The sequence below is a fragment of the Pelophylax lessonae genome (assembly GCF_965119305.1).
Source record: "Pelophylax lessonae genome assembly, chromosome: 6".
Lineage (NCBI taxonomy): Eukaryota > Metazoa > Chordata > Amphibia > Anura > Ranidae > Pelophylax > Pelophylax lessonae.
The window spans coordinates 189,014,108-189,302,465 of NC_138773.1; the positions used below are offsets into that span (position 1 = coordinate 189,014,108).

At 43.1% G+C, this 288,358-nt stretch overlaps 2 protein-coding genes across 3 annotated transcripts; one reads left to right on the forward strand and one right to left on the reverse strand.

Moving 5' to 3' along the window:
* Positions 1–23,132: 23,132 nt before the first annotated feature.
* Positions 23,133–199,192, reverse strand: HYCC2 (hyccin PI4KA lipid kinase complex subunit 2). Of its 2 annotated transcripts, XM_082262153.1 has the most exons (13): positions 198,955–199,192; positions 105,661–105,760; positions 80,314–80,391; positions 75,577–75,678; positions 63,529–63,708; positions 59,033–59,113; positions 46,401–46,516; positions 45,942–46,037; positions 43,397–43,513; positions 40,968–41,055; positions 40,615–40,774; positions 37,035–37,169; positions 23,133–25,723 (listed from the first exon to the last, which is right to left on the reverse strand). In XM_082262153.1, the coding sequence occupies exons 3-13, from the start codon at positions 80,362–80,364 to the stop codon at positions 25,128–25,130; spliced, it is 1,722 nt and encodes a 573-aa protein (XP_082118279.1). In that variant the 5' UTR covers positions 80,365–80,391; positions 105,661–105,760; positions 198,955–199,192; the 3' UTR covers positions 23,133–25,127. The 2 variants fall into 2 exon arrangements, with proteins under 2 accessions (XP_082118279.1, XP_082118280.1); XM_082262154.1 differs by lacking the exon at positions 37,035–37,169.
* A 114-nt stretch (positions 199,193–199,306) lies between these two features.
* On the forward strand, positions 199,307–215,194 carry NDUFB3 (NADH:ubiquinone oxidoreductase subunit B3). Its single transcript, XM_082262156.1, has 3 exons — positions 199,307–199,412; positions 210,786–210,924; positions 215,027–215,194. Exons 2-3 carry the CDS (start codon positions 210,788–210,790, stop codon positions 215,181–215,183), a joined length of 294 nt encoding a protein of 97 aa, XP_082118282.1. The 5' UTR covers positions 199,307–199,412; positions 210,786–210,787; the 3' UTR covers positions 215,184–215,194.
* The last annotated feature ends 73,164 nt before the right edge of the window (positions 215,195–288,358 follow it).

Below are 288,358 nucleotides of genomic sequence, written 5' to 3' on the forward strand. Positions count from 1 at the left end.
ATATGTCATATTCTGTTCTATATAGAAATTTTGAGCAGTGGCATCCATTTTCGTTAAAGGTTATTGAAAGGTCAAACCTCCTTTTAGGCAAAAGTGTGTATTCAAGAGATTTCTAAAAGGTTTCCCCAAACATGCTGTGTTGACCTAAGGTAATAAATAAATAGTCTGTTTACTTTCTTTAGATAAAGTCTAGCTGACGCTATACCAAGATAATCTTGTCTGTGTGGTGACCATAAACACTAGTCAAGTATTCTGTGTTTAAACCCATTTAAAAATAAGATTTACAGATACATTATAATCCTATGTAAAAGAATATTAACAATGAAGTATATATATGAACATACATAAATTTGTAGGAAAAAACTTTCTATATGATATTTTGTTTCATATTCTTGCTTAATTCTAGTTTTACTGATATTGATCACTTCATGTTTAGTTAGGCTTCAGTAAACCTTTGTAAATTGTAGAAGTTGCCATTAAACTTTTCTGACCTTGCCAGAAGTCTAGTCTAGAAGGTCTGGGATTATAAACTCTTTGTCACTATAATGTTCAAAGTTTATTTGTTATATTGCTATATACTGAATCTAAGAGTAATACAATACTGCCATCTTTGGTGACTGCTACTAAGTGAAGTCTTTGGTTTAGACCAGGGATCCTCAAACTACGGCCCTCCAGCTGTTGCGGAACTACACATCCCATGAGGCATTGTAAAACTCTGACATTCACAGACATGGCTAGGCATGATGGGAATTGTAGTTCCTGAACAACTGGAGGGCCATAGTTTGAAGACCCCTGGTTTAGACAGTCATTTTCAATTTATATATATTTATATATTTTTTTTTTTTATATTAATAATATATCCTTAATTAGACATGGTGTTACCAGGTTCAATCCTTACCTAGATAAATGATGGAGATATTAGATGGACATGTATATTAGATGAGAGTATGGATAGATTATTATGTTGTTTTTATGATTATTCTTAAATAAAGAAATCATCATATAGTTTTAATATCCAATATACTGGACGACCACTAGAGATGTTGCCCAATAACCTCACCAGTTAATGGATAAGTTATCCCAACCAATGGGGATAAAGTTCCTCCTTCTGGGTTCAGCTTATGGTAATTTTACTGTCCTTTTGTTCAATACAGTATAAAAATGGAACCCCAGATGTGAGAGAGACACACATTACGACAACACTCATTACACTTACAACACACACACACTACTCACATCCATACATATACTCATCTATGCATACTCCATTTTGCTCCATCATTTATCTGAAACTTTGAAGGACGCCAAACAAAACTCCTCCCTAACCAGCCACCATTTTGGGAAGGCAGCCATCTTAAGGACTCTGGTAACGACCATTTTAAGCTAGCAGCCATTTTAATTATGGTAAATATACCTTGCTGTTTATTTGATTATTATTTAATATCATTTATTTCCTTCCTTATGTTTTACATTTCATATTTAAGGGTAATGAGATTACAGTCCCAGCCGTATGAACCATAGTAGATTTTTCTCTAAAAGCTGTTTTTTGTTTTTATACGTTTTTATTAATATCAGATTTAGTGCAATATTAGCGTATTAGTTTCCCGTTTTGCATAGCCTATCCTCACTTCAACTGCAGCGAAGTGACTGTTGGCTGCGCAATTCACAGACAATTTTGGTCTGATTATATAGAACATTTATCTATGGTTTATACTATACCTGGGGAAAACCAGGTAATCTTGCTTTATTTTTACTTTCATCATTGAGCTACAAATCACATCGCATTTATCGTTTTAGGTTTGTATTTTATGTAAAGTTATCTTTTTGTGTCATCTCAAGTCTAATCATTTATTGTGAATACATGTCTTGTGAATAAATATTCTTATATATTCCCTACTGTAGACTGTTTTCACTAAGATTGGTATATGCTTTTAAAAAGAAATTAAACAATTAAAAAGAACTTGTTACATATTGATTTGTGGAAATAAGTTGAGATTCTCCTACCTTACAGATCTTTGCTTATTTACATAAATGGAGACACTGTTCTATTCAGAGCAGTATAAATATTCTGACAACCTACCTGCCGAGTTCCTTCAAAAGCAGCGTGCAAGTGTACCTAGAAAAATTCAAGAATTGATGCGGTTTTGAAATCAAAAGGTGGTCTCACAAAAAAAAAAAATTAGTTTTCTCTTCTGTTCATTTACTTTCAGTTTTGGTAATTGAGAACAATAAACTATTAACACTTCTATTTTCAACAGCAATCTTAGTTTACAGAATTTTTTTTCTATCCGGGGATAGACGCACATTGGAGGGAAAGAACTGCTCCGGAGAGCAGGAATGAAACTATCTTGTATTCGGAAAGGATCACTTCGTGGACCCATTTGTCAGTTATTAAAGGAGGTCCATGGACCCGGAAACCAGCGAAGACGTCCCCTTACCCAAGTCATGGGTGGGAGCAAACCTTCATGCTGAGGAGGGCTTGTCTGCGGGTCTGGAGAAACCTGCTCCAAGTTTCTCAGATCAGGGTCTCTTTGAGCCTCCTGGAGAGGGCTTGAAGGATTTTTTACTCTTGTCTGCTGCCCCAGGGAAACGAAAAACTTTTTATGGATAGAGAAAGAAGGACTGCGTCTACGATGAGGATCCTTCCCCTTCCTAGACTGTGGCAGGAATGTACTCTTTCCCCCTGTGAGACTCCTAATGATGTCATCCAGGGTAGCCCTAAACAGACAGTCGCCTTGGAAAGGCAAATCAGTCAGAGCCTTTTTGGAAGTTTGGTCCTTAGACAAACACTTAAGCCACAAAACACGCCGAAGCACCACCACCGAAACGGAGAGCTTGGAAAGCAAAGAAGCTGTGTCCTGCATCACACACAGAATTTCAGCCCCTGGACCAACTGGTCCGCCAGCTCAATGTAAGCTGGGGGAACCTACTCATTACCCATACCATGGTGCAAAAGCTTAGCCCATTATGTCAGTGTTTGTGACACCAGAGCGGGGGGCCAGGACCTGGTAGAATGCCGAAGCGGCAATAGTAAACATATTGCGGGACACAGACTCCCCCTTTTCGGTCAGCCAGGTCTTTAAAAGAAAGGGATTCCTCCACCAGGATCATGGTTGCCTTATTCAACCTGGACACAGGAGGGACCACCTCGTCAAAAGTGATTCCTCAAAGAGATAAAGCACCACAAAGTGCTTTGGGACCACAAAAGGAGGTTTTGGACGCACCCAAATTTAGACAAATTTGTCAAAGTAGGTAGGATAAGGAAACACCTTTGCCGTACGGGGGCAGCTTGTGTGTACCAAAAGGGACTGCCACTTCTGCAGCTGCCTCAGCTGCATCCTCCACCTTTAATGTCTCACGCACTGAAGTAATAAGTGGGTCGACCAGCGCCTTCTCATGCACTGCTTCAGCCATGGAGGAGTCATCCTCACTATCAAATGGATCAGGGAGCATGGCATCTAGTCCTACTGGACAGGCCACGTCCGTGGCAGCAGAGCCAGATTCAGGATCCGACGAGCCCGAAAAAGCAGGAGAGGGCAGGGGACACGTCCGGCTACCCTTTTGCTGCGTTAACGAGGAGCTGGGACCCCAAGGGACCTGCCACCTCCAGGAGTGGGTCAGATGAGGAGATGTGTTCCTGAGACTTCATCGGAAAAAAGGAGGTAACCCACAGCAAAAAGCTTTGGCACCTCCAGGGGGACCCACCTACACACAGCCTGTACACCCCCGCACTGCAGCAGAGAGAGGGACCCCCAACCAGGACTCATCACCACCACCACGGAAGGAGCGCCAGTCGCAGGCACCAAAAGAGCCAGAATGCCCACATGCAAAATGTCCAGAGAAAACAGGAAGCCCGGGAATCCACAGAGGGGGAGGGGCCAGGTCACAACATCCACTGCGTAGCTCCAAAAGAATGGCCACCGCATCCCTGTCTGCTAAAGCATACCAGTGGCATGGTCAGGCCAACGAAAAGTGGCCCCCTGACCACAAGAAAATGGCCACCCGGAGGACAGCGATAGGCCCCACAAACATGGCCGCTGTACCCGTAGACCAAGCCACAACAAAATGGTCGCCAAGCAACGCATAAAGAGGCTCCCAGAGAAGATGGACACCAATCACTGTGGGAGAAAGAGCCCACTATGCCAGAGCAGGGAGGACAAAAAAACAAAACAAACCGGTATGCAGCTCACACGGGCAGCACCCCCCCTGCACAGGCAAACACTGCAGCAGGGCCATCTAATACAGCGCCCCTGTTAGGAACCTGTCAGGAAGGCTCTGGCAGTGGATGAGTTAAGACTCACAGGCTATTCCGGCTCCACCCCTCTCATCTAGAAAGAGCTCTATTTAAGCTGGATCAGCACACAGGTTCAGTGCTGTCTTGTCTTCAGCTCCTGCCATTGTTCCTGAACCTGTGACCTGTTTGCTGCTGATTTCCTGTTGACCTTTTGGCTTGTTCCTGACTCCGCTCGTCTGCTGCCCGTCCTGACCCCGGCTTGTTTGACCATTCTCTCGGATCTCCCTTGTCTGTTTACCCACCTTCGGACCTTGATCGGTTCACCCCTGGTGGGGCGACCCTGAGGACCGCGACCTGGTATCCACACGCAGCGAACTCCATCCTCACCACTAGAGGCTCTGGTGAAAACCGGTGGATACTTAGACTCCGCACCTCAGGCTAGCCTGTGTCACTTACCTTGGGGGTTCCGTCCAAGCTCCGCCCTCTAGCGGACATCGGGGCCTATCTCTGTCGCCAGGTTACCACCAGCACCCTAACAGTACAAGACAGCCATGTCGGAACCTGCAAGAGAGGCTTCACCGTTAGAGGAGATCTGCCAACACCTAGCAGCCCTGTCTCAAGCCGTGAGGACGCTTCAGGATGGCTATACACAGTTAGAGGGACGATTACGCTCTGTAACCCTCACGGCAGATTCCACTGCGCCATCTGCTCCCTCCTCCGCTGCCGCAGCCGCAACCGCAGCACCGGCCTCCAGCCCCACAGTAGTGATGCTGCCACCGGAACCTCGGGTCCCTACCCCTGAAAAATATTCCGGAGATCGGAGTAAATTCCGAGCGTTTCGAAATGCCTGCCAGCTCTACTTCTCCTTGCAACCCCGGACCTTCTTCCTGGAGGCCACCAAGGTGGGGTTTGTTATTTCATTGCTACTATGCGGACCCCAGTCCTGGGCCCATCGGCTCCTTGAAGAGGGTAGCCCCCATTTGAACTCTCTACTGTCATTTTTTGAGGCTATGGCCCAACTCTATGACGATCCACAGCGATCTTCCACCGCAGAAGCTGCGCTACATGTTCTCCAGCAGGGACGCAGACCCGTAGAAGACTATGTCACGGACTTCCGTCGCCTGAGTTCCGACACTTCCTGGAACGAGGCTGCACTCCGGTACCAGTTCCGTCTAGGCTTGTTCAAAGCACTGAAGGACGAATTGGCCCGGTTGGGCATCCCCGACGCACTAGAGGATTTGATCTCACAGGCCATTCAAATCGACCGTCGGCTGCGAGAACGCCGGGCGGAACGATCAACGCAGCAGTTTCGGCCAGCCTGGATGTTGCCACGAGTAGCACCTCCTGTACACTTCCCTTCCGCTGGGGCAGTCTCTCCCAGCCCTGCTCCCGCCGGAGCCATGCCTGATGCTCCTGAACCCACGCAACTTGGGGTCATGCGGCCTGTCTTGTCTCCGGAGAAGAGACGTCGCCGCCAGCTGGGTAATCTTTGCCTGTATTGCGGAGAAGCTGGCCATTATGTGCGCTCTTGCGCAGCGAAACACCATAAGTCTTTGCCAGTCTCGCCCTCCAGTTGTGTGGCATCAGTTACCTCCACCTCCCACTTAGCCTTTCCTGTGTCTTTGCAACTCCCAGAAGGACCCGTCCAGGTTACAGCAATCATTGACTCGGGAGCCTGCAGTTGTTTCATTGACCATTCCTTTGTGGGGCAGCAAGGCATACCTCTCCAGACCAAGACCCAGGACCTCACTATCTTCCTGGCCGATGGCTCCCACATCAAGTCTTGACCCGTGACCCAAGAAACCCTTCCTCTTCCAATGGTCTCTCCATCTGGCCATAAGGAATTGATACGTTTGGATGTCATCACATCTCCCTTATTTCCCATTATCCTGGGATTGCCATGGTTGCAGGCACACAACCCGCAAATCAACTGGATCACAGGAGCCGTCCAGTTCCCGTCTCCTTACTGCAGGAACTCCTGTCTACCCGCTCCATCCAAGTCCCCCCAAACTCTGTTCTGTCTCGAATCTGAGCCTGATTTATGTTCTGTTGTACCCAAGGCATATCACGACTTCCTGGATGTTTTCAGTAAGCGGGGAGCTGAGACCTTACCTCCTCACCGTTCATATGATTGCCCCATCGACTTGCTCCCGGGAGCCGAGATCCCATTTGGCCGAATTTACCCATTATCTGAACGTGAGCTGGACATTTTAAAGGACTATGTGGACGAAAGTCTGAAGAAGGGGTTTATCCGTCCTTCCACCTCTCCGGCAGGGGCAGGTATCTTTTTTGTAGAAAAGAAGGATCACTCCCTTCGACCTTGTATCGATTACAGAGACTTGAATAAAGTTACCATTAAGAACCGCTACCCTCTCCCTCTGGTTCCCGAGCTCTTTCAGCGGCTCAGATCTGCTGTCCTGTTCACTAAGTTGGATCTCCGCGGGGCCTACAACTTAGTCCGTATTAGAGAAGGCGATGAGTGGAAGACAGCTTTTCGTACCAGGTTCGGGCATTTCGAATATCTTGTGATGCCTTTTGGCCTCTGCAACGCCCCAGCTACGTTCCAACACTTTGTGAACGATATTTTCCGGGATTGGCTGCATATCTTTGTCATAGTTTACCTAGATGACATCCTAATCTTCTCTACATCCCTGGAGCAACATCGCGAGCATGTTCGAAATGTCCTCGGCCGCCTCCGTCAGCATGGTCTCTATGTTAAGGCCGAGAAGTGTGAATTCGAGCGGAGCAGCATCCCGTTTCTGGGGTTAATAATTTCTACAGAGGGTATAGAGATGGATCCCCAGAAAGTCTCTGCCATCCTGGATTGGCCACCTCCATCTGACAAAAAGGGAGTGCAGCGATTCGTTGGCTTCGCCAACTTCTATAGAATGTTCATTAAGGGTTTCTCTCATATCACTCCCATTACTCAGCTCACCAAGAAGAGTGTTCGCTTTCAATGGACCCCCGAAGCCCAGTCCGCCTTCTTGGTCTTTAAGAAGCTCTTCACGTCAGCCCCTGTGTTGAGTCACCCGGATCCCACCTTACCCTACCTCCTCGAGGTTGACGCTTCTGAAGTTGCTGTCGGGGCAGTCCTCTCCCAAAGACAGGGAACCAAGGACTTGATACAGCCGATAGCCTTCTTTTCCCGGAAACTCTCCTCTGCAGAGAGGAATTATGATGTTGGGGACCGGGAACTTCTGGCGATCAAAGCCGCACTTGAAGAGTGGCGGTATTTGCTTGAGGGGGCTGTACACCCTATTCTTATTTTTACGGATCACAAAAACCTTGAGTATCTGAGATCTGCAAAACGTTTGAGACCCTGTCAGGCACGGTGGGCACTTTTTTTTTCAAGGTTTTCATTTCATATCACCTATCGGCCTGGGTCTAAAAATGTTAAACCGGATGCCCTGTCCCGGATGTTTGATAGCCCGAAGGAAACTTCAGTACCTGACACCATCCTATCCGAAAAGAACTTCCTACTTTTATTCGAAATCTGAAGGCCCGTCTTGAGCAAGCCTCTGCCCACATTCCTGGTCCACCCGGAATACCCCTGGTGCACAAAAATGGCTTGTTATGGGTTAAAGACAAGATCTTCGTCCCGGAAGAGGTCAGAACAGCAATTCTGGCGGCCTGTCATGATCACCCTCTGGCCGGTCATTTTGGCGTCCATAGAACCCTTGACCTCCTGCAGCGTTCTTTTTGGTGGCCTGATATGGAAGAGAGCTGCAGGAGTTATGTACTCTCCTGTACCACCTGTTCCCGGTGTAAAACCGCCAGAAGTAAGGCATGGGGCTTTCTCAGACCTCTTCCCATCCCTGATCGGCCCTGGCAAACAATTGCCATGGATTTTATCGTGGAACTTCCACCTTCTGCAGGGTGCTCTGCCATTTTTGTGGTGGTAGATCGACTCTCTATGGGATGGGATTCTCCATGGGATTCCCAGGAACATCATCTCTGACAGAGGGGTACAATTTACGTCCCGCTTCTGGAAGGCTTTATGTAAACTGTTAAAGATCGAGCTGTCTATGTCCTCAGCCTACCACCCACAGACCAACGGACAAACTGAGAGGACAAACCAAACCCTGGAGCAGTACCTGCGGTGCTTTACCACCTTTGTCCAGGACGACTGGGTAGCCCTGTTACCACTTGCAGAATTCTCCTACAACAATTCCAAGCACTCTGTTACTGGCCAATCTCCCTTCTTCGCTAATTACGAATTTCATCCCTCCTTCTTACCAGATATTCCACGTGAATCCGGAGTTCCTGCAGTCCAAGACACTGTCAACTTCTTTTCCCGGAATAATAACCTTCTGCGGGAGACCTTAGCCAAGGCCCAAACTGCGTCCAAAAGGATCTTTGACAAGAGAAAGAAGGGAGAGTTGATTCTTCAACCTGACGATCGGGTCTGGCTTTCCACGGCTAATCTCCGCCTAGCCTGTCCGTCCAAGAAACTGGCTCCCAGATTTATTGGTCCATTTCCAGTTAAAAGGAAACTCAATGATGTGTCCTATGAACTATCCCTACCCGATACCCTTCGGATCCATCCCATATTTCATGTTTCCTTACTGAAGCCCGTGATCCCCGATAACTTCCCTGGTAGAAGTTCAGGTACCCCAGAACCTGTGTTCGTGGATGGAGATGTGGAGTATGAGGTTGAGGCTGTGGTGGACTGTCGAAAGAGATGCAACCAGCTACAGTTTCTCATCAAATGGAAGGGTTATGGTCCGGAAGAGAACTCCTGGGAGCCTGAACGGAACGTCCATGCTGCGGACCTAATCCAAGCATTTTTTCGTGCTCATCCACAAAAAAGGAGCTTGTTGGGCACCCGGAGGTTGCCCTTAAGGGGGGGGCAATGTTAGGAACCTGTCAGGAAGGCTCTGGCAGTGGATGAGTTAAGACTCACAGGCTATTCCGGCTCCACCCCTCTCATCTAGAAAGAGCTCTATTTAAGCTGGATCAGCACACAGGTTCAGTGCTGTCTTGTCTTCAGCTCCTGCCATTGTTCCTGAACCTGTGACCTGTTTGCTGCTGATTTCCTGTTGACCTTTTGGCTTGTTCCTGACTCCGCTCGTGTGCTGCCCGTCCTGACCCCGGCTTGTTTGACCATTCTCTCGGATCTCCCTTGTCTGTTTACCCGCCTTCAGACCTTGATCGGTTCACCCCTGGTGGGGCGACCCTGAGGACCGCTACCTGGTATCCACACGCAGCGAACTCCATCCTCACCACTAGAGGCTCTGGCGAAAACCGGTGGATACTTAGACTCCGCACCTCAGGCTAGCCTGTGTCACTTACCTTGGGGGTTCCATCCAAGCTCCGCCCTCTAGCGGACATCGGGGCCTATCTCTGTCGCCAGGTTACCACCAGCACCCTAACAGCCCCTTCACCCAGCACTGCAAAACCCCCCAGGTCCATCAGACTACCCACAGAGGGGAAGGGGGGGCAGGGGAAGAGATGTCACAAGGACACCCGGCAGCACACTCAGGGGGCCTACGTGGGAGGAGGGGAACCCACAGGTCCGACCATCCTGGGAGGGGGCCTGTGACCACTCCAGACAGAACTTGTCATTGAAGTAGGGGGGCTGTCGGCCAGGGGAACACTGCGACTCGGGCCCAGAGCCTGGTCGTATGCGACCTCATGAGGACATCTCACTGGTCAGCCCCTGTCCTGGTGGGGCCATGTCACCACTGCATAGCTACGGTCGGCAAGCGTTAGATTAGCTGGACTGGAGGGACCACTGAATCTAAATTTCCAGCCTGTCGCCCAGCCCAGCAATTGAATGTAGATCTCCACAGGAAAAAAACAAGGAGTAAAACAAAAAAGATGTAAAAAGAAAAAAAATTGCTAGAACCAAAGATCCCAGTAGGCAGCTAGATCCTTACTCCTGAGACTAGGCAGAAAAAAACTGGATGCAAATAGCAGATAGGGGGGATTTATATACCAGCTAGGACTGCCCACAGACGTAGCCAAGTTTATTTTTCTGCTTAGTGTCCTACTCCTGTAGGGGCCAATATAACCGCATGGTTCTGAATATGCAGTGTCCGTTAATAAACAAAAGAGAAAAGGACATTCTGCAAGAAAAGGACACATAATTGGTGTGTGTAAACCTCTTCTGAAATAAAAAAAAGTTTAGTATTACTTTGTCATCACAAATACATATGTATAGCTTACATAGAATTCCTCAAATGCCCCTGACCACGCCACGTAGACACAAAGGGAAGTCCCCCTCCCTAGTTCCAATGTTTAGTAGATTTACAGAACAGTTCCAATGTTTAGTACAGTTACAGAACCTTGGAGGAAAAGGACTAAAGTTTCCCTGCAGGTGAAATCAGTAACAGCAATTCCAGGCCTTGGTAAAGCCAGCCCTTGAGTGAAGTGTAAGTTCCTTGCCCTTTAATTTGCAGGGATTTCCTTACGTTTCTTGTTTTAGCTAAGGGACAGGAAATAAAGTGAAATCTCCCCAATGGCAAAAACACATTGACAGGGATTATAACCTTCTCTTACTCTATTACAAAATAAAAAATAAAAAACTTTGTCTATAGTTTTACATCAACTGTATGCTTTGCCCTCAATTGAGGATGCTATTGTAACTTGAATGTTATTTCCCCTAGTGTAGCCCATGTTTTGGGTAAAATAATCACATACTCTGCTCAATAAAAAAAAAAAAAAAAAAAAAAGAAGAAGACTTGTGAAGCAAGAAACATTACAATATTTATTTAACATAGTATAGATATTCTGATTGGTTCAGAAATTTGTACATCTCTATTTACAATGAATTAAAATATTTCTTTTATTCTCTGGTAGATATTTACATTTGTTAACAACAACTAAGTTTCACATTTCAACAACAGTGAACAGCATTTACCAGCTTCCAGTAAGACAGCTATAAATATTGTCTAACATGCACCGATAATATGATCTTCAATAGGTTTTATTCCTTCTGCACTTTACAGAAATAACAAAAGTACACTGGTCCCAAGAGGCAGGAGTAAACTGCTAAATCCCAGACGATGTGGAAAGACACAGCTTACTTGTCACCATAGAGATCAGTGAGCCTGCAAAAGTGTGCAAACCCAGAAAGCAGCTGTGCTCCTCTTAGCACAAACTAAACTTTGTTTTACACTAGCATACCACTGAATGCCTTCGTGCAGGCAAAGGGGCATCAGTGAGCTCACCAGCTTCAAGTGATAGCAAATCAACAGATATAAAAAGAAAGCTTATAATAAAAGACAGTAATGGAAACTACATAAATAGATTGCTGCAGATGCTCTTCGATGGTAGTACTCTGCTTCTCCAAATTGTTTGTCAGGCTGATCAATTATTTGGCAAGCTTTAAAGGAGAAAGGTGGAGTCGATGAAATGAGTTAAATATAGTATCCTGGCTCCAAAAGCACAATTCACATATTTGAATGGCCACAGCAAAAGACTTTCACTGTCCTTTTCAAACCGGTTGAAATGCGCCAACAGAGTAACACATGCCTACAACCAACCCCTTTTCCCCAATTCACTAGGGGTGGACTTCTCCTTTAAGAATAGAAATGTATCTGCCCTTTGAAATGTAAAAGCTCTCAGAATTACCTCACTACAGTTTCAGTAACTGCTGTATAGATCAACAGTAAGTGAATAAAATATTGTAAAATTTGAAGTGCCCAGACTATGCACACGTATTTACATATTCTGAACAAGCAGTAAAAGCTCTTTTTTCACCTCTCTAGCCTTTGGCATCACAGAGAAATTTATCTTCAAATTTCAGAACAAAGGCAGATTAATCTGATTATTTTTCCCATTATTTTCTATTGCGCCAGAATCTTGCCTGACTGCCAGGCCTCTAACACAACGGGTGTTTCCAAGCTGTTCGAAAATTGACCGAAACCCAATTTTAGACTCTTTGTTGTGATTTTTGAGAATTAATTAGGGCCCTATTGTAGTACTTCTGCTGAGGGCACTATGAACCCAAAGGACTAATGCACAAAATGCAAGAATCCCACATGGGAACCTAGTGCATAGAGCACCTTCCCCCCCCACTGCTGTACAGCCACACTGCTAGCAAGGAGACACATTATTTGGGGAGATAGACATCACAGAGAGGGGGCAGTGACATCATACACTGAGCTGAGGAGGGTATATAACAGTGCACACAGGGCAGAAGGGCATACATCTGCAGCTATATGCCTCCTCTCCTCTGCCTCGTAACTGAGAAATACTACAAAGCTCAGACCTGCCCACTTGCTACTGCAATTACAGCAATTAACAGTAGTATTAGATGCCGACTTGTGTTTGAATGGCAGTTGCTGCAGACGAGCGTGGTCATTCAAAAAATCACAAGCCAAGCTGCCAGCTGGTACTCTAGTCCCTGTCCATGCAATAGCAGATTGGCAGATTTGGGATTATTTACCAGAGAGTCAAAGCTGCCAGTTTGGGTTGTGGCTTGTGTTTTTGTAAATGGCCATGCTGGTCTACAGCCACCGTCATTCTCTCTCTTGCTATTCCCTTCAGCCCAATGTTCCAATGTGTGACGATAGAGGAATCTTGCTGCAGGGGACGACAAAGAAGAGCACGCTTCTCCCAAAAAGTGTTTCAGGATGACATTCATATTAATTATACAGAAGAATGAAGAGGGTGTGAGGGTTAATGCTGGCTGTAACTCTTCCATGGAAACACCTAAAACTTGGGCTTCAGCCTGGGGTGGAGCTACAGGCAGCATAAACCGAAAAGAATATGTGTTTTTACAGTACAGTGAGGCCATGAATTTGAATGGGAACAAGTGCTTCTTGCACTTGGTCACCTGAGAGATACAACAAGAATTTATAAACATTGGTGATCATTATTCCTTAAAGAGCTTTTATTGTTTCTTAAAAATATTTAAACTTTAATGTCACTAGTCTGGGCACAGGTGAACTTTAAAAGAATTCACTTAAAATGAAATGCCAGTGAAAAACAACTAACTTTTTTTATAGCCCACAAAAGATTGCTAAATAAGAGTTGTTTCTTTTGATGGCTACTGAATCGATGTAGCTAACTGTTCGATTAGGATGCAGCTTGAATCCTTATCACATAAACCTAATGGACATATTTGGGCCATGTACAGTTAGCTTTAACAGCAAGCTACGAAAGGGAAGCCATTGGTAGCACTGGTATGTAATTGGCTAATGGAAATGACTCCAAGCATTTCACTATGTAGAACCCTAAAGGCAGTAAGCAGGCAATCCTTTGGTGTGGTGGTGAAATTACCCAACATTTTTTTTTATCAGTGTATTTTTATGTGGAGTAGATCTGTATTCTACATGTAAAGCCTTGACCTACTACGGTCCAGTAACCACCTCTACATACAGCAGCACAAGCTTCTTGTATTTCTCAAATTGTTAGGTTAGTAACTTTAGACACTTATGCATTTCACTGCATAATTAAAATATCAGATTTGGGGCTTATTTTCTAAAATGCGAAAACATAAAAGTTTATTTTGCTGCGTGAAACCATCTCTAGTGAGATTACAAAAGGTCCAACCCTGAGTTATAGCATAGAATAAAAAAAAATAAAAAAAGAAGACAATACCGGTGTTGAAATAATAATTAAAAAAAAAAAAAAAAACCTTAAGACATTACAACATAGTTCACAAATCTGCTCATAAACCTTGTAAAATTACCAAAATGGTGGAGTAATATTGGAGTAACGGGTTTTTTTTTACCAAACCCTTTAGGATATTGTCTTGCCACTATAAAAACAAAACTAGGCAATGCAGCCTAGATGAATTTGTGTTTTTTTAGTAAGTTTGTTAAAACAGCAAGATTGTCATCAATCAAATATTAATTTAAATGCCCATGGGCTACCAACTGAATTGCTATACATAAAAGGACAGTAATGAGCTTTGCACATTATTTTTTTTATTACAAAGATTTTCTTAAAGTAACTCTGTCACTTAAATAAATGATTAAAAAAAGTGACCCTTGCCAAGAAGACATTGAAAACTCAGTTTACCTGCTGTCAATCTCTAAAATAATGAAAGAAACACTGGTGAAAGACCCTGTAGAAAATAAATCTTATTTGATTTGCTTGGCATCACTCTGCTTTGCCACTGCACAGACTGGCAGTGTGAGCATCAGGATAGGTATTTCATGTCTTCTTTGTAGGGGCGACAGTATATTGAACCTTTATTTTAGTGATCTAGTTACTTTAATAAATAAAAAGTGTGTTTCCGTTTTAATAAAATTACGTTATTTATAATTACCTCTGTAGATATCCACATATTTTTGGCTAACCGTTATAGGAAACAAAGTATTCATTATTGTCGACAGAGTTCCTTTTTTTTTTTTGATAGTTCTAAATAGAATGGATTAGAAATGGAAAGAAGCTCTAAGAGAAAATAGGGTGAAACAGCTTTTAGTATATAAAATTACTATTAAAATTACTTTTCCTATTTGTAGACACCGTTAGACAACTTTCCATGATATGCAAAACTCACTCCAAGTTGTATATTGCAGCACTGTATATAAATAAGTAAGACATTTATTGGCATGTGGATGCAAACATTGACAAAACTACTGTAAAGAAAGTTGCATAACTGGCAACATTCAAAGGTCCCAAAATACCAAGTCCTACATTTCACGAAAACAGTCACATAAAGGGAGCCAAAGAGGGAACCCCCCCTAAAATCTAGTATATGGAAAAATACATAATGAATAGAATGGAAGCCCAGTTAACAGGTCAGAATACATCAATGGTGTTCTACCCCACCTTCCAATATGCTTTTGTTTTGGGACCAACAAAATAACTATTTTATAACATATATCAAAATCAGGGATTATAGGACTTGAAATACACCACAGTACCCAGGCTTTACATCTCTGCCCTAGATTATTACATTTCAAAAATGTCATGCCATGTAAAAGAAGTACTTGAATAGTACAAGATTAAAGTCTTGCCAACACTTCTAAAAAAAAAAAAAAAAAAAAAAAACTCAAAATCTTAAAAAAAAAAAAGAAATTATATATATAATATATATATATTTTTTTTTTAAACAGAACTACAACACGCATACATACAGCATAACAATGCCTGAACACAAAGTATTCTATGCTTTGATTTACAAACCAAATGATTGTCAACAAAAATCCTAAAAGAAATTAGAAAGCAATATCCTTGAAAAACAAAATAAAGAGAACTGTAGGCTGGAATCTTTTGTAATGAAAGAAATTTAGATATCCTGAGAATATTGGACCAATACTACCAAAGGGTAACTAAAGTTCTGCTGTTATTCACTGCAAGCAGGCAGGCTTTTTATTGCAGAAGAAACATGCAATGTCTCTTCTGCAATAAGATGCACCCACCTTTCCCAACATGTAAACTGAGCTGCGCATGTGCAGCTCAGCTTATAGCACTGGCTTGATCCCTGTGCACATGGAGGAGTGACATCATCCCTCATTGGCCAATGAAGGTGGGCAAAAACCGACACACAGAAGAAGATGCCAACAAGGGACTGGGTCCTAGAAGGAAAGGTTGAGAATAGCTACCTTTAGTTCCGCTACTGTGCAAATTTTGGACAGAGCTAACAAATATTGCAGCACATTTTCTATCGTCACATTCTGCTGCTTAGTCCTATCAACAATTTTCCTTACATACGAATAATTTTATTCATGCGGAGGGCAAATATCTGTGACAAAATCCTATTGACTAACTCTGGCCATCACATTGTTAGGAAACGGTTCTATCATTTCCCATGATCCCTTTCTGCCCCATACCCAAACTAACATAAAAAACAGGAGTTTTTTTTTTTTTTTTTTTGACTGTTCAAGTAGGTTTGTTTAAACTCAGAAACAGGCATTTTTACAAGACTAATATTTAGTACCAGCAGTATGCGAAGGAGGACACAAAACAGAACCTGAAACTACACTTAAAAGCTTTCTGTGGGGCTGTTGCGAAATGTTATGTGGCAAATATCTCTTGGAAATACTGTGCTTGTTTAACAATATTTCTATAGATCATTCTTAAAGGACACATTTCAAAATGTATACTAAAAATATAAACATTTTCCATCTTCAATGATATAAAAAATACCCCAATCTGCACCATATTTTCTCAATACCAATATCAACAGATACACAGTCTGCTCAAAGGACAAAGTCCATGCATGACAATATCCTGGTATTTTCTTCACTAGGATGATAATAAATTAGAACTACAAAATCCAGCTAATTTATTAAGAGATATAGGACCTCTCTACAACTACATTGTTCTAAAAAAAAAAAAAAAAAAAAAAAAAAAAAAAAAAAATGTAACACTGCAGAAAAAAACATGTCACATATTTATAATGTATACCCTTATAGAAATATAGCTTCTATCCAATGACAAATGCTCAAATTCTACTTGTTCTTTTAAGGTACTATAGACACAACTGTCTACAGAAAGCTCTCAGAGTTGCAGCTTGGATGCTGCAGAAACATATAACATAGGGTAACAATGTGATTCATATTATGATTTTTAACAGATTGATTTTTCCCTTCCTTACAGTATTACATTTGCCAGAACATGAAGTTGTGCTTTAAGTCGATAATTAAAGCTGAAATTCAGACACAAGTTCAGCTCAGACTACAGCTCCTGCTATTTTGGTGGCCCGCTCGGATGTAAGCGCCATATGTCTCAGACTCCAGAGCTATGGCCAAATCTCCACCTTCCTTCTCCTGGCCACTGACAGAACACACAGCCCCAGGCTTCATATTTTTTACTTCCCCCCCACATGTAAAGAAGATTTGCTTAATTTAGAAGTTGGTATGGGGAGGAGTGATTTTTGAGTTGGTTTTTTTGTGGCTGTGATTGGGCTTTAAGCCCTGGTTCACACTGATGCAATGTGGGAAAAGCAGCGAATCCTCTACGTTTTCTGCTCCGTATTGCAATCGCACTGTGTTCATGCAATCTGCTGCGAGTGTCAAAAGTTAACGATACCCCAAAAGAAAGCCGCAAAATGAAGTGCGTTTGCCTGAACTGGATCGCATGGGTGTTCACATCCGGTTACAGTTAATATTACAAAAAAAAAAAAAAAAAACCATGTCCGCACCTTTTCCATGCGAACGCGGTGCCCTTTGAGCCATTCAAATGACTGGGCTCAAACCACACCACACAGAATCTCATGTGATTTGCGCATAAATGCAGTGCCATCCCTGTGTGAATCACATGCGGTGTGTGACAGTGTGAACTGGGGCTTAAGCCACCCTACATCAGCTACTAGCTCATATTATTTCACTGAGTGAGCTATAGGAAGTGTGTAGGCCTCAAACAGAGAGGTGTTGTTTAATCTAAACCTCTTAATACTGGTGTGAGAGTGACATTTAAAAAACAATTCCAAAGTGTTTAATAAGTGTTTAGGAGACCGTCTGAAGCCTTTTAAGTACAACTGCACTTTCATTAAAAATGATGCATTTGTCCCAGCAGCTTCAAAAAAAAAAAAAAAAAAAGCCGTGCTGCCATCTCCAACCAACATTTTTTTAATAGGGTAGGAAAGGACCAAAACTTCTGTCGGGTTAGTGATGAAGTCTATGTTTCTCCTGATAAGAATTTCCTTCACTTCTTGCCCTGACCAGAGTAGGCTGGTACAGGGGCAGAAAAAAAAAATGCAGGTTAAACTTGCTGCTCTTTGAATACAGTGGCTATAAAAAGTCTACACACCCCTCTTATAACTGGGGATGTAGCGGTGTTCAGAATTAAGCAATCACATTCAAACTCATGTTAACCACTTGCTGACCAGCCACCATACTTATACTGCAGCAGGTCGGCTCTGTCCCATGAAACGTCGTACCTGTACGCTGTTTTGTGGGACAGCTAGTGGGGGGCGTGCACTCTATTTGTGACATCAATTTTATTTGGATACAGCGTTGCATGGCCACGCAATTATCAGTTAAAGTAATGAGGTGTCAGATCGCAAAAAAATGCCCTGGTCATTAAGGAGGGTAGAACCTTCCAGTCTAGAAGTGGTTAAACAGGAGTCATTACACACCTGCCATCATTTAAAGGGCCTCTGATTAACCCCAAATAAAAGTTCAGCTGTTCTAGTAGGTTTTTCCTGACATTTTCTCAGTCGCATCCTACAGAAAAAGCCATGGTCCGCAGAGAGCTTCCAAAGCATCAGAGGGATCTCATTTTTCAAAGGTATCAGTCAGGAGAAGGGTAAAAAAGAATTTCAAAAGGCATTATATATACCATGGAACAATGTGAAGACAGTCATCAAGTAGAGAAAATATGGCACAACTGTGACATTCCAAAAAACTGGATTCCAACATTGATGAAATGACGAGAAGAAACCTGGTCAGGGAGGCTGCCAAGAGGCATACAGCAACATTAAATGAGCTGCAGGAATATCTGGCAAGTACTGGCTGTGTGGTACATGTAAAACAATCTCCTGTATTCTTCAGATGTCTGGGCCATGGGGAACAGTGGCAAGACGGAAGCCTTTTCTTACGAAGAAAAACATCCAAGCCTGGCTACATTTTGGAAAAACATATCGGAAGTCTCCTAAAAGCATGTGAAAAAATGTGTTATGGTCTGTTGAAACCACGGTTGAACTTTTTAGCCATAATTCCAAAAGATATGTTTGGCGCAAAAACAACACTGCACATCACCAAAAGAACACCATACCCGCAGTGAAGCATGGTGGCGGCAGCATCATGCTTTGGGGCGGTTTTTCTTCAGATGGAACAGGGGCCTTAGTCAAAGTAGGGGGAATCATAAAGAGTTCCAAATACCAGTCAATATTGGCACAAAACCTTTAGGCTTCTGCTAGAAAGCTGAACATGAAGAGGAACTTAATCTTTCAGCATGACAACGACCCAAAGCATACATCCAAATCAACAAAGCAATGGCTTCACCAGAAGAAGCTCAAGGTTTTGGAATGGCTCAGCCAGAGCCCAGACTTGAATCCAATTGAAAATCTGTGGGGTGATCTGAAGAGGGCTGTGCACAGGAGACAGATTTGGAGTGTTTTTGCAAGGAAGAGTGGACAAATATTGCCAAGTCAAGATGTGCCATGCTGATCGACTCATATCCAAAAAGACTGAGTGCTCTAATAAAATCAAAAGGTGCTTCAAAAAAATATTAGTTTAAGCGTGTGCACATTTAAGCAACCAAATTATTTTAGTTTTTTATTTCCCTTCACCTAAAAGATTTCAGTTTGTTTTTCAATTGAGTTGTACAGTTTTTAGGTCACCTTAAAAGGTGGAAAAAGTTCTTAAATTATTTATCTTTTTCTCATTTTGTTTACATCACAGAAACCTGACACGTTAACAGGGGTGTGTAGACTTTGTATATCCACTGTAAGTTTTACAAGCTAAGTAAGACAATGTCCCCAAGTATGATGGTTTAAAGTGGAAATGTAAAAAGATCAGGTTTGTGTATTATTTAAAGCAAAGAGGACATTACTTACACCCGCCGCTGGAGCCTTGATTCACAAATCTGCTGCTTTAAACAGCAAGTCTTTAGTTACCAGCCATGGTATTTTACCCTGATCTTCCAGAGTCTCTGGATTTCCTCACAGCCTTGTATAGGCCATGGATATTGTATGAGAAAACAGAAATGGAGGCAGCAATCAGAGTCACTCTGAAGCCAGCACTTTGGAGTTACAGGTTGGAGGACACGACTAACAGAAGTGGGCAGAATTAACATCCTACACCCACCTTAACCCAGTTCACTGACCAGGACATTAAGGAACACTGCCCTAAAGTTAACTTGTCACAAAGCTTGGAAATTCAGAGTATATCATGAAAAAAAAAATCAGAGGTTACCTTCATTAAAAATTTAAGGTACATCCCATTAAAGTTAAGGTCTGCCCCCTCATGTTTAGAGGTTTCTCATTGGTCAGTTATCACTCCTTATCACTTTAACAAATCAATTGTGAGGTTCCTGGGGAGAGAGAGAAAGATAGTTGCCAAGCTTGGCATTTGTATGAAAAAATGAGATTTGCATATGCATATGTCTGCAGTTTTCACTGAAGTTATCCTCTGCTTAGGTAATTTTTGATCATATGACTAGTTTGAATTGCCCAGCTTTGTAACACATTTAAATATAATTATTTTGATATATACATTTTAATGTACAGGAAGTAATGTATTTAGTTATGGATTTGATAGCTGTAAACTCACTTAGAAAAATATATGCTTGCCTATTTTACATCAACATACATTAACAACTGCTATTCATCAATCTTAAAAGGAACTGATTGTAAAGGGTAACTATAGCAAAATTATTTACTGCTGTTAAATAGATTTATTTAAACATGACTTTAATAACATTAATGAATATTGTGCATAAGTTTCTGGAGGTTATCAAAGATAAAATATTTTAAGCCACCATGCCAAAGCAGAGAGTGCAATGCCATTCCTTGCATTAGGGTAATAAAGTATTAGGCATAGGTTTTGGCCCCTCCCCCCCTTTTACTTACCTGAGCCCTGCATTCGATCCAGTGCTGTGCACGTCTGCAGCTCTTCTCACTTCTGTGACCCACTGGATTTGCAGGGACACCAGGAGCCATTGGCTCTCAGTACTGTCAATTAAAGCTAGCGATGAGGGAGGAGGGGGCAGGGCAGAGTCCTGCTGTCTGTGTCAATAGACTCGGGAGTGAGCATCCATGAGTGCCCCCATGGGAAGCGGCTTATTGTGGGGGTACTAGAACGAGAGGAGGAGCCAGTAGCGCCGGCGGGGGGACCAGAGAAGAGGAGGTTAGGGGCTGCTCTGTGCAATTCCATACTCCAATCTTTTCAGTGTGCAATGTGGGAGGTCAGGTGGTTGAACAGCAACTGTCCCCAACACTCTAATTTAGAGCTACACTATCCTTTAGATCTACCAACATCTATGTAGTTCAAGGGCTGCCTTTCTGGGTACAAAGCAGTTGAATATTTTGGATTCTCATATTTAGGAGACACAGCGGTTGTATAAATCAGATTGTAACTTGTGCACTGCATTACCTTACAGCTTTGTGTGTGTTAGTGCATTGTGGTGCTATTTATTTTGAAAGGCACCCCAATCTAATGAAGCAACACATACAGCACACAACAATGCACAGTAACACACTACGTGTTCTAGTGCATGTTGTCTGAAAAAAGCTGCGTGTCTGTATTTCGGTCCTTTCCTGTGCACTGGCAGCCAATTCAAAATGAATAGCTGCCCTAATGCAATGTACGTGTGACATAACACAAGTTAACGCAACACAACACAGGAATGCGGAAATGTGAATGCAGCCTTAAACTGTTAAAGGTCCTGCCTAACATGCATACATTCTAAGATGCGGCTATTACCTTTAGAAGACAGGAACTCAATTCTTGTGTCCCTCTCCATATATATTTCCCTTTCTTACTGGGTTCTAATTTATTAGCTAAATTTCACTCTTCTTTGAAACTGCCTCAGTGGCCAGCAAGGGCATCATTGGTTAGAGTAATGCAAGTTGCCAAATCTTAGCAATGAACTCAGGAAAAGTAAAGCGCCAGTTAAAGTAAGGGGGAGGGTGCTCAACATTTTAAGCAGATCCAGACATATTAGCCTACACATTCACTTTAAGCTACGCATATTATAATCTGATTGTATAATCTTCTATAGATGTACCAAAAATTTGGTAGCTCAAGGGCCTGCTTGGATACAAATTTAAATGATAATTTTGGCAGTACCTCACACTACACCGTTTTAGTAGCTCTAAATGAGTCTGTGCAAAGTTTATACTGTCAGATTGTAACATGTGGGGTAAAGCGGTGTAAGCCGATTTTGCCCGTTTATACCCACCTACCTCCAATTCAATTCAGTCTGCTAAAAACAAATAGAAGGGGATCCGATCTCCTTCATATAGGTGTATTGGAGGGTAGTCAGGTGTAGACGGACAACAGAGTCTGTTTACACCTAGCTGCCCACAGGGCTGCCGCTCTGCTCTGACCAGCAGGGGATAAGCGGACAGATCCCCTGCTGAAAAAAATGCGAGGTGCCCGTGTGAAAGGGGCCTAAAATAAACCTTCACTCACAAGATGCACTTCGGCATCACTGCTCTGCTGTCCCCCTTTCCCAATCTAAAATGGCAATTACTTTTTCTTTTTGTGTGCCGGGTCTCCCAAACTATATTCTTGCACAGATGGGAATGACGTCTCCAGTGCTCTAAAGCCTCCTGGGATATGCATGTCTCATACCCCAGAATGCTCCAAGTTGCATTCATGTGGCTGGAAGTGGGTGGGCCCGGCAGTGCATCATCAGGGGTCTGAGCTACCTAAACAAGGAAAAGGCAGCCGATAACCGATGACTTCAGCAATAAGAATGGCAGTGCAAGACCTAGCTTGTGACAGCAGCTCAAAGCATAAAAGTAAAACAACACTGGGCTCACTGGCTGAGTATGTGAATTGTGCAGTGGCAAAAAGTTAAAAGGGTGGGAGGGGGGAGTGAAGTTCCTCTTTAGGAGAGTGGTGCAGTAGAAGCTTTTCTGGTAGGGTGCACGCAGTAAGCACCTTGTGATGTTTGCTCTTAGGAAAGTCTTTTAGTTGTAAATATTCAATAATCATATCTTGTAAGCTGCATAGTGAACTAGATAAGCTACTAAATAGCACAAATGGACGAATCTCCCACTGTGGCTATTGAATGCAGACTTCGAGAATAACTAAATAGCGCCTGCATCTGACTAGATGCAGGCGCTAGTTGGTTGACAGCTTTCTGTCTGGCGCCTTTAGTTTTTCATTTGAAGGATGTTGGGTGGACTGGGGCCAATAAGGCAACCCCACTGATCAAATTTCAGCCAGTAGGAAAAGGTCAAAATTCATTCAGTGTATGGCCAGTTTTATTTAAAGCAACTATTTTGATTTTAATTTACTGTAATAAGATAAGTAAAATATGAATTCTGAAGGTTTTCTATGGGATTATACACTCAACACATTGTGAAATTACTGGTTAAATAAGCCTGATCAAATGCGGCTTAGGAAACCTTAATAAGACTCTCACTGCATGTATAACACTAACTCTGCCCCATTCTAGAAAATGTCAGAACAGATTTTACAATAGAAGGAAAGTAACATATGGAAGCTACTGCTTCATCAGCTCAGCCGAATCAACACTGACCTTGACGATGAGCCAAACATTCCATCAGCTGTCTTCAGCTAAAGAAATAGGTCTGCATATACACCATGTATTTGTTTATATTATTGCCACTTCCATAGCAGCAGCCCAGTAGACAGGACTTACAGCCAGCATTACATCCACTTGTTAATACAGTTTACTGGTCCCTTCTGAACTTCTTTTAGGGGTGCCAGTTAGCAGCTACTTTTTCCAAGCTTCATTTGATTGAGAGCTGCAAGTTAGGCTGTTGCTATTCTGAGTTATCCAGCATGAAGAAGACAGACATTAGAATCTCTCTTAGCATATGTCAAAACATAAAAGTATGTCACTTTACAGCAATCACACAGCATGACACAGCACACCTGTGCGCACCAGTAACCAGCTATTATTTTTATAGGGCAAGAAGACAGGCCTTGTCAGACTGAATAGCTAGTACGCAACACAACGTCAAGTCTTGGTTGTTAGCATCTGCAGCTAACAATAACTTAGTTGCCCAAAACAAATGACAGAAGGTTGTAATTTGCCCTCTAGACAGTAACAGTGTAAACATCTAAAAGCCAAGGGACACTAGCAGGCTAGTACTGCTCAAATAAACGAGCTACTGGACAGGAAAATAACATCTTCAACCACACAGTACTCTTATGGATAATGTAACTAGTTTCCAAATGCGGCCATTGAACAACCCAATACATTTACAGCTAGATTAGCAGAAGGAAAGCTAAAACATATAATCTTGCTTTAGGGGGTTGTTGGTGATTGTGGGAGTCACACAGCACTAATCAGCACACCCACTATCCCCACCCTTCCAGAATCATGTAAGTCTAGGGATGTTATCACAACTTACAAAACAAATGGTCAATACCAATGGCAGTGTGGTCAAGAGGCTTACCAAAAGAACATAACACAATATCATTTTGTACAACGGCAATTCCAGCAGGCTGTATGACACTCCCTGATGTGTTCTCATAACCGGCCTGGCTGGATTAGAACAAACATCGTGAGTGGGTTTGATATTTAAATAGATACTGGGAAAAGGGGATTTAGGGGAGCAGCTGAGAGGGCTCTTCGGCTGATTGCAAATGAAAAGACAGCCTATAGAGTCCCTCCTTTTACCCGACACTGAACTTGACATCCAACTGCAAGCATTAGCCAGTAGGTAAAGTGAACATCCTAAAAAGACAATCTGGTTTTCATTTAGGTTTTTTTTTGTCCAAGTTTAAATCCTTAGGTCAGACAAACCCCACATAGGGAGGGAAGACGCGTATTTTGGGAAATGAAAAATAAAGCAAAACTAAAATCAAAATGCTGTCAACAGATGATAAATGTCATCTATTGAAGTACATGTTTGTTGAAGATTACCAGAAATAAGCAGTAAATGGGATTGTCCAAAGTCACAGTAAACAGGCAGATGCAACCTCAGATATTGAAACTTGTTTCACAAACTCAAAGATCCAATGACATTTAAAGTAGGTAACATGGAAATGTGGTAGATGAAGACATTGTGTAACTTGAGTGCAAGCTATAAGCACATTCTCAAAACTTCCTTGAAGTTGACCATATGTCTGGCGAAAATCCATTGCAGACTCACAGTGATGAAATGGGATTTTTTCTAAATTGCACTTCACCCAGAAAAGGGAAGAAAATGGTGGGAGTTTTGGACAAGAAAAAACTGCATGTATGTAGAATAGGGATCAGGAATTTGGGGACAGTAATTTGTATTGCTCTAGCTTTGCATGAACACAATTATATGAGGGAAATCAATAGGATTTATAACTCAATAACAGAACTTTCTCTTCCTATGCAAAGTTGCACAGTTTCTAAAAGACAGCAGGGGAATCTACACTTGGGAAATTAACTGCATATTGAAACTTGGGGATCGAGACTGTTTGGTCAAGGGGGCACCAGCAGATAATAGGTCTTTGCCCTCTCCTGCTTGGCCTAATCGGTCCTCTTGTAAGCTTATTGTTGAAAAGCGGTTGGTGTTGCAAGTGGAAAGGTTTGTCACTCCATCTATCCCACCACTTCCACCAGCCTGACTGCCATTAACATAGTCAAAAGATTTACTGGATGAAGTGCTGGAGGTTCGGATCAGGCTAAGACTATTTGCTTTTGGCACCACGTGGCCTGCTGGAAGGCTCAGGTGCTTTTTCATAGGTGATAGCTCAATCGCTTCAAGTGAAGTATCTGCAGCTGTGGGAACAGGCTGTTTTCTAGGTGTGCTCTCCCGACTTTCATTAGGCTTTGATGGACTAGGTTGTTCTCTCTCTTTGACTGATCGCACGCTGCCACCCTTTCTTGAACCACTTCTTTGAGATGAAGATGAAGTTGGTTTGGCTCCAACGGGCTGGCTACTAACGGAGGCCCCTGATGAAAAACCTTCATCTGCATCATTAAGATTAATAGAGTCCTCTCCAGTAAAGGTGCCTTCAGGTCCTAAAATATAAAAACAATGCAAGTTATCTCATTGTAGCACACAAGGTTTCATTCATGTTAAAGTGAACCTCTTCATTCTCCAAAGTATAAAAAATATAGTGGTACATTCATAATCTACTTCATAAACCGTTTCAAGTGCACTAATTACTCAAAATGTTCAACCTAAAGAAAGGTAGGCAGCACTGTCTATATACAGTATACAGTAAACCCCCCTCCATTGCGGGGGTTACGTTCCGGACCCAGCCGCGAAAAGTGAAAATCCGCAAAATAGAAAAACCCTATTAAAATGCATTGTAGGCATGTTTTTTTTACTGTCACTGTACGTGTAAAAGCATTTTAAGGTCTTTAAGCACACTTTTAAAACAATAGAAACTAATTTAAACACATAAAAGATACTGAGAGACATAGCAAGAGCTATGGAAAACACAAAAATATTAAATTTTTAATGATTTGTATAGTAAAATAACATTACAAAAAAAAACGCTATATACCGGGACCGCAAAAACTGAACTGCGATGGAGCAGGGGGTTTACTGTATATGCAAATTTAGACATTTTGTCAAACGTCAACAACTAAGCTCTCATCTCCATCTCTAACATCTTCCCCTGGAAGTATGCCGGGACACTCAGGGCTTCATCTTCTCTATGCTGTAAAAGATGGCATCTCCTGACAGGGAATAGTCCCTGGAAAAAATTGAAAAAAAATTGAGTTTGCATTCATTGATCATACACCAGTGAATTTTTAAAAGCTGAATATTTGGCAGCAGTTTCTGTAAACTGCAAAGGAAGAGGTCTCATCAATCTTTTCTATTCATTTGTATATTTGAATATGTATTTTCGGAATTGGTCTTATAAATACAAACAAGGGAATCCTTTTTAATTTAAGACACTTCAAGGCATAAAGGTTTGTCTACTCTGCTTCTTTTCTTCATAACACAGTAAGCTGTCCTTTGACACAGGTGTAAAATGTCCCAGCTGCTTTCATGGTACATTTGACAATAATCCTCTCCTTGTTGCTCTGTCTCAGCTGCAATCATTGTGCAGGAAAAAAACAAATTGTAAACAGGGTTAAAAAGGGTCAGTATATTCTAATATATTCTGATGCTGTTAATGTGGATCCCACAGAAGGCAAAAATCCTAATGCACTAAAAAGTATCCTCACACTGAAGGAAAAAAATACTTTATTAACTAGTAATGGCAATGATTGTTTCTAACTACAGCTGGAGATGCAAAATGTTTTTAACCCTAATAGGAAAAAAAAAAAAAGAAGGGAACCTGTTCCTTTAAAGCAATGTTATACAGTACAGTGCTTGAAATATCTGGCTGATCCTGCCTGGTTCTTCCCTCCCCCCTGTAAACTGACCAAGGTTTATCATGGCTGCTGAGCCCTGACACCGTGGTCAGTTTAGTACTAAAGTAAATCTTAAATGTCACTGCCAGTCCCTCTTTTATGCAGCAGTAACAACACACAGTGTACACATTTGTAGAAAATGAAGCCTCTAAATACTGGTTTTTACAGATCTTCGGGCTGGACATATGACTCCTGGTGCTCTCCTCCCTCTACAGCAGGAGGGGAAGAGTGGCCAACACAGCGGTCATGTGACCTCCCGGCTGACAGAGGGAGATCTCGGCCCCTCCCGCTGTTTTTCCCACATCTGAGTTGGAGAGCAGCTGGGAGTCACGTGACCGGCCTGAAGATCTCTAAAAAAAGAACTGTATTTACAGGCTTAGTTTCCCACAAATATGTACACTGTGTTAATGTTGCATAAAAGGGGGGCTGACAGTGAGCCTTTTTTTTTTTTAGAAGGTTACAAACACTTTCATAAAAAAAAAAAAAATGCATAAAATACCTAACTGAAGCAACTCTGATTCTTACCTAACAAAATCAAACTAAAAATAGCCTGCAGAACAAGAGGAGCAATATTCACCTGACAGGTGGTATGTTAAATCTTTGCTGTCTTGCAGAACCTCGAGCACAACTGCTATTTGACAATTCTGGGTGTGTCTGTGTGTCCATCAATGGTCCCCTAAGGTTCCTCCTCCTACTGACCTCTATGTCACTATTGTATCCTATAAACATGTACGGGGTTGGCAGGAGGTACCACAGCAACCAGTGAGGGACAAGTTATCTGGCACACCTGGAAGATTAAACATTCCACTTCTAAGAAATATTCCTCCTCTTCTCTTACAGAGGACTTTCTATTTGAATTAGTCAGATAGGTGACTTGTACTGTTGGCCGTCATCCTTTGACAGAGACTTTTAAGATAAGCTTAAGGTAAGGTAAGATCTGGGCAATTCAAACATCAAAAATTGAATGCAACATCAAAATGTTCAGAATACCCAGCACACACTGATACTAATACAGCAAATAAAAGAATAGACTCCTTGTATATCACATCAAACAAAACCTTTACTCTTCTTAGTCCAAGAAAAATACACATTTTCTTTAGGTACCATGTTTACCTACCTTTCCTCCAGTCTAAGAAATGCTTACATGCTAGCCAAGCCCTTATATCCTAATAGCATTCCCATAGCATTATGCAAGAAAGAGCATTCCTACTGTATTACGGAAGCAAAGACTAGCCACAATGGTCCAAAACCAAACAGGTGCCTTGTAGACTTCAAGTGCAGCGTATGTTAAAAACACTGCATTATAAAGAAAATGTGAGATGATAAAGAGCAGGACAATTAAAATGAGCATGTTCAAAAATTGGAATGAATAAAATGAAGTATTCAGCTGAGCATAAACATTTTTGTTGGTGCAGATAGCACAAACAATTATTTCCCTGCGTTATAAACCTCCACCCCAAACTATTTAATTTTTGGTGTAAAAAAGCTAGAGTTCAAAATTTTATTTACCCAATGTTTAACTTTGCGTTCAGTGAAGTTTGTCTGGTGATCTATTGTACTCACTGCCCCTGCTGCCTCATTGTTGTTGAAGGACTCCATATTGAAGACAAAAACCTCTGACAAGGAGGCAGCAGCATGTTCAATGAGTAGAGGAGAGCACTGGATTGCCACATCACAGACTGCCATAGTACCCTCTACCAGACGCAAAATTAAACATTTTCCAGACAGGCCTTAAAGTAAAACTAAAATGTTAGTTGTAACAAATACAATCAGATCAAATATAGCACATTCTGTTTATATTAAATCAATGCATCAAAAGGCTGGAAGCCTCACCTACCTGTTTAAGTCCTGCAATGGCCATCAGTTCCCTAGGAGATAGCTCCTCTGATGGAAGTGCAGGCATAAGGATTTAGTGCAAGCACATATACACACACAGAGCTTTAAATGTGTTAGCAATGATCCCATGCAGACCCATGCAAGCCAGTAACTAATCAAACATGCAGCAGGCTTTTTAAAACTAAGGGAAATCTATCCAATACAACATAATTGAACCACGGAAAAAGATCAGTATGTAACCTTTAAGGAACTGATCCCTATACCACTGATTAGCCATATTTTTATGACCACTGACAGTTAAAGTGAATAACATGAATATCTTTTTACAATGGCATCTGAAATGTGGTGGGATTTAGCAGGCAGCAAATAAACAGGTTTCCCTGAAGCTGATGTGTTAAAAGCACATAAAAAAAAAAAAAAAATGGGTATCGCAGTTTGTTGTGTATGGTGCTGCATAGCCACAGACTGAAAAGGGTGCCCATTCTAACCCATGTACACAGCCAAAAGCACTTACAATTACCATGTGAGCATCAGACATGGGCCACTGAGCAATAGAAGGTGATCTGGTCTAATGAATCACATTTTCTTTTACATCACGACTCCATGGCGCACTATGGGAAGAAGGCAAGCCCGCAGAGGCAGTGTGATGTGTTGATCAATGTTCTGCTGGGAAACCTTGAGTCCTGCCATTCATGTGGATGTTACCTGACATGTACCACCTACCTAAAAGATTGTTGCTGACCAAGTACACCCCTTCACAGAAACAGATGGCAGTGGCTAATTTCAGTAGGACAATGCGCACTGCCAAAGTCAATGCAAAAATCATTTAGGAATGGTCTGAGGAACACGAGTTTGAGGTATTGACTTGGCTTCCAAATTCTCCAGATCTCAATCCAATCAATCATCTGTTAGATGTGCTGCAAAAACAAGACCGATCCATGGAGGCCCCACCTCTCAACTAACATGACCTAAAGCATCTGATATGGACAGCTTGGTGCCAGATACCACAGCATACCTTCAGAGGCCTAGTGGCGTGCGTACCTCAACAGGTCAGGGCTGTTTTGGTTGCAAAAAGGGGATCTACTCAATATTAGGTGGTTGGTCATAACATTATGGCTTATGTGTGTATACAGTATATGTGAAAGCTCTGCTAGGCTAAGCTATGTGTAGAATTGGCAAGCACTCAAACAACCCTAGGTATAAGGCACACAGTGCAGAAGTTTGAAAACCTTGTAATAGATCATTCATTTCCAATCAGCATGAAACATTTATGGATGAGAAAGTAGGCACTGCGAGATGAAGAAGTATTATTAACTGAGGCAGAAATCACTTTCTTTGTCTCTGTATCCATTCAGAACCAATCCTTCTACCATCAATAATATATAGCAAAAAAGGCAACAGATGAAACTCTCAGCTATAGCTCTCTGCTTCAAGCACTCATACAGTAATGTGAGTACATTATCCTCGTCCATGACTGCCAATAGCTTCTACCTTTAAAGAGCAATAAGGTATAAGCAATAGGTAATAGCATAAGTTAAACATCTATGTGTGGTCTATATATGTGCCCCACTCTCACATGTTGCCATATTAAGAGGGAGGAATGTCTCTTCTGAATGGCTAGATTCATACAAGAGCTGAGAACTGCGCCCAAGGATTCCAGTAACTGCTATTTGACCTCCTGAGCCATTAGCATAATGGTATTTGGCATTTTTGAAGCCCCAGTTGGGCTTCAAGTGTTGGTGTACCATGCTTAATACCTAGTTGTTTAAAATTATTGTTGGACCTTGAAAACATACAGTTCTTAATAGAACAATCCGAATGAAAGTCATTGCTGACAATATTATTAGGTCACAGATTGGAAAACCCTTGACTAAAGACATACAGTGCTGTGAAAAAGTATTTACCCCCTTCCTTATTTTTTTGCATATTTGTCACACTTAAATGATTCAAATCATCAAACAGATTTTAACCACTTTACCGCTTCTCACTGAGCTGCTACTGCGCAAAGTGGCTCGATAACGTCTGACGACGTAGACCTACGTCGCCAGACATTCCCCTCTCTCGGAGGCTCGCTCCCGCTGCATTCAGTCACAGCGGGAGTCCCTAAACAAAGCGGGCGGATCTCCTAAGTGACAGACAGGGTCAGATTGCAGGGTTCAGCATAGCTGAACCTGCGATCTGTCCCTGTGTCACTCAGTCACCTCCCCCCACACACGTTAGTAAGCACCAGGCATACATTAACCCCTCCCTCTCCAATAAAATTAACCCCTTCCCTGCCAGTGTCATTTTTACAGTAACAGTGCATATGTATAGCACTGATTACTGTAGTAATGTCACTGGTACCCCCAAAAGTGTCAAAAATGTCAGTCAAGGGTCCGATCGGTCGCCGCAATGTCGCAGTCCCGCAAAAAAAAATTGCAGATCGCCGCCATTACTCGTAAAAAAAAACCACCAAAAATGACAGAAATCTTTCCCTTAGTTAGTAAACGCAATAACTTTTGCGCAAACCAATCAAAATACGCTTATTGTGATTTTTTTTACCAAACATAGGTAGCAGAAAACAAATTGGCCAAAAATTTAAAAAAATTTTGATTTTTACATTTTTTTGGGGGGAATTTCATATACAAAAATTTGAAAAATATTGTTATTTTTTCAAAATTTACGTTTTTTTTTGTTTATAGCGCAAAAAGTAAAAATCGCACAGGTGATCAAATACCACCAAAAGAAAGCTCTATTTGTGAGAAAAAATGGGCGTAAATTTCGTTTGGGTATGGTGTCGCACGACCGGGCAATTGTCAGTTAATGTTGCACAGTGCCGAATCGCAAAAAGTGGCCTGGACGTAAGACAGCAAAATCCTCCGGTGGTAAAGTGGTTAATATTACACAAAGACAATTAACTGCATCATGCCGAGAATAAACCTTAAACTAGGAACGTAAATGTAACATTTGATGACAAAGACAAAAAGGTTAATAATTACAGATCTTCATGACAGCGAAAAGCAGCACTTTTACTATCCCTGTATTAACGAACTATAAAAAAAGACTACTGGGTGATGACTTCTGGGTTAAAGAGAGAGCTCCCACATTGTGTATACTGATTTCCAGGTCATGATCCTCTTTGCCAGACAGCATACTATGAAAGAAGCCCCTCTGGTAAACAACATACAGCATTCATATCACCAATGACAGATAGAAAAGGGATCTACTCTTCGTAGTTACAATGACACCAAATCTAATGCAGCAGTGCCTACCAACTTGGATGATTTCATATTTAATTTGTATATGGGGAAAGCATCAAATTGTACATGGGGTACAAAATATAGTTATTTTTTAAAAGAGATTTTGAAGGCACTGGAAGATCTCTATGACTAATAAGAACTACTTCTCTATCACACATTTAATGTCCCCTATGCTAAACTCTGTCACATATAGTGCATTTTATATACACTTGTATTACCTATACCTTGCATATACTCCCATGTACCACATACACTCACCATAATATAGCTTGACATCTAATATTTTGAATTTTGTAGTCACACCTTTGTTTTAATGAAGGTGATCTGAGTGGAGTACAGGTGAGGTCATCAACAAAGCTGCAAAGCTGGTTTAGTTTGGTGCGTGGTCTCAAAAACACGTATCTGCAGAGTTGGGTCGTTTGGTATAGGGGAGTGCACAGTTGTAGTGTCAAAAGGTAGGCGACTGAACATAAATATAGAGTAACTAGAAGTCAGAAACCCCATTTATGTTAAGCCTCTGCATGTATGTTACATCTGCACTGTGCTTGTGTACACCGAGCTCAGCTTTAAAGCAAAAAAAAAACACATATGTTCTTTAAATATAACTTTTGTCAGGTGTCATAATAGGCAGAAATAGAACTAAATAAGAGTATCGATGAAGGTTCCTTATTGTTAGATGAAGTGTAAAGAATGTTGTACTGGCAAACCACTCCATGAAAAAATTAAGGATATTAAGAATTAGAAACAGAGGTAAACCAGGAAATAGCTTCAAAAAGAATCTGCTCAAAAGCTGGGGAGACGCAAATGTCAGGACGCCAAGTACCTTATCTCTTTTGACCTCTTCAGAATCATGCACATGCAGCCAAATAAATTCCGTGCTACCATTCTATAATGATTGATAGGATTAGGAACTTGAAGTCTCATTTCAAATGTGTTTTGGGCTATAATATTTTGCAAACATTTGCAGGCATTACCACTCACCAATAAGGTTATGCTCCCTGTCAGTATAAAAAAGGGGTGTTGATTTAATAAAGTTTTTTTTTCACATCATTTTTTAAATCTGTGTTTATTTAAAACATCCAGTCGTGCTGGGAATGTGCTTTTTTTTTTTGGTTTGTTTTTTAAATTCCAATGCAAGTGATTGAATGTTTGAAAATTAAATTGTTCAAATAAAACATTCTACACTGCTCAGCAACTGAATTTATAAGGATCTAATGTACTCTTCACAAATGTGGGATCTGACTGGATGTAAAAGGTTACTGCACTTACCACTTCGGAATAAGAATTCTTTATAAAAAATGTCTAAGATCACCTTAAACTAGAATTTGTTTTACTTGACAATTATTAAACGCTGCGTAAACTGTCGGCGCTATATAAATACTATATAATAATAATAATAAATGATATCTGAACTTGTGTCAAAGAATACCAGACTTGTGCCATAAAGTAAATCAGAGCTATGTCTAAAGACTATACATTGATGGCAGTTAACATTAAAGGGCTACAGGTTTGCTGTACAGTTAGATTAATGGAAAAATAAATAGACTGGGCTTGCATGTCAATGGGAGGCTCATCCGTCTATAGAAGATATTTTCCCCAGGATGACGACCTCATTAATTCTGGATTTTTGCTGCAAGCAAAGTCATTACATAACTGGAACAAATAATCTGTTACAGCCTGCTGCTCTCCAAACAGCAAGTGAGGAAAATAAAAAATTTACAACGGTATAGTCTTGCAAACTGTCAGTTTCTTAAAATTGATTTTAATATGGGCCAGCAAGGTTTTCTGTATTTTAATCATATTCAATTTTGCACAAAAGGTGTATATTGGAGATATAAGACATGATGGAAGATATTTATGACGTTACCCTTACTCTAAGGGAAGGGTTAATGTAGACCCATCACATGGAATTTCAAGTGTAGTTAAGTTCTGCGTTTCCAGGGCACAAAAAAAAAAAAAAAATTTTTAAAATGGAGCAATTATCCCTAAAAAACAATCACAATTCTTGCTTCTGAAAGTTGCTACTCAGTTTTTGCTCTAGCTTTTATAAATCAGCCATCAGGGGTCATGTCACATGACCCTTGATGATGTCAGACACTCCTGACGAAACGCGTTGGGTTACGGGTTAACGTGATACGTCATTTCCGCCGTTTTAATAAAGACGATATTATGCTATGGTAGCCTCTCTTCTATCTTCCCTGGATATTTATTTTTATGTATATATTGTATTATTCAAATATCATGGTTTGCTAAATTATCAAATTCACTTTAGATGTACACTATTTTTATGAATTTTTCACGAGCCTATCTATTTATTTATTTCAATTATTTGTATTTGTTGCCACTTATTCACTTTAAATTATAGCGCGGTTTGCCAAGGGAGCGATTGGACCATTTGGCAATGGTTCTTTGGAATTGTATATAATCTAGGACTTTGTCTTCATAACCTGCAGCTGTACCTATAGCATAGAGCACAGTACGATTCATCCAATTTGCGCAGGTAGTGGTTGTCTATTTCACTTCTATTTCCTAAAGAAAAATTAAATAACACAAATATTAGACAGTGATGGGAAGCAAAAAAATATCAAAGTTGCCAATTTGATATCAATGTTTTGAATGACTGAATCTGACTACAGAATCTGCCTTCTTGCCTCATTGCTCCATCATCCTTGCACAAAAGGAATCAGTAGTCTGTGTCTTACACTGATCAGAGTCAATATTGTTCTCCCTGTGCCTGAGTGGGTTTCCTCTGGGTACTCCGGTTTCCTCCTACACTCCAAAGACATGCTGGTAGGGTAATTGGATCCTGTCTAAATTGGCCCTACTATGTGTATGAATGAATGTGAGTTAGGGAACTTAGATTGTAATCTCCTTGAGGGCAGGGACTGATGTGAATGTACAATGTATATGTAAAGCACTGCGTAAATCGACAGCGCTATACAAGTACCTGAAATAAATAAAAATAAATATACTTGACACAGCTGTTTGCAATATACGTGACTGTTTTGGTGTTATGAATAATGGGTGTGAACGCTTAAGATAGCCACAGAAAATAGAAAGTCTGAATGTCACCATTTGCATTTTATTAAGTGAAGAATAAACCTTTGTATGTTTGCATTAACAAACCCTACAGTGAAAAATAGGTATCTCATTTTGGGTTTGTGATGAACTGGAAATATGAATGCCTGGTCTAAAAAGCAGACTAATATACCGGTACTTTATGTCGGCGCAAAGGGGTATTTTCTTTTGATGGGGGCGTAAAGTACTACCATACTAAATTAAATTGTGTTAAAGCAGACATATCCTTGTACATGGGAGTGACAAGTGCAGCGCGCAGTCGCCAATACTAGTGAATAGCTGTATGTGGCTGTGCTCAGGAAAATGGCTTCTGCATCAGTGTTTATCCTGGCATGAGTACAGCCATTCACTTGTATTGGTGTGGCACATGTGGTTTCCAGGGGTGGCAGAAAGCATTGGGGATTTTACTCCTCAGCACGCAGAAGCTGATAAATGTTAGAGCGGATAAGGCCTATGGTAAAACTCTTTATGGAACAGATATATGGAGTGTAATCGAAGTACTAAAATAATATCTTTCCTGGAGAAGTTGCTGCTCCAGGTTCTCTTTAGTCCTTGCAAAAAGTTTAAAATGCTAGACATTTGGTTATGTGATCTCTGTTGTCTCTCCCCTCCAGCTGATCAGCCATACTTGGGATCCAGTTGTCTTTATCTGGTGCTCTCCGGGGGCCATCCACTACATACCATAACAATCCCTCTCTGATACAACATATAATTGAGAGGCACTGCCACTCTAATTACATCTTTGATACAGCCAATGTTTGTATTCAGCGGAGCATGCAGACCACTTGATTTTAACATTATGTGCGCAAGTATATAGTGCTCTTCATCACTGCATAGAATGTAAGTTATAACGCTGTTTTGTCTTTTTGAATCTGTTGTTCAGATTGATATGATGTAAAAATGATTGTGACATGCTGTTTATTGACTGATCTATTTTTGATCAATTATCTACAGACCACCACACAGGGTCTCCTCTCTCCCCCTGAAGAAGGAGTATCTGTTGTAAACTCCGAAACTAGTCGGGATTTGAGTCTTCACCCTGAACTGGTGTGGTCATTCTTTATTGCACATGTGATGTATTCTATTCTACTTGCCTTTTATATTTTGTAACAATTTTCTTCAATAAAATTACAAATTTTTACAATTTTTGTGTATACGTGAGTGCCCAAAAAGTCCCACCAATAGGGGAATTTCCTTCGTTAGATTCTGTTGTCGGAGGGGATCATGATTTAGATCAGGCAGCACTGGAGGCAGCACAGTTAAACATTTTCTCTGAAAAAATTAAGCCCTGCCTTTACCCCAACTTACCTATCGCTGGAAGATTGTTAACACAGTTTAAAGTTATCATCTGAGTATCTAAATTTAATCTCTTTAATTGCAGTAAAGGGATTAGGAAAAACACACCCAGTTTAATATTTTCTGATTAGTAAATACGTTCCAAATGATGTAAGAAACTTCAAGGCAGTTTAAAACCCTGCAAGAGAAGCTAAAACTGTATTATTCCAGAACAAACGCACTAAGAAATGAGAGTTCACTTTGGTAGCCAGCATGCTTCTTGAGCCTTCCTGCGTGCATATATATTTGCTAGCCATGCTAAGCTGCTCGCGCCTAGGGGATGCTGCAATCATAGGTTTGGCAGGGAATAATGAACAGAATTAATACCTGATAATGAGCTTGAACCAGAGGCATGGAGAATCTAGCACGCTCAAGAAAGTTATTAAATGCTCTGTAGAGAAGCAGCCTATGCAAATGTAGAGAGCAATAGTTATCCTCTCTCTCTAAATCCTGCTTGAAGACATCTGGCCTACCCTCAGTAGTAGCATCTGGAGATGTGTCGGGTGTCAGGTACACAAGAACATCCCCCTCACGAGTGTCCCCTAGGCGTGGAGTGATGTGCAAGATCGGGGAGCCCGGATTCGAGTCGCTTGTGAGGTCAAAACCATCTGGGATGCAACACAGGAACAATTTAGAGTTTTATACAAAGTGTCTGTTCCCTTTTATTTGCTGTGGCTTGTCCAAACAAAATTGGGATAAAGAAAAAGCTTATACCGGGGACAGATAAGTAAGTTTGCAAGCTAAATCCAATCAAATGACCATGAAAATGTAAGAAATGATAAAAAAAATAAATGTAGAAATCATAATAAGGCCACTAGAGTCTTGAAAGATCATCTTTTATGGGTTTGAAAAGTAAAGTTACATTTAAAGCCAAAAAATCATTACCAAGCCAATGTTTACTTTACAAAAAATAAATAACTAAATCAAAAGAAAAGAAACCAGACTATGACAAAAGAAACCATAGTTTAAAAAAATCACAAATGTATAGGAGAGGTGATGTAAAAAACAGAGTTAAAGAACCAGATACATTTCAAATGGTCTACATAAGGTCTTAAAGTCATTCGTATAAAATAACTGCAAGGTTGGAAGGTCTGCTACAGTTGGAAAAACAAACTGAAAACTTTTACCCTTCAAAATTAAAATCACAGCAGCCAGATTATGCAAAACAGAAGATAAAGACATACATGACAGAACATAGTCATGAAACAGTAAACTGATGTGTTTTAATGGTCCATTAGTGTTTGCACAAATGTAAGCATAACAAACTGAAGAGCCGATAGGTGAAAAGACTTTCACACAGATGTGGCTAGTGTATTGCTACAGTAAAGGACAACACATTGCATTTATTATATTGACCAGAGACAGCTGCCAGTAGAATTGAAAGAAGCTGTGACAAATGCTACTTTACACTTTATTACTTATACAACAGTAATTCTAATAAAGGGTTTTCCGCCTCTGAAAACCTTGTTTATGAGGTCTGTCCCCAAAGTGTGGTCATCTGACAGTAATTGTAAGACTGGACCAACTTTGTAACAAGGAAAAGATCAGCTTTATTATCGGCTTTATTAATACAGTAACTATACAATACAGTAACTGACAGGGACTTTTTTTAAAGATGAAAAATAGATTAATTTGGACTTGCCTGTAAACTTCATATCTTGGAGTACTATACAGGACACAAGCATAATACTCATATGCCATTCATTATTGGCGTGTACCTTGAGCTCATTGGACGCTGGAAAAGCTTTAGAGGACACGTGCCTTGCGTGCTTTCCCCATAACCTCACCCCACTCCATGAGCCCGTAGTTTTGCAGCAAGCAATAGAGAATAAACTAAGGAATGGAAGGGAGGGTGGCCTGTGTCCTGTACTGTATTCCAAGACCAGGATTTAAAAAAAAGTAAAGAATTCTCTTATCCTAATTGTACACTACGGGAAACAGACAGAATATTCATACACAATGGGACATCCTCAAGCAATGAATAGGAAGGGTGGGCAACAAGGAGGCAAATAGAACTGTGCCAATATACCCAACAACAACACAGGTCTAAAGACCCAACTTCAGAGAACCAGTGTATGAACCTTGCGTGCAAAAAGATTGGATGTCCATCTGCTAAAGCTTTGAAAAAGTATGAACATAAGACAATGAGATGGTCTTACACAACTGGATTACAGAGGCTTGGTGCTGAAATACCCATAAAACACCCACCAATCTGGTGGAATGGGTGCATAAAAGCGCAGGAGGAGATTTCTCTTTAAGAATGTAAGCTCTTACAATCAGTTTTCCTGTTCAAGATGCAATGGTGGATTTTGAAGCAGGATGTCTCTAGTAAGGTCCAGAGAACAAGACAAAGAGGAAATCCATCTGTCTGAATAGAGAAGTAGCCTTGAGGTATACTCTAATGGCTCTGACTACATCTAGGCAATCTAGAGAAATTTCCTTTGGATGCTTAGGAGCAGGGCAGAAGGATGGGAAGACAATGTCCTCATTGAGGTGGAAAGCCTATACCATTTTTAGAAGAAATGATGGCATTGAGCATAAGACAATCTTGTCATTGCGAAGAATGAAAAAAAGGCACTTTACAAGAAAGAACCACTAGTTCAGCAACCTGTCTGACAGATATGATAGCGACCGAAAATGCTACTTTGCAAGATACAGTAGATCCTCTAGATTTAAAGGGCAGAGAAAACCAAGTAATTGAGATCCCAAGTAAGCACAAGGTACAGCAAGGGGGGGGGGAAGGGGTGGTGTCAATACGAGGTACACTTTGAAGAAATTATTTTACAAAAGAGAGCGAAGCCAGAGGCATTCGAAAAAAAAATGCATAAGGCAGAGACCTGACCTTTACGAGTTCTTAAGGCCATGTTTTAGTCAAGACCTCATTGGAGGGATTGAAAGAAGCCCAGCATGCAAGGTACAGAGGTACACACTAGGCCAAAAAAAAGAATTCTAGGTGCGACAATTTACAGTATCTTCCTGGAAGAGGTATTTCTTCCTTTTAACAAGGTAGGAATCACAGACTCAGAGACCCCTTTATCCTTAAACACCTGGATTTCAACAACCAAAGCCAGAGACTGAGAAGTAGGTTGGAATAGAGGGCAATAAGATAATAGATCTGGTCTGTTGGACAGGAGTCATCTTTTTAGAAGTCCATATGTCTGTGTACCAGGCTCTTCTGGGCCAGTTCGGTGCAATTAAAATCATTTTTTTTTTCTTTTTTCTTGCTCTATTTCCTTGAGCTGACATGGTAGAATTTGCACTAAAGGGAAGGCATAAATTAGCCTAACCTGAGACCAGGGGATGAAGGAGAGTCAATTTGCACAATGCCAAGACTTTTGTGGACAGAGGCTATGAGCTTATCAACATTGACAAGCATGTTGCGTGAAGCTCACCCCTTCTGTATAGTGACGATCCGTGGGAGAAAAACCTACAACCCATGGTGTATAAATATTCTCCCTGTGTCCTGTACTGTACAATTAGGATTGTGCTTTCACTCAGGCATGCGTGGCGATATTTAACATGATTAATCAATGTTTTCGTTTGTAGGCTCCGCCAATGCATGTGTTCATATGTGCATGTATGTGGGAGTGGGCTAAAACTTTGGGTGATGCAAGGTTGTTTTAAGTGCTTGAATAACTTGGTGAAAGTTTATTTTTTCGGCTCAAATTTTTTTCTTCTCATTACATAAGGGGCCAAAAGTCCCCTATGTGATACTTCATTGTTGAGCCATTTCACTTGCCCTCCACTGAAGCTATTGGAGCTCAGATGTATACCATATGTCGGTAGTAGCGAAAGGGTTAAATGAGTTCCTGCGATTCCAACCATACATTTATAAAACTAAAATGTCCAGAAAACCTTTTGCAAAGGGTTTAAAAAACAATATAACGCAATTTGCAATGTAAAATACCACAAATGGACGATTATAATAAATACAACTAAGACTACAAACTTTTTGATTCTAGTTAGAACTTATTTTACTCACTCAATCTATTTTTCCATCTGAAGAAGAAAAAAAAAACATCCAGAAAGGAATCCATCAAAGACTATCATTACCTTCTCTTCTCCAGCGATGCCTACGTATAGAAGCAGTGGTGATGGCTGTGCGAGAGATACGGGGGACTGTTGGAGTCACTTCAACCTTCAACACTTTCTGCCCTTGTTGTGAAGAGTCAGGAGCATCAAACGGCAAGGAATTTTTCATAGCATTTGCAACCTGAATACAGAGAAAAGACCATTATGGCAAAACGTCACCTTAAAAATAGAATTGCCTGTAATACTGCTTACATAGCCTGACAGCCAACAATACTTCTACTTATCTTCTAGCTTGCACAAGAGGTAATGATCAAGCTTGATCCATCCTATGTCTTTCACTGAGAGCACAGTAAATCACAAAACAAATTACTTACCAATAGGGGCTGAGAGTAGAGCTCCAGCTGGGCTCGATAGATGATGTCATCAAGAACCTCCTGCCCAAGCTCCCATTCTCCATTGTATCTGTACAAGTACAAGCAATTAATTACATACTCTGGTCCGAATTATTTATTAAAATATTATTTACACAAATACAATGTGAATTAAAATCCTGATGACGTTAGTTCTTGCTTTCTCCAATCTTATGAATTACCACTACTGCATATGAAATCACAATGATGTTACTGGCCTAAGGTGAACTTCATTCCCAATTAAAACACTTCAACCCAAGCATCCTTCTAAAAAAACCTTTGCCCGACATACTGCCTTATAAAAGTACAGGCGGTCCCCGGGTTACAAACATCCAACTTACAAACGGAGGGAGACAACAGGAAGTGAGAGAAAATCTACCCCTAGGAAGGGAAATTCACTTCTGTAAGAGTTATCATGGGAAAAAGGTGTCTCCACTGAAGCTTTATCACCAATCCTTGTTTCCATAATAACCCAATATTTTCAAAATCCAATTGTCATAGGAACAGAAAGTGAGGTGAAATCTTTTGAACAGGGGCACAGACAGCAAAACAAATGTTACAGGGGAGTTAACCCTTCTCTATGCTATCCAAAAAACGTAAAAATATATTTTTTTGGTTGCAGTTACACTTCACAAATGTCCCTATTCTGACTTGCATACTGTAACGGAACCGCGAACCACTCTGTGTTTGCGCGCTTCCTTTAGTCTTGAACATAGATATCAAATATTCCAGCCGCCCCCAATGCAAAGCTAGCCGACAACTTAGCTTGTTCTGGAACTTTCCTCTTTTATTAAACAGTTACACAGTTTATATACAGCATGGACATCCCCCTCCTGATCAGATTACCACACACAGGTCAGGGGTTGCCTGATTACATTATCATATGCAGATGAAATTGTATAGAGAAATAGAATTAACCTGAACTAATTATCTAGCCATCTGGACAGAAACAATAGGTGAGTTCATTAACAATGGGACAGACAGGCTTAACAGAATACACATCACACCTCAATACACAGACAATAGGAAGCGACCACCAGTGGCAGATTGTCCGTCTCGGACACTAAAGTACAATACACATTATCAGAACTGTAAACACAGAACCCCCAGTAGATAACAGGTGAGTATATCAGCATATGTGTGGAAGACAGGTGATTGAGCGGATGATATTAGCATCTGTTATAAGTCTGACTGTGTGAAGCAGTCTTCATAGGTTTATTGGGATAAATATTACTATCCCACTTGAAGCAATCCAAACCATATTCTCAGTGTCCATTAAGTATCTGCCTTTCACTCCCAGTGATGGAGAGTCCCGTCACACAAACAAATTCAACTTAAGAACAAACCTACAGACCCTATCTTGTTTGTACCCCAGGGACTGCCTGTAAAGAGAACCACGGGTGGCAGTAAGAGGTAATGTGTTGGCAAATAAAAGTCTAGCTGAATGAAAACATGTTGGTTATTAGTCCTCATGCACACAGGACATTTGTATAGCTACTTTTAGGAGCGTCAGGCATTTTTTTTTGCAGCTTAAAAACGCCCCTCCATGTTATCCTATGGCCTCATGCACACACAGAAGTTTTGAAGCTATGAGTGGCATAAGCATTTTTAAGCTGCAAAAAAAACCCAGGGTCAGCACGTACTGAGGACAGGCGTTACAGCTGTAAAAATGTCAGATGCTGCTAAACACATGACAACATGTGACGACACAAAGGGCGGGGTCTCTCGTGGCGTCACTGGGTGGCCACGCCCCATGGCTATTTAAGAAGACGCAAAGAGGGGAGCTGGAATAATCACGGATGACAGTGTTGGAGGAGGACCGGAGGCACAGAAGACCGGAGGCACAGAAGACCGGAGAAAGAACACCGGAGGGGGCAAGACCTGAGGGGGGGAAAGACCTGAGGGGGGGGGGAGCTAAGGGGGGAAAGACCTGAGGGGGGGGGAGCTAAGGGGGGAAAGACCTGAGGGGGAAGAACAGAGGGAGATTTTTAATAAAGGACTTCTCAAAACTGTCTCTTGTCATTATTTACACCACACTGCCTTTTTTGGGGTGAATGGGTAGGGGTACATATGGTATCCCATTCACATGGGGGGGATCTTGGGCACCCTTGTTAAAGGGGGCTTCTAGATTCCGATAAGCCCCCTGCCTGCAGACCCCCACAACCACCGCACAGGGCTGTCGGGAAGAGGCCCTCGTCCCCATCTATACTGCTATTGCCAAGTAAAAGTAGCCCTATCAGAACAAGTTTTTAGCGGCTCAAAATTGGAATGTGCCATGCCTGCAAAGGGAGAAAACATGCAATATGCATAGATATACTGTCCACAATGGCATTTTTGGATTGTAAATTAAAGATTTTGAATGAGTACATTTCTTGGGTTTTGAGAAGACTTACATAGCATGATAGACACCAGTGAGCACTTGGACCATAAAACCAGGATCAAGCACAACACGACCACACAACTCTTTCCATCGCTTCTCATGCTGCCGAGGAAAGCCACCAACACACAATCTGCAGAAAAGAAAGAACACAAAATACTAATTTTTAATACAAATATTAAGGAGTAATGAACATCACCTGAAACTTCTCACATGCTAGCATGTCATCTTTAGACCCTTCCTACCATTACCCGCTACTGAAGGGACTTGTAAAGGAAACATGTACCTGAGAGAATACTATAGGTTGCCATTACGGACCTCCTTTTTGAAAAGGTTAATTACCTAGTTATCTTTAAAATATTGCATTGAAAAGTATCTCAGGAGTTTTCTGTCAAATGTATATTATTATGTATTTCCTAAATAATGCTTTGACTTACATTTAGAATTGAATAAATGAGGCAAGCATTACACAACCAATGACTTGAAAATAAACACGTTATCTATGTCAGTAAATGTTTTACTCAAACATATACAGTATCTCACAAAAGTGAGTACACCCCTCACATTTTTGTAAACATTTTATTATATCTTTTCATGTGACAACACTGAAAAAATGACACTTTGCTACAATGTAAAGTAATGAGTGTACAGCTTGTATAACAGTGTAAATTTGCTGTCCCCTCAAAATAACAACACACAGCCATTAATGTCTAAACTGTTTGCCACAAAAGTGAGTACACCCCTAAGTGAAAATTTCCAAATTGGGCCCAATTAGCCATTTTCCCTTCCCGGCGTCATGTGACAAGTTAGTGTTACAAGGTCTCAGGTGTGAATGGGGAGCAGGTGTGTTAAATTTGGTGTTATCACTCTCACTCTCTCATACTGGTCACTGGAAGTTCAACATGGCACCTCATGGCGAAGAACTCTCTGAGGATCTGAAAAAAAAGAATTGTTGCTCTACATAAAGATGACCTAGGCTATAAGAAGATTGCCAAGTCCCTGAAACTGAGCTGCAGCAGGGTGGTCAAGATCATACAGCGGTTTAACAGGACAGGTTCTACTAAGAACAGGCCTTGCCATGGTAGACCAAAGAAGTTGAGTGCACATGCTCAGTGTCATATCTGGAGGTGGTCTTTGGGAAATAGACGTATGAGTTCTGCCAGCATTGCTACAGAGGTTGAAGGCTTGGGGGGGGGGGTCAGCCTTATAAGTGCTCAGACCATTCGCCGCATGATGCATCAAATTGGTCTGCATGTCGTCCCAGAAGGGAGGCCCGCAAACAGTTTGTTGAAGACAAGTAGACTAATGACCTGGATTTTTGGAACCATGTCCTGTGGTCTGTTTAGACCAAGGTTAACTTATTTGGTTCAGATGGTGTCAAGTGTGTGTGGCAGCAAACAAGTGAGGAGTACAAAGACAAGTGTGTCTTGCCTACAGTCAAGCATGGTGGTGGGAGTGTAATGGTCTGGGGCTGCATGAGTGCTGCTTTCACTGGGGAGCTACATTTCATTGAGGGAACCATGAATGCCAACATGTACTGTGACATACTAAAGCAGATCATGATCTCCTTCCTTCAGAGACTGGGCCGCAGGGCAGTATTTAAACATAACAACCCCAAACACATCTCCAAGACCACCACTGCCTTGCTACAGAAGCTAAGGGTAAAGGTGATGGACTGACCAAGCATGTCTCCAGACCTAAACCCTATTGAGCATCTGTGGGGAATCCTCAAATGGAAGGTGGAGGAGCGCAAGGTCTCTAACATCCACCAGCTTCGTGATGTCATCATGGAGGAGTGGAAAAGGACTCCAGTGGCAACCTGTGAAGCTCTGGTGAACTCCATGCACAAAAGGGTTAAGGCAGTGCTGGAAAATAATGGTGGCCACACAACTTTGGGCCCAATTTGGACATTTTTACTTAGGGGTGTACTCACTTTTGTTGCCAGCGGTTTAGACATTAATGGCTGTGTGTTGAGTTATTTTGAGGGGACAGCAAATTTACACGGTTATACAAGCTGTACACTCACTACTTTACATTGTAGCAAAGTGTCATTTCTTCAGAGTTGTCACATGAAAAGATTTAATAAAAGATTTAGAGAAAATATGAGGGGTGTACTAACTTTTGTGAGGTATTGTACATGTGAAAAAATACAGGACAGGAGCTTAATAGTTTCATTATTCCCCCCCCCCCCAGTTTGTGCGCCTGTGTCATGGAGTCCCAGGTTTAACATTGTTATAATTAAAGGATCCTAAATTTTGTTATGGTCAATTATCTGGGAGACAATGGTACCCGCTCCCCCCTAAAAAACTGTTTCTTTTAATTAGGCTAATGCATACTTCTAAGCTAGACAATGATCCTATTAGTGGTACCCAGCTCACTTAAGTCTGGACTAAGCCGAAGGAGATACAAGGATTTCAAGGACTATGCCAAGTTTCCTGTAAAGATTGGGCCTCCTCTGGATTACAGTGCTCTTTGCTACCCTACAGATAGTCAAACACAGACAGTAAGCAGTCATATTTTGGGCAGTCCCACCTATTATATGTTTAGCTTTTCCTACTTACCTAGAACCCATTCTACATAGTGACTGGTAGGAGGAAGGTGGCATGTACACAATAGCAGAGTTGTAGCACAACATGAGAAAGCTCAGCACTTCAAACCTGTAAGAACATAAAAAATACAGTTTATGACCTACATAACTAAAGCTGGCCAAAGATTGTTAGGTTTTTCTCATTCAGCCAGCGAGCTAAACAAAAAGATAACTAACAGATTCCTCCATTCACATCCAGGACATTGTATTCTGACAGCTGGACTCACCACTGTCATACAACGATCTAAGGATTTCTAGCATGTTCTGTTGGTCAAAGTTGGTCAAACAGTCAACTACCGTCAAGCAAGGACAGATACGCATTGATCGAAATTTGGCCAATCCCTGCTAAACTGGCCAAATTTTGATCCTTCAATGACCAGCTTAAAGAAATCATTAGTTCAGCAAGTCCTATTCCCACTACAGTCCTTCTTACCTGTTTTGTGCTGTAAAGGTTTCCCTCTGGGGATGCAGATCACTGTAAACAACCCTGATGAGATCATGTTGACTCAAAGCTCCCTCCGTCAAAGCCATAGACCCTAATGATGATGGCTAACCAAATCATTGGAATCATGAATCAGAAGATGCACAATGGAAAAAGAAAAAGAGAACATAACAAAATATGAAGATGTAAACAACAAATATGCATCATTCAATAAGCTCAAATGTAAATCATGCACTCAATCAAAAAATATACAGAATACAATATATAAAAAAACATTTCAGCTATGTTGGTTAGATCACTGATTGGAATACTTTTTTTAGAACAAAGCTTTTTTTTTAAAAAAATAGAGAAATTTTGACTTATCTGTAAATTCCATATCTTGAAGTACTGTACACAGGTAATTTATTTATATACCATGTATTATAGGCACATACCTTTACGTGATAAGACAATGACAAGAAGAGGGGCATGCCCCCCCTGGGAAGCCTCCCCTAGTACTGTATCCTCAGTTATGCAGCAAGCACTGCAGATTAAACAAGGAGATTTAGGGAGGGTGTCCTGTACTGTACTCCCAGAAATGGAATTTAAAAGTCTACATTCCTCTTATCTTAATCGTAAAATAAAGAACATAGGCAACTTATTCATGCACTGTGGGATGTCCCCAGACAATCAATACAAAGGGTGGGCAACAACTAGGCAAATAGAACTGTGCCAAAAGACCCAAAATCCAACAGGGGTCAAGGACCCAAGTTCATAGTGCCATTCCAAGAACTTTGCACCCAAAACATGCATCTGCAGAAAACTGGACATCCACCTGGTAAAACTAAGTATAAACAGAAGACCAGGTGGTGGTCTTACACAGGTTTATCGCCTAAAAACTCAGGATACCCCAAAGATCTGGTGGAGTGGGCGCGCAACAGCGCAGAAGGAGGTTTTTGTTAAAGAGCTCTTGCAATCAAGTTCTTGGTCCAGCATGCAAAGGTAGAGTCTGTATCAGGGTGCCCCTTGTGAAGTCCCCAGGAAAGAATAAATAGTAAATCTGTTTGTCCAATGGAAGCGTTAGCATTTATGTATATTCTCATGGCTCTAACTACACCCAGGCAATGTAGAGAGTTCCTTTAAATGCTTAGGAGCAGGGCACAAAGATGGCAGGACAATGTTATCATTGAGAGGGAAAGTTAAAACCACTTTGGAAGACAGGATGGTCTTGGGCATGAAACAACCTTGTCTTTGTAAAGTATGGGTAAAGGCTCTTTACAGGAAAGGTCCGCCAGGTAAGATACATGTTTGACAGACGTGATGGCTACAAAAAAGGATACTTTGATGGCAAGAATCTCCAAGGGAATAGCCCTGATGGGATCAAAGAGTGGTTTCTATGGGGCCGAAAGAACCACATTAAGGTCCCAGGGAGGCACATGGTGCTGCAAGGCAAGCCTAACATGAGAAACACCTTGAATAAAGGTTTTCACAAGGCAATGTGAAGCTAAAGGGCTTTGAAGGAAAGAAGAATGATACCTGCCTTTTTAGGGTGCTAAGAGCTAGATTTTGGTCAAGACCTGTTTGAAGGAAGACCAGAATGTACAATACAGAGAAATTTCTGGGACTGAATTGCCTGTGCTCACATCAGGCAGAGTAAGGTTTCCAGGTATAATAATAGATCTTCCTGGAAGTGGCCTTTCTTGCTTTCTGCATAGTAGAAATCAGGCTCAGAAATCCCTCTATTAAAGAATATGTAAACCCAACATTTCATATTCCTGATGTGTGCTTGCTGTATCATGTACTTGTAGGAAAAAGTATCCTGTTCTATTTGTACTGCTTAATTTGTGTGAAATATCTGGTGTTCCTGATAGTTTTTAATAAGAAAGCAGAGTAACTGACCACACTAGGCATAAGAGCACAGCATGGTTAGTTCTGTAGCTGTGCGGTAAACTCCGCCTGCTCTCCTCCAATGATCAGACTTGTCTTCTCTGTATAGACATTCACTGGAAAGACCAGAGTGAACCTGTTTCTCTTCCCCCAGCTCTCTGAACTCCTGCAGCTGAGAACAGAGCTTTGTGATCACATATAGAAAGAAAAAAAAAAAATTAAGGGGAAAAATAAGGTATATATATATATATATATATATATATATATATATATATATATATATATATATACACACATATACATACATACACACACACACACACGTATATATATATATATATATATATATATATATATATATATATATATATATGTTTTGCCTTTTATTCTTATTTTAAATTAAATGGGTTGTTTTACATAAGTGAGGGTTCACATATACTTTACGTTGGGAAGTCGGAGTATGTCTGTGTACCAGGTTCTTCCGGACCAGTTTAATGCAAATTGAATCACTGTTTTTCTCTCTTGTTCTATTTTGTGGAGCAGGTGAGTCAGAATTCTCAGAGAAGGGAAGGCATAAATTAGCGTGAACTAAAATCGGGATAATTAGAACAATGAGGTCAGGGCTAAGATGTCCACATCTGGAGTCCCCCATCTTTGACATATTAGATTGAACACATTTGGATAAGGAGGTCATTCACCTTCCTCCAAGTGGTGGCGGCTGGAATAATCCACCCGCCAGTTGTGGATCGCAGAAATCACTGGACAGTGAGTTTGTGTCTACAAGAGAATGTGGTTTACTTCCTTCAATGCAGTCAGGCTTCTTATGCCCCCTTGATGGCCGATATATGCTACTGTGGTAGTTGCCTGACTATACCTTAATTGGGTACCTGACCAACGTGACTGCTCTGAGCTCCAAGACGTTGATGGGGAGCTTAGTTTCCTCTCTTGACCATGTTCCCTGAACTGTCAAATTTTTTCGAAGACTCTTTATGAGCTTGACAAACTACCGTCTGTTGTGAGAACTTTCCAAAATAGTTTCCCTCTGTTAGAGCTGTAGTGGCAATCAACAAGGAAAAGGAAGTTCTGCTTGGCTGGATAGGAACATTGGTAAGTCCAGGGAGAAACCGTTTTTTTTTTCATGCTGACAGAATTTTTTGTTGGAGAGTTCTTGAGTTTAATTAGACAAAAAGGTACTGCCTCAAAGACACACACAGAACTGTCATAGCGAATCTCCCTGTGGCATTTCTCATGGATCTCAGTTGTCGAGCATGAGCCCTTAGAGAAAGAACTTTCTTCTCTGGAAGAAAGACTTGATTGGGAGGTATTCAGGATGAAATGCAAGTATTCTAGGTGCATGGAGGGTTAAAGAGCAGATCCGTTTATATTGTTCACCAAGCCAAAGGCCTGGATTATCGAAATTGTCTTGTGGACATTTTCAGATAGTTGTAAGGAAGGAAAGGTTCTTCAGGAGAAGGTCAACTAGATAGCCTGTCACTCGGATGACTTGAGTTCTGAGAAGTGCAAGCAAGGGTGCCAAAACCTTTGTGAACTCTCTGGGAGCAGAGTATAGGCTGTAGGGCAGTGCAACAAACTTAAAGTAGTTGTTTGTCACTGCAAAGCATTGCAATCACTGGTGAGGTAGGTAAATAGGAACATGAAACCTGGATGTCCACAGATGCCATGTATGCCCCCTTGTCTCAGGAGAGGCAATTACTGACCTTCTGGATTCCAAGTGAAATGTAGTAATTTTAAGGAATTTGTGGAGGGATTTTAAGTCCAGGATAGGACGAATACCCCTATTGGGTAACCTGAACAGGTTTGACTAGAATCTCTTAAACCTGTGTCCGTGACCCAGAGAGAAGCAAACTGTAACAGGCATCTCCCCAGTCTTAAGAGTAAGGGCACCCCTGCATTGTAAGGATGGCTTAAGGGAAGACTTGGTGACCTTTGTGGACCAAGTCTTGTGCTGAAAAAAGGGCTAAACTTTAATGTTGAAGTGTAGTTAGAGCATGCAGGTGCTCTACATTTAGAGAAGCTAGGGGCTTACATATGTTTTATAGCAGAAAGGAAAAAATAATGTTTTGTTTTTAAGATTGTCAGTTTTTTGTTGTTTACAGCGCAAAAAATAAAAAACCCAGAGGTGATCAAGTGCCATCAAAAGAAAGCACTATTTGTGGGGGAAAAAAGGACATACATTTTATTTGGGTACAGCGTTGCATGACTGCTTAATTGTCAGTAAAAGTAATGCAGTGCCGTATTGTAAAGAATGGCATGGTCATAAAGGGGGGTAAATCTTCCGGAGGTCAAGTGGTTAAAACAAGCTTTTAAAAGTATCTCAAATTTTCTATCAGCAGAATCTTTGAAAGAAGGAACATCTTCAATAAGTACAGTGCGATGTTTGTTTAGGACAGAGACCGCAGGATCAACCACAGGAATAGCCAACTTCTTTGTGAACGCTTTATCCGCTCAGGGAATGCTTAGCAAGTTTTTGTAGGTCTCTTTGTGAAGGGATATGTTAAAGCGGAGGAGAATCAATTTGCACAATGCCATGTTGCGTGATGCTCCCTGTTTAATATAGTGACAATGTGGGGGAGAAATTTCTTCCACGCCTTCCTCCAACACTACCTCAACGTCATCTTCATTCCCTTCGGATTCTGCATCCACTAGGACTGGCACATCAGGGTCCAAATCTGGTTGAGAAACAGGAGTAGGAGAAGCAGCAGTGTTTCTAAGCCCTAGACAAAGATGGTTGAATTTGAGCAACAATCTGTCCAAGAAATTGTGACATTGATGCAGAAAATTCTGCTTTTGTCAAGTAGGCTGCTTGTTGCATGCCTAAAATAGAGCTAGAATCGGATTCAGAGGCCGGTGTTAGGCTGGTTCTTGCTTTGGTGCAAGGAACGCATCGTCACTCTAAGGTTGAGGTTAATGTTGTGCGGGCTCTCGGCAGAACAAATGTATGCATGCGGTTCTGAATTGGTTCCCTTTTGCCTGTTCTCCAACATGGCTACCCCAGGGGTAATCACAGAGAAGAGTTTTCGGAGATAAGGTAAGGGTGCCCCGGAAGGAGTATGCAATAACCCAGGCAACCATTCTGCAACAAATCCTCGTGGCAAAAGGGCGGGAGGAAGCACCTGAGTACCTTATAAGGGCTCTAGGCTAAACTTGCAATAAAGTGTGTGACCAGTGGTATGATGCAACACCTTGTCATCAATCTGGGACTGAGCTCTGAGTGGTTATAGTTTAGTGAAAGTTTTAGTAAAAGTAAGGTTGAAAAGTTTGCACTGTGAAATTAATACAATCCAAACATAGAACTGTTTATACACTAAGAGTCAGAGATACAGGGTGACCCTGCCCACAACGCTGGACTGCATAGAAAATTTCAGGCTTTGCCCCCCACAGTGGGCATACCTCTGAAAGGGGTCTTCAGGACTGGGTTCCATGGACCTGTATAGCCCCCTCCAGCTAACTCAACATGTTGCGTCAAGTGCAAAGGTCAGCGACTCACACAAGATCTATTGCTCAAAGCAACGTTACAGATGTCTCCACTGCGTGAGGTCTAGGTGGAGCTTCAAAGGTTTTACCAAGCTTGCATCAAGCCAGATACACTGCTTTTGTGTAGGCATTAGAAGAAAGAGGGCAGAGTGAAGAATTCCATAAAAATAAAGAAAGAATAAATTAGCAAAGCTGATTTCTATTGCAAAGAAAAAGAGGTCCATCATCTTCAGACACTAGCAAAAAACCGAGGACTGGTGGAGTGGTGTAGGATTGGGGGCAGCCCAGGGTGTCTGTCCTCCAAAACTTGCCAGTGTTTAATCGCTTGATGTTAGGAGCCTATTACCCATAGTGTATGAGTAAGTTAAAAAAAACAAACAACCAAGGCCAGTTACAGGTTGGGGTGGTTGCCATTTGTTTGTATGAGTAAGTTGCTTATGCCCATAGTTACATAGTCAGCTTGAAAAAGGCACAGGTCCAGTCAGTTTGGTTGCCCTTCTCTGCACTTTCTCCAGTTCCCCATTATCCTTTTTTTTGTGAACTGGTGCCAAAAACTTAACTGTATTTTATTCAGTTTTCTATTCATTTACAATTTGAATTGTCCAGTCCTTTAGACTTTACTTTACACATTAACCATGTGTTGGGAACTGTGTCAAATACTTTTGCAAAATCCAAGTATACCACTTCCTCTTTGTCTAAGTTGGTGCTTACTTCCACATAAAAAGAAATCAGATTTGTTTGTCTTTTGGGAATCCATGCTGGCTATTGCTTAAGATATTATTTTCTAGCAAAAACGAATCTATGTGGACTTTTATTAAACTCCGATAACTGAAAAGTCTTTATTACCTAGATTAGTACTTCACCTTGATTCTCAACCCTTGCCATTACAATGACAAATCAGTAAAAGTAAAAAAAAACAAAACACATTGCAAAGGAAATAGATTTGCAAAACAGACCAAACTGCAATTAAAGTTGCATCATTCAACAGTGGATGTTTGTGATAATAAGTGGATCATTATGTAAAAACCTTTCCAGACACCAATTTGTCAGACAATACCAGTTTTGTTTTTTAATTGAGGATCAGTGAACCCTTTCAAGAAGAAGTTTTTTGATCTCCCTTTTTTTCTCCTACTATTCAGTGTTTCACAAATTTTAAGGTGGATGTAGCAACAGCCAATTTTAGCAATCTTTTTCTTTAACCACTAGCTGTCCAAGCCAATTCTGACACTTTTCTCATACAAATCAACATTTTTCTTTTTACTAGGTAAATACTTAGAACCCCCAAACATTCTATCATCGTGTGCAGTTCCCTAACTGTGCTGGGAACTCAGGCTGCTCTCCTCCAATAAACAGACTTGCCCTGACATGCCGCGCCCCCCCCCCCCCCAGCCTTTAACTGGGAAGATCAGTGTACTGTTTCTTCACCTCCCCCTAGCTCTTATGCAGCTGAGAACAGAGGGATGTGATCACGAATAAAAAAAAAAAAAAAAAAAAAGGGGGGGGGAGGGGGACTATTTATTTTTTTAGATCTAGATACAAATGTTTGCTTTTCACTTAAATTTTAAACTAAAAATGGATTTTTGTAAAATCTTACCGTAAAATCCTTTTCTCTTAGCTCATTGACAGACGTAGTCCTCGGTGATACACCACCTTCGGGTTATGTTGCCTCCACAGGAGCAGGACTAGACAGGAAATTAAAAAGCTCTGGCCACACCCTAGGGGCAGTCCCAGAGGGTATATCCTCTCTCTCTCTGCCTCAGCAAATCAGTTATGTGAAAAAGCAGTCTTTAGAGATTTTAACCCAACCCAACTCAAAAACAGAGGGGCGGGGACTACGTCTGTCAATGAGCTAAGAGAAAAGGATTTTACGGTAAGATTTTACAAAAATCCATTTTTCTCTAGCGCTCATTGACAGACGTAGTCCTCGGTGATACACCACCTTCGGGACGTCCCAGAGCAGTATCACAAATGAGGGGTGGGAAAATGGAAATCAAATCCCAATCTAGAAGGCCCAACCGGTGCCAACTAGAAGTTTACAATGCTCATCCTTAATGATGAGACTCAACAAAAAAGAGAAAAAATTGTTTTTTTTTTTTTCAAACAGAAAAAAACCCTCGAGGTAGACCACCGGTCTCCTCAAATTGCGGCCTGCAAAACCTTGCGGCCAAATGAGGCATCCGCCGATGCCGTCACATCAATTTTATAGAATTTTGTAAAGGTATGTACCGACGACCAGGTGGCCGCCTTACATACCTGGACCACTGACGCCTGATGGCGAAAGGCCCAGGAAGTACTGAGCGCTCGAGTGGAGTGCGCCCTAACAGGGAACGGAGGACTCTGACCCTTAATAGAATAAGCCTGTACCACCGTTTGTCTAATCCATTTGGCAATGGTCGCGGCAGATGCAGGCAAACCCTTTCTGGGGCCATCCGTGATCACAAAAAGTGAATCCGTCTTACGGAATGATTCCGTAGCTTTCAGGTATACCCTGATTGCCCGAACCACATCTAAGGAATGCAACGCATGTTCCCGATGATGCTTGGGCTGAGGACACAAGGAAGGTAGTACAATATCTTCATTCAGATGAAAATCTGAAACCACCTTAGGAAGAAAAGATGGCTTAGGATGAAGTACTACCTTATCCCTATGAATCACTAGGTATGGGGACTGGCATGATAATGCAGCCAGTTCTGACACCCTGCGAGCAGAAGTAATAGCCACCAAGAAGGCCACCTTCTGGGATAAAGTAAGCAAGGGAATCTCCCTGATGTTTTCAAAGGGAGGTTTCTGTAGATCTGACAAAACCAAATTAAGATCCCAGGGCGGTAAGGGCGCGCGGACTGGAGGAGCCAGGTGCCGCACCCCCTGGATGAAATTCCGCACCAAGGACTTGGTAGCTAAAGGTTTCTGAAAGAAGATTGCTAATGCTGAAACTTGACCCTTGATGGTGCTCAAGGCTAGCTTCTGCTCAACCCCTTGTTGCAAAAAGGCCAATATTCGAGTCACCGAATAGGTACGTGGAGGAAATCCTAAAGATTCGCACCACGCAATATAAGTCTTCCATGTGTGATAATAGACCTTGCTGGAAGTCGCTTTCCTTGCTTAATAAGGGTAGGAATGACTGAAGTAGACAAACCTCTGTCCTTCAGTACTTGGGTCTCAATGGCCAGGCCATTAAACCCAGCGACTGTAAAGCATGATGGTAAATTGGTCCTTGAGACCATAGACACTCCCTGAGAGGAAGTTCCCACGGAACGTCTGCGACTAGCATGTCCAAGTCGGCCAGGCCGGCTTGAGGAGGCCAGCCTAGAATTTCTAGGACCACTGGCGCTGATTGGATCTGAACCAGGCGTCCCTAGAGGTATCTGGCCCCGACCATCCGAGAAAGTCTGGTCGTTTTCTGTTCCCACACATTTATCAGATACCTGATTGTTATCAGGAAGGGTGATCTTTTCTGGTTGAACCTCAGGGACCGAAGTCACCCGACTAGAGGCTACTTGGCCTATCTGGTCAACCAGATCCGATTCCTGTGAGGTATAGGGACTAATCTTAGGAAAAGGTAAAGGAAAAGATCTATTCAGGGAACGGTAACTACCGCTTCCTGTAGTACTTAAATGTTGGAAGGGAAGAATCGCACCGGTAGTAGTGGTTGAAGCTCGATCTAATGTCCTGAATACCGGTGAAAACGTCCCCCCACCCTGAAACCGGGTGGGGGCGCACCTTCAGGCTGTGTACTCCTTTGCTTCGGGTTTGGCTGGGTTGGTCCTCTGCTTGTCCGACCAGCCCTTCTTGAACCCTCCTGGAGGAGTCTTGCCTTTCCCGCTAGTACCAGCCGGGCGCCCTTTATGGGCGGTAAAGAAAGGTCCTCGCTTGTTGCGAGGTCCCTTAGCTTTAGCAGCCTGTGGCAAAAAAGTGCTCTTGCCCCCAGTGGCATCCTTGATGATTTCATCTAGGTTGGCCCCAAATAGACGATTCCCCTGAAAAGGGAGATTTGTCAAGGTCTTTTTGGAACCTAGGTCAGCTGACCAGCATTTTAACCACAGCACACGTCTGAGGATCACCGCTGACATAGATGCATGCCCTAATAAGGGAGTAGTGTCCAAGGCTGCGTCACAGATAAACTGTAGCCCTTGTATAATCTGTTCCATCAAATCAGATGTCTCCTGGGGAATATCTTTTCCCCCTAAGGTCTTGGCGTACCATTTTCGCCCATTCCGTAAGTGTCTGGGAAACTAGACCAATAACAATTACTGGTCTAAATGCTGACCCTATCAGAGAGAAGATGGTGCGGGACTCTGCTTCCATCTTTCGATCCACCGGATCCTTAAAGGACGAAGTGTCCTCCACTGGGATAACCGTGGCTTTATTCAGCCTGGAAATAGGTGGATCCACCACTGGTGGTACCGTCCATTTCTTAATGATGGATTCCTCAAACGGATAGCGTCTAGCAATACGCTTGGAAATAGTAAAGGTACGTTTAGAATGCTCCCATTCTCCTTTAATCTGATTACCGAAACATTTGGGTACAGGAAAAACCTTCACCGTTTTGATGGGCTTATTAGTACCAAAAGGAATCTCTGTTTCAGTTGCCTCTGCCGGTAAAACCTCAAGTTTTAAGGTTTCCTGCACTGCCACAACTAGTGCGTCCACCAATGCTTCTTCCTGAATTATAGCAGGAGAAGAAGCGTCCTCCTCACTGTCTGAGGGGGCTTTACCTGGGATAACAGCCTTTGCAGAGGAACCTGCAACTGCAGTGACCATCTCTGAATCAGAGTCAGAGGTGTCAGATAGTATAGGGGTAGGCGGGGGTCGCTTCCTTGACCCCCGTCCCTGACAGGCCGCCTCCACCCGAGCCACCATAGACTCCAAAATTGCTGTAAATGACTCTACACTCTGTGCACCGGCGGGTCCCGTGGCCCCCTCGAGGGAAACAGGTGGGGGAATATGTGTGGCAGGGTCCATGATAATTCCAGTCACTTCCTGGATAATATAATTCAAAAATAAAAAACTTTTTTTTTTTTTTTTTTTTTTTTTTTCAGACCCCCAGCGCCACAAAAAGCCCCTTAGTGTTACCTGCTAGGGATCCCTATCGATCGATCGAGAGAGATAGACCCCCAGGCTCACCACTTGATGCTCAGAGTTTAACTGCAACAGGTTACAGCGCTGTCTTGACAAACAGGAAGTCTTTTGGCTGGCTGCCCAGGAAGAAAGGAGGCGGCTCCGCCCCTCTGCACGCCTTCCGGCGCCTCCCCTAGCTCCACGAGGTGTTTGGATCACCTCAAACATGGCCGCCCCCATGCTGGAGACACGAGGCTACGCCAAAATGGCGGCTCGTGCGATCCAGCAAAAAAAAAATGGCGGCGGCCTGTACTGAATAGCGGTGTGCTGCAGGGCACACAACACTCTCTCTGCATGGGGATTTGGCGTGGTTGGCGGTACCGGCCCTGGCGGACCGCATGGCCATTCGGGAGGCCTGCTAATAGCTGGAGATCTGATTAGGAAGGCAGTCTACATGTCCGTGGCTTCTGACTGGTAGGTAGCTTATTCTTATCACCGTAAGATTCCCAGAATGCCACAGATTATAATCTTTTTAACATGTATACAATTAGATTGTTAGCTCCCAAACCAAGCCTCCTGGCTTTTTGCACATAAAATCACACTCAAAGTAGGAGGATCTGTGTCATTTATAGGATAGAGAGGGACTCTATCTTACCATACAGAGAGGGGCCCGCGTTCACCACAAGACCCGTCAGGGGAAAAGGGGGAACATACTACTCACCATACCGGAACCAGGCGGGCACCAACTCCTGACAGTACCCCTCTCCACCGGGGCGGGAGGGCTGTCGACCGATATGAACGCCGTGACTCATGGTCTTTGGCGTTTCAGCGAGACGTTTAACTCGCGGGGTCAGTCCTTTAATGGGACTTTGTCGCGGCCGACCCAGCGCGGAGCTATGGCCTGTACGCGCTCGTAGGCTGAACTGGGGTGACCACCGGATCTCAACATCCAGCCCGTCGCCCAGTTCAGCTTTCTTGCTTGAAGATCTCACAGGAACACTGGAGAAAAAAAGCTGTCTAAAAAATCCTTTAAGAAAAAAATCTTGCCAGGACCTAAGATCCCAGCAAGGTATCTAGGTCCTTACTCCTAACTAGACAGAAAATAACTGATTTGCTGAGGCAGAGAGAGAGAGGATATACCCTCTGGGACTGCCCCTAGGGTGTGGCCAGAGCTTTTTAATTTCCTGTCTAGTCCTGCTCCTGTGGAGGCAACATAACCCGAAGGTGGTGTATCACCGAGGACTACGTCTGTCAATGAGCGCTAGAGAAAAGGGTTGTTTTACAAGGTGATTATTTACAATCACTACGTTTTTTTTTTTTTTATTGGTTTTTTTTTTGTTTTTTTTACACTTTCTCTTTTTTGTTATCAACTTTCTTGATATGACAAGGGATAAACAACATGTTAGCATAGGCAGTGACAGGTCCCCTTTTGGAGAGAAATGGGGTCTATTAGACTCCATATCTCTCCTTTGGCCTCACAAGCAACTGATCAGGGGATCCAGGGGGCTCTAAAGCGGCTTGGATCGCTTTTACATTTTTCAGAATCGTAGGCTGAAAAAAAAAAAAAAAAAAAAGAAGAAGGATAGCAGCTGCAGGCATGACCACGGTAAATCACTGAAACCTGAGGATTTACAGGTACGTCCTAAGGGCAGGAAGTGGTTAATCGGCAGATATGTTTCAGAGATGGGGTGTTGCAGCCCTATGGAAGAGTGACTTCAAATAAGAACCTTGTTTTAAAGATTAACCCCTTTCCGCCGCAAGTACACATAAATGCGGCCTCAATGAAGTGGGTCTTCCTTCATGAGACTGCATATATGCCTACATGTGACATGTGAGAAACGGAATGCCGGATTTTTGGTGCACCTTCAGAAAACACGGAAAAATATGCAACCTAATAGAAGTCAAAGGGACCACAGCTAAAAACACATCTAAAATGCACCTAAACTGGGCATACACCTGCACTGTGGCCAAAATGCACCGGTGTGAGCCTGGCCTAAGATACTAGAAGGGGGCAATGTACTACATAGTAACAAATCAGATTTCTGTCAAATATGATCCTGGCTGTGGTGTCAACAACACTTCTGAATAATCTTCACACACAAAATCTGACATTGTTTCACTTATTTAATTTAAATATTTAATTAGCTCATATCCTTTCTTTGTAACATAGAACAGAGATCTATTGCTCTATCTTTCTTACTTACCTCATGATATATTGAAGGCTTTGATAATGATGGTATAGTAAATGACAGTACTTTATTGTTTCCATCTTTGTCAGCAATTTCCTATAAATCAGGAAAAAAATGCAATTGGGTACAATTCGCAAATAAGCATAGAATGTTATGTCCGTGTCATATTTATTGTTATGGGGCAATAAGAGTGGCCTTACACTATAGCATTATTTAAACGTGTAGATTGCACATTTGTTGTGCATCTTAGCAAACATTGCTACATTTTTGTATTACAGCAAAACTAAAAACTGCACTAGAACAAAAATGCACACCGAAACACAGAATTTTTAAGTGACCCTGTCATGAGAGAAATGAGTTGCCATTAAAAACCTCCCTCCAGAAAATGCTTGTTGCGTGGTGTCAGTGCTTTGAGTCAGACCTGGGATAAATCTGCTATAAACCAATATTAGAAAGTGATGAATTCTTAATCTCCATACTTGTTCCAGGTCAGTGATTTAGGAAGTTCTGAAGCCAATCCATCAGCTGACAAACCGGAAACTGGCATTTTCAAGATAAACATTTAAATATATGTAAAAATTTTGACATTGTTTATTGCAAGTACTTTTATTATACATTAGCATTTCATAATATTAGAAAACCTTTAACCGTTTTGCTGCCAGATTCTTTTTTTCAGTTTTTGCACACGTTTAAACAAAAATATTTTAGGCCTGAAGGTTACTTAAACCCTCCCAAAATATTACAGTATCTCCCAAAAGTGAGTACACCCCTCACATTTTTGTAAATATTTTATTGTATCTTTTCATGTGACAACACTGAAGAAATGACACTTTGCTACAATGTAAAGTAGTGAGTGTACAGCTTGTATAACAGTGTAAATTTGCTGTCCCCTCAAAATAACACACAGCCATTAATGTCTAAACTGCTGGCAACAAAAGTGAGTAACCCCCTAAGTGGAAATGTCCAAATCGGGCCCAATTAGCCATTTTCCCTCCTCTGTGTCATGTGACTTATTAGTGTTACAAGGTCTCAGGTGTGAATGGGGGAGCAGGTGTGTTAAATTTGGTTATATCACTCTCATTCTTTCATACTAGTCACTGGAAGTTCCACATGGCACCTCATGGCTAAGAACTCTCTGAGGATCTGAAAAAAAAAAATTGTTGCGCTACATAAAGATGGCCTAGGCTATAAGAAGATTGCAAAGACCCTGAAACTGAGCTGCAGCACGGTGGCCAAGACCATACAGAGGTTTAACATGACAGGTTCCACTCAGAACAGGCCTCGCCATGGTCGACCAAAGGAGTGGAGTGCACGTGCTCAGCATCATATCCAGAGGTTGTCTTTGGGAAATAGACATACGAGTGCTATCAGCATTGCTGCAGAGGTTGAAGGGGTGGGGGGGGATCAGCCTGTCAGTGCTCAGACCATACGTCGCACACGGCATCAAATTGGTCTGCATGGCTGTCATCCCAGAAAGAAGCCTCTTCTAAAGATGATGCATAAGAAAGCCCGCAAACAGTTTGCTGAAGACAAGCAGACTAGGGACATGGATTACTGGAACCATATAAACAATAAAGGTGACCAGCGCTACGGAATATCTCAAGTGTAAAGGATTTTTGTAAAAATACAGGTGTAAGCAGCCATAAACCAACCCCTGGAGAACCAAGGGCAAGATGTATGTCAAAAGGAAAAAAGTTTGTATACGGCGCTACCTGTTTGAGCAGTTTCTATAAAAAAAGGGGGGAATGGTAACCCCTATATAGGTGTATGTGCACCCAAAGAAATTTAATAAAGTGCTTAGTGCAGGTGGTGAATTAGCAAACGCCCCCCAAGGGGAACAAAAGTGCACAGTGACAAATAAATAATGTGCTATACGTGACTGCTCATATGTTTAAAAACATATAAAACTGATAACATATAAAGTGCCAGTGAAAAATGTGCAAAAAATGCAATATCAATAACAATATGCCAAATATTTTATTATATTAGAAGCACACCCTACAGGTGTAATAGATAATGGTGAATAAGTGAAATTCAAACACAAAGTGTATTGTGAGTGAGGTGCCCAAAGATAGCAACCAATTGGTAACACTCTCACCCGGTAATCCTCTTCTGGGCCAGAGAAATTGATATGTAGCCACAGAGGAAAAAATCCAATCCAAATCTAGGGGTTCCTTCAGCCCGGCGGACCACGTTGGGAGCTGCCTCCCTCAAGATGTATTAATCATCCAAAGTGTCTCCACTGTGATTGGCTGAAACCCACCACCAACCCACAGCCAAAAGGCGAAGCCCAGGAACACTGCTCTGATGGCCACCTGGTGATGCGCTCCCCGGTAGAGGAGGAGAAGCTGTCTGTTGAGTCCGGCTATGAAGGCGGTGAGGGCGATGCGGTCTCCGGTACTCCCCAGCAGGCTGGGGATGGTCTCCGTGTACCGGCTGGTGATGATAGGGAGGAGGATGACGGACACACCGAGGAGGAAGCTCACCGCACTCACTCTCCCCCTTGTCCTATGGTCTGACAAGACCAAGATAAACATATTTGGTTCAGATGGTGTCAAGCGTGTGTGGCGGCAACCAGGTGAGAGTACAAAAAAAAAGTGTGTCTTGCCTATAGTCAAGCATGGTGGTGAGAGTGTCATGGTCTGGGGCTGCATGAGTGCTGCCAGAACTGGGTAGCTACAGTTCATTGAGGGAACCATGAATGCCAACATATTCTGTGACATACTGAAGCAAAGCATGATCCCCTCCCTTCGGGACCAGGGCCGCGGGGCAGTATTCCAACATAATAATGACCCCAAACACACCTGCAGGATGACCACTGCCTTGCTAAAGAAGCTGAGGGTAAAGGTGATGGACTGGCCAAGCATGTCTCGAGACCTAAACCCTATTGAGCATCTGTGGGGCATCCTCAAATGGAAGGTGGAGGAGCGTAAGGTCTCTAGCATCCACCAGCTTCGTGATGTCGTCTTAGACGAGTGAAAGAGGACTCCTGTGGCAATCTGTGAAGCTCTGGTGAACTCCATGCCTAACAGGGTTAAGGCAGTGCTGGAAAATAATAGTGGCCACACAAAATATTGACACTTTGGGCCCAATTAAGACATTTTACCTTAGAGGTGTACTCACTTTTGTTGCCAGCGGTTTAGACATTAATGGCTGTGTGTTAAGTTATTTTGAGGGGACAGCAAATTTAAACAGTTATACAAGCTGTACACTCACTACTTTACATTGTAGCAAAATTTTATTTCTTCAGTGTTGTCACATGAAAAAAAATAATAAAATAATTTACAAAAATGTGAGGGATGTACTCACTTTTATGAGATACTGTATATGTTTTCTAAAAGCTGACAAGAGAATAAAATAGTGGTAGTTCCCGTTTTTTTTGTCACACAATATTAGCACAACAGTTTATAAAATGAAACATTTCAGTAATAACTAAAACAAAAGCAATTTTAGGGCACACAAATGCAATGCATTACTCAATTTATTGGTAATATATAAAAGATGAAGTTATGCCCAGTAAATAGATATTGTTTGCGCCCCTGAAAATGTGACTAAACTTCGGTACCTTATATTTTCCATAGACGACACTTTAAAAGCCCCTTCAGGTCATCAGTTAGGAGTGAACCGTGAATAATGGGCCTAGAATTATTGCTCTCTCACACCAGCGTGTGCAGCTATACTTAACACACGTGTATCACACCTGATGTTTTTGTGCGTAGGTGCTCCTAACCACCACTCTAAGAGGAAAAGGAAACCATCATCTCCGGTCGTTCCAGGATACATGGAGCAGCCACCCTTTTGGTGGATTTCCTTTTCCTTCTAGAGTGGCAGCCCAAAGTGGCTCTTCTTCCCCTAGTTTTACTGGGGGTTATCCTTCCCTCCCCTTAAATGAGCACAAGGACGGGTATGTGAAGGTTTATTTACATTCTACATCACACCAAGGGCTGTGACACTGATCTGTGTGGAGGTTGGCAGTGACCCAAGTTTATTGACTGCCTTGTTTTCATTTAATAACAGTTTCCTTAATCTAGTGGATTTTTGGGCCTGAAGATCCATCATTATAAAATTATAATTTATGCTGGATGGATATCCCACACACTTCAGTGTGCTGCATATAACTTTGTACACTCTTTCCATATACTCCAGTGGATTGTAAGTAGCACAGGACTGTGGTACTTCTGTCCTAATGACCGTCAACAGAATTGTCAAGCGACATAGCTTTTGTGAGTTTGTTTTTAGCGGACCTAGTGTACATTGCATTTTATCCCACTCAATCAGGCAGTTTCCAGTACCACTAGAAAATAAGTGAATAAGTAGACTTTTTCCACTTCAGAGAAAATGCAAAGACTGCAGCAACATTGAAATTACGTGTCTTCTCCGCTGCGGTTTGGTAGTAAGCAGCTACAGTGCAGCCGTACGATTAGATCCGCCTTAATAGGTTATCAATTGGGCAAAATAAATGCCAAAAGAATAAAAAAGTGATGATATTTTATCTCAAAAAAGGTCCTTACCAGATTGTAAATTCCCAACAAAAGAGCTTCAATACAGCCATTGCTCTGTCGATCGCGGCTGGCAGTGAGGCGCAGGTAGATGGAAATCAACTCCGGCAGGAATTGCATGGTAAACCTCTTCAGTCGCACTTCTGAGCTGCGATAGAGCTCAAAAAGCTGGTGGCAGATTGGTTCCAGAAGCTAACAATATAAGACAAAAAAAGAGAAAATTGTACAATCACATCTGATATAACAAAAGCAAAGTGTAGGACAGAGAAAAAAAATACAAGCAGTGCACAAAAACCTCAGCTTTAGATTCTACAGAATGGAGAAAACACTGAACACTGCCAAAATGTTCAGAATTTCAAAAGTGATCCAGATAAACATGCCGTGAAGTGTGGCACACATACCTCTTGTGCACCTACTCACCAGAAAAAAATGGACCCTTAACTTTTCCGTCTGGGGGTCAATCTCGCTTGTAAGATTTTTTTTTCACCATCTGTGTCCCATTGTGGAGATTTCCCTTCACTTCCTGTCCTATAGCCAAACAGGAAGTGAGAGGAAATCAATGCAAATTAAGGGAATTTCACGGGTACCCCCTAGGTCACCAGAACTAGTGTAACCATTGGAAGATTTCTCCTTGATTACTTTTCTGGGGACAATCCAAAATTTGGGTTATTCTTTTACTTTCAATGAAAATAGTAAACAGGACAAATAGAGAGGGTAAATCTTCCCAACGGGGGGCACGCATGCAGTGAAGTGTGAGAATCTCAGCCTATTGGGCAGAGGTAAGGAGGAAACCTGATAAATCAGTTATGAATTTGCCTCCTATTAAAAAAACAATCATGTAAACAGGAACATGAATACATATTCTGGAAAATTAAAGGTTGTCACACAAATATTATAGCTAAAAGGAATGCTAAGCTTAGACTGCGTTAAACAGACAACAAGGCCAGCAAAAAACCTTAAGGAGAACTTGTCACCAGACAAGTTCGGGCATAATATTAACCTATAAAAACCTCCCTTATGTACACATCCAAGAGCACCGAGACTGCTACTAGGTGCCGCCATCTTGGCTGCCACATCAGCAGTCTCAGGAGCTGAGGGGTGGAGGAGCTGGGCCAGCACATAGAATAATTAGACACTCTCAGCAGAGGAGAGGGATATGAAATTGCGGGAGGGAGGGGCTTGTACTGGGGAATGGACTAGCACAATTTGCTAGCAAGTTCAGAGACACCTTAAATTTATTTGAACAAATTTTAAAATAAAAAAGGAAAAAAGCTGCAGGTATGAATTTAAAACACCTGTTTTATCTGTGCTTTTACCTGCATTTTTTTTAGTTAGTGGCAGGGTTTCTTTAAACATGTCTTGTTAGGCATACTAGGTTATTCAGAGCCTCAAAGTAGAAATTCACCATAAAACCTAAATTTTTAAATCTACTTGCATCCACAGCCTAACACTAACCTATCTAGCCCTGTAAAGAAGAAATCACTATACATGCCTTTCTAAAGCCGCTCTGATCTTGTCCCACGCTGAGCTGTCAGCGGTGGCTTCTCTGTGGAAGTGGATGCAGAGGAGGCAGCCAACAACGGAAGCCCCACAGTAACTCTATGGTAACCGTCACTTCCTAGGTATTTCCCAGCCATTATCCCCCGTTGGAGACTGGACTTGAATCGGCTTCAGAAAAGATATGTATACTGATTACAGTGCTAGATAGGTTAGTATTAGATTGTGGATGCAAGTAGCTTTTGAGATTTTAGTTTTAGGGTGAACTTTCACTTTAATGCTACTTAGAAAATGGGTTATGTCAAACTGCCTCACAAACCAATTTATGTGAATTTATGTATGCCACAGATGGTTTTTAAAAAATGTACAATCTAAATTAGAACTATATAATAGATTCATGTTATGCACTATCCATGCTCTGTGCTAGGAATCTGTGTCAGCCAATATCGATCTGGGAACAAATCAATTTAAATTATATCCACAGTGCACTCCAATGTAAGGAACTGATAGAAGCAATTATGTTTGAGTGCAATAAGCTGTCTGTGTACAAAGTTGCCTGCTTCATCCTCAGCTTCACTGATAAAATATCAAAGCTCTTTCATTGTCTCAGTTAATGACCCATGATCTCCCACAAGGCACCTGCAGTAGCTTGATGTACAAGAAATGTAGTCTGTACAGGAGCGATCATTTTACAATATCCTTGTCTGCTCATAACCCACCATCACTCCTCACAATCCTGTTTAAAGTATTCAGTGTAGATGCTGGAATATCCCCACCTAAGAGATTATATCCAGTGTGGATGCTGGAATATCCCCACTAAGAGATTATATCCAGTGTGGATGTTGGAATATCGCCACCTAAGAGATTATATCCAGTGTGGATGTTGGAATATCCCCCACCTAAGAGATTATATCCAGTGTGGATGTTGGAATATCCCCAACTAAGAGATTATATCCAGTGTGGATGTTGGAATATCGCCACCTAAGAGATTATATCCAGTGTGGATGTTGGAATATGCCCCACCTAAGAGATTATATCCAGTGTGGATGTTGGAATATCCCCAACTAAGAGATTATATCCAGTGTGGATGTTGGAATATCGCCACCTAAGAGATTATATCCAGTGTGGATGTTGGAATATCGCCACCTAAGAGATTATATCCAGTGTGGATGTTGGAATATCCCCACCTAAGAGATTATATCCAGTGTGGATGTTGGAATATCGCCACCTAAGAGATTATATCCAGTGTGGATGTTGGAATATCGCCACCTAAGAGATTATATCCAGTGTGGATGTTGGAATATCCCCACCTAAGAGATTATATTCAGTGTAGATGTTGGAATATCGCCACCTAAGAGATTATATCCAGTGTGGATGTTGGAATATCCCCACCTAAGAGATTATATTCAGTGTAGATGTTGGAATATCGCCACCTAAGAGATTATATCCAGTGTGGATGTTGGAATATCCCCCACCTAAGAGATTATATCCAGTGTGGATGTTGGAATATCCCCAACTAAGAGATTATATCCAGTGTGGATGTTGGAATATCGCCACCTAAGAGATTATATCCAGTGTGGATGTTGGAATATCGCCAACTAAGAGATTATATCCAGTGTGGATGTTGGAATATCCCCACCTAAGAGATTATATTCAGTGTAGATGTTGGAATATCCCCACCTAAGAGATTATATTCAGTGTAGATGTTGGAATATCGCCACCTAAGAGATTATAACCAGTGTGGATGTTGGAATATTCTCACCTAAGAGATTATATCCAGTGTGGATGTTGGAATATTCTCACCTAAGAGATTATATTCAGTGTGGATGTTGGAATATTCTCACCTAAGAGATTATATTCAGTGTAGATGTTGGAATATCGCCACCTAAGAGATTATATCCAGTGTGGATGTTGGAATATTCTCACCTAAGAGATTATATTCAGTGTAGAGTTTGGAATATTCTCACCTAAGAGATATTCAGTGTAGATGTTGAAATATTCCCACCCAAGAGTTAAAATTTAGGTATGAAATATCCCCTGCCTATTCATCTGAACAACAATATTTAGTTATACTCTACTGAGACTAATGAAGAAAAAAATAACTGAGAAACAAACATGAAAATGTGGAGAAATAAAGGCCTCTGAAGGCAATACCCCAGGATATTGAGTTGGTCATTGTCAGAAGTAGTAAATAATGCTTGTCATCCATCAGAGCAAACTTTTACACATGCAGACCCAGTTCATTTCATCAGTTCAGTCATGTTTTTTTCAAAGAAAAAACAGATAAAGTTTACATCAATTTTTCATCACTTGGTCATCCATTTTTACCACAGTTTTTACATCAGATGTTGATGGATGCAGATGTAAATGGATGATCATCAATTTACATCCGTTTTTCTATAGAGATGCATTGATATCCATTCACACCTGAAAATGATATTCTCAGGCATTTTTTTTTTTTTTGGGCATTTTTTGCAGGCATTTGGAGGCAGGCAATGACATCTAACAAAACCGCTTGTACTCTGCCAAAAAAGAAGCTCACTTACTTTTCTGTGCTTCAGGTGACAAATGCTCATATGTGAACAGAGGCCATTAAAATGAATGGGATTTTGCTTGTTGGGCATTTTGAGATTTCAGAGATGAGCGTTTTACGAGCTGAAAAACGCTCAGGTGTGAACAGGGCCTAAAGGTGTAGAGCATGTTCATGTTGTAAAATAATTTTCCACTTAGCATAATAAATAAAATAAAGCTAAGTGAACATTCACATTGATTAAAATACTATAACATGTGAAACAGAATAAAAAAAGAAAAAGAGTTTTGTCTGACACATGATTGGATGAAGTCAGTAGTTTCCCTGCATTCACCAAGCTAGATAAAAATTCACTTTGCATAGTGATCTACTATTGAATCAACTACTATTGAATCAACCCCGATGTTTTGTAAATGTTATTGCTTGTTGACTTTGTATTCATAGGGTAGTCAAAGTCTATCCAGAGTTCCCATTCCGAGTAAAACATTACAAAAAAAAAAAAAAGTGTCTTTTACCATGTAATGAACTTCATTTTTCGAAGGGCTAGTACACACTATAAGAGAATCGGGCGAACATTTTCGTCCAAAGAATTTGAACGATTTTCATTTAGTGTGTACACAACTTTAAACAGCCGATTTTTTTCCATTTTGTACGAAAATTCTCGAAGGAACCAACTCCAAAAAATGTTTTCGTACGGGAACAAAACAAACGATTTTCGTATTAGTACCGGTTTCGTACGGTTTTTCTAAAAGAAAAATCAGAAAAGAAAGACTGCGCATGTTTAGAAACAATAAATAAAAAAAAGCCTTTGTTGTACGAGAATTTTCGTACAAATTTTCGTTCATCGGTTCCGATTTGCTGTAAAACAAGGAAAACCGGACGATCGTTTGCCCGATTTTCTTATAGTGAGTACCCTGCCCGATTTTCTTATAGTGAGTACCCCACTTTAGTCTACAGTACTGAGCCTGATAACCAATTAACTGGGACTTGGGACTGCCCTGTGCAGGGTCTGGGTATTACATTGTTAGTTACATTTACCCATTTATTTTGAAGCATAGATACACCACGGATTTCTGACACAGATGTTAGATAACCAGGCAGCACCACCAAATATTCAAACAAGTTCAATTTTGATTACATCCTATAGAAGACAGAGGTAAACTGGAAAAAGTAATTCAATGGAGAGGGCTTTATTTAAATGGAAAACAATATATATGTTTTGGGTACATGACAGTTCACTGTTCTAACAAACATCTTAAGCCAACTAAAGGAACACTAGCTAAACCAGCTTGTTTCTTCTGTATTGAGGAATTGCTGGCACAGGTCATTTCAAGGAAGAGTTATATCTGCAATAGTGCATAAAATATTGGAACGCACTGTGCTTTTTTCAGCAGCAATTAAGTTATTTGAACTATAAAACTGCTGAATGCTTATTATCTGTTCAATCTGACAGCAATTTAATCATAAACATATGCTGCAACTCAGGGTGGCAGATGTCAAGCATTTGGATATTTCTCTACTTGTCAGGATCTTCCCCCATTTAATACACCATTAGAGATTTTTTTTTATAACAAGCAGTTATCTAAATACATTAAAGAACCAAGAAAAAAAATAAAGGTGACACTAAATGCTACATGAATTCGTGGCCAAGTAAAATGGAAATGTAAAAAAAAGTAAATTGTAAAATCGGACATGACAAAACTGGGTATGGTAAGCATTTCTACAAAATGCAACTACCTAACATCTTCACAAATGATCAAGTTTGCCCTGGGACCTCGGTAGTGTAAAAACCACTTTAACCCCCCTGCCTTTCATACCAAGCCTGTCTATATTAATTGGGTAACTGGGAGTTGCAGAAGGTGCAATATAATGGGCTTAAATCTAATCTACTAGAAAAATTGGCAAATTAAAGTCCCCCAGGGTTTCAGATGGGCTCAGGAGATAAGCTTCTGAGGGAGCATGTAGAAATGTATTCTACAAGTTTCCCAAGTGTAGTGTTTTTTCCTTTATCGGGATTAGTATTTTTTGTGGACACAGTTGTGTCATATGGCCACTTTCAGAAACTATACCCCGACAAAGAAAAAAAAAACAGGTAAAACCCCCTCACTCTGAGATTACCTCAGAGTACCACAAAAAACCTTGAGCTTTGAAATCCTTCAAGCCTGCACTCAAGTCCTCTTCTGCATAAAGGGAAGCCCCCACTTATGAAGTTAGAGGACGTCTGTTAGCCTTTGTGTAGACCAGTGGCGGATCCAGGGGGGGGGCATCGAGTCAATTGCCCCCCCCCGAGAAAATAGTACCAGGTTTAAGTTTACAGAGGCATTCTATAAATGCATTGCAGGTACTTTATTTCTGCTTCCACGGCTCCCAGGAGACCTAAAATATAATCCCTAAGCCCCATCAGTTCAGAGGGGCCCAGGATGCTGTTTCATAGAGAGAGTTTTTTTTTTTTTATTTCCCTGCTCAGGTGGATTAATACCACCAGGAGCCGCATTTTGCGACATTAAAATGAAAGTTCCGGCCAGGCGGAGTGATATCAGTCAGCAGCCTCATCACTGCCTGACTCCTGCAGCCAATGGGTGCAGAGAGGAGAGGGCGGGCTCAGGCTGAGGGGGAAGCCTGAGACACAGCAGCGTGCGTCTGTGTGTGTGAACACACTGAGAGGGACAGATCTTCACAGCAGACAGGGGCAGTAAGGAAAACGTCTAGACTGCAATTAATTCATTTGTCTCCAAAAAGGTACAGTAACACACCCATCCCCCTTCACCTATGCCATGTCCTTGCTGCTGGCCAGCCACCATGAGGAATTATACAGCAGCTAAATGCTATCATCATCATTATCATCATGATAATCACACAGTACAGATGCATTGAGCCACAGCACCTGTATTGTGTGATTGTCATGATGATAATGATGATATAGACTGACAGTGAAAATAATCTTCCTGCCTCCTTTACACAGGGTGTGCTGCAGACATGAGTCTAACATGCAGGGCTGTCATTTAATGGCTTTAGGATGCATAAAGTGTTGCATATATCCTTGTGCCAGCATCCCATTTTTTTCTACTGAGACACACAGCCACTGTGTCCCAATATGTCATGCTTCCTGGTGTGCATGCAGGGTGCTTTCATGGACCTGCCACCAGCGTGTCATATCAGGACAGTGCACAGCCATGTGTCGGAATACAAATAAATGGCATGCAGGCATGGGGATAAATGGAACACTTTAAAACATTGTCACTGTTTTAACCACCTGCCGACCAGCCGCCACAGTTATATGGCGGCAGGTTCTCGCAAATCATCGTACCTGTACGGTGGTGTGCAGGAGTGATCCTGGGGGCGCGCGTGCCCACTTGCCAGCGGGGAAGCGGAGGCACAGGGCCAGCAGCCGCGATTGGCGCCGGGCACCTGCAATCGCTCCCTGTGAAGAGAGAACGACGGTCTGCAGTTGGAAACGCAGCAGACCGTTGTTGTCTCAGGAATCACTGCAGAGCTCCTGTGTTCCTCCTATTTAGGAACACAGGTCTCTGTGTTGGTATTACAAGCCCACCCCCACAGTTAGAAAGCACCCCCCAGGCTCACACTTAACCCTTTGATCGCCCCTGGGTAAACGCCTTCCCTGCCAGTGTCATTATTACAGTGACAGTGCATATTTTTAGCACTGATTACTGTTGTAATGTCACTGGTCCTCCCAAAAATGTCAGTTAGGGGTCCGATCTGTCTGCTGCAATGTCGCAGTCCCGCTAAAAATTGCCGCCATTACTAGTAAAAAAAATAAAAATGACAGTGCCCCTCCCGAGATTAGACTCTGGATCCGCCCCTGGTGTAGACCCAGTCAAAATTAATCTCAGATGCCTGGGTAAGAGATGTGGTGCACGACCCCTAACCCTCCTCCTAAGCTGCCAGACCAAACATTACTGTGCTGTTTCATCATCTCTCCGGTTTAGTTTACACTTAAGCTGAGTACCCAAGGGCTGAAAATGGTCGGACCGGCAGGGAGGGGGGCAGTCCCCTTGTTATAACACAAGAGCTCAGTGGGGAGATTGCTGCATTAACATCAAATCTGTTAGTATGGCGATCTGTATGTCTTTTTTTTTTTTTTTTGTTCACTCAGCTCGCAGCTGAACGAAAAAATAAAAAAAAGAAAAAACTTCCCATGTGTACCCAGCTTTAGTCTGGAGCTACTGCCAGCTATCCTGGGGCCTGGAGAGATCAGAAACTGTCAGCATGTGTTGTGAATGACACAAGGTGGCAAAAGCACAAGCCAGGTATTACACTTGATTAGTGTAGTAGCCGGTGTTTGCTTATGTTTTTTTGTAAATGAGAGCTCTCTTCTTGAGCTGCAATCATTCACAACACAAGCGGACAGTTTCCACCCTCTCTCTGTGACATTAATAGCAGGCTGCAGCTTCGGGCTCTGTGTACGTTAAAGAGGAGAGATGAGAAGGCAAGCACTGTAGAATGCAGAGTGGGAGTGGCTCAGTGGTGGCTTCTGCACATGATCCCCTTGGAGGTGTAGGGGATTTAACAAGTTTTTTTTTCTCCTTCTAGTTAAAGATCTTCTAAAAAGGCAGATCTTTGAGTTGCAGGCTATCCTTACTTTTATTCTGTCTTTTGTTATGTGGGTGAGTAAATGTGTTGTTTGCGGTGTTGCCCACTCCTCAGTTGGATTGATGTTGGGATATCCCAGCCGTATCAGAATGATTACGGATTCTATACCCCTAATGAAGAAAAACAGGCCTTTTACACTTCCTGTAAAATTCATTTGTAGGAGTTTATTAGGATACACAGGTTCCACCCCTCTGTTTTTTCATGATCCAGTCCTAAGTACTGCATTTCCAAAAAACTGAGGCATGATGCGAGTTGGAGGTGTTATACCTGGCTGGCATTGGCTATTTTGTTTCCCAGTGTTAATTCACATGGGCTGAATGTCGGGCGACATTGGCTGCTTCAATAAAAGTCAATGTGCTGATTGGAGTTGTTCTGGTGGGGGGTGGGGGTGTCCCCCTGTCATAACACAATAGCTCAGTGTGGAAGAGAACTGTACTTTAGTTGGTTCGCTAGCACAGTGGCTCCGACCGGGGCGGACAGTTTTTTTTTCCGTTCAACCCAAGAAACTCATAATGTGTACTAGGCTTAAGGGGGGGCAGTATAACCCAACTGTACCAAAATAACTACTGCTTCTGTGGCCCCTCAAACTCCAAGAAACAGATTTTTGGGGAAATACAAAAATCCTGTTTTATGGTCTACTGACACCAGGATATGACCATAAATAAATTTCACTTTTAGAGCCACTTACTGGTCATACCTGCGATTTTCTCTAATTAAAAACCACTTTAGCCATCCAAATATATCTGGACAGTCTCAAGCGGATTATAACATTTTCTATTCAAACCAATCATCACAAGAGTTTATGCAATTAAAATGTATCATACAGGTGTCACGGAGCCAGGACAAAGTGGGCAGAAATTCTGTTATATATACAGTAGGTACGGAAAGTATTCAGACCCCCTTAAATTTTTCACTCTTTGTTATATTGCAGCCATTTGCTATAATCATTTAAGTTCATTCTTCTTCCTCATGAATGTACACATAGCACCCCATACTGACAGAAAAACACAGAATTGTTGACATTGTTGCAGATTTATTAAAAAAGAAAAACTTAAATATCACATGGTCCTAAGTATTCAGACCCTTTGCTGTGACACTCATATATTTAACTCAGGTGCTTTCCATTTCTTCTGATCATCCTTGAGATGGTTCTACACCTTCATTTGAGTCCAGCTGTGTTTGATTATACTGATTGGACTTGATTAGGAAAGCCACACACCTGTCTATATAAGAACTTTCAGGTCACAATGCATGTCAGAGCAAATGAGAATCATGAGGTCAAAGGAACTGCCTGAAGAGCTCAGAGACAGAATTGTGGCAAGGCACAGATCTGGCCAAGGTTACAAAAAGATTTCTGCTGCACTTAAGGTTCCTAAGAGCACAGTGGCCTCCATAATCCTTAAATGGAAGACGTTTGGGACGACCAGAACCCTTCCTAGAGCTGGCCGTCCGGCCAAACTGAGCTATCGGGGGAGAAGAGCCTTGGTGAGAGAGGTAAAGAAGAACCCAAAGATCACTGTGGCTGAGCTCCAGAGATGCAGTCAGGAGATGGGAGAAAGTTGTAGAAAGTCAACCATCACTGCAGCCCTCCACCAGTCGGGGCTTTATGGCAGAGTGGCCGGACGGAAGCCTCTCCTCAGTGTAAGACACATGAAAGCCCGCATGGAGTTTGCTAAAAAACACCTGAAGGACTCCAAGATGGTGAGAAATAAGATTCTCTGGTCTGATGAGACCAAAATAGAACTTTTTGGCCTTAATTTTAAGCGGTATGTGTGGAGAAAACCAGGCGCTGCTCATCACCTGTCCAATACAGTCCCAACAGTGAAGCATGGTGGTGGCAGCATCATGCTGTGCGGTTGTTTTTCAGCTGCAGGGACAGGACGACTGGTTGCAATCGAGGGAAAGATGAATGCGGCCAAGTACAGGGATATCCTGGACAAAAACCTTCTCCAGAGTGCTCTGGATCTCAGACTGGGCCGAAGGTTTACCTTCCAACAAGACAATGACCCTAAGCACACAGCTAAAATAACGAAGGAGTGGCTTCACAACAACTCCGTGACTGTTCTTGAATGGCCCAGCCAGAGCCCTGACTTAAACCCAATTGAGCATCTCTGGAGAGACCTAAAAATGGCTGTCCACCAACGTATACCATCCAACCTGACAGAACTGGAGAGGATCTGCAAGGAGGAATGGCAGAGGATCCCCAAATCCAGGTGTGAAAGACTTGTTGCATCTTTCCCAAAAAAGTATTAGATCAAAAGGGGGCTTCTACTAAATACTGAGCAAAGGGTCTGAATACTTAGGACCATGTGATATTTCAGTTTTTCTTTTTTAATAAATCTGCAACAATGTCAACAATTCTGTGTTTTTCTGTCAGTATGGCGTGCTATGTGTACATTCATGAGGAAGAAGAATGAACTTAAATGATTTTAGCAAATGGCGGCAATATAACAAAGAGTGAAAAAATTAAGGGGGTCTGAATACTTTCCGTACCCACTGTATATATATATATATATATATATATATATATATATATATATATATATATATATATATATATAGTATTTAAAACACCTGGCAACTATATCCAATACTAAAAAAAGTAGCATAGTACAAAATGAAAACCATACATGAACAGGGATAAACAGGAAAGTGAAGTCACAACAAGTCCACTATTAATTAAAAAACAAAAAAAAAAAAAAAAAAGCCATTCTGCACATTTACTTGTAATGCCTTGAGGAGGGTGCATGGCCCTCAGAGACCCTATGGAAACCCAAAATGACAAAAATGCCCAGCAAAGCAAAAATTTTAAAGTATAACTAAAGGCAAAAATGTATTGTTTTATTTTTTGTTTTGGATAGATTTGAGAGGGATTAGAACATCCTCTGTTTGTCCTGTTTACCATTATCATTGAAAGTTAAAGTAAAAGAAAATCCCAATTTTTGAGTTGTCCCCAGAAAAGTAATAGGGGAAATGTTCCAATGTGGACACTCGTCCTGGTGACTTGGGGGTCCCTAAGCTATTCCCCTAATTTGGAGGGATTTCCTCTCACTTCTTGCTTGCCTATGGAACACAAAGTGAAGGTAAATCTCCCCAATGGGAGACAGATGGCAAAAAATAAAATAAAATAAAATAAAATAAATAAATAAAATAAAATCTGACAGGGGTTATAACTCTCCTTTACTCTATCCAAGAATGGAAAAAAAAGGTTTGCCTAAAGTTCTACTTTAAGTCTTTAGCAAGTTGTTTGTAGTAATATAGCATGTGCAAACTATCAGCATTTTGTAGCCACTCTTGTCTCCTTTCTCAAGGTGATCAACAAATGAAAACATGCCATTTCACAGAAAATATTACTTTGGAGGTATATAGGCAGAAATCAGAAAATCCATTACATTTCATTGCAGACAATTTCTCAAAATCACCTCATTATTTGGGTCTTGAATGACTTTATACAGAGCAGAGACTAGAGTTTTCTTACGATGAAGTGTTGCAGCATAAGCGGTGAGCTGAGTTTCAGGTAATACCTGTAAAATTATAAGGAATATAAGATTTTTGCTTTAGTCAACAATACAAGCAAAATCTGCTGCCAACAAGCTATAACGTCCTCAATGTAGGTTGAGATTGTGTAGACCAATTGGTGTCCTCTATGGTGCATGCTCAGTTTCAGTACCCTTCTAAATTGTTCATTTCCTCCTTTTCCTTACCTGTGCAGCCCACATGACTATGGAGTCACACATGTGGGCATATACACAGTGGTAAATGACATCCCTGCCTTCCTCTTGCTAAACACTATGGGGTCAGGATATAGTATGCTAAATGATTACAATCACTAAGAAACTAAAAGAAGTTGTTTTAATATACTTAGTATTAAATATATCACATGTATTTGCGAATACCTATAAAAAAAAAAAAAAAAAAAAAAAGAGCCTTGAAATAATTAGGTACTTCAAGGATTAAAAAAAAAATACAGTGGCATGCTACAGTATATATGATTTATGTGAATGAATCGTGGCAATGTAAGCTTCTTTGTTTAGTATCACTTTAAGGATTTTTGCAGGCATTCAGTCCAGCAAATGATTAGACAAATGCTACTGAACTGGTGTTAATGATCAACAGGATAACATGTAAGGTAAATAATATTATTAAATCAAACAGAATCAGCTGTGTAGGAAGAATTACCAGGGTGAGGACAAGACATGCTCTACTTAGAAGTAAAAGACAGTTCAACAAAAAAAAAATTCTTACACAAAGGTAAGACTGAACACAGTATCAAGAGACAAAGTGGCCTTACTACATGAACTCACATGCAAGAATTTAAAGAAAGACAGGCTTTTCCTAATGTGTATTTCAGGAACTTCTGCAGAAGCACAAACAGGCAAACGGTGGACCAAAAAACACTTGCTTCCCTTCGCAATCGGAGAATGTCTAGCGAAACCATAAGTTCAGACAAGACGAAAACCAAGACAAGTTTAATGTACCCTGGTACATTAATCTACAACTGCACTCCAGGGAGGTCTAGTCCGAAGTGGTCTTAATAGAAGACTTGCATAAAAATCATAAGAACTTATATGCAGAAAAATAGCAGCAATTGCTCTGGACTGATGAGTCCAATTTGAAATATTTGGCTGTAAAAGAAGGCAGTTTATTTGCAGAAGGCTTGGAAAGTGGTACAAGAATGCATGTCTGCAGGCAGCAGTGAATGATGGCGGAGGTTCCTTGCAGGTTTAGGGCCATATTTCTGCACATGTAGATTGGGATTTAGTCACAATTATGGTCCCTTTGATGAAAAGTACAGGTAGACATTTAACCATAATGCAATACCAACAGCGAGGCACCTGATTGGACTCATCCTGCAGCAGAACAATGACCCCGAACACACAGCTAAAATCATAAAAACCAAGCTCAGCAAATAGAAAACTAGGTCTATTTGCTGAAAATAGTTCCAGAAAGAGAATTTATGGTCCCCAGAGAGCCCCGATCTCATCATTGAGTATATTTGGCATTACAAAAAGAGACCGAAAACAATAGACAGCCTGAGGAACTATGGTTAGAGCTGGCACTCCTGGCTACTCCCCCCTCTTTTTGCTGAACATAGTTCCAGAAAGAGATAGTATGGTCCCCACAGAGCCCTGATCTTTAAGGGAATGTAACACTTTCTAATTCAAGAGGGAATTTTAAACACCGGTTAAAACAATTCAAATGATTCTAAAAGGTATTTTTTTTTTTTTAAAACCACAAACATGTTATACTTACAATGGATATAAAAAGTCTACACACCCCCATTAAAATGTCAAGTTTCTATGATGTAAAAAAATGGGACAAAGTTAAATCATTTCAGAACTTTTTTCACCAATAATGTGACCTAAACTGTACAAAATTGAACAACAAACTGAATTCTTTTAGGTGGAGGGAAGTAAAAATAAAATAATAAAATAATATGGTTGCACAAGGGTGCACACCTTTAAACTAATGCTTTGTTGAAGCACCTTTTGACTTTTTTTTTTACAGCACTCAGTCTTTTTGGGTATGAGTTTATCAGCATGGCACATCTTGACTTGGCAATATTTGCCCACTCTTCTTTGCAAAAACACTCCAAATCTGTCAGATTGCGAGGGCATCTTCTGTGCACAGCCCTCTTCAGATCACCCCACAGCTTTTTATTCAGATTCAGGTCTGGGTTCTGGCTGGGCAATTCCAAAACTTTAATGTTCTTCTGGGGAAACCATTCCTTTGTTGATTTGGATGTATGCTTTGGGTCGTTGTCATACTGAAAGATTAAGTTCCTCTTCATGTTCAACTTTCTAGCAGAAGCCTGAAGGTTTTATTGACCTATTGACTAGTATTTGGAACTGTTCATAATTCCCTCTACCTTGACTAAGGCCCCTGTTCCAGCTGAAGAAACACAGCCCCAAAGCATGATGCTGCCACCACCATGCTTCACTGTGGGTATGGCGTTCTTTTGGCGATGTGCATTGTTGTTGCATTGTTGCGCAAAACATATCTTTTAGAAATATTGGGAAAAAGTTAAATCTTGGTTTCATCAGACCATAACACATTTTCCCACATGCTTTTGGGAGACTTCAGATGAGTTTTTGCAAAATTTAGCCAGGCTTGAATGTTTTTCTTCGTAAGAAAAGGCTTCCATCTTGCCACTCTACTCCCAGACATCTGAAGAATATGGGAGATTGTTGTCACATGTACCACACAGCCAGTACTTGCTAGATATTCCCGCAGCGCCTTTAATGTAGCTGTAGGCCTCTTGACAGCCTCCCTAACCAGTTTCCTTCTGGTCTTTTCATCAATTTTGGAGGCACGTCTAGTTCTTGGTAATGTCACTGTTGTACCATATTTTCTCTACTTGATGATGGTCTTCACTGTGTTTCGGGGTATATCTAATGCCTTGGAAACTCTTTTGTACCCTTCTCCTGACTGATACCTTTTAACAAGGAGATCTCTCCGATGCATTGGAAGCTCTCGGCCAACCATGGCTTTTGCTGTAGGATGCGACTGAAAAAAAAAAAAAAAACAGGCAAGTCCTACCAGAACAGCTGAACTTTATTTGGGGTTAATCAGAGGCACTTTAACCACTTGTCGACCGCCGCAAGTACATATACTGCGGCGGTCAGCCCCTCACAGGCAAAGTGATGTATGGATACGTCAGTAGCCTGTGAGGCTCTGGGGAGCGAGCGCGTGCCGCCGGAGGCGCGCTCCCGCTCGGTCACGGACCCCCCGCGTGTGCCCGGCGGACCCGATGTCCGCCGGGCACTCCCGATCGTCTGTTAGAGCGGGAGAAAGGCAGGCGGCTGATGTAAACAAGCCGCCTGTCATTCTCCCCTGTGTAAGAACAGTGATCATCCGGTTCTACTATGTAGGACCGTTGATCACTGTTCCTACACCTCAAGCCACAGCCAATCACAGTTAGAATCACGCCCCTAGGGACACACACAACCCCTCCCTCTCAAATAAAGTTAACCCCTTCACTGCCAGTGTCATTTTACAGTAACAGTGCATATGTATAGCACTGATTACTGTAGTAATGTCACTGGTAACCCCAAAAGTGTCAAAAATGTCAGTCAAGGGTCCGATCTGTACCCCGCAATGTCGCAGTCCCGCAAAAAAAAAAAAAATCGCAGATCGCCGCCATTACACGTTAAAAAAAAAAAACAACAACAAAAATCTTTACCTTAGTTAGTAAACGCAATAACTTTTGCGCAAACCAATCAAAATACGCTTTTTGCGATTTTTTTTACCAAAAATATGTAGCATAAAACAAATTGGCCTAAAATGTTAAAAAATTTTGATTTTTACATTTTTTTTTGGGGAATTTCATATAAAAAAAAAGTGAAAAATATTGTTATTTTTGCAAAATTGACGCTCTTTTTTTGTTTATAGCGCATGATCAAAAAATCGCACAGGTGATCAAATACCACCAAAAGAAAGCTCTGTTTGTGGGAAAAAAAGGACGTCAACTTCGTTTAGGTACAGCGTCGCACAACTATGCAATTGTCCGTTAAAGTCACGCAGTGCCGAATAGCAAAATACCCCCTGGTCAGGAAAGGGGTAAAATCTTCCAGGGCTTAAGTGGTTAAATGATGGTAGGTGTGTACTGATGCCTATTTAACATGAGTTTGAATGTAATTGCTTACTTCTGAACACAGCTACAACCCCAAATATAAGAGGGTGTGCAACCACATTATTAAAAATTTTTATTTGGACCCCACCCCCCCTAAAAGATTTCAGTCTGTTTTTCAAATCAGTTGTACAGTTTATAGGTCACATTAAACGTGGAAAAAGCTCTGAAATTATTTATCTTTGTCTAATTTTTTTTTTTTTTTATATCACAGAAACCTGAAATTTTAAACAGGAGTGTGTCGACTTTTTATATCCACCGTATTTGCACTCTGATATAGTTTTGTAAAGATTAGCCCTGATCCGATCCTCTTCTTCTTGGGTCCGCCGCTGTCACTCCTGGCACCTCCCCCTTCTTTTTGCTGAACAGACTTCAGACTTCATCTTATACTGGTCTGACTTCAGCAGGACAAAATCTGATTGAATGCATTCAAGAATCCGCACTTATATATGTTATTTAATAAGATAATTTTTTTTAGTTTTAAAAGTGGCAGTCCCATGAAACATCTTCCAAGAATGAAATGAATCACCTTGTATTCCGACAGCCATTCTTCCACTACTCCACGTTCAGATCCCAGCATCTTCTTACCACGTCCACTGCTCTCTCACTACAAAAGACCACATATCTGGTTACTGGATAGTAATACCTTAGGTCCACAGTAAAAAAAAAAAAAAAAAAACTACTCTGAAATGACTAATTCTTAGAATACACAGATTAATGAGGGAATGTAATATTTTCTAATTCAAGAGGGAATTTTTATTACTGGTTAAAACATTTAAAATGATTACAAAGGTATTTTTTTTAAAATAACAAACATGTTAAACTTACCTGCACTGTGCAATGGTTTTGGAAAGACCACTGCCCCTTTCACTCCTGGCTGCCCCCCGCCAAGTGCCCCCATAGCAAGCAGCTTGCTCAGAGTGCACTTGTGTGTTTTTGCTCCTGAGCCTTCTGCGAGTGTCCATTGACACACAGAGTGTGACTTGGCCCTGCCCACCGCTCCCTCCTCACTGGCAAATGGCTCCCCCTGCTGCCTATCTATCGGTCCAGTGAGGACAGGGAGAGCCAAGACAGCTGCTGCTCTCCTGCACATTGCTGGATCGAGACCGGGCTCAGGAAAGTATAAGGGAGGCTGAGCTGCATCTAGAAGTTTTTTTACCTTAATGCATAGAATAGTGGCCTGGAGCAGGGACATTGGCTGTACAGAGGTAGCCTGAAAATGGAATCACAAGAAAGAAAGGCAGTATGGACATAGTAAGTTGCTGCCAATCACTGGTAGGAAAAGAGGGAGCAGCAGAGGCATGCTTTATTGTATTTTTGTGTTCTCTGGCTGCCTGTGCATGTCAATGCAGGAAGTGTCCTGACATCAACCACCCCAAAACCAGAAGGCAGGGGAAATGACTGGGACCAGCTTAAACTAGGAGAAAGACAAGATTTAAAAGATGAAGAAGATGCAGCATGCAAGAGAAGCGTGACCTCAGCAGCTGAAATTTAGAAAGATTTAGGGTTTACCATCACTTTATTTTAAATACTTATATGAAATAAAATTAAGGTTAGTTTTTTTTTTGTATCGTACAATTTTGTCTGGGGTCTCTAAGGGAGGCACGTTTGCCCAAATATATTATACACCCTCAAATCGTCAGCATTATTTGGGGTCTCATGCCTCCTAAAATATTTTAGGGCAACCCAACTGTTAAAAATGTATTCCTCTACTTAAACACCAGACAGGATAAAACAATAAATATTGGGTGGATGCTCTTCATCCCATAGATCTAATGTGGTTCTCGCAGAGCAATTTTATGCTTTAAATCCGATACGTCCGGCAGGCTACTTGTTCTCAAATCCCTACTTACTCCAATACTCAATAACCCTGCCTTTGCGCCAAAATTGCAATCTCAATAGCCTAAACGGTGGATGGACAAAGGTTTATATAGTGGTTCTCAACCACCGCTCCGTGACCTGCCAGTTCACAACTGTCTGTCTGCTAAAGGCTACTGCTGGTCATACCGCAATTGGCATAGAAAAACAGTTGTAATACCAGTCTGTAGCCACTAGATGGTACAGTCCTCAATAATGAAGAGCTACACTCAAGTACAGTTATTGCTCTGACTTTGGATGAGATGAGCTTTGCCAGCAGATGGCAGTTTGAATGCTAGGCAAATGCTGGTATGGGGCCATGACTGCAGAGGGCGGGGGGGGGGGGAGGGGGGCAGTTGACTGTTAGGGAGAAGGACTTCTAGATGAATAGGGAAAGCAGTAGCTCACACAGGACAGCTTGTAACCATTGTTGGTGCTGTGGAAATACAAGTTTCAGTGTGTCATAACTTAATGTATTCCTAAAATATGAGAGTTTTAGGCCAACCTGTACACAGTAGTTGATTACTTTAAAGGGCCATACACACTATAAGATTTTCTGAAGACTTTTTCCTTCAGATTTACCTTTTCTATGTAGTGCAAGGGCCTGCCAAATTGCATACAAATTGAAAGGGTTTAGGTTTGACCTCATATTATATGGTTTTGGTAAATCTAAAGGAAAAAGTCTTCAGAAAATCTTATAGTGTGTATGGCCCTTAAGGGCCTGTTCACATTAAATGCAGTGCAGTGCTTTTTTTTCTGCACCATAAAGCATGGAAAGTAGGTTCCAATGGCATAGTTCGCACCAGCGCAGTGAGTTCCAGTGCTTTTCAGTTCCGGGAAAAAAAAGTACAACATGCTGCTTTTTTTACTGCACAGAACTGCACTGGAATGCGATAAAATGCATCAAAAAGCATTGGAAACATATTTGAAAAGGATCAGGAGGACGTTTTTGTTGTGTGAACAGACCAGGCTGAGCAACAGACACCTGTGCTGTGTGTAACAACAAAAGGTTAGGTGGACAGAACAGCAACAAATAGAAAAAAAACGTACAAAAGGAAAAGGGAGGGAGATAGATGGTGAGGGGGAGAGAGAAAAGGGGGGGGAATGGGGGGGAAGAGGAAAGGGAGGGAGGGGGGGAAGAGGAAAGGGAGGGGAATTGGGGGGGAAGAGGAAAGGGAGGGAGGGGGGGAAGAGGAAAGGGAGGGGAATTGGGGGGGGAAGAGGAAAGGGAGGGAGGGAGGGGGGGGGAAGAGGAAAGGGAGGGAGGGGGGGGGAAGAGGAAAGGGAGGGAGGGGGGGGGAAGAGGAAAGGGAGGGGAATTGGGGGGGAAGAGGAAAGGGAGGGAGGGGGGGGGGAAAGAGGAAAGGGAGGGAGGGGGGGGAAGAGGAAAGGGAGGGAGGGGGGGGAAGAGGAAAGGGAGGGAGGGGGGGGAAAAGAGGAAAGGGAGGGAGGGGGGGGGAAGAGGAAAGGGAGGGAGGGGGGGGGGAAAGAGGAAAGGGAGGGAGGGGGGGGGGAAAGAGGAAAGGGAGGGAGGGGGGGGGAAAGAGGAAAGGGAGGGAGGGGGGGTAAGAGGAAAGGGAGGGAGGGGGGGGGGGTAAGAGGAAAGGGAGGGAGGGGGGGTAAGAGGAAAGGGAGGGAGGGGGGGTAAGAGGAAAGGGAGGGAGGGGGGAAGAGGAAAGGGAGGGAGGGGGGAAGAGGAAAGGGAGGGAGGGGGGAAGAGGAAAGGGAGGGAGGGGGGGAAAGAGGAAAGGGAGGGAGGGGGGGAAAGAGGAAAGGGAGGGAGGGGGGGAAAGAGGAAAGGGAGGGAGGGGGAAAGAGGAAAGGGAGGGGGGGAAGAGGAAAGGGAGGGAGGGGGGGAAAAGGGGAAAGGGAGGGGGGGGAAAGAGGAAAGGGAGGGAGGGGGGGGACAGAGGAAAGGGAGGGGGGGAAGAGAGAAGGGAGGGAGGGGGGGGAAGAGAGAAGGGAGGGAGGGGGGGAAGAGAAAAGGGAGGGAGGGGGGGGAAGAGAAAAGGGAGGGAGGGGGGCAAGAGAAAAGGGAGGGAGGGGGGCAAGAGAAAAGGGAGGGAGGGAGGGGGGCAAGAGAAAAGGGAGGGAGGGAGGGAGGGGGGGAAGAGAAAAGGGAGGGGGGGAGAGAAAAGGGAGGGAGGGGGGAGAGAAAAGGGAGGGAGGGGGGAAAGAGAAAAGGGAGGGGGGGAGAGAAAAGGGAGGGAGGGGGGAAAAGAGAAAAGGGAGGGGGGGAGAGAAAAGGGGGGGGGAGAGAAAAAGGGGGGGAGAGAAAAAGGGGGGAAGAGAAAAGGGAGGGAGGGGGGGGAAGAGAGTAAAAAAAAAACGGAGGGTGAGAGAACTAAAGAGAAAGAAAGTAAAAGACAGTAGGAAAGAAAAAATGAGTGGGGGAGAGAATGGCGAAAAAAAAATAAAAGCGAGAATGAAAAAAAATAAAAAGCTGCATTCAATTTCTCAACTGCTTCTGCCCCTTAAAAACACTTTTTATTGTGATACATTTATTATTGTTTTTTTTTTATTTTCATTTTATCTCTGTTAAATACATTTATGATATACGTGTAATGTATCTATGAAAAGCCAGAGATGGGGGGGGAGGCTTGTGAAATTTACTTTACTTGTGAGACTCACTCATGTTTTGCCTGGCTGCATAGCCAGACTTCCGCTGCCACTTTTTCATTTCAACAAGGAATCATTCTAACCAATGAGTAGGGAAGTGATCAAAGACGTTGCACAGTTGAACAAGAAAATGGCAAAGTCTTCTTGGCTTTGGAGTATGACAGAGGTATGTGAAATGTGAGCTGAATGATGCTTTACCCAAATCCAAATGTGGCAACAGTCTTGTTTCACAGGAGTGTATAGGGTCAACACGGAGCCTTTAATGCTTTAGATACACAGACAAATGACTACTTCAGAAAGGATAAAACAATTCTAGGCAATGTTATTTCTTGCTGAGATAAATAACGGGTGGGAATACTCTACTGAGGGAAGTACAGTAACAAGCTCCCTCCAGTACTGGTCATACAAAGGCCCAAGCAATTATTCAAGTTCTCTCTGCTGGAAAAGGATCAGCCAACCTAAACTCTAAAACTTCTCATACACACACACTTGATGTGGGTGCAGGAATCTTCCCCCGCTTTGTCATTGTATTCAAACAGAATACAACGCTTATCAAGTGAAAAACTATCGACAGGGTGGTTGAACAGAAGTCAGTTCATATCAGTGGTTCCACTTCTGTCCAACCACAGTGCCCACACATGGTTCAAAATTTGACCAGTCTCTGCTGAACCAGCTGAATTTTGATCCATGTTTGGTTAGCTTAAGCCACCGATCTCACTAAGTAGAAGCAATAAATTAGACAAAGGGCTGTCCTTTCTTATTGTGTTAGAATATACCAAGTGTGAGAAAACGTTTTAAGCAACAGGATAGAGAGCTGTATATGAGGACATTGCCAGTGTTGTACAGTGTATCCGTCAAGATTATTGGAGGAAGTTGATAAAATCTTGCATGTCTCCCATGATATGAGTAGCAAGAATAGAAAATTTAAAGCAGACTGTCTTTTCATGATGCATCAGGTGTACTTTGTGTCAATGTGCTACATCAGTATCTATGCAGATTTAAAAGACTGCTGAGAAAAAAAAAAAAAAATGTAAAGTCACCTATGGGATTAAGAGCCCATTCACATTGAGGCGACACGACTTCGGGGGGCGACCTGTGAAGTCGCGTGCACCGCGACTTCGGAGCGACTTGCAGAGACTTCACATAATGGAAGTCTCTGCAAGTCGCTCCGAGGTCGCTCCAAAGTAGTATAGGACCCTTTTTCTAAGTCGGAGCGACTTGTGTCGCTCCTATTAGAACGGGTCCTGTGCTACTCAATGGACCTCGACATACCGCGACTTGTCAGGCTGACAAGTCACCTGACAAGTCGCGCTAATGTGAATGGGCTCTAACAGACATAATAAAACGTATTTACCAAAACCTTGCCTGTGTTCCAAAATGATATGGACACAGGGGAGTCCTAGCACACAACTTCAAAAGCATCTAATGGACTACAATAAGAAACGTGTCTATATTTTTTAAATACATAACATGAAATAAAAAAGAATACTATTCCCAGGGTCATCTACCTTTAGGGCTTAGTCACACTAGTTGCTTTCAGCATGCACCTTAAAAATCAATGTTTTGCAATCTCCCTAGTTCAAACCACTACTTTAAAAACAAAAGAGAAAAAAAAAAAAAGAAGAAAAAAGTACAGGCAGCATGCATTTTTTGCACTGCATCGTGAGTAAACACCATTGATTCTTTTAATAACCACTTGAAGACCAGGCCTAGTTTGATACTTTTTGTTTCGAAGTAGAAATCTGCATTTATTTTGCAAGAAAATGACTTAGAATCCATAACCATTTTATATTATATTATACACACACACACACACACACGGCTCAAAATTTTAAGTCATGAGCTAGTAGTCAGGCCTTAAGAGTTGCTCGCCACTTGTTGCCCCACCCAAACCCTACCCTGCTCTGCTCCCCAAAACACGCCCTCGTAAAATATCTCAGTACACTTACCAGTACACTTACCTGATGCAGCGGCGGCTTCTCCTCAATCCTCCTAGGCAAATGGCAATTGTTCGCCTTTCGGTCAATCAGGAAACGGGTCTCAGACCAGCTTCCTGATTGGCCAGGATGATCAGGGGGAGGATCCGTGTGAAAATAGCGAATATTCATTCGCTATTGTCACACAATGGGTGGGCTCAGGGCGCACTGCTCTGCGCCCCGGGTAAACCCTTTTCTGAAGCAAACGCACCGGCTGCCACTGATGCTTGCGCTGCGAGCCTGTGAGGGGCAGGGGCATTCAGGAGGCGGAGAGGGGCTGTCCCAGGTGCAGGAGGTGGAGAGGAGCTGTACGAAAGAATGCAGGCTGCGCTGTGAACGGCGGCGGCAGGCACTAATACATTCCCCATACACACACACACACGGGCAGGTCTGTTGTCACAAGAACTGCAGTCTGCTCACATAATTTGTAATAAAACAAACATCTTTGCCATTCTGAAGCTTCCCTCCAACCACTTTGCATATTTTATATGTACTGTGATTCTGGACTTTATAATGCTGCAGAAATCTCTCTCCACTAAGTCTGGCTGAAGTCATTTTAACTGTGGGCAGCTGAAGCTGCTGACCGTTCACTTCCTGGACACAAACGCGTACATACATAAAATATACACACATATATACAGTTAGGTCTATATATATATATTTGGACACCGGCACAATTTTCATACTTTTGGCTCTGTATGCCACCAGAAAAAAAATTAAAACCAAACAATCCAAATTAATTAGAAGTGTAGACTTTCAGCTTTAATTCAAGGGGTTGAACATAAATATCAAGTACAAATTCTAGGAACTGCAACCATTTTTATACACAGTCCCCCCATTTTCAGGGGCTCAAATGTAATTGGACAAATAAATATAATCATAAAGAAAATGTTCATTTTTACTATTTTGTTGAGAATCCTTTACTGGCAAAGACTGCCCGAAGTTTGGAACCCATGGACATTACCCAAGACTGGGTCCTCCTTTCCAAAATTTGCCAGGCTCTTAACTGCAGCTGTCGTAAGTTCTTTGTGGGTTTTTCTGCCTTTAGTTTTGCCTTCAGCAAGTGAAATGCATGCTCAATTGGGTTGAGAGCAGGTGACTGACTTGGCCATTGCAGAATATTCCACTTCTTTTCCTTCAAAAGCTCCTGGGTTGCTTTTGCAGTGTGTTTTGGATCATTGTTTATCTGTACCGTGAAGCGCCATCCAATCAATTTTGCTGCACTTGGCTGAATTTGGGCTGACAGTATATCTCTAAACACTGCAGAATTCATCTGGCTGTTTCTGTCTTCTGTCACATCATCTCTTGATTGTACACTTTGACAATGATACGCCCACCTCCTGGTGAGTGTCCTTTGCTTGTCTGGATGTTGTGAATGGGTTTTTCTTTACTATAGAAAGGATCCTGCCATCATCCACTACTGTTGTCTTCTGTGGACGTCCAGGCCTTTTTATGTTGCTGAGCTCACCAGTGCGTTCTTCTTTCCTCAGAATGTGCCAAACTGTTGACTTGGCCACTCCTAATGTTGCTGCTATCTCTCAGATGGATTTTTTTCATTTTTGAAGCCTTACAATGGCCTGTTTTACTTGCATGGACAGCTCCTTTGAACGAGTGATGTAGGTTCACAACAATAGATTCCAAATGCAAATACCACACTAGTGTCCTTTCACATGAGAGGTGCGCTCGGCGGACTCCGATCCATCGATCCCCGCTGAGCAGGAGGATGACAGCGCCATCACCACAGACGGAGCTGTCAGAGTCCCACTCTCCTCTATGGGAGATCGGACCGCCTGTCCGTTTTCATCCGATCCTCCAGACGGATGTAAAATAGGGTTTACATCTGTCCAGATTTCAGGGACAGGATTGGATCGGATAGCAGCGAGTGTCAGTGGACATGTCTCCGCTGACATCCGCTGCTCCATAGGGGTGCATGAAGTATCCGATCAGGTTCGTCTGAAAACGGACAGGAGGACCGGATTGGAAAGCCTGTGTGAAAGGGGCCTTAGAATAAACTCCAGACCTTTTACCTGCTTAATTGATGAAGAAATAACGAAGGAGTAGACCACACCTGGCCAGCCAAATTTTTGAGTAAAAATTATGTCACAGCGAGTAAATAGATACCGAACATGTCCACTTTAAAATTGCGCAGGCTTGTGGAATGGCGACAAACTAAGGTACTTAAAAATCTGTATAGGCAAAGTTTTCAAATATTTTAAAGGTTAACAGTTTAGAATTAGAGAAGGTTCAGCACTAGAATTATTTCTCTCGCTATAACATTTGTGGCGATACCTCACGTGTGATGTGAACACTGTTTACATATGCATGCGCGACCTACGTATGCGCTCGCTTCTGCGCGCGAGCATGGAGGGATGGGGGTGCTTCAAACATTTTTTTTGTTATTTTATTTTCACACGGTCCCTTTAATTTTTTTGATCACTATTATTCCTATCACAGGAAATTTAAACATTCCTTGTAAAAGAAATAAGGGATGAAAGGTCCTTTTTATTGAGAAATCTGGGGTCTTATAGACTCTCCTCTACCTTGGAAAACTTTAGATTAAAAAACAAAAAAAACAAAACAAAAAAAAACACAGCGTTCATATCCGCCCTGTTATTTCAAATACTTGCTACGAAAACTTCGAAGAGTGTTGATCTCCTGTCCCCCATTGTGCTTAGTGGTTCCAGGTCCCCTGCTGCTCTCAGGTATTTACTCTTTTCTACAGTGAATAGTGTTTTGCAATTTTCCAGGGTCTCCTTCGTTTCTAATTTTGACAATATTTTTTTAAAATAGTGTATCTAGTTAACTGTCTGTTATAAGCAGTTATTATAATTATAATAGTTTTGGTAATGTTTTGTATGTTTAACCACTTCTGGACTGGAAGATTTTCCCCCTTAGTGACCAGGCCATTTTTTGCAATTTGCGATACTTTAACAATTGCGTGGTTGTGCCACGCTGTACCCAAATAAAATTGATGTCCTTTTTTTCCCACAAACAGAGCTTTCTTTTGGTGGTATTTGATTACCTGTGCGATTTTTTTTTTTGCGCTATAGAAAAAAAAAAAAAAAAAAAAAGCGACAATTCAGAAAAAAAAAAAATTCACTTTCTGCTATATAACATTCCCAATAAAGAAAAATGTTGGTAAACAAAAAAAATACCAACAAGCGTATTTTGATTGGTTTGCGCAAAAGTTATCACATGTACAAACTAGGGGAAAGATTTATTTCATTTTTAGTTATTTTTACTAGTAATGGCAGCGATCAGCAATTTTTAGCGGGACTGCGACATAGCGGCGGACAGATCGGACCCCTATCATTTTTCTGGGGGGGGGCAATGACATTACTACAGTAATCAGTGCTAAAAATATGCACTTTTACTGTAATAATGACACTGGCAGGGAAGGGGCTAACCCAGGGGCGATCAAAGGGTTAAATGTATGCCTAGGGGGTATTTTCTAAATGTGAGGGGGATTGGCTTGTGGAATCAACACAGAGACCCGTGATCCTAAATAGGAGGAACACAGGCGCTCTGTATTGATTCCTGAGAGAACACTCTCTCCACGGGGAGCGACCGTGGGTGCCCGGTGGCAATCGCGGCTGCCGGCTCCATGAATCGTATTCCCTGCTGGTGAATGGGGGTGCGCCCAAGCCTCTAGTGGCGTGCGCGCGCCCCCAGGGTCGCTTCGATTTGCACAGCCGAGCCAGCCTGCCGCAGTATATATATGCGGCAGGCGGTTAAACTCATTTTTACACTTAATTTGGTGTATTTTTTCTATTTTACATTATGCAATCCTTGTACTATCATTGCTCAAAACTGTAAACAATTGCTTTAAAGTAAAGTAAAAAAAATGTTTTTTTCTTTTTAAATTTGTGGATTGTGTAGGAAAGAGTAAGAACATCGGTCATGCCTTTATTGTTGTGTGGCCGGGTACATTTACCTTCTCAAATTGTTCAGGTGACCATTGTCATAGTGACAGAAAGTTATAGTGTCACTGAAGGCAAGCCTTTTTTCAATTTTGGGTATAGTAAGGGTGAATTTTACCTGTGTCAATTTTTTTTTTTTTTTGCCATCTGTGTCCCATTATGGGGATTTCTTTATACTTTCTGTCCTGTAGCCAAAACAGGAAGTGAGAGGAAATCCCTTCAAAGGAGGGGAATCTCAGCGTGTCACCAGAACTAGTTACCCCTGTTGGAAGATTTCCCCTCTATTACTGTTATGCTATCAACCCAAAATTTAGAATTCTCTTTTACATTTGATAACAAAAAACAGGACATATAGACAGGGTAAATCTCCCTAACAGGGGGAACAGACAGCAATAAAACCTGACAGGGGGTCTACTCCCTCACCACTCAATCTAAAACTAAAAAAAAAAAAAAAAAATTGATTTTAGTGACACATTAAGGGAAATTTAAACTTTAATAAAACAAGAGATGCAGCCAAAAACTTCCACAGGGGGCACTTATTCCAGTGACAACTGTCTGAAAGGATAAGCCCTTTCATTTTTTTTGTGTCTCAAGAAGAGTAATTGAAAGGAAGTCTCTGTAATAGGAAACACATAAAAAAGTGAACTGAAAGGGAGGTTAACCGTTTCCTTCTTTATCCAAATGTGGGGAAAAGTTTTTGGGCTATACATACACATACAAAAACTCGCTTAGCAGCAAGTGTGGTGGGTGAATATTGTATAAATACAGAATCCTTACCTATTCACTTTATTACATACTGCATAGAAAACACATGTTATAGCTCAATACCACACCAAAAGTTTCATTCCTTTATTATAAGGCTCGAGTTAACACCTATGCATTGCAGGGCGTTCGGCGGACCCTGCAAATTCAGGTGTTTCCCGAACCGGGCGAACAGCTGATGTTCGGATGCTCAGGCCAAACTGTTCACCCAACTCTAAATTTATGTACCATGTATGAAGCCAAATACGCAGGGAGAATGTGTGTTGCCTCATAGTAATCGGCACAGTCTAGAAAAAATAAAAAACACACCAACAATCATTTGCTACATGCAAATCTAGTGTTCTCAAGTATACTACAGTTACAAAATATACGTGACTTAGAAAATTCCTGTGATGTCAGGAAAAAAAGCGTGCCTCTATCATTGACTTCTTTTAATGTGGACATTTACTTGGCAAACCCATTGCAATAATGGAGGATTTGCACAAACTTTTAATAAAAAAAAAGGTAACTTTAGTGAAAAATTCAGGTTTGTTTTCTGGTTTTAAGCCTATTTTTCTAATTTTTTTATTCTTCGACTTAGGCTGGCCATAGATGATATGATGGAAAGAAAGAACATCACTCGATTCCCCAATCAACACAGTTGGTATTGATGGGGGAATCCCTCCCGCAGAGCTATTGTGTTCTTCTGGCAGGGGTAGGGGGAGGGTGGGTGGCTGGCGGGGGGAGCCGTCCCTGCAGGGAGAGCACACAGTGGGAATTGCTAGCAGCTATAGCCACTGGCAAATAATTGCATCAAAAATTCGACATGCTGGTGGTACCATAGTTGATCAAATCGATCAACAAGTTGATCAAATCGATCAACTTGGGTACAAATCATGCCTTGCCATACATGATTCGGATCTCGGCTGGTCCTTGGTGAACTGATAAGAGATTCGAACCATCTATGGCTGGCTTAAAATAGAAGAATCCATTTGTTTTCAGAAGCAGAAATCAGGTTACTTTGAGTGTTTGAGTGAATACTTCTCAAACAAATGCTGGTAAAAACTGTTTACACAAGCTGTCCTCTAAAACAATGAAAGCAAAGATACTATTGTATATCGGGCTAATGTCAGTTGGCAATTAGATGCTTCCATTGTTTTAACAGGAATTCTGATTATATGATGCATTCAGATAACCTACGGTCAACAATGACCTTTGACAAATATGACCTGTATACAGCATGTATGATAGAACAGTGCCATCTAGAGGTTGAATTGGGAAATGTTTCTCCCATTGAATGTCAGAATTGAGCAAGGGGCCACACCCATGTGGGAATAATTAATCTTTCTAAATAAAAGGTCAACAGCAGAAACTAAGAGGAGGACTTTATACTGATGCAACACCAAGGAAGGTCTGTGTCAGAAGAAACTTCATCTGAACATGCTTTTTTTAGCCTGATCTCATGCAAATGCTTGTAGAGTACACTTGGGGTCCTGATTGCTTACAGAAATCGTGAAGCCACTATAACCTGAGCCAAGTAACCTTTTATGCGTATTTCTAATGTATACAAATCATAGTTCATTTTTATTTACTAGGAAGTAGGTAGCATTTTGCTCGTTCTATGCTGGGCTTTCAAATAAATGTTTATGAAAGACCATTCTGCAGAGCATTCAATGCGTGCATCATTGACTCAAATTATTTTCTATAGACTTGTGCTGTTATCTGTTTATTCTTTACAAAAGCATACAAATGCATTTTTTTTTTTTTTTACAAACGAGGACCACATTAACAGTTGGAATGTCAATAATTCAGATAACTTTCCATCCTGAATCTTTGAATTTCCTCATCTATATGTTTAAAATCTAACATGAATATGTCCCCATTAACCATTAGAAAATGTAAAAAATGTTTTCAAAGAAAATTCTGCCAGTGTTTGGCCAGCTTTAGTGCGTCACTGGCCCAGAGCGGGTATAAAGTTAGGAGTTTTGACTTCACCGACTGCAGAAGTAGAGAAGCAGAGGTTAGAAACAGAAGGCAATCAATAGGATTTTTGTTGTATTAAAATACCAAGCATGTCATACCTACCTGCTCTGTGTAATGGTTTTGCAAAGAACAGCCCTGGTCCTCCTCTTCCTCTTGGGTCCCCCGTCGATGCTCCTGGCTCCTTCCCCTGCGGAGTGCTCCCACAGCAAGCCACTTGCTAGGGGGGCATTAAAGCATGCTCACTCCCAAGCCCAAAAAATAAACACAGAGCAGGGCTAGGCTCCGCCCCTTGCTGCCTCATCAATGGCTCTGTTTGACAGCAGTGGGAGCCATTGGCTCTCACTGCTGGAACTAAGAAAATGAGGAGCAAGAGACCTTAGGCTCTTGTTCACATGGCTGGATCGAGATCGGAATCAGGTATGTATTTAGGGAGGGCTTCGGGGGTGGGAGAGAGAGAAGCAGATGAGAGGAAGTTCCACTCTTGGGTGGAACTCAACATTAATTTGACTGCCCATTTATCAAATTTATTTAAGCACAACTATTTTTCTTTGTTAAATGCAATTAAGATAGATCTGCATAGGTGGTCTCCAATTTGCCATTCATGGCTGGGCAAAATAAATGTCATCAAGATGTACATACTACCTCATGTTTTGTTCCTCCTTCAAATTATTCCCATGGGGTTCCTATAGGTGTTTTCCTAATCTACAATCTCTCATCTCACATTATATATGGAAAGGCAGACATGCAAGAATTTCTCGAGATGTCTTATATAGAACTAAACAAATGGGTGGATTGGCATTGCCGCATTTTAAATTATATTAGTATGCAATTAGCTTAAAGCGTATTGCAGACTGGAAACAATCTAGCGATTCTAAACTCTGGGTGCAAATGGAATCAGCTTTTGCAGACAAAGACCTGTATGTAGTTCCATGGCTTCCATGTGCATGTAGGGGGCTGGCACCCTCAACATCCCCTATGCCCATATCCACTTTAGCCATATGGGATTTATTACATTCTCATTACTCCTGGAAGTACAATTCTCCATTAATGCCGCCTGGTCATATTTATTTTTTGCCAGGATCTATGGATTTAGGGTTTAGGTGCTGGTTTAGAGAATGTCAGCCCCAGTTACATTAAATTTTTGAGCATAATAAGTTAAAACCGTTACGATCACTTTGTGGAAACATTGAACCCACCATCATGGATTAATGGCGATATGCACAACTATCCCATTTCGTGCATAATTTGCCGCAGCCGCTACGTACACTGTCTGAACTGAAATATGTTGAAGCTATTATATGGTCCAAGATCCACCTTCCACATTGTATATCATTGTTTTACAAAGCTTTACTGTCCCTCCATGGCCCTCTATATCCTGGTTATATAGCCAGCTGGGAAAAAGATTTGCAATCAAGTATCACTGATGAAAAAAGATAATATTTTGCAGCTAGCCCATTTGTCCTCTATTTCATCTAAAATGGAGGAAGTAAATTACAAACTCCTTATCCCCTGGTATTATACTCCAAATAAATTACATGCAATACCCTCTGAAGCATCACCTTTGTGTTGGAGAGATTGTGGGGTCAGCGCAACGCATGGACACATTTGGTGGACTTGACCACCTATCCAGGGGTATTGGAAGGCGGTCAATGACACAATCTCCATCATACAAAAAGAATAATGAAATAAAGCCAGAACCTATGTTTTTTAATTGTTCAGCAGTGTCAATAGGCAGATATAGGAGCTCAATCACTCCATATTTACTGAACCAATCATAGTGGAAGTCCCACCACTAATCAGGTAAGAGAAAATTCAGAATAATCGCCACCAATTTATCTGCAGCATTTTACTTTTTTACAACTTCCAAAATGCACCAGTAAAAACACAAATTTTCAGAAATGTTCCTAATTGTACAACACCTGAAGTGCTAACTGAGGACACAAACCAGATCCACATAATCAGGAAAGTGTCTGAGGGTTTTGCACATATCTATTTTTAACTACACGGTTGTGAAATATGTTAAAGCCGAAGTTTAATGTGCTTATATTTTTCCTTTCCTAGTTCCTCTTTCTGATCAACATGCTAATTAAATTTTTGAAGCGTATCTTTTGAATGTAAAATCATATATTAATTTGCACACTTTATTTTAAAATGTTCTAGCCTACTCCAATTAATCTGAATGAATAAAGTTAAACTTACTTTGTGAAGATTTCCACTTATTTGCTTCCTGGAGTTCTGACATATATTCACTATGCCCTGCGAGTAGGCAATGCTGTGTCACATATTTCACAGACCCTGTCTTCTGAACTACAGAGGTGCTAAGAGGAGGAGCTTCAGAAGGTAGATTCAGTACAGGCAGCAAGGTACCATGGGAGACAGGAGAAACTGAAAATTATGCATGAATCAAAGATGTTGTGGAAAGAGATGGCCAGCAGACAGACAGAATTCATTAACATGAAAGGAGATTTTCTAAATAGACTTTTAATGGATTGCCAATCAAACCTATTATGTGCATTGCTATTACACTGCTGATTTTATAAAATAAAAGTGTAAGCTGTGACTATAGAGTTCCTTTAAAGAAACCATTCATTACATAACATATTTTAGACTCCGTAATGTCATCCCTGGATCTCTGTGCTTCTCTAATGCAATATAGATAGATCATGGCTGGTGAGAGGGACGAAGTGTCCATTCACACAAGTCCGACTTGTCAGGCGACTTGGTCAGCCTGACAAGTCACGCACTGTCGCGGTCCATTGACTGGTACAGGAGCCGTTCTAATAGGAGCGACACAAGTCGCTTCGACTTAGAAAAAGGGTCCTGTACTACTTCGGGGCAACCTGGAGCGACTGGCATAGACATTAATTTTATGAAGTCCGTGCAAGACGTTCCGAAATCGCGGTGCACGTGACTTCACAGGTCGCCCCCGAAGTCGTGCCACTGCAGTGTGAACTGGCACCAACAGAGAGCTTCTTAAAACATTGTGGTACCGTCTCAGTTCTCCTCTGAAGAACCAACATGCAAGAAGTGGATGTCAGTTTGGATGAGTGGAGTAACTAGGCAGGCCACTTTAGTACCACCAAGACGAGGTGCAAACCTACTTCAATAAACGAAAGGGGCAAGCCAGGGACAGCTATCCTGGGGAAGGACCACACTATGCTGGACATCTTCCAGCCAGGAAAAGAGGCGGTCTTTATAAGGTGGCCCTGGATGAGGGTGAACTCCCGGCATCTATGCGGGAGGCACTCATCGTGGTACTGCCCAAACCGGACAAAGACGGCTTACTGTGTGACTCATATCGACCTATTTCGCTGCTTAACAGTGATGTGAAGATTCTTGCAAAACTTTTGGCTACCCGCCTCGCTAAAGCTATAACTACCTTTATCCATCCCGATCAGAATGGGTTCATGCCTGGGAAGAGCACGTATGATAATATTCGCAGGCTCCATATACACCAATACACTGCAACTAAGGAGGCGAGGAGTGGCCTGGTGTTGTCTCTCGATATTCGGAAGGCCTTTGATACTGTGAGATGGGACTTCCTTTGGCAGGTTATGTCGAAGATGGGGTTTGGCCTCCAGTTTATCAGATGGGTGCGTCTGCTCGACTCACGGCCGCTAGCCAGAATTTGTACGAATAAGGACGTGTCTGCGACCTTTTCCCTCCACCGTGGTACTAGGCAGGGCTGCCCTCTGTCGCCACTACTGTTTGCCCTTGCCATTGAGCCGTTGGCTCTGGCGGTGCGAAAGACGGTGACGGTGGGTGGTATCCTTTGTGGTGGCCTGGAGGAGAAAATTTCGCTGTACGCGGATGATGCCCTCATATATCTGGATGGCACCGAGTCCTCCTTTGAAGCCTTGCTGGGAGTGGTGGAGGAGTTCGGCGGGGTGTCCGGCCTTAGAGTGGGATGGGATAAATCGGTGGCTTTTCCGCTTGGCCCACCCGCGGATTATAGTTTTTTGCAGCGTTTTGGCGTTTCCCTCTCTACAGCGTTTAAATACTTAGGGATACAGGTACACACGGATCTCCAGTTCTATAGCTCTTTGAATGTACAGCCTATTATCGCCCACATGGAGGTTCGGTTGCGTACATGGTCTTCGCTGCCACTGAATCTCATTGGCAGGATTAACATTTTTAAGATGATTTACTTACCTAAATTCCTTTATGTTTTTCGGGCTTCCCCAGTTTTTCTACCTAGGCGGTTGTTCAACAAAATTGACTCTGCCCTTACCTCCTTTTTTTGGCAGGGCTCCCGCCCTCGCATAGCCAGGTCCTCTCTCCAGGCCTCCAAATTCCAGGGGGGCCTGGCGTGTCCAGACCTTTAGAAGTACTTCATTGCGTCCCAGCTTACGTACTTGTATGATGGCCTTGGCGATTCTCCTGGTAACTCCTCCACCATTCTCGTATTGGCCATGCATGGCTCGCAGGCACAGGCTACGGATGCCCTACACAGATCTGTCCCTAGACGCTGCTCCCGTAACTCTCCTATGGAGGTAGGGTGGTTGGCCTGGCATGCTGGTAATAAGTTGTTAGTGGAGACGCCTGCTGTGTCTCCCAATGCCCCATTATGGGATAATCACAACTTCCCCGAGCTCTATGGTCATCCGGATTCGGGCTGGTGGTCTGGACTTGGGGTGACCCATGTCTCTCACGTCTTTCGGTCGTCTCATTTTGTTTCCTTCGATGACCTGAAGGCCCACCATGGTGTGAGCAACCGTTTTTTCTTTAAATACCTGTTATTACGCCACGCCGCCCGTGCGCAGTTTGCGGGGCTGACCCTGGAGCTCGGGGAATCCCCGATGGAGCTGTTATTGTCTATTGAAGGGATAAATAAAATGGTCACTACGTTTTATATGAGGCTGCAGGCGGCGGGTGCTGACCCGTTTAAAACGGCCATGGGCCGGTGGGTCTCGCTCTTGCCCGACCTGACAGAGGAGACATGGGAGGAGGCCACGGAGGTTTGTTTTCAGGATCTTATTAGTTCAAACAATAGGTTAATACAGTTTAAATTTATCCATCATCTGCATTATACACCCCAGAAGTTGGTCCGTATGGGGGTAGCCCCGGGAGCTGCTTGCCCTAGGTGCGGCTGTCCTGCTGCGGACTTGCTCCACATGTTCTGGTCCTGTCCCCATGTTAAAGGTTACTGGACATCTGTTTTTGCCTTTTTTACTAATAAACTGCACCTGTCGGTCCCTCTTACTCCTGAGGTAGGCCTGCTGGGTGTGTTGAATGACATTGTACATCGTGTACGCCCTAGGATCCTGCTCCGCATCTTACTGTTCTATGCCAGGAAACTTGTTTTGTTACATTGGAAGAGGGCTGAACCGCCTACCATACAGGAGTTCTATACTTTGGTGCGCAGTGATGTTCCGCTTTATAAGCTGATTTATAAGAGTAGAGGGTGTCCTAAAAAGTTCACTAATGTCTGGCAGCCCTGGCTTGATGTGGAAGACTCGTATTGGGCAGATGCCCCTTTGCCCTCCAGCTTATCTCTCGACTGAGTCTGAGTAGCCCCGGATGTCATGCGGTTTATATTTGTTTTATTACATGAGTTGTATGTTCTATACCCCCCCCCCCTTATCTTGGGGGGTGGGTACCTGGAGGTAGGGGACGGTGTGTGATTGTGGATGTGTGGGTGTGTATGGTGTGGTTAGTCTTGTTGGTGTGTTCCTTTCTCCTCCCCCCCCCCCCCCATCTCTGTGACAACCGGTTGGGAGTGTAGCCTCGCAGTTGCTTGGCCCTCCTGGCTCTTTGTGGTACGCATCCCATTTTTTCCCCTTCCCCCCCTTGATTTGGGCCGTTTGGCCCCTCTCTATTCCCCCCCCTTCCGTGGTGTTAGGTTAAGATGTCTTCTGATACCCTTGTGTAATATACATGCTTGCCTTACACTTGTTTTATGGGCAATGTTGCCCTTGTGTTTTCTTTTTGTTACTGTTATGCAAAAATTTAAATAAACACCTTTCAAAAAAAGGAAAAAAGAGGCGGTCACTGACTTTTTTTTTTTTTTTTTTATTTGGTCAAAAGGTTTTTATTTCACACAACAGCAAAACAATACACGTTTCTGTATTAAATATAGGTGTTATGGTCAAACTTGTAACATAGATACATCCAAGAAAATAGGAACAAAGTAAATAAAAAGAAAAAAATAGTGCAGAACATATGGGGCCAGTGCCTGATCAACTGTAACAAGATGACCACAATAGCTCTTTAGATACTTCAGAGTATTGTAATGAGAAGTAACATAACATAATAATAAACTAACCTTGCTGCAGTTTTTAATGCACATTGTGAGAAACTCCTAGAGTGCAATGAAATCAGAGTTACCAATTTCAGTACACGGGAAGAACTTCCATAACTGTTCAAGACAGGAGGTTAGGCTGGCGTTCAGCTTTAACTTCTTACAGTATATATTTACAGATGATTTAGTTGTGTTATACAGAATGTTATTGCCAAGTACAAGCAGACACTATTCCCCATTAACCATTGTGATAATGGCATGTCCTGGCACTAGACGTGCTTCTTAGAAAAGAAAGATGTAGCATGGCATTTTAAAAATACATGAGGACAAGTGAAAGGAGATCTTTCTGGATGGAAAAAGGTCAAACTCAGAATAGTAGGGCTGAATTTATTTGCAGCAACTTCAATTGTATAAAAGAATTGTCTTTTTACAGCTATTAAAAAACTATGTGTCATGAAATGAAAAGGAAAGGATAACTGACTCCTAATGTACTTAATACACACAACTCTAAGTTGCTTAGAGAGACAAAAAATTGTACTATTATAAGTATTTATAATTTTTATAGCACCAACTGTTTGCACATGACCTGCAAATAAAACCATACGCTTCTAAAAAATAAATGAAATAAATCAATGTTCTAGAAAGGGAGTCAGCAACCTGTAGATCGTGATCTACCAGTAGATCGCAGCCAGGTGACTGGTAGATTGCAGTCGGGGCTTGCTGACCCACCCTCCCAGAGCATCAGAGTGCAATGCGGAGGGACTACTTGTAAAGTTGGAGCTGTAGTAGGGAGCAAGAGCCACATAAGCCAATGCCTCCGCTGCAGTGCTGGCTCCTGTCCCATGCAGAGTGATACCAACTGAACTCCATCTTCTATCCCAGCTACTGGTCGACAGTGTGGTGCAAGCAGCAGGAAAGAAGCGATCTTAAGGTCAGTGTGAAGCAATACACTGGGCATAATAGTATAAGGTTGTTTTCATGCTGATGTGCTGTGGTATACCCACACTACGGCTGCAGTGCAGTGCATCTGCGACTTTCCTGGGCTAGCTGTGTTTAGCCATAGACTTCTGCTATATCCTGTGGGTTTGGTGCACTTTTTGAAAGAGCACCAAAACTCCAGATTGTGATATGTTGCCTCCTCACCACCTGGTTTAAACCCATGATTGCTGTGCAATGCAATTAGAGTTTTAAATCTGGTGTTGGAGGCAACACTAGGCAACACTGTGCCCGGTGATGTTTGACTTCTCTCATGTTGTTCAGGTAGATCTCCACCGCTATAAAAAGGTTGCCTACCCCTGTTCTATAATATGTGTTTTGTTTACCCAGACCACAACAATTTAGCTCCCTTCAATTTCCCCAACCTTCCAAATCCCTGCCCAGTGTCTCCATGTCTTGACTGAGCATTCAGCCAATTGCAGAGAACCAGCACAAGGCATTTTGGAAGTCCAAGTCTCATTTTGAAGTGCTCCAGTACATGTAAAATAACTGGATTTCTTACTCCTAACCAAGTGAAACAGTAGGGAAAAGGGTAAGAGATGAAAGGCATGAAAGAAAAGTACATAAATGCATAACCTGAAATGACTGGAAACTGCCAAGTACCAATTAGGTGGAATATCTTAAGTGAAACCAATGCTGCCAAGCCTCCCGGCTTCTGTGTATATCAAAGCTTAGTGTCTGGCTAGCTCATCCTTCAACCACTTTCATAAAATATGGCACCTGGACAAATTGATTTATTGCAATAGATTTTATGAAGGATGGGTTAAGGCAGACTGCACCTTTGTTTTGTACTTATCAATGCAGGGCTTTTAGAGGTTTGCTATGTTCCAGAATATAGAAACCTTTTTAAGTGAGCAACATAAATGTTTACAATAGCTCTGTGCCATGAAAATTAATTTACGATATAGAGAGAGGGAAACAGTTGTATAGAGATTGCTCTTTAGAATAGTTCAGGTTCTAAAGTAAAATTCCATTTTGTGAAGTTACCACTGCAAACTATTTCATGTAATGCAGGAGATTGAGGGCTGTGCACAGCGTTTCTTTTGCCAGGTTCAAACTCATAGTATGAAGTAGGATTTCGTTCATTGTATAAAATATTTTTTGTAAGAGATATGCTTTAAACAGACCTATCAGCAATAGTTTCAAGGTACTTTGCATTAACTAGTACATTGGTGATAATGCAAAAAGGGTTGCATTTGCTGGAGATTTTCAGACCAAATTGCTGGTCCACTCTGCACCAAATTGTTGGCATTAAGAATGTGTATGTGCAAATCAGTAAAAATGTCTATAGAGAAAGATGCCAAATATTCCATACAATTAATGCCTCCATGGTCCGCCAAAAACAGAAGATACCTAAAACTGTAGCTGCTGACTTTTAATAAACAGACACCCACCGGTCATAGGATCCAGCGCTATCCTCATATGGCCAGTTTCTTCACCGGTGGAAGCATACTAACTGTGGCCAGCCGCCTGTGACACCTTGCTCCTCACTGCACATGTGCAAGTCGTGTTATCTGAATGGTCTTGCAGCTTCCTGGGACCTGTACCATGTCCCACAAGACTGCAGGGGAAGGAGGAGGGGGCAGAGTAAAACCTCCCCTTTTAGGTGAAGTACCGCTTTAAAGTAATAACCATTGCAAGAAAAGGCGATATGTCAAGCTGGAAGTTACTGAAATCTCTATTCTATGCTCCTAATTTTTTATCTGGGACATACAATGTATAGCATGAATTAGTAAATCCCTTTTGAAAAGTAAGATTTTAATCAATATGTCAATGAACACAAGAACAATTTTCAAAATGTTGACGAAACTGAGTTTTATAAAACATTTGTTTAGCTCATTACATGAAAGTAAGGTTAATACTATAACTTTGATTACAAAAATCTTCACTTTTACATAAATTCGTTGGTGCAAAAATGAATACACCCCACAACAAAAACGACTTCATCTAGTATTTTGCATGACCTCCATGATTTGTAAGGACATCACCAAGTCTTCTAGGCACAGAATGAAAAAGTTGCAACATTTATCTCTTTCTATTTTTCAAGAAGGATCTCTTTTAAAGCCTGGATGCTGGATGGAGTGATGCTCAACTTAAATTCCCCATAGGTGTTTAATTGGATTCAGATCAGGAGACATACTTGGCCAATGATCACTTTCACCCTGTTCTTCTTCAAGATGCAACAGTGGCCTTAGATGTGTGTTTTGGATCATTGTCATGTTGGAAACATGCATGACAACCAAGGGCACGGCGTGATGGTAGCATCTTCTCTTTCAATATAGAGCAGCACATCTGTGAATTCATGATACCATCAATGCAGCCCCACAGGAGGACACTGCCACCACCATTTATTTTACTGCTCATGGGCTTTCAGAAAATATATGGTTTGGGAGGTCTTTTACAAACTCTGAAAGCAGTAAGGGAAAAATAAAAAAGCAAAGAAAAAATTGACAAAATGGCCTAGCCATCGGAGTTTAAAAGAAGAGCGCAGGGTCTTGACTAAATACTTTTTTGCCCAACTGTATATGCTATATTATTTTTGTTTTAGGTTTCCAAAAAAGTAGAATTACCCTTTAACAGTTGTTAGATAGATGTGGTGGCTGCATTGGTTCTTTTTTCAGGTTCCTACTAGAAATCCAGTATCCTTGTATTTTCTTTGTACCGAGCTGATATCTCAAATAAGGGTATCAGCTGTGAACTACAAAACACTCCCTTATATGCAATGAAGATCAAGAAAGGAGGAGGTGTTCTGTAGTCCTAACACACTTCCTGATAATGATGCTCCTCCATAGATACAGTACAGTAAGTATTAGGGCTAGAATTACCAGGTGAAAAAATAGGGAAAAAAATAAAAATAATGCAGCCACCACATCTAAGGACTGGTAAGCTGCAATATATTGCATTTTTGTTCCTGGGTTTCAAAAAAAGTGTTATTCATACAAGTGCATAATGCTGGGTGGCCCTTAAATCTGTTCTAAGGAATTTTCTTTCCCCTAAAATAACCAAAAGGTTACATTTACCTGCTCTTTGCAATGGTATTGCACAGAGCGGCCCCAAACCTCCTCTTTTGGGGTTCCCCCGCTGGCGCTCTCCTCTCCTTCTCTTCTGTCTGCCACCACAGCAAGCCATTTGCTATGGGGGTAGACATGGGGGCTTGACTCCAAACTGGGGTGTGTGCATCTATTACTACAACACATGGTGTGTCGTGGCTTGGCCATGCCCCCCCCACCCATTGAATTAGACTGACAGCAGTAGGAGCCAATGGCTCTTATTGCTGTCTATCAGTCCCAGTGTGAAGGAGAGGAGAGAAGACTGCAACTGGGCACAGAACTGGATTGATCAAGGAGTGAGGTAACGGTTTAGAGGGAGGGGGGCACAACAAGTCCTAAAATGTTTTTACCTTCTTAATGCAGCCAATGAATTAAGGTAAAAAATGTTTTAGCTTTAGAACTTTAAATAACAAAACCCACTGCATATTTGGGTATGATAAATCTGATCTAAATAGGCCACCAATACGAAGAGGTTTTAGCCTGCAGAAGTCCGAACTAAATAGACCTCTAATAGAAGCAGGTTTAGTGCGTGCATGCAATTCCAGCTAAAGGCTGCCAGAGATGGCTCGAATTTTGGCAGTTTCCTGCTGAATCGGCTAAAATTCAAACCGTGGGAGGCCCCCGTGGGCTGAAAGAGAGAATCTATACGTGGCAATTGGAAAGCACCAGGAGGAGCCTTGAAACCTAGTATGGTCTTTTATGAAAATGTAGATCAGCCAAGAGGTTCCTGTTAATAGTCACATGATCTATGTCATTGCAGACTGCACCTTGGCTTTTACAAAGTTTTCATCATTGGTTTAAAAGTCCATAAACACAAAAAATCCAAGATTGCCAAGTTATCAGAGTGTTATAAAGACACACGCAGAGAGCGAAGGTTTGGAAATATACTACATATCAGATACAATCTGTTCTCAACTAGGCCGAAATCAATTATTTTTCACCTGCCGGTCACCTATATAAATAGCTTCTTGTGTTGCTGTCTGGAAGAGCTACAGGGAATTAGACAGTGATCCATGGCTTCAAAGAAAGAAAGTAAAATATAAAGCAATATTTGCGGTATATATGTATGATGCACGGCTAAGCAATTCTTAGGTCTAAACTGTGCAACTAATTGATACACATGTGGCTCAAAATACTTTCTACAGCCTTCTAAAAGATTATAAATTTGTGTGCACATGTGAAAGTAAATATTTAAATATTATTTACATATCTCTATGGAAAGGGACTGTACTATTTGTACTCCTGCCTAGATGAGAAACAATCTGGATTTGTTATAATGAGACCTACAATTATATGATTTGGCCTAGACGCAGTCTGTATGTATTTTATTTGAATACTTTTGAATTTTTACCCAAATCAAAGTCAAACATTCTGAAATTTTTGATAAATGGTTGTTTCATAAGAAAAATATTATCTTTCTTACACAAAGGAGTGAAAGCCATCCAGAACACACAGTGTGCTTGGTTTTCTGCCAATATCCCCAATACCTTTTGTCTGCCTCTGAAATCCAATCCTAAAAATATGTCTGCTAGCTGTCACTTGGGATGAGTCCAGGGTTTAGAGAGCCATTGCTCGAACAGCTCTACTTGAAACAAACTCCTGGAATGAAAAGGGGATACCAAGGATGTGGACTTCTTTCATTTATTGTTATCCAAAGGTCAAAAATAGTTGTGCAGACCACAATTAGAAAAGTGCTGTTATAAGACAACATATTTAGAGATAAAGGTTCATTTAGGGGAGGTATTGGTCTCTAAGGACTCTGTCACACGGGCTGACCAATCGGGTCCACCTGTCAGTTTTTTTAGGCGGACCATCCATAGCCCTCTATGGAGTGTCTGATGTAAACGTTTACACCCGCTGACATCTGATCGTATCCGCTAAAAACAGACAGATGGGGGATCCATTCCCCATCTGTCTGGTGGATCTGATTGGATGACAGTAGGATGTAAACTGACAGGCAGTCCGTGTATATCCGACTGCCTATAGAGGAAAGCGGGCTGTGTCCTGTCATCCGCCTACTCAGCAGGGATCAGCAGACAGATTCCCCGCTGAGCAGGTGGATCCATTGTTGGAGTCTGACAGTGAGAAAGGGGGAATAATTATAAGTCTGTAATAAAACGGCTCTGTCTGTGGGGTAACCAGTTTGCTTCCGCTTCACATACTGTCAAAGCACATTAGAAAATAAGTGGCAATGATGGCAATATGGACTATGAAGACAACTCTTTTAGACAGTAATATGACTGCACCCTACTTTACCAGTCAGTTGCTTGGCAAATAAGCAGTCATCTCTCTTTAATAAAAAGCAACTGTCATCATCATCAATAATGTCCTTCCCATTCCCAACATGTATTTTGCAGATTGTATCCTCTGTGTATGGGATGGCTGTAGTGCCTTAATTTCATGTTTTCATTTATTTACATTGCGCATAATTATGCATTACAAAAATACAGAAAACCTATTCTAAGACATTCAGTATGTATGGTTCAGTCTTACCTGAATTGCAAGGAAATCAGTTTTTTAGAGAGAGCAGTGGCAGGGGGTGGGCTTCATGCCTGGAATGCATTTGGGGTCTTTGTACGGGATCCTTGGATCTCTGTGAAAACAGGTTAAGAAATCATTACATCTCTCAAGTTACATGGTTTAGTAGCTATAATCTGAAATGTACATCCAAAATGTTTTTTTTCACTTTGGGATACAGTTTTATAATGTTAGAACTGGCGTCAGTTTTTTTATGGCTGTATGTATCCATGCTGGGGAGAACATTTTTTTGTCCTGGTGGCCATTGTCAAGTGAAGATAAATCCAACATTTTACAGTTGTCACCAGAACAAAGGTGAGGCACGTTGCAAAAACGGAATTTTTGTAAAATCGTACCTGTAAAATTCCTTTCTCTGAGTCCTCCGACAGTCGCCGCCATCTTCATATTCGTCACAATGGGGTATTAGACTTTGCTCCGTAGGAGTAGCTAGGCAACAGAATATGTTAATATTAAAGCTTTTAACATATCCCACCCCCAGGGGGTGGTCCCCTCAGTCAATACCCTCCTACTTCCTGTATCCATACCTCAGTTTTAGTGGAATAGCAGTAGAGTATACAACCAAACCCCAAAGAGGGGCGGGGGCGGCGACTGTCGGAGGACTTTACAGGTAAGATTTTACAAAAATTCAGTTTTCTCTTACGTCCTCCGACAGTCGCCGCCATCTTCATATTCGTCACAATGGGGACGTCCCAAAGCAGTGCAAACATGAGGGGTGGGAAACGCAGCCGCGCCTAAGGCAACACAGTCTCCACAGCAAAGAAAAGAACCTTACCAAAGGAAGGAAACCAGCTGGGCAACATGAGAAAAAACTTGCACAACAGGAGCAATAACCCAGGAAAAAAACAAATAATCCTAGGGACAAAAACATATCCCAAACCGCCAAGGAGCCCAAAACAAGGGGCTCTAAGGAACCGCCGCACTAAGAACCTTGCGGCCAAAGGAAGCATCTGCCGATGCCTGAACATCCACTCTGTAGAATTTTGTGAAGGTGTGCACGGTCGACCAAGTCGCCGCCTTACACACCTGGGCCACAGAAGCCCCATGACGACAGGCCCAAGATGTACTCAGAGATCTGGTAGAGTGCGCCTTCACAGGCACAGGGGGAACTTTCCCCTTCAAAGCATAGGCCTGTTCAATGGTCTGTCTGATCCATTTGGCGATGGTAGAAGCCGACGCCGCCATGCCCTTCCGAGGACCCTCCGGAAGGACAAACAAGGAATCCGACTTGCGAAAGGATTCAGTCGATTTCAGGTAAACCCTAATCGCCCGAACAACATCCAAGGAGTGCAACTCCACCTCCTTCGGATGTTTAGGCTTCGCACAGAGCGAAGGCAAGACAATGTCCTCATTGAGGTGAAATTCCGAAACCCTCTTCGGAAGAAAAGAAGGTTTAGGTCGCAAGACCACCTTGTCCAAGTGAATGATCAGATACGGAGACTTGCAGGACAAAGCTGCCAGCTCCGACACTCTGCGAGCCGAAGTGATCGCCACCAAAAAGGCGACCTTCTTGGACAACATAGACAACGAGATCTTCCTGATCTGTTCAAAAGGAGCATGTTGTAACACGGACAGAACAAGATTCAAGTCCCAAGGGGGCAGAGGTTCCCTCCTAGGAGGGACCAGATGTCGCACCCCTTGAACAAAAGTGCTAACCAAGGAGTTAGATGCCACAGGACGTTGAAAAAGAACGGCCAGCGCAGACACCTTACCCTTGATCGTAGCCAGCGCCAAACGCTGGTCAACACCCGTTTGAAGGAAGGACAACACCTAGACACCGAGTATGTGTGAGGTGAAAACCCCCTGGACTAGCACCAGGCAAAATAGGCCTTCCAAGTACGGTAATAGACCTTCCCCGAAGAAGACTTCCTCGCGTTGATCAAAGTGTGAATGACCTCAGGGGAGAGACCCCTGTTCTTCAGGACCTCGGTTTCAACAGCCAGGCCGTTAAAGCCAGCGACTGTAAAGCAGGATGGAATATCGGCCCTTGAGACAGGAGATCTTTCCGAAGGGGTAGACGCCACAGGGCGTCGACCGCCAGATTCACGAGGTCTGCGTACCAGGACCGGCGAGGCCAGTCCGGTGCCACAAGAATCACCGCGTTTGGTTCCGAGGTCAACCTGCGAAGGAACCTGGACAGCAATTGAATCGGAGGGAACGCATACATCAGTCGGTACTGATGCCACGGAGCTACCAACGCGTCTGCCCGAGGATCGCGCGTCCTTGCCACGAACCGTTTCACCTTGTTGTTCAGACGAGACGCGAACAGGTCCACCTCCGGAAGACCCCACTTCGCGCACAACATCTGGAAGACATCCGGGTGGAGGGACCATTCCCCCTGGTCCAGGGTCTGGCGGCTCAGATAATCCGCCTGCCAGTTCTCCACCCCCGGAATGTGAACCGCAGATATTGCCGGGACGTGTGTCTCGGCCCAAGACAGAATTTCGGCCACTTCCCGAGCCGCTCGAGCAATCCTGGTGCCCCCTTGGTGATTGATGTAAGCCACCGCCGTGGCATTGTCCGTCTGCACCCGAACCGGACAGCCCTGCAGCCTGTCCGTCCAACGTCGAAGGCAGAGATTTATCGCTCGCAATTCCTGAATGTTGATCGGAAGGGAGGATTCCTCCTCCGACCAAGTACCCTGGGCGGACAGAACGCCCAGAACACCACCCCAGCCCGACAGGCTGGCATCCGTGGTGATCACCATCCATGAAAGAGGACGAAAAGACTTGCCCCCCGACACCGACGGGGACTGAAGCCACCACAGAAGATCCCTTCTGGTGCGATGACTCAACGAAATCTGGAGATCCAGAGATTGCGGCCGCCCGTCCCAGCTGGACAGGATCTCCGCTTGGAGACCCCGCGTGTGAAACTGGGCGAAAGGAATCGCCTCGAAAGCCGAGACCATCAATCCCAGACACCGCATGCACGTCCGGAGGGACGAACACGGAGCGTCCCTGAGGGACCTGAATTCTTCCTGAAGAGTCCTGAGTTTGTCGTCCGGAAGGAAGACCTTCGCCTGGACCGAGTCCAGGATCATTCCCAGGTAGGGAAGACGAATCGACGGACACAGCGTCGACTTTGGAAAATTTATCGTCCAACCAAACTCCTGCAGAGTCTGCATCGTGACGCACAGGGCCTCCACCAGACCCTGGCTGGTCGCAGACCGAACCAGAATTTGGTCCAGATACCCCAGGACAGAGATGCCCTGGGCTCTCAACAAAGCCAGAATCGGTGCAAGCACCTTGGTGAAAACCCGTGGAGCCGAAGCGAGACCAAAAGGTAACGCCACGAATTGGTAGTGATCCTCCGCAATGGCGAATCGAAGGTACCTCTGGTGACCCTCGAAAATCGGGATGTGAAGGTACGCATCCTTCAAGTCGATGGAGGCCATGAATTCCCCTGGAACCAGGGCAGCCACCACCGACCGCAGAGATTCCATGCGGAACTTGCGAACCCGCACAAAGCGGTTCAGAACCTTCAAGTCCAGAATTGGACGTACCTTGCCCTCCTTCCTGGGCACGGTGAACAGATTGGAATAAAACCCCCGAAATCTGTCCCGATGAGGCACCGGAACCACCACTCCCTGAGCCCGCAGGTCCCGCACCGCTAGGTGCAGATCCCGCAAACGCTCCGGAGACAGTTGAAGATTTGAGGGAAAAAATCTGCTCTCCGGCCGAGAGAGAAACTCGATCTTGTAGCCAGACCGAACGATTTCCTGAACCCACCTGTCCCGAACACGGGCCAGCCAGGGTTGAAGAAAACCGAGCAAGCGTCCCCCCACCCCAGAACTGGGTGAGGTCGCCCCTTCAGGCCGCATTGTTATGGGCAGCGGGTCCGGACTGGCCGGACTTCTGCTTACCTGACCACGGCTTCTTTTGGGAGCCTTGACCCTTAAATGGCTTGCCCTTATAGTGCGACCGAAAGGCACGAAAGGACCCCTGAGAGGGCCGAAAGGAAGCATGCTTCTTACCAGGAGCCGCCTTAACCTTGTGGGATTGGGGCAAGAGCGTGCTCTTACCACCCATGATCCCCTTTATCAGTGTATCCAAGGAGTCGCCAAAAAGGCGAGATCCATCATAGGGCAGATTGGCTAAGGTCTTGCGCGAAGATTGGTCCACAGACCAACACTTCAACCAAACCAGGCGGCGAGACAGTACCGCCACACTGTGTACACGTGCAGCCAACGGTACTATATCCAAGTCCGCATCACACAAATACATGACACCCTGATGGATTTGATCCACCATATCCAATGTTGCTGGTGAGGCAGAATCAGCCACCAGGACGCGTCTAAGCACCTGCGTCCAACTCGCGACAGCCTGGGCTGCCATAAGTGAAGCAAATAGAGCTTTTAGCATAGAACCCGTAATAGAATAAGTATGACGGGCAAGAGACTCCAGCCTCCTGTCCGTGGCATCCCGGAACACCGGGGCATCCTCTGCAGGAATCGCAGTGGACTTATTCAAAACCGCTATCGCGTGATCCACCGGGGGCGGTACACACCAACGCTCATCAGTAGAGGGCGTGAAAGGATAACGCAGCTTGAACCTACTTGGCACAGCAAAAGGCTTGCGTAAATTGTGCCATTGTTCCTTAACAGCGCGCTGAAAATCATCAGTGCAGGGAAAGACCTGTGATGTCTTGCGTCTTTTCTGCGTCCCATAAGCTGCCAGGGCAGCAGGAGGACATGGCTCATCCTGTAATCGCAGTGTTTGTTTGATAGAAGCAACCAATTCATCCATGAGTGCAAGCTCTTCAGACGAGCCAGGAGGAGAATTATCAACCCCTTCAACCTCAGCCTCCACCTCGGACCCCACAAGATCCAGGGAGGAACGGGACCCTGATAAGGAGACCCCAGCCATAGCAGCCCCATCACCGTCACCCTCTGAATCAGAGGAAATTGAAACTCTGGGCCGTTTAGTGGATTGAGCAGCCACAAGCATTTGCACCTGAGCAGCAAGGTTAGCCACATCCCTCCCTGGGGGGAAACAGCAGTCCCCTGGCCTCCCACCAATGTGGTAGGAAGTTTGCTTTCCTGAGAATCCATGCCCCAAAGTATGTGGAAGAATAAAGGGTTAACTGCCCCTTTAAAAAGCGCGGCGAGCGCAGCCCACCGTACACACACACCAGCACAAGCCGACCCCCACAGGGAAAAAGTACAACTCAGGCAAGGATACAGGGATAGGGAGGTAAAAACCTGGAGACCCCGCTGCTGCTGCTGCCTCGATCGGTGCGCCCAGGGAAAAGGAAGTGATGTCACGCAGGGAGCTCTATTAAAGCCTATGGAAGGCTACAAGAAAATGGCCGCCTGCAGTGCTACCATGCGGCCGGAGCGAGCGCCGCCAAAATGGCGGCATTTGGCGCCGAAACGCCACTCCTCCACCACAGCGAAACCGCCAAAAACACATGCAGCAAATAAAAATAATGGCGGACCGCCGCAGCAGTCGCCGCAATGTGCATAACACGATACAATCATGCCCCTCAGCACACAGCCTGTCACACAGTGAGACACAGCACATAAAACTGACACAGAACAGTGCAGCATAGCCCCCCTCCTTGCAGCCCACAGAATGCAGCCAGCAGACAGGGAGTCCAACAGTGTGACCAGAGGCAGGGTTACACAGTCCCAGACTGACACCCCCCAAACAGACAGGTCCCCACACAGATACACTTACCTCCTAAATGGCGTGGGGAACCTGCACAGGCGAACAAGCCACTGCACATGTGACAGGGAGAGTCGCATCCAGGACGCAGAAGAACTGGGGTTGAGAAACCGCACAGCGTCCAGTGAGGTAGCCACCTCACCATAGCATCCCTGCACCGAACAGGGATGGGTCGTTCAGAATGCCAGGAGAAGTACCTGACTGAACGCTCGATGGCAGGCTGGGAAGCCACTGACCCACAACCTGCGACCAGGGGGATCAGCCCGAGACCCAGCCCGCATGATCCTCTTCATCAGAAGACCTAACTAATGCTGACAAAAGTAACAGCTAAGTAAAGAAAGAGAAAAAAACTCAAATAAAATCAAAAAAGAAGAGAAAGGCTGAGACAAAATGCCCCAGCATAGAGACATCCAGCTACTCCTGACAAGCTAGACATTGAAACTGAGGTATGGATACAGGAAGTAGGAGGGTACTGACTGAGGGGACCACCCCCTGGGGGTGGGATATGTTAAAAGCTTTAATATTAACATATTCTGTTGCCTAGCTACTCCTACGGAGCAAAGTCTAACACCCCATTGTGACGAATATGAAGATGGCGGCGACTGTCGGAGGACGTAAGAGAAACATTTTTTACCTTAATAAAGGAAATAAAACAAACACTTTAAGGCCCTGTAATGCAGTCCAGGAATGTGACTGGAGCCTGAAGGCCTGACTGTAATAGACTGCAAAAACATAACCTCTCTAAATTTAAAACCAGGAATTCACTTATAGTTAAAACCATAAAAAAAGAAAACTGTGACAGGTTACAGAAGAAACTGCTAAATTGGGTTTATTGTTAAAGTATTTTTAGATGTAATTTAACTACTTAGCACAGATAATGGCATCAGATTGGTAGTGCTGAAACAATGCTGCGTTTGATGATAAAGGAATAATATATACCCAGAGTATACTGAACTATTCTGAAATGAAAATTCAAGAAATCTGGCAATGTTCCATACAGAAAACAATTACCGTATGTATGTTTTATATACTCTAGGTGTGAGCTGAACAGTATACCACTACAATTAGCTTAATTGAATATCGTAAGAGGATCAATGCGCTACCCAGAGGGGTTTGATAGGAATGAATCAATTCCAAAATCAAATAAAATTAAAATAAAACTTAAAGAAAAAGCTGCCAATCTTAATCGGTGTCCCCACCGTGAATTGATATGTGTATGATGTAAAAAATCAGCGCTGATTCAAAATGATAAATAAAATGTGATAAACACTGTGACAATAACGATGTCCACCACCATGGATGGTGCTCTATGCAATTGAGCACTGATGCAAAAGGATCAAAATATTCAAAGTGAAATCAACACTCAATAAAAAACTGTAAAACTATGAACCTATCCACATGAAATCTTCGGTGAATAACTGTGAAAAGACTGTGCATAAATAAAGTCCTCTATTAAATGAATAGAATTAATAAATGGTGATAATCAATACAATTGTTGATGAATGATAATATAAATCTGTGATAAAAAATTGATAAAAAAACGTATGTGTGAAAATGAATTTCTAAAAAGTTCCACAATGTCCAATAAGCACAATCACATATGAATAAAGTAGATTCTTCAAAAAGAAAATCTTTTGATAAAGATTCCTTGATAAAGTCATGTGCGTAGTGACGCAACGCGTCGGGAAGAGCCGGGTGACGTCACTTCCGTGTTCACGGCCGTAACCGGAAGTTCTACAGTGTATCGCTTTCAGCATTCGCTTTGCTCGTTTGTTGCTGTTTATTTGTAAGTGTATCTGAATTTCTAATTAAACTGGTTTTTGAAGTTACTGCACCATGAGCGTCTCATTTTATACCCTATGAGGCTTGGAGTGAGCATATTGTGCAGCTGAGGACCTGTATTGCACTAGGAGATCGATGTACTGCGAACATCAGTGATTACATTCCCGCAAGAGAGGAGAGAGGTCGGAAGCCCATCTTGAAGGAAAGCAATCGGCTTTTTGGGATTACACACATGTGCAGATAGTGTGTGTTGGAGGTAAGCGGCCACTACACACTTTGGTGTTGGAGATTGGATCGATATCCAGATTATTTATGCTATAGTCCACGATTGGTTGATCTTTTTGAAGATTTTCTTTTTGAAGAATTTACTTTATTCATATGTGATTGTGTTTATTGGACATTGTGGAACTTTTTAGAAATTCATTTTCACACATGTTTTTTTTATCAATTTTTTTTATCACAGATTTATATTATCATTCATCAACAATTGTATTGATTATCGCCATTTATTATCGAGTGTATTGATCATCGTCTTTGGGATTGCACGACATTTTTTTGAATTGACACACTATTCAGTTAATAGAGGACTTTATTTATGCACAGTCTTTTCACAGTTATTCACCGAAGATTTCATGTGGATAGGTTCATAGTTTTACAGTTTTTTAGTGTTGATTTCACTTTGAATATTTTGATCCTTTTGCATCAGTGCTCAATTGCATAGAGCACCATTCACGGTGGTGGACATCGTTATTGTCACAGTGTTTATCACATTTTATTTATCATTTTGAATCTGCGCCGATTTTTTACATCAATTAGCTTAATTAACTTAAACCACTTAACAGAATACAAAGCCAATCATCATCACCTGATCCTGACAAAGTCCACAAGATTGGACAAAAAGATGTCTAGAGTACCTAAAACTTCAGTTGATTTGTTTGGTTAGCAGCATATTGTTTCTAAGGTTAGGGCAGTGTCTGCAGTACGTACAGACATTTGGGTTTTCAGCACACAATTGTATAGGTCCATTTGCTTGGCGAATGAGTTTTTACTATAATTGGACTGAAATGTTATTATTAGTGCCATAACGAGGAACTTAAGGCTTTTGTCATTACAATAAAACAATGTTTAAAAGCATATTCACATTTCTTTTATATCTTTAATTACCGAAAAATAATCCAAAAAGTTATGGCACATAAATGGGGAATGACGGTTCTAAATTTAGAGACCTCCAAGCAAGAAAGGAAGAGAAAAAAAAAAAAGAACGCTTTATATACTTGGAAACAAAAAGTCAACTGTACATTTAAAAAGAAAGGATGTGGGTGTATAATAAAGTGCATAGGCATAGCTCCCAATAGTCCCCGATTTAGGGGACTGTCCCTGATTTGGAACAAAGTCCCTCTGTCCTCATTTGTTCCTCATTTTGGTTTGATTTATATAGTTGTATATAAAATGCACTTTTTATCTTTCAAAAAGTATTTCCCACTGCTAATCCTTTCATCCAATTTCTGCATTTAGAAATTTCAAAAGCCGCATAAAGAAATAGTAGTGGTTAAAAAAAAAAAAAAAAAGCACTTCTGGGTTTAAATGAATCGTTTATTTAAATATAACGCTCCTTTAAGGGGGCGTGTCCTATGCCTACATACTTTTAGTAATAGGTGTCCCTCGTTTCCATCTCAAAAAGTTGGGAGGTATGCACCCAGATCCCACATCTAATACTGCCCATCTACTGGATGCTACAGGTGTAGATGGTGGACAGAGGTATTTAACCACTTGCCGACCGCCGCACGACTATTTACGTCGGCGGTCAGCCCCTCACAGGCAGAGCGACGTAGGGCTACGTCGCTAGCCTGTGAGGGTCTAGCGAGGGAGCGAGTGCGCGCCGCCGGAGGCGCGCTTCCGATCCGTCACCAACCCCCCGCGCGTGTGACCGGCGGACCCGATGTCCGCCGGTCACTCGCGATCGCCGGGTGGAGAGGGAGAAAGGCAGGCAGCTAATGTAAACAAGCCGTCTGTCATTCTCCCCTGTGTAGGAATGGTGATCATACGGTTCTACTATGTAGGACCGATGATCACTCTTCCTACACCTCAAGCCACAGCCAATCACAGTTAGAATCACGCCCCTAGGGACACACATAACCCCTCCCTCTCAAAAAAGTTAACCCCTTCACTGCCAGTGTAATTTTACAGTAACAGTGCATATATATAGCACTGATTACTGTAGTAATGTCACTGGTAACCCCAAAAATGTCAGTCAAGGGTCCGATCTGTCCGCCGCAATGTCGCAAAAAAAAAAAAAAAGAAAGAAATCGCAGATCGCCGCCATTACGCGTTAAAAAAAAAAACAACAAAAATGACAAAAATCTTTCCCTTTGTTAGTAAACGCGATAACTTTTGCGTAAACCAATCAAAATACGATTTTTTTTACCAAACATATGTAGCATAAAACACATTGGACGAAAATGTTAAAAAATTTTGATTTTTACATTTTTTTGGGGGGAATTTCATATAAAAAAATGTGAAAAATATTGTTATTTTTGCAAAATTGACGCTCTTTTTTTGTTTATAGCGCATAATCAAAAAAAAAAAAATCGCACAGGTGATCAAATACCACCAAAAGAAAGCTCTGTTTGTGGGAAAAAAGGATGTCAAATTTGTTTAGGTACAGCGTCGCACGACCGTGCAATTGTCCGTTAAAGTCACGCAGTGCAGAATCGCAAAATAGGCCCTGATCAGGAAGGGGGTAAAATCTTCCAGGGCTTAAGTGGTTAATCATTAGCCTCAGAGTGTGGCCTTCTAGTTACAGATGGGGAGGGTCCTTACTGGGTGGTAACCAGTTCACATAGCCGGCCGCCAGCAGCTATAACTCCAGGTCTAGGAGAATTGTGATTCTGGGAGTGTAGCCCTCAGGATGTTTCTCTCTAGGAAATACTGAAAAATGTTGTTTGCTATCTGAATATTGGAAATAAAGCGGTTGACTACTAAAGCTGTGCGGTTGACTACTAAAGCAATAATGCACTAGCTTGCTATAGTGAAGATAATGCTATTCGCTCTCTGGTCAAAATTGTGATAGCTAAGACATTTTTTTTTTTTTTTCGTTTTAGACCCATACAAGATTCTGTCACCTCTGGCAGCAGCATATTATTCTTTACACTAACCTACTGAGTCACTTCACAAACCAGAAATATGTTGCGTCTTCGCTGCTTTCTCACTAATGATTGAGTTTAGTATCACCTCAGGCAGCAATAAAGCAACTCCACTGTGATAATGCAATTTTAATTTCAGTGGTTCTGTTAAGTGTCACTGGTGACAGATTTACCCATACTGCAAGTCTAAGAAGATCCATGCCACAGAAGGCACCAAAAATATGGTAAATAAAACGTAACGGGCTAGTAAACTGAATCTTAAAGCAGAACTAAACCCAGCTCAAGTCATGTTGTGAACAATAACGACCAGTTGCTTATTCTCTCACCCAAACTGTCCAGCCATAACTGATCACATGTGCAGCACCATGGCAACTGTGGATCAAACAGAGGCTAAAATGGCTGCAAAAGGAGATGAAGTTTTAATTCTGCTTTAAGAATATCAGTGCTATACTTAAAAGACCTTAATCCTCAACAAAATGTGTTTCTTTCCTACCGGGATTTTGTTTAACCACTTGCCAACCGGGCCATAGCCAAATGACGACTACAGCGCGGTCGGCTTATTCTGAGAAGGCATACAATGAAGTCCTCCCAGAATCCAGCTTCCCGCGTGCCCCCTGGGGCATGCAGACGTAAGTGTCCCTGCTCACCGGGTCCCGTATCACGGATCGTGGTAAAGGGCCAATGACAGCGGCCCCTTACCACATGATCACTCCGTCAGTTGTCAACAAACCACGTCAGGTTCTCTCCTCCCACGCTGTACACAGCGATCGGTACAGCGTGCGAGAAGAGGAGGGAGGCTGCAGCACTGCTCATCCCCGGCCTCCTTCATGCCTCAGTTATGCCCATCCGTGCCTCAATCATGCCAATCCGTGCCTCAATCATGCCCATCCATGCCAAATCCATGCAACATCCATGCTCATCCGTGCCACGTCAGTGCTCATCCGTCTGGCTTGTTAGTGTCTCAAGAAATGAGATAGGCCGTCAGTACATCAGGTGTGATCCATTTTCAATGATTGGCACCATAGCTTGTAGACTCTATAACCTTCACAAAGACCAAATAATATATATCTATTTGGGTTATTTCTACCAAAGATATGTAGCAGTATAACTTTTGACCAAAATGTATGAAGAAAAATGATTAAATTTGCAAAATTTTAAAACAGAAACAAAGAAAAATGGATTTTTGTAAAATCTTACCGTAAAATCCTTTTCTCTTAGCTCATCGACAGACGTAGTCCTCGGTGATACACCACCTTCGGGTTATGTTACCTCCGCAGGAGCAGGACTAGACAGGAAATTAAAAAGCTCTGGCCACACCCTAGGGGCAGTCCCAGAGGGTATATCCTCTCTCTCTCTGCCTCAGCAAATCAGTTATGTGAAAAAGCAGTGCTTAGAGAATTTAACCCAACCCAACTCCAAAACAGAGGGGCGGGGACTACGTCTGTCGATGAGCTAAGAGAAAAGGATTTTACGGTAAGATTTTACAAAAATCAATTTTTCTCTAGCGCTCATCGACAGACGTAGTCCTCGGTGATACACCACCTTCGGGACGTCCCAGAGCAGTATCACAACTGAGGGGTGGGAAAATGGAAATCAAATCCCAATCTAGAAGGCCCAACCGGTGCCAACTAGAAGTTTACAATGCTCATCCTTAATGATGAGACTCAACAAAAAAGGAGAAAACAATTTTTTTTTTTTTTTTTTTCAAACAGAAAAAAACCCTCGAGGTAGACCACCGGTCTCCTCAAATTGCGGCCTGCAAAACCTTGCGGCCAAATGAGGCATCCGCCGATGCCATCACATCAATTTTATAGAATTTTGTAAAGGTATGTACCGACGACCAGGTGGCCGCCTTACATACCTGGACCACTGACGCTTGATGGCGAAAGGCCCAGGAAGTACTGAGCGCTCGAGTGGAGTGCGCCCTAACAGGGAACGGAGGACTCTGACCCTTAATAGAATAAGCCTGTACCACCGTTTGTCTAATCCATTTGGCAATGGTCGCGGCAGATGCAGGCAAACCCTTTCTGGGGCCATCCGTGATCACAAAAAGTGAATCCGTCTTACGGAATGATTCCGTAGCTTTCAGGTATACCCTGATTGCCCGAACCACATCTAAGGAATGCAACGCATGTTCCCGATGATGCTTGGGCTGAGGACACAAGGAAGGTAGTACAATATCTTCATTCAGATGAAAATCTGAAACCACCTTGGGAAGAAAAGATGGCTTAGGATGAAGTACTACCTTATCCCTATGAATCACTAGGTATGGTGACTGGCATGATAATGCAGCCAGTTCTGACACCCTGCGAGCAGAAGTAATAGCCACCAAGAAGGCCACCTTCTGGGATAGAGTAAGCAAGGGAATCTCCCTGGTGTTTTCAAAAGGAGGTTTCTGTAGAACCGACAAAACCAAATTAAGATCCCAGGGCGGTAAGGGAGCGCGGACTGGAGGAGCCAGGTGCCGCACCCCCTGGATGAAATTCCGCACCAAGGATTTGGTAGCTAAAGGCTTCTGAAAGAAGATTGCTAATGCTGAAACTTGACCCTTGATGGTGCTCAAGGCTAGCTTCTGCTCAACCCCTTGTTGCAAAAAAGCCAATATTCGAGTCACCGAATAGGTACGTGGAGGAAATCCTAAAGATTCGCACCACGCAATATAAGTCTTCCATGTGTGATAATAGACTTTGCTGGAAGTCGCTTTCCTTGCTTTAATAAGGGTAGGAATGACTGAAGTAGACAAACCTCTGTCCTTCAGTACTTGGGTCTCAATGGCCAGGCCATTAAAACCAGCGACTGTAAAGCACGAAGGTAAATTGGTCCTTGAGACCACAGACACTCCCTGAGACGAAGTTCCCACGGAACGTCTGCGACTAACATGTCCAAGTCGGCCAGGCCGGCTTGAGGAGGCCAGCCTAGAATTTCTAGGACCACTGGCGCTGATTGGATCTGAACCAGGCGTCCCTAGAGCTATCTGGCCCCGACCATCCGAGAAAGTCTGGTCGTTTTCTGTTCCCACACATTTATCAGATACCTGATAGTTATCAGGAAAGGTGATCTTTTCTGGTTGAACCTCAGGGACCGAAGTCACCCGACTAGAGGCTACTTGGCCTATCTGATCAACCAGATCCGATTCCTGTGAGGTATCAGGATTAATCTTAGGAAAAGGTAAAGGAAAAGATCTTTTCAGGGAACGGTAACTACCGCTTCCTGTGGTACTTAAATGTTGGAAGGGAAGAATCGCACCGGTAGTAGTGGTTGATGCTCGATCTAATGTCCTGAATACCGGTGAAAACGTCCCCCCACCCTGAAACCGGGTGGGGGCGCACCTTCAGGCTGTGTACTCCTTTACTTCGGGTTTGGCTGGGTTGGTCCTCTGCTTGTCCGACCAGCCCTTCTTGAACCCTCCTGGAGGAGTCTTGCCTTTCCCGCTAGTACCAGCCGGGCGCCCTTTATGGGCGGTAAAGAAAGGTCCTCGCTTGTTGCGAGGTCCCTTAGCTTTTGCAGCCTGTGGCAAAAAAGTGCTCTTGCCCCCAGTGGCATCCTTAATGATTTCATCTAGGTTGGCTCCAAATAGACGATTCCCCTGAAAAGGGAGATTGGTCAAGGTCTTTTTGGAACCTAGGTCAGCTGACCAGCATTTTAACCACAGCACACGTCTGAGGATCACTGCTAACTTAGATGCATGCCCTAATAGGGGAGTAGTGTCCAAGGCTGCGTCACAGATAAACCGTAGCCCTTGTATGATCTGTTCCATCAAATCAGATGTCTCCTGGGGAATATCTTTTCCCCTAAGATCTTGGCGTACCATTTTCGCCCATTCCGTAAGTGTCTGGGAAACTAGACCAATAACGATTACTGGTCTAAATGCTGACCCTATCAGAGAAAAGATAGTGCGGGACTCTGCTTCTATCTTTCGATCCACCGGATCCTTAAAGGACGAAGTGTCCTCCTCAAACGGATAGCGTCTAGCAATACGCTTGGAAATAGTAAAGGTACGCTTAGAATGTTCCCATTCTCCTTTAATCTGATTACCAAAACATTTAGGTACAGGAAAAGCCTTCGCCGTCTTGATGGGCTTATTAGTACCAAAAGGCATCTCTGTTTCAGTTGCCTCTGCCGGTAAAGCCTCAAGTTTTAAGGTTTCTTGCACTGCCACAACTAGTGCGTCCACCAATGCTTCTTCCTGAATAATAGCAAGAGAAGAAGCGTCCTCCTCACTTTCTGAGGGGGCTTTACCTGGGATAGCAACCCTTGCAGAGGAACCTGCAACTGCCGTGACCATCTCTGAATCTGAGTCAGAGGTGTCAGATAGTATAGGGGTAGGCGGGGGTCGCTTCCTTGACCCCCGTCCCTGACAGGCCGCCTCCACCCGAGCCACCATAGACTCCAAAATTGCTGTAAATGACTCTATACTCTGTGCACCGGCGGGTCCCGAGGCCCCCTCGAGGGAAACAGGTGGGGGAATATGTGTGGCAGGGTCCATGATAACTCCAGTTACTTCCTGGATAATATAATTCAAAAGTAAAGAAAAAAACTTTTTTTTTTTTTTTTTTTTTTTCTTTTCTGACCCCCAGCGCCACAAAAAGCCCCTTAGTGTTACCTGCTAGCTATCGATCGAGAGAGAGAGAGATAGACCCCCAGGCTCACCACTTGATGCTCAGAGTTAAACTGCAATAGCTTACAGCGCTGTCTTGACAAACAGGAAGTCTTTTGGCTGGCTGCCCAGGAAGAAAGGAGGCGGCTCCGCCCCTCTGCACGCCTTCCGGCGCCTCCCCCAAGCTCCACGAGGTGTAGGATCACCTCAAACATGGCCGCCCCCATGCTGGAGACACGAGGCTACGCCAAAATGGCGGCTCGTGCGATCCTGCAAGAAAAAATGGCGGCGGCCTGCTGAATGGCGGTGTGCTGCAGGGCACACAACACTGTCTCTGCCTGGGGATATGGCGTGGTTGGCGGTATCGGCCCCTGGCGGACCGCATGGCCGTTCGGGAGGCCTGCTAATAGCTGGAGATCTGATTTGGAAGGCAGTCTACATGTCCGTGGCTTCTGACTGGTAGGTAGCTTATACTTAACCCATAAGATTCCCAGAATGCCACAGATTACATCTTTTAAACATGTATACAATAGATTGTTAGCTCCCAAACCAAGCCTCCTGGCTTTTTGTACACAAAAAATCACACTCAAAGTAGGAGGATCTGTGACATGTTATAGGACAGAAAGGACTCTTTCTTACCATACAGAGAGGGGCCCGCGTTCACCACAAAACCCGTCAGGGGGAAAGTGGGAACATACTACTCACCATACCGGAACCAGGCGGGCACCAACTCCTGACAGTACCCCTCTCCACCGGGGCGGGAGGGCTGTCGACCGATACGAACGCCGTGACTCATGGTCTTTGGCGTTTCAGCGAGACGTTTAACTCGCGGGTTCAGTCCTTTTAACGGGACTTTGTCGCGGCCGACCCAGCGCGGAGCTATGGCCTGCACGCGCTCGTAGGCTGAACTGGGGTGACCACCGGATCTCAACATCCAGCCCGTCGCCCAGTTCAGCTTTCTTGCTTGAAGATCTCACAGGAACACTGGAGAAAAAGCTGTCTAAAAAAATCCTTTAAGAAAAAATTCTTGCCAGGACCTAAGATCCCAGCAAGGTGTCTAGGTCCTTACTCCTAACTAGACAGAAAATAACTGATTTGCTGAGGCAGAGAGAGAGAGGATATACCCTCTGGGACTGCCCCTAGGGTGTGGCCAGAGCTTTTTAATTTCCTGTCTAGTCCTGCTCCTGCGGAGGTAACATAACCCGAAGGTGGTGTATCACCGAGGACTACGTCTGTCGATGAGCGCTAGAGAAAAATGCATTTTTTTTTTTCCCTTACAAAATTTCTCAGTCTTTTTTCATTTATAGGGCACAAAGTAAACAATTCAATGATGAATAAATACCAAACCACCTAAAGAAAAATCAGAGAACTCCCATTACCATATAGTTCCCCCCATCACAGTGTCCTCTCATTCATCTCTTAACCAAGGAAAACTGGATTGGAATACTCTATATTACAATCATCAAACACGGGGTTTGATACTCATTTAACGACAGTGAATGAACCATGTGTCAGCAGCCAAATATGCATCCAGCTACAGCACATACAGGCTTCTATAGAGTAGGACTTGAGGAACACCACCACCTTGTCTTGTAGGACCAATTTTCAGAAAGCAGCAAAAGTATATTTTGTTGTGCATGAAAGATTTATACTACATAGCTGTTGCCTCAACTCCCACAGAACTCCCAATGTCAACTCAGTGTACAATTTTGCCTTGTTCCTCGTTCCTTTCCAGCTAGGTTCAGCAACCAGAATTGATACCGGCTTCTTTCAATTCCCGCATTCTGCACAAGAGCATTTTTAACCACTTGAAGACCAAGCCTTTTCTGGCACTTTTTGTTTACAAGTTTAAATCAGTATTTTTTCAACTATAACCCCAAAATGTTATATTTATATATATATTTTTAGCAGACACCCTAGGGAATAAAATTGCAATTGCTGCAATTTTTTATGTCACACAGTGTTTGCGCAGCGGTTTTTCAAACACAATTGTTTGGGAAAAATAAACACTTTAATGAAAAAAACAAAAAAAAACAAAAAAAAAAAAAATATATATACCCAATTTTTTTTTGGAAAACATGAAAGATGATGTTACGCCAAGCAAATAGATACTCAATATGTCATGCTTTAAAATTGTGCATGCCCATGGAATGACGACAAACGACGATACTTAAAAATGTCAATTTTTTTTTTACAGGTTACCCATTTAGAGAGTTTAGATCTCAGAGGAGGTCTAGAGATAAAATTACTGCTCTCATGCTTACATTTACGGCGATACTGTACACGTGTTTTGCGAACACCTTTTACATATGCGCGGGAGATCTATGTATGCGTTCACTTCCGCATGCGAAATATATTTTTTTGTAGCACTTTTTTTTTTTTTACTGTTACAAGAATGTAAACATCCCTTGTAATAGAAATAGGTTCAGAGGGGGTATAGGTGGGACTTTAAATGATGAAATGACTGGGTAGAGTCATATTCCTCCATCCCTGGTACAAATAAAGGAGGAGGGAGGTTTGGGACTTTAAATGAAACACAATGTATAATATCATGTTTATTAATCGATATACACATATTGAGTCGTAACAAAATACAATGAATAAATAGTATTGTCATTAAAAAAAAAACATAGTACATGTATATATTCAGACAAATCACCACACCACTGTGGTGTGGGAGGTGTTAAATGGTGACCTAAACCTTTCTTTAAAAATACATTGACATTGATGGATTATGATTGTAAAAGCGAGTTATTGATCAGATGGTAGTAATGGTGTAGCATCGAAAAGGGCTCTACGCGTTTCGTGGGTCTTTCCACTTATCAGGAGCCAATGCAGGGTACATTTGCTTGTATCTACAATAAAGTGCATATATATGTAGTCTGAAGTTTAATACAAAGAAAAGGTGGAGAAGGAAGAGAGGAGGGGATGGGGGAAGGGAATCTCCCCTGGTTACTCCCAGGATACCTAAAGGTTCCAAATGGGGCATTGGAAGCCGAAGACACAGACAACGCAGACAATGGTGGATGGACAACCATGGCAGTGGGGTACCCATTGAAAATCAAAAGTGGTGCTATATGTGTTTTAAAGGACACTCTGTGGGGAGTAATATATCAATGTAAAAACTTCATGTCTGATGATGTAGTGAGGACTGAAGCCCAAAAACATGGTGGCAGTCAGAGTAAACCCAGGTGAGAAGTTGAAGTAGATCATGACATAAAATAAAAACATGTAGCTCTCACCAAAGGAGTGAATGATAGGAAAAAAGTACCAAGAGAGACCAGTAAAAAAAACAAAAACAGCCAGAGTAAACAATGTAACCAAGTGATACCTGAATTCTAGGTGAGAGAGCTTGATCCAAACAGGTGTGTGGTATAACAAACAGAGAAAGAAAAAGGAAAAAGAAAATAAAGGATGACAGGTCCTCTTTATGAAGAGATCTGGGGTCAAAAATCCCAAATCTTTCCTTTATCTTTAAAAGCAAAAAAAAAAAAAAGATTTGATCTTTTGCTTTAAAATAAAATTTGTTTACTTTCACCCTGGACCAGAAGCGGTGTCATCTAGTCTTTGATCACCTCTGACGATCTAGTCTTTGATCACCTCTGTGACCAGCCGGCCACAATGTCGGAGTGTTTCTTGTTATGTAAAGAAAGAATTTGGAGGCGGCTAGTAGTTTTGGAAAATACAGGCCCTGGAGACATTGCATTCAGGTCATAATGTCCTCTTCTGAAGTTATTGTTTAGGTTTTAGAATAGACTTTAAAAAACTTTATTACACATGGAAATCAGTAGTATATCTGCCTTAAAGGGAAACTCTACTTTCGTGAGGAAAAAAAAATACCAAATAAAGAAAAAACAATATAGCACATACAATTGCGACACAAATCATATTGTAATTGAATGTTATTAAAAATGACCTTTCCTTTTCAATTTGCAGCTGTTGTAATTTTCAGAAAATGCAATGCAATATGGCCACCTGGAGCTGTTCTGTACACAGAATGTGTACTGACCACACCCCAGAAACATTTCCTGCTTGTGTGATTGGCTCACCAAGTTTCCCAGAAGTCTGCCTAAGATACAAGTCAGATTTCTGGCATCCCCTGCAACAAAAATGTCATTTTTGGTGAGATACTCCCAATAGGAACAAGTCTAAAGGGATGCAGGCTCAGCAGCTTCCCTCATTAGTGCCGGGCAATTGCACAGCTGATTGGTAATTATGAAACCACTCCCATTTGACCCACTCAGCACAGAGGCACAGAGGAACAAACAATGATTTCTTCAGAATAACAAAAGGTAGGAATCTGCAACAAAGTTTGTTACAATCCTTGTAATGTACAGAGATCACCCAGAGGGGAATGTTTTCCCCTCTGTGAAGTTACGCTTTAAGCATAGTCAGCACACAGCAAGAGAAATTCACAGTTCAAGAACCATGAAAGAACCTCCCTTATAAAATCTTTTTTTTTTTTTTTTTTTTTTTATGATGGTATTTGAATGAGCATTTGCAATAGTATATAAAATATTGTGTCAAAAGGCAACCTGTAATTTATAACCTGAAAAGTGATCTGAAAAGTGCCAAGCCAGTGGCAGCATGCTGTGGCAAAAAGGTTTTCTTTTTCTTCCAATACTACATCCATACATTTCAGTTTCAAAATGAAAACATAGGACCGATAACATACAGTGTGGCGGAGCTGTCATCCGCCTACTCAGTGGGGATCAGCGGATCGATCCCCGCTGAGCAGAGACCTTGGGAGTCATCTTGGCTGGGCGCCCACTTTTACGAAGCATAACCATAGTATTAAACAGTCTTAATTTATAGACAATTTGTCTGTTATTACTCTTGATTGTATGTCTTCAGGGAGCGCCTTTTTGTGAGGCATGGTTCTCATTAGCTGATGCTTCTTATAAACAGCAATCTTAAAAGTGTCTTTTATCAATCAAAGTAGCTCTAAAGCACACCTTCAAACTCAATTCATTGACTGGATCCAAGGTGTACAAACTATTAACTCCAATCAGCGTTCGTTAAAATGAATAGTGTAGGTCTGGGTTCACTTACTTTTTCCTCCAGCACTGTGAATGTTTAATGGGCATGTTCAATAAAGACACAAGAAATTAGAATGGTTTGTGTGGTATTAAAACCAGCTAATTCCAATGGCTTCACTGACTTTTTTTCTTGCCACAGTATGTTACTACCTTCAGATGATTGGACACTGCCAAACAGAACTGCAAGGACCGCCATAAAACCCCTCCCACTGACAACTATTCTATTGGAGAAAGCAGACAATACATCCCCCCATCACTGGGTGCCCCATCACTTGGAGCCGGGCTTAGCCGGTTTGTGAGTCCAGGACTTGTGGCAAAAGGTGAAGCTGGGCTTAGACTTTGAGGAAGACATTTCGGAGGGACGAAAAAAAAAAAGTCTTCCTAAACCTAGAAGAGAAAGATTTGTTCACAGGGGCCTTAGCTTTCATTTTGCTTGGGAACAGCAAACTCTTTTCACCGGTGACTTCCTTAATAAAAAGAGTCTAGAAGTTCATAAAGAGACATTGACCAGCAAAGGGCATAAGCTAGAAGCGCTTTTTACAGGCTGGTTCAGCATACCAGTATTTAAGCCAAAGTATCTGGAACATCTGAACAGACAAAAGACCAAGTCTGGACATTTTCTGGAAATTATCCCCAAGACCATCCATGCAATACCAACAGGCCTTTGGAAGACGTTCCAAGCTCTGAAGTACAGTACATCTGTCAGAAGAGAATCCAGCTCATTAACCATATGTTTGGACCAGACTACAATGGTTCCACTAATCCCCAAAGAAACTATGACAGGCTGCATGGCAGGTCCCACAAGAGTCTTAAACAGGGATTCAAGACTTTTGTCCAATGCATCCCTAAAGACTGGGACTGGGAGTTTAAAGTTATTGGTTTCCTTGATCGGAAAAAAAACCTCTAACCTATGGTAGCAAGGAAATATGGTTCATGGACATTTGACACACAAGAGGAGTCTTGAAAGTTGATTTATAAGACATGCTTAGTTATAAACATACATGCAAAAATCTGACACCTTCATATGAAGAAACCAATACCTATATTTCTATTTTAATTCTTATAAATGCAGTGCATTCATCTGCCATGCTCTAGAGCACTCACAATAGAACTGCGGGTACAACATGTACAGTACAGAGCATTTCATTCCTAAGACAGCAGAGGAATAGACAAATCTCTTCTAAATGAAAAAGGGAAAAACAGCACAAGGGAAAGAAATAAAAAAAAACATTTCCAAATGAACTGATAGAACATCAGTTCTCATTTTGTGGATGGGATTGCACACAGACCAAGTGTTTATTAGAGGGAGAGATTCTGCAAAAAATAGAGCTGCACACACTGCAAGTAACTGGCTTAATATTGTCATAAAGAAATATTGTAAGGCTACATTCGCATGCGTGACTAACTTAGTGCGAATGACAGTAATAGGAATTGCTGCTGATTTTGCCACCTGTCAGCAGCTAGCTGCACTCGAGCCCTGTACACTTCAATGACAGGTCGCCAGTGGCCGCAGCTATCTGTGGTTGCCTCACAGTCAGCGATTACCTGCACTGATTGCTACTTGACCCACTTTGCTTGGCTCTTTTTTTTAAAACACACACACACTGTGTCTGAAAGAAAAGAACGAGTCATGTATGGCCAGCTTACGCAAGTAGTGAAACCATCATACATTCCCTTTAAAGCGGTATAAAACCCAAAACAAAATGTAATATATTGCAGCTTACAAATCATTGGATGTCGTAACTGAATTTTTTGGGCTTTTTTCCCCGTTTCTACCTGGTGATTAGGCCAGTTACACATTCTGTATCAGAGTGACTCACTCTGGATGAAGGAGCACATTTGGACAGCAGGATTGTCAGTCTGGGGAGAGGGGAGGGGAGGGGAGAGGAGAGGAGGGAAGAGGAGAGGCGTGGAGGGAAGAGGAGGCGAGGGGAATGAAGAGGAGGGGAGGGGAGGGGAATGAAGAGGAGGGGAGGGGAGGGGAATGAAGAGAAGAGGAGGGGAGGGGAATGAAGAGAAGAGGAGGGGAGGGGAATGAAGAGAAGAGGAGGGGAGGGGAATGAAGAGAAGAGGAGGGGAGGGGAATGAAGAGAAGAGGAGGGGAGGGAAGAGGAGAGAAGGGAAGAGGAGGGAAGGGGAGGGAAGAGAAGAGGAGGGGAGGAAAGGGAAGAGAAGAGGAGGGGAGGAAAGGGAAGAGGAGGGGAGGAAAGGGAAGAGGAGGGGAGGAAAGGGAAGAGGAGGGGAGGAAAGGGAAGAGGAGGGGAGGAAAGGGAAGAGGAGGGGATGAAAGGGAAGGGAAGAGGAGGAAAGGGAAGGGAAGAGGAGGAAAGGGAAGAGGAGTGGAGTGGAGTGGAGTGGAGTGGAGAGGAGAGGAGAGAATTGTAAACCGTGTTTACTCTTTTTAAATCATAATGACAACAGAAACTACCCAAATGACCCTGATCAAAAGTTTACATACCATGGTGATTTTGGCCTGATAACATGCACACAAGTGTGCATGTTATCAGGGAAGAAGGCAGAGAGACAGAGAAATTAGCACATCACTGTGCCACTTCACTGTCCAAAGGATGGATGCGGGTCCATGACAGCCTGGAGAATGAGGGCCGACGCTCACTTATGCCTCATTTCCACTGAGCGGATCGGTTTGGGTCGGTTCCGTACGATACGCTATTTTGAGTGTTTCCACCATGAAAGTGGCCCATACAACCGAACCAAACCGCACCGTTCCTGGTTGTCCTCTAGATGTAGGGCCATAGGAAATGGTACGGTACGGTTAGGGCAGAGCTACTGGCGTCACACAATACATTCCATTGATTGGCGGACAGGAAAACGTCAATGCTCATGTCAAACGAAAGCTCAGTCCAGACTTGCAGTGGAAACACTCACCTGAATAGGCTGACCATTATAACCCTTTCAAACTGTACCGACCCGAACCGTTCCGCTCAGTGGAAACGAGGCATTAATGGCATTCCCATGGAGGAAGAGGGGATGCAAGCTGTGTTTGCAAAATCTGTAAAAGTAGGCACACACTTTTGGTTAGTGAGATTCCTATTGTATAGTGAAGGGATCACTGCAGCAGCTAATTCTTAATTAAATATTCACTGGGTGTTGTTTAAGACTGGTTTAAGTCAGTTAAAAGTGTTGATCTTCAGATACACATGGATCGAAATTCAGCTGGTTCAGCAGGAACTGGCCGTGCTTCAATCCACGTATGACTTGGGTACAACCAGCCTGTCTGATTTTTTTACATACAAGTACTGCCAGCAGCTATCCTTGAGATCTCCTGGCTGGGAAGGGACCCGTCCGTGCCAAAAGAACACAACTGTGATGCGGGAGGCATTCCCATTATACAATGACTGTGCTGATGGGGGATTCGAGCCAACATCGCAGGATCCCTGAACAGGTAAGTGTCCTAATATTAAAAAAGTTAGCAACTACAGTCAATGGAGCTCTGCTTTAAACAATTGCACCCAAAGTGCCGGTTCACATTTGTGCGATCATAGAGATTGCATGTCATTCGGAGTGCACTGCTCCTAAAATTACATGCGATCTCTGTGCTGTGCAAATTCAGCCATACAGTTTGTATGGCTGAATTCCCACCGCAATCGCACCCAACTTGCACAGGACCCTTTTTTTGGTCCGCGACAGAATCAGATCGCATGGTGGTTCACACTAGTGCGATCCGATTCTCTGCGGACTTTCAGATCGCACTGCAATATGCGATCTCATCTGGGGGTGTTGTTAACTTTTAATTGACACCCCCAGTGTATCGCATATGGCAGTGTGAACTGCCAGTGGTGCGGATGCGATGCGGGAACACGCTCTATATTCTCAGCGTTCCTGCATCGCAGAAATGTGAACCGACACTTATGGTTTAGATGTTTATATATGGCCATAATATTTCTTTTTTGGGCACAGGATTTTGTGTTGTTGGTATTCATTTGAAATGTAAACATTGCAACATTCTTTCTTCTGCATATGAATGGTGTTTTTTCACTTATTACACTGAACTATATACACCATTTTGTCGTTTATAACAAAATGTTCATTGTCTCAACAGTTGCCAATTTAATGCTGTGGCGCATGTCGCAGAACTTATTTCCTGCTGTATACCAGGATGCCCCAGGTCTTTCATGATCCTAGACATGCTCACATTTGGTCACAATCTGACTTTTTATAAAACTGGGCAGATTACTTAATATGGGTATTGTCGATGTTTACAGTTTTTCGATTCTGATAGGGGGTTTGTCATATTTAATGTCGTCAGTATGAAAAAAAAAAACAACATGTGATCTGATCTTCATTTACCATCGACAAACACAATGGGGTTGCTTTACTAAAACTTGAGTGTGCAAAACCTGGTGCAGCTGTGCATGGTAACCGATCAGCTTCTAACTTCACCTTGTTCAATTAAGTTTTGACAATAAAACATGGAAGCTGATTGGTTTCTAAGCGGAGCTGTACCAAATTTTGCAAGCTCCAGTTTCTAGTAGTAGCTTAGCGCCCTTTCACACCGAGACGCTTTTGAAGCGCATTGGCGCTAACAAAAAGCACCTAAAAAGCTCACGAAAACCTATTCCCATTCAAATCAATTAATGCTTGGGGCAGTGCGCTGGTAGGGCAGTGCAAAGAATCCTGCAAGCAGCATCTTTGGAGCATATTTGGAGCGCTAAAAAAGCACATCAAAAACGCCCCTCTCAATTGAAATGAATAGGAAGAGCCTGAAAACGCTTCAAAAGTGCCTCAAAATGGTCCTTGAAGCAGTTTTTTGAGTCATGTGTCTTTAAAAAAAAAAAACGCAAATTTAACGCCTGAAAAGCGCTGCAAAAGCACTGTAGATTTACTGATATTTAGCACTGTGCTTTGTATGCTGCTGTGTCATATTGGTCATGTCTTATTTGAGCCTATTTTTTTTTTTATTTCCAAATACATTTTTATTATTTTTGATTAGTTAATTTGTTCCGTGGCGCAATAGGGTTGAACTTTAAGGATACATAAGATGATATGATCTGCAGCCCTGACAGACCCTCTTTAAAAAGCAGCTGACTTGCATGACCAACACAGCTAGAAACTAGTAACCCATTTTGTTACTAAACAGTGACAGCAAGTTAAAATATGTCAGTAAAAAACGTAAAACAAACAAAACATGCCACCAAGCCCAGTCCAAACTATATCCATGTAACACATCTGCTCTCTCTTTCATCATGACCTGCCCCATCCTGGTTCAAGGTTCACTAGTTTCTACTGTTGACAAACAAGCCAGAGCACAGATGCACAAGATTTGATCCGGGATGGATTAGGCAGGAATTACAGAGAGAAATCCTATTAAAACTCCCCCCCCCCCCCCCCTTCAAAATGTGGCTCCAATTGTTTCAGCACACAATGCTTTTCCCAACTAAAGATACCAGCACACTGGCCGTGACTACACAGACAAACGGCTCAATATGACCCAGCTAGCCTTGCAATTATTAATGGGTTAATATTGTAACACAATGACAGCGGAAAAGAGAATTAGAGACTTTCCAAGGCGCTTTTGCGACGGGAACGGAGCAATTATATTTAAACGTACTATAATTAGCCTATGGAATTGGCTCTATTTTTCTGGAGGAAATGATTTGGAGGAGTATAAAAATATACATATAAAATATTTATTTTACTTTGTATTTTGAAGGTTTCCTCCGGGAGTCAGAACTACACAGCTATTTCCTTTCATTATTTTCCAATGCAGTGGAGAACTAGGCATGTTACCCCATATATCTGGTCTTAAAAGGACTTGTTTTGCTTTCCCAAAGCTAAACATTAAAATTAAAAGGATTCAGGAAAAAGTCCCAGGAGAACTCCCAGGAGCCTGGTAGCCAAAATATATATATATATATATATATATATATATATATATATATATATATATATATATATATATAAAAAAAAAAAAAAATAGTACACGTTTTTGACCTTTTCTATTTTTTTCCCCATAAAAGAACAAACAGTTGCCTAAATCAAAAATACATAAAGATATAAAAAAAACACCATTTATGTCAATTGTGTATTCCTACAAAAATAAAATAATTGTATTGCTGCACTCAGGTGGGAAGACAAGAAGCTATAAGACACTGCAGAATACACATGCCGACAGGATCAGAGAGCAGTCAATGACTTATCTACAGTCTGTGGCTGCTCCTTCCCTGTCCAATCAGCAGACATCGGGCTAGAATCCTGGAGATCCGCAGTAAACATGCCGGTTCCAGGGACCTAAAGACTGACGAAGAACAGTCCGCAGATAGAACCGCTCATATGTTTATACTTCAAATGTGTATTTGTGCATATAATTTTACAAGAGCCAAATTCACCAAGAAAAGATACAACTGATGCCTGTTTGCAGCCATTTCTATTGTTCTCCATGGAGGAGCATGTAATCCTACCTGCTGGCACATAGGTTTCCTACTTCGAGTGACTGCTGCAATATGAGGGACTCACTACCTTACCTCGAACGTGCTTAATGACTGGACTATAGTTGTCACATGGAGGGCATGGAGACAACCCTATGAATATTCTTACTGTGGTCAGCTTAGAGCCTGAAGTGGTTCTTTACCCTGTTTAAAAAAAAAAAAAAAAAGAAAAGAAAAAAAAGAGAGCAGCTACAAATACTGTTGCTGATGACTTAATAAAAGGACATTAACCTGTCCAGGGGTCCAGTGTCATGCTCACCTAAATCTGTTCTTCGCCAGTCTTCAGGTCCCTGGAACCGGCATATTTACTGTGGGCAGCGGGCTGCAATTCCTTGGGACTGTGCATGCTTTGTGAATGGTCCCACAGCTTTCTGTGACCTGTGACATGTGGACCTGTGGGTGAGGGGCAGCAGAATTTCTGTGGCGATCCTACCAGAAGTGGTAGCAAGTGCCTGTCAAAACAACCCCCCCCCTGTAAAAAAGTGGCAAAAACAGAAGGGGGGGGGGTAAGAAGACCCTTTAGGGTGAAGTTCCACATTAAAAAGCGTTTCTTCTCATTGCTCCCAATGGCAGACACAGCAGTGAGGGCAAAGGGAAGCTAAATATAGGATGATGCAGGATTAGGATTTAAACAGACACCATGGGGGAGATTTACTAAAACTGGTCCACACAGAGTCTGGTGCAGCTGTGCATGGTAGCCAATCAGCTCTTATCTTCAGCTTGTTCAATAAATCTTTAACAATATAACCTAAGGCTGATTGGTTACTATGCACAGCTGCAATAAACGCTGTGTGCACCAGTTTTAGTAAATCTCTCAGTTTGCCTGTGCAAGTCAACGTGACAGTGTAATGGCAAAATGACAGTGTTTCTACAAAGAGCCACCAGTATGCTCACCTCACCAGCAACGTCTCATTACACATAGCCTGTGGCAAGAGGGACTCGTGTTGGCAACCCTTGGGAACAGTGACATCATCACATGCTTCCCTATACCAGGAAGTGCTGGGTATTGTGGAGGAGGAAAGAGGGACAGTGGAACACTAATGTGGTAAGTATAAGGGGGTTGGGGGGAAGGCATTCCAGGCAAGGTGACAGTCTCTTTAAAGTGAATCTGTTGTTATGCTCTTTATGGACAAAATAATTCACTTCCATACTTACCAGCTGCAGACACTTACTTTACAAATCAGTTCAGCCGCTAGAAGCAAAGGGAGGAAACCCCCTGTAAGCTCCAAGTCACAGCTCTGTGTTGGCACAGAGCCCTTGAGTTACAGTGGTTGATGCCTAAACTAGTCACCAGGCACCAATGCTGTCATGGAGACGGGGGGGGGAGGGGGGTAGAAGAGTGACATGCTCTCCCATATCCTGAAGTACCAAATGCTTTGTCACAATCTGATCGCTTGACTGTACCCATTGTAGGAGCTGCTTAAGACAGCAGGTAAAAAAAAAAAAGTTTCATGATGCTGAATGTGTTTTCTTCCCATATCTGCTGTGAACAATAATGTGTATTTTGAGAACGCATCAGCAATTTCCTGTGATTATACCTCTGAATGCTTACAGCATGGAGTCAAAAAACAGACTGACGCCACGAAAATCATGGAATTCATCTTCTACCCACCCTCCAGCTTCCCCCAAATACTTACCTGAGCCAGATCTCAATGCAGCACAGTGCCTGCTCTCCTCCATGGATATGGAGGCCAATAGCTCCTGATGCTGTCAATGAAATAATGTGAGAAGGGAGCATGGGGCAGGGCCAAGCCGTGCTTGCTATGTGAGCACTCAGAAGGATGGAGGAGCCAGGAAAGCCAGCGGAGGACCCCAGAAGAGGCGGATCGGAGCTGCTCTGTGCAAAACTATTGCACAGAGCAGGTATGACAGGTTTTTTATTTTTAAATAAAAAATACCTTTACAACCACTTTAAAGCAGCTCTTCAGTAATTTTTTCATCTTTCCATCTATTAAATCCTCTGTCCTTGTTGTTTTAACTGTGGATAGTAAAACATTTTTTTTTCTGCCAGTAAATACCTTATACAGCCCACATCCTCTTTCTTGTCTGGTCATAAGCCTAGGCTAATGACCTCATGCACAGCTCTCACTCTTGTGAGAGTTTACCAGCAAGGGAGGGAGGGATGAGTCACAGGAGGGCCAATGAGAGCTGCAGGGGGCTGGATGAGATCCATGAGTATTCGTCAAGATAGGAGAAATGTGCAGGCAAGCAGTGGTGTGAGTGTGAGTGTGTGTGTCTATATATATATATATATATATGTGTGTGTGTGTGTGTGCGCATGTGTGTGTGTGTGTGCGTGTGTGCGTGTGTGCGTGTGTGCGTGTGTGCGTGTGTGCGTGTGTGCGTGTGTGCGTGTGTGCGTGTGTGCGTGTGTGTGTGTGTGTGTGTGTGTGTGCGTGCGTGCGCGTGTGCGCGTGTGTGCGCGTGTGTGTGTATCCAGGAAGTGAACAGTCAGCAGCTTCAGCTGCCCACAGTTAAAATGACTGCAGCCAGACTTAGTGGAGGGAGATTTCTGCAGCATTATTGTTAAGTACAGAATCACAATACATATAAAATATGCAAAGTGGTTGGAGGGAAGCTTCAGAATGGCAAAGTTGTTTTATTACAAATTATGTGAGCAGACTGCAGTTCTTGTGACAACAGACCTGCCCATTAAAAACAGAGCATAGATCTTGATAAGCTATGAACAAACACAATGTGATCTCAGATCAGGTTTTACCAATAGGGGAATTTCAAATATGTAAGAACTGGGCAACCACACATTCACTACAGATAAGAAGTAGGTGAGAGGATCATGCAAATTTGATAAAAGAAACAAAGGTCAGCGCAGTTGATTTAAAGCTACCACACAGTTTACATAAACTGGAATCTCTCACTATCTAACACTATTTCAGGATTTCTAGTTGGACAAGTTGGATCTTCACTAAAAAAAATTGGGTTTCTCTCTCAGAAAAAGCAAACAGCCTGTTCCTGTTATTAATACCAATGACATCATCCCTTCTGGAAGGTATTTAGTGACTTATAAATTAGAATTCAGACTGCATTTTTCTTTTTACATGATCATGGAATTTTCAGAGCATGTTTCGACAAGCACATGTGTGGTGTGTACAGTAGAGATGGGCTGGATGTTCGAGTCAAACGTAAGTTCATCTCGAACATCAGGTGTTCGGCAGCAGGCTTGCCCACCGATGAGCACCCCATAATGCACTGCGCGATTGCTTGTGATTGGCCAAGGCACCTGACCTGCATGCTTTGGCCAATCACAGCACAATGTCCTGTCAGAGCCATGATTGACCAAAGGTAGGTTGCCTTTAGCCAATCATGGCTCAGGGGCTAAGTCCAGGTCTCACACTATATAAAGCTGCTGCTGACACGGCAGCCGTGTATAGTATATGACCATAGAGATTAGGCAGGTAGTAAGTGGATAGTGTGTCGAGTTAGTTTAGTGCAGTCAGTTTAGTGTTCAGGTTATACTCCACTTTTAAAATGTATAGATATGTTGTAGTCCTGGGTCCCCTCTCAGTGCTCCCCAAGTTTTGTGTCCCTGTCACTTATAATACGTGAGCAGTGCCATGCCAAAGCTGACCAAGATTTCCCATAAACACTAATGTTAAAGACAGGGAGCAGTGCCATGCCAATATTTCCCATAGATGCCAATGAGCACTGAAAGCTGAAATTTGGTCTAGGCAGGAAGTGGGTGAAAGTGTCCTGTATTTAAGTGGTTAAGGGGAACCCTATGACCGAATTAAAAAAAATAAAAAAAAAACTGCATGCCTCCCCCAAAATCTATACCAGGCCCTTTGGGTATGGTACAGATTTTAAGGGAAACTCCACACCAGAATTAAAAAAAAAAAAAAAAAAAAAAAAAAAAGGAAAAAAATCGCATGGGGTCCACCCACAAAATCCATACCAGACCCTTTTACGAGCATGCAGCCTGAAAGGCCAGGATAGGGAAGGGGGGGGGGGAGCGAGCACCCCCCCCCCCCCCTCCTGAACCATACCAGGCTTCTTGCACATCGTACCCCTACCCATTCACCAAAAAAATGTAATAAAGGAAAAACCACATAGGACAGTTTTTGACAAGTCCTTTATTAAAAAGAAAAAAAAAAAACAAAAAACAATAGTGTCCCTCGATGTAAATCCATCGTCAATCACAATGCCCACCGACCTGAAAAACAGAAAATATTTCAAAAACGCTTCCGCCTCTTCTGAGGTGTCCCGCCGTATGCCGCGCGCGCTCCCTAGAGCCTCACAGGCTAGCGACGCAGCCCTACGTCGCTTTGCCTGTGAGGGGCTGACTGCTGGCGTAGTCGTGCGGCGGTCGGCAAGCGGTTAAACCTCATTTGCCACATAGCTGGCCAATGAAGCAGTGCATTGAGGTCAGCTTGTAAATTGGAGACATCTTATAAGGAAGTTATTCCACTGCAAAGCTTGGTGTCATCTGCAAAAAATGGTGTCATCTGCCTGAAATGGTACTTTTAATCCCAGACCCTATATCACTTATAAAGGTTATTAAAAAGTAAGGGTCACAGCACAAATGTTTTTGGATAAATGCTTTGATAAATGCTAGGATAGCAAATGCGCACAATTGAATGGTTATAGATATGTCATTTGAGTCTCGGTTCACACTGGTGCGATGCTGGAAACCCTGTGATTCAGTGCCGGTTCCCGCATCACACCAGAATCGTACAGTGGATCATACTGAGATCTGCGAATTGCTGGGAGTGACACCCCCAGATTGGTTCGCAGATCACAGTGCAAACTGTCAAATGGTGCAGCAATCAGATTGCATAGGTGTGAACACCCATGCGATCCGATTCCATTGTAAACCATAAAAAGGGTCCTGCGCCATTTTGGTGCGAATGCTATGCGATTTCAGCCATAACAGTTTGTATGGCTGAAATTGCATCGCAAAAACGTTGCATGTGATCTGCACAGCAATGCGATGCGAATCACACGCGATGTCTGGCAGTGTGCACCGGCAATGAAAGTGGGCTTAAAGTTGTCTTATGTTCTGTGTTTTTCACACTTATCAAGCAGCTTTTCCTAGCATTTTGATTTCCCTACACAGTGGTATGACTAAACAGAACAGAATTTATAATATTTGCCTGAATACAATTGCTATACCAATCATTTTTCCACCTGGATAACTTGATTTTTAAATTAAACCTTTGTTGTATCAGGAGGTGCATTTAGGGCTACCCACAGCTCAATTTCCAGCCAATTCAGCAGTATTCTGGCAAAATTAGAACTGTCTATGGGGGCCCCTATGGCCCCAGGCTTGTAAATATTTTGCTGGGGCAGATTCTGAAATCACAATTCTTATTGACATAAAAATGCCCCAGAGCTACATCTTCCAGAAGCCCTCTTCTTTACACCATGTGCGTGAACATGCTCTTGGGAGTCAAGTCAGCAGCACTGTTTTGCTAGCTAAGATCTCATGTATGCACATGAATTGGGACAGAGAGAGGTGGAGGAAGAGTTCTGTAGCCTAGCAGATACTTCATCAAATTCATAAAGACCTGGGCAGACAGTGAAAGCGTCCCTTTTGTTCTAAAAGTGGCATAGCAAGCACCAAAATCATGTTCCCATCTAGAACTTGTACTTGAATTTGGAACATACTTTTCCAATGCATGAGAGACACTTTTGCATAATCTGTCTGCGCCAGTTTCCCTCTCTGTAGGCCAAAAGAGAGATGGTCCTAATCAGCTGAATTTTCCTAATATACAAACTGTAAGTGCCGGTTCACACTAGTACGACTTGCCAGCCTGGCAAGTCGCGGACCGTTGTGGTCCATTGTGTAGTACAGGAACGGTTCTAATAGGAGCGACACAAGTCGCTCTGACTTAAAAAAAGGGTCCTGTACTACTTCGTGGCAACCTGGAGCGACTTGACATTCATTTTATTAAGTCCGTGCAAGTCGCGCCGAAGTAGCGGTGTATGCGACTTCACAGGTCGCCCCGAAGTCGTGCCGCTGCAGTGTGAACCGGCACTTAGTATGTTATTTTGAATTTTGCACATCCAAAAAGCTACAATGCAAAAGTGGCACATTGTAGAATTTGGTGCATAAGTCGCTGTTGGAACTAAAAGTGTTTCAAATGCTTCATGAATTTAGTGAAATACATCAACAATCAGGATTAAAACCAGAAAAGTGGCGTAGCAACTTTAATGAATTCCCCTCAACATGTTATTCTGGCAGATCACCCGTTTTTGGTGTACCTGTAGCATTTTCTTTTTTTTTTTTTTAAAAAAAGGATAACACATGTAAATAACAAATATAGCCTTTTAAATCAAAATGTAAGTAAAGATCCCCTGTGGCAAATCATATAGGTGTTTGTATTCTTCCTTCATTCAGCATTACCTTCCACAACATGTCATCTCAGGTGCCAGGTACACAGTTGCATCATTATTACAGAAAAGGTGCACATCTTTTGAGTACTGGTGTTTTCTAAGGGACATGTAACATCAAAAAATAAATGTATCTGCCATAAAAACTACACCTGTTTTAAGTAAAAAATATTTCTTTGGGAAGGAAAAAAGGCAGCATGTCCATTTTCCATCAATGACACTAGTCAATATTCCTAGTTCTATGCACAGATCAGTTGGGCCTTTACTTTAGCATCCAGTTTTAATAAATTGTTTCAACTTGCTCAAAGCTCTTTGCGTTTCATGATTATGTGTGCCAACAGTATGCTAGAAGATTTCCAACAATAACAACAAAGTTGCCTATTATTCACATTTCAAGATTTACTAAACCCCGCTGAGGTAAAACAGTAACTTAAAAGTGTATTGTCTAATTAACACATGTAATCTCCAGGGATCTCATCAGCTGCTATAAAGTGTTTCAAGTTTATTTTTACCCTCACTAAAATTGCAGCATATGTTTAACAAGATAAAAGGTAAACATGTACACGTGCCGTACCAACTGCTGTCTAAAAATAAAATAAATAAAAAACATGGAAACTAATGTTGCAATTTCTGAATTGCAAACAAAAATCCCCAACAAAAATGATATATTTATGAAATAATAATAGTGGACCCTATGTTAACCATGCAATTCAAGTTAAATTGATATAATAATCTCTGATTTAGGGTCCTTTCACACGGCCTCTCCGTGTGTCCGCAAATCATCCCATCCGTTTGCGGATGATTTGCGGACATAATGTAAGTGAATGGCACTGTGGATGTCAGCGGAATACCATCCGCTGACATCCGATTTTCCTCCTTTCAGTTCTGTTCCGTTTTTTCGAATGGAACAGAACCCCATTTTTTCTTCCATGTAAAAAACGGAAAGGAAGGAAAATCGGATGTCAGCGGTGTCATCCGCTGACATCCGCAGTGCCATATACTTACATTATGTCCGCATATCATCCGCAAACGGATGGGATGATATGCGGGCACACGGAGCAGATGACAGAAATGTCATCCGCTCCGTGGAAAAAAAAAAAAAAAAAAAAGTCCCGCAGCGGACCTTTCACACAGAGCGGCCGTGTGAAAGGACCCCAAGTCTTAAAAGCTTCAGTTATTAACCACTTTACCGCTAAGTACTGTAATAGTACTGCGGCAAAGTGGCTCGTTCCCGTCTGACGACGTAGACCTACGTCGTCAGACTCCTCCCCTGTAGGCGGCGCTCGCGCGCCGCCGGAGGCGCACTCCCGCTGTTTTCATTCACAGCGGGAGTCGGGCCAGGGGAGGAGCAGCGGCGATCGCCGCTGCTCTGCCCCGATCGTCGGGGATCTAGTGTGGAGATCCGCCCACCTGTGTAAACACAAGCGGGCGGATCTCCTCAGTGACAGGGAGTGACAGAGCGGACTGTTCAGCATAGCTGGACATCCGATCTGTCCCTGTCTCACAAAGTCACCTCCCCCCCCCCACACGTCAGTAAGCACCAGGCATACATTAACCCCTCCCTCTCCAATAAAGTTAACCCCTTCCCTGCCAGTGTCATTTTTACAGTAACAGTGCATATGTATAGCACTGATTACTGTAGTAATGTCACTGGTACCCCCAAAAGTGTCAAAAATGTCAGTCAAGGGTCCGATCTGTCCGCCGCAATGTCACAGTCCCGCAAAAAAAAAAAAAAAAAAAAAAAAAAAAATCGCAGATCGCCGCCATTACGCGTTAAAAAAAAAAACACCAAAAATGACAAAAATCTTTCCCTTTGTTAGTAAACGCAATAACTTTTGCGCAAACCAATCAAAATACGCTTATTGTGATTTTTTTTACCAAACATAGGTAGCAGAAAACAAATTGGCCAAAAATTTAAAAAAAAAAACGGAATTTTTGTAAAATCTTACCTGTAAAATTCCTTTCTCTGAGTCCTCCGACAGTCGCCGCCTCTTCATATTCGTCACATATGGGTATTAGACTTTTCTCCGAAGGAGTAGCTAGGCAACAGAATATGTTAACAATAAAGCTTTTAACATATCCCACCCTCAAGGGGTGGTCCCCTCAGTCAATACCCTCCTACTTCCTGCAACCATATCTCAGTTTTAGTGGAATAGCAGTAGAGTATACAACCAAACCCCAAAAGAGGGGTGGGGGCGGCGACTGTCGGAGGACTCAGAGAAAGGAATTTTACAGGTAAGATTTTACAAAAATTCCGTTTTCTCTTACGTCCTCCGACAGTCGCCGCCTCTTCATATTCGTCACATATGGGGACGTCCCAAAGCAGTGCAAACATGAGGGGTGGGAAACGCATCCGCGCCGAAAGGCAACGCAGTCTCCGCATCAAAGAAAGGAACCTTACCAAAGGAAGGAAACCAGCTGGGCAACAGCAAAAAAACAAGTGCTCAACAGGAGCAACAACCCAGGAAAAGACAAAAAACCAGGGGATACAAAACTTATCCCAACAGCCAGGAGTCCCCAACAAGGGACCCTAGGGAACAGCCGCACTAAGAACCTTGCGGCCAAAGGAAGCATCCGCCGATGCCTGAACATCTACTTTGTAGAATTTTGTGAAAGTGTGCACGGTCGACCAAGTCGCCGCCTTACACACCTGGGCTACAGAAGCCCCATGACGACAGGCCCAAGACGTACTCAGAGATCTAGTAGAGTGTGCCTTCACAGGCACAGGGGGAACCTTCCCCTGCAAAGCATAGGCCTGTTCAATGGTCTGCCTGATCCATTTGGCGATGGTAGAGGCCGAAGCCGCCATGCCCTTCCGAGGACCCTCTGGAAGAACAAACAAGGAGTCCGTCTTTCGAAAAGACTCAGTCGATTTAAGGTAAACCCTTATCGCCCGAACAACATCCAGAGAATGCAATCTCACCTCCTTTGGATGTTTAGGCTTCGCGCACAACGAAGGCAAGACAATATCCTCATTAAGATGGAATTCCGAAACTCGTTTCGGAAGAAACAAAGGATTAGGTCGCAAGACCACCTTATCCAAATGAATAACCAGGTACGGAGACTTGCAGGACAAAGCCGCCAGCTCCGACACTCTGCGAGCCGAAGTGATCGCCACCAAAAAGGCGACCTTTTTGGACAACATAGACAACGAGATCTCCCTGATCTGTTCAAAAGGAGCACGTTGTAACACAGATAGAACGAGATTCAAGTCCCAAGGGGGCAGAGGATCCCGCCTAGGGGGGACCAGATGCCGCACACCCTGAACAAAGGTGCCAACCAAGGAGTTGGAAGCCACGGGACGTTGAAACAGAACGGCCAGTGCAGACACCTGACCCTTTATCGTAGCCAGCGCCAAACGCTGATCAACACCCGTTTGAAGGAAAGACAGCACACGGGAAACCGAGTACGTGCGGGGTGAAAACCCCCTGGACTCACACCAGGCAAAATAGGCCTTCCAAGTACGGTAATAAACCTTCCCTGAGGAAGACTTCCTCGCGTTGATTAAAGTATGAACGACCTCTGGAGAGAGACCCCTCTCCTTCAGGACCTCGGTCTCAACAGCCAGGCCGTCAAAGCCAGCGACTGTAAAGCAGGATGGTATATCGGTCCTTGAGACAGTAGATCGTCTCGAAGAGGCAGACGCCACGGGGCGTCGACCGCCAGATTCACGAGGTCTGCGTACCAGGACCGGCGAGGCCAGTCCGGTGCCCCAAGAATCACCGTGCTGCGTTCCGAGTGTAACCTGCGAAGGAACCTGGACAGCAACTGAATTGGTGGAAACGCGTACATCAGCCTGTACTGATGCCACAGGGCCACTAACGCGTCCGACGCGTCTGCCCGAGGGTCGCGCGTCCTTGCCACGAACCTCTTCACCTTGTTGTTGAGACGAGACGCGAACAGGTCCACATCTGGAAGACCCCACTTCGCGCACAACATCTGGAAGACAGCCGGGTGGAGAGACCATTCCCCCTGATCCAGGGTCTGGCGACTCAGATAGTCCGCCTGCCAGTTCTCCACCCCCGGAATGTGAACCGCCGTTATCGCCGGGACATGAGTCTCGGCCCAAGACAGAATGTCGGCCACTTCTCGAGCCGCTCGGGCACTCCTGGTGCCCCCTTGGTGGTTGATGTAGGCCACCGCCGTGGCATTGTCCGTCTGCACCCGAACCGGGCAGCCCTGCAGCCGGTCCGTCCAGCGATGAAGACAGAGACTTATCGCACGTTATTCCAGAATGTTGATCGGAAGGGAAGACTCCCCCTCCGACCAAGTCCCCTGGGCGGACAGAACGCCCAGAACTCCACCCCAGCCCGACATCCGTGGTGATTACCGTCCACGAGATCGGACGAAACGACTTGCCCCCGGACACCAACGGGGACTGGAGCCACCACAGAAGGTTTCCTCTGGTGCGATGACTCAACGAGATTTGAAGATCCAGAGATTGAGGTTGCCCGTCCCACCTGGACAGGATCTCCGCTTGGAGACCCCGCGTGTGAAACTGGGCGAATGGAATCGCCTCGAAGGCCGAGACCATCAATCCCAGACATCTCATACACGTCCGCAGAGACGAGTGCGGAACGTCCCTGAGGGACCTGACTTCCTCCCGGAGAGTCCTGAGTTTGTCTTCCGGCAGGAAGACCTTCCCCTGCACCGAGTCCAGAATCATTCCCAGATAGGGAAGACGAACAGACGGACTCAGTGTCGACTTTGGAAAATTTATCGTCCAACCAAACTCCTGCAGAGTTTGCATCGTGACAGACAGGTCCTTCTCCAGACCCTGGCTGGTCGCAGACCGAACCAGAATGTCGTCCAGATAGCCCAGGACAGAAACGCCCTGGGCCCTCAATAATGCCAGAACCGGTGCAAGCACCTTGGTGAAGACCCGCGGAGCCGAGGCGAGACCAAAGGGCAACGCCACGAACTGGTAGTGATCCTCCGCAATGGCAAATCGAAGGTATCTCTGGTGACCCTCGAAAATGGGGATGTGAAGATACGCATCCTACAAATCGATGGAGGCCATGAATTCCCCCGGAACCAGGGCAGCCACCACCGACCGCAGGGATTCCATGCGGAACTTGCGAACCCGCACAGAGCGGTTCAGAGCCTTCAAGTCCAGAATTGGACGAACCTTGCCCTCCTTTCTGGGCACGGTGAACAGATTGGAATAAAACCCCCGAAACCTGTCCCGATGAGGCACCGGAACCACCACTCCCTGAGCCCTCAGGTCCAGCACCGCCAGGTGCAGGTCCCGCAAGCGCTCTGGAGACAGCTGAAGATTTGAGGGAAAAAATCTGCTCTCCGGCCGAGAGAGAAACTCGATCTTGTAACCAGATCGAACGATTTCCTGAACCCATCTGTCCCGCACACGGGCCAACCAGGGCTGAAGAAAACCGAGCAAGCGTCCCCCCACCCCAAAACTGGGTGAGGGCGCCCCTTCAGGCCGAACTGTTATGGGCTGCAGATCCGGATTGGCCGGACTTCTGTTTACCAGACCAGGGCTTCTTCTGAGAGCCTTGACCTTTGAACGGTTTGCCCTTGTAGTGCGGCCGAAAGGCACGAAAGGACCCCTGAGGGGGCCGAAAATTAGCATGCTTCTTCCCAGAAGCCCCCTTAGCCTTGGGGAAATGGGGCAAGAGAGTGCTCTTACCCCCGGTGATCCCCTTAATCAACACATCCAGGGACTCCCCAAAAAGGCGAGACCCATCATAAGGTAGATTGGCTAAGGTCTTACGTGAAGATTGGTCTACCGACCAACATTTTAACCAAACCAGGCGGCGAGACAACACCGCCACGCTGTGCACACGTGCAGCCAACGGAACCAGGTCCAGGTCCGCATCACACAGATACATGACACCCTGGTGGATTTGATCCACCATATCCAGGGTCGCCGGCGAGGCCGAGTCGGCCACTAGGACGCGCCTAAGCATCTGCGTCCAACTTGCGATCGCCTGGGCCGCCATGAGAGAAGCAAACAGAGCCTTAAGCATAGAACCCGTAACAGAATAAGTATGACGGGCAAGAGACTCCAGTCTCCTATCCGTGGCATCACGGAACACAGGGGAATCCTCTGCAGGAATCGCAGTGGCTTTGTTCAAAACCGCAATTGCGTGATCCACTGGGGGAGGCACACACCACCTTTCATCAGTGGAAGGCGAAAAAGGATAACGCAGCTTGAATCTACTTGGTACCGCAAAAGGTTTGCGCAGATTGCGCCATTGATCCTTAACAGCGCGCTGAAAATCATCATTGCAGGGAAAAACCTGCGGCGTCCTGCGTTTTCTCTGCGTCCCATAAGCCGCCAAGGCAGCGGGGGGACACACTTCGTCCTGCAAACGCAGCGTTTGCTTAATGGAAGCAATCAACTCATCCATGATTGCAAGCTCTTCAGGCGAGCCAGGGGGAGAATTATCAACCCCCTCAACTTCAGCCTCCACCTCAGACCCCACTAGATCAAGAGAGGAGCGGGACCCCGATAAGGAGGCCCCCGCCATAACAGCCCCATCACCTTCACCCTCAGAATCAGAGGAAAGAGCAACTCTGGGCCTTTTAGTAGATTGAGCAGCCACCAGCATCTGCACCTGAGCAGCAAGGCCAACCACAATAGTGGCTAAATCCCCCCCTGGGGGGGAAACAGCGGTCCCCTGGCTTTCCACCAAAGCTGTAGGAAATTTGCCCTCCTGAGAATCCATTGCCCCTGTAATGCCAGACAACAAAGGGTTAACTGCCCCTTTTAAGCAAGCGCGGCAAGCGCAGCCCACCGCACCACACTCAAGCACAATAAGACCCCCACAGGGAATATGCAAACTGAACACAGGCAATAGATAGCAAGAAACAGAAGGATAAAACCTGAGGAGACCCTCGCCGCTGCTGCTGCCTCGATCGGTGTTCCTGGAAAGAGGAAGTGATGCTGCCAGGGCGCTCTATGTAAGCCTATGGAGGCTACAAGAAAATGGCCGCCATGCATGTAAAACATGCGGCCGGAGCGAGTGTAGGCAAAATGGCGTCGTTTGGCGCCGAAACCGCCGCTCCACAGTGCATTAAAACACACATTACATTCCAAAATCAGAATACATGTCAGATCGCCGCAGCGATCGCTGTATATGCCCAAACATGCCAAAAAGACATGCCCCACAGCACACAGCTTCTCACACTGACCAGTCTGACACACACAGTGTCATACAGCTCCCCCCCCCCCCCTTGCAGCCCACAGCATGCAGCCGAGAGATAGGGAGACAAGCAGTGTGAATAGAGGCAGGTTACACAGTCCCAGACTGACACCCCCCCAGACAGACAGGTCCCCACATAAATACACTTACCTCACATGGCGTGGGGGACCCGCACAGGCGAACAAACCGCTGCACATGAGGCAGGGAGAGTCGCATTCAAGACGCACACAATGGGGGTTAAGAAACCGCACAGCGTCCAGTGAGGTAGCCACCTCACCAATCATCCCTGCACCGAACAGGGATGGGTCGTTCACTGTGCCAGGAGCGTTACCTGGCTGAACGCTCGATGGCAGACTGGGAAGCCACTGACCCACGACCTGCGACCAGGGGGATCAGCCCGAGACCCAGTCCGCATGATCCTCTTCATCCGAAGAACTAACTAACGCTGACAAAATAACAGCCAAGTAAAGGTAGAGAGAAAACTCAAACAAAATTTTAAAAAGAAGAAAGAGTCTGGGACAGAAAGTCCCAGCACAGAGAGAGCCAGCCACTCCTGACAAGCTAGACATTAAAACTGAGATATGGTTGCAGGAAGTAGGAGGGTATTGACTGAGGGGACCACCCCTTGAGGGTGGGATATGTTAAAAGCTTTATTGTTAACATATTCTGTTGCCTAGCTACTCCTTCGGAGCAAAGTCTAATACCCATATGTGACGAATATGAAGAGGCGGCGACTGTCGGAGGACGTAAGAGAAATTGTTTTTTACATCTTTTTTGGGCGGAATTTCATATAAAAAAAAAGTGAAAAATATTGTTATTTTCTCAAAATAAACGCTCCTTTTTTGTTTATAGCGCAAAAAGTAAAAATCGCACAGGTGATCAAATACCACCAAAAGAAAGCTCTGTTTGTGGGAAAAAAAGGACGTCAATTTCGTTTGGGTACGGCGTCGCACGACCGCGCAATTGTCAGGTAAAGTCGCACAGCGCCGAATCGCAAAAAGTGGCCCAGACGTAAGACAGCAAAATGCTCTAGTGGTAAAGTGGTTAAAGTACTCTGAATTATTTTTTATTTCTTGGATGCATTTTTGAAAAAAGCCTCTTTCAGAAATACATTTACATAATACAGTGAATGCAGTTTATCTTTTTAAAGGTCAATGGGCTCCATTTACAAAAGGGGTATCTTACCGCATACGAGTATGCAAGGCAAGACACCGCACAGCGTTTTTCAAAAATGTTTTTGGCATTTACTAAAAAAAAATGCTACTAAAACACCCCATGCACTATTTTATAAAGTCATGTGGTATTTTAGTAGAGAAAGCCTGCCATAATTTACTGCTGGCAGAAGCTGGCGTCCCCAAACAGTGTAAATAGTTTGTTGTTAACAACCAGTAAGCAACATGGTTGTTAAGGAGCAGGCGGCCGGTGCATCCTTAACAACTGAGTCATCAGCTGTCAGCGGGGTTCCCTGCTAGTAATTTAATGTAAAAAGACTTGCCGGCAATTAAAAATTAAGAAAAAAATAAAAATAAAATGTGAGGTCCCCCCCGCTAATTTTTTGTTTTAAAATTACCTGGGGGCACCCAAAATGGAGGGGTGCTTTTTAATATCAATGAGGACAAGGGCCTCTTCCCCACAACCTTGGCCGCTGGTTGTGGGGTTCTGTGGGCTGGGGGCTTTTTTGAATCTGGAAGCCCCCTTTAACAAGCCCCCAGACCTTCTCCCCCCCCCCCATGTGAATGAACATGGGGTACATAATACCCCTATTCATTCACAAAAAAAAAAAAAAAAAAAAGTTGTAGGGTAAATACACACACACACACACACACACACACACACACACACACACACACACACACACACACACACACACACGGCGGTGTAGATCCAATGTCAATCATGATAAATGCTGTCTGCCGTCCTGAAAAAGAAAAGAAAAAAAAAATCCGCTTTCGCCGGATGACAGCTCTGCCGCATCCTGCCACTAAATGACAGCATAGCCGACCCAGCATGCCCCAAGCATGTAACTGTAGTTTTAAAATAATTTTAAAATGTTTTTAAAACCTGCAGCCTTAACAAAAACAACATCTGAAGAACATGCCATTAAGGCTCCATTCCCACCTGGGTGTTTTTGAGCGTTTTTTAGCTCCAAAAACGCTAAAAAAAAAAAAACGTTCCAAAACGCCCAACAAGTAAAACCCCAGTCATTTAAATGGCCCCTGTTCACATCTGAGCGTTTTAACGCCTGAAGCAAAACACCCAATGCTCAAAAAAGTACAAGAGCTTCTTTTTGGGCTGATTACCAGCGTTTTTGTTAGATGTCAATGCCTGCCTCCAAAAACGCCTGAAAAACGCAGTAAAAATCGCGGTAAAAAAACACGCAAAAACGCTACGCTCAAATGTGAATGCAGCCTTAGACACAACTTATTATGGGGTATCAAGACTCTGTTCTTGGCTCCAGAGTTGCCACTCCTTCAATATGCTTCTAAAAGGGGTCTACAAGTGGCTGTTTTAATACACAGTCCATTGCCATCAGTAAACCCTCTCTAGAAATGCCAGAAATCTCCGTAGTCTATGCATGCACACAGGAAGTGACTTCAAGGAGGCCACAGGAAATCAGCAATGAAAAAAAAAATGTAAAACTATTTTCATTTTTTTTTTTTCAATTTCAAGTTAGGGCTCATTAACACATGCGGCAAAACCCTGCGTTAAGCTTTTTTTGGCTGAGGCAAAGCTTTGTGTCACCAAAGCTTTGTGTCACCAAAGTGTTGGCGCCAGCAGGTGACCTTACCAGCAAGTTTAAGTGCCATCAAGTGACCATGGCAAGCTTTCCAAGACCATCTTAAAGCGGAGTTTCACTAAAAAGTGGAACTTCCGCTTTAAGGCCTCCTGACATGCCACATTTGGCACGTCATTTTTCTGCGGGGGGAGCGGGTTCCTGCTCTCCTCTCCCCCTCAATCCCTGCAACCATCTGGGACACGTCACAGGTCCCAGAAGTTTGCCTGTCCACTCAGGATGTGCAGCGAGTCTCACGCATGCGCCTTGTGCACCCGGCTGTGAAGCAAGCAAGTCAGAGCCGGGTGCCAACAGTAGTGATGCCGGCGCCGTGGGGAAAAGAGGAAGAGAACCGAGGCTCCCACCGGCGGCATTGCGGGACTGTGAGACAGGTGAATTTGTGTTTATTAAAAGTCAACAGCTACACTTTTTGTAGCTGTTGACTTTTAATAAACACAAAAACCAGTGGAACTCCGCTTTAAGCTGGACCAATTCAAGTGTTAAAAGAGATCTAAGTATACAAATCATTTTGCAGAGAAATCACAAAAATGCCTCTTATCACACTACAGCTTAAAAACTTCCCAAAGCAGATAATTTTCTTAGAATCTTGTGAATCTCTTAGATTGTAAGCTCTAAGGAGCAGGGCCCTCAGATTCCTACTGTAGTTAAGTGTATTGTATTTGTACTGTCTACCCTCAAGTTGTAAAGCGCTGCATAAACGGTCGGTGCTATATAAATCCTATATAATAATCATTTTCTCTATATCACTCCCCTTTTAAGCACTTCCCCTAGAAAAACAACACTTTCATAGGCATTTGGCAAGCTCGCTTGATTCTTTTTCAGTGCTTTAAAAACAATATAGGCGTGTTAATGGGTGTTGCTTCATTCTTCATAATTAACACACACGTGAGCCCCAAGGCCCCTTTCACACTTGTACAACCTGAAAGTCGCGCCACTTGAAGCAATGCCTGTGTAATCTTGAGAACCTCAAGTCGCATTAAAATTGGACCAAAGTAGTGCAGGGACTACATTGAAGTTGCACAGATATGAATGGTACTCATTGGAAATCATGGGGTACGTACGACTTGCCATGTGACTTTGCAGTCCCAAGTTGTAGGACAAGTCACACAAGTGCGAAATCAGCCTAATGGTTTATATCTACATAAAAGTGGACAGATTCTTTAGAAATGTTTTTGTAGGCCATCAGAACCTGTTATGCATCTTCATTCTTCCTGTCCCCACAACTCTCCCTCCTAATTGGATAAAACATCAGCCAGTGAGCCAATACGGAGGGAGAGGGCAGGGCTAAAGAATGGCTCTGTGAGTGAATGCAGTCCATATTCCCATCACACATGTTCCTGGAATGAGCTGGATACTTGAGCATAGACAACAGAATGTAAATATTTGCCATCACAAACCGTGTAGTGCAATGTTTCGGAGCCACTCTTCATCAGGCATGTGCAAGGTTCACATGCCAGACGAAGGGGTTCTGTGTGGCTCCGAAACATTGCACTGTTTGGGATGTGATCTTTCTTTAACCTCCCTGGCGGTATGATTCTTTTGGATTTTAGGTGCTGAAAGCGGTACCATTATTTTAGGTGCTGAAAGCATGTAATTCTTGTGAATGAGCAGCCCAAACCAACTGTATACATTTATTATACATATATATATATATATATATATATATATATATATATATATATATATAATGTATACAGTTGGTTTGGGCTGCTCATTCACAAGAATTATGTGTATATATATATATATATATATATATATATATATATATATATATATATATATATATATATATATATATACACACATATATATATATATATATATATATATATATATATATATATAATATATATATATATATATATATATATATATATATATATATATATATATATATATATATATATATATATACATACATATATATATATATATACACATATATATGTATGTATGTATATATATATATATATATATATATATATATATATATATAAATATATATATATATATATACATATATATGTATGTATACACATATATATATATATATATATATATATATATATATATATATATATGTATATGTGTATATATATATACACGTATATATATATATATATATATATATATATATATATATATATATATATATATATATATATATATATATGTATATGTGTATATATATATACACGTATATATATATATATATATATATATATATATATATATATATATATATATATATATATATATATATATTACATAAAAAGTACAGTAAAACTGCAGGAAAGGGCACTGGGGGGTAATGTAATGTGATTTTATTTTATTTTGAACGATATCAGTGTGTTTGGTGCATTTTACATTCGAATTTGCCGCCAGTTCCACCCCCCGGCGGACGTCACGTCGCCGGAGACGGAAGCCGGGGCTCGCAGACGATCGGGAGAGAGCTCCGCCGCCGCACACCGCTCGCAGTCTTCGCTGGATCCCGGAGAAAAGGTAAGTAAAACCTCCTCCAGCATCCAGCGATCTTCTTAGCGCTACCCCGAGTGTGACTCGGGGTTACCGCTTTTGGCACTAAAATCTTACCCCGAGTCACACTCGGGAATACCGCTAGGAAGGTTAATAACAAAATGTTTGGACGTAATTGAAGATCTTTGATGTGCTGATGAATATTTACATTCTGTGTGTGTGAATGGACATGCACAGCAGTAGATCGGAAGCAATTCTGTTTAGGTAAATATCAAATAGTGCTGCGCCAGAAAAAACTGCAAAAAGTGCTAATACTTGAACAATAAATCGCATCAAATAATAAGAACATCAAATATTAATAAATAATGTGAAGAAATAGTCCATAAAGTGCAAAAAAAAAAAATGTGCAAAAGGGCTAACAATAATTATATTAATCAATAATGTAAAGAAATAGTCCATAAAGTGCAAAAAAGTGGAAGGTGCTAGCAATAAAAATATTAATAAATACCATGAAAAATATTACAATGTGCAAAAAATAGTCCATAAAATTTCAGTGGGTGATATACTTCAGTGCTGTTTGATATTTGTGCTGATTGATATTTGTTTCCAGAGTCTGCTTGGATGCCCCTATGGCAAGCTGCTTGCTATTGGAGCACTATGCAGGAGGGAGGGGCCAGGAGGGCGGGGGACCCAAGAAGAAGAGGATCAGGGCTGCTCTGTGCAAAACCATTGCACAGAGCAGGTGAGTATGACATGTTTATTATTTGTAAAAATACAATTTTTTCCCTTTAATATCACTTTTAAAGAGGAAGTAAATCCTATAAAAAAAAAAAAAAAGGAGAAAGAAAAAACCTGTAACGACGAAAGGCATAATGAGCTAGTATGCATCGCATACTAGCTCATTATGAAATACTTACCTTAAAACAAAGCCCTAGCAGTGCCGCCCTGCTTCCTTGTTCGCGTCTCCTGGCCATCTGATTGGCCGGAGGCGCGATTGCATCACTCCCGTGCATGTGCGTGGGAGCCGCCGTTCACGGGACTGGGCTCTGAAGGAACGGCACGGGTGACCGTTCCTTCAGAGCGCATGCGCCGATGACGTCATTGGCTGCATGCACTGTAAATATCTCCTAAACGGTACATGTTTAGGAGATATTTATAGCACCTATAGGTAAGCCTTAATATAGGCTTACCTATAGGTAAATGTCAACAAAGTGGGTTTACAACCACTTTAAGATCAAGAAAATAAATGTGTTGGGTGAAGTGACAACAAAGAAAAGAATAGGCTTAAGTCACCAAAGCCAAAAACTCAAGCCACGTAACCTATGACCCTGCGAAGAGAGTGAACACCAGATAAATATGTGCATACAAAGACTGCCATTGTTCGCACCAGTATATCAGACAAACTAAACTGTACTCTATTGTGTGAAGTAACCCACATTGTGACTAGAGGACAAGGTTAACAAAACTGATGATTTAGGGCCAAAAAAAAAGTACAATGAAACAATTAATGTGTGTTAAATACATCTTGCATTATACAAAAGGCAAGCTACACCCGTAGCAGTCCATAAAGGACAAGGTTTACTGCAGGGTTTGTCCCTTACATGAAGCATTGTGTGCTTAAGACAGAAGCAGGGACAGATGGCACGGCAGTAATGTGTTGTAATTATTTTGTGTGTCCATTCATTTTCTCTTTCGCTCTTTATTCAGATAATACTCTGTACACATGGGCATCAGATCAGGACACTTAATATGCCTACCTAATACCAGATGGTTTCCTGAAGCTGTAGTAAGAGGTAAACATATTTTTGTGCCACAATAAATAAGACACATGTTGCAGCTACATTCCCCAATCCCCGCAACACCTCTCCAATCTGATCCACCTATTAGGATAGCTAGGCTGGCCATACAAAGGTCATTTATTTTTATTTAACCAGTGGTTTGAATGAAAAAAAAAAAAACTGACCCAATTCCCCCATCCACCTCAAGGCCTCCCAGCTGTGTCTTTGTATTCTCACAATGGCACAGCTGATCGAGAAAAAAATAAAATAAATAGCGACAGGGTGGTTGAACAGTTGGTAGACACAGCCACACCTTCGTGCCAAAACCTTGTGCGTTGAATACGGTTGTGGGATGTTTGAGGTGTGAAGGGGCTTCCTGATAACGCTATTATGACGAAACGCGCAGAGGCGGAGTTAAGTGGTTAGTAACGTCACATCCGGCTGACGGAGTTTCCGGTTGTTGGAAAGCACACTGAGTTGGGAGAAGGTCGCCGGAGACATACCATGCACTGCTGATATATCCGAGTGCTGTACCTTTTAAAGATTTTAATAAATGTGACAGAACCAACCCTTACTTGCTTGAGTGCTTCTGTCAGTATACCGCTTCCTCCAGTCTTGTACATAGATATCAGATATTATTGCCACATAACATTCAAGACTAGCCAACAAATAGCTTGCATGAGATCTGGAACACTTTATTGAACAAAGTCTCACAGAATATATACCCCACAGGAGGACATCCACCTCCTGATTATATTACCCTAACAATACAAACTGCACAAAGGAATATAATTACCATAGCTAAACAACAACCACATGAATAACACAGATATTTACCCAAAACATCACGCAATGGTTTAGATAACGAGGTACAGCTGACACAAGGCTTATCCCATCTCAGAGGATCCTCCAAGAGTTAATCAAATTAGCCACAAGACACAAACAATATGAATGAATGGGAATCCACACCTAGACAATGCTTTGATTTATCAGGATCTCACTCCAGGTCAGACATCTCGGCATCAAGCTCATGAAGTGCAATACACACTTTACAACTATAAACCAGCCTTTTTCAATCAGGGTGCTTGCCCCTAAATTGCACACAAGCTGGTGGGTGGAAGATACCTGCCTTTTGGTTACACAAAGCTACAGGTTTTCATTGAACACCATTACAACCTTCTAGCTTCCAATCTCCTAACGACAAATTACATCAGTTGATAAGGAGGATGTCAGTTGCTTGCATACGATCCTTGTTTGACCCTCCCTTGCCACTCTCCATCAGCTTTGGGGTCTCATTAGCTAAGTGATGGAGAAAAACTGAGGGAGAAAAGAAACACATATACTAGTCAGTACCAGTTTGCAAAAGTGTATCTGCTTTGGAAAATTAAATCACCTTTAACTTTGGGTATCCTAAGTGTATTGATGTTGCTGCATTATGTAAAACTATCAGAATAGTTTTTACATTTCAGAATGGGGACCCTCAAGACTGTCCCATAATTTCGGAGGGTGCCATAATTTTAGAGGGTGCCTTAGCTGAAAAAAAAAGGTTGAGAAACACTGGTATAAAACACATAGCTCCTTATTAAACAGGCAATATCAGGAGACCCCAGTAGCAGACTGTCCGGCTCCTACCTACAACAGTCTATGAGGCAAAGCTCATGCAATGTTCCATCACTCTGATACAGTGGAATTAATGCATCATAGATTTCTTAAGGGATATTGTGGATAAATATTACCGTCCTGTTTGAAGTAATCCAAACCATATTTTCAGTATCCATTAAGTAGTTATTTATCATTTTCTCGGTCACCCTGTGCTCCTGTGACACAGGGTGACTTACACATAAGAGGGGTTTGGGGAGCTGAAACAAGATTTTCCCGACCTCTCTAAAGGTAAGCTGGGTTCCACAAGTGCCTCCATCCAAAGTGACTCCCGTCACATCTCCCCTTTCGGAAGGAGACTAACACAGAAGGAGACCCCAGGCGGGTTGACTTCGAAGTTAGTCCATAGTTCCAGTCCCCCAATGCCTGACCCACACAGTACCCTAAAAAATTATCTCAAACAGAGCATTACTTACCCAGCCAACCTCTGCCTCTCTCATAGAACATACCCGCCGCTGGGGAGAAGTGCAGACTGGCTCTTCTCCCTGGAGTGCTTTCAGCCACTGGAGAGAACACAGGGTGGTTGGGCTCATGCAAACTGTTAGACAGGTTAATTTGGTAGGTAAGCAAACTGGTTAGCAAATTGAACTGGGAATTTTTATTTTTGTTTGCCCCTCACTCTGTCATGCTGTTGGGGATCTGGGCCAACTGCCCAGCATCCCTGGGATATACAAATGGGAGACCGTCGTCCCATCCACTACCATAGGAACTCCATCTTTTGTTAGTTGAGGGCACAGTGAACTCACACAGGTAGTCAACCTGATTCCCATTCTTGGCCACAGGAAATGGTTGTCATTAGTAAGTAGGTGTGGGGGAGAGGTCGTTGACTCTCTGTGTGGGTGCCAGCGCTTCAGCTGAATGTAGAAGCTTCAGCTTGTCACTGGGGAGAGGGCATTTGAAAAACCGCTGCGCAAATACCATGTGACATAAAAAATTGCAAGTCACACCATTTTATTCTATAGGGTCTCGGCTAAGAGATAGAGATAGAGATAGAGATAGAGATAGAGATAGAGATAGATTTTAGGGGTTCTAAGTCATTTTCTAGCAAAAAAAAAAAAAAAAACAAAGTTGATTTTTACATGTAGGAGCAAAGTGTCAGAATAGGCTTGGGAAGATTAAAATTCCACTTACAAATAGTAAACTATCTCAGGCATTAACCACTTTGGACCAGGCCGACCCTCCTGCGCGAACCGCCATAGGTATACGTTGGTCGTGCGTCTTCATCTATGGGGTGAGCGTGCGCCGCCGGCAGCGCGCTCCCGCCCCCACTTAGCAGTGGGGACTCCGATGCAAGGGGCAGGTGGCTCAGATTGCCGCCTGCCACTTGCGATCACTCCCCGCTGAGAGAATGGTCAGCTGTTGTAAACACAGTTGACCGTTCTTCTCTCTGGAATGATCACACAGCTCCTGTGATTCCCTCTATATAGGATCACAGGTCTCTGTGTTCATTTCACAAGCCCCACCCCCATACAGTTAAAAACACGCCCCTAGGTACACATTTAACCCTTTGATCGCCCCTGGGTTAAGCCCTTCCCTGCCAATGGCATTATTACAGTAACAGTGAATATTTTTAGCACCGATTACTGTAGTAATGTCACTGGTCCCCCCAAAAGTGTCAAAAATGTCATATTGTCCTTCCAATCTGTCCGTCGCAATATCGCAGTCTCGCTAAAAATCGCAGATCGCCGCCATTACTAGTAAGAAAAAACTAAAAAAATAAAAAATGACAAATCTTTCCCGTAGTTTGTAGACGCAATAACTTTTGCGCAAACCAATCAAAATACGCCTATTGCGATTTATTTTACCAAAATATGTAGCAGACAACAAACTGGCCTAAAATGTTAAAAAAATTTAGATTTTTTAATCTTTTTTGGGAATGTTATATAGCAGAATGTGAAAAATATTGTTTTTTTTTTTTTCAGAATTGTCGCTGTATTTTTGTTTATAGCGCAAAAAATAGAAAATCGCAGAGGTGATCAAATACCACCAAAAGTAAGCTCTATTTGTGGGGAAAAAAAGAACATCAATTTTATTTGGGGACAGCTTCGCACGCCTGCACAATTGTCTGTTAAAGTAACGCAGTGTGCATTGCAAAAAAATGGCCTGGTCGTTAAGGGGGCAAATCCTTCCAGCCCAGAAGTGGTTAAAAATAGCAGGGGACGCCGCTCTGCACTCCACCTGCGTTCCAAACAGCGGAAGTGACGTATCGCGTTCTGGTCCGACCCTACGCATTTCGTCAGTGTACGTCTGATGTCTTCAGGGGTCACATGATTACATACGTCACCTCAGCATGACTTACATACACAACCGCTGCATGATGAGCCAATCTGATTCAATCCCTCAGGAACAATTGGTGCTGGTATATGCAAATTAGCCATTTTTAAGATGAATACAGTATATCCTATGGGTATGAATATAGACATCGATCTAAATTGTTTCATTTCGGATTACTGATTTTTTAGTTTATATTTTATTTATCCATTTAGGTTTTAATTATAATAGTTTATGTATTGCATTTTTTTACATATTAATAATTTTATTGTAAATGGTCCAGTCAGATTAATTTCTAGGGGATGGTTTGGTATTGTGTGACAATACACAACACATTTTGGCCTTCAGTTTAATTAACCAGTTGGTTGTCTATTGTAATAAATGGGAATCTATTTGGATGTAACACCACAAATTACCACTAGAGGCCTTAGGCAGAGTATAAGCCAAATTCAATCAATATGCCATTAATAAATTAGAGGCATATGTGAGAAGTCTGTATGGCTATTTTGCATATACCAGCACCGATTGGTCCTGAAGGATTGAATCATATTGGATCATCATGCAACGGTTGTGTATATAAGTCATGCTGAGGTGACGTACGTGATCATGTGACCCCCCCTATGACGTCAGACGTAAACTGATGAAACGCGTAGGGTGGAACCAGGACACGCTACGTCACGTCTGCTATTTGGAACGCAGAAGGAGCGCAGCGCTGCGTCCCCTGCTATTTTTAATGCCTGAGATTGTTTACTCTTTGTAAGTGGAATTTTAAATTATTTCAATAAATCATTTTTGATATATTACGCTATGAAAGGCCTATCTCTGCTTTTTTCATACATACCTCACCCCGAATATATGCATCCATACTGAGAGGCTTTCCCTGGAGGCTTATAGATTATTACCTTTGCTGTGTTAGACTGCCTGTAATGTCATCAGGATGTGGTGAGTGTCCTGTGCAAGTGAGTGTCGGTGGAGAAGGGATTCACAAGTTCTTGACTTGCAACATCTTGAAGGAGATCGGCTCATTTATTTGGAATTGTGTTGTGGGACTGTTGAGCACTTTATCACCTTTTTTAAATATTTTTTTCACTGTGAGCACGGTCAATTTTACATATATTTGATTAGCAGTAAGTAGTCAGCAAAGGCAGCCTCCCTGCTTCTCTTATGAAACATTTTGCAATAACCTCAGCATTGAGACAGTAGTCTAAAAGTTTCAGATCTGCTTAGTGATCATGTTTGCACATTTTTAAATGCTCAGCAATGTTCCAAGTCCACAGGTCATAAGTTAACAATTGTTTTTTCCATGTTTATGGAAGTGACTAAGAAGTAGCATCACTGATTTATTGAGTATGTGTCCATCATTTCACAAACTAAACATAACTTCTAATAAAAACACCCACATAACAATCCTGATAAAGTCTAATAAAGAAAAATGACTTCTGAAGGGATCTAATGTTTTTAAACTGAAAGTTCAGTCAAACTCTAATTATATACTTTAGGAGGTTGTAAACCTCCTAAAAAAAATAAAAAATAAACAACTAAAACCTGTAAGACAAAAGCATAATGAGTTAGCCCGCTCACCACTGAGGCAGCCGACATGTTCACCCATGTCCTTCCGGGTTCGCATCCTCCAGCCATCTGATTGGCCGGAGCTGCGATGACGTCACTCCCGGGCATGCGCACAGGAGCCGCCGTTCACAGCACAGGGTTTTGAAGGAGTGGCACGGGTGGCCGTTCCTTCAGAGCGCATGAGCCAGTGATGTCATCAGCTGCATGTAAAGTAAATATCTCCTAAACAGTGCATGTTTAGGAGATATTTACAGCACCTATAATAGGTAAGCCTTATCATATTTATAACAAAATGTGTGGGGCTAGTGTATCCTAGATAACTCTACTTTCTAACGTGTATAGAAAATCGTGAATGATTAGAATTAACAATATTTCTTATCTAAACAAAGGTAATAAGGCAAAATACATATAATGCAGTGAGCTACAAATTGGTACAATGGTACATGTTGAATGTACCGTGACATTTAGGAGTAATGAGAAAGAAAGAAGAAAAAAAAAGTTCCACAAATCACAGAGTCCAGACTGATGTGAAAACATGAATCATCGATAAGTGATCCAACTGAATGTTGAGTAACACTGTTAATAGATTAACTCCCACCACCAAGATCAAGGAGGCTTACAGGAACAAATGGACCTGGTTTAGCATACGCCTATTGGGTCAATAAGGCAGTGGTGTATATACACCTAGTATACACCTGAATGTTCTATTTCCACCAACAATGGAAACAGCTCAGTAGGGGGGACCACCAAGTCACAATGAGGCATGGATAGTCTTCTCCAATTAGATGAATAATCCAGAGTAAAAAGACAAAAAGCCTCCACAGAGTGTAAAACCATACAGTAAGGAGTTTATTGAAGGTTAAGGACACTTACAGTTATGTAGATAAAAAAGCGCTTTAATATAATTTTCTGTAGACCAAATGGAATGCAAATGGCACAAATGGAGCGGTGATTGCCTGTGATTTAGCCGTGTGCAGTGTTGGCTTCCTGGCGGAATCGAGCAAGTGGGATCCACAAAACGCCCAAACCCATATCTAATGGAGGGTGTACTGAGCTGTATGTGTGCTGCACTGTGTATAATGACGTGTATGATGCACTGTGTATACTGACATGTATTGGGGGGGGGGGACTGAGCTACATGTATAGAGGGTGTACTGAGCTATATGTACGCTGCACTGTGTATACTGACATGTATGTGTGCTGCACTGTGTATACTAACATGTATGTGTGCTGCACTGTGTATAATGACATGTATTGGGGGGGGGGGGGGGGACTGAGCTACATATATAGAGGGTGTACTGAGCTATATGTACGCTGCACTGTGTATACTGATATGTATGTGTGCTGCACTGTGTATAATGACATGTATTGGGGGGGGGGGGACTGAGCTACATATATAGAGGGTGTACTGAGCTATATGTACGCTGCACTGTGTATACTGACATGTATGTGTGCTGCACGGTGTATACTAACATGTATGGAGGATGTTCTGAGCTCTGTGTGATGCACTGTGTATACTGACATGTATGGGGGGGGGGGGGTTGTAGGTGTACTGAGCTGTATGTGTGCTGTACTTTGCATACTGACTTGTATAGAGGGTGTACTGAGCTACATGTGTGCTGCACTCTATTTCCTGATATGCAAACAAATAATGCATTCTGAATGCAGTTCACCTAATCAGCTAACCAACTAATCGATTACGAAAATAGTTGACAACTATTTTCATAATCGATTAGTTGTTTCAGTCCTACTTACCAGCTCTGTGCAAAGATTTTGCACAGAGCATCCCTGATTCTCCTCTACTCACATCCCCCACTTTTCCAAGGTGCCCCGATAGCAAGCTGCTTGCTATCGGGGCACTCATACGTGCTTACTCCTAAGCCTTGCTCTATGTGTCTAACCGATACACCGAACAGGGCTTGGCCCTGACCAAGTTCCCTCCTTACTGGTCATGATTGACAGCAGCAGGAGCTAATGGCTCCCTCTGCTGTTCCTCAGCCAATGAGTAGGCAGAGACCCAAGAGAGCAGCCGCTCTCGTGCACATAGCTGGATAACAATCGGACTCGGGTAAATATTAGGAGGGGTCTGGTGGTGCAATACTGAAGGTTTTTTTAGCCTTTAGAGCCATTTTAAAAAGGTAAAAGGTAAAAACCTTCTGCATGCAGTACCCCCTGGTACCCCTTATACTTACATGAGCCCAAGCTTGATCTAGCGATGTGCACGAGAACAGAGGCTCTCCTCCTCCTCATTGGTTCAGACACTGCCAGTGAGGAGGAAGCAGTCCTCAAATGGACACACAGAGCAGGGCTCGGAAGCACATGCTAGTGCCCCCATAGCAAGTGGCTTACTATTGGGGTACTCCGTAAGGGGGAGGGGCCAGGAATTCCGGGAGGAAACTTAAGAGCAGGAACGGGGCTGCTCTACGCAAAACCATTGCACAGAGCAGGTAAGTATAACATGTTAATTATTTTAAAAGGGAAAAAAAGGAAAGCTTTACAATCACTTTAATATCGAATAAACTTCTAGGTTCAAGTTCTAGGGTGTACTGTTGTTAACCTTGTAAAAATGTAATACACAGTTAACATGACATTCCAACTCAGCTATATAAATCACTAATAAGAACTAGCCATCAGAAAAGATTTTGTTTTTTAGGTTGAATAATTCTGAGAAATAAAACTGGAGACGAGTTTGCAAACAAGAAAAAAGCAACAGAGAGGCAGCTTCTTCATTTCCCCATGGAGAACAGCTTTTAGGCGCTGTATGTGTGTGATATATTAATGGAGCACATTATATTTCTGCCAGAGCAGAGCTAACCCTGTTAATAATGAAATGTGATTGAAAAACCTTATCCTAATTTTGAAACAGGGTATAATACATTTTCAGTAAGCACATATCTGAGGTATTATTGCAGGGTTTACTTAAACTATTATTAGATGCAGCCTTCGCATATTTACATGCTTGTGCTTTAAGACCCGGTTCACACTACTCCGACTTGGGACGTGACTTGTGCGACCTCAAGTCGCCCCAAGTCGCTTGTCATTACAAATTCAATGTAAATGAATGAGAGCCGTCTTAATATGTACTACTGAAGTCGCTCCGACTTCAGAAAAGGTTCCTGTACTACTTCAAGGCGACCTCTATCCGACTTGTTCACATAGACTTCAATGGGAGTCGCCTCCAAGTCGGATCCTTATCGATTTTCAAGCGACTGTGATCAGACTTTCCAGGAAGAAGAAAAAGATTATCCAGGCATTCCCCACAGACAAAGTCGCCTATCATTTAAGTCTCTTTAAAGTCTCTTCAAGGTCGCGCTAAAAAGTCGCTCCTTCATGGGGTGACTTTCTGGTCACGGTATTATGAACCGGCTCTTAAAAGTTTTGTTACCATACTAAATATTCAATTGATATACTAGCCGTTAAGAGGGTAGGGAACTGTATTTCACTGCAATCATTCCCTAATTAAAGTGGGACTTTAGTCAGAAAATTAAAGTAGAACTATATTTTGGATAGAGCAAGGGAGGGTTATATCCCCAGCAGATTTTTTTTTCGCCATCTGTGTCCCATTTCAGAGATTTCCCTTCACTTCCTTTCCCATAGCCAAACAGGAAGTGAGAGGAAATCCATGTGAACATAGCACTGAGGTCTTTAAGACATGCAACTGTTACATCTAGCACACCCCCCTGTCCTAGAACAGATTGGACAGCCTTATAACAAAGCCAGTATGAAGGGAGGTTTCTTTCTTTCAATGGAAACTATAATTGCTGTAATACTGTTTTTTTGGGCCTGGAGTTGGGCTTTGATAGCGACTGCTTTGACCTTGTGGTACTGATGTTCCAAGTAAATTCCTTACAATGCACCATCTGTAAATAGCTTGCATGCTTGCTTTTGTTTGTGTGGATTTCCTTCAGGTCCTCCCAAATTCCATAACTTTCTGGTAGGTTAATCGTATTCCAAAGTCCATAGCGTGTGGACTGTAAGCTACTTTATGGTGGAGATTTAAGTAAATAGTATAATGTTTTGTGTAAACTTATGCAGATTATGCTGGTTTAAAAAAAATGTAAGCAGGAACAGAACAAAGGAGCAACAGAAAGTATAAAACACATAAATCCTAATCCTAGCCACTCTGGTCCTGCACAGTTTTACAATAAATTTAGACAGCTTCAAGGAAAGGTATAATCCCGTTGTCTTTTGGGCCAGGAGAGAGTGCCTTCACAAATGTATGAAACATATATTTGGTGTGTTAAACCTGGGGCACTGTTTGGGGCACAGAGTTGCCTGCATTAGCCTGCTGTTAGGACTTCAGTTCAGTGCTTCAGTGTTCTTCATGTGAGCTGTGTCCCTGCCTGATCTGGATCCTGTGCCTTGTTCCTGTACCTGATCTTGTTCCTGTGGCCTGCTCCCTGCATCCAGCTCCCAGTACCCTGCTCCCAAGGTTTCATGTCTCATTCCTGACCCTTGCCCTGCTTATGTGTTCTCCCTCCATTTGTCATAATTAGTAAGGTTAGTGTTCAGTTCTACACTGTCATGTTTATTTTGTCACTTTATTATGTTTATGGTTTACTGGTGTTAATGTTGGAAGAGTGATATTTATCTTAAAGCGGAGTTCCACCCTAAAATTAAACTTACCTCCATCTTCTCGCTCCGGGTCACCTGAAAAACAAATGGATAATCGCAATTTTTTTTTTTTTTTTTTACTTACCTGGTTTAGAAGAAAATATACTTACCTTACTTCCTCTTCCTCCCCTCGGCGGCCATGGCGATTCATCAGTTCCTGGCTTTGCAATGATTCCTGGGAGCTGAACGTCATCGCTCCCAGGAATCAATGCATATACATCACTAGTCACCTTTATGATATTTGGGACTTTAAACAGTTGGAAATTTGTTTGTTTTTTCAATTTAGCGCGACTTATACAATACATAATTTTTAGGGGTGTGGTCACACTTGAAGTCGCAGCTCACTACCTGTCACCTTTAGCGCGGTTACAACCTTCTTTTTACCAGGAATCAATGCGCCTGCACCGGCCCCGACGTCAGTTCCGGTGCAGGCGCCGTCATACCTTGCTAAACAGCTTCTGGGCATGCCCAGAAGCTGTGCAGGGATGACGCTGCCGCACCGGAAGTGACGGCGGGGCCGGTGCAGTGCATCGTGGGACCGAAAGAAGACGGAAGAGGACACAAAAAAGGATCGCGCTGGCTTCAAGCTGCCCACATCTGAGATGGCAGCGCTGGACAATACATTTTCAAGGTAAGTATTTCTTCTTGCAGGTAAGTGCTACCCGGGACAGATCAGAGGCTAGCCATTGTGGAATGCACTAGCCCTGACTGTCCCGGGGGTATTTTTATTAAAAGAAAATGTCCCAGGGTGGAACTCCGCTTTAACCACTTTCCGCCCACGCTATAGCAAAAAGACTGCTACAGCGCGGGCTTCCAGTGCCGGCAGGGCATTCATAGGCATCGTCCTGAGATCGCTGAGTCCTTCAGACTGGGATGATCACAGATCGGGGTAAAGGGCCAATCACAGCGGCCCTTTACCATTTGATCGGCTGTCAGTCGGTTATCTGCTTTTTTTCTCCTCTCCTGATAGCAGGGACATCGGTCCAGACATTGCCCACCAGTGCCACCTATCGGTGCCCATCACTGTTGCCTCATCAGTGACACCCATCAGTGCAGCCTCATCAGCGCACATCAGTGAAAGAGAAAAAAATTACCTGTTTGCCAATTTTTAAACAAACTATGAAAAATGTTTTTTGGATTTTTTTTTTTTTTTTTTCAAAGAGGTTGGTCTTTTTTTGTTTCTTTAGCAAAGAATAAAAAAACCCAGTGCTGATTAAATACTATCAAAGGAAAGCTCTATTTGTGTGAAAAAATTATAAAAAATTTAGTTTGGGTACAGTGTTGCATGACTGCCCAATTGTAAAAATTTGACAGGACTGAAAGCTGAAAATTGGCCTGGGCAGGATGGGGGTAAAAGTGCCAAGTAAGCAATTTACATTAAACCTTATTCAGCCTAGTTCCTGTTTTCTTGAAGTACAGCACACGCATGTGGTCATCCTTGCTGGTTACTTGCATGTGGTATACCTTACACCTAGGTCATGTAATTTTAAAACCACATGAAAAACGTAACATAGGTGCGCTAAAGGTGCCAATAATGGCTGACAAGAAATTCATATTCATTTAAATTCATGACATTAATTAAAAAGTCGACTACAATACAATTATATATAAAAATATACATGTGGTTTAAAAACTGTAATTTTTGGTTTTCAGCCAAGTACATCCTGCATTTCCGGTTTCGACACCCTAATTTCCATTCGGTGCACCCCTAGTTTATTCATTCACGATTTACCGCAAATGAATGGCACTGCCTTGTTGGCAGAGCCCTGCACTCCCGTGCTTTTTTTAAATTGTGACATCAAATGCAGGGAGAAGATCCCCACCTGCTCTCACAGTGGGGATCGGAGCGGTGCAGGCAGGTGTTCTTTGATAACATATTACCAAATGGTGAACTTCTCCTTTAGGCCCCTTTCACACTATCCGTCCGGACGGATTCCGTTTTTCTCAGCGGGGGATTGAGCCACCGATCCCCCGCTGAGCAGCAGGAGGACAGCTGTGTCTCCAGGCTGTGTGCGGAGACACAGCTGTCAGTTCCCCATGCATCTCTATGGGGGAAATTGGATGGGAACGGACCGTTGGTCCGTTCTCATCCGATCCCATCCGATGCGATCCGCTGGACGGATGGAAAATAGGGTTTCCATCCGTCCAGATTTGACGGATCGGATGGGGTTGGATGTCAGCGGACATCCGATGCCCCATAGGAATGCATGGGGGGACCGTTCAGACCCGCCAAAAAAACGGACAGGCGGATATTAACGGTCCGCCTGTGTGAAAGGGGCCTTAGCCCTACTAGCAGGCATTTAAGAACAAGATACCTAAATTCAGGACACCTGATATTTATTCCCAGCTGGAAAGCACTGAAAGCACTGGAGCAGCATGATAGCCAGCACTCTCACAGGAAAACTAAAGCAATGGCAGCATACAGCACACGTTTTTCTCAGCGCCCAAACTAAAAACGATCTGTGCCTAAATAAAAAAAATAAATAAAAATGGCAAGAAAATCAGCAGGATAGATTTCACATAAAACACATCCAACGTGTATTCTGTATTTTCTCTCATTTTTGCCCACAAAACAAGTCCATGTGTACAGGATCAAAATAAAGAATTCACTAAAGAATAATTCTGGTTCTAACAAGTCACTTGTGTATCAGACATGAAATGTAAGGGCTGCAGATTCATTATGTCTGGCTTCCTTTTATTTTATCTCCAAGAAACAGATCAAAAGCAGAGGAAAAACCTCTTGTGTACTCAAGTGCTAAATATGAAGCAGGGAAAGAAAAAGGCTCATCTCTTGGATTAGGTCTGCATTAAAAACAATATTTGTGAAGACGACAATAAATGCAGTGATTAATACCTGCTGAGTGTCTTCCTTATGAACTGTATTATCAAAATGGAACATTTGGCAACAAATGGCATTACTCAGGCAAACCATCCGCTGACTTTATTACTTACACAACACACTTGTATCTGAAGAGAAGTACTGCCTCAGCTCATGAGATAAGACAGCCTTTCCTTCCGTCTGGAGGCTCACTTCTATCACATTGCATTCACAATTCAGTGCCTACAAAGGATCATTATGTTAAAGCTGAAGTCTAGTCATACACTAGAAATACATGTTTGTTTACTATTTTACGTGCTAGTTTTGTCATTTAGGCTCCGTTTCCACTGTTGCGACTTGCACAGCAAGTCAAAAGTCATTAATTTCCATTTGGCCCGTTCTAACTGCCGAGACTTGAGTTGCGGCGACTTGAAAAGTAGTTTGTGCACTACTTTTGGGCCGACTTCAGTGCGACTTCCTTCTATAATGAGGGACAAGTCGCACTGAAAGCTGTGAACAAGTAACACTACAGAGTCGCGCTAGAAGTAGCACGACTCTGTAGCCGCAGCAGTGGAAACAAAGCCTTACACAGATCTCTCTGCTTGGCCAACCAGGTAATGACTCTGCTTCAGCAGCTTTTTTGGCACTCCTCCACCTCAAGGTCTACTGGTCACAGTAAAGCAGCTTTAAATTGATACTAAACTTCGGTTTAAAACAAAAATTTAAAAAAAGTAAGTAGTAGTAGTAAACTTAAAGCGGAGCTAAACCCAGAAGTAGAAGCTCCGCTTACCCGCTCTGACTTCTGGGTGAACCCACCGCGGCGAGATCACCGGGAAGTTCAGCCCCTCTCCTCCTTTCCCAACAGCCGGGCCATTCAAAAAGCACAGCGTGCTTCGCGCATGCACAGTAGGGAACCAGAAAATCTTCACTGCCGGTTTCCTGCACAAGCAATGGCAGCGGCAGCACCCGAGAGCCGATGGAAAAAATTGGCTGGGGGGGAAGACACTACGGGATCCCTGGACAGGTAAGTGTCCTAATATTAAAAGTCAGCAGCTACAATATGTGTAGCTGCTGACTTTAATTTTTTTCTGAAGGAGGCTGGACCTTCTCTTTTAAGGGAAACATTTTTTTTTTCCTCCTGCAAGGTAATATTATAGGGCATACCTTAAAAGCAGAGACTGCGGGAGCCAGACCTTCTCGTCCACATCAGTGCCTGACCTCACAAATGCGCATCTGGAAAAATGGTCAAAGATCCCCATAAACACGCTCCTAAACCTTGTGCACAGCCTTCCCAAATAGTGGAAGCTGTTATATCTGCAAAGGGTGGGCCAACTCAATATTGAACCCTACGGACTAAGACTGGGATGCCATTAAAGTTCATGTGCGTGTAAAGAGTCCGAATACTCTTGGTAATATAGTGTATAATGGTAACTAACTTTTATGCACTTTTAGCACACTGTATTCCTGCGTTGTAAAGTACATTAACAGCTAGTTACAATTCAGGCAATGATGGAATGGAGTCTAGTGTCCTACAGTAGTCACTTGGTGGCTCACAATCTATACGAATTAGATAATGATGACTATTAACCTTTTCACAATAAACTGCTTTTTAATTCTGCCTTGGGAGAGAATCAATACCCATTTTACAGGGAACCTTCACCCTGTTGTGCATAAAGCAAATCTGTTTACCTGCATTCTTAAACACTATTCATTTTTTAAAACTAAAACAACCCTATACACAAGAGACCAAGCAGACACACCACCTGCTAAATGTCAAACTATACCGGTTAGCCATCTTCAAGCAAGGTCAGAAAAATACTGAACAGTTTAAAATACCAAAGCACTGCTGTAATCTCAAGGCAGATCAATAAAAAGAGCCAATACAATAGGGGCAGCTTTTCATTATGGAGGAAGAGACATGAAGGTTACTAAGAAATTTGAAGAGCAGATCAATGTTATTAGACAAAACAAGATGCAACATCCTGTTGCTCTAAGAAATCAGAAATCATGTCTGAGAATATGTGCCTTAGGCTTCATGTATCCTAGAAGCTCCTAAACTTAAGTTTACAAACTTTTGGCTTTTTTTTTTTTTTTTTTGTCAAAGCTCCTAAACCCAACCCCATAAAAGCCTGTGTGTCCATGTACACCTTAGTTTTTAGCAGAGTTTAGGAGCTGCCGCGTTTAGGTGAGCTTCAACCTCCCTCTCCTGAATGCAAAAGAATCGTGTTCAGGGTAGAACGTTTTGACTGACGGCCTGCGGCAAATATAGGCCAAGTGTACACAGAGATGTATAGTAACTAAGTAGAACTACTTCACTACTGTACTTAAGTACCGAAAGGCGATATCTGTACTTTCCTAGAGTAGAATTTTTTTCTCCTACTTCCACTTTTACTTCACTACATTTTTTCAATGATTTCAATACTTCTACTCCAATATTTTTTTTTTTGTGCTGCATAGTTACTCATTACAATTATAAAAATTACCACTGCCAGAACAGTAGATGGCAGGTTTCATGAAGCTCAAAACATGTGTATTATCAGCGCATACGAAAATAAATGCTACTGTATGTATAAATAAAAGCTGCATTTGAAATAATAAAAAACAATATGATGTTCAAACTTTTAACTTCTTTCTTGAATAACTACATAACACAGTACTTGTACTTTCAGTACTTGAGTAGCAATCTTTTTTTTTCAAAACTACTGGTACTTTTACTTTCAGTACTTGAGTAGCAAAATGTAAAAAAAACTACTTGCAATACTTAAGTACAAAAAATGTTGAATACTTTAGTACTTCTACTCAAGTCACTTTTTCATCGAGCACTTCCACTTCTACTCAAGTCACTTTTTGATCGACCACTTGTACTTTTACTCAAGTATGGGTTTCGAGTACTTTATACAACTCTGAGTGTACATAAAGCCTTACACAAAAAGTGTCTGACTTGCTGGCCTATTTAGGAAGGCAAATTACTGGAAATCAAAGCTCCCTAACAGAAGTATGCTTTCAGTTGAAATGACCCGACCCAGGACTGTGCCCATACTGATTAAATCAATAAACTCAATTTATTGTATGAAATAAATACTTTTACTTTCCAAGACAATACTTATATTTTGAAAGAAGGGAGGCCAATGCGCTACCAATGGGGTACAGGATTTAAGGTGCGTATGTGAAACAAGAATCAAAATATATACAGCAAATCTAAGGTAAAAGCAGCTAATTGTGTAGTGTCACCACTTACTAGATTTAATAAAGAAAATGAAAAAAATCAGCGCTATTTCCTCAATGGGCAGGGGCGCATTAATATTAATAACCAATTCCTGGTAAGCTCAAATGATGGCATAAATGAATGACTTCAATGTGTTTGAGCACTTTTCATAAAGAGATCGTGACTAAAATCACATATACATATAACAAAGTGACTGTGTGCAAAATTCAGTGCAGATAATCTCCTAATTCCGTGTGTATAGGTGCCAGTGCTCATAGATAAAAATAAGTAAATACACAGTCAATTTATAATGATATACAATCCCAACAGGTAAATAATGAATGTAGAATGAACTACATTGCACTCAAACCATATAAAAGTGTCCTGTTTAACGTGCAAAGAAGCAATAAATCAATCAAATAATGCACTAATCGTGGGAAAATTTCAGAACGGTAAAGTGTCCATGTGCACAGTGCAAATAAATGATGATCATTCCAAAGGGTGCTTCAAGTGCAGACACAATGTGAATCTTAAATATCCGCAGAGTGCATCACTATATAATGAATCCCACAATAAATGTAATGGCCGCTCACCTCCACTAACACTCAAATGAGCGTTATTTAAATAGCAGGCTTTCCTCTGGACAAACTTTTTGGCAGGGACTGGTATGCTCCTCAGACTGCCACTCTTATAATAGGACCGGTAGGGATAACTGGTGTCACACCACTTCCTGGGCTTCTAGGCAAACCTCCTCGCAATCCCCTTCATGGTAAGGATATAAATGCTGACACACTCATAGTGTAGCATGTAAAAATCACTTTATTAAATAAAAAACGTGCAAACTCACAGTAAGGTAAGGGTAGGCAGGTAAATGCAGCCGCGATTCACAGTAAATCCGATACTTCCGGTCTCGGCCGTAGACCAGAAGTGACGTCTCCCGGCTATTTTGCTCTCCGCTTGTAAAGGATAAAGAACCAGCCATGTATGGGACTTTAAGGGTACCTTAATATGCATACACTATACTACAGTTGAATGTCCTAATTCATTAGAATTTCTCGAAAACAATCTCCAAATTAAAATTAAACCATCACGAGTTCGCGACACCAGGGCAATGGTGAATACTGGCCTCATTGCCGAACCAGCCAAAATGTGCATAGTGCGGGCCACAGCCTCCGCATTCCTGTCAGCTGGATCCTTAAAGGCCGGGGACTCTTTAACCGGAATTATGGCTGCCTTGTTTAATCTGGAAACCAAAGGGTCCACCACCGGTGGCACAGTCCACTTCCTAAGAAGGGACTCCTCATAGGGGGTAACGCCTAGTACAGCGTTTAGGGTCCCCACTCTTTAGCGACAGTTCTGTCAAAATAGACAGGGAAAGAAAAAACCTTTGCCGCTTTGGATGGCATCCACCAGCGCCTTTTTGTGCGTGGTCGCAGACGTATTGGAATCATCCTTACTATTAGAGGATTCCAGGCGTGTAGTTGCAAACCCAGCAGGGTGACCAATGTCCGCAGCAGCTGAATCAGATTCAGGATCTGATGGGACAGATAAGGCAGGGGAAGGCCTTTTGCTAGCCCGTCACCTGCAAGCCACCTCCACCCGGGACACAATGGACTCCAGGACTGCCGTCAGTACATGGATGGATGATTGGGATCCGGAGGGCCCCACAGCCTCAGAGAGGGGATCAGGTGGGGAGATGTGCGCAAAAGACTCCATGAGTCACCAGGGGGACCTCACACAAAGTGTAAAACACTGCTAAGTGACAACCCCCACCACGCTGGCAGCACCACCTTGTCGCCAGGCACAAAACAACAAGCGATTCACAGCAGAGAAGAAGAGGACCCCACCAGACTCGCCACCCACAGAAACAGGCACCTGGAGTCACTAGGAGAACATGCACTACACGTACGGCGATCAGGAAGTAAAATGACTCAGGAGTCAGCACTAGGTGATGAGGGAGGACTCCCACCACTGAAATCGCCACCCACAGGGCTCCACTGTCATGGCCCCCGCTATTTCCAATAGCAAACTACAAGAAAATGGCTGCCAGACTACACAAACATGGCCGCCGTGTATAGAAACACACAGGCTACAACAAAATAGCGGCCCTGCGTGGCACCACAAGGCTTACAGGGACCCAGGAGGGAGACCAGGCCTCAAGGACAGATCCAGGCAGGATGGGGGGCCCTGGCAGAAGCCCCCACCAGGTACAATCCCCCCTCCACAAAATCAATCATCCGGTCGCGGACCCCCCCCCCCAATCGCCCTGCCCCCATCTGAGGAAAGTGGCCAGACCACCCAAATAGCCCCAGCGTGAAGGGGGGGGGCGCAGGATGAGGGACTTGGCAAGGGGGGGGTGCCTGCGGGAAGCAGGGAACCCCAGGGGCCTGACCGTCCAAGGAGGGGCCCACGTCCAGCCCAAAACCCTCCAGGGGGAGAGGGGGGGGCATCTACTCACCATACCAGGAACTAGACGGGCACCGCTCTAGACAGAACACCTCTCGATTGAAATGGGGGGCTGTGGGCCAGGAGGAACACTGAGACTCGGGCCGAGACCCGGTCGTATGCCTACTTGCAACCGTTTAACTTGCAGGACAGCCCCCATCCAGTGGAGCTACGTCGTGGCCGACCTAGCACGGAGCTGAGGTCTGCGCGCACTCGCTGGCCAGACTGGGGTGACCACTGGATCTAGATTATCCAGCCCGTCGCCCAGTCCGGCAATTGATTGTAGATCTCACAGGAAAAAAACCAGGAGAAAAAAAATGGATATCTAAAAACTTTTGCCAGTACCAAAGATTCCAGCAAGGAAATAGGTCCTTGCTCCTGACTAGGCAAAAAAACTGAGTGGCTATAGCAGAGAGAGAGAGAGAGAGTATACCCCCTGGGACTGCCCATGGGTGTAGCCAGCATTTTTTTCTGCCTAGTGTCCTACTCCTGTAGGGGAAGTATAACCCAAAAGTTATGAATATCAGGAGCTGTGTCCATCAATGAATGAAAGAGAAATATTTTTTTCTTGTGTTTAGATACACTTTAAACAAATCACACTGTTGCTCCTATTTTCTGTGCTTTGGATTCAAATAAAACCTGGGACGCTATGTGCATGGAGTTTGTACGATTTTTCTATAATCCAAAATCATGCGAGCAAGTTAATTTTCAACCAAATGGCCCTATTGTGTATAACAGTGTGGTAGAAATATAGAAATATGAGCTCCTTCAGGAATCAGGGGCTGATTTGAATAGATCAATGTACTTTATGAGCAATGCAGCCATATCAGTGCTCTAGCCTAAACATTACATTTTTTTTTTCATTTCTAATGGCAAAGCTTTTATAAAAGTCTGTCATAAACTAAAGTATACAATGAAAATGTAAATGGTACCTTAAGTGACCTGTAACAGTTGCTGGAATAAAAGCTCAGTCTCCCATACTGGTACTTAAAGCTAAACTCTAGGTTTTTACCAGGAAAAAACTTTCTTACCTTACCTTATCACTCACGTCCCCAGCATCTGGAGCTCAGCTCTTCTCCCTTAAAGTGATACTAAAGAACAATTTTTTTTTTAAATAACAAACATGTTATACTTCCCTGCTCTGTGCAGTGGTTTTTAACAGGGCAGGCCCGATCCTCCTTTTCTCAGGTCACCCGCCGGTGCTCCTATGCCCCTCCCTCCGGCCAAGTGCCCCCAGAGAGAGTAGCTTGCTATGAAGGCACAAGTTTGGCCCCCAACCCCCCTCTTGTCTAAATGGCTCATTTGTTGTAATTGACAGCTCCCGCTGTTTCAGCCAATGAGGAGTGAAAGCCCTCGTAGAGCCGAGGCTCTCGTGCACATCACTTGATCACAATGGGGCTCAGGTAAGTATTAGGGGGGGTTGCTGCACACAAAAGGTTTTTTACTTCCATGCATAGAATGTAAAAGAAAAATCTTGAGCCTTTAGAAGCACTTTAAAACTACGTCTTGCCAGTGGTCCCATGGCTTTTGAACCTGCATTGTACTTGAAGATGTCAGAGTACCTGCGACCACCAGAGCACCTTAGAGAAGAACCTGCAAAGGCTGGTCTTATAGTGTGGAGGAAGGCTGGGGGAGCAAGTAAGTATTTTTTTACTGGTACCCTAGCCATAAATTAGAAATTAACCCTTGCAATGTGGTGGGAGCCCCACTGTAAGGGAACTTTTTTTGTTTTCCCCAGATTTCAGTTTAAGGCCTGGTTCACACTAGTGCAACCTCTGAGGCAACTTGAGTCGCACAGAATCGCGTGACAAAAAATGTCATTGTTTTCAATGATGCACATTCTAATCAATGCAATTCAGAATGGTGCGACTTTGGAAAAGGTTCCTGCACGACTTTGGTGTGATTTACAGTGCAACCTTGCCCCATAGAATATGCAAAGTTGCATCACATAATCTCACTGTAAATCACATCAAAGTTGCATCGCAGTAGTGTGAATTGAGCCTTAAAAAGGTAGAAGGTTTTTTTTATCTAATGCATTCTCTGCATTAGGGGTAAAAACCTTACTGTAGCCCCCATAAATACTTACCTGAGCCCGATCTCGATCCAGAGCTGTGCCCAAAAGCAGCGACTCTCTCCACACTCTCTCCCCTCACTGGACTTGGGAGCCATTGGCTCTTGCTGCTGTCAATCACAGCCTGTGAGGGGAAAGTGGGGGGCGGGGCCGAGCCGTACTGTGTGCATCTCAGAAGCAAGCACACACACAAGTGTCCCTAGAGCAAGTGGCTTGCTATGGGGACACTCAGCGGGGGAGAGCCAGGAGTGGCGGCAGGGGACCCCAGAGGAGTAGGATCGGGACTGCTCTATGCAAAACCATTGCACAGAGCAGGTAAATAGAACATGTTTGGTATTAAAAAATATATATTGTTTACAATCACTTTAATTAAATAGCAGAATGTATTAGTAATTCATCCTCTCATTTAAAGGCTGGGAAACCGTTATTTCCAGTAATCCTTTTCTTGATCAGTTCAAGATCTGACAGGTAATCTTAGCATGCCATATTTAGGCAAACCAAATCAAATGACAGTAAGTCACAAGGACCCAAAAAAAGGGGGGATTTTTTTCAGTGCTTTGGATCTATAAACCATTTGTGAAACGAATAGATAAGGGTATAGAAGTTGGCGGCTTTGTCACCTGGTGTGTGATGACAAATTAATAGAGAACAAGATTTATTACAGCTTTGCTTTTCCAAGAAGCACGCTAGGATACCATTCTGCACTAGAACATACTGTACACAGCCTTCAGCTTCCCTCTAATTTGAAATATGTCAAGTAACGTTTACATAGATAAAGGAATATAGCGGCCCTGTAGTACCAAAAATCCATGATGAAAGGGCCACAAATAATGACTGGCTCACAATGACACACATCTACCACAAGAGCATGCAGTATGAATACAAATCGCAATGGCTTCTTGATTGGTACCACTAAAGATTATCTCAAATGTTATTTTTTACATAATCTCCTTCAGTTACTTTATCCCAGGTAATGATCTACATATTTATATTATCTGCCATAATAACAGAAGTCTTCGCCAGTATGTAAAGTCTGTACATGAGGTTTACAACCACTTTAACCACTTCCATACCGCTGAACGTCATAACATCCTGGGCTTTCAGTGGAGATATCTGAATGATACCTTCAGCGCAATTCCCTGCATAGTAAAAACAAACAATCATAGTGGCAGTTCAGCGGCTTGATTGCTTTTACAGGTGGAGGGAGGGGTCCCCGGTCATCAATATGATTCTCGGAGGTCGAGCGCAATGCTATGTCACATCCGGCCCCTGCAGTTGTAAACACTGCCGTGTATTTGGCTGGAAAGCCTGAGATAGTTTTTATGTTTTTATTTTTTTGTTTTTTATCTCAGACTTTCCAGGCTAGAGGAGCCAGAGGGATGCTACATTCCTTGTAATAGGAATACCAGTGATAAAAAAAAAAAAAGATTAATAATAATAATAATAATAATAATAATAATAATATTATAAGGACAGGAGAGCTGGGGATGACAGAGGCATGTAAACTGACCATGGTGTCAGGGCTCAGCAGCTATGATAAACCATGGTCACTTTACAGGGGGGAGGTCAGAACCAGGTAGGATCAGCCAGGTATTTCAGGTGATACAGGGGGCCAAATTACACAGCACAAGCACTGTGATGTATAACATGCTTTAGGGAACAGGATACATTTTTTTTATTTTTTTTATTAGGGTTAAAAAATGTTTTTAAGTCTATACTGGCTTCTGTTCTCCATGAGGGGGCATTCTGTGAGGTGTTCATAACATTACAGCCTTGGTTACTATATCCCCAAGTTCCCCTTTTAAAAAAAAGAGGAGAAGAATGCATTCAAAACCTATGCCTTCTCTTTGTCTTTTGTAACCAAATTCCCTTCATCATCCTTTATGGGGTCAATATGTTCTGACCCCAATTTCTTACTGTTAATATATTTAAAAATATTCTTGGGGTTATTTTTTTACTCTCCTCTGCTATGTGCATTTAGTGGTCTATTTTAGCTGACCCGATTCTGCTCTTAAATTATTTTTTTTCTTGCATTTCTTGTACTGTTGGAATGTTGACAATGACCCCTCAGCCGTATATTTTTTGAAGGCCTTTTACATGCCTTTGCTTTTACATGCATTTTACGTTCGAGTTTAGCCACCCAGGATTAATTTTAGCTCCTTTAAAACTTATTTCCCTTGGAATGCAATGGCCAATACCTTTATTTAGTATGCTCTCACCAACTGACCCATGAAATTATCCTGCAAGACATTTGGGAAATGGCGAGACTTAGACAAATGCACGGTTCCTTCTGCCCAGTCAATATCTGGATAATTTAAATCCCCCATTATAATGACATTGCCCAGCCTTGCCGCCATTCCAAGCAGTATTAGGAGGCCCTCCACCCCTTCCTCCTTCAGGTTAGGGGGCCTGTAGCATACTTTTTCATTGTTTTCCTCCCTGTGGAGGAAAAGTTGTGCGAGAACTTCCTCCATCTGTACTTCCCGCATTACCAATAAAATATGATTGGTTCCTTTGAAAATCATCATTGTAACAGCATTATTTACATTAGATGTTCTGTATGTGCACTGCTAGAAGGAGTGCTTTCTCTGCATCACAAGCAGGAGTTCTTCAGAGGGACTGCGGCACAGAAAACAATATTTGGATAAAACAATCATCGCCACCATAATCCTTCAACTGTGTTAGGAAGATGTGCTGCAAATGGAATCAATCTTGCTTTATTTTTCTTGTTGCAATCTAGCCTGCTCAAAAATTGTTTCGCATAGTTTGAATGAAGCCTAAAATATCCACTAAACCCAAACTGAATGGTGCGTATTTTTTTGCATAATAAATGTAGAAAGTAGTGATTTCCGCTTAATATCAAGGAAACATTTATAAACAAGCATTCCAACATTTCGCTGGCAGGTATGGCACAATACCTTGGTACAGCCCTAATCCTGATCCTCCAAACCTTATAACAATTAACCTAACTCCTAAAGGGCTAAGTTCACCTTTTCTGGCAAAATTTCACTCTTCATAATTAGAAACCTTTTCTAATGTCTTTTTTGCCAAAACCATCCCAATGTGCTCATCTCTCGCTTGCCTAGTCCATGACAAGTATGAATCTGCACCTCTCGGTTTTTAAAAATTAAAAAAATGCATTCTGAACCCTGTCTTTCTGTGGCATCATGTGACCATCCTGGAAACTTCACATCCCATAATGGACTGTCTCACAAAATAGGGCGTGTCTACCTCTCTGGACCACACTCATTATTATACCACCTCTTTTTTTTTTTTTTTTCTTTCTACCCATTTTTTATATTTTTGTTCACACAAATTGTGCTTTAACTATGTTATATATCTGAAAATATATCAGTCCTGATTTACTGACAGCCTCTCATTTCTTGAAGCCAAAAAAAAATGTTATGACAGTACAGATATGTCCCAAATGACCTCTTTTTGGAATGTAGACAGTCCAAGGTATTTAGTAAGAGGCATGGCAAATTTTTTGAAGTTGTCAAAGTTTTTTGTAAAATGAAGAAATTACTATTTTTTTTTTACATATAGGTCACCAGTGCAGTACAGCGTCATCATATAACTGGTGTGGCGGTAATCAGGGACACTGGCTGGTGACAGTACCAACAAAATAAAAAAAAAAAAATGTATATATAGGTCATATATACTCGAGTATAAGCTGACTTTTTCAGAACATTTTTTATGCTGAAAAAGCCCCCCTCGGCTTATACTCAAGTGAGGGTCCCACTTACCCGTTCTCTGGTGCAGTGCGCATGTGCCGCCGCCGCTCGGGAAAGCTTGTACACGTTCAGCTATTCCTGGGCAGATGGCGCATGCGCAGTGACGTGTTAGTGCCGGGTGACGCCATTTTTAAATGTAAGGCGCCTCACTGAAAGGTAAGTGAGATTCTCCTGTACAGTGAGATAATCTCCTGTACCATGCCCGCAGCCCTGCATCTCCTGTACTATGCCCGCAGCCCTGCATCTCCTGTACCATGCCTGCACCATGCCCACAGCCCTGCATCTTCTCAGGAAATGCAGAGATGCGGGCATGGTACAGGAGATTCTCCTGCACCATGCCCGAAGCCCTGCATCTCCTGTACCATGCCCGAAGCCCTGCATCTCCTGTACCATGTCTTGTTTTGGGTCTCGTGGTGGTCCAGTAGCTGCTGCATCTCTCACCCTAAGCTTATACTCGAGTCAATACGTTTTCCCAGTTTTTTGTGGTAAAATTAGGTGCCTCAGCTTATACTCAAGTATATACGGTATAATATATATATATATATATATATATATATATATATATATATATATATATATATATATATATATATATATATATATATATATATTTTTTTTTTTTTTTTTTTTTTTTTTTGACCAGACCAATATAATGTTATCATAGTACCATTATACTACTCTAGGGAAGTGATCTGTATTTTTTTTTTTACACATTATGTTTGCATATAGCAATTCATTTTATTGCTATATGCAAGCATTTTACTGAATTAAATCGTTTGTTTTGTTGTGATCAGCTGTGCTTGGCCACAGCTGATCACATGGCACAGATGGGCCAGTCTGTACCATGTGATCACTGTGACCAATCACAGCTAGCAGCACAATTGTACATGATAGATGGCATGAAAGTAAGCCATCCATTGTTTATAATGGTCATGTCACCTGCAGTTGGCCAGTACAGCTATCAGTCATCGGCTGTGTTGTGGGGCTTGATTCCGGAGGACGTCATATGACATCCACCGGGATTCACAAGAGGCCTGCCACAGCATCGTTCGACCATAGGCTGCCGGGAACCGGTTAACATAACTACATGATACAACAGACACATATCAGGAACATTAAATATTAAGATAACAAACACTTTAAGCTAACACTTAAATTAGCTTCTAAAAGCAGAGTACTTATGTTAGTGGGCAATGGAAGCACTTATTTCCGAACCAAGAAATAACATACAAGTCTAGGCAAAGCCAAGTTACACAGAGGGGTGACAGGTTCAGACAGATCCTGCTCATGCATACTGTGGAGGTGCCTTCTCCATGAGTTTGAAGGAAATTGGCTGGACTGTAAAGTGGCAGGGCTTCAAAAGTTTGCATTTTTACCATACACATGAAATGACATCTGATGTTTTAGCTTTACAGAAGGGTAGCTTTGTTCAAAAGTGGAGAACTGCAGAATGGGCAGGAATAAAATGAGGTGCTATGCTTCATATCAATATTAGTGAAGGCAAGAGCCCTATGCAATGTAAATCAAAGTTTGAAGACCCAGCACGAAGGACCAATGTTCTAAAAGATGTATCTACTTTTACAAATGAGAGAACAGCTTTTCAAAACATTCCTTAGAGCTAAGCTTATATTTAACCCCTTACAACAGCCGCCTCCCGGCCTTTTAAGAAGTTCTGAATGCCGGGAGGCGGAGGCGGGTATTGCGATCATTTGATCACTGTGACTGGCTGCTGATCACAAGTATGCATTGGGAGCTTTCCAGTACCCGCCGGTTATTGTGCTGGGAGCACACAGGGAGTGTACAGGGCCGCATATTATGCGTACGGCTGGCAGAAGTGGTTCAAATGATCCTGAAGTTAATTTTTTTTTTTACACATAACATGTTATACTCACCTGCCCTTTGCAACAGAATTGCACAAAGCGGCCCCAAACCTCCTCTTAGGTCAAAAAGTGAAAAGCAAAAATATTGCGCTAACCATAAAGAAGCTGCTACACCAAACAACTGACAAGAAAATTGTGGATAACAAAATGTGGAAAAAAGTGCAGCGCTAATAAATACTTGCAATATAAACGTGTAAAATATATAAACCAAGAAAGGTAAATACAAATAAATTGCAAAATAAATAAAGGTGAACATCAAATCAACAGTCCCATATGTGAAGTGAAAAAACAGTCCACAACGGTGATAATGAAGTACTCACTGGATCCCAACACCAACAAGATATGAAAATATAATGTGCTCAAACGATAGGACTCAAAATGCCATATAGCATAGGAGTCAAATCAGCTTGTTGTACAATGGATGGATAATCCGAAGGGATGACCGGGGTCACTGATGTTGAAGTGAAGAGGTGATAGCAGATATGAACCGTCACACCAGAGAGGCTCTCACTCCGTCAAATGGCCATAAATGAACCAAAATGTCCCCCAACAGAGCTCCTCCTCTTTTGAGTGTGCCCCCATAGCAATCTGCTTGCTGTGGGGGCACATCTGTAGGCTCGCTGCCAAGCCACGCTGCCTGCATCTATAGACACAGACAGCACCATCCCCCTCCCCCAAAGGCCTGATCCTTCGCAGTCAAGAGATCCAATCTGTAGTGACAGAAATAAGTTGCTAAAGTTGATAATGTAGCCGCCTAAAAAATTTGTACGAAGGTGGCACCAGCTCCTATTGCCCAGCTCTCTGCAAGAGCTCCAGTGGAGTGTGCACGAATCCTGACCACTAAGGACATAGTCTGAAATAGTCATGCTCAACCATCTGGCAATAGATCCCCTGGTTTCTGGACTGCCTTTCCTGCTACCAGCATATGAGACAAATAAGAAATGTGAACGTCTAAAGTCCTTGGTAACTTCCAGTTAATTCAAAACTGTCCTTACATCCAACATATGAATTTCATCTTCTTTCACTCCCATTGGATTGTAACAGAATGTAGGGAGCACAATATCTATAGGACTCTGAACTTCAGTAAAAATGGAACAATCCTGTCTGGGAAGATGGATAAAAGGGAGGTAAAAAGGAGCCTTTCGTCTCACAGGACAGCCCTGAGAGATCTCCACTTCAAAAAGGTGTTCCTGCGAGGACAGAGGAAACACAGAAACTGCGGAGTGGGAGGAGGAGTCCTCCGTTTAAAGATTTGTTGGGGAGGGGTTTCCTGTCACCTGGTGGGAGGAGCCATGGTCTCTTAGGTGCTGTCGTGAAAGACGTTTTGAAAAAATGTGTAGCAGCACCGCCACTGATCACACACTATTGATGTTTACATGTCGGCTCTGAATGACTCATCTAGACTGACATGTAAACATCAATCATGTATTTCAGCAGCGTGTAGTGCTGCTGCTACGCATGGTAGATATTTACACGTTGGCCCTAAAAAGCAGCAGTGGTCTATATTGTCCATGTATGCTGTAGGCCTGTAAACATTACAAACTCTTACATGCATACAGTGTAATAGCAGACCAAAATAAGGTCCAAAACACAGCTTTGTTATGTTATTTCAATACTGCTGAACACAGTATAGCATTATTCTGTCAGGCACGGCTGTGTGAATAGGCCCACTGCCATCTATACTGCTGCGTAGAGATACATAAAACACTATAGGCTGCCTTTTTGACGCCCATATGAATAAGCCCCAAACAGATGAACTGCGACTGACACCATCTAATCGTGTGCTTTAAATTAAAGTGATATTAAAGTCTTGCTTTTTTCTCTTAAAAATAACATACATGGTATATTTACCTGCTCTGTGCATTTGTTTTGCACAGAGCAGCCCAGATCCTCTTCTCAGGTTCCTTGCCAGTGCTCCTGGCTCCTCCCTTTTGCCGAGTGCCCCCAAAGCAAGCAGCTTGCTATGGGGGCACCCGAGGCAAGCCGCTGCTCTGTGTGTCCATTCAGACAAGAAGCCGCGGCTCAGCCCCACCCTCTCTCCTCATTTGCGCACTGAATTTGTGAGCCAATGGCGCCCGCTGCTGTCTCAGCCAATGAGGGAGAATCCCCAGACAGCCAAGGCTCTCGTGCAACATCGCTGGATTGAGATGGGGCTCAGGTAAATATAGAGGGGTTGAGGGGGGATGCTGCACACAGAAGGTCTAATGTCTTTATGCATAGAATGCATTAAAGTATTACTAAACCGACAACAGTAAAATCAGTGTGTATATGCAGTAAAGCATGCTTGTTATACTCACTGTGGAACCTAAGGGGTTAATCCTCTGCATTGTGATGTTGTATGCACAGATCCTCCTCTTCCACTGACTCCTGAACATGCGTGGATAAGACCGAGCCTTTAGGGTCAGTCTGCACATGCTCAGTTTGGTGTGTATTGCTAGAGTTATATTTTTTCTCGGGAGAGTACACGTGATCAGCACTGTCCAGACAGAGGGTCAAGGGTCCTGGATCCTGATAGGGCAGCTCAGTGCAATATGAAAACCCCTCCTACAAGCTTTACCAGTAACTGACAGAAGTCACAAGCCTGGTATATACTGCTGATGAGAAAAGGTATTTGGCATTTTATATTTACTTAAATAATTGTATTTCTATGTCCTGTGTACTGTGGGAGACCAGATATAGTGAATGCCAGGTCCTGGGTTTAATAATACTTTAAGATAAAAAAACCTCTTGCCTTTAGAACCACTTTAACTCCCAATATAAATTTTGGTTGCACAGTGCCATCTACTACTGGATAAACTCTTAACCGAGTAATGATCACAAAAATCTCTCTTCTACTTCTGGGACATTATGTGGACAGAATGTGTTAAAATACCTAACTGCTATACAAACACAAACCCAAGGGTGACGTGGCACAGGTGTGGTCCTAGAGGACACAGTCAATCCTTAAATACTTTGCAGAATGAATCATCTGGCAAGTATTTGGATCATATAAGCCCGTCAAGATTTTAATTTTTTAAATACTTAAAAAAAAAAAAAAATCCAACTTCAGGTGAATCTGTGATTTGACGAGACAAAACGATTGGTTCACTGAAAAGTTGGCCAAATGTCAGGCCCCAGCACTGTCTAAGCTTCAATAAAAACAGATTTGAACTTTCACTGGGCTTCTTTTCCTTACCATGTGGGTAAATGGAGCACAGGCAGGGCTAAGGGAAGGCATGTATAGGCAGTGCTTGGCTGTCTCTATACTAATGTTATCCTACCCAGAAGGCCTCCTAAACTCAACTGCACTCCCTCCCCACCACCATCCAAGATGTATCTCTCCTCCAACCACCCTAAAGATACCTACACATATAAAGGAACATGTATCTGATTTGGCCGTTTACACAATGCTCATTCATAAAAATGATGGTTTGACATTTAGGTCATGCATGCATACCAGCCTCCATCAAAGGCCTCATTCACATGTATGTTTGAGGCTGAACAATGATTTTCCTACGGGAGACACAGCGGGGTTTCCTGTGAACAATGGTTACACATGGATGATCGATTCTGGTAGTGTGGGACCCCACAGTACCTGTACTGTTGTATTGACTGGGCGTGATGCTGTGTGACAGAATAAAAAGGTCCATATGTTTTTTGTATCCTATATCAATATCCTCTCCCTGCAGAAGAATTTTTATTTAGGAGTATGCGTTGCAGCTATATTGTAGCATGGTGATAATAAAATTAGGATTTTATATTTTACCAGCTATATGATTTGTACAATCCTTGATACCACCTACTAAGTCCCTTCTTACAATTTGCATCTTGATTCAATACTGTTGGTATAGTGGTATTCAAGTTGGGTGTATTGCATTTAACATTCCACTCTGCTTCCCCAGTAATCAGAAAGAATATATAAATGTACTTTTTTTTTATAAAGCAAGACAGATTTTAGTCAAACTTACAGCAAGGGCTCTGAAGCCGTTTAGACCTCAATATACAGAAAGCTGCCCATCTGTATTGATTTAACAGATGGCAGAATGGGGACATGCTGCTTATTCTCCAAATCCGTCAACAAAGTGCAGGAAACATAGTACAAGACGGCTCTGTAATCTGAATTGTCCACATGGTTACAGGCAGGGGAATTGTTTGGCAGTTTTGTGTACTGTATAGAATATGTTTATTGAAAGTCGGTTAGGTTTGAATCCATATGAAGCAAGGCCAAGGACATACTTTTTTTAAACCAATGACTGTGCTTTTGCAAAATTAAGGACCTTCACTAGCAACCTTGAGAGGATGTATGTTTTTAAAAAATTGCAAAATGACATTTAGCCACTAGATGGCGCTAGGTATTACAGAACTTTCCAATGATACTTCTCTACCTAGTGGCCAAATTAAGTATTTTCCATTTTAAATCAATGAAAACCATTTATCCAGCACTGGAAAAAGCCTAATCTTTTTTTTGTCCATTCACACAGAATCAAAGTACTTGCATTTTCACAGGGTTAATAATTATGCAATTGTTTTTTACATGCCTGAAAGTAAGACAGTGGGACATAATGGTAATTAAAAAAAAATATTGAATAATGGTGCACAAAAAAAGAAAAGAAAAAAAAAAAAGGTCTGTATATTATATAAAAATAAAAAAGTCTGTATATATGGACTCTAAAGCGGAAACAGTAAAATTAGAAACTTCTTTCCTTTACATAACGTACCTTGTGAATAAGTATATACGTCACATACATATACGCGAGAGAACAGAGTACATATCCCATACCAGGTTTCTTGAGCTCCACAGAGGAAAGCAACCTGAGAAAACACAACTGGTAGAAGAGAATGCCTTTCACATGTATTGATTTCTGTTCTATGCCAATTCTGCTGTCTCTATAAACAGCAGTGGTATCCATGGCAGAGGTTTTATCCTAGCACGTGTTGGCCTTCCCTGCACAGGCTGAAATAACTAAAATCAACTGGTCTGAATAGTATGTTACTCTACAGAGCAAAAATTAACAAATGACGTTCTGTTTGGGACATGGTTCATGAAACCATCTGCACCACTATCTTTATTTGTGAGGAAAGAATGCTTGTCTATTATTCACTGAATGAAAGATGCGTGATCTAAACAATATTAAGCAACCAGTTCTATAATGAAGCAGGCGTGGGGAAAATGTAAAATGCTAAATAACAATATGCACATTCCTGGCAATGACAGTGAAATTTGACTGCAAAGCTAAATGGACAATAATGGACATCCTGGACGTTTAGAAACGCATTTAGGCATGTCATTCAACCAAAGATAGTATCACAGCTCCACCGTTTGAAAAAAAAAAATACTAATTGGCTAGGAATTGATAGGTGCATTAGGACACAAAGGTGCCTAAAATGTCAGTTGCTTTATAAGCATTAGCAGCCTTACTGGAATCCTAATGTACACGTGAACATTAATCAGCTGGGCAATGCTACTCAGCGTATGGAAGGTCTCATAAGTTTTAAAAGAAAAAAGTGGACAGCCTTAAGAGCAAAGTGCTAAAGGCCTTAGGCCCCAAAGCCCACAAGGTCTGGTAAAAAAGAAATAACAAAAATGAAGTTGGTGACCACAGTGACCAAGCAGGTTTCATCTACTATTCTCAGAATAATATAACATATTTTTTTATTTTTTAACAGAATTAAACGGTCCGGCTATTAGAAACAAAGTACATTTTTGTGTAGACTGGAGTCCTTTCAGTATATGAAGAATCACATTACAATAGCACTGCATGTAAAAGTAGGCAGATCACTGCACTGCAATTTCGCTAGGGATTGCAAAATAAAAATGAAACAACTTAAAGGGCTCAGGCACAGTGCAGCTAAAAAATAAAAAAAATAAAGCTTTAAGCCCCCGTTCACACTGGGGCGACGCTACTTCGCACCGCGACCTCCGAGGTCGCGGTGCGAGCAGCACGCCGCGACCCCGGAGCGGCCGCCACGGACTTCATAACATTGAAGTCTATGGCGGTCGCCTCCTGGTCGCCCCAAAGAAGCTCCGGACCCTTTTTCTGAGTCGGAGCGACTTGTGTCGCTCCTATCAGAACGGGTCCGCAGCTTCCCTATGGGAGGCGACCTGCGGCGACCTGTGACCAGGTCGCCTCACAGGTCGCCCCAGTGTGAACGGGGGCTTAGTGCCGGTTCACACTAGGTCGCTCCAACTTAGGGGGCGACCTGTGAAGTCGTGTGCAGCGCGACATCGGCGTGACTTGCACGGACTTTTATAAAATGAATGTCAATGCAAATCCCCTCCAGGTCGCCCCGAAGTAGTACAGGACCCTTTTTCTAAGTCGGAGCAACTTGTGTCGCTCCTATTAGAACCGGTCCTGTACTACTCAATGACCGCGACGGTGCACGACTTGCCAGGCTGACCAAGTCGCCTGACAAGTCGTATTAGTGTGAACCGGCACTTACAGGCATTTGAGCTTGTATTTCTCTGCCTAAAAGCCTGTGCTTTTTTGAGCACTTTCACGCGTTTGAGCTTTTTCATAAGTGTTTTTTGCACAAACCCTTACCTCAGCTAATTTTTCCATTTTTTTTTTTTTTTTATTTCTTCGTGCTTCCTATGGTTTCTTGTGTTTTTGGGTGCTTAGATGTCTTTTCTGCTCGAAAGCTCCTCTAAAAAGCATGAGTTTGGTGGGCTTTCTTTTCTGCTTGTAAATTCCTGAAAAAGCCATAGTGTGCATGGACACATTGGATAACAGAGGGGAGTTTCCAGGCAGAAAAAACCTGTAGAAGCCACTTCTTTGAGACGCAGTGTGCATGAGCCCAAAGAGTTCTTTCATGAATATGGCTTTTTATAAAAACAAAACCTTTTGGCTCTAACCTGACAACCTGCAATTGTTCTAAGTAAAAAACTGCAATAAACCATCTGAAATGTTTACTTTATTTTTTTATCAATAATATCAGTGTACATTTGTTTTCCAGCACAACAGTCACAAAAGCCTGAGTGTGCAGTTTAAAAATATAAATCTTAAAGTGAGAATGAGAATTCCACACAGAGAGCTTGCCTTGTTTCAATCAGTGAATGATGGCTTTGAAAATGAACCAGATCAATAGTGTTTCGGGTCAATGACCGTAGCACAGAAATGTGGCTGGGACCCAAACCGTATTTTATTCAGAATGGCTTCATGTTCAAAATTATACTGTACTGTCGTCTTGAGATAACACACCTCTCTTGACAAATGAATGAAATCTAAACCTTTTTGGATAGACTGCAAAAGACTGCGATGATAACGCAGCTACAGGGCCTTGCAGCAATTAATGCTGATGGGCTGTATCAATCCACTTCAGCCTAGAGCAAGGAGCAATCAAGGAATATTTTAATTTGCTAATGGAAACAGTAATGAAGACATCCATTCATTCAAAAACAAAAGCTTTGAAAGTATTATAATCCTAAGAAGATAACATGCAAAATTAAAAAGGACAATATTAAATACTACTAGTCCAAAGGAAAGCCATGTATCATGCAGCTGTTTTCCTGGTACAAGTTACAGCAGAACCTCACTCTCTCAGTCATCATTGATTATTTTTAATCCTCGTGCTGCTAGCACTAGTAAATAGATAGAAAAGTATATCATATGTACTTGTTTTAAACTTTTTTTTTTTTTTTTAGTTACTTCCTGGTTTCCAGGCCTAGGCCAACAAGTCGTCATACATCCCAGGAGTCTTCAGGAGGGAGGAGGAGTTTTCCAAGCTAGGCACACCCTCCTGCATGCGTGCCTGAGCTAAGGGCAGATGGATTCCAGAAGTACATGCTACGGGAATCGTCTGCCCTTAGTCAAGATGGCCACGGCCAGAAATGCCAGGAGGTGTTTTCCAAAGTGATTTATCAGCAAAAATGATAAATAGAGACATAGGTGGACGGGTAAGTTTGCTTTGAATATTAAAAATGAATTAAATAGCGTGTTTGGTTTGTGGTGTTCAGATGTAGTGTAGTTTTGCTTTATAAAACAAAAGCAAATCTCTAACTGGCTGATACAGCAACAGCATCCTTTTTTTTGCATGACTTTTGACGTGGACTTCCATTGAGTTTAGGGCACTGTTGCAATTAGTTAAAATATTCTACTTTAAAAGATATATAGAATGGCACTCTAATCTGGTACCCACCCCATGGCCATGTAATGGGCTGAGTCTGCCACCTGTTGGGCACTTTGCAGATTGGTAGTGGGGTGTAAAGTGCCTGGCACTGAAACAATGCTGGTACTGTTGGGCAAAGTGATGTCTGCCAGACCGTACAATTATAATCCTGGCTGGATGTGGGGGGGAGAGAGAGAGAGAGAGCAGCATGGGAGTCTAGGATTAGGTAAAATAGCCACTGACTACCAATGCTGGAGGATTAAATTGTACAACCACTGATCACCAATGGGGAGGGAATGTGAAATATAAAAATATTAAACAAAAAAAAAGTAAACTTTGTGTTAAAGCAGGGGTTCCCAATCCCCGAAACGAAATTGCGATGCCTTAGCACCTTACTCCTGTGCTCAGAAACAGAGCTCCCTGTCCACTTTGTTCCACGGAAATCACACTTGGCATCCCAAATGGCTAAGGCCTTGCTGCCCTATAAGACTGGGGTTGTCTGAAGGCACTGTAATAAAAAAAAACAAAGGGCGCACCAGCCTAGCACATTATCCTCAATATCGGCTTTATTGATTAAAAATGTGTATATAGTAGTTGTAAAAAAGCATATCCAATGCAAACAACAGAAACAATCTGTATATCTGCCCACTGTCCTTAATAGATGATGGCTGACGTGTTTCGAGACTTAGCCCCTTCCTCAGAGCCTAATGGCGCTTTTCCACTGCATGGAACCGAACGGTTCGGCTCGCTTTTGCGCTTTTCCACTGCATGGTACCGCATGGCACGGTGTTGGAACAGTTCGGTACGGTACGTTATGGCAGCGCTTTTCCACTACATGGAACCGAAGGGTAGGGCTCCCTTAAACAGTACCACCTCGGTTGTGGTTCCAAGAGGGCTGTACCGGTACCATACCCCACAATCCTTTGCATGCAGCTTTGACTGTTTGTCACTACTAGCCACTGATTGGACAGAGAATCGTTATTATCCCACCCACTTTACTTTAGTGGAAAAGCAAACCATACCACACCGTACCATGAAGTGGAAAACCAAACAGAGCCAAGCAGGGCCGAGTGGAGCTGAGCCGGAACTTGCAGTGGAAAAGTGCCAAACGAGTCCCCAGTCCCTGAGCCTGTTGATGGCAGGAGATGAGCAGCAACCGCAGGGCTATCACAGACCATGGTTGCCACTCACCTCCTGCTGTGTGGCCATGCCTATGTCTCCTCTCCGGGCTCCTCTGCCCACCTAGCCAACAACGTCATCCAATCAGCAAGGTAGGGTGAAAGCATGACATTGTCAGGGGGGCGGGGAAGCCAGGAGAGGACACACGGACTGATCACAGCCCCTTCACTATGCAGTAGGAGTCCTGTGCAGGGGAGGCAGAGATTAGAGTGGGGAAGTGTCATGTTAGAGAGGAAAAGGGGGGGCAGACTGCTGGGGCACTGCATATAAAGGGGGGCTGTGATGTAAAGGGGACTGCACTCCACATTACAGTGCCCCCTTTACAGAACAATTCCCATTACATTATTGTAAAGGGGACTGAACTGTAATGTAAAGGGGGGCTATGATGTAAAGAAGAACTGAGGACATTAATATAAAGTGGGGACTCTGCTGTAAATAGCCCCCCAGTCCCTGGGAAAATTGGCTGCTGTGAAACTGTTCCCTAGTGCCAAAAAGGTTGGGGGGGGGCCACTGTATTAAAGTACTCCAGCAATTGCAGTTCACAACTTTTAATGCTACCGCCTCTTGCTGTCACAGTGCTGCTTCCCTGAACTTCCAATTTTCACAGGAAAGTGTTAACAATGGACAGTGCAGTCTCAAGTCTGTCTGATAGTTTGGAGAAGGTAGTGGTGAGAAGGAGGGAGGAGCAGGGGAGTGCCTTGCCATCCTAGGCTATGTGGCTGTATGTGTCTATTATTCAACACAGCATAGGGAGACAAAACTTAGGCCACTGCATACAAGGGTGGCTCCATAGGATGCCTCAAATGAAAGGAGCCACCCTGAAACAGGAAACAGAGTGCTCTTTTTTTTGGTTCACTTATTTTAGGAGCCAATTACTTCTCTTTCAGCGGTTTGGTCTCCAAGTGTGTTTTAGTACTTGTTCTAGTAACCAATTAGGGCTGTTTTAGAGTTTTTAGTACTTTTTTACAGGAATAAACTTCTGATTTTGACCACGGTTCAGGTACGATTTCCATTGTCATACACTTTGACAATTCACACCTGAATCACATCTCAACTGCTGAACAAAGTCACACCAGAGGGGGATGAAATCCCACTGTTTAAACTGGACGGCACACGTCACTAAAAATAGGTACCTGTAAGTACTTGAGAAAAAGTATCACTACTCATACTTGGTCTTAAAAAGCCAGTATCGGTGCATCCCTAGTTATTATAAGATGTTCTAGAATTTGTGGTGTGTTTTTATGTGCATGCATACTCAGACCTAGAATATAGTCATAACAAAGAAAGAAAAAAAATGCATTGGCTGGTTTTAAATTACTTATATAGCAGGTAAAATGATTTTGAACTCTTTAAACCAGTTTTGGTCTGCAGTTTCATTCTGCATTTCTTTGGTTTAACCCCCTTAATGACCAGGCCATTTTTTGCGATTTGGCACTGCGTTACTTAAACAATTGCGCGGTCGTGCAACACTGTACCCAAATACAATTAATGTCCTTTTTTTCCCCACAAATAGAGATTTCTTTTGGTGGTATTTGATCACCTCTGTGGTATATAGATTTTGTGCTATAAACAAAAAAAGAGCGACAATTTTGAAAAAAAAAAGCCATATTTTCTACTTTCTGCTATAAAACATTCCCAAAAAAAAAATCAGTTTAGGCCACTTTGTATTCTGCTACATATTTTTGGTAAACAAAAAGCCCAAAAAGCGTATTTTAATTGGTTTACGCAAAAGTTATAGCGTTTACAATCTACGGGATAGATTTTTTAAATTTTTTTTTAAATTAGTAATGGTGGCGATTAGCGTTTTTCAGCGGGACTGCGACAGACAGATCGGACCCCTAACTGACATTTTTGACACTTTTTGGGGACCATTGACATTAATACAGTAATCAGTGCTTAATAATACGAACGGTTACTGTATAAATAACACTGGCTGTGAAGGGGTTAACACTGGTTCAAATGGGTTAATGTATGCCTGTTGGTGCTTACTCACTGTGTGGGGGAATGGCTCTGAGACAGGCACAGAGAGTTCGGGGTTTTAGCTTAGCTGAAACTCCTGAGCTCTCCCTGCCTGTGTGACAGAAGACTCGCCTGCTTTGTTTACATAAGCAGGTGGGTCTTCTGTCCGTTTCTCTGAAATCGCGGGAGGCCGGTGGCAATCGCCGCCGCTCCTCCCCTGGCCCACCTTCCGTGGTGTCTAAACACAGCGGGAGCGTGGCGTCGGCGACCTCGTGCACAAAATCACGTAAATCTATGCGATTTTGCGCAGCTGAGCTGCCCTGCCGCAGTATATGTGCGGTGGGCGGTTGACAAGAGGTTAAGCTAGTGTTAGGCTCCAATTGAAGTTTGAAAGCTCCCAGCATATCTAAATTCCAAATCATTACAAAAAGGTAATGAAATCATGTGGGAGATGTACTATTTTTTCAAATTTCTTGAAAATACTTAAAATGTATAATATCATACAGGATTTATTTATATGCACAGTTTGTACAGCATTTTACAAAATATAAAGAGCGACAGTACATTTACAACACAATTCAATACAAGTGGAATGGGACGCCTTGCTTGGGAGAGCTTACAATCTAAAAGTAATCCTCAGTATGACACCCCTCTACCTGTTGTGTATTGGAATGGGTTTCACAAACTTACAGGCTGGTGACCTTATATATCTGAGCCTGCCATGAACTAAAATAAATGAACAGTATATCATGCAATTTAAATCAACGTGTCCTAACTGCTGTATGCCTAAAAAACAAATTGCAATTATTTTCCATAGATTTTAAGTAGCTAGGAAGGTGCAGTCATTGCTATATGTAATGTATGCTATGGGAGGATCCATAAACATGCCATGCTGCCTTAAACAAACACCTTATTGAACTTTCCTGAGCTGTGTTCCGGCTGTGGTTGCTCTTTGGTTTGCAAACCAGCTGAAATAGAGTGAGGAACCCAGTCAGCCTGGGACATAATACATTTCATTCATAACTTGCTAGACGCAGCATACATAAAACGGGCATCAACTCCAACAAAAATCTTATCATCACATCCATCAGCATGGCTCCCTGAACAAACAACAAACAAGTCTACAGCATCTAGCAACCAGAAACAATACAACTGACAGATTGGACTGTTACCATGTTATTAAATTCTGAACTATTTTTCCATCACAACAGGAAATAAGGACAAAGGTAGCAAGCAAAATGTATGCTAATCAAAACATACAAACAAACAAAGTAATCCAAACAAGAAATATCTTAAAATTGTATAGATGTTCAATTATACAGTTTGACTTTTTTACAGTATAATGCAATAAATTAATTTATATCAACTAAAAGTGGTATGTCTGATTATAAGCACTAATACGGAGCTATGCAAATAAATCAAATATAAATAAACATTGCAGCAAGCACAAAAAGCCATTGAAAATCCAAACTCCCCCAATGCAAAACATTACAAACGTCTGACATTGTAAAGAGCAATAATGGATGTGCAAGGAGCAGCAACCAATCCCAAAAGCCAGAGCAATGCGAGACGATGGCTGCACTTTATGAAATAGGCATAATTAGTGTACTGGAGGTCTGGGCACTTGTCCATCAAATGACTCAAACATGCAATGTTCATCATTGTATCATTCTTTATAATACAATCTTTATATACTAGCAAATAGGAAAAAAATGTGTTTCTGCTAAATCTAAAATCTTACATATGCCAGAATTTAACCTGCTAGGTATAGATCCCGATACAGCTTTACTCAGTTTTATCAAGGTCTTCTCTGATTTATAAAGTAGATGTTCTTTGCTCACTTGCATCACTATACTCCTTCACAAGGACAATGAAGGACATAACCCAAACCAATACAAATGATGAGCAAAACAGAATATGAAGCGTGTATACTTTCCAGTGACAATAATCTGCCAACATAAGAATAGCGATGACATCTCTAAAGCATCACTTGTCAAATTTAAACGTAAAAAAAATCAATAGATAAAGCATGACTCCCCTCCAGGTTAGAATTGCAGGCCTGAGTGTACAATACATAAATGTCATGAATGCAGCCATGGAGAGGGCCACAGATATCAATGCTTACCTTTCAATATAATGCATTAGCCATCCTGGAAGTATACAGCATCTGTTAAAAGACAGGCAGTGTTTGCTGGGGCGATTCACTTCAACTTAGTATAACATGTCATAAAAATAAAATCTATCCTCTTATCAATAAATGGATTCTGATTTTCAATCACTGCACACATTTCTCACTGTAACTTTTATCCAAAGGATCCTCTTATAGGGTTGCCATTTGAAAAAGGTGATTCCACGGCAAATAATGCAATTGTTATTGAAATTAAAGTGGAACTTCACTCTCTCAATCAACATTGATTATTTTTAATCCTCATGCTGCTAATATTAGTAAATAGAAAGGAAAATAGAACATATTTAGGGCTCTTTCACAGGCGGATCCAAGCTGCTCAGCAGAGATCGATCCGCCGATCCCCGCTGAGCAGGCGGATGACAGCTCAGTCTCCGCTTGCAGTGCGGAGAGGGAGGTGTCACAGCCCCCGCTGCTCTCTATGGGGGATCGGATGAGAGCGGACTGCCTGTCCGTTCTCATCCGATCCGATCCCTGAAGGGATGGAAAAATAGGGTTTCCATCCGTCCAGATATCATGGACAGGATCGGATACGGATGGCAACGCTGACATCCGCTGCCCCATAGAGCTGCATGGAGGCTCCGATCAGATCCGCCTAAAAAACTGACAGATCTGATCAGATCGCCCGTGTGAAAGAGCCCTTACTTGTTTAGTTTTTTTTTATTTATTTCTTTAGCTACCTTCTGGTTTCTTGCCTAGGCAAATGATGTCATACACCCCAAGAATTTTCAGGAGAGGAGGGGAGGAGAGGTAGAGGGGTTTTTGCAGTGAAGCCCACTCCTGCATGCATGTTTGAGCTAAGGGTAGGTGGATTCCAGGAAGTAAATGCTATATGAATCATTTGCCCTTACAAAAGATGGCCAAGGCCAGAAATGCTGGGGGTGTTTTTCAAAGTGATTTCTCAACAAACTAAAAGCACAGAGATATGGATGGATGGATGGACGGGGACGTTTGCTTTGAATTTTAAAAATGTATTAAACTCTGTTTATGATGCTCAAATGCAGTGAAATTAAATGCAGTGAAATGAAAATTAAGACACTCATTTATTAAAATATTATTTTAGTTTTATGCTTTATTGATGTATGTTTATATCGCAGCCTTGCCTGCATGCTCATCTCAATCAGAACCCTAATGTTGAAGCATACTGAGGGGGAAAGTACTAAAGGGGAACAGACAATCTGGCATAACTGTGCACAGTAACCAATCAGCTTCTGCATCCTGCTTGCTCAGTTAAGCTTTGAAAATGAAAACTAGAAGCTGATTGGTTGCAATGGACAGCTGGTCCAGATTCTGTCTACTCCAGTCTTAGTAAATTCTTCTCACAGGTACATTAAATAGATGGTGAACAATTTCCAGTACTGCAAGAAAAAATAGCAGTCTATAGACAGGTTCAAGTTGAAATCCAGACACATAAAACAAAACTATTGCACACTGAATATACCTTGGAAATAAATATTTCGTTCTTTTACTCTACTTATGTTTTTGGTTTCTCCAAGTAGTGGTCATGTAACTGCTTCTGCTCTCTGCATCAGACCTAGCAGAGGGGACTTCCTTTATTTCCACATCACTGGAGCCTGTGCTTCTCAATCACAAACCTTTCTCTGTGATAAGACCTAAACCTAGTACACACCATGAGAAAATCAGACGAAAAAATACCGCTTTTCGTAGAGAGCGTACGATAATCTGATCAATAGTACACAGCTTTCGAGAGCCAATAACAACAGTTCATGCAAAATTATCCGAAGGGACAAACATGAAAATTTTTCTCGTATGATACCAGATCATACGATCAGTACAGTTTTCATCCGAAAAAAAAAACAAAAAAAAAAAAACAATAGAGTGACCAAGACTGCGCATGCTCAGAAACTAAAGAATACAACACATTACATCACTTATGAAATTGTATTCCGTCATACGAGAATTTTTGTAATTTTACTAACCACTTCATTTTGGATATAAGACTAGCATGCAAAACCAAAAAAAAAAAAGACGATCATTCGTCTGATATTCTCATTGTGAGTAGAAGAGAGCCTGAAAAACATACGTAAACAAGTGTTTTTTTTAGCCCCCATTAAATTGCCTCGAAGAAGCTCATGGAGTTGCTTGAACCTTACAAGAAAGGCGAGAAGCAACACCACCCGTGGGTGTGAACGGGCCCATTGAGAATATTGGGATACTTTGTCTAGAGCATTGTCATGACTCAGTAGTAATCACAAGACAAAACACTTAAGTATTGGGGCTCAGGGCTCCTTTACAATAGCCTACACGCTACAATGCTACGGGTTGGTGTCCGCTATATAGGGGAAGTTTTATATATTGTTGCATCACACGGTTTACTTTTAAAGAAAAAATGTATTGGACTTTTATTAAATGACAATTCAAATTCATTCAAATCTATGCACTGCAGCACCTCAGAGAGACACGCGGTGACATTCACTTCTCTGCTTAAAAAAGCAGCATGTCTACATTTTTATGGCAATGTTATGGCATGAACGGGGCACATAGAATACAATTGTCTTCTATGTGTCCTAGTGTACATCTGTGAAGCTCTACACAGATTATGTGAATAGGCCCTAAATAAATCAGAGTGTTTAAAGGCTAAATTCGCTATTTGGAGTATGTTACACCTATATTATGGGTGTTACATACTCCAGAACCCCGCGTGACAGTGGGATAGGGATCCTCTTCCCACATCCACTATCACTTTTCTAAATCAGCCGCGTCATTCATTTACAACAATCTGTGAATGAAATCACTGCTAGTCCTGTCTGCCACTGCTAGTCCTGTCTGCCACTGCTAGTCCTGTCTGCCACTGCTAGTCCTGTCTGCCACTGCTAGTCCTGTCTGCCACTGCTAGTCCTGTCTGCCACTGCTAGTCCTGTCTGCCACTGCTTGTCCTGTCTGCCACTGCTTGTCCTGTCTGCCACTGCTAGTCCTGTCTGCCACTGCTAGTCCTGTCTGCCACTGCTAGTCCTGTCTGCCACTGCTAGTCCTGTCTGCCACTGCTAGTCCTGTCTGCCACTGCTTGTCCTGTCTGCCACTGCTTGTCCTGTCTGCCACTGCTTGTCCTGTCTGCCACCGCTTGTCCTGTCTGCCACCGCTTGTCCTGTCTGCCACTGCAGCAGATGGTATGAAGTTCTCAGAGAACTAGCAGGGTGCTAATGAGCACCCTCGTAATTCAATAACACTTCCTCCAGATTTCTAAAGGAAGCCTGTACAAGCAGGAAAGCTGGAGTGTTTGCAGGAGCCTGATACACATCACCCACAATTCAAATTTTGAGAGCCTAAATGGTAAGGTCACCTTTGGGAACACATTACATGTCCAACAAATTTCCACACATTGAACATGCAACATGTTCCCAATGCTGCAGCCTTTGTGTGATTCCCCCCCCCCCCCCCCCATTACAGCAGTACAGGGATTAGTTCCTTGTACTAGCGGTCACTTTTGGAAATCAGCCCTGCCATGTGGGGCTCCGTCCACACGGCTGTATCATTCATTTACACAGCTGTGTGTGCGTGAACTACGAGGCCCAACATCCTTTGCAAGTGTCGGCTTGCAGTTCTCAATGAACTACCATAGGAGCACTGTGGTAGTTCATTGATTCTTCCTGTGAGATTGTATCTGCCTACCTGTACGGGATGTACAGATACACTGGTACAGGTGCATCCAAGCTACTACCCTCCTGTGGGGAATACCTGGTGAGTCTCAATCATGATTGAGGCCTGATGGCCAAAAACAAATTGTCTCTTTTTGACTGTTGCAAGCAAACAAACAAACAAACAGCTGGGGGGGGGGGGGGCACACGCTGAACATGCATTTCTAAAGCATGAAAATTATTCAATGGTTTAGAGAGGCTGGATTCATCCTTCATTTTATGGATAGTGTAGGACCCAGTGATAATGGGGTACTTTGATGTAGTGGTGGACTTGAGCACAATATGGCCATATGGTGGGACCAAATCCCCATTTTTATTTATTGATTGCCTTTATATTTGATAGTCATTTCTTTTGCATGTGTGCGCTATTATTTTTGACTGTTGCTCACATGCTACAATAAAAACAATGTTTTAGCGGACTTCCATGGAACCAGCCTTTCTCCTTTTTCACACAGACACACTGACAGATCTGCAGGAGACCTGCATGGCACCAGCGACCTGCTGATCCCTGGGGGTGCAATGCTTTGCAGGCTCAAAAAAAAAAAAAATATCTATCTATATATATATATATATAAATATATCTATCTCTCATATATATATATATATATATATATATCTATATCTATCTCTATCTCTCTCTCTCTCTATAATATATATATTTATATCTATCTATCTCTACATCTCTCTATATATATATATATATATCTCTATCTATCTATATCTCTCTCTCTCTCTCTCTCTCTCTCTCTATCTCTATCTCTATCTCTATCTCTATCTCTATCTCTATCTCTATCTCTCTATCTCTCTATCTCTATATCTCTATATCTCTATATCTCTATCTCTATCTCTCTCTCTATATATATATCTCTCTCTCTCTATATATATATCTCTCTCTCTCTATCTCTCTCTCTCTCTATCTATCTCTCTCTCTCTCTATCTATATCTCTCTCTCTCTCTCTCTCTCTCTCTCTCTCTCTCTCTCTCTCTCTCTATCTATATCTCTCTCTCTATCTATATCTCTCTCTCTATCTATATCTCTCTATCTATATCTCTCTCTCTCTCTCTCTATCTATATCTCTCTCTCTCTCTCTCTATCTATATCTCTCTCTCTCTCTCTCTATCTATATCTCTCTCTCTCTCTCTCTATCTATATCTCTCTCTCTCTCTCTCTATCTATATCTCTCTCTCTCTCTCTCTATCTATATCTCTCTCTCTCTCTCTCTCTATCTCTCTCTCTCTCTCTCTCTCTCTCTCTCTCTATATCTCTCTCTATATCTCTCTCTCTCTCTCTATCTATATCTCTCTCTCTCTATCTATCTCTCTCTCTCTCTCTATATCTCTCTCTCTCTCTCTCTCTCTCTATCTATATCTCTCTCTCTCTCTCTCTATCTATCTCTCTCTCTCTCTCTCTCTCTCTCTCTCTCTATCTATATCTCTCTCTCTCTATCTATATCTCTCTCTCTCTCTCTCTCTCTATCTATATCTCTCTCTCTCTCTATCTCTATCTATATCTCTCTCTCTCTCTATCTATCTCTCTCTCTCTCTCTATCTATCTCTCTCTCTCTCTCTATCTATCTCTCTCTCTCTCTCTCTCTCTCTCTATCTATCTCTCTCTCTCTCTCTATCTATCTCTCTCTCTCTCTCTCTCTCTCTCTCTCTCTCTCTCTCTCTATATCTCTCTCTCTATATCTCTATCTATATCTCTCTCTCTCTATCTATATCTCTCTCTCTCTCTCTCTCTCTCTATATCTCTCTCTCTCTCTATATATCTCTCTCTCGCTCTCTCTATATCGCTCTCTCGCTCTCTCTATATCGCTCTCTCGCTCTCTCTATATCGCTCTCTCTATATCGCTCTCTCTATATCTCTCTCTCTATATCTCTCTATTAATAAATGCACAACCTACAAAAACTGATCTTATCCTTAAACTAAGCAAGCTGAAGTTAGAAGCTTATTGGTTATCCTGCAGAGCTGCACAAGATTTTGCACTCTCCAGTTTTAGTAAATAAACCTCAGTGTGAGTAAGAACATAACAAAACCAGTTTTTAGTTATCTGCAAAAGCAAAACGGTTTAAAATAAATGATAATATGACTGTCAGGTAGTATGTCTGCAGGGGAACTGTTCATTTGTTTTCATTCAACCAGCAGCACACAAATGAGATGGATGGAGGAACCCCTCCCATACAATGTATTTTGACAGTGGGATCCCGGCGCTGTCAGAATACACTGATTAGCGGCTGCAGTTGATTGGCTGCAGAAGCTGATCGAGTAAAAAAAGTCCTTCAACAGAAGTCCATTTCTGTCTAACAGGGAGGACTGCACACTGATCTATATTCATCGGATCTGGCTGAATGTGGACCCATGTATGGCCAGCTGGTTTCCATAGACAGATCAGAAAAACACAGATCAGGATGAGATAAGAGAGATCCTAATATCCAAGTAATGTGGAATATTTCCCAGTGAGATGAATAGTAATGAAATGAATGGAGAGTGCTGTAGATGGCTATGTCCAGGGATTGATGACACAGCCTGTCCCCTGTGCACACACACTCTGAGTCCTGACACACGGAGGAATGTCTGGGAATGCACGGCTGACGTGTGCTGCAGAGGTGAGTGTGAGGGGAACCCCCTCCTCTCCCCGTCGGGGAAACCCTATTCCTTTCCCTTCCAGAAGCCTGCCATTCATTCACCTGCTTCAATGACATGAGCTCCTCCGCCGCCACAGCCGCCCCCGCTCGGTTCGGCTCACTCCTCCTCCTCTCCCGGAGCCCCGGTCATGTCTCCCCTCTAGCTCTTCTTCCTGACAAGCTGCAGCACAGCACCAACGCCACCTGCCATAGGACAACGCCGCTGCACAAGCAAGCGCCGCCCTGATTGGTGTGCTGCTCGGGGCACACGTCACCGCGGAAGCAGGGACAGCTGTTTGCGTTCTAAGCCTCGTTTTGGTATGCTCACCGCTGATTAGACTGTAGTTCTGGATGACGTCATTCTATAGTAAATGGCTTTGGAGATTTTTTTTTTTTTACTCAATAACTTTATTAATATGTCAAGGAGCTCACAAGGTTACTTTGACATCCGTCCTTCATTGAAACCCGTTTCCGGTTCCGCTCTGTAAGAAGTGGCCCTTCTACGGAGGCTGTAGCTGCAGGTGAGCAGAGGGTTTAATTCCATCGGTAAAGGAAATGGGGGTTTGATGTAGATGTGCAGTGTGGGCTCGTTTGCAAGCTTCTGTTTTTTATAGCATGGATCTGACTGTCATGGGATTTCTACAAAAGGCAAAAATAAACAAAAAAAAAGGAAGCAGTGGGTTGGGAACAGCTACATTCTGATGTATGAAAAGTGTGCTTACAGAAAATCATTGTTTATCGCAGCCAATCAGATCTGCAGTCAAAAAAAAAAAAAAAAAGATACAAATGAATAATCCATTAAAAGATAAAGTGCAAAAAACAGTTTTTACTGCAACATTCACCTTCAATCCAAAGATTTCCCCTGCAGTACTCGTTTTCTGCCACTAGATGTCCTCTGTGCCCAGGTCATACCGGACAGTCAAAGGACAAGAAGGTGCTCAATCTTTGGCCCTCCAGCTGTTACAGAACTACAAGTCCCATGAGGCATTGCAAAGCTGATAGTTACAATCATGGCTCCCAAATGCAGAGGTATGATGGGAATTGTAGTTCAGCAACAGCTGGAGGGCCACAGGTCAAGCACCCACCTCTCTGTTCATTCCTCTTATTGCCGTGCTTTCTGTCAGCACGTGAACTGGATGGCTGCTTGTTCTGCTTCTTCCTCTCACACTCCAGCCCTGCTGTACATAGACTGCAAAGCTGATACAAGGTTAAATTCAGGTACCTACACTGATTGCATTTAAAAATACATTTCATTATGTATTAAACAGAGCTTTTTGTATTTAGACCTACAATAAAGTGGTAATAAGACAAAAATGTATTATATTGCAGTAACAAAATCCCGCTGCTCACAGGTGATACATCCGGCTATAGTGTTCTGATTGCACTATGGATAGTTAAGTGCACGCCCTGCCACTGCTGCAGAAACAATATTGGATGAATGATCGGATGGCTACACCCTCACTCAATGCAAAAACAGCTTTAATGATTGTTATAAAAGTAGATTTAAAAAAACAACACTGATACAAAAGAGAGCAAACGTGGTGGCACATCCAGCTTAAAATCTTGATGTATGTTTATAAATCCATGAGAAGAAATGACACGACATGCACTCACTGTTCAAAGAACAATTCAGCAGACGCGTTTCACACACCTGTGCTGTCATTAGCAATTAATAAAGACTAAGCACAGGTGTGTGAAACGCGTCTGCTGAATTGTTCTTTGAACTGCGAGTGCATGTCATGCCATTTCTTTTCGTGGATTTATAAATAAACATCAAGATTTTAAGCTGGATTTTCCGCCGCGTTTGCTTTTTTTGTCTCTACTCCATGGTTGCGGACTTTGGCAGGCACCCAGCACTCTACAGACAGCTACCTGGTTCCACCTATGGTGGGGTAACTTTTGATGGTCTGCCTTAAGCGGTGCAAACCCTTTTGTTAACCAACACTGATAGGCAGGGGAAGGACAGGGAGGGTGACGCGTTTCACATGAGATTCGTGCTTTATCAAAACCACTATCCTATCCTGTATTATATTGCAGCTTACCAATCATTAGATGTGGTGGCTGCATCAGTTTTCTTTTTTAGATTTTTCTTAACTCTATTTTCCCCAGATTTAGATTTTTCTTAACTCTGTTTTCACCAGAGATCTGTCCAGTAACACACCTCCTGTATAAGACTGGGTTCAAACTAGTGCGATTCCAGGCATCACGTGAGATTCACGCCGCATGCCCGTGTACATCACATGCAATGTCTGCAGTGCGAATTCAGCCGTACAGTTTGTATGGCTGAAATCGCAACGCATTCGCACCAAAATGGTGGTGATTCCACATTTCGCTCTGCATTCTGCAAACTGATTTGGGGATGTCGTTTACTTTACATTGACCCTCGCAGCGGTTTGCAGAGGGCAGTGTGAACCGCCTGCAATTCAGATGCTATGTGGTAATCCGCACAGGAATCGCTGTGGTTCCCGCATCGCACCGGTGTGAACCCAGCCTTAGAGAAAAGAGCACAGGCACCTTTGGACAGCAGTATTTTCAGTCTAGGAGGAGGGATGTGTTAGATTTACTAGCAGATTTAGATACGCTAACCAATTTAAGCCAAACTCCAGCTTACACTTTATAAGCAATATTATTTTTCTTTTAGGATAAAGGTTTTACATAACATTCAATCATTGCAAGCTCCCCTGCCAGTGTTAAATGGTTTGTTTCAGTCTTCTAACTGCTACATATGATGGACAGCTTGTTCTCTTGAAAAACAACAGACTTCCTGGCTGGATCACTAGGTGAAAATAAAAGAAAACAAATGCAGCTATCACATCTAAGAATTGATAAGCTGTAATATAATAAGTGTTTGCTTTTGGGTTTACTACCAATTTAAAGCTGAACTCCTGAAGTTAGACAGAATCTACCCTTCCACTGCACTGCAAGGTTTAAAATACTTGTTTAGTCTACAGGTGCAGGGATAAGTTGTTTTATTTACCTTACACGTGGCTCCGGAAGGCTCTTTCCATCCATGCATCCAATCTAAAGCTTTCACAAGGTGCTCCCAGCTGCAGTCGTATGTTCACCTCCTCCACATACAATGCAGGGTTAAAGCCATTGTCCAGGAGAAAAACTAACTGACCGCCCTAAATTCCCTTTTAAACTGACCTGAAGCTGCAGCCATGTGACACTACCAGGCTGAGTCTTCGTCTCTTCTGTTTACTTCCTGGAAGGGCCTTTCTTTGGGTGTCCACGTCACTGCTTGCGAGACCAGGACACTTCCTATTGAATGGCCACTGCTGGGGACCTCTCAGGAGAGAGAAGAGAATGACCTCATCTCAGGGGGACAGCAGAGGACCTGTGGTCTTGGGGTGACATCACAATGCAGGATCGGCGATCTCCCACACTGGAAATAGCAGCAGTGTAGGACCTGGACTGGGAACTTGGGTAAGTATATCTACCTTCATCAGGTAAGGCGGTAACAAAAAAAAAAAAACATTTTCAGATCTCTCCAGAGTTATTTAATCGGGTTCAAGTATGGGTTCTAGCTGGGCCACCTAAGGAAATTCACAGAGTTGTCCCGTAGCCACTCTTTTGTTATCTTGACTGTGTGCTTAGGGTTGTTGTACTGTTGGAAGATGAACCTTCATCCTAGTCTGAGGTCCAGAGCGCTCTGGAGCAGGTTTTCATCAAGGATGTCTCTGTACATTGCTTCATTCATCTTTCCCTCAATCCTGACTAGTCTCCCAGTTCCTGCCGCTAAAAAACATCCCTACCACCATGCTTCACTGTAGGGATGGTATTGGACAGGCCTTGTTTCCTCCAGACATGACACTTGCCATTCAAGCCAAAGAGTTTAATCTTTGTTTCATCAGACCAGAGAATTTTGTTTTTCGTGGTCTGAAAGCCCTTTAGGTGCCTTTTGACACACTCCAGACAGGATGTCATGAGCCTTTTACTGAGGAGTGGCTTCCGTCTGGCCACTCTACCATACAGTCTCAATTTGCGGAGTGCTGCAGAGATGGTTGTTCTTTTGGAAGGTTTTCCTCTCTCCACAGAGAAATGCTGGAGCTCTGTCAGAGTGACCATTGGGTTCTTAATCATCTCCCTGACTAAGGCCCTTCTCCCCCGATCACTCAGTTTGGCCGTGGCAGCACGCTCTAGGAAGAGTCCTGGTGGTTCCAAACTTGTTCCATGTATGGAAGATGGAGGCCACTGTACTCATTTGGACCTTCAATGCTGCAGAAATGTTTCTGTACCCTTCTCATCTGTGCCTTGATACATTCCTGTCTCGGAGGTCTACAGTCAATTCCTTGGACTTCATGGCTTGGTTTGTGCTCTGACATTCACTGTTTACTGTGGGACCTTATATAGACAGGTGTGTGCCTTTCCAAATCATGTCCAATCAACTGAATTTACCACAGGTGGACTTCAAGTTGTAGAAACATCTCAAGGATGATCAGTGGAAGCAGGATGCACCTGAGCTCAATTTTGAGTTTTATGGCAAAAGCTGTGAATACTTTTTTTTTTTTTATTATTTTGTAATAAATTTGCAAAGATTTCAAACAAACTTATTTCACGTTGTCATTCTGTTTTTTTTTTTTGGTAGAATTTTGAGGAGATAACTCCTTTTTAAATAAGGCTGTAACATAACCTGTATATGTGGAAAAAGTGAAGCACTGTGAGGCTGGGTTTACACTGAACTCGGATGAGGCTCACAGCAGGTGTCCGGTGCACCCCTGTTCTCCATTTCAGTGATGAATCGGGCCCGAATTTTTGCCTGATTTGGGACCTGAAATGGAGCCAAAGATGCACAGGACCCTTGTGCAATCCTCTCCCCAGCTGCCCTGGAGATATGTGAACCACAGGACCCTTGTGCAATCCTCTCCCCAGCTGCCCTGGAGATATGTGAACCACAGGACCCTTGTGCAATCCTCTCCCCAGCTGCCCTGGAGATATGTGAACCACAGGACCCTTGTGCAATCCTCTCCCCAGCTGCCCTGGAGATATGTGAACCACAGGACCCTTGTGCAATCCTCTCCCCAGCTGCCCTGGAGATATGTGAACCACAGGACCCTTGTGCAATCCTCTCCACAGCTACCCTGGAGATATGTGAACCACAGGACCCTTGTGCAATCCTCTCCCCAGCTGCCCTGGAGATATGTGAACCACAGGACCCTTGTGCAATCCTCTCCACAGCTACCCTGGAGATATGTGAACCACAGGACCCTTGTGCAATCCTCTCCCCAGCTGCCCTGGAGATATGTGAACCACAGGACCCTTGTGCAATCCTCTCCACAGCTACCCTGGAGATATGTGAACCACAGGACCCTTGTGCAATCCTTTCCCCAGCTGCCCTGGAGATATGTGAACCACAGGTCCCTTGTGCAATCCTCTCTACAGCTGCCCTGGAGATATGTGAACCACAGGACCCTTGTGCAATCCTCTCCACAGCTGCCCTGGAGATATGTGAACCACAGGACCCTTGTGCAATCCTCTCCACAGCTGCCCTGGAGATATGTGAACCACAGGACCCTTGTGCAATCCTCTCTACAGCTGCCCTGGAGATATGTGAACCACAGGACCCTTGTGCAATCCTCTCCACAGCTGCCCTGGAGATATGTGAACCACAGGACCCTTGTGCAATCCTCTCTACAGCTGCCCTGGAGATATGTGAACCACAGGACCCTTGTGCAATCCTCGCTACAGCTGCCCTGGAGATATATGAACCACAGGACCCTTGTGTAATCCTCTCCACAGCTGCTCTGGAGATATGTGAACCAGCTCTATTGAGAGCCGGTCACAGGAAACCCACACCCAATTCGCATGAGGCTGGGTTCACGCTTATGTGAATTGGATGAGGATTTTCCCCGTATCCAATTCGCATGACAGGAGACTGTGATTGGCTCTTTATAGGACCGGTTCACACATCTCCAGGATGGTTTGGAGCAGATTGCACAAGGGTCCTGTGTGTCTTTGGCTCTGTTTCAGGTCCCAATTCAGTCAAAAATTTGGGCCTGATTTGTTCCTGAAACGGAGAAGGGGCGCACTAAACCCCTGCTGTGAGCCGAATCCAAATTCAGTGTGAACCCAGCCTAATTTCTTTTTTTTTTTTTTTTTTGTCAACTAATCGTTACATTTTTTTTTTTTTTTAAGCTTTCGGGGGTTACCCTTTCTAGGTCCAACAGTAATGATACCCAGTTTAGCAAAATGTTAAGACAAGTCAGCAAAGACAACTATTTCTGATAGAAAAAAAGAAAAAAAAAAACACACGGGCTAATGAAAGTGAGGAAGCTGGCCAGATAAAGAGTAGACCATGAGAATGAGAGGGAAGGAGAATCACAGAGGTGAGAGTGGTCATAAAACTATTCGATAGTGATATGTAAAGCTCCATATTTAATCCATTATCTCCTGAGTCAAATAGAATTATCATTTGCATGTCAAAAGTTTTCCATTCCTGAATATTTTTAAATTTTCCTTTTAAGAACCAGAATATTCGCGTCTTTCATAAAGTGATCCCACATTTGTGTAGATTCTTTTTTTTTTTTTTTCCTGTTTTACTAAGGTATCATCCTGCTGGCATTTGTTATATGGAATGTACACGACATTCCAGAAGGTGCGGCTGTATGATCCTTTGATATTGAAGGTACCTTGTGCATGTGACACTTTTTAATGAATTGATCTGGCTGTATTAGGGCCCTGTTCTAACCTAAGTTGTAGTGCCATTTGAAGCTCGTCACTCAAAGTACATTAGCTTAATTTGGGGTCTTGGCACTTGTAGACTTCAATGCAAGCACCTAAAAATGTGAGTAATGCTTGTTTTGCATGCCCTTTCTTGCCTAGTAACTAGCTTTTCATTAGCTAAAAAACAAGCTTGAAATATGCCCAAAAATGCTTGTTCTAGAGAAATGGCCCAAATTGATCCGCTTTAGTGTGAGAAGAATTTTCCTGCCTATATAGTTATATAAAGGTACATCCAACGCTCTTTTCACTGTGGATCACAGGAGTGCAGTTCGTTCTGATTCCTGTGGATCACAGGAGTGCAGTTCGTTCTCATTCCTGTGGATCACAGGAGTGCAGTTCGTTCTGCACCCCTGTCACCCGTTTTCAGCAGACAGATGGCTGAAGTCAGCTGTCGGCTGACGTCACAGAGCCGGTCCAGCCTTGCGAAAGATCACGGCCATATGGTTGGGATCCGCCCACATGCCTGGGCCGGCAGCCGGCTCTCAGCGGCCTGCTTAATGCATTCTATGCATTAAGATAAAAAGCCTTCTGTGTGTAGCAGCCTCCCCAGCACCCCTAATACTTACCTGAGCCCCATCTCTCTCCATTGATGTCCACGAGTCACTTGGTCATTCGAGGTTGGCTCAGACAAAGTTGTGTCACCATTGGCTCCCACGGCTGTCAATCAAAGTCAGTTAGCCATTCAGGAAATAGAGGGGGTGGGAGGGAACCGCAGCTCCATGTCTGAATGGACACATGGAGCTGCAGCTCGGCTCATTTGCTCCCATAGTAAGCTGCTTGCTGTGGGGGTACTCAACTCGACAAGGGGGGGTCAGGAGTAGCAAAGAGGGACCTGAATAGAGGAGGGAAATATAACAAGTTTGTTATTTAAAAAAAAAAAAAAAACTTTACAATCCCTTTAAAGCGGAGTTCCGGCCTCGGAAACTATTTTTCACTAAAAATACCCCTGGGACAGTCAGGGCTTGTCCATTTCATAATGGATAGCCTCTGAACTGTCCCAAGTCGCACTTACCTTTTAGAAGAAATACTTACCTTGAAAATTTATTCTCCAGCGCTGCCATCTCAGGTGTGGGCAGCTGAAGCCAGCGCATCCTCTTCTGTGTCCTCTTTGACCTGCACCGTCCCGCTCGTCACATCCGAGGCAGGCGCGTCATCCCTGCCCAGAAGCTGTTTAGCAGGGAATTACTCACCTGCACCGGAAGTGACGAGCGGAGCCGGTGCATACGCATTGATTCCTGGGAGCGATGACGTTCAGCTCTCTTGGGGTTTTCAGGGTGGAATGTATTCTTGTATTAAGGGTTTTGTTGCTGTAACTTTTCTTGTGGAAGTATTCTGCTAAAGATATTTATTTCTGACTTCTGAATCGGAGCATAAGTGGCCTGGCTGTGTATGATGTCTCACTTTGGGGGTTGGGTGAGACGTTTGGGGTTGGAGTTGGGGGTAAGGCCCCTTTCACACTTGGGCTACTTGTCCTGTGATTTGGGAATTGCAAAGTCGCATTAGAAGTCCTACTCCATGATTTCCAATGATTACGGTTCATATCTGTGCGACTTAAAGCCTCAAGACTTCAAAGTAGTCCCTGCACTACTTTGGTCCATCCATTGACCAGTTAAAATCGTGGCAAAATAAATCGCAGCAAAATCGCGTGACTTTTAGGGCGCACAAATGTGAAAGAGGCCTAAAAGCTGGAACTGTTCACAGCATTGCTAATTCATCAAACCACGCTATCGCTTTTCTTTTTTTACCTGTAGATGGCAGTATTTAGTCTTCTAAATTGCTTCTCTTCATTTTGTGTACAGTGTGTTCATGCTTTAACAGTACAGGACTATCTTTGCTAGAGGGTAAACCGACCACATGATTTAGTAATATCATGTATAAAATAACTGAGCAACTTTTCTGTCAACTAGTTATAGCCAGGCCTCATGTACACTGCGCTCTTAGCCCCTGTGTGCCCAATCCCAGCATTTTTATGCACCTGAGAGACACAGGTCTTTGATTGGGTGAAATGCACTGTGACTGAAAGCTAAATCAAGTCATACTCACGCTTAAGGCCCCATGCGTTCAGGGGCGCATGCTCTAACGTACTGTAGAATATCTGCATTCCAACCACGCGACCCTAAGTGTGAGTACTACTTCATACAGCACCCAGCTCCAGTGTATTTCAGCCTGTCATAGACCTGGACAGGCAGTGGGGCTGGACGCTGCATCTGTGCCACCCGTGCACATGAAAACGATGGGTTCTGACACAGGGGGGGCATGAGGCCTTGAAGCGGGACTACATTGCATCTGAGCACCACAAACCAAAAACTGTATTCAATTCATTTTCATTATTGAAAGCAAATCACCTATCCATGCTTTGTTTTGCTGCGCAATCACTTTGAAACCCCTCTCGTCCTTAACATTTTTAGCCGTGGCCATCTTTAAGCAGAGTTCCAGCCGTTCTTGTGTTTATTAAAAGTCAGCATCTACAAAAAGTGTAGCTGCTGACTTTTAATAAACACACACTAACCTGTCCCACGACCCAGCGACGTGGCTGGCGGGAGCCTCGGTTCTCTCCCACTTTTCCCTGCGGCGCCAGCATCTCAAGTGTGGGCAGCTTGCGGCTTCACAGTCAGGAGGCACTGCGCATGCGCGAGTCTCGCTGCGCTTCCTTAGTGGCCTGGCAATCTTCTGAGACCTGTGATGTGTCCCAGAAGATTACAGGGAGGGAGCGGAAGAGGAGAACGTCCGCTCAAGCCGCCTAGGCGGCCTGAACAAATGTGGTAGCGGGTACCTAGTTTTGACATGCTAAATGTGGCATGTCAGGGGGTCAGAAGCAGTTAAAGCGGAAGTTCCACTTTTGGGTGGAACTCTGCTTTACGTAAGGGCGGATTATTCATGCAGCATTTACTTATTGGAATCCATCCGAGGGTGTGCTTAGCTGTGAACCCCTCCTGAAGACTCCTGGGATGTATGACATCATTTGCCTAAGCCCGGAAACCAGGAAGTAACTGCAGAAATGTGAAAAATGTGTAAAGCAAGTAAATATGATTTTTCATTCCTATCTATTTACTAATGCTCGCAGCACAAGAATTTAAAACAGTCAATATTGATTGAGAGAGTGAAGTCCAGCTTTAAGTTTAGGTTCACATCTATGTGGGCTGCTTTTGATGCGTTTTTCAGGCACGTTTTGCAGTGCGTTTTATGTTATTAAACTCTTGTTTTTTATGCGTTTTTGCATGTAGTTTTCATGCATTCTGCATTTTTGTCCGCTGACCCCCAACAACCACCGCCCAGTGTTGATGGGAAGAGGCCCTTGTCCCCATCAACATGGGGACAAGGTGCTTTGGTTTGGGGGAAGAACCAGAGCACCCTCTTCCCCTCTCCCATGTTGAGGGCATGCGGCCTGGTATTGTCCAGGTGGGGGGCGCTTGCTCGCCCCCTCCCTTTCCTGACCTGCCGGGGCGACATGCTCTGATAAGGGTCTGTTATGGATCTTATTTTATTATTTTTTTTACATTTTGGCATAGGGCTGTCCCCTCAAAATCCATACCAGACCCAAAAGGCCTGGTATGGACCTGAGGGGACCCACTCCTGCTTTTTTTTTTTTTTACTATTTATTTATTTTTTACATTTAGCGGTCAGTAGGGAACCCTGCTGAAAGCTGATGTCGTTGTCAAGGACGTGACTGACGGCTTCCTTGCCTGCTCCCTAGAAACCAGTTATATACAGTGTTTAACCACTTCCCGACCACCAGCCGCCTTTTTTACTGCGGCAGGGTGGCTCCCTTGCGCAAACCGACGTAGACCTACATCGGTCGCGTTCGGAAAGCTAGGGGGTGAGCGAGTGCCGCCAGGGGCGCGCTCCCGCCCCCTCTCGGCAGCGAGAAAGCTGATGCACGGGTCAGGTGGCTCCAATTGCTGCCTGACACCCGCGATCGTTCCCCGCTGAGAGAGAAGACTGGTCAGCTGTTGTAAACACAGCTGACCGTTATTCTTCTCCCTGAAATGATCATAGAGCCCATGTGATCCTTCTATATAGGATCACATGTCTCTATGGTCATTTCAGAAGCCACACCCCCCCCCCCCCACACAGTTAGAATCACTCCCCTAGGCTCACATTTAACCCACTGGTCACCCACAGGGTTAACCCCTTCCCTGCCAATGGCATTATTACAGTAACAGTGCATATTTTTAGCACTGATTACTGTAGTAATGTCACTGGTATCCCCAAAAGTGTCAAAAATGTCAGTTAGGGGTCCGATCCGTCCGCCGCAATGTCGCAGTCCCGCAAAAAATCGCAGATCGCCGCCATTACTAGTGAAAAAATAAAAAACAATAAAAATGACAAAAATCTTTTCCATAGTTAGTAGACGCAGTAACTTTTGCGCAAACCAATCAAAATACGCTTATTGCGATTTTTTTTTTTTTTTTTTTTTTTTTTTTTTTTTTTATATATACCAAAAATATGTAGCAGAAATCAAATTGGCCTAAAATGTTAAAACATTTTGATTTTCTACATTTTTTTTTTTTTTTGAGAATGTCATATAGCAGAATGTGAAAATTTTACGCTCCTTTTTTTTTTGTTTATAGCGCAAAAAATAAAAATTGCACAGGTGATCAAATACCACCGAATAAAGTTCTATTTGTGGGGAAAAAAAGTATGTCAATTTTATTTGGGTACAGTGTCGCATGACTGCGCAATTGTCAGTTAAAGTAACGCAGTGTCGAATCGCAAAATAGGGCCTGGTCAGGAAGGGGGCAAATCCTTCTGGTCTTAAAGTGGTTAAAGGGGAATAAAAAAAAAATTAAAAAAATCGCATCACAAACACAACACTTTTGTTTTTGGTGTGATTCCATTGAAGTCTATTACACAAAACAGGGGGGGGGGGGGGGGGGGGAATCTGCGACCTTTTGCAAAAATGCTCCAGCTGCAAAACGCACAAATGTGAACGTGTACCATAGGAAACAATGTTAAATGGACTGTAGTGCGTTTCTGCAAAATGCACTAAAAACTCATAGGCATGAACGTAGGGTAAAATTAATAATCTTGTTGGTTCAGATTTGAGCTGTAATTGGTATGTACAGTTTTTTTTTTTTTTTTTTTTTGTCTTTGTGACAGATATTCTATAGGGAATATAAATTATCTATACGCATTGGTGATTTTTTTTTTCTGTTTAAACATTGACACAGGTATGGGTCATGGATCTGAGCACCATGGACCTGGGAAGTTGCACATACCAGACTACAGGATATGGAAAATAGAGGGTACACCCTTGGAAGACGTACAGGCCAGGCTTGCAAGAAGGGGCTTGAGGGATCCCTGGTTAAGGTAAACATGGCTTTATTAAGGTGGAAGGAAAGGCTTCCTGTTAACTCACCACTAAACAATTATTACTCACAATAGCATTTAAACTGCATAGTTCAATTATTTTTTTTTTAAATATTCTTTGTTTGGTAAAAGTTTGCACATTACGTGACCTTAAAGCGCAACACCCGGCAGTTAACTGCATGGGTTACCTGCTTTTTTTCTGTAGGGGTGAACACAGAGCCTATACTCACCCAATCCCCTGCAAAATGGTGCTCTACCACATCCAGCATTGAACTGTTCCTAAAGTCTCCATATCCATAGCCGGTCTATGGGCATGATGACGTCAGGAACAGTCCACCACACAAGACCACTGGACCAGGGGGGTGGCAGGAGCCAGAGGGACCTGTCTTGCACTGATAGACTTGACGTAGCCCAAAACAAACAGTTAAAAGGGAGGTTAAGAATGTTATTCCACTGCATAGCTTGGTGTAATTGGCAAACACTGAAATTATACTTTTATCCCAGACCCTATATCATTTGTAAAGGTATTAAAAAGTAAGGGTCCCAACACTGAACCCTGGGGTACACCACTGATGACCTTAGACCATTCAGAGTAAGAATCATTAACCACAACTCTCCGAATTCTATCTTTTAGCAAGTTTTCTATCCATTTACAAACTGATCTTACCAAGCCTGTAGACTTTACCTTACACATTAGTCGTGTGTATACTACGTTCACAGTCACCCTTCTGTGCAAGGTTTTACTTACCTCGTCATAAAAAAAAATCAGACTTGTTTGACAACTTCTAAAAAAAAAACAAAGAGATTTCCATTGTTGCATTGTTTGACAACTTCTGTCTTTCATGAATCTATGCTGTCTGTTGCTTAAAATGTTTTTTTTTCCAGCAAGTACTCATCTATGTGGTCTTTTACTCAACTCTCCAGTAACTTACCAACTATAGGTCTATAGTTACTTGGTAAAGACGTTGATCCCTTTTTAACCACCTCCCTACCGGCCACTTTGTATATACGTCCTGAGTTTAAAGCTAAATACCGGTGTTATGGCAGCAGATAGCTGCCATAACCCTGGTATTTTTTTAAACTGCAGGCGATCGGCTTTCCTATAAGGGTGGTCCCAGCGGCGGATTCGCCGCAAGATCACCCTCCGGGATGGCGGAAGAGGTGCCCCCCCTCCCACCGCGTCCCGGTCCTTTTCCCCCGCTTACCGGACCCGCCGGCAGCGGGGAAAACGATCGGGTCCCGGATCCTCAACGACAGGATGTCGAGTGAGGGCAAGCCTGCCCTCACTCGACTCTATTGTCTTGGAGGACCGGAGCAATGGCAAACGTCGTTGCCTAGCAACCGGCTTAAAGGTCCCTTTTTTTTTTTTTCTATCTTTATTAGTGTACTTGTGAGATCTAAGGACTTTTTGACCCCAGATCTCACAAAAAAAGAGGTCCTGTCATGCCTATTTCTATTACAAGGAATGTTTACATGGGATTTCACTTTAAAGTGTGTGTCTGGGCAAAATGACAATATATTCAGTACATTTCTTTCATATACACAAAGAAAAGTATTGGGATGCCTGCCTTTACATACACATGAACTTTAATGGCATCCCAGTCTTAGTCTATAGGGTTCAATTTTGAATTAGTCCACCTTTTCCAGCTATAACGGCTTCAACTCTTCTAGGAAGACTGTCCACAAGGTTTAGGAATGTGTCTATGGGAATGTTTGGTCTTTATGGACCTTGCTTTGTGCACTGGTCCAATCATTTGGTGGAGGGGGATTATGGTGTGAGGTTGTTTTTCAGGGGTTGGGCCTGGCCTCTTAGTTTCAGAGAAGGGATCTCTTAAGGCGTCAGCATAACAAGACATTTTGGATAATTTCATGCTCCCAACTTTTTGGTAACAGTTTGGGGATGGTCTCTTCCTGTTCCAACATGACTGTGCACCAGTGCACAAAGCAAGGTCCATAAAGACCTGGATGAGCAGGTTTGGGGGGAGGAACTTGACTGGCCTGCACAGAGTTCTGACCTTAACCTGATATAACACCTTTGGGATGAATTGGAGCTGAGACTGCAAGCCAGACCTTCTTGTTCGACATTAACCACTTTACGTCTGCTCACAGTAATATTACTGCGGCAGAGTGGCTCGTTATCGTCTGACGACGTAGTACTACGTCGTCAGACACTCCCCCTTCTGGGCGGCGCTTGCGCGCCGCCGGAGGCTCGCTCCCGCTGTTTTCATTCACAGCGGGAGTCGGGCCAGGGGAGGAGCAGCGGCGATCGCCGCTGCTCTTACCCGATCGTCGGGGATCGAGTCTGGAGATCCGCCCGCTGTGTGTAAACACAGCGGGCGGATCTCCATAGTGACAGGGAGTGACAGATCGGACTGTTCAGCATAGCTGGACATCCGATCTGTCCGTGACTCACTCAGTCACCTCCCCCCCCTACACGTCAGTAAGCACCAGGCATACATTAACCCCTCCCTCTCCAATAAAATTAACCCCTTCCCTGCCAGTGTCATTTTTACAGTAACAGTGCATATATATAGCACTGATTACTGCAGTAATGTCACTGGTACCCCCAAAAGTGTCAAAAATGTCAGTCAAGGGTCCGATCTGTCCGCAGCAATGTCCCAGTCCCGCAAAAAAAATCGCAGATCGCCGCCATTACGCGTTAAAAAAAAAAACACCAAAAATGACAGAAATCTTTCCCTTTGTTAGTAAACGCAATAACTTTTGCGCAAACCAATCAAAATACGCTTATTGCGATTTTTTTTTTTACCAAACATATGTAGCATAAAACAAATTGGCCAAAATTTTTTAAAAAAATTGGTTTTTACATCTTTTTTGGGGGGAATTTCATATAAAAAAATGTTAAAAATATTGTTATTTTTTCAAAATAAACGCTTTTTTTGTTTATAGCGCAAAAAGTAAAAATCGCACAGGTGATCAAATACCACCAAAAGAAAGCTCTGTTTGTGGGGAAAAAAAGGATGTAAATTTCGTTTGGGTACGGCGTCGCACGACCACGCAATTGTCAGTTGAAGTCGCACAGCGCCGAATCGCAAAAAGTGGCCTGGACGGAAGACAGCAAAATCCTCCGGTTGTAAAGTGGTTAAACATAAAGGGAAGCTGCAAACCTAAACTGATTTCAGGGTCTCCGGCATCTATGTCCCCCATGCAGGTCAGGCTAGGAGTATGCCCTGACTCCATGTAATTAAACAACAAAAATAGAGAAAAATCTCAGCAACTGCACACCATACAAGCCCAGCGTGTAATAGGCTGAGGCTGCTAATCCCCTAACTCAATCCAGACCATGCCCCCAAACATATTTTGCACAACCCATGGGGCTTAGTCATGGAGGTAAGTTTATTGTTCTGTAGTCTGAACAGGGTAGGACTGACTTGGCAGGACTGGCAGCACTGACTTGTGCCTGACTTCACAAATGTGTTTCTGGAAGAATGGTCAAGTATTCCCATAGAAACACTCCTAAACCTTGTGGATAACCTTCCCAGAAGATTTGAAGCTATTATTGCTGTCCACTCAATATTGAACCCCACAGACTTAGATTGGGATGCCATTAAAGTTAATGTGCGTGTAAAGGCAGGCTTCCCAATACTTTTGGTAATATAGTGTATGTACATTTTCTTTAGATATCTGACAACTCTGCCTCTGCTGCACTGCAATTTCCAGCGATATTGTCAGTCCTGCCCTGTTCAGACTACAGAACAGTAAACTTACCTCCATGACTAAGCCCCATGGGTTGCACGAAACATGTTTGGGGGGCATGGCCTGGATTGAGTTAGGCTGAGGCTGCTAATCCCCTACTACACACTGGGCTTGTATGGTGTGCAGTTGCTGAGATTTTTTTATATTTTTGTCGGTTAATTACATAGTCAGGGCATACACCTAACCTAGCCTGACCTCCATGAGGGACATGGATGCCGGAGCGGAGACCCTGAAGTTGGTTTAGGTTTGCAGCTTCCCTTTAGGCCCAGGTACTGTCGTGGGGTAAGGGGGGAAACACATGATGGCTGCTTCTACTGTGCAAGTTGTGTTAATTTTTCCTACCTAATGTTTGCTCTATTTAATTTATTTACTTTTGCTTTATTTACAGGAATGAAGCCTGGAGATTCTCAGGAACCTTTGCTAAACCTATCACAATAGGCCAAGTTATCTTCAAAGGTTTTAAATGGGGCTTCGCTGCCTTTGTTGTGGCACTCGGAGTGGAGTACGCCCTTTTTCCACCTAAGAAAAACAGTGGACACCATTAAAATATATAAAATCATGTAAAAAAAAAAAGTCTGTTCAACAAAAGGAACTTTATTAAAATTCTCTGTCCTACCTTAGATGTGTAGTTACTTTGTGCTACTAAGATAAACATTATTATTCAGTGCAAATCAAATCGCAAGATAGCAAGCAATCTCAATGGAGCTTAACTGTTTAAACAGCATTTCAAGAGAGTTTACTATTTGTCATCAGGAAAAAAAAGTCAGTTGCATAATTTTTTTGTATTAAAGCACATGTTGCTCAGTGTCATTTTTGAGCTTTTTTTCCCCACTGTGTAATACTTTTGGGGGAAGATTATTCTACTATACAGACTAAAAACTAATACAAACTAAAATTTCAAATCAGTCTGACAGTTGAAATGCTTTTTTTTTTTTTTTGCTGCAATGTTTAAGAAGACCGAGGTCTCTGCAGTCAGAGAGTCTGGCAGAGGTTCACACAGTGTACATGGTGTCTCTTGCCTGTAGATATGAGTGTCTTATTAAACATGCTAGTACTAGATTGGGCAGGTGTTTAGGCTCAGGTGGATAACTCTAGAACCAGGTAGTTACAGGGCCTAAAATGATACCTAATTGATGTGCCCTTTCTAGATTTCCTAAAGCCTCATTCATATAGGTGTAAAAAATGTGAATAAGGGGGTTGTTTATTCACCTGGAGCTGCCCGCGGCTGCATTCAGACAACCTATGTAAGAGATTGCAAGATGCAATGGCTGTAACAGGCTCACCACAGAGTTTGAAAAGCCTGCAGGGGCAGGTGCATAAAAAATGCCTCACTTGTGCTTTGCAGGCTTCTACAAATCTGTAGATGAGGCAACAAAGCTTAGTGGAATAAAGCTTCCACTATTTGAAGTAGTATTAAACTCAAAAGCAAACGTTTATCATATTGCAGCTTACCAATTCTTAGATGTCATGGCTACATTCGTTTTCTTTTTTAGGGTCCTTTTACACTGTCCGTTCTGCTCAGCGGGGTATCAATCCGCCAATCCCCGCTGAGCAGGCGGATGACAGCTCCGTCTCCGCTATGTGTGCAGAGACAGAGCTGTCAGATCCCCACTGTCCTCTATGGGGGAATCGGATGAGAACGGACCACCTGTCCGTTCTCATCCGATCCCATCAGATCGGATCCGCTGGATGGATGGAAAATAAGGTTTCCATACGTCCGGATTTCACGGACAGGATCGGATGGGATAGCAGAGGGTGTCAGCGGACATGTCTCCGCTGACATCCGCTGCCCCGTAGGGATGCATGGAGCATCCGATCAGGTCCGCCTGAAAACTGAAAGGCGGATCTGATCGGATCGTTCGTGTGAAAGGGGCCTTAGGCTTTCCTTTCTTTATTTATCTGGTGATCTGGTCAGTAAGCCTGTTTGTTCTTTTGAAATCAGTTGTATCAGTAGTTAACACTGTTGAGACAAACCATTTAACACTGAGGAGGGGTGCTTACAATGATTACCATTTTCTATTTATGTAAAACCTTTATCCCTACCAAAAAAAAAAAAGTGTCTAACCGCTTGTGTAACTGCAGTCTGAGCTGGACTTTGGCTTCAATTTATTAGTGGATTTAAATCTGCTAGCGGTAGTACATCTAATACTTTCCTCCTCCCCTGACTGACAATACTGCTGTCTGTTGTGCCCCCCAGTGCTCATTCATCTAGAGTGGGGGGCACTCTAATGCAGCTGATGTGTTACTGGACAGACCATCAGATGAAAACAGAGGAGAAAGAAAACAAATGGAGCCATCACGTCTAAGGAATTGTAAGCTGCAATATATAAAATGTTTGATTTTGGGTTTAATACAACTTTAAAAATTGTCCAAATTTGATAAAAACGAAAAATACTTGCCTTTAAAGGCCAAGTTCACCTTTTAAAAAGAATAAATAATAAATGCACATTTTTTTTTGCAATGTAAAAAAATGTGCATGTATTATTTTTCTTCTTGGGAGTCTATAAAGCATATTGCACCCAGGATCAGCAGATCAGGCTCCTGCAGACTCGTACCTCCGATACAGGAAGACATCTACTGAATTGCAGGGATGTAATGAACCACTAGAGCACTCACCAGCGCCATCGTAGTTCCATGGGAACTACAAGCTGTCAGGCGGAGTTCATTTGTAGAACCGGCATGGCCACGCTGTTTTTGAATTGTGACAGTGGGTGCAAGAAACCCCCCTTCACCTCCTATCACAATTGGGGACTGGGTTGGGGTGGCGGATGGTGATTTAGTAACATGTTACATCCTAATTATGGTTGTAAGTGCCGGTTCACATATATGCAATGCAGGAATGCTGCAAATCTACTGCAGTTTCCCGCATTGAATTCAAATCGCAGGCAGTTCACACTGCCATATGCGAATTGCTTGGGGTGTCAATACAAAATTAACGACACCCCCAGATCCTTTCCCATATCGCAGTGCGAACTGCCAGTTCGGACATGAATCAGATCCCATAGGTGTGAACCACCATGCGATCTGATTCTGCTACGGACCCAAAAAAGGGTCCTGTGCGTGTTGTATCTGAATCCAATGCAAATTCAGCCATACAATCTCTATGGCTGATTTCGCATCATACAGACATCGCATGTGATTTTCAGAGCAGTGCTCTCTGAATCACATGCAATGTCTATCATCGCACTAATGTGAACCGGAGCTTTTAAGGGAAGGTTGGGTGCTATTTATGTGGAAATGGACTTTAAAAATGCATTCTACCTATTTGTTTTATCTGTGTTCTTATTCCTACATTTGTCAGTTCTCAGCAACACAGAGACCTAAAGCGGAACTCTAGGCAAATAGCTAAATCCACAGTTTTTATATACAGTATGTTTACTGTGTTACCTGCCAAAGGATTTGCAGTTTTGTATAGGTATCCTCGTACATACCTCTTCTGTTCTGCACACCCAGCAAAAGCAATCTGCTACTTCCTAGTTAAACCTGCTGAATCATTTATTGATTCTTAGTTCAGTGAATAGACCAGAAGCAGATAGGAGACAAAAGAAGCCAAATTACCGAACCAGCAAATCTGTCACCTGCCTGGATGTGTAGTGCGGCAGAGGTGTATAAGTCACCATGGAAAACAATAAGGCTGGCCATACATTATACATTGTACAGTTTCCCTTTTTATATTTACCAAAACCATATCATTTGAGGTCAAACCACTTTGAATTAGTTTGCATTCAGGCAGGCCAATATACTACATATTTGAAGGTGATTCTAAAGGAAAATGAATAGGAAAATTGTATAATGTATGGCCAGCTTTAGGCTATATGTATTTAACCACTTGCCAACCGCCCACCGCAGTAAAACTACGGCAGGCTGGCTCGGCTGCGCGAAACGCCATAGCCCTACGTCGGTCGCGCGCGTGGTGCTGGGGGCGAGCGTGCGCCACCCCCACTAGGCAGTGGTGATGATGATCCACAGGACCAGCGCCAATCGCGATTGCTACCCGCTGAGAGAGGACGGTCAGCTGTTGTAAACACAACTGACAGTTCTTCTCTCTGAAATGATCATGGAGCGCCTGTGATCCTTCTATATAGGATCACAGGTCTCTATGATAATTTCACAAGCCCCTCCCCCCACAGTTAGTAAACGGTCCCTTAAGCTCACACTTAACCCTTTGATCACCCCTAGGTTAACCCCTTCCCTGCCAATGTCATTATTACAGTAACTGTGCATATTTTTAGCACTGATTACTGTAAGGTCGCAGTCCCGCTAAAAATCGCAGATCGCCGCCATTACTAGTAAAAAAAAAAAATAATAAAAATGACATAAATCTTTCCCCTAGACGTGATAACTTTTGTGCAAACCAATCAAAATCCGCTTATTGCCATTTTTTTTTTTTTTTTTTTTTTTTTTTTACCAAAAATATGGTAAAGCAGAACACAAAACTGGCCTAAAAGGATGAAACATTTTGAGTTTTACAATTTTTTTTTTTTTTTTTTTTTTTTTTTTTGGGAAATGTTAAATAGCAGAATGTGAAAAATCTTGTTTTTTGTCGCTCTTTTTTTGTTTATAGTGCAAAAACTAAAAATCGCAGAGATGATCAAAAGAAAGCTCTTTTTTTTAGGAAAAAAGGACACCAATTTTATTTCGGCACGACCGCACAATTTTCCGGTAAAGTAACGCAGTGCCGAATTGCAAAAAATGGCCTGGTCATTAGAGGGGGAAATCCTTCCGGTCCATTACTGGTTAAACCTGAGTGCCAGCATGAAAACGGGACTGTCAGTCCATACAGATAGAACTAAGAAACGTCTGCCCGTTTGTTGTGCTTGTGGGTGGAAGGTTTATAAAGCAACCCTGTTAAGCTAGAAATGTGAACACTGATATTTGTAATGTGCAACAAAGACTACAACCAGGTGATTTGTACCTGGGGAAGCAGTTTAATAAACTGCTCATCCACTCCTGATCTCTACAACATTTTATAAATGCTAAACACTCTGCAGTCCAAGATAAGAACTGGGAGTGTGAACATTGAGATGACACGGAAAGTATACAGAGGACAAAGGACAGCTCTAAGGCCTCGTACACATGATGAGAATATCGGACAAATGATCATCCATTTTTTTTTTGTATGCTAGTCTTATTTAAAAAATAAAGAGGTTACTAAAGTTACAAAAATTCTTGTACGACCGAATACAACTTCGAAAGTAATGCCATGTATTGTATTGTCTTCTTTCTTTTCCGAGCATGCATGGTCCTAGTCACTCGGTTTCTTTCGGATGAATCTTCAACAAATTAAACATTCTGGTATCGTACAAGCAAAATTTTCATGTTTGTCCCTTCTGATAATTTCTCATGAATTGTCATGATCAGCACTCAAAAGCTGTGTACTAACTATCAGATTATCATACAATCACTTCAAAAGCGGTATTTTTTTATCCGATTTTTCTCTTTTTTGTGTACTAAGCATAATTGTCTTTTTTTTTTTTTTTTTTTTTGCACATTTTTAATACATATAACAACAAAATGCTTCCAAAGGTATATTTAATAGACCAAAAAGGATCAAATAAGAGAAGTTAATTTTTGGGATTTATAGAATGTGTTTGAATATAGGCATGAAAGTGAAAGAACTATAGCATATCCAATTTAAGTTTGTTTAAAATAGTTGTAAAGTCAGAAGGTTTTTTTATCTTAATGCATTCTATGCATTAAGATAAAAAAACTTTGTGTGCATCAGCCCCCCTAATGCTTACCTGAGCCCCCCCTCAATCCAGCAATGTCCACAAATGCCTCGGCTGTCTGCGATTCTCCCTCCTGATTGATTGAGATACAGCAGGGGTTCCATTGGCTCCTGCTGCTGTCAATGAAACTCAATTAGCCAGTGAAGACAGAGAGGGGGTGAGGCCAAACCGTGGCTCCCTGTATGAATGGACAGAGGGAGCTGCAGCTTGGCTCGGGTGCCCCTTACCGAGCTTCTTGATGTGGGGGCACTCAACAGGAGAGAGGGGCCAAGAGCACCGAACAGGGACCCGAGAAAAGGAGGATCCAGGCTGCACTGTGCAAAACCATTACACAGAGCAGGTAAGTATAACATGTTTGTTATGTTAATAGAAAAAAAAAGACTTTACAATCACTTTAAACTAAAGTATAACAACAATAAATAGCATTTTGCAGGTATTACTAATACTAATTCATAGAGTGATAATTATACTGCGAATTGTAGTTGAACAGGTTCTTTGGTGTGGCTTTAATACATGTATGAATTTGATGTTGATTGTTATCATCCTCATTATCATAATTATTCTTTAGATCGTAGGTGGAGTTCTACAGGTTCTGTGGGTTTACTGTTTTGCCTGGGGACATGCTGTCAGCTTTCTTCAGCTTTGAAGATAATACAAGCAGTGAAACCCTTACCTGCCTGCATATGTTACTCCTTCACTGGCTGCAGGACTGAGACCGTATTCACACTGCAGCGGCACGACTTCGGGGGCGACCTGTGAAGTCCCGTGCACCGCGACTTCTGCGCGACTTGCACGGACTTCATATAATGAATGTCTATGCAAGTCGCTCCGAGGTCGCCCGAAGTAGTACAGGACCCTTTTTCTAAGTCGTAGCGACTTGTGTCACTCCTATTAGAACTGGTCCTGTATCACTGCATGGACCGCGAGGGACCGCGACTTGTCAGGCTGACAAGTCGCGGTGGTGTGAATGGAGGCTTAGGCACCACTTGCTTGGTTTTGCATTGTTTTTGGTAATGCAGGAGAAACATACAAAAAAAAACACTTAAGCCTCGTACACAACACTATTTTTTTTTCATTCAACTCAGAGGGCTGAATGAAAAAAAAACTGACAGCACAGGTCAGAGCCGCTGTGCTACCAATCTGATGTTAGTACAGCAATGTCCCCTGCTGAGCTATAGTGTTCTGACAGGGAGACAGCCCCTCCCCACCAGAACACTCCGGTCAGCGCTCTCAGCCAATGAGAGCGCTGATCAGGAGTCGGTTGGCAGACCTTTTTTGGTCATGAGCCTTCGACAGAAGTACCTGTGTGTACTAGGCTTCAGGCTGGCCATACACAAGTCATTTTCTTTCATTCAACCCACTGGTTGAATAAAAGGAAAAAACTCTATTTCCCCAATCCATGCACTTGATGTGGATGGGGGAATCCATCCAGGTTAGTCACTGTATTCTGACAGTGGAGAGATTTCCCTGCCATCAGAAAACTCATCGGCACTGTCCGCTGTAGCTGGTGGCACTGATCGAGAGAACAATTTTCAATAGGCTGGTTGTATATAAGTCAATCGATAATTGACTTATGTACAACCAGCCTGCCCATACATGGATAGAAATTTGTCCGGTCCCTGGTGAACCGGCTGAATTTTCGATCCATGTATGGTGGGCCTAAGTCGAGCATTCATTTTTCAATGATGTGACTCACATTTGTGTCCCCTATCGTGGCCATGTGGTGAATATCTAGAACGTATTCTCTCTGTGTTGATCGTAGGGCACTTTTTTATATTGGCAAATCAAGCCAAGTACTGGCTGAACAGAAGAACTATAGATTTTACAAGTTGGCAAGTTTAGGGTGCTTATTTTTTGAAAGCTGAACTCAAGGCAGGTGTAATGTTTTTATACATATCTGGACAGCACTTGTTAGCGTTGAACGATCCTTCTTCTTTTTTTTTTTTTTGCAAGTCTAATGCCTCGTACACATGATCAGATAATCGTCCGGAAAAAATTACATTCGAATTGATCGCACTGATTGTTAGCTTTCGACAGCTGATCACGACATTTCGTCCAACAAATTTTAAAAGGAAAAACACGAAAACTTTTGTGGTACGATAGCTTAGCGAATGACAATCATTTAATCAGTACAGTATGCGTTCGTAAAAATCGATAGACAAAGAACACGCATGATCATAAACACGTCAATAACCCGAAAAAAGCCTGGCTACCATTGTTTTTGTTTTGCACTGTCAGATACGTGGCTACGCAACCTGGAAGCTTTTCCAGAATCGTATGAAAAAAATCATACGTTTACTACGCATTGTTGAATTCAATACTAGTATCATGCAACAAAATGCGAACGATAAGATGTCCGATTATCTGATCATGTGTACGAGACATTAGAAGATCACCTGTAATAAAGTATTTGCACAGAAGAGGTTGGTTGAATACAAAATACATGCTAAGTTAACGTGTACAGTGTAAAATTTACAAGCATTTTTTTATTTCTTACAGAGATCACCGTACTTCCCCCAACAGCGTTTTGCTCTGCTTTTCTCTCCAGAAGCAAGGCACTATATTTGTTCAGGCATGTCGGAGGTGACACAGTCAGTCATGTAAATCCTGGATCTGCCCCTGCTTGCAACCTGTCACCTTAAGACTTGCTACATAGTAGCGATGCACCGAATGTTCGGCAACCGAAATTATTCGGCCGAAAATAGCCAAAAAAGCACTTTCGGTGTTCCGACGAATAAGTAAATAGGCCGAATAAATTTTGCCGAACAATGATGTTTTTAATGACGCGGATGGTGGGTCGGTAAGCCCAGATTGCGGGTCCCGGACTGGCGACCCGCCATCCCCGAGCATCACTGTAAACATAGCCGGAGGCACTACAGGAAGCAGAGCGGATGCTTCCTGTATAGCGCCGGCTTCTGTCACAGGCGGAGTGATACCAAATGTACTCCGCCTGTGACAGGGCACAGGAGCCATACAGCAAACATCGACTCTGCAGATGGGAGGGAGGGAGGTAAGGAGAGACATGAGAGGACAGAGACACGAGAGGACAAGAGAGAGAGACACGAGAGGACAAGAGAGAGAGTGAGAGGACAAGAGAGAGAGAGAGGACGAGAGAGAGAGAGAGAGAGACATGAGAGGACAAGAGAGAGAGAGACATGAAAGGACGAGAGAGAGAGAGAGGACAAGAGAGAGAGGACAAGAGAGAGAGAGACATGAGAGGACAAGAGAGAGAGAGTGAGAGGACAAGAGAGAGAGACATGAGAGGACAAGAGAGAGAGACATGAGAGGACAAGAGAGAGAGTGAGAGGACAAGAGAGAGAGACATGAGAGGACAAGAGAGAGAGTGAGAGGACAAGAGAGAGAGAGAGACATGAGAGGACAAGAGAGAGAGACATGAGAGGACAAGAGAGAGAGAGAGTGAGAGGACAAGAGAGAGAGGACAAGAGAGAGAGAGACATGAGAGGACAAGAGAGAGAGAGAGAGAGACATGAGAGGACAAGAGAGAGAGTGAGAGGATGAGAGAGAGACATGAGAGGACGAGAGAGAGAGGACAAGCAACACAAAATAGTAAAAAGCAAATTTTTACCATTTAATTATTGTAATGGTGAAAAAATTGGCAAAATAAATGGAAAAAATGCGAAACACTGCGTTCGGTATTCGGCCTTCGGCCAAGCATTTCATCATTATTCGGCTTCGGCCAAGAATTTCATTTCGGTGCATCCCTACTACATAGTTAACAATGTTGTAGTCCAAGCACCACAACCACCCACCTAAGGCTTGCAATAGCAGCCAGAGTAGGTGGTATACATGCTGACAGGCAGCATCCCTGTCCAACCCGCCCCTTGAGGTCAGTAGGACCGTGCTGCAATCACGAGGCCAAATATTTGCTCATGGTTGCGGCTTTGTATTTCAATACAAAATTGTCTTGTGAATTGAAAAATAAACATGTATTAAAAAAATGTTAGGATCGCCTCTTGAATTGGAACACTATTCCAATGTGCAGTGGATCACTTTTTAGAGGGCCATAGAGACTGTCCCTTATGTGGAAGGGGCCTGTATCTGCAGCTGATGTTTCTTAGTACTATCAGTTTATATTACCAGCTGTTGCTGTTATTGGATACTTGTTGGTTTTAAAAGCGAAAGAACACCCATTACATGTGTATGTTTTAGGGAAGGAGCTGGCCACTGCATTGTGTAGACTTTAGCTATGCAGTCTGCCTTTCAGTTACTTGATTACATTCTCAGACCTGCTTCTGAAACATTATTTAAACAACTAATAAGCACAGTACAGTGGAAGTCTGCACCACCCACTTCAGCTCCTGAAGGTTTTACCCCCTTGCCCCTTCCTGACCAGAGCACTTTTTGCAATCTGGCACTGCGCTGCTTTAACTGGCAATTGCTCGGTCATGCAACTTTGTACTCAAACAAAACTTGGTCCAGGGGCTGCTGTTTATCTGTGATGCCTCTTTGGAGGCGGCTCCCCTAGTGGCTCGGCTCTCTGTTTCGGCAGTGGTCCTTCGGCTTAAATGCTTGTCTGTGGACCAGACTTCTGAAAAGGCCTTGACAGATCTTTCCTTTCAAGGAGATTGCCTGCTTTGTGCTACCCTAGATGACATTAAAAGTCTCACAGGGGGGAAGAGTACCTTTCTTCCGCAGGCTACTAAGGGCACGGACCCTTGTCGTAGACGCGGGCCCTCCTCCTCCTCTCATAATAAGTTTTTCCGTTCCCTCAGGGTTAACTGACAAGGAATCAGAGCCCTTCGGGGCCTCCTCTGGAGGATCCAAGCGAACTTGGTCTAGCAAGTCAAGAGCGGGCTTCTCCAGACCCGCGGACAAGGCCTCTTCAGCATGAAGGTGCGCCCTCATCCGTATCTGGGGTGGGGGGACGTCTTCGCTGGTTCCTGAACCTGTGGACTCCCCTGGTACAAGTCAGGTGGGTCCACAAGGTCATTCAGTCCAGCTGCAAGATCGAGTTTCGTTCTTACCCTCTGGTAAGGTTCTTCCTTCCAACGTGCGACTGTCCCCGACTCACAGGTCTACTTACAGGCTCTTTTTGGGGGCGGTGCAATCCTTTTATTTTAAAGGGTGATGGTCCCAGTTCCGACTTCAGAATGTTTTCAGGGGTTTTTACTCAAATCTGTTTACTGTCCCCAGGAAGGAAGGCGAGGTGCGTCCAATTCTTTACCTCGAGGGGCTGAACTGCTTTGTCCAGGTCCAGAAGTTCAAAATGGAGTCCGTTCGCACGGTGGTGGTTTCCCTGTATCAGGGGGATTTTTTTTGCCTTCATCGATATCAGGAACGTTTTTCTTCACATTCCAATATTTGTTGGTCTACAGCACTTCCTCCGCTTTGCCATGGGAGAGAGGAGCATTATCAGTTTTTGCCCTTTGGTCTCGCTGCTGCTCCTTAGGTCTCCAAGAAAGTGTTGGCCCCGGTGCTAGCATTGTTTCGCCAATTGGGGGGTCGTGGTACTGGGCTATTTGGATTAACTCCAAGCAGAGCCTCTTTCTACTCTAGTGGAAAACCTGGAAATTACCATACGAGCTTGAGGGTGTTTGGTTGGATTCTGAATTTTCAGAAGTCTGCTGTGATTCCGTCCACAAAGCTGAACTATCTGGGTCTGACTCTGGACTTGGCCCTAGCCAGAGTGCTCCTTCTTCTGGATGAACGCCAGAAACTGCAGGCTGTAATTAGTCTCCTGCGGTCCAGTAGTTGGTAATCCCTCCGGACTTGCATGCGGGTGCTGGACCCTGATGGTGTCTACCTTTTGAGGAGGTTCCATTTGCACAGTTCCATACGAGGTCCCTGCAAGGGAGATTCTGGCCAAATGGGACAAGAATCCACAGTCTGGACAATCAGGTCTGGCTGAGTCGGGGAACAAAATAGTCCCTGATATGGTGGCTTTGTTCTTCGGCGCTTCAGCTGGGCAAATCCTTCCTCTCCTTGTATTAGACAGTGGTCACCATGGATGCCAGGCTGTTCAGCTGGGGAGCAAAATTTCTGCTCAGGGGGTCTGGACACTGGAAGAGACCAGACTACTGACCAATGTCTTGGTACTCCAAGCATTTAGACTGTGCCTGGAACATTGGACGGATCGTCTTCCCGGATTTCCAGTTCTTATTCAATCGGACAATGCCAAGGCCGTAGCTTATGTCAATCACCAAGGGGGCACAAGAAGTGTCCTGGCTACTCTGGAGGTAGCCGGCATTCTAAGGTGGGCAGAACGTTTCTTTCCAGCCCTCTCCCGGGGTGGAAAACTGTCAGGCGGATTACCTCAGTCGGCAGGCGTTTGACCAAGGGGAGTGGTCCCTTCATCCGGAGGTGTTTCATCAGTTGTGTCTCCGGTGAAGCATCCCCAAGGTGGATCTGGTTAAGCAGAAACTGGCCTTGAGCACTATTAAGAGTCAGGTGTCGGCCTTAGCGGTCTTCTTTCAACAGCCCTTGGCCACATTCTCCTTTGGTGTGTACATTTCTTCAGGGAGTTAGGCACTTTACCCCTCCAGTGCAGTCTCTGATGCTTGCTTGGGACCTTAGTTTAGTACTCTGTCCTCCAGAAGCCTCTTTTTGAAAATCTTTGGGAGCTTTGCAAGCATCAGGCAGGGCACTATGAGCTCTACAGGCCTGCGTTCAAATTCTTGGTGGCTGTGGGCCAATACTTGTGCTAGCCACTGCACCAGCTTGAACTGCACTTATGGGACTCGCCATGTCACCAAGTGATACTGCAGTGCTGGTTTGTCTACGACCAGGGTGTACTAGGCCATTGGTGCTGGCCAGTTCACCAGAAGGTTGAGCGGCACTAGTACCGACACTCTGCTGCATACGAGAATCATGCGGTTGTTGCACCGTAGCCACAGGTTAGGATAAAGGATGTGGCTGTGGAGGGGGGGAGAAACCGTCGCCGTGCCTAATCCAAGTGTGAGGCAGGCACAGTGTGGGGAAGGAGGGAAAGGTCTCCGGATGATTGACAGCTCCACTCAGCCTGCTGTCAAGTCTGGTGTGGAGTAAGCGGCGAACAATGTTGGGAATGTTGTGCGGATGGCGGGGGCGACACCTCATCCCTGAAAAATACTGACTCAGGCAAATGCCTTGTTTGCCTCATGGTAGATATGCCCCTGGCTCTAGTGCCGCCAGGTAGAAGTGCTAATCACTAAGCCACTGTGCTGCCCTACCTATTAGTCACCTGTCCCGTGATATGGCAGAAAGGGAGTAACCTAAAAGGTATGAAGGAAAGGAGGTGAAACTGATTGTTTTGTTTTTTAAATCTTTAATTAAATAAAAAAACACACAAAAAGCTTGAACCAACAGCAAAGCCTGTAAAGGCCCACTGCAGTATTTAATGTTAGGGGGCTGGGGGGTGGATATAAAACGACGGATTAGGATTGGGGTCTATTGAAGCCCAGCATTTTAAACGTTCAGTTATTCTTTAACATCAAAATGTTGCATTTGCATTATGCATTGCAAAATAGTGACAACAGAAATCAAAATGTTGCCAAAACGTTTATAAATTTGTCTCAGTCACACAAGTACATTTATATGTTCGATCCTCAGGCATAGTTCTTCTATGCTCTGCACTGTAGATCTCCTTATCCCAATATATCCAGGAGAGAACAGCACTATTCTAGCTGTCACTGAACTTGTGTGGCTGGAACCCGCTGCATCACTGCTAAGGTCACCAGCACATACAGTAAAAGGCACATTCTTCTACTGAACAAATAATTAAAGTGACTTTGAACTCTGGTGTAACAAAAAATTCTATTCAAGTATGTATTCTTTATTCAAACACGTACCTTCTATTACTCTCAGCCTCCTCCAAATTTTTTTTTTTTTTTTTGCTGCTATGATCAGACTTTCTGTTAAAGGGTGGCATATATTTGTTCTCCATGGTCCCACAGTATGTAGGAAGGCAGCCACACTGGCATGCGCATTCCTTAGATGGACTATGGGATTTGTAGTGTGCATAAAAAAATAGATTACAGGATTAATAAAGCGGAGTTCCAGTCATTTTTGTATTTATTAAAAGTCAGCAGCTACAAAGGGTGTAGCTGCTGACTTTTAACCACCGCCGCAGTTTTATGTCACAACTTTGACGTTAAATACCGGGGTGATGGCAGCAGATAGCTGCCATCACCCCGGTATTTTTTTAAACAGCAGGCAGTCCGCTTTGGCATAAAAGTGGTCCCAGCAGCAGATTCGCCACGGGATCACTCTTATGGGCGGCGGGAAAGGTGCCCCCTCCCGCCACTTCCGGTCGTTTTCCCTGCTTACCGGAGCCATCGGTAGTGGGGAAAAGGATCAGATCCAAATGAGTCCTAGGCAGGGAGTCGAGTGAGGGCAAGATGGCCCCCGCTCGACTCTATGGCCTTGGAGGACCGGAGCGACATCCTGCGTCACCTCCTCCCAACGGCCTTAAAGGGCTCTTTTTTTTTTTCTTGCAGAAAAAAAATTACTTTTTTCTTTTAAGTGTAGATGTGAGATGTGAGGTCTTTTTGACCCCAGATCTCACATTAAAGAGGACCTGTCCTGCTTATTTCTATTACAAGGGATGTTTACATTCCTTGTAATCGGAATAAAAGTGATCAAAACATTTTTATTAATGGGACAGTGTACAAAATAAAAGTTTAAATAAATAGGAAAAACATTTTTTAAAGCGCCCTGTCCCTCCGAGCTCGCACGCAGAAGCGAACGCATACGCAAGTCACTCCCACATATGTAAACGGTGTTCAAACCACACATGTGAGGTATTGTCATGATTGTTAGAGCAAGAGTAATAATTCTAGCCCTAGACCTCCTCTGTAACTCTAAACTGGTAACCTATAGAAATTTTTAAAGCGTTGCCTATGGAGATTTTTAAGTGCCAAAGTTTGTCGACATTCCACGAGCGTGCGCAATTTTGAAGCATGACATGTTAGGTATCAATTTACTCGGCGTAACATTCTCTTTCACATTATATAAAAAATTTGGGCTACCTTTACTGGTTTCTTATTTTTTAATTCAAAAAAGTGTATTTTTTTTTTTAAATTGTGTTTGTAAGACTGCCGCGCAAATATAGTGTGACATAAAGTTTTGCAACGCTCTCCATTTTATTCTCTAGGGTCTCTGCTAAAAAAAATATATATAATGTTTGGGGGTTCTAAGTAATTTTCTAGCCAAAAATAAAGATTTTTTTTTTCCACAAAAATACTGATTTTAACTTGTAAACAAGTGTCAGAAAAAGGCCTGGTCCTTAAGTGGTTAATAAACACACTCATCTGTCCCACGATCCAGCAATGTGGCCGCCCAAACCCAGTTCTCTCCCCAGTACCGGCATCACTAGTGTGGGCACCCGGCTGTGACAGCTTGCGCCTTCACAGCCGGGTGCGCACTATGAATGTGCGTGTTGCGCTGCTGTGCCTCCTTAATGGCTGGTCAGTCTTCTGAGAGCTGTGACATGTCCCAGATGATTGCAGGATGGTAGGGGGAGAGGAGAACTTCCGCTCGAGGTGGCCCAAGCTGAAGTAAGAGCTGGGTACCTGTCAAAACGAAGTACCCACTCCCCTCCCAAAAAATGACATGCCAAATGTTGGGAAAGTTGCACGGATGGCGAGGGGGGCAACGCAGACAACACCTTGTTTGCCTCGTGGTAGATACGCCCCTGGCTTTAGTGCTGCCAGGTAGAAGTGCTAATCACTAAGCCACTGTGCTGCCCTACCTATTTGTCACCTGTCCTGTGATCTGACAGAAAGGGAGTAACTTAAAAAGTATGAAAGAAAGGAGGTGGCACTGATTGTTTTGTTTTTGTTTTTTAAGTCTTTAATTAGGTGTTTTTTGCTGACTGAGAAGTCACAGCAGGTGATTCAATATGATGGGTCTGTACTAACATTTGTATGGTTGCTCAAAAAATAATTAGGACCTTTTCACACTGATGAGCTTTTGTGCAGCTTAAAGTCTGGTACACTGATCTTTTTTGTTGAACCCAGTGGGAGCGGAAAAAAAAAAGACAGCTCCAATCGAAGCCTCTGTACTAACAGCCCCGACGTTAGTACAGCAATCTACCCTGCTGAGCTTTCTTGTTCTGATAGGGGACGGCCCCCCTGCCAGAACACTCCGGTCAGCACTTTCATCCATTGAAATTATATAAAAGGATTCTGCGTTTTATGTTAAGAAGAAAAAGGCAGCTAACACATAAGCAGTATACCCAACTCACATATAATATGATAAAGAAAGTGTAGCACACTTGGTATAATCAAACACATATACAATGTATAAAGTTCAATAATAGAAAAATGAAACGCATCCTGGTTTTCTTAACAGCCAACATCAGTGATATGGCAAGCACTTCAGAGTGCAGATTAATGATATTCAATCATGTATCGCCGCCACCAACAAAAGGATTGAACACTCATCAGATGTCCAGGCTGCCATTACAGCAGCTAGAAAGCCTCAATCACATTTAAGCCCCGTACGCACAAGTAGAAATTTGGCCGGGAAATTTTGCCCGACGATCGATCTGCCGATTTTCGGCTTGTTAGTATGGTGCTTCCGACAACCGACTCCGACTTTTCGGCCGAAAAAAATCTGGTGTGCAGGCTATATAATTTTTGTCGACCGTCAAAACACGTCAGATTTTCGTCTCATTAGTACAGATTTCGATGGGGAAAAATCTTATGAGCAAGACTAGGCATGCTCAGAGATGAAAGAACACAAAGAAAGCAATCCAACACATGACATCACTTCTGAAGTAGAATTCTGTCGTGCGGGAAAATTTGTGTGCAGTCTAGAGCACATTCCAACCATTCCAACAGACACCACTCTGGACAAAAGACGGACGACCGGTCGGTGGAAATTCGTTGCGTGTGTACGAGGCTTTAAAAGGGTCACTCTGGATGTCAGAACAGTAGAAAACCTCCGCCCAATCACTGCAACAGGTTCCAGCTAAAGATAAATCAGAGATAAACCAGCTTAGCTAGAGCCCAGAGGTATAATCATAGTAGAATCATATAATCATCATAGCAAAAAACTCACATGAATTGCTCGTGACCCGGAATCGCACAGCAGCAGAACGTCAATGCCAAATCTAGTGCCCATTGGCTGAGAGTGCTGATCGGGAGATGGTTGGCTGTTGGTTTTCCCACAAGCTCATCCGACAGAAACCGGTCGACCAGCTAACATTTTTATTGAATTGCCTGATGTCTCCCAACATTCAGCCTGTGTGTGTACTTTTTATACGTTTCTATCAATGGAAGGTGCCTTTTTTGGTGCTCTTTAAAAAAACTGCACCGAAGGTGCAGTATGCCGGCTTTTTCAATTAGCAGTGCACCAGCAGTGTGAACAATCACATAGGATTTAATGGGGAATAGTTTTCATGCGCTTTTTTTGCCTGGCACCTATGCATATGGAGAGTATATCTATCCCCACGCACGCTTTTATGGCGGGTTTGGGGGTGATTTCAGACCTAATGTTTTGGTCTTACTTTTCTGGTCAATTTATTTTTGAAAAAATCTCCTGCCCAGACACTCCTCCTGCTGTATGTTGTAGATCAAGTAGATGATAAAAGATGAGGTGATGTCTTTATCAAGTGTAACTTTATTTCAATAAGAATAAGGCACCTTTACCTTTTTTTTACACATACGAATGCATTTTATTAGCTCATTTTGTATTTTGGAGAAACAAACTACAGTAGGGTTTCCACCTCATCCCTTTAAGCCCAAACACATTAATTACACAGGTTCTGTTGGCTGATTAAGGTGGTAATTAAACTTAGTGCCTTATCTGCATTAAATCAGCCTCAGAACCTGCGTATTTAATGTGTGTTCGGGTTTAAAGATATGAGGTGGCAAACATACACTATAGCTAATTTAATCTGGTTTCCTACTGATCTAGTTCACATCTGTGTGTTTTGAGCCGGTGCGTTTTTTTGAAAGGGTCAGGAACCTTTTTTCCTGCAGCAGATTACATTTTGTGTGTAATAGATTTCAATAGACCTGCAGGAAAAATGCATTTTTTATGCTTTTTTTGGCTAATAAGAAAGTATGACAGTTCTGTTCAAAGAGTTCAACTTTGCTGCGACTTTACACTCTCGGGCACTGAAGTCACATCAAAGTAGTGCAAGAACCTTTATGTATAAAAGAAAGGAAAAGGAGGCGCAAACACCTAGTGCATTACCCGTGGTACTGTTTAAAATGATTTAATAAAATGCTGAATGCATACTCACAAACATGAAGAATTAAAATCGTATTGCAAATTCCCGTCACCCATGTGTTGGACCATGTCCTGGAAATTGCGGTCGCATGGGAATTTGCAATACGATTTTAATTCTTCATGTTTGTGAGTATGCATTCAGCATTTTATTAAATCATTTTAAACAGTACCACGGGTAATGCACTAGGTGTTTGCGCCTCCTTTTCCTTTCTTTTATGCATCCGTTTGGAGTTCCCTGCCTGAGGAGAGCAGCACGCCAGTCTTCCCCTTCGGAGTGAGCGCTTGGCTGATATATTTGTTAAGAACCTTTATGTGTCCAAAGTTGCATTTTAGGGTTAAGGTTAAGAACTAGGGTTAGAGTTAAGACTAGCAGTAATCATTAGGGTAAACGGTAATCATTAGGGTTTACAGCAATTATTAGGAGGTAAGCATTAGGGTGAGCGATAATTGTTAGGATAGGATTGGCGGTAATTGTTAGGATAGGGTTAGCGGATTTGTTAGCATAGGGTTAGCGGAATTGCTAGGATAGGGCTAGAGGTAACTGTTAGGATAGGGTTAGCGGTAATTGTTAGGATAGGGCTAGAGGTAATTGTTAGGATAGGGTTAGCGATAATTGTTAGGATAGGGTTAGCGGTAATTGTTAGGATAGGGCTAGAGGTAATTGTTAGGATAGGGTTAGTGGTAATTGTTAGGATAGGGTTAGCGGTAATTGTTAGGATAGGGCTAGAGGTAATTGTTAGGATAGGGTTAGCAGTAATTGTTAGGCTAGGGCTAGAGGTAATTGTTAGGATAGGGTTAGTGGTAATTGTTTAGGATAGGGTTAGCGGTAATTGTTATGATAGGGTTAGCGGTAATTGTTAGGATAGGGCTAGAGGTAATTGTTAGGATAGGGTTAGCGGTAATTGTTAGGATAGGGCTAGAGGTAATTGTTAGGATAGGGCTAGAGTTAACTGTTAGGGTAGGGTTAGCGGTAATTGTTAGGATAGGGCTAGAGGTAATTGTTAGGATAGGGTTAGCGATAATTGTTAGGATAGGGTTAGCGGTAATTGTTAGGCTAGGGCTAGAGGTAATTGTTAGGATAGGGTTAGTGGTAATTGTTTAGGATAGGGTTAGCGGTAATTGTTATGATAGGGTTAGCGGTAATTGTTATGATAGGGTTAGCGGTAATTGTTAGGATAGGGCTAGAGGTAATTGTTAGGATAGGGCTAGAGGTAATTGTTAGGATAGGGTTAGCGGTAATTGTTAGGATAGGGCTAGAGGTAATTGTTAGGATAGGGCTAGAGGTAACTGTTAGGATAGGGTTAGCGGTAATTGTTAGGATAGGGCTAGAGGTAATTGTTATGATAGGGTTAGCGATAATTGTTAGGATAGGGTTAGCAGTAATTGTTATGATAGGGTTAGCGATAATTGTTAGGATAGGGTTAGCGGTAATTGTTAGGATAGGGTTAGCGATAATTTTTAGGATAGGGTAAGCGGTAATTGTTAGGATAGGGTTAGCGGTACTTGTTAGGATAGGGTTAGAGTTAATTGTTAGGATAGGGTTAGCGATACTTGTTAGGATAGGGTTAGCGGTAATTGTTAGGATAGGGTAAGCGGTAATTGTTAGGATAGGGTTAGCGGTACTTGTTAGGATAGGGTTAGAGTTAATTGTTAGGATAGGGTTAGCGATACTTGTTAGGATAGGGTGAGCGATAATTGTTAGGATAGGATTGGCGGTAATTGTTAGGATAGGGTTAGCGGATTTGTTAGCATAGGGTTAGCGGAATTGCTAGGATAGGGCTAGAGGTAACTGTTAGGATAGGGTTAGCGGTAATTGTTAGGATAGGGCTAGAGGTAATTGTTAGGATAGGGTTAGCGATAATTGTTAGGATAGGGTTAGCGGTAATTGTTAGGATAGGGCTAGAGGTAATTGTTAGGATAGGGTTAGTGGTAATTGTTAGGATAGGGTTAGCGGTAATTGTTAGGATAGGGCTAGAGGTAATTGTTAGGATAGGGTTAGCAGTAATTGTTAGGCTAGGGCTAGAGGTAATTGTTAGGATAGGGTTAGTGGTAATTGTTTAGGATAGGGTTAGCGGTAATTGTTATGATAGGGTTAGCGGTAATTGTTAGGATAGGGCTAGAGGTAATTGTTAGGATAGGGTTAGCGGTAATTGTTAGGATAGGGCTAGAGGTAATTGTTAGGATAGGGCTAGAGTTAACTGTTAGGGTAGAGTTAGCGGTAATTGTTAGGATAGGGCTAGAGGTAATTGTTAGGATAGGGTTAGCGATAATTGTTAGGATAGGGTTAGCGGTAATTGTTAGGCTAGGGCTAGAGGTAATTGTTAGGATAGGGTTAGTGGTAATTGTTTAGGATAGGGTTAGCGGTAATTGTTATGATAGGGTTAGCGGTAATTGTTATGATAGGGTTAGCGGTAATTGTTAGGATAGGGCTAGAGGTAATTGTTAGGATAGGGCTAGAGGTAATTGTTAGGATAGGGTTAGCGGTAATTGTTAGGATAGGGCTAGAGGTAATTGTTAGGATAGGGCTAGAGGTAACTGTTAGGATAGGGTTAGCGGTAATTGTTAGGATAGGGCTAGAGGTAATTGTTATGATAGGGTTAGCGATAATTGTTAGGATAGGGTTAGCAGTAATTGTTATGATAGGGTTAGCGATAATTGTTAGGATAGGGTTAGCGGTAATTGTTAGGATAGGGTTAGCGATAATTTTTAGGATAGGGTAAGCGGTAATTGTTAGGATAGGGTTAGCGGTACTTGTTAGGATAGGGTTAGAGTTAATTGTTAGGATAGGGTTAGCGATACTTGTTAGGATAGGGTTAGCGGTAATTGTTAGGATAGGGTTAGCGGTAATTGTTAGGATAGGGTTATCATCTTCACTAGGTATCCATTTCCTTGCACCCTCATTTTGTCATATCATTTTCCACTCACTTGGTGGTGTATTATGTTATATATTCACTTCTATACCCTTAGAGGTTTACCTTTTCACTATGTGGTCGCCCCACGCATCACTGTACAATCAGTACTTGCTCCACTTTCTTGGTTCCTGGTTCTTCTGGATCTCATTAACAGCCTCACCCTTTTAGTAACCATCATTATTTTATATTTATATATACAACTCTCGCTACCCTTATAGATTCATCTCCGTCTGGTCAGTGGAGGCTGTTTGTGATCCTTTATGGAGACCCTCACTTTATATTTCATTTCTACATCATACCTGCTTGACGCACGCGGGCCTCGTTCCCTGGCTGGACATATCCCGGACGATACGTTACCTCTGAAACAGTTGATTTCCAATTGTAAGCTATACCTCTGATAGGTTTGTGAGGTTTACTTGTTTATTGAATCTATTGTTGTTCATATATGTATATCTTCTCTAGATACTTGAACCATGCCTACTCCTGATGAATTTTCAGAGTTCAACACAGGCAATCCCATCAATTACAAGTTTTCATTATACCTTGTTTCATGACCTCATATAGCAGGGTGGAATTCACATCTGCTCTCCAGGCCTGAATAGAGGGGGGTTGGGGTCGCATCCACATCCTGGCTATCAGCCTGCGGGCACTGAATAGTGTTTCATGTGGAGAGGAACTTATTCATGGCAGAGTCGAGGAACAAATCCAGAAGACATATCTTCGGGTCCAGCTGTAGTGGGGAACCATTATGGTCGTGCAAGAACTTGACAACCTGCAGCCAAAAGGATTGGATTAGTGGGCACGACCAAATCAGGTAAAAAAAGGTGCCAGTGTGTGTAAGGCATCTGGGGCATAGCAGACTGAAGTCGGGGCGGTTTCGTGCGATGCGGGTCAGTGGTAAAGAGGCCCTATGAAGTATGTAGAGTTGTGTCAATCTGTTGGGGAGCTTCGGGGAAGAGAGGCGGGGGCATTCAAGAACAGAGTCCCAGTCCGTCTCATCCAGTGGGCCCAGATCCCCGTCCCAGCAGGTTCTAACCCCGTCAATCACAGCATTGGTGGCTTTAAGGTGTAGTTCCAGATAGAGGACAGATATCAACTTGGTTGGATTATCCCCAAGGATAATATCCAGGACGGGAGGGCTAGCCAGGCCAGAGACAGGAACCGGGAACTGCGCCTGTAGTGCATGTTGCAGCTGAATATATCTAAAGAATAGGGAGGGTGGGACGTCAAAGTCAGCCGTCAATGATTGAAACGAGCGAACCCCAGTGCTATGAAGAATCCAAAAAAGTAGACCGCACTCAGGAAAGTAAGATGAAAACAATCAAAACTCCTTTATTCTTCTTCGGTGTAGCAGACAGACAGTACAATGCACATAACAGACGTGCCCGGTTAACGCGTTTCACGAATTAAATCGCTTACTCATAACCATACACTGGTTATGAGTAAGCGATTTAATTCGTGAAACGCGTTAACCGGGCACGTCTGTTATGTGCATTGTACTGTCTGTCTGCTACACCGAAGAAGAATAAAGGAGTTTTGATTGTTTTCATCTTACTTTCCTGAGTGCGGTCTACTTTTTTGGATTCTTCATAGCTTGGACGGCGGATCTGACCAGCACCACCCGTTGAACTAACACCTGAGCGGCTCTCTCTTTGTTGTCAATTGAACCCCAGTGCTACACATGACATGGGAGAGGTACAGAACACCACGGCTGGCCCAGAGCCCAGCTCCTGGCAGGGTGGACAATTCACTGAGGTGTAAGTTCCTCCATAAAGGGGTGTGGGTGTGAATAGGCGTGAGTTCAGGGCCCAGATACGGCGGTGGTGAAACAATATGAAGTCACGAGGGGGAGGAGAGGTCAAGGGGTAACAAACCCGAAAAAGGACCTGTGGTGGGTTGTGAGTTGCAGCGCCCGCTCCCCGGCAAACCAGGGACTGGTACCAGGGGCCTCCGAGGCACATAAGTGATAAAAGTGTGAGAGCTGAGCAGCCAGGTAATAGGAATGAACATCGGGAAGGGCAACCCCTCCCTGCAGTCGGGTTTTTAAGAGTCAGCCATGACAGCTTGTGCCTACTCAAGCCCCAGACAAATGTATTGAGCATGGCATCCAGGATCTTAAAGAATTTGAGGGGTATCGGGGGTCGGAGCGTGCCATAACACATAGAGGAATTTAGGGAGCAGTATCATTTTCACTAGGTTCACCCTACCCATTACACTCAGGGGTAAACTAGCCCATGCCTGCATGCGCTGTTTCACGAGGGGGATAAGGGGTTCGACATTGTCAGGAACGTAATCTTTAGGTGTGTTGGTAACAAGCATTTCCAGGTATTTAATCCTAGATACTCTAGTAAGGGGTAGGGAGGCCGAGTCGATTGTGGGAGGAAAGGAATCCAGGGGCAGGATTTGTGATTTAGCCCAGTTGATCTGCAAACCGGAGTGGTGGCCGAAATTCTCTATGGTGTGTAGTGCGTCTTGCAAGGAGGGACCCGTGTCCACAAGGTACAGCAGCATATCGTCCGCATATAAACTGACGGTGTCAGTGATAGGCCCCAGGCTCAATCCCCGGACACCAGGGTGTGTCCGAAGGCGAATGGCCAGGGGCTCCACTACAAGGGCGGATAACAACAGGGAGAGGGGGCATCCCTGACGGGTGCCGCGACCAAGGGGGAAGGTGTCCGAGACCCAGCCATTCACCGCAACCCTAGCCACTGGGAGGTAGTAGAGCAGTTTAACCCAGTTTATAAAGGTTGGTCCAAAGCCAAAGCTAATCATACACTCCCAAAGGTATTCCCATTCCACAGAATCAAAAGCTTTGGCGGCGTCCAGGGTGATACCTGCCCTGGTGCCCACCTGCTCATGACAGTCCAGAATATTCATGTACAGTTTGCAAATATTCATGGCCGTGTTCTTGCCCGGCATGAAACCAGTTTGGTCAGCATGGATAAGAGATAAAATCACTTCATTAAGTCGCATAGCAAGGACCTTTGCCAAAATTTTGATATAGGCCTGTAGGAGTGAAATAGGGCGATACGATTCGGGGAAATGGGGGTCCTTACCAGGTTTGGGGATGACAATGATCGTGGCTTCGCGCATAGAGTCAGGAAGTGCACTTGTGTCATAGGCATGGTTTTAGATTTATGTCATTTTTATTTATTTGTTTACCAGTAATGGCGGCGATCAGCGATTTTTAGCAGGACTTCGACATTGCGGTGGATAGATCGGACCCCTAACTAACACACCCAGCAATTCGCAGCGAACCACTGTGCAATTCTGGTGCGATGCAGTAACTTGCACTGATAACTTACTGCCCTTTTTACCCAATCCCTCACTGGAGCCACCCGTATATACCTGGTATACTTCCAGCAAAATTAATATTTTCATCACCATTAACTTTATTTTGATTTATTGTGGATATGGTGTATGAGTGGTCAAGTGGATGGGTAAAGCATGTGCAGCTGCCTTATTCTCATGTTTTGGTTCAGAGGCATAACTAGAAACTTCAGGGCCCCGGTGCAAGAAACCATGAAGGTCCCCCCCAGACCCCTGGCTTGGGCCTTTCCCTTCAAACCTGGGGCTCTTCCCACTGATCTTGGGGCCCTTTACTCTCGTCTTTTATTATGGTCCCACAACGGGACCCTATCCCAAGTTCTGCAGTGAGCACCCTTTCTGCCATCTTGGGGCCTCCCCATGGTGGTGAAATGCCAGGGCCCGGTTGCAAGTGTGACCTTTGCGATCCTGGAAGTTCACTCACTGGTGGCAGTAGTTTTTATTTTTTGATATCTTAGTTGTATTATTTTTTATCATTTTATTTTATTTTTTTACAATGTCAATGACTATGACTCTGTCCATTCAGAAAAGGAAGGACCCCTTCCTGGTTCTCTATTGTGACACATCCCCTGCAGCAGCCGGCAGGAGAGGGAGCACAGTGAGGGGGGGGGGGACCAGGGGAGCCCACAGGGGCCCAGAGACAGCAGAACAAGTGAACTGGATAGGAGGAGTGGCAGGGGCAGCATACAGAGGAACCAATTTCCTTCATTCTCCTCCTGCAGCTTCAGGAGGAAAAAGGAGGACAGTGATTTCTCCACAAGCTGCCCCTGCTACCCTCCTATCCAGGTGGACAGGGGAGCCGCACAGGCCCCCTGAAACATGGGGCCCGGTTGCAATTGCAACCCTTATAGCGTTGTCATTTTTATAATGTTGGTAAAGGTTTCATTGTGATAATTGGTCTTTTTGTATGATCATTTTTCAATAAAAATAACCTTTATTAGTACCCAAGTGTCCCTACTTGACCTTCTTGGGGTGGACCCCCCTCTCCTTTTTCTGACTGATTCGCAGGGTTTCCCGCATCGCACCAGTGTGAACCGGGACTGAATGTCCCCAGTCCAGTACGATTCGGAGTCGTGACATTTCTGACTCTCCTTCCACGTGTACACGCCCCCATAAATCACAGCAGCATGCAGAGCTTATTTTGATTGTGCGCGCTCGTCATTCCCACTGCGCTCGCACGACCCAGTGCGTATCAAAGCTACCCGGCACCAGGAATTCCAATAAATGGCCAGGTAGCCAATCATAGGGGAGGTGGGGGAGGTGGGGGGGGGGGAGCGATCTAGGTGGATGTGCTGTACATAGCTGGGGGACACACACCCCCTGCTCATGCATGAGACTGATTATTAGACTATTAGTCACAGGAGAGGGGGAGTGGCGACACAAATTTTTTGGATGTGTTGTTTTTTTTCAATGTAGGAAAAAGGGGAGGGTTTTAAATGACTCGCTGCTCCTTGACTGGTGAGACTAGATGATTTCTTCTGCTCTACAGTGTGATTTTTGATTATTTGGGTTTACAACCACTCTAATACTTCCCAAATGCATTAGCGTTGCTTTGCGTTGCAGTAAGGCAAACGTAACGCTGTCTGCAGAGTTTAGCAAACATTGTCGCTTTGCAACTGCCTCCTTTCACATCTATTAAAATGCACCGTATCCACATTGTAAACGTGACTATGGCATTTAAAGTGCATTTACATTGCAGTTGCAAACAGGGCCGGCCTACAAGGGCGCCGTGCGGCCATCACAGCTCGCAGAGGATCAGGCGATTCAGGCCGCACAGCGGGAGGTGAGCGGCGACCGCGGCCTGGACAGGGCTAACACAGGCCGCGGCCGCCGCTTACCTCCCGCTGTGCGGCCGTGCCTCGGTCACCTATTGTTGCAGTGAGGCGAGCTGTGTATCTCTCACACAGCTCAGCCTCCGATCCTTCCATGCTGACTTCCCGCCCACACATCCCCAGGAGTGTGGGCGGGAGGGAGGAGGAGAAGGGGTGGGGCGAGGAGGAGCTGACGATCTCTCCTCTGGCGTCAGTGCAGGGAGGGAGGAGAGATCGTCAGCTCCTCCTCGCCCTGCCCCTTCTCCTCCTCCTCCCGCCCACACTCCCGGGGACGTGTGGGCGGGAAGTTTAAAGAAAAAGAAAGCTGCAGACAACGTAAGGTAAGTGAGGTCTCTCCTTCAAAAAATGTAAGGGGGGGGCTCTGTGATATAAGGGGGGGGGCTCTCTGATGTGGGGGGCTATGTATGGTGAGGGGGGCTTTGTGTGGGGGTCTGTGATGTAAGGGGGGGCTCTCTGATGTGTGGGACTCCATGGGAAGGGGGGGCCTGATGTAAGGGGGGCTTTGTGTGGGGGGGTCTCTGATGTGAGGATGTGAGGATGTGAGGGGGGCTGTGTGTGTGTGTGTGTGTGTGTGGGTGTAGGGGGTCTCTGATGTGAGGGGGGCTTTGTGTGTGTAGGGGGTCTCTGATTTTAGGGGGGCTTTGTGTGGGGGGGTCTCTGATGTGACGGGGGCTCTCTGATGTGGGGGGCTCCGTGGGGAGGGGGGGTCTGATGTAAGGGGGGCTTTGTGTGGGGGGTCTCTGATGTTAGGGGGGCTCTGTGTGTGGGGGGTCTCTGATGTGTGGGGGGGGTCTCTGATGTAAGGGGGCTCTGTGTGTGGGGTCTCTGATGTGAGGGGGGCTTTGTGTGGGGGGTCTCTGATGTTAGGGGGGCTTTGTGTGGTGGGTCCCTGAGATGAGGGGGCTCTGTGTGGGGGGGTCTCTGATGTAAGGGGGCTTTGTGTGGGGGGTCTCTGATGTAAGGGGGCTCTGTGTGTGGGGTCTCTGATGTGAGGGGGGCTTTGTGTGGGGGGTCTCTGAAGTGAGGGGGGCTTTGTGTGTGTGTAGGGGGTCTCTGATCTTAGGGGGCTTTGTGAGGGGGTCTCTGATGTGAGGGGGCCTCTGTGTGGGGGGTCTCTGACGTTAGGGGGGCTTTGTGTGGGGGGGTCTCTGATGTAATGGGGGCTTTGTGTGGGGGGTCTCTGATGTAAGGGGGCTCTGTGTGTGGGGGGGTCTCTGATGTGAGGGGGGCTTTGTGTGGGGGGGGGCTATGTGTGGGGGGTCTCTGATGTAAAGGGGGCTCTGTGTGGGGGGTCTCTGATGTAAAGGGGGCTCTGTGTGGGGGGTCTCTGATGTAAAGGGGGCTCTGTGTGGGGGTCTCTGATGTAAAGGGGGCTCTGTGTGGGGGGTCTCTGATGTAAAGGGGGCTCTGTGTGGGGGGTCTCTGATGTAAGGGGGGCTCTGATGTGACGGGGGGCTCTGTGTGTGGGGGGGCTTTGTGTGGGGGGTCTCTGATGTAAAGGGGGCTCTGTGTGGGGGGGTTTCTGATGTAAGGGGGGCTAAGTTATTAGTGATCATAAAAAAGAAAAGTCAAATAAAGTGCAAAAAAAGGTGCAAGAAAATGTGCGGGGGGGGGGGGGGGGGGCGCCACAGGATTAGCTCGCACAGGGCGCCTGATCACCTAAGGCCAGCCCTGGTTGCAAAACATTAAAAGTGATCATTTCCCTTTTTAGCCTTGTAAAAGGAAAAAAAAACACGGCATTTGAGAAGTGTTGCCTTACCCAACATGAACACCTTTACACCACATCCTGATTCACACATATGCGATGTCAGACATCGTATATGTTTCACAGCGCACTGCTCTTCAAATCACACGCAATGTCTGTTTGTTGCGAATTCAGCCATACAGATTGTTTGGCTGAATTCACATTGCATTCAGACCAAAGTTGCACAGGACATTTTTTTTGGTCCACACCAGAATCGCATTATATGGGTGTTCACACCTATGCGATCCGATTCATGTCCGAACTGACAGTTTGCACTGCGATATACGAACTTATCTGGGGGTGTCGTTAACTTTGTATTGACATCCCCAGTGAGCGATTTGCATATGGCAGTGTGAACTGCCTGCGACTCGAGTGCGATGCTGGAACCCGCAGTGGAATCAGTGTTCCCACATCGAATATAAGTGAACCGGCACTAAATGCTCCCTTAAGGCCCCTTTTACACTTGTGCGACTTGTCCTGCGACTTGGTACTGCAAAGTCGCATGACAAGTTGTACTCCATGATTTCCAATGAGTACCATTCATATCTGTGCGACTTAAAGTCGCAACAACTGAAAAGTAGTCCCTGCACTACTTTGGGCCGATTTTAATAATTTTTGCGGTATATAGACATAGGCTTTGCTTTAAGTCCAGTCAAAATCGCGGCAAAAAATAGCGCGACTTTTAGGCCGCATAAGTGTGAAAGGGGCCTTACGCCATAGGTGCATTAATGGGCTTTTAGGCTGCCTTAAAGCAAGTGTGAAAGAGCCAAAAGAAGCACATTGGCAATTACTGCTATGTTAATCACTACCCTTGATCACCCTGTGATTATTCACTAGTAATTGCTACACATAGGCAACAAAGCCGTATTAGTTATTATTCACTAAGTGTCCATTCACACTACCGCGACTTGTCAGGCAACTGGTCAGCCTGACAAGTCGCGGTCCATTGTGTGCTATGGGAACCGTTCTAAAAGGAGCGACTCAAGTCGCTCCGACTTAGAAAAAGATTCCTGTCCTACTTCGGGGCGACATCGGAGCGACTTGCATAGACATTCATTATATGAAGTACGTGCAAGTCGCGCCGAAGTCGCGGTGCACGCGACTTCACAGGTCGCCCCCGAAGTCGTGCCGCGCTAGTGTGAACCGGCACTAATAGTGGCACAATCCTCCAAATGGATAGGATTGATGTATAGGTTCCAGAATGCACCACATAATATACAAACAAATATTTGGAGAATCCTGATGCAAGAGACTGATGCTTTCAATATGGCGTTGCAGAAGGGGGAGCAGATACTGGGGTCTTTAATTGTCAAAAGCTAGCACTGTCCACTAGGGATAAGCCAAACACAACTGAGTTTGTTCATGGAGATTTGGCTAAACATGTCAAAAGTTCAGATGCCGAATCCAAACCTCATTGAAGTCAATAGTCATCTCCGCTGACACCCGCTGCCATCTGATCCGATCCTGTCCATCAAATCCGGATGGATGGAAACCCTATTTTCCATCCATCTGGCAGGTCGGATCAGATGGGATCGGATGAGAATGGACAAGTGGTCCGTTCTCATCCGATTCCCCCATAGAGGACAGCGGGGATTTGACAGCTCTGTCTCCGCACACAAAGAGCGGAGACGGAGCTGTCATCCGCCTGCTCAGCAGGGATTGGCGGATCAATCCCCCGCTGAGCAGAACAGAGTCCTTCGGCGGAACGGACAGGTGTGAAAGGACTCTTAAAGATCTTTTTTTTTTTCTGCATAGGAATGTAACATACGCACTTCCTTTTTTTACTGCTTTGAAGAAGAGTTTCTGCGTGGGCAGCGTGAAATTAATGAGAAGAGATCAAGAAATTTTGAGAATGAAAGTATGATGTAAATGGAAATTCTCAAGTCAGTCATGTTTGGAAACTACTAAGAATCATATGGACTGGTCATGTGCTTTTCTACCTTGTTTAGTCTCTCTCGCTTTCTCTATCATGATAGTAGTATTAAGGTCTGTTCATGCATAAAATGAATGGAATTTCTGCATGGTTAAGTATCAGCTTTAATGAAAGCACCTGCCACGTCATCAGTGGATTTATATCAAGCTGGGTATTGTCATACATTGTGAGCTTTTTGTAACTGATTTATTATTATTATTATTTGTATATCTCAAGCTGACTTTTAATAAAGGGTAAAGCCCCGAACACATGATCAGAATATTGTACAAAAAATACGGCTTTTGAAGAAACCGTACAATAATCTGATCATTAGTACACAGCTTTAGTCTGAAATTTTCAGAAGGGACAAACACGAAAATTTTTCTTGTACGAGATCAGATCGTATGATTTTTGTTTAATCAGCACAGTTTTAGTCTATAAATACAATACAAATACATTACATCACTTCTGAATTTTTATTCTGTCGTACGAGAAGAATTTTCATACTTTAGTAACCTATATGGAGACTAGCATGCAAAAAGAAAAACGGATGACCATTCGTCCTATAATCTCATCATGTGTACTAGGCTTAAGGCATTCTTACAAACTGTCCCATATTTGCCAAGACTGTCCCGTTTTTTAGGCATTTGGTCTACACCATCTTTGTCCTGGGATCGGGGCTCTGTCATTAGTGCTCTGCTGTGTATATTCAACATTAGAGTTTGGCCGAACATCCCCCAGTTCGGTTCACACCAGAGCTCTCGAGCATCGCAAAATTTCTGGCTAGAACCCTATTAAATTCTATGGGACCCTGCAAGTTACGGGCCAAAAAAAGGGTATGGGGTCCCGGTTACTGCCCTGGGGGACATGTATCAATGCAAAAAAGTTTTTTTAAAAAGATTATTTTTAAAGGAGCAGTGATTTTATTGATGCTTAAAGTGAAACAAATTAAAATGAAAAATTAATTTAAATATAGTGCCTGGGGGATCCCCTAATCTGCCTGTAAAGTGGCGCATCTGTACCGTGTATAGAACCTGCTGCAGCAAAACTGACATATACTGTATAAAGAAAAAAAATTAAATTTATATTGCAGAAAAATTGGGCTTTGGGTGTTGGTGGTGCCTTCACACCGTAACCCTATAGAGGTACTCTTGGAAAAAAAAATCTATTTATTTTTCCTAACAAAGCATACAAAATCAATGTCAAACAGTAACCTCAAAAGAGAAGTCTCAAAATTGACTCACAAAACTAATTTGTAAATTGCTTTAGTCTTTCACTTCACCATCTTTTTCCATCTCTTCTACTCCTCATATATATAATACATTACTACACCTTATTAGAACTTCTCCAAGATGTCCAGACAATGCCCCATCAATATACTATATTCTGTATTGGAAAGCTGCATGTTCATGTAGCCATCAACAGAGACAAGGTATCCCTTGTATTCAATACCTGACTTCAGTTTCACCATTACTTGCTTACCAGTAAGGCCATTACGGAATGGTTTTGGGTTTAGTGACAAACTCATTCTGCTGCTGAAGCCTCTGCTGATCTACAGACCAGTGAAAGGAAGAATAAATTTCCCTGTGGAATGCTCCGAGAACACCCCCCCCCCCCCCCGGAGTGAGCAGGCTAGAAATGGCTGAGGATGCTCTTGATGAAAGCAAGAATTGCCCTTTCTGTAAACAATTCAAAGCATATGCACATGTGAAACAGGTGTGGAATAATTGGGCTTTGGGTGTTGGTTGTACCTTCACACCGTAACCCTATAGGGGTATTCTTGATAAAAGTAAGAATTGGCCTTGCTGTAAAAAATATAAATAATATGCACCTGTCAAACAGGTGTGGAAAAATTGGTCCTTGGGTGTTAACTGTGCCCATGAAACCTATACCAAAAAATTACTTCAAGATAAAATCAACACCCACAAAGCTAGGCAGCCTAGACTGTCTTGCAGGGATTCCAGATCACAAAAACATTTATTCAGTGACATCCGCATCAGGGGCCTGATAGCTGCTGCTAATCCATAACTAATTCATTTTGAAAAATGTCATATCTAGACTAAAAAGATCTGTGCAACCAACACCTGAATCAATATAGAAATATAACTGGTCTAAAGGCCGCAAGCACTAATTATGCTAACACTGCTTAAAAAGGATGAAAAATCAAAAATGCCAACAGTGCTGCGCCAAATAACATAATAAGCTGCTAAGATAATATATATTGTGAACAGCGCTATGACATCCAAAAATTAAAAATTCATATGTTTAAAAATGCATAAAACTTTGACATAAAATAAATAAGTGTAGTATAAATAATAAAAATACATGAACTAATTAATGCATAAGGTAAAATGCAAATAAAACAATAGTGCTAAAAATAATGTACAGCTCTTAACCCAATGAGTTAAATAATATGCCGTGCAATGTGGAAAAAGTCCATATGTGCAAAATCAGCAAAAATAATTCATACAATAATAATCCAAAAATAGTCCATAAAGTGCAGCAATCAACAAATGGTGCCGAGTGCAGACGTAAAGTGCTAATTAGTGCTGGGCTGGGCCAAAGAGTGCTTGTGCTAATCCTCCACCGAAAGCAATAGCCTCTCACGTCCTGTTAAGACCCCTATTACCAGCGGGTCAGAACCAGCATATGACAAAAAGGGGGGGGGATGGCAGCAATCCAATATCCTGGAAACCAAAGGCAGGCCAGAGATGGATCTATCATCTGAAATACTCAGACATCCTTGGCGTAGATATAGGAGTGGATATAACAGCAAGCGGAGAGCATTAGATCTTGCTGTTATTTCTGTTATTTCTCTAGGTACTCGTTGATGGCACCTTCTGCTGCATGTGCAGCCGCTGCACCATTGCCAAAGTTGAGTTCCCGCTGAATTACAGCCAACTAAACACTGGTTGCGTATGACTGTCTGAAATGGCTACAGACTCTTCTGGCCTGCCTTAGAAGATCTTGCAAACCTGGGTACCTGTTTAAGAAACGCTGCACCACCAAATTGAGGACATATGCCAGGCATGGCACATGTGTCAACCTTCCCTGTCAAAAGGCGGACAGAAGGTTAGTGCCATTATCACACACCACCATTCCTGGCTCAAGCTTCTGTGGCATGAATAACCTCTGCACCTACCCCTGCAGAGTTGCAAGAATATCTACTCAGGTGACGTCACTTCCTGGTACCCGTGGAACGCACGCCAGCGGCGTTCCAGGAAGTAGTCTATATCGGTCCCGGGAACGATTCTTCTTTACATGCATGACCATTTGAAATCTCTGTAAGTAGTATTATTGTGGGGGAATAAAATGTCATTCTTATGGACTTCACTATGTGGATTATTTATTCCTTTTGAGCTGCCCAGAGATATTATTAATAAGGGGCCACAGCAATGGAGCGCCAGCATAGAGGAGATTTCCTGTGGATTTGTATTAGTCCCAAGCCTACTCGACCCTTAGATGAGGGTCCATCATAGGTGTGCGCAGCCTATTGCATTAGGGTGTGCACAGAGATGTATAGTAACGAAGTAGAACTACTTAAGTACTGTACTTAAGTACCGAAATGCGGTATCTGTACTTTCCTAGAGTAGAATTTTTTTCTCCTACTTCTACTTTTACTTCACTACATTTTTTCGATGATTTCGATACTTCTACTCAAGTATTTTTTTTTTGTGCTGCATAGTTACTCGTTACTTTTAAAAAAATTACCACTGCCAGAACAGTAGATGGCAGGTTGCATAAAGCTCCAAAAAATGTGTATAATGTAATTTGTAAATCAGCGCATACGAAAATAAAGGCTGTGTATAATAAAAGCTGCTATACCAAATCTTTCCAATAAAAAGAAAATATGAAACAAACAAATAAATTGTGCTACAGAGCTTAAAGTGCATCAAGAAACTACTAACAAACACAACTTGGCTGTGCGAATAAAGTGCCTGTGCAATCAATATAATATCATTGTTGCCCCCAGTGCCCTGCCCACACTCCACACAGTATCAAAAATAAAGTGACATGAACGTGCTAAAGCCTAAATGCAGTGAAAATAATTATTCCCACGATGTAACAGTAAATTCAATTCATATAAAATATGACAATAAATCACAATAAAATAAGTTATGAAATAAGTTAGGTCAGGTGCGTGCAACAAGTTGAAGTGTGTAAACCTATCTATAACGAAAAGTCCATAAATGAATTCCAGTGTGCAAATCTAAAGTGTCACTTCACTTGTCAGATGCTTCCACCTCCTTCAGTACTCGAGTGACTGACCAACACACTTAATGGTGGTGGCCCTGGTGGATAGCGTCTGGGTGGCACTGTGGCACTGGCACTGACTGCACTGGTTCAAAAAGCCATATATATTTAATTATTTAAATTCTCAATCTCATAGGTCCTCGCCTCATAAGATATTAATAACTTAAGATTAGGTGATGAACTTCTTGGCGGCCCTGGCAGGATGACGGGGACACCCGCCACTTCTGGTGCCGAGCCGCTGTGATTCCCCAACATGTGACAAAGTGACAGCCAGGAGATCTACAGTAGTGGCTAGTAGTGCTCAACAATACCGCTTTTATATATAAAAATGAAATAAAATATACTGACTCACAATTTAGTAGTAGTAGTAGGTAGCGTGTAGCAGTAGGCAGCACAACTCAATTCAATCAATCCCACAGCCTCGCTCGTGCCGCGGCCCGCGGAATCACTGTCATGATCATCAAGTTAAGACCGCACTGGAGGAGCCATGCTGCCGTCTTCCCGCTCGAGGTCTCCGCCTCTAGACGTGTTGTGTGTCACTCAGACTCCACCCCTTAGGGCCCTTACTGAGAGGAGTTGTGACACGGGCGGCGGGACTCGGGAGCAGGACTCGGAGCATTTTCTTCGTTATCTCATCTTCTTCTCTATGAGGTGAGTGAGGTGGACCGTGGAGAGGGCCTAATCCTTGCCATGGCAAATGTGCCATTTGAGAATCAAATAATCAATATAAAATATTAATATATTATATACACACGGGTCATGGGTGGCTTTTTTGAACCAAGAAGAGTGAGACTGACGGCTATGATGATTATCTGACCATCCATGGTCCATGGACCATAAGTGTTGTGTTGTGGTGGTGCCTGTGCTTCCTGCGGCCTGCCTCTGCCTGTGTGGCTGTGCCTGCACTGCAGTGGCCACTGGCAGTGGCACTTGACTTGAGCAAAGCAAATGAGCACTACTAGTGTGAAGGACAGGTGGTGGAAGCATGTTCTGACAAGTTCTTATAATGAAAATAATATAGACAGCTTTTTGAACCAGTACAGTGCCAGTGCTACTAAGGTGAGAGGCTATCCAGTCCACCACTTTACTTGAGCAGATCACAGAAGAAAGGTGGAAGCATCTGACAGCAAGTGACAAGCACTTCTTAGATTGCACACTGGAATTCAGTTATGGACTTTTCGTTATAAAGTTTAGTTTACACACTTAAACTTGCACCTAACTTATTCACAATCACAACTTATTTTATTGTGGTATTGTCATATATATTTTATATGAATTAAATTTACATTGTGGGAATAATTTGCACTGCATTTAGCACAGACATGTCACTTTATTTTTGATACTGTGGGCGATGATTTTGAATACACGAAGAATATATATATATATATATATATAATTGCAGGCACTTTATTAGCATTTTTAGCACAGCCACTTTGTTAGTAGTTTTTGATGCATTTTTCACTTTAAGCGTTGTAGGTTTGATGAAGCTGGCCTGGCACATCATCATCAATTGAGCAAATCAAATCAAACCGCGATTAAGAAGACTGCGCATGCTCCTGTTCTGCCTTTTGATCAGCTGAAAGATGGACGAACCAAAAACACCACCTTCAACCCCTGGCTCTTCAACTTCAAGTGATCTGCCTGGCTGTGAGAGTGAGGAAGCTCAGGAAGGAGACCACCCCTGGCTTTAAAAGGTGGATGCTTTAAAAGGGGAAGGGAGGGACATACTTTATCTGTTTTTTGTTTACAAAAAGTTACAGCCTAAGGAATTGTGATTGTCCTTTAGGTTAATCATTTGAATAAATCATTTGAAATAATAATAAACAATATGATGTTCAAACTTTTGACTTCTTTCTTTAATAACTACATAACACAGTACTTCTACTTCTACTTTCAGTACTTGAGTAGAAATTTTTTTTCAAAACTACTGGTACTTTTTACTTTTAGTACTTAACCACTTGCCGACCGCCGCACGACTATCTACGGCGGCGGTCAGCCCCTCACAGGCAAAGTGACGTAGGTCTACGTCGCTCGCCTGTGAGGGTTTAGGGAGCGAGCGCGCGCCGCCGGAGGCGCGCTCCCGCTCCCGCGTGGTCACGGACCTCCCCGCGCGTGTGACCGGCGGACCCGATCGCCGCCGGCCACTCTGCGATCGGCGGGGGAGAGGGAGAAAGTCAGGCAGCTTGTGTAAACAAGCTGCCTGTCATTCTCCTCTCTGTATGAGAGCTGATCACATGGATCTACTATGTAGATCCATTGATCACTCTGCATACAGTTGAAGCCACAGCCAATCACAGTTAGAATCACGCCCCTAGGGACACACACAGCCCCTCCCTCTCAAATAAAGTTAACCCCTTCACTACCAGTGTATTTTTACAGTAACAGTGCATATATATAGCACTGATTACTGTAGAAATGTCACTGGTAACCCCAAAAGTGTCAAAAATGTCAGTCAAGGGTCCGATCTTTCCGCCGCAATGTCGCAGTACCGCAAAAAAAATCGCAGATCGCCGCCATTACGCGTTAAAAAAAAAAACAACAAAAATGACAAAAATCTTTCTCTTTGTTAGTAAACGCAATAACTTTTGCGCAAACCAATCAAAATACGCTTTTTGCGATTTTTTTTACCAAACATAGGTAGCATAAAACAAATTGGCCGAAAATATTAAAAAATTTTGATTTTTACATTTTTTTTTGGGGGAATTTCATATAAAAAAAAGGGAAAAATATTGCTATTTTTGCAAAATTTATGCTCTTTTTTTGTTTATAGCGCGTGATCAAAAAATCGCACAGGTGATCAAATACCGCCAAAAGAAAGCTCTGTTTGTGGGAAAAAAAGGACGCCAAATTCGTTTAGGTACAGCGTCGCACGACCGCGCAATTGTCCGTTAAAGTCACGCAGTGCCGAATCGCAAAATACCCTCTGGTCGTTTAGCAGCCAAATCCTCCGGGGCTTAAGTGGTTAAGTAGCAAATTTTTTGAAAAAACTACTTGCAATACTTAAGTAAAAAAAATGTTGAATACTTTAGTACTTCTACTTAAGTAACTTTTTCTGCGAGCACTTCCACTTCTACTTAAGTCACTTTTTGATCGAGCACTTGTACTTTTACTCAAGTAGAAATTTTGAATACTTTATACAAGTCTGGGTGTGCACCCCAAAGCTCAAACACATATCCGTGTGTATATACTTATGGTGTCAGTAGGTTAGAGATCGGTGTCTGTAATATTATTGTTATTATTTATTCTTTTTTACAATATTCTTTTTTTTGTTAGCCCAGTTAGAGAGCTTTGGTGAAATATCAGGGGTCTAAACAGGGGGAATCTGCACCACAAGGAGTGATTATGGTGTGCCCAGGCACACCTGGCACAACCTGTGCGCACGCCTATGGAGTCCATCGCTTCCGGTGAGTAGGGTCCCAGAAGGGGATTGAGACACTCTGCACTGGTTGTTGTCTGGAGCACCCCAGCACTTTCATTTGCAGCGCTTCAAGCACTTTTTCATCAATTATATTGCACCTCATATTGGACGTTTTCCAGCACTATCTGCACCTTTTCAGAATATTGCACAATTTATTGAACATATTAATTTCAAGCACTAGTGCACTTTCCAATCATTTATATATTTCTATAGTTTCATAACACCAATTTATGTACTTGAGAGTTTTCACTATTGTCATTTTTGTTAGTGATTTTTGTCTGAGCTATTTACTTGGTGAACAGCAGCTGCATTATTCATTTACACGTATATTTTAGTCACCATTATTTATATCATCAATATTTCATAATATGCTTCACGTGGGTTTTAACTATTTAGATGCTCAATAGGGTTTAGGTCTGGAGACATGCTTGGCCAGTCTATCATCTGTGTGTTTTGGGTCATTATCATGTTGGAATACTGCCCTGCAGCCTAGTCTCCGAAGGGAGGAGATCATGTTCTGCTTCAGAATGTCACAGTACATGTTGGCATTCATGGTTCCCTCAATGAACTATAGCTCCCCAGTGCCGGCAGCAGTCATGCAGCCCCAGACCATGACACTCCCACCACCATGCGTGACTGTAGGCAAGACACACTTGTCTTTCTACTCCTCACCTGGTTGCTGCCACACACGCTTGACACCATCTGAACCAAATAAGTTTATCTTGGTCTCATTAGACCACAGGACATAGTTCCAGTAATCCATGTCCCTAGTCTGCTTGTCTTCAGCGAACTGTTTGCAGGCTTTCTTGTGCATCATCTTTAAAAGAGGATTCATTTTGGGACGACAGCCAAGCAGACCAATTTTTTTTTTTTTTTTAATTCTTTCATGCAGACCAATTTGATGCAGTTTGCGGAGTATAGTCTGAGCACTGACAGGCTGACCCCCACCCCTTCAACCTCTGCAGCAATGCTGGCAGCACTCATACGTCTATTTCCCAAAGACAACCTCTGGATATGATGCTGAGTACGTGCACTCAACTTCTTTGGTCGACCATGGCGAGGCCTGTTCTGAGTGGAACCTGTCCTGTTAAATCGCTGTATGGTCTTGGCCACCGTGCTGCAGCTCCGTTTCAGGGTCTTGGCAATCTTCTTATAGCCTAAGCCATCTTTATGTATGTAGAGCAACAATTCTTTTTTTCAGCTCCTCAGAGAGTTCTTTGCCATGAGGTGCCATGTTGAACATCCAGGGACCAGTATGAGAGAGTGAGAGCGATAACACCAAATTTAAGACACCTGCTCCCCATTCACACCTGACACCTTGTAACACTAACGAGTCACATGACACCCGGGGAAAGAAAATGGCCAATTGGGCACAATTTGAACATTTTCATTTAGGGGTGTACTCACTTTTATTACCAGCGGTTTAGACCTTAATGGCTGTGTGTTGAGTTATTTTGAGGGGACAGCAAATTTACACTGTTATACAAGCTGTACACTCACTATTTTACATTGTAGCAAAGTGTCACTTCTTCAGTGTTGTCACATGAAAAGATATAATAAAATATTTACAAAAATGTGAGGGGTGCACTCACTTTAATGAGATAATGTATGTATTTTACGAATGAAAATGACCATAAATAACCTAGTTGCACTTTCAGTCTCAATAAGTGTTAATGACACACCAAGCACAGAAGCAAACACACATTTTGCCACATGAAGAAACAGGTGACAAATGCAACAGTAAAAAACGTGTCACTCGCACCACACCTAATGTCCCATGAGCTACTTTGCCACGTGTAGTGAGGCCCATGAAAATCAACGGGCTTCCCTATGTGTCTTACTGAAGAAACGAGCCAGAAAACATGCGTTCCTACTACTCTAGGTGTGAATGGGGCCTGAAAGTGAAATTGGTGCATTTACAAGAGAACAATGAGGCTCTATTCACATATGTATGTCTCTGAATGCATGGCAAACCACACCGAAAATGCACTGCAAATGTGCATTGTGTTTGTGTTGTCATTAACGTGTTAAAATGTTAACGGCTCCCCAAGTTCTGCAAATGTGCCAAAAAACTGCAGTAACGCACCATGCCTTTCTGGAGCTTCTCTGGAGCGATTGTTGCATGTAGGGCAACCCATTCAAGTGAACGAGCTGCCCTATGCTTGACGAGCAAAAACGCTCCAAAACACCCAAAACAAACGCATGCGGAAATGTGAGTCTTCGCTACGTGGAGATGTGAACGTGGCCTGTCCCCATCCACTCCCTTCATGTACTTGTATAAAGATGGCCATACACTATGCAATCTGATTGTATAATATCTGTACAATTTCCTTTAGAATTATCCAGGGCCGCTGATAGGGGGGCACCAGTCCTCCTGTGGGGGGCCCGGGCACACAGGGGGCCCCAACAGCACGGGGAATCAGTGCGGTCGGGCGGAGGGGGAATTACAGATGGAAGCCCTGTGTGGCTCTCTGCATTAGCTGAAAGCCCGTTTCTTCCCCTCCTGCCAGCTTTCAGCTGCTGCAGGGAGAGACACAGACACATTCCTGTAATTGCTTCTCCAACAATGATCCCCCTCCCTGTTCTGCCTGCTTCTGACCCCCCTCCCCGTGTAAAAAAATAATAATTAAACATTGTAATAAATAGTTTAAAAAAATTGTAAAATAAAATAATTGTAAAAATTGTTAACATTTAAAAAAATATATATATATTATACATTAATATAAAGTAAAAAATAATTAAAAATGGGCTAATTCACACAGTTCCTCTGTTATGTTTGTGTCCACTAATTATGATTTTAGTGTATTTTTAGTGAAAATATTGTCTTGATAAATTTGGGGTCGCCCTGCCAGGTAGACTGTACAGGCCCCTGTGATTTCTAACAGCGGCCCTGGAGTTACTAGAACTATGGAATAGGAGTGCCCATCTGACCAATCCATTCAATTTGTATCAAATCAGGTAGGCGCTTGTACTACATAGCTGATGGGAGATCTAAAAGAGATTGTACAACCAGATTGTATAGAAAGTGGGTGGAAGGTGGTATTGTAATGAGGAAGGTGTGGTCCAGTGTGGTGGACACACCCTACCATACCCTCTTCTGTGACGCAACAAGGAAGTAAAGGCTTCTGGGACATGACCTACAGGATTGTTGAGAATTGCTCTACAGGAAGTGATTGAACCTGAAAATCATTTTAAAAATACAAATAAACTGACAAGATTTTAAACCTCCTGTGGATAAGGTAAGTGAGAGAAAAGTATATTGGGTTGACTGGGCCAGAAATGGCATTGGAAAACGCTTCTATTTATTATGAATACTAAAATTCTGCTCTGAAAAGGTGAACTTATATACAGTATGCCCCCCACAATGCAGTGGCGGCTGGTGCTCCATGGGCCAGGGGGGCGGCAGACGGACCACACATACCCCCCCTGGACCACACCAGCCCGCACACCATACACCCCCCCCCCCCCCCCGGTCGCCGGCTCACTCACCATGAACATATGGAGGGCAGGCAGGCAGCAGCTGCTTCTCCTCAGTCTCCTCCCTCCTCCTTGGCCAAGGGCATGGCTCTCAGGACCCGCTTCCTGATTGGCCAGGAGGAGGATCCGTGTGACAATAGCGAATATTCATTTGCTATTGTCACACAACTGGGTGGGCTAAGGGCGCAGTGCTCTGCGCCCCGAGCCCACCCTTTTTTGAAGCCTAGTAGAGCCTCTGGCTCTAATCACGTGCTTAAAAAAAAAAAAAACCCTATTGAAATCCATGTGTCCAGCGCCCTGCATGTAGATTAGGGGGCCGGACGCATGGATGGGGGGGGCGGCATCCCTCCGCCCCCTATGGAGGGGCCACCACTGCCCCAATGTATGAATGAAAAGACAGCCCTACGCAGTATCAGTTCTCCATATCACTGTTCATTATATAAATACCAATGTGCTGACATTTTGGAGTTACTCAGAACATTGGAATGTGAAATCAGTCACATAAAGTCCTCTAATCTACAGTATATCCTTCATTCTATACTTTTAAAGCGTATTTTCAGATTTCAGAAAACCCCTAATGAATATTTGTTATGCGTTCCCACAGCATGTCTATTTTTTTCTGTAATGATTTCTTACTATTTAGGCCTCTTACACATGATACTCCTGTTTGTGCATCTCCTTCTTCATCCATAAATTTCAGGCATATTTGTCTTATTGAAATTCGCACATTTGCATGCATTTTCGCGCATATGCGTTTGCGCAAATTCATGTCTTTTCGCGCAAATTAACGTCTTTTCGTGCAACTGTATTCTCAAGTTCTTGTAAAATATGCAAATTTGCATTTTTCAGATCAACAATATGTTCGTATGCGTTCATTTGTTCGCAATTGCGTGTATTTGCGCGCATTAGACGTAAATTACTGTTCAAAAATGCAGATTTTTCTATTTTGTTCTTACTGAAAAATGTACGGCGCTCATTTATGCGCCTGTGTGCATAGGCACATTACAATGAATGGGCTGTATTTTAGCTCAGAAAAAAAAAAAAAGCTGTACTGAGCTAGTTTAAGCTACAGTGTGCTGTGCAAGCGGCCTTAGAGGTTTCCAAAGATAACGTTGGCTGACTGCAAGGTTTTTTTGAACAATGTCAGTGAGTCAGTCTGTCCCATGCCTGTCCTCTTTAATCACTTAAGGACCGGAGGATTTGGCTGCTCAAAGACCAGGTCCTATTTTGTGATTCGGCACTGCGTTACGTTAACGGACAATTGCGCGGTCGTGCGACGCTGTACCCAAACGAAATTGACGTCCTTTTTTTCCCACAAATAGAGTTTTCTTTTGGTGGTATTTGATCACCTCTGCAATTTTTATTTTTTGTGCTATAAACAAAAAAAGAGGGACAATTTTGAAAAAATTACAATATTTTTCACATTCTTACATAGTTACATAGTTACAAAGTTTGTGAGGTTGAAAAAAGACATCAGTCCATCCAGTTCAACCTATGATGTGTGTGTGTGTTTGCTGTTAACCATACATTGTATACCCCTGTATGTTGTGGTCTTTAACCACTTGCCGACTGCCTAACGACTATTTACGCCGGCAGTCAGCGCCTCACAGGCAAAGTGACATATGTCTACGTCGCTAGCCTGTGAGGCTCTAGGGAGCGAGCGTGCGCCGCTGGAGGCACGCTCCTGCTCACTCACTGACCCCCCCCGCGCGTGTGAGCGGCGGACCCGATGTCCGCCGCTCACTCGCCATCGTCGGTTACACCGGGAAAAAGGCAGGCGGTTAATGTAAACACAGCCGCCTATCATTCTCCCCTGTGTAACAGCAGAGATCATACGATCCTGCTATGTAGGACCGTAGATCTCTGCTGTTACATCACTAGCCACATCCAATCACAGTTAGAAGCACGCCCCTAGGGACACACTTAACCCCTCCTTCTCTACTGTCATTTTTACAGTAAAGGCCCGTACACACGTAGCGATTGTCAGCCGTAAATATTCGGCCACCGACCGATTGTCGGCTTGTTAGTATGATGCTTCCGACAACCGACTGCGACTTTTCAGCCGAACAGACTCTGGTATGCATGCTTTAAAATTTTTGTTGGCCAACACCAGAACGGCCGATTGTTCCTCAGTCAGTACAGAATTCGGCCGACAAACAGCAGATGAGCAAGACTGGGCATGCTCAGAGAAGAAAAAACACACGGAAAGTTAACCATCACATGACATCACTTCTGCAGTCGGCTGTTGCTGGCCGACAAAATTCGTGTGCAGTCTTTAGCACTTTTCAACCGACAGGACAGCACCGGACAAAAGAAGGCCGATCATTCGGCCGACATTCGGTACGTGTGTACGGGGCATAACAGTGCATATGTATAGCACTGATTACTGTAGTAATGTCACTGGTAACCCAAAAAGTGTCAAAAATGTCAGTCAAGGGTCCGATCTGTCCACCGCAATGTCGCAGTCCCGCAAAAAAAAATCGCAGATCGCCGCCGCAGTCGTTAAAAAAAAAACAATAAAAATGACAAAAATCTTTCCCTTAGTTAGTAAACGCAATAACTTTTGCGCAAACCAATCAAAATACGCTTTTTTGCGATTTTTTTTTTTTTACCAAACATATGTAGCAGAAAACAAATTGGCCTAAAATGTTAAAAAATTTTGATTTTTAAATTTTTTTGGGGAATTTCATATTGTTATTTTTGCAAAATTGTCGCTCTTTTTTTGTTTATAGCGCAAAAAGTAAAAATCGCACAGGTGATCAAATACCATCAAAAGAAAGCTCTGCTTGTGGGAAAAAAAGGACGTCAATTGTATTTGGGTACAGCGTCGCACGACCGCGCAATTGCCCATTAAAGTCACGCAGTGCCGAATCACAAAAAAGGGGGTAAAATCTTCCTGGGCTTAAGTGGTTAATTACCAGGCCATTTTTTTGCAATTCGGCACTGCATTACTTTAACCACTTGCCTTCTGTGCACTTAAACACCCTTCCCATCCAGGCCAATTTTCAGCTTTCAGTGCTGTCACACTTTGACTGACAATTGCGCGGTCATGCTACACTGTACCCATATGAAATTTTTATCATTTTTTTCACACAAATAGAGCTTTCTTTTGGTGGTATTTAATCATCTCTGGGTTTTTTATTTTTTACAAAAAAAAAGAAAAAAGACAGAAAAAAAATTTTGAAAAAAAAAAAAAAAGTTTTTCTTATTTTCTGCGAGTAAATTTTGAAAATAAATTTTTCTCCTTCACTGATGTGCGCTGATGAGGCGGCACTGATGGGCACTGATAGGCTGCACTGATGGGCACTGATGAGGTGGCACTTATGGGCACTGATGAGGTGGCACTTATGGGCACTGATGAGGTGACACTGATGAGGAGGTACTAATATGCTGCACTGATGAGCACTGATAGGCGGCACTGATAGGTGGCACTGATGAGCACTGATAGGCGGCACTGCTGGGCACTGAGAGGTGGCACTGCTGGGCACTGAGAGGCGGCACTGCTGGGCACTGAGAGGCGGCACTGATGGGCACTGATAGGCGGCACTGATGGGCACTGGCGGATGGCACTGATGGACACTGACGGGTGGCACTGATGAGCACTGATGGGCGGCACTGATGAGCACTGATGGGCAGCACCATCAGTGCCCACACTCAGTGCCCATAGTGCTGCCAGTCAGTGCTCATCAGTGCCTAGATGAGCAGGCACTGATGGGCACTGACTGGCAGCACTATGGGCACTGATTGTGGGCATTGATGGGGGGCACTGATGGGGGGGGCAATTTGTGTATGTGTTTTACCTCTAGTAATCAGGGCACTGGTGATCAGTGCCCTGATTACATTGCTGTGTGTCCCTGGCGCTGTGAGGCTCCCCCTCCTTCCTCACACTGCAGGCTCTGTGTGAGGAAGGAGCGCCGGCGATAAGAGATGATCTCATATTTTTACATATGAGATCATCTCTCATTGGACGGCTTGATCACGTGGTGAATGGCTGCTGTGATTGGCCATTCACCACGATCTGTGATCGGCCGTGTCCAAGGGACACGGCCGACACAGATTCTCCCCGATGAGCACTCGCGGGAGCGCGCGGGGAGAGTCTTTCTGGGAGGCCGTTTAAAAAGCGGATGGCAGCAGGTTAAAGGACAATTGCTCAGTCGTGATATGATGTACCCAAATGAAATTGATGGCCTTTTTTCCCCACAAATAGAGCTTTCTTTTGGTGGTATTTGATTACCTGTGCGATTTTTATTTTTTACGCTATAAACAAAAAAAGAGCGACAATTCTGAAAAAAAAAAAACACAAAAAAACCCCCAATATTTTTCACTTTCTGCTATATAACATTCCCAAAAAAAAAAAAATATATAAATCAAATATTTTCATCATTATAGACTAATTTGTATTCTACCACATATTTTTGATAAAAAAATCCCAATAAGTATATTTTGATTGATTCGCGCAAAAGTTATAGTGTCTACAAACTAGGGAAAGATATATGTCATTTTTTTTTTCTAGTAATGATGGTGATCACCATTACTATCACTTTTAGTGGGACCAGTGACATTACTACAGTAATCAGTGCTAAAAATATGCACTGTTACTGTAAAAATGACACTGGCAGGGAACAGGGTTAACCCAGGGGCGATCAAAGGGTTAAATGCGAGCCTAGGTGGTGTTTATTAACTGTGGGGGGGAGGGGCTTGTGAATATTTAACACAGAGACCTGTGATCCTAAATAGGAGGAACACAGGCGCTCTGTGATCATTTCAGAGAGAACAACGGTGTGCTGTGTTTACAACAGCAGACCGTCGTTCTCTCTCCACGGGCAATTGCGGCTGCTGGCCTCCGTGGATTGGCTTCCCCGCTGCCTAATGGGGTGGCACACGCCCCCAGGAGCGCTCCTGTGAACTGTACAGGTACGGCAGTTCACGCAGCCGAGCCAGCCTGCTGTAGTATATCTGCGGCGGGCGGTCAGCAAATGGTTAAGGGGGTAAAACGTTCCGCTCCTTAAGTGGTTAATACCAATAAAGTTGCCAGGGCCATTTAAATACCATTTTGCTGTATTGTTTGGTTATTTATTTAGTATTGATTGTTGTGTGTGCGACCTACAATCCTATGCATTAGGATAGAAAAAAAAATAAACCTTCTGACTTTACAACTCCTTTAAATACACTAACAAACTGAAACCAAACTCCAGCTCACAGCACAAGCAGTTACAATTAGGAAAAAGGTTTTACATGTTAAAAAAAAAAAAAGCTGATAATTGTAAGCACCCCTGTCTGTGGTAAATGGTTTGTCTTAACACTGTAACTGCTATATTTGCTTGTTCTGTTGAAAAACAGCAGACTTAATGTCTGGATCACCGGATATAAAGGAAAGAAAGCCTAAAAAAGGAAACAAATGCAACCATCACGTCTAAGAATTGGTAAGCTGCAATATAATAAATGTTTGTTTTGGGGTTTAATTCCTCTTTGAATAAGATTTTGTGCCTGGAACTCAGAGGTTGTGGGAAGATCATAGTCACTACAGCATACACAACCTGTTATTATGACCCAATGAGAAAATAAACTTCAGTCCCAGAGTTCTCTAGCTGCAAATCCTGACATGACACATCTGTGTGTACGTCACATGACGATGTATTTACGGAACATCTGAAGCAATTTCCTCTCTACTAGTTCCTTTCTGAAGCTCTCCCGGCTGAACAAGATGACCTCCCTTCTATGCCCCCAGATGAAGGTACCGTACTCTATGTGATTATTGGATTTTGTGGTACTGATAGCAGTGTGTCTATAGAAAGAGTCGTGTCAGTTAGTTGAAATACAGATGAAGCTCAGGAATGTTATGTTATGTACATAGCTACTAATGGCCCCAGACCTCCAGGCATAGTGACAGCTTAGAGATTTGTCCTTGGTCTGGATATGAAAATGGATCTGCTTTTGATTAATGTTCTACCCTGCCTACCCTACATTGTTACATACTTGCCAACTGTCCCTTTTTTCCTGGGACAGTCCCTGCTGTCCCAGGTAATTTATATTGTCCCTGGAAGCGCCTGGAAATCGGGCTGCCCATAAATGTTACGCAGAAGTAGTGCAGCTGAATGGGAGACTTATTCCAACTCTGCTACTGTGGCCTTAAATTTGAAATTCCTTTTTTAATTTCCTGTAATTCTCTCTATATTGGAGTAGACCCTATAATCTGATAAATAGGCGAGATGAATTATGCAGAGTGGGCGGAGCTTCAGGGAAGTGGGTGTGGTAATTGATGCTGTGATGCAAAGTGTCCCTGGACATTTTTTTTAAATGTTGGCAACTATGTTGTTACATAGTTAGTTAGTGAGGTTGAAAAAAAGACACCAGTCTATCCAGTTCAACCTATGATGTGTGATTGTGTTTGCTATTAACCGTACATTGTATACCCCTGTATGTGGTGGTTAAGTTACCCATCTAATCGTTTTTTGAAACTATCGATGCTCCTCGCTGATACCACTGCTTGTGTAAGAGAATTCCACATCCTTACTGCTCTGACAGTAAAGAACCCTTTGCGCAGTTTAAGGTTAAACCGCCTTTCTTCTAGTTTTAGTGAGTGGCCCCGTGTCTTTTTGTATTCCCTTTCTCTGAAAAGTTTGTTCCCTATGCTAGGGCCACCAGTACAGTATTTGTACATTGATATCCTACTCTACAAAAGCCTGTTTTATGACTGTGACATTATTCATTGTTATTATCATTATTAGGATTTTACTTTTATATTCTGAAGGCTAACTTTCAAAAGTCAAATACCTGTTATTAACATGTATTTTTGTAAACTACATTTTTTAAGCAAAAGACACCACAAGAGCAAAATACTAGAGTTTCAACACCTAGTGATTTTTACCTGTATTATAAGTAATGCCTGGAAATACTTGAAACTGAGTTCCACCCAAAAGTGAAACTTCCGCTTATATGCTTCCTCCACCCCCCTCCAGTGCCACATTTGGCACCTTTCAGGGAGGAGGGGGGAACAGGTACCTGTTTTTGACAGGTACCCTTCCCCACTTCCTGGGAGACAGCGCCGCTGCACTGTCCCTCAAAAGTTCAGCCCCCCTCCTTCTTCCTCCGCCGCCGGGCCAATTAGAAAGTGCTTCGCGCATGCGCAGTGGGGTACCAGCTGTGAAGCCGAATGGCTTCATTGCCGGGTTTACCTACCCTGAATGGCGACGGCAGCATCCGAGAGCCGATCCGAAAATCGGCTTCGGGTGTTGACATCACGGAACTTTTGACAGGTAAGCTCTAATATTTAAAAGTCAGCAGGTGCAGTATTTGTATTTCTGCTGACTTTTAACCACTTAAGCCCCGGAGGATTTGGCTGCTCAATGACCAGGCCCTATTTTGCGATTCGGCACTGTGTAACTTTAACGGACAATTGCGCGGTCGTGCGACACTGTACCCAAACGAAATTGACGTCCTTTTTTTTTCAACAATCAGAGCTTTCATTTGGTGGTATTTCATCACCTGTGCGATTTTTATTTTTTGTGCTATAAATAAAAAAAGAGCGACAATTTTGAAAAAATAATAATATTTTTCACATTATTTTATATGAAACTCTCAAAAAAAAAAAAAAAAGTAAAAATCTAAATTTTTTAACATTTTAGGCCAATTTGTTTTCTGCTACATATTTTTGGTAAAAAAGTTATTGTGTTTACTAACTACGGGAAAGATTTATGTCATTTTTATTGTGGTTTTTTTTTTTTTTTACTAGTAATGGCGGCGAGCTGCGATTTTTTGCGGGACTGCGACATTGCGGCGGACAGATCGGACCCCTAACTGACATTTTTGACACTTTTGGGGGGGGGGGGGCCAGTGACATTACTACAGTAATCAGTGCTAAAAATATGCACTGTTACTGTAAAAATGACACTGGCAGGGAAGGGGTTAACAGTACTGGTGATCAATGGGTTAAATGTGACCCTAGGGGCGTGATTCTAAATGTGGGGGGGCGTGGCTTGTGAAGTCATCACAGAGACATGTGATCCTATATAGCAGGATTACATGACATCTGTGACAACTTCAGTGAGAAGTACGGACGGCTATGTTTACATCTGCCGTCCGTCCTTCTCTGTCAGCGACGGGAGATTGCGAGTGGCCGGAGGCCATCGGAGCCGCCTGGCACACGCACTGGCTTCCCCTCTGACGAGCGCGGGCGGGAGGGCGCCGCCCCCTAGCTCCTCCCAGGCGAGCGCCGTACATGTATGGCGGTTTGCCTGGAAGCGCCAGCCTGCTGCAGTAAATCTGCGGCGGCTTTGGGCTAGAGTGGTTAAAGAATAAAAAAAAAAAAAAAAGTTAACCCATTTTGTGTATAATGTGAAAGATGATGTTACGCCGAGTATATAGATACCTAACATATGTTACACTTTACAATTGCGTCTGCCCGTAGAATGGCGGCAAACTACGGTGCTTAAAATTCTCCATAGGCGACGCTTTAAACGCCCCTACAGGTTACCAGTTTAGAGTGGCACAGGAGGTCAGGTGGAAGAATTATCGCTCTTGCTCTGACGTTGGAGACAATACCTCACGTGTGTGGTGCGATCATCGTTTACATATGCGTGCGGGAGTAACGTATGTGTTCGCATTTGCATGTAAGCACAGTGGGCACTTAAAATGTTTTTATTAATTATTTATTTTATACAATTTTTTTTTTTTTTTACATTTTTTTTTGGTGCTAACTTTATTGCTATCACAAGGGATGAACAACATCCCCTGTGACAGCATGGGCCGTGACAAGTCCTTTTTATCGAGAGATTTGGGGTCCCTCTGTTTCACCTGGTGATCTAGCTTATAACAAACCTCCTGTATTAGAGTGTACCCACTCTGGTCAAAGGAGCACAGGGAGCACCTTTGGACAGCAACATCAGTCTGCAGGGGGAGTGTTAGATGCACTAGCAGATTTAAATACACTAACAAATTGAAGAAAAACTCTAGCTCACACTTTATAAGCAGCTACAGCAGTTTTTTTTTTTTTTGATAAAGGTTTTACATAAATCAAGGTTGATCATTGTAAGCACCCCTGTCAGTGTTAAAATGAAGCTAAACCCAGGACCCTGCATTAATATATCTGGTCTCTCACAGTACACAGAACATGGAAATGCAATTATATTAGAATATATAAACTGCTGAATACTTTTTCCCATCCTTAGTATTTATCAGACTTCTATCAGTGTCTGGCTGAGCACTGGTTAAAGCTTGTAGGAGGAGTTTTCATTCTCCTCTGACCATCCTATGAGGCTGCATGACTCCTGACTTTGTGTCTGGACAGTGCTGATTGGCCCTGTGCTGATCATGTGCATCCTCCCAAGAAAAAAAAAAAACTCTCTAGCAATGCACACTAAACTCAGCATGTGCATAGTGCCTCCAAGGCTCTGCTCTATCAGGAGATGGTGGGGACTGTGGCAGAGGGGGAGGATTAGAGAAAACAGGATCAAACAGACTTTTTACACAACGTGGAAGATTAACCCCTTAGGTTCTGCAGTGGGTATAACAAGCATGCTTTACTGCATATACAGATTGATTTTTACTGTTGTGGGTTTAGTAACCCTTTAAATGGTTTGTGTAATCCCTGTAACTGATACATCTGCACAAGAGCTTGTTATTTTGAAAAACAACAGACTTACTGGCTAGATCACCAGTTGAAAATAGAAGGAAAGCCTTAAAAAGAAAATTAATGCAGCCATCACATCTAAGAAATGGTATAGTAAATATTTGCATTAGGGATAGACGGATATGGTTTTTTACAGGGCCGATATCGATATTTTGGCCATTGCCTATCGGTTTTCGGCCGATATTTTTTACATTTAAAGTTTTGAAAAATAAAGACAATTTTTGACACAAATGTGATCCTGAACATGTTTATTTTTGTTTAATGCTTAATGGCTGGCTTGCTGGCACCCTGTGGTGGGTGGCTGGCTGACACCCTGTGGTGGGTGGCTGGCTGTCTGGCACCCTGTGGTGGGTGGCTGACTTGCTGGCATCTTGTGGTGGGTGGCTGGCTGGCTGGCACCCTGTGGTGGGTGGCTGGCTGGCACCCTGTGGTGGATGGCTGGCTGGCTGGCACCCTGTGGTAGGTGGGTGGCTGGCTGGTACAGGGCCTATGGGCGGCTGGCTAGTAGGTACAGTGCCTTTTGCTGGCTGGTACAGGGCCTGTGGGTGGCTGGCTGTCTGGAACCCTGTCTGTGGGTGGCTGGCTGTCTGGCACCCTGTGGTGGGTGGCTGGCTGTCTGGCACCCTGTGGTGGGTGGGTGGCTGGCACCCTGTGGTGGGTGGTGGCTGGCACAGGGGCTGTGGGTGGCTGGCTGGTACAGGGCCTGTGGGTGGCTGACTGGTACAGTGCCTGTGGGTGGCTGGCTGGCTCACTGGTACAGTGCCTGTGGCTGGCTGGCTGATACAGGGCCTGTGGATGTGGCTGGCTGGCTGGTACAGGGCCTGTGAATGTGGGTGGCTGGCTGGCACCGGGCTGCTGTGGGTGTATGGCTGTGATTCACTTCCGCGAGACTAGTCCTGACTCCAGACGAGGCTGTCCAAGGCGAGGGAGGCGGCCTAAAAAGGCAGAATGACATCACAAAAATATCGGCAATATCGGCCACTTATATCGGGGAAAGTGCATATCAGTCCTCGATATATCGGCCTTGCCGATAATCGGTCTATCTCTAAATTGCATTTGGGTTTAATACCACTTTGAGGGCTGAGATGCGGCCATATGCTGCCATATGCGGCCCTTTGCTTGCCTTTATCCGGCCCTTGGGGCTCTATTCATCCCACTGATATGAGACACTAATCTTCCAAACTAGACAGCAATTCTCAGTGTTGAAGGTACTTTGCCTAACAATATTGTTGTTACTAGTAACCCCACACCGGGATATTCCTCAATGATAGAAAAATAAGACAAACAACACAGCAGAAGCATGTCTGATGTTGGGCTGAGTGTACCCCAACATATGATCAAATGATCACTAGTCCAGATTCCTTGGATTCATGGGAAGAAGCTCCAACAGTATATATGTACAAAAACTAAAACAATCATTGCGCAAGTATCGCTAAGACCAATTTATTTAAATCACAAAGATACTGTGCACAAGGTACTCACAATGATTTTAAAACAGGCAGAGTCTCAAGGAAATTACAGCTATAGTTTGTTTCCAACCAATATCATGGCCAACCTCGAGCTGTGAGTCTGCGTCACATGGCTAAGCTCCTCCCGTGGCGTTTTGTCATATCTGACATCATCAGGGGCGTGGCCACATAACGTATACCCATTTCTTTTATAATGGCACTAGCTGGAAATGGGTAAGAATTAATAATCGTATAGTGTTATAGAAATTAATCCAAACAGATATACAATGCATGAATGCTATCCGATTATTAATTTTTACCCATTTCCGGCTGGTGCTGGTGTCGTGTCTTCTCCTAAGCAGGACCTACAAAAGTGTAAAATGGAGAGCATGTTTACTTTATGGATGGTAGCAGTGCAGTGTACTTCACAGACTTTTTTTTTACTACAGAAGAGCCCTTAAAATAATTTTCTAGGCCTCTAGGAACCCCTGCTAAAACCAATTAATTGGTGGTCAATGGGTCACTAGTAGCAATGTCTGCAAGTACTTATAGCAGGGGTCTTCAAACTATGGTCCTCCAGTTGTTGAGGAACTACAATTCCCATCATGCCTAGTCATGTCTGTGAATGTCAGAGTTTTACAATGCCTCATGGGACGTGTAGTTCCGCAACAGCTGGAGGGCTGTAGTTTGAAGACCCCTGCTATAAGTACTTGCAGACATTGCTGAGGATCCCTGACTTAGAGGGACCAAGCCTTCACATGTAGCTAGGGAAAATAACTGCACTTGCAAAAATAAGCAGCAACAATATGCGTGACAACACAAGTATTCAGTAAAAATAAAAAAGTTGCGCTACATCAATCGTTACAATACAAAAATATCATTCAAAAAATATATATAGTGAAAAAAACGTCCGTAATTTCTAAATCTGAAACACCAGTGAAGTGAAGAGTATCTTTAAATGTAAACCTCCCACAAGTGTACAGTTGGCATCACCCAAAGGGAAAAATCCTCCACCGAGATAAGATGGCCTCTTACCAAAACAAGGAGACCTGTAAGGTCAATAACGCCTGTGGTGTAACCCCACCAGGGCCTCTATTAACGAGGAGACACGGATAATGAACTTGAAGATGATATCCACATGTCCATCTCCACATTCAGGTGTCATTTCCCATAAAAAACTATAATAATCGCCATAGTGTAAAACCTCATAAATTTATTGTATAGGATATAAAAGTTGCACTTACAGCAAATCCTTAAAAACAGTGCATATAAGATGCCAGCCGGCACTTCAAATCCACCCGTCCTTCCGGGACACTGTATGCAGTGACGTCAGCACGTCGCGACCCGGCGCGTTTTGTCACAGATGCCGTCGTCCTTGCGGCACCTATTTTTATATTACCTTCACATGTAGCGCTCACCCCCTAAATAGCCCGCTGATTTGGTCCCAAGGTTCTTTCCCCAAGCAAGTGAAGCGAAGAGTTGTGTGGACTGGTCTGTGTTCATGTGGACGAGGAAGAATTGCAGATGGCAGTCGGTATAGTGGAGAAGTGTTGTGCTACATTGGGAAGTGGCTGCTTCACAGTAAAAAAGCCGCTGCCAGTGACAGGAACATTTCCAAGTGGCCCGGAAGGAGTTAATCCATGATGCGGGAGAATTGGCGCCAGTGGGTTCTGCACTGAGAGGCAGGCAGAGTGACCACTATTGAACCAGCCAATCAGAGAAGGCATGAGAAGTTGCCATGTCATTTCCAGATGTAGTTGGAGGAAAATCACGTGGAGAGAGGCAGCAAAATGGCGACTCACATCCGTTTCTTTGGATGCCGGTTGGAGACATTACACTATAGTTAATAGTAATGCATTTAATACTCACAGAAATCACACACATAATGAAAAATGCACAATATTTATTGAGGTATTGAAGTAAGTATTTGATCATTCACAAAATATATGTAAAATAAATATATTATATATAACAAAATATATGTCATTGTTGATTAGAATGAGCCAATGAATTTTACATTTTCATGGCTCATTCACATGGGAGGCCAGAGGTGGTACAATCAAGTAGCTGAGCCATGGTTTTACCGCCCCTGACTGGCCAAGAAGGGCATGCGGCTGCTCAGGGCTGTGCACATGCCAAAGCTGCAATGCTTTGCAAAAATAAACCGCATGCTGCAATTGGCAAGCAGTACCACCGCTGAACGCAACCCATGCTGGTGTGGCACAATTGTTCATCTTTTTTATAATTAAAACAGGCAGTGAGGAGACCACATATTGCCTCCTTACTGCCTGTTAAACACCCTCTAAAAAGGAATCCACCACGGATTGTTTATCAGAGGGGCAGCAAGAGTCACTCGCATATTACAATGAGCCTCAGAGTAATGTGGGTGTATCCCTGAAAGTTGTATGAATGCACTTTTAGAGCTCACATAATGCATGCAAACTTGGCCTCTGAACGCAGAAAAATCAAAATTAACCCAATCACACTGGTGTTGTCTGCAATTCTGCATCTAATTCCAAGCCATAGTAGCTAGGATTTGGGTTAAAACGGTAGAACCCTTTACAGACTCATTCATAGTTGCTCCAAAAAATGACTAAGTCTGCAAAAAAAAAAAAACTCACAGACACAAACCATAAAATGGAAACAAGAAATTACGGAAATAGAAAGGACAAAACACGCAAAATGCTTGCATAACCCAAATGAAATGTGCTTACAATGCATGTGTATATTCTAATGTGGGAAGGCTGACCATACACTACACAATCTTTAGCTTGTGTCCTCCTATTACAGTTTTGGTAAATCTAAAGGAGATTGTAGAGAGATGGTAGAATCCGATTGTAACGTGTGGCGAAACTAATGGCTCATACACACTATAAGAAAATCAGGGGAACATTTTCATCTGAGGAACGCTCGTACGATTTTCTGATAGTGTGTACACAATTTTTCGACAGCCGATTCTGACCTTCCAAACGAAAATTCAAAAGGGACAAACCCCAAAATTTTTCACGTATGGGAACAGAATGAATATTTTTTAATGTGTACCATTGTGGTACGGTTTGCGTACGGAAAAAATCTGATACGAAAGGCTGCACATGATCAGAAACAATAAATAACTGCAGCACCCTCTAGTGTGCTAGAATAGGTAAGTGTTTAGGTTTTTGTTAGAGTAGAAATAATTTTCAGGCAAGCCTGTGTTTTTAATCTGGGTCAGGTGAGTGACTGAGGGGGGCTGGTATGACTCACAGGCAGCATCTCTGATACCTCCCCCTACTTTTAGAAGCTTGGAGAAGTTTCTAGAAGAATGGGAGTGGAGGATAGGAGGAGCTTCCTGGAACATTCATGAGAGCCTTGACTAATCCCCAACAGATGGGTTGGCAGGGACAAGCCCCCTCAAATACTCTTGGTCAACCCAACTGGGGCAGTGGATTTCAGGTGGAAGCTGGAGATAGTGTGTTAGGCTGTTAGTGGCACTTGAGGGTAACCCCCTAGTCGGGGGGGGGGGGGGGGGTGACCTTGGGCCTGGGCTTCTGTGCAGAAGGGACCCTCTTCACGACACATAGGGGTGTCCTGACCGGAGGCACGGGAGAAAAAGGACAGCGGGAGAAAACTGCTGGGCAAATCTAAAAGGAGGAAGACAGCCAGGTGGGCTGGTGAGTGTTACAGTTGGAGAGGACTGAGAGGCATGCCTGGGAGGAGTGGGAGAGAGCAGTCTGGGATATATGCAGAGTCAGTCTGGGAGGACTGTGGAAGTTTAGCCAAGAGGGCTGGAGAAAGGGGCAGCTGCAGCCAGGTGGGCTGACAGTGCCTGAGGAGGTGGTGCTGGGCTCAGTAGCCACAGAAGGACAGCTGGACACTAATGGCCGGTACACACGATCCGAAAGTCGGACGAAAAATAACACTTGTGAAAAGATCGGACGATAATCTGATCGTTAGTACACAGCTTACGAGAGGCGATCACAACAGTTCGCCCAATATTATCCGGTCGTGCAAGCATAAAAATTTTGATCATATTATAACACATCGTACGATAATCGTATTATCCGTATGTTGTTCGTCCGAAAAAAATGGTGAGCAGTAGACAGCGCATGAGCAGTAGACATAATTTCCCCTCACACGCTACAGCATGGTTACGCATACCAGACGCTTTTGAATCATCATCTGAGAAAATTCGTATCGTAAGTAACCTCTCCCATTTGAAAATATAATTGAGAGTTCCTAGCAACCAAACAAAAATGGACGGAACGTCGTCCGATTTCCGGATCGTGTGTACTGGGCATTAGGCTCCATTCACACTTGTGAAACTTCTCATGCAACTTTGGACATCAAAGTTGCATGACAAGTTGTTCCCCATGTTTTTCAATGATAACCATTCATATATGCGTGACTTAAAGTTGCAGCAACTTCAAAGTAGCTCATGCATTTCTTGACAAAAGAATTGGTCCCAGATGATCAGTGACATGAAATTGCCATCATCCCATAAAGTCGATACAGAAAAATAACACTGAAAGTGTTGGTCTCCTCTTAAGAAAAAAGGGGGGATTTTTAAGGCAATAATTGCTAAATAATAACAATGAATATGAATAAAATGTAAATTATTTATTAATATAATAAAAAATGACAGACAATATCATTGATTGCAAACATGAAGGCTCCATGATCAGGCGTGGAAGACCACAACAGATCATGGATCACAGGAGTCACAATATATATACAAACAGCCAATGTAATAAATTAAAACATAGATTGCGAGGAAGCAAGGGATATATACCACTCCCGCACCGGGATATAGACCCCAGGCGAGGGAGAGTGTTCAATCCTGTACAAACAGCCAATGTAATACATTAAAACATAGATTGTGAGGAAGCAAGGGATATATACCACTCCCGCACCAGGATATAGACCCCAGGCGAGGGAGACTGTTCAATCCAACGCGTTTCGAACAGTTTATTGAACTTTTAAGTTCCAATCTTCATCAGGGATTTAAGAACTGGTGGTCCCTTTATTTTCCTACCTAGAAAGAAGAAATAACCAACAAACAAACACATAAAGAAAAAAATGATTGTTATAAAAGCGATTTAGGTACATGAATGCGCCACCAAACTTACCCCACACTCCCACCCACGGATATGAGCATTGAAAATGCAGACACATAGGCATAGAATGATACCAACCAAATCCTCTTTGTAACAACGAATGAATTCAGTTGCTGTAAAGATCCAAGCCTCTAAGGAAAGGTAATTTGATTGTTGACCCAGTGAGAACCCGGAACGGCTCATAGGCTGTCCCGGATAATCCGTTTGGCATGAAAGGTCTGCCCATCCAGTAGGCCCACGGGGTATATACAGGCAAGGGTACCCCTTAATATATGGTGCCTAAAAGCAGAAATGAGCATACATGTATAGTGGTGGATAAGCAAATATAACCAACTAGGCAAAGCTACAAATTTTCAAAGGCAAAAAGAGGGGTTTATATCAAAACGACTCAGCCATCAAACCATAGTGCCTGGCTGAGGGTAAGAAAAACCCCCAGGGCTCAGAGCTAAAAAATATATATGTAAATGGTACTTACATCAAACTAGAAAGTTAAAGTCCCCAGTGTTGCCAGGCCAGGTTCAGGCTGATCCAAATAGAGATTCGTAATGGCTCAAGGTGATGTGCCACATGTATGCTAACCCCTAGCTCCCTCCTGTAGTGTGGAGGAGCGTGGGGATATGGCACCAACTGTGGGTCTTGGCGTCCTCTGTTTAAGGAGCAAAGCGTGGTGCAAGACCACGCCCTCCTTTCACTCCCGCGGGTTCGCGCTACCCGGAAGTAGCTGCGTTCCCGCGCATAGACCGGAAGTGGCGCACACGGTGCACCGGAAGTGACGTCACCGTCATCATCCGGTCTTCAAGGGGAGGAACACAGAAGACTAACAGCCACCGACACTATCTAGGACAAATGCGCAGCGTGGCGGAACTAGATCAAACCACGCTAGGCAATGTGCTAATGGCCCCCCACTGGTGAAGCATCCAAGTGCAGGGGCCTACATGTGCCGGACTGGAGGGGCAGAAAAAGACCACCAAACAGGAATTTTCTCTGTTCGGTCATAAAAACAAACAAAAAAATATATAAAAATATATGATTATACTTTCAAAAGGCACTAATTGCAGCCCATCCTAACCTGACCTGATGGCCGGTAAATGGGGGTCCCAGTCTTCCCAACTGGGAAGGGGGGATGTAATAACACAATAGTGCCTACAAAGGAGAAGAGGCTTGGATCTCAAGAAGAAGGAGGGAAAGAAAGGGGAATGAAAGCCCCCAAGCTATGCCAAAAAGTGCCTGCCGTAATCAAAAAATGCCCACAATCCATAGATTGAGAATGTGGATGGTTCCGTGCCACGCATGCATGCCCAAATATAACAACCAAAACATTTGCAAAAAATACAAAAAATATATATAATTGTGCAAAAAATTATTGCAAAAAAAAAAAAGTGGGCATGCCATAATACCCCTTTCCGCATCCAAGTTCAAATCCCCTAATAAAAAACACAAAAACAAAGCTTCAAGGACTGTTTTCTGACTACATTGTGCTGTGGAAATTCTGTGTGCCTGGCTGTGCAGGGTGGGGGATCACATCTTCATCAGCGGCTCCTGCGGAGGGTAGCGCTACGTAACAAAAAAAAAGCCTTTGTTGTACGAGAATTTTTGAACATTATTTCTATCCTTGGTTCCGACTCGCTGTGAAACAACGAGGAAAACCGGCCGATCGTTCGCCCCATTTTCTTTTTGTGTGCACCTGGCTTAAAGTATAACTAAAATCAAAACTTTTTTTTAAAGTTTTGGATAGAGTGGAGGGGGATTAGAATACCTGTCAGATTTTAATGCTGTCTGTTCCCCCGTCAGGGAGATTCATCCTCTCTATTTGTCCTGTTTACTATTATCATTGAAAGTAAAATAAAATCCCAAATGTTGGGTTGTCCCCAGAAAAGTAATTCTGGGGAAATCTTCCAATGGGGACACTAGTTCTGGTAAACTGGGGGTCCCCAAGAAATTCCTTTAATTTGCAGAGATTTTTTCCTCTTTTCTTCCTTACTTCCCGTTTGGCTATGGGACAGGAAGTGAAGGGAAAAGTCCCCAATGGGACAAAAATGGCAAAAATAAACCTTACATGGGTTATAACCCTTCCTTGCCCTATCCAATATAAAAAAAAAAAAAAAACTGAAAATTTCCTATCAAATACTTACCGTAATTTTCCTTTCCTGATGGACTCCGTGGCAGCAGTTCCCATATGTATTCTGCCATGGAGTCTGTCAGGAAAAAAAGTTTTGCCTATAATCAGAGATGTATAGTAACTAAGTAGAACTACTTCACTACTGTACTTAAGTACCGAAAGGCGGTATCTGTACTTTCCTAGAGTAGAATTTTTTTTCTCCTACTTCCACTTTTACTTCACTACATTTTTTCAGTGATTTCAATACTTCTACTCCGATATTCTTTTTTTGTGCTGCATAGTTACTCGTTACAATTATAAAAATTACCACTGCCAGAACAGTAGATGGCAGGTTTCATGAAGCTCAAAACATGTGTATTATCAGCGCATATGAAAATAAAAGCTACTGTATGTATAAATAAAAGCTGCATTTGAAATAATAAAAAACAATATGATGTTCAAACTTTTGACTTCTTTCTTTAATAACTACATAACACAGTACTTGTACTTTTACTTTCAGTACTTGAGTAGCAAAATTTAAAAAAAAAACTACTTGCAATACTTAAGTACAAAAAATGTTGAATACTTTAGTACTTCTACTCAAGTCACCTTTTGATCGAGCACTTCCACTTCTACTCAAGTCACCTTTTGATCGAGCACTTCCACTTCTACTCAAGTCACTTTTTGATCGAGCACTTGTACTTTTACTCAAGTATGGGTTTCGAGTACTTTATACAACTCTGCCTATAATCCTACTTTAACCCCTTCATGCCCGTGCTATAGCCAAAAGACGGCTACAGCGTGGGCCTAAATTGCCAAGAGGGCGTCCATTTACGTCCTTCCGTGCATGAGCTGCCTGTGCGCTCCCTATGGCTCACTCTGTGATCAGCCATGAGACTCAGGTGATCACAGATGGGAGTAAGGGGCTGGTACCAATGACAGCTGATCATGTGATGTAAACAGCTGTAAAGTTAGAAAACCATACCTCGTTAAAATTCCATACCCACGTCACTTCCTGTCATGGAACAGCTGAGCTGCTTCCAACTGCGCATGCTCAGAGCGGTGCCCGCGTCATTCATCAGCTGGTGGAGCACGTCCCACACGTCTCACTGTGCATGCCCGATCTCGGCTCCAGGGATTAAAGCGGCGATATAAATTATGGCATTGCGCTTGCATTCTTTTCTTTTAATTAAAACATGTAGATAAAGGGATTTATAGGCATTGTAAATTGATTTATTGTTGGACCCGCCGCTTCGAGATCGCCGCATGGAGATAAAGGGATTTATAGGCATTGTGAATGGATTCATTGTTGGACCCGCCGCTTCGAGATCGCCGCATGGATTTATTGTTGTACCTCGATCGCCGCTTTAACAGTTCCCTGGACCCGCAGGCAGTGTCCGAGATAAGTTCATGCAGCCGCATGCGCACTGGGAAGTGGCTGGAAGCATCTCAGCTGTTGAATGACGTACCCTGACAGGAAGTGACGAGGGTATGGAATTTTTATGGGTATGGTTTTTTCACGGAACACCGGTAACCAGCTTTTTTTCCCCTCATGCTGACAGCGTGAGGAGAAAAAAAAAGCAGATCGCCAGCTGCTGTCAGAGGGACATCAGTCTTGAAGAGGAAGAGCCACTGCTGCTGCATGTGTGCCCACCAGTGCCACCTACCAGTGCCAGTGCCCACCAGTGCCACCTACCATTGCCCACCAGTGCAGGTCAGTGCCACCTATCAGTGCCCACTAGTGCCACCTATCAATGCCCACCAGTGCCAATTAGTGCCCCATCATCAGTGCTGCCTATCAGTGTCACCTACCAGTACCTATTAGTGCTACCTATTAGTGCCCTTCAGTGTCACCTGTCAGTACCCTTTAGAGCTGCCCATCAGTGCCACCCTTCAGTGCCACCTTATCAGTGCCCATCAGTGAAGCCTGTCAGTGCCCATCAGTGCTGCCTCATTAGCGCACATCAATAAAGATGAAAAATTACCTGTTTGCAAAATTTTATAACAAACTATAAGACGTTTTTTTTTTTTTTTCAAAAATTTTCGCTCTTTTTGTTTATTCTATAAAAATAAAAACTCCAGTGGTGAATAAATACCACCAAAAGAAAGCTCTATTTGTTTGAAAAAAAAAATGATAAAAATGTAATTTGGCTACAGCGTTGCATGACCACATAATTGTCATTTAAATTGCGACCGCGCTGAAAAGCTGAAAATTGGCCTGGGCAGGAAAGGGGGGTTTAAGTGCCCAGCGGGCAACTGGTTAACAGTTCCCAGACATGCGGATAAAAACCATGGCTTTGGGAAATCCCCTAGCAGAGCGTTGTGAAAGGACACAATGTTCCTGGTCGGAATGTGTCTGACTCACTTTCCCGTTTAAAGGAACATGTCACCATCTTTTGAACAAAAGAGGTTTTCTTTTTTGGTTTTACAAATAAATACTTGTCTATGGCAGTGTTTCTCAACTCCGGTCCTCAGGGCACACTAACAGGCCAGATTTTAAGTATTACCTTGGGGAGATGCAGACTAGAATACTGCAATCACTGAGCAGCAAATGATGTATTTCAGTTTTCTTGCAAACTTGTCCTGTCAATGTGCCCTGAGGACCGGAGTTGAGAAACACTGCTCTATGGCAAACGGGAAAGTTAAAAAAAAAAATGCTTTAATGGGGCCTTTTCTTTAGCCGTCACTGGCTGTGGAGAAATGTATAGTCACGGATATCTATGAGGAACAGCTGACTTTCAGCAGCTTCAGGGTTAATAATCTGCCACTCCCAGTCACATTCTACAGGAAGAAGCCGAGCAATGACTGCGTCACCATCTCAGCAGAATCCGCGCATTGAGGGTTAAAATCTTCGGAGTTCTGGTGAGGATAGCGAATAACGCACGCCATAGGCGGGATGACGCACATAGGTATAGCGGGGCAAGGTGCTCATACTTATCCTAGCAGAATCAGGAAAGGGGGCTACAAAAGTCTGCTGTTCAATAATTACCGGCTTCCTTGTATATACTGTGTACATTGGGAAATGTAGATTGCAGGGAGCATGAGGAAAACATGGCATATTTCCCAAATTCTAATGTGCGACGTGTTGATATCTGCAGAAACAAGCAAGGAAGTGACAGACGAGTCACAAAATGTCTGCTGCAGTCAGTTGAGGCAGAGCACAGTCACAGGGACGCTGCAACCTTTTGTTCTGTGTGTTCCTCATGTGTGACTCCGTCACTACACAAAGGTGATGAGAATAGCTGTAGTTGTGGAAATATTCACCATTTACTGAGCGATTCCTTATCGGTAAAACCTATTCTTTTGTTTTGCAGCATTAACAAACCACCACACCCACTACTGCTAGGCTCTTATGCCCAGTACACACGATCCGAAAATCGGGCGATGTTCCATCCGTTTTTTTTCGTATTCTAGCAGCTCTCAATAATATTCGCTTAAAGGGAGAGGTTACTCATGATACGAATTTTCTCGGACGATAATTCTTAGCTTCCGGTATGCGTAACCACGCTGTAGCGCGTGAGGGGAAAATGATGTCTACTGCTCATGCGCTGTCTACTGCTCACCATTTTTTTCGGACGAACAACATACTGATAATACGATTATCGTACGATGTGTTATAATACGATCAAAATTTTTATGCTTGCACGACCGGATAATATCGGGCGAACTGTCGTGATCGCCTCTCGTAAGCTGTGTACTAACGATCAGATTATCGTCCGATCTTTTCACAAGCGGTTTTTTTCGCCCGATTTTCGGATCGTGTGTACGGGGCATTACTCTGCAAGTTTGCTTTCAGTCCTTGTAACTGCATATTGAAATGTATTGTGGTTACTTTAAGGCTGGGTTCACACTATGTGCGGTTGCAGCTCGCAACAGGGGTTCGGGGCGTCCCCATTCACCATTTCAGGTCTGAATTATTGCCTGAAATTGGACCTGAAACGGAGCCAAACATGCACAGGACCCGTCTGCAATGCGCTCTGGGCGGAACAAGGGGTTTGCGGAAGGGAAAGCTGCCCTGGGCACTGTAGTTTCATGTGAGGCGGAGGGGTGCCGCAGGGGGATGGGGGGGGGGAGAAAGGAGGGGCAATTTGGGGGGGGGGGGCGGCAGGAGGTAAAAATTGCTAGGGTGAGGATTTTTGCTAGGAGGAGGGATTTGGGCAGGGGGGTTGTGCTTGAAGAGATGATATGGTGAAGGGGGGAGGATAATTGTGCTAGAAGGGGGAAATTTAGGGGTGGATTTGTGGTAGGAGGGGGGATTTGGGGGGGGGATTGGTGCTAGAAGACATGATATGGGGAAGGGGGGGGGGGGGGAGGAGAATCGTGCTAGAAGGGGAAATTTAGGGTAGATTTGTGGTAGGAGGGAGGTTTTGGGGGGGAGGGGTTGGTGCCAGAAGAGATGATTTTGTTAAAGGGGGGAGGATAATTGTGCTAGAAGGGGAAATTTAGGGGTGGATTTGTGGCAGGAGGGGGAATTGATGCTAAAAGAGATGATATGGTGAAGGGGGAGGAGAATTGTGCTAGAAGGGGAAATTTAGAGGTGGATTTGTGGTAGGAGGGGGGATTTGGGTGGGTTGGTGCTAGAAGAGATGATATGGTGAAGGGGGAGGAGAATCATGCTAGAAGGGGAAATTTAGAGGTGGATTTGTGGTAGGAGGGGGGATTTGGGTGGGTTGGTGCTAGAAGAGATGATATGGTGAAGGGGGAGGAGAATTGTGCTAGAAGGGGAAATTTAGAGGTGGATTTGTGGTAGGAGGGGGGATTTGGGTGGGTTGGTGCTAGAAGAGATGATATGGTGAAGGGGGAGGAGAATCATGCTAGAAGGGGAAATTTAGGGGTGGATTTGTGGTAGGAGGGGGGATGGGGGGGGGTTGGTGCTAGAAGAGATGATATGGTGAAGGGGAGGATAATTGTGCTAGAAGGGGAAATTTAGGGGTGGATTTGTGGTAGGAGGGGGGATTTGGGTGGGTTGGTGCTAGAAGAGATGATATGGTGAAGGGGGAGGAGAATTGTGCTAGAAGGGGAAATTTAGGGGTGGATTTGTGGCAGGAGGGGGGTTGGGCTTAGAAGAGATGATATGGTGAAGGGGAGGATAATTGTGCTAGAAGGGGAAAATTAGGGGTGGATTTGTGCTAGGAGGGGGGATTAAGAGTGTGAGAGGATGTGTACTCGGAGGGGAAATTTGAGGGGTAGAGGATTTGTACTAAGAGGGGTGACTCTTTTTTTGGGGAGGGGCATTTGTGGTGGGGGGGATTTGGAGGATGGGGGGCAAAGATTTGTATATTATTTATTCTTTTACCTATTAAAGATTCTTATTGAGGATAATGCACTAGGGCTGTGCGCCCTGTGTTCTATTATTTGTGATTTCAGCTATTAAATATAACATTTACCCTTCTTTTTTAAAATGAACACACTGACTTACTGTGTTCATTCATAATTGAAGCATAGTAAACTGTGTTGTGCTTCAGTTTGTGAATGAACAAGAAGCTGTATAGCACAGAGCACTTCCCATTTATTTACTGTCCAGTGTAGCTCAGGCTGCAGAGAAAGCCATGTGCGTTTGAGCTTTGGGTTGCGCACACCTTTGGGAGCATGCAATAAAGTGGATTTATTATTATTATTATTATTATTATTTTTATTTTACAGTTCTGTCCCCATGGGACAAAGTAGAAGCAGGTTCTTACTCTGCAAGTTTACTTCAGCCCTTATAATTTCATGTTAAAATGTATTGTGGTTAATTTAAAAGGAATGATTCCTTAACAGACCCTCCACAGGAAACTATGTTGTAGTTCATTTCCCTGCTTTGCTGATTCAATCATCTGAAATTGAAAGATACCGTTTACAAGGGCTCACAGTATATTCTGATCTGGAAGCTACACATATGATTTAGAGCTGAGTGTTTCATACCTACCATTGTGATTAAAATATAGGAGCATGTATAGGCGTGCGCAGGGGGTGTGCCAGGTGTGCCTGGGCACACCCTAATCACTGTGTTTGGGGATTAGGGTGAGTTTTCTATGCTTCAGTTTGTGAATGAACAGAAAGACGCTCAGCACAGAGCACTTCCCATTCATTTACTGTCCAGTGCAGAGAAAGCCATGTGTGTTTGAGCTTTGAAAAACGATAAGTGCTATACAGCACCCCACTCCTGCGCTCAGAACCTGGTCCTCAGGCTGCCACAATCCCGGAACTTGTGCTAGTACTTGGCATCCGTTATGGCTAGGCCTTGTTGCCCCTTACGACCAGGGAGGTCGACCAAACACTGTAAATACAAAACAAAGAAAGGGCGCACCAGCCTAGCGCATTATCCTCAGCGAGTTTATTGAATCAAAGTAAATAAAAGTCAACTACTCACAAACATCCGTGAAATTCAGGCACATCAAGTCCATAAAAACCGCCTCATACCAGAGGTTCAAAATCTCATTGGAAGCAGAGGGCTGACGCGTTTCGAGGCTGTGCCTCTTCCTCAGAGCCTGGAGACCATGGCCAAATGCATAGCTTAAATAGGATATGAGAGACCAGGCCTCCACATGACCCTTAGGGGTGTGGGAGGAGATATGGGCGTGGCTACACAACCAATTAACCAAAAACAATGCAAATTACTAATTTGATTTGCTAGCCCTATGCAACCACTCCCTCTACTGGTAAGCTGGCTGATCCACAACAACTTCCCAACTCATCATAGATTTTTCATCTAAAATTATGCATTTCCAAGTGATGCATTTTGAATAGTGCAAAAAGACATACAAATGTATGACTCAGTCCATACTATGCTGGGCAACTCGTCCTCCCCTCGCGGTGATGTATGACCAGTCTGGCGCATAATGGAGCACAGATAAATGCTTGTATCCTTCAAAGAATAATAATAAATAAATAAATAATGAAAAGTATACATATATATATATTCATGAATTCATTCGTACTCCTACTGTGGTGATTGTGGGGGTGGTCTGTTTGGGCCTGCAGCCGGATTGGTTGGGTCCATCCTTTGGTCGGATGGTTGTCCCTACACTTCCGGATCCGGCATCTGCGCCTCACCGCCCGGATGGTGAGACGGGCGGAAGTCGTCACCGTCCGGACGGGCGGAATTGATGTCACTACCCGGGTGGGCGGAAGTGATGTGCGGTGGAGCGCATAGCGGTTCCGGGATGAGCGGCGTGCGTTCCACTGCACTATAAAATACAACTTTGAAAAAAAAAAAAAAAAAACATTTTTTATAAAAAAAAAATAATCAGATTTCTTTATCAATTTAAGCCAATATGTATTCTGCTACATATTTCCATTAAAAAATCCCAATAAGCGAATGTTAATTGGTTTGCGCAATATAGCTTCTACAAACTATGGGATATATTTATTGAATTTTTTTTTTTTTTTTACTAGTAATGGCGGCGATCAGCGATTTTTTTTTTTTTTTTTTTCTGCGGGACTTTGACATTGCGGCAGACAAATCTGACACTTAAATTACACTTTTTGGGGACCAATGGCACCAATACAGAGATCAGTGCTAAAAAACAAAAATGAACTGCCACTGTACTAATGACACTGGCAGGGAAGGGGTTAAAATCGGGGGCAATCAAAGGGTTAAATGTGCTCCATTGAGTGCTTTCTTGCTGTGCGGGGGATGCTTTGACTGGGGGAAGACAGTGCTTAGCAGGAACACAAGATCTCCATCTTCCCTTCTCACAGAACGGCCCTGTTTACATAGGCAGATCGCTGTTCTGCCTTTCCTGAGATCGATCGACGTGTCCCAGCAGACATTGCATCTGCCGGACCTGCTGATTTGCTCCTGCTGTGTCCAATCATAGCAGGAGTGCCCCAAACCCAGTGCAGGAAATCCTGTGCAGGTATATGTAATTTCGCGCAGGAGGGCCGCCCTGCCGCAGTATACCTGCATGGGGCAGGCCATAATAGGTTAAAGCTATTGTCGAATCATGGTAGGGGGGTACTCATAACTAGGGTTAGAAAGCAGATAAAACAAAACAGGGATAGTGAGATCCCACCAATTGAGCGGGGTCCCGGCTAAACCTATAAAAGAAGGGGATGGTGAAGAGGGTATCATGAACCAGTAAGTCTGAGCATCGTAAAACAACAGTTGGGAGAACTAAAAAAGAAAGATTTTGTATTAAAAATTAATTTTATTAGGAAATGTACAAAGACATAAAAATGGAACCAAATCCATAAACCTGACATCATTTGTCTCACAAAAAGTAACAGGCACTTGTAGTAGTAACAACCGGTGAGGTTGGGTCTGACGCGTTTTCGCTTAGGTTGAGCCTTAGGATGGTCTTTGAGAAAGCTCAACCTAAGCGAAACGTGTCAGACCCATCCTCACCGGTTGTTACTACTACAAGTGCCTGTTACTTTTTGTGAGACAAATGATGTCAGGTTTATGGATTTGGTTCCATTTTTATGTCTTTGTACATTTCCTAATAAAATGAATTTTTAATACAAAATCTTTCTTTTTTTAGTTTTCCCAACTTTTGTTTTATGATGCTAAGACTTACTGGTTCATGATACCCTCTTCACCATCCCCTTCTTTTATAGGTTTAGCCGGGACCCCGCTCAATTGGTGGGATCTCACTATCCCTGTTTTGTTTTATCTGTAATCCTTGGGATTGTAGGGTTATCATACCATGTAACTATAGTCTATCCAACAACCAATCTCTTTAGTATATAGGGTTAGAAAGCACTTACAAAAAGTAGTGCACGTACTTTGTCCCATGGGGAACAGAACTGTAAAATATTATAATGTTATAAAAATTTTAATGATAGGTCTTCTTTATTTAATGCTCTCATACATTATTCACAATGGTAGGTAAGAAACACTCGGCTCCAAATCATCTGTGTAATTTCGTAATTGTAATGTACTGTCAGCACTTGTAAACAGTTTCTTTCTTCTTTAAATGCCTTATGACTATAGGCTGCCATAGCACAACAAGAGGTAAGCTATCACCAGTGCAGTCAAGTACCTGCTTAGGAACTACCTGCTTGCTAGGAATGAGACAAATGTACCTGGGTTTAGTTTGCGGGAAATTCGCTGAATAGCTAACAAGTTCAAACATTAATCCAAAGTCAATGAGAGCTGAATCTCATTTAGGCCTGTGTGAAAGAGGCCTAAGTAGTTAAAGACCGAAATGAATTCCTTTGATCTATTCTAAAAGAAAGAAATGATACATTGTAAAGAATTGTGTTTATAGTTATCTAGCAGCTTTAACAATGTTGATAAACATTTGCCAGTGGCTCTTTTTTTTTTTTTTCTTGACAGCTGTGAGTGAGCAGAGAACAGCTCTGCTCTGTATGAATCCAGGAAATGCCGTTTTAAGCTCGTGAGGGGGGTGAATCGAGGTTGCGATTTTTTTTTTTTTTCAAACGATTAATCATGCAGCTCTAGTTCCCCCCTATAAATGTATACCAGACCCTAGATGAAAATTTGGTATCATTTTAAGTTACCCCACACAAATTTAATGAAGTGACCATGGGGTGCCCCGCAGCTAGCTTCTAAACGATATACCAGGCCACATGACCTCAACTACTCCTGGCAAGGCACCTGTCCCTATGTTGGTGAGAACAAAGGACTCCTCCTCACATCACTGGCCAGTAAGAATCAGGAAGCCTCTACTAAAATAAAAAGTATCTCGGATATTTGACCCACCCCCCCGTACCTCACCACATAAAAAAGTATGGGATATATAGTACCCCTACTCATTCAAAAAAAAAAAAAAGATAGTAATTAAACACCACATGTTTGAAAAAGCCCTCTATTTAACCACTTGCCAATCAGCCACCGTAGTTATACTGCGGCAGGTCGGCTCTGTTACACAAAACGATGCACCCGTACGTCGTTTTGTGTAGCAGTTAGTGGGGGGCGCTCCAAAAAACTTGCACCTTTGAAGTGGTTGAAAACCCTTACATGCACCTAGTGAAGTGATTACCATCTGGTGATACACAGAGATTAAAGAAATTTTCCTACATAAGTTGTACCTAATTATCTTTAGCACTCTCTTGTATACAGCCTTCCAAAACACACATTTTACACAGCATCTCTCAGCTCTGAAAAGCAGAGGATGGGGATCTGAAGTCTCACACTACAGAGCTCAGTGAAGAGAGCTCTGAGCCCTGATTGTAGGGAAGGGACACAGCCCCTCCTCGCAGTATTTAGAGAACATGGGCAGCTGTGGCTGTCAGTCACAGGCTGTGTGCTGAAGCTCTCCATCCATTCCCGTTGCCAGTTATCTATTAGGCCTCATGCACACTGGACCATTTTACAGCTGCTGTTTTGGACGTTAGGCATTTTTTTTCTACAGCCAATAAACTCCCCAGAATGTCATCCTATGTTTCCATGCACACATAGGCTGTTATCAGAAGTTTTTGGCAGGGGTGTTCTCTGGCTGGGAAAAAAACCCCCAGAACTAGTGGGCAGGGGAGGACTGGGCCAGGGGGCAGGGGGGCAATTGCCCCTGGGCCGCTCTGATGCCCCGTAAAAAGGCTGAATTGCTTCTGCCACAGACATGCCTAAAGGATTTCTGGTGAATAGAAGTATTAAGTCTCTGCTGCTGGCCTACTGAGTGTGGGTTGAAGACAAGGATAGAGTGCAGCCCCCAAGCATGGATGGTGTAAACTGTGTCTGGGCAGAGGCCTGGTTCCATGCCCCACTGCAGACTCTTCTGCCCGGGCCACCCCAACTGAGCTGTCCCAGCTCCCCCCAACTGCACCCTGCTAGCCAGGTCGGGAACTCGGATTCAGCCGGGAAGTAGAGAGTATCTGGAGCAGAGCTTCAGCTTCAAATGGGGGTCAGGAGGAGGATTGGGAGAGTGGGAGGGGGCCAAGTCGCTGCACCATGGGCCTCTGGTTTGTACTCCCCCCCCCCCCCAGGCCGAAAATTGCCAGTCTGTCCCTGCTATTGGGTTTTTAGCTGTAAAAACGCTCTAACTCTGATAAACGCCGAATAGCCACGTTTTTTTTAGCTTTTTTTCAGCTCTTTTAAGCCATAAATCATTTTGTTAAAAAAAAAAGCTAAAAGCCACTACAGCTGAAGAACGCTATTTTAGAAAGCATTGTTCACATGACCCTTGGGTTGAGTTGGGTTGAGTTGGGTTGGGTTGGTCTTCTTACAATACTCTTCCTTTCATGCAGCACTGCTTACGCTTTTGGAAATTCCCTATGCCACAATAGCTGAATGTACTGTAATTTCCAACTTAAATTCTACAAAAGTAATGACTTGGTAAACAGTATTCAGTAAAATAGAATAAAGTCCCTCCAGACTTTGCCCAAAGCTTTAACCCAATAGCAAAATTATTTTCTTTTTAGGGATTTTCCACATCAGAATATTCACGAGTCCATTCGCCTTTACGCGAATTCTTGTGCCTCACTTCCCTTAATAGGGTCACAGATTCAAGAAGGATGGTTATATCAAGTTAGTTGGCCAGAACCTTGCTTGTTTTGGTACACACAAGTCTTCTGGCTGAATCTATGTATCTCCCATTGCTTCGTATGCAACTCAAGCTTCTGTTGTGGTAAATATAATAATTTTTTTCTTCTTTTCAGCTTAACTACAAATTGTTTATTATCTTTTAAGTTATCACCTGCAAATCTCTCTAGATGCATTGTGAATGATAGTTCTGTATCAAATGTGTGTTTTATCCACTTGTGGACAGGAAGGTTTTACCCCCTTAATGACCAGGCCATTTTTTGCCATATGGCACTGCGTTATTTCAACTGACATTTGCGCAGTCATGCGACGCTGTACCCAAAAAAAAAAAAAAAGTATATCCTTTTTTTCTCCACAAATAGAGCTTTATTTTGGTGGTATTTAATCACCTTGGCGGTTTTTATTTTTTGCGCTGTAAACAAAAAAAAGAGCGACAATTTTGAAAACAAAAAACAATATTTTTTACTTTTTGCTATAAAACACAGCCAATAAAACATTTTAAAAATGTGAACTCTGCTACAAATCCCAATAAGTGTATATGGATTCGCTTCCGCAAAAGTTATAGCGTCAACAAATGATCCAATATTTTTATGGAATTTTTATTTATTTTATTTTTTAGTAATAGCGGCGATCAGCGACTTTTTTTTTTTAACCGGACTGCTACATTGCAGCAGACAAATCAGACACCTAAATGTCACTTTTGACACTTTTTAGGGACCAGTGAGACTAAGAGCCGGTCCACACTGCCGCGACTTGTCACGCGACTTGTCAGCCTGACAAGTCGCGCTCCCTCGCGGTCCATTGACCACTACAGGATCCGTTCTAATAGGAGCGACACAAGTCGCTCCGACTTAGAAAAAGGGTCCTGTACTACTTCGGGGCGACCTCGGAGCGACTTGCATAGACTTCCATTATGTGAAGTCCCTGCAAGTCGCTCCGAAGTCGTGGTGCATGGTAATGCACAGGTCGCCCCGAAGTCGTGCAGAGTTGTGTCGTCTTAGTGTGAACCGACTCTAATACAGTGATCAGTGGTGAAAAAGAAAAAAATGCAGTGTTACTTTATGGACACTGGCAGGGAAGGGATTAACATCAGGGGCGATCAAAGAGTTAAATTTGTCCCTAGGGGGTGCTTACTAACTGTGGGGGATTGCATTGATTGGGGGAAGACAGAGATCCGGGTTCTCCATCTTGTCCCTTTGCAGAACAGCGATCTGCCTTGTTTACATAGGCAGATCACTGTTCTGCCTCTCCCAGGGATAATCGCTGGTGGCCGGCGGACATTGGGTCCCTCAAGGTCTCGTTGATTCACATCCCTGCTAGCCAATCACGCCCTGATCACACCTCCGGCATCTAGTGGCTATTGAACAAAAGTGGTTATTCTGTTTTGGCTATCACTGGTACCAATTTAATTCTCTTTCGGCTTGACATGAATTATGAACACTCTATCAACCTCAATTTCAGGTCATTGGTATAAAAGAATGGTTTTCCTCCTCTATATACCCTTTATTTTTTCTGATTGGTTCCTATTACCACCAATATTTTTTCTCTGATTTTATGGTCTGATCACACCAACTGCATTCTAAAATGCAGCATTTTAACAGGCAGTGAGGGGTGTATGGCATTGTTTATTTTTTATTTTCTTTTAAACTTCATTGATGTGCGAAAAATGTGCTTAGCACAGCAGCAGATTGCATTGTGGTATTAACAAGGCACATAAAAAACAATTCTTCTCTATGTCCCTTTGTGGTGATTGATCAGGTGCAGAGACGCAGGTAACTGCACATGGTGTGAACAAGCCTTTAGCCCGGGTTCCCACTGATGCGGTGCTATACACCACCTGTAATTCACAGAGGAATCTCAGCACATTCATGTGCTAATGTATAAAGTGTTTCTGGGGTGCCATTTGAGCCATGGATTTGTATCGTTCGAATCGCACCAAACTTGTGCAGCGCCCTTTTTTGTCCTATGCCATCTGATTGTGCAAATCAAACTGCGTTTTGCAAACCAATTGTGGGGTGTTGTTAAATTCACATACTCCCACACAATCAGTTTACATGAATGGGTTGCGGTTTTGATGTGCGGCGGAATCCGCAGCAAATTCCCTGTTTATTTGCACTGCATCTAGTGTGAACCGAGGTTTAAAGTGTTACTAAAAGCACAACAGTAAAATCAGTGTGTATATGCAGTAAAGCATGCTTGTTATACTCACTGTGGAACCTAAGGGGTTAATCCTCCGCATTGTGTGAAAAAGGCTGTTTTGAGCCTGTCTTCTCTGATCCTCCCCTTCTTTTACTGTCCCCAATCCATCTGCTGATAAAACAGGGCCTTGGAGGCACTCTACACATACTTAGTTTGGTGTGTATTGCTAGAGAGTCTTTTGTTTTTTTTTTTTGGGAGGGTGCATGTGATTAGCACAGGGCCAATCAGCAATGTCCAGACAAAGGGTCCAGGTTCATGTAGCCTCATAGGACAATTATAGGTGAATGAAAACTTCTACTGCAAGCTTTAACCAGTGCTTGGCAGGACACTGATAGAAGTCCCAACCCTGCTGTATACTGCTGATGAGAAAAGGTATTTAGCAGTTTATATTTACTAAAATAATTGCATTTCCATGTTCTGTGTACTGTGGGAGACCAGATATAGTGAATGCAGGATCCTGCGTTTAAGTAACACTTTAATGAATCTTTTTGGATGCAATTTGAGTAGGGGGAACGCCCAGTATGCTCTTCCATCTCTTTGCCATGGAAGCACGCCATGTTAGATGTTTATGTATAAGGCCTTGTTCACACCTGAGCGTAGTGCAGCTCGTAAAAATGCTCATCTCTGAATTCTAAAAACGCCCAACAAAAAAAATCCCATTCATTTCAGTGGCCCCTGTTTACATATGAGCATTTTGTCTCCTAAAGCAAAACACCTGAAGCTCAAAAAAGTACATGAGCTTCTTTTTTGGCAGATTACAAGCATTTTTGTTAGATGTCAATGCCTGCCTCCCAACACCTGCAAAAAACACCTGAAAAAAGCCAGAAAAAAACACCTGAAAAAGCCCCTAAAAAACCGCCTGAAAACGATACGCTCAGGTGTGAATGGAGCCTAAGATCCTTATTTTATAACTAACATGGAAACCTATAAACCCTAATGTTAACATTGTCCAAGTAGTATACTTTGTCTACATTGCGCCGGGCTGCTCTTTTTTTTTTTTAACCAAGTAATGCTTGTGGGATTCAGGTGACCCACTGGCTTGTTTTA

Bases quoted from the DNA above. Each gene is read 5' to 3' on its own strand.
- HYCC2 (XM_082262153.1), bottom strand. From the start codon at position 80,364: ATGCTGGGATCTGAACGTGGAGTAGTGGAAGAATGGCTGTCGGAATAC. The intron at 46,038-46,400 runs GTAAGAAGGACT...ATGTTCTTACAG, and splicing joins ACCTTTACAGCACAAAACAG to GTTTGAAGTGCTGAGCTTTC. The intron at 25,724-37,034 runs GTAGGCCAGATG...TTTATATTTTAG, and splicing joins TCCAGATGCTACTACTGAGG to GACCTGAAGGCACCTTTACT.
- NDUFB3 (XM_082262156.1), top strand. From the start codon at position 210,788: ATGGGTCATGGATCTGAGCACCATGGACCTGGGAAGTTGCACATACCA. The intron at 210,925-215,026 runs GTAAACATGGCT...CTTTATTTACAG, and splicing joins TTGAGGGATCCCTGGTTAAG to GAATGAAGCCTGGAGATTCT.